The following is a 288,358-nucleotide window of genomic DNA, read 5'->3' on the forward strand; positions in this document are numbered from 1 at the left end:
TTTGGTGTTCTATGCTGTGACAGACTCACCCGGGACAGAGGCTGTTGGAGGGGACTGAATGTGAGCCTCTTGCCTATAGATTATGGGCCCTGGCATTTGGGGTACCCTTGAGGTGTTGTTACTTTGGCTTCGGGTCCTTGTCCCCCAGGACACACAGACTCTGGGGACCCTGTATTTGCCATATTAGCAATAGTGACTGAGTCATACTGTTGGGACACATACTGTGAGGAGATGCTAATATCAACTCCACTCACCTGTCTGATGTCTGCTATAACATGCTTAATGTAAATGAGTCTAGTCTGGCTCACCACAGGTTCTAAGGCTATTCCACACATTGTTGTTTGTTCTAATTAACCCTGTGTTGATGTTTATGATAATGTATAATATACTGTGTGAAGCTCGTGACCAGAAGTCTGTTCTAAAAGGTCATGTCTCTTAGTCACCTAGGCTAGATAAAGGATTAGATAATTAGCTCATGTTAATTAGGTTAGCTTTTAGTCATCCTGCTGTATATATTTGTGTGAGATCTCAAATAAAAAGTTAGTCCGTGTTAGCAGTGAAACAAGTGTCGCCTTGTTTTGTGCTTGGGAGCGGTTGGAATATCTGATATCTGTATCCAGACTGGGAGAAAGTGGTATACTGACGGAAACACTCAAGCGGAGTGTGGGACATTCCGTTACATATGCATATGTGTTCTATTCCATGTTGATCCCCAACTATTGTACCTTTACTCCATAGATCCCATACCCGAAACCAAGCCTCACATATCTCCATTATATTTTCCATATTTCCAGTTATCCACTTACTTTATCCTTATGCATATTTTGTTTTATCATCTAAATGTCTATATGCTTCAATGCCCCATTTCTCCGGGAACCCCCCCCCCCGCAAAGGATTCAAGCCTACTCTCCCACCATCCTTTTTCTTATTCCTTCCCCCTTACCCTTCCTGCCCCCCCCCCCCCCCCACATACACACACAAACACCTATCACAGGCTTCATTTATTAACTACACTAGGAGTCTGCAGATTACACTTTCATTTTTACTAGAGATTTTCCCTTATACAGGTACCACATTTAGTATGTGCATTTGTTAACCCCCCAAAAAATATGAATCTTGCTCCTTTAAAGCATTTTATACAGCACAGTGCTTGTGCTTTGGAGTTTGGCGCCCTGTAACACCTGGCTGATCTTGCCTGGCTATCCCCTCCTCTCTGCAAACAGACCACGATAATCATGGCTGCCGAGCCCCTGACATTGTGGTCTGTTTGCGTGCCTCCGCAGCCTGCTATCCTGTGTCTCCTGTGGCCCCCTCCCCTCTCTGTGTGTCTCCTAGTGACAGTGCCGCCCTACCCCACCCCCCTCCTGCTGCAGGAATAACCTATATATATATACAATGTAAAGATGTAAAGTAGTGAGTGTACAGCTTGTATAACAGTGTAAATTTGCGGTCCCCTCAAAATAACTCACCACACAGTCATTAATGTCTAAACCACTGGCAACAAAAGTGAGTACACTCCTAAGTGAAAATGTCCAAATTGGGCCCAAAGTGTCAATATTTTGTCTGGCCACTATTATTTTCCAGCACTGCCTTAACCCTCTTGGGCATGGAGTTTACCAGAGCTTAACAGGTTGCCACTGGAGTCCCCTTTCACTCCTCCATGATGACATCACGGAGCTGGCGGATGATAGAGACCTTGCGCTCCTCCACATTCCGTTTGAGGATGCCCCACAGATGCTCAATAGGGTTTACGTCTGGAGATATGCTTGGCCAGTCCATCACCTTCACCCTCAGCTTCTTTAGCAAGGCAGTGGTCGTCTTGGAGGTGTGTTTGGGGTCATTATTAAGTTGGAATATTGCCCTGTGGCCCAGTCTCTGAAGGAAGGGGATCATGCTCTGCTTCAGTATGTCACAGTACATGTTGGCATTCATGGTTCCCTCAATGAACTGTAGATCCCCAGTGCCGGCAGCACTCATGCAGCCACAGACTATTACACTCCCATCCCATCACCATGCTTGACTGTGGGCAAGACACACATGTCTTTGCACTCCTCACTTGGTTGCCGCCACACACGCTTGACACCATCTGAACCAAATACATTTATCTTGGTCTCATCAGGTTCCAGTAATCCATGTCCTTAGTCTGCTTGTCTTCAGCAAACTGTTTTTGGTCTTTCTTGTGCATCATCTTTAGAAGAGCTTCACTCTGGGATGACAGCTATGCAGACCAATTTGATGCAGTGTGTGGTGCATGGTCTGAGCACTGACAGGCTGACCCCCCCCACGCCTTCAACCTCTGCAGCAATGCTGGCAGCACTCATACATCTATTTCCCAAAGACAACCTCTGGATATGACGCTGAGCATGTGCACTCAACTTCTTTGGTCGATCATGGCGAGGCCTGTTCTGAGTGTAACCTGTCCTGTTAAACCACTGTATGGTCTTTTTCACCGTGCTGCAGCTCAGTTTAAGGGTCTTGGCAATCTGCTTATAGCCTAGGCCATCTTTATGTAAAGCAACAATTCTTTTTTTCAGATCCTCTGAGAGTTCTTTGACATGAGGTGCCATATTGAACTTCCAGTGACCAGTATGTAAGAGTGAGAGCGATAACACCAAATTTAACACACCTGCTCCCCATTCACACCTGAGACCTTGTAACACTAACAAGTTACACAACATCGGGGAGGGAAAATGGCTAATTGGGCCCAATTTCGACATTTTCACTTAGTGGAGTACTTACTTTTGTTGCCAGCGGTTTAGACATTAATGGCTGTGTGTTGAGTTATTTTGAGGGGACAGCAAATTTACACTGTTATACAAGCTGTACACTCACTACTTTACATTGTAGCAAAGTGTCATTTCTTCAGTGTTATCACATGAAAAGGTATAATAAAATATGCCACTGTCTTGGCAATCTTCTTATAGCCTAGGCCATCTTTATGTAGAGCAACAATTCTTTTTTTCAGATCCTCTGAGAGTTCTTTGACATGAGGTGCCATATTGAACTTCCAGTGACCAGTATGTAAGAGTGAGAGCAATAACACCAAATTTAACACACCTGCTCCCCATTCACACCTGAGACCTTGTAACACTAACAAGTTACACGACATCGGGGAGGGAAAATGGCTAATTGGGCCCAATTTTGACATTTTCACTTAGTGGCGTACTTACTTTTGTTTCCAGCGGTTTAGACATTAATGGCTGTGTGTTGAGTTATTTTGAGGGGACAGCAAATTTACACTGTTATACAAGCTGTACACTCACTACTTTACATTGTAGCAAAGTGTCATTTCTTCAGTGTTATCACATGAAAAGGTATAATAAAATATTTACAAAAATGTGAGGGTGCACTCACTTTTGTGAGATACTCTCTCTCTCTCTCTCTCTATATATATATATATATGCTATCCCTTCTGTCTTCTCTTACAGTGCCCCCCTGTCTCTGTGTATTATTAGAAAAATTCCTCCTTTACCGTATTTCACTGGGGATCCCCGCGGTCACGTGACCAGCCTTGTGACGTGTCTCCTCTCTCCTCTCCTCCTCACGTTCCGCTAACATCAGCGGGGAAACCTCAGCCCGCCCTCTGCTTCTGTCAGATGGGCAGAGAGGATAATAAGTTAAAGGAGGATTTTTTAAATAAAACACAGAGATAGGGGGGCACTGTACGAGGAGACAGAACAGATTAAGTGAACATAGGAAAGTGGGTTAACAGCCACTTTAAGTTCATTCTGTTTAACACTATTATATATTCTATTTCAAAACCTCTTTACGGCCTCTCTTTTTTGAGGAACTACTTTTCACAAACTTACCCTATATCATTTCCCCACAACCTCTCCCCCCTCCTTCCTGATCTAGACTTATTTTACTTTCTTCGCTCATGTGACCCCCCACCTTTATTTTAATTTACTTATTTTTTTTCTTTGTGGATAGATCTGCTTGCCCCTCATTTTCTCCCTCCCGCTCTCATTCTACCAAACTGGTTATGGCTCCCACCACCATATTGTCCCTTAATGTCAAGGAACTGAACTCCACCTTCAAACCCACTAAAGTATTTAGATAATTTCAGTCCCTCCACACAGATGTAATCTGTCTCCAGGAAACCCAATTCTCTATCCTCTACTTCCAAATACTTTAGCTCTACTTACCCACAAATTTTCCCCGCTAATGATCATACTAAACATAGAAGTGTACACATTGGCTTCTGCATGTCATCCCATTTTCTAGCACCTTCCGGACCCAACAGGCAGGTACTTGTTAGTCTTAGGTCTACTGCTGGACACAGAGGTTACCATAGTCTTTTACTGTATTCCTAACACTGAACAGAATCCATTTTGCTCTCACCTCCTCCAAGTTGTAGATCGTCACTCTAAGGGGACTCTTGTTATTTGCAGTGACTCAAACCCCAGTTTACACCCAACTCTGGATAGAAGCGATGGTCAAGCCCCTCAACTGTCTTCTACTTTAAGGTTTCGTACACTAGAGCAATACAAACTGGTAGATACGTAGCAGGATTTTAACAACACTCGACATGAATATACATTCTCCTCTGTGCCACACAATTCTTTTTCAATTATTTACCACATTTTCATACCGCAGGCCTTGCTCGCTTTGGTTTCCAACTCTAATTGTATTCATATGGTAACATTATACTGCCATGATAGTCATCATGTAAAATGGCTGGCTACTCTGCTATCACTGTATGTCAGGGTGACCAGTCATTGTCTCTGATCACACCATAACAGTACATGCCAATGCAGCCAGTGATACTGTACCCAATCACCGCCACACCAGTCCCAGTGTCACCATAAGGACTCATTCATATGTGTAGTGTTTTATGCTAATCAATCTGTATTCAGATCACTTTTCAGAGAGCATTTGGAAGGCGGTGAAGAAGCATTGAATCACCTTGTCATCACCCTCTTTACCCCTTGAACCCCACACAAGCGCCCCCATTCACTTGAGTGTGAAAGCGACAATGGGTATAATTCCTGATACAGCTCCAAAGCAGTGCAGCATGTGTACACCCCTGACCACTGCCTCTGCAACTAAATGGGGTAGCAATTGGGGGGCAGTAAAACCTTGTGGTTAAGCCCAACCTCATGTGTGAACACACTCTAATAGTACAACCAGTCACAGTGTCTCTGGTCACCACCACACTAGTCACAGAGTCACCAGACCAGCTTATCTAGAAACAGTGTTCCTAATTGCTGCCACATCAAACAAGTGCAGTCAACAACAGTTTTCCTGATCATCACCACACCAGTCATTAGGCCAGTTTATGCCAGCAACAGTGTTCCTTATCACTGCCACACAAGTCCCAGTGTCACCAGACCAGTGTAAACCAGCAACAGTGTTCCCTATAGCTTCCACACCAGTCTTAGTGTCGCCAGACCAGTGTTAGCCAGCAACAGTGTTTCTGATTGCTGTCTAACCAATCTCAGTGTCACCCGACCAGTGCAGCCAGCAATAGTGTTCCTGATTGCTGTCAAACCAATCTCAGTGTCACCAGACCAGTGCAGCCAGCAGCAGTGTTCCTTATGACTACCACACCAGTGTAGATTTGCCTCTGCTGGCCACATGTACTGATCCTGGCCTGTTTATTGATCAAATTTCTGCCTGCTGCCTGGAATGAATCTTTGCCTGTTTGCTGATTATGTCTCTGCCTCCAATATGATCTGACCCATATCCCATTGACTACAGTCTGGTAAGACATCAGTCCCAGCCATCCCCAGTGGATAATTGCACTCCTAAAACCACAGGAATACTTTTATTCTTCCTTTTTTCAGCCTCCTGTACTTCCTGGCTAGTGAACATGAAATTCCTCGGGGAAGTCACATACCAGTAAGTAAGGCTTGTTTGGCTTATATGAACAGCATTTTCTTTAGGAGACACTACACTAAACTATATTCCCTGACCACTCATACAGAGGTGGCCATTACAGTACACTGGTTTTGAAATAATTGGTTGATTTTTGTGACACATAAGATAAAATGTCTGGTACATAATCAGTCTAAACACCAAAAAAGTCTCACACGTGCGGTATTGCCATACTAGGGAGGAGTAGCAGAATGTGTTTTGGGGTGAAATTTTAAGTTTACTGGTGTAGCGGTGATCAGGGACACTGTAACTGGAGTGACAGTGATCAGGGACACTAACTGGTGTGGCGGTGATCAAGGACACTGTAACTGGTGTGGTGGTGATCAGGGACAATTTGTCTGGTTTGGCAGTGTGCCTGTTTTGGCGATGATAATGGACACAGTAACTGGTGTGACAGTGATCAGGGACACAGTAACTGGTGTGGTGTTGGTGATCAGGGACACAGGAACTGGTGTGGCAATGATCAGGGACACTAACAGATGTGGTAGTGATTAGGGACAATATCACTAGTGTGGCAGTGATTAAGGACACTGAGTGGCTGGCAGTTATTAGGGAAACTGTGAGTGGGTGGCGGTGATTAGGGATACTGTGAGAGGGTGGTGGTGATTAAGGACACCGTGAGTGGACTGTGGTGATTAGGGACACTGACTGGTATGGAGGTGATTAAGGATACTGACTGACATTACTGGTCTAATGACGTACTGTTGTGGCAGTGATCAGAGATAATGGCTGATGGCACTGACATACAGTGATATCAGAGCAGCCAGCCATTCTACATGATCACTGCCACAGCGGTACACTGTACTTTCTCTGTTTAGATTTTTTTCAATCAGTAGGTGTACTACATACCTCTTACTTATTCACATGGGAGAGAGTATCTGTGTCATCCCATTGTTTAAGGTGGCTTCCAGCTTCCAATAATCCCCCTTTTTGCAGTTCTCCACAAACCCTGGCCAGGGTTTGGTATGGTTTAGAAAGGGGGGGGACAAACATGCGCCCCCCTTTCTAAACCATACCATGGCCTGAAAGGCTGCATGATTGGATAAAGTTTTAATGTGGATTTTTGAGAAAGAACTCAAATTTTTCTTATTGAGGCCAAAGGAGCAGTCACCAATACATAAACCATTTTATTAATACACAGTAGCAAAATGACACGATAGTGGTCCCAATAAGAATTGTACTGTAAGATCATGTGCAATAACATCAATAATACATGGTAAACATAGTAAACAGCCCCCAAATGGTGCAGGGCAGATAATCCTAAAAAGGAAAACACATCCATTGGAAAAGCATAAGGGCACAGAATAAATAAATAAATAGAAGTTTGTTGGTATGTAAAAAAATGCACTGTAAAAAAGAGAAAAATGAAAAAAAGGGCATACAGGGGAGGCAAAAAGCCACTGACCCCCAATGGATACTCACATACCACAGGAGTGTATACTCCACGAGGTCCGCAATCATAAGGCCACCAACTGGTTCAGATCTGGGAGCTGAGGGAGGAGCTCAAAGAGAGGGGGGGAGGCCAAACACACACATCGGTCCCCAAACAATAGTAGGTCCACACTGATAATGGGTAAGGGTGATGGTTCTGTAGTAATAGAAGTGGTATGTGTGAGGTATGGCCCCAAGTTAATCTGGAGCCCCCATTGACAAAAAAGTATAAAAGTACCCATATAGTGTCCCCCTTACCTATTGATAGTGGAAAGTAGCCAACCGTATCTGACCCAGTGATGGATGTGCTGCCTGAGAGCAGGCTAGCCAAACTGAAGGACCCTATATGTAGCCAGTCCCCACCCCCATCAGAGAAGACTCCACCCAGCATCACATAGTGCAGCACTAGGGCGAACGTAGGACTCCACCAGCGCAGTGGCAAGTGCCACCCACCGCTGCTGGGGAGGCCACTATCCACGTGTCTACACGGAAGTGGAAAATACAATACCGAGAAACTCACGCTGGACGTCACGGGTTTACATACCAACAAACTTCTATTTATTTATTTATTCTGTGACCTTATGCTTTTCCAATGCATGTGTTTTCCTTTTTAGGATTATCTGCCCTGCACCATTTGGGGGCTGTTTACTATGTTTACCATGCATTACTGATGTTATTGCACATGATCTTACAGTACAACTCTTATTGGGACCACTATCGTGTCATTTTGCTACTGTGTATTAATAAAATAGTTCATGTATTGGTGACTGCTCCTTTGGCCTCATTTGCCCACCTCATTCAAAGTCCCAACCTTCCTGTTTTATGTATGCACAGGGATGGAGACCTATTGTCTCATTCAAAGTCCCAACCTCGTCCATTAACCCAAATTTTTCTTATTGGTTTTTGTGTACATTTTGCTCTTGAAATCCATGTTCAATCTCTTTTCTTTTATATATCAAAATATAAGGGTCTAAGGGGTTGATTTACTAAAGTTAAACTGACTGTGCACTTTGTAAATTGCAGTTGCACTCTGTAAGAACAGTTGCCCCAGAGCTCAATAAATGAGCAAAGGCTCTGCTGACTTTCATCATCCAATCATGTGTAAGCAAAAATGCTTTTATTTTTATTTTTCTGGCATGTGATTGGGTATTCTTTGGAAAGCGAGGCTTTACCTCATTTACTAAGCTCTGTAGCAATTGCACTTGCAGAGTGCAACTGCACTTTGCAAAGTGCACAGTCTACTTGCCTTTAGTAAATCAACCCCATAGCGTCTATAGAAACTCTGAGAAACCTCATTTTTTTCTATTTTTTTGTGCATGGGGCTCCCTACGATATCAATACCAGACCTTCAACAAGAATAGGGGTCCAGTAGGTATTTATAGGGGAACTGCCCAGGCCAATTTTCAGGTTTCAGTGCTGTCACATTTTGAATGACTCATGCAACACTGTGCCCAAATGAAATTTTTATCATTTTTTGAAACAGATAGAGCTTTTTTTTGGTGGTATTAAATTAGCAATGGGTTTTTTTATTTTTATTGCTATATAAACAAAAAAAATATAGAACATTTTGGGGAAAAAAAAATTTCTTAGCTTCTGTTATAAATTAATAATCTTTCTTCGTACATTCAGGCCAAAATGTATTCTGCTACATTTCTTTGGCAAGAATAACCCAAGTCAGTGTATTTCAAAAAACACAAAATAGAAGGCTGAAAAAATTGTTAATAAATTATTATTTATTCTTAGATAGGCATATGGGTCTAGTAAGTGCAACCCTTGATTGTGATGGAGGGAGCATTTTTGGTGTAACAATTCAAGCATCTGGAAAAAAACACTTGGTGGAGGAAAATTTAAGACAATACTGCATTGATCTTTTTGATTGCTTTGGACTGTTGTTGAATTTCTGTAAATATATATCTTCACTGTTTCAGTAAAATAATATCTTTTTGCCAAAGAAATGTAGCAGAATACATTTTGGCCTAATAGTTCACCTTTGGCCTAATAGTCACCTTTGTACGAGTGGTCAGGGATTATAGCTTAGTTACCTATAGCAGATACAGATTCTAGAAGTCAAGAAAGCCTAGCCTACTGGTACATGGCTGACCCCAGGAATGCCATACTCACTGGCCTGGTGTCTTGCAAAAATGTAGTCAGTGAGATGTGCAGATGGTTCAGTTCAGGCCACAGGCAGAGACATGGAGATAGTCAGCAAACAGACAAAGAATTGGTCCAGGCAACAGGCAGAAATGTGGTCAATAAACAGGCCATGGTTCGTACAGATATCTAGCAGATGCAACACTGCACTGGTTTGGTGGTAATCGGGGACACTGTAACTGGTGTGGCGGTGATCAGGGACACTGTAACTGGAGTGGCAGTGATCAGGGTCACTAATTGGTGTGGTGGTGATCAGGGACAATATGACTGGTGTGGCAGTATGCCTGGTTTAGCGATGATAATGGACAGAGTAACTGGTGTGACAGTGATCAAGGACACATTAACTGGTGTAGCAATGATCAGGGACACTGTAACAGATGTGGCAGTGATTAGGGATAATATGACAAGTGTGGCAGTAATTAATGACACTGTGAGTGTGTGCCAGTTATTAGGGAAACTGTGAGTGGGTGGCGGTGATTATGGAAACTGTGAGTGGGTGGTTGTGATTAGGGACACTGTGAGTGGGTGGTGGTGATTAAGGACACTGTGAGTGAACTGTAGTAATTACAGAAACTGACTGGTGCGGAGGTGATTAGGGATACTGACTGACATCACTGGTCTAGTGATGTACTGTTGTGGCAGTGATCAGAGAAAATGACTGATGGCACTGATATCTGGTGATATCAGAGCAGCCAGCCATTCTACATGATCACTGCCACAGCGGTACACTGCACTAGGGATGAGCCCGATGTTCGAGTCGAATGTAAGTTCGTCTCGAACATCGAGTGTTTGCCTGTTCACAGAATAGCGAACAATTTGGGGTGCTCGCGGCAAATTCGAAAGCCGCGGAACACCCTTTAAAAGTCTATAGGAGAAATCAAAAGTGCTAATTTTAAAGGCTTATATGCATGGTATGTCATAAAAAGTGTTTGGGGACCTGGGTCCTGCCCCAGGGGACATGTATCAATGCAAAAAAAGTTTTAAAAACGGCCGTTTTTTCGGGAGCAGTGATTTTAATAATGTTTAAAGTGAAACAATAAAAGTGAAATATTCCTTTAAATTTCATACCTGGGGGGGTGTCTATAGTATGCCTGTAAAGTGGCGCATGTTTCCCGTGTTTACAACAGTCCCTGCACAAAATGATATTTCTAAAGGAAAAAAGTCATTTAAAAGTACTCGCGGCTATAATGAATTGTCGGTCCCGGCAATACACTTAAAAGTCATTGAAAAAAACGGCATGGGATTCCCCCACAGTCCATTACCAGGCCCTTTGGGTCTGGTATGAATATTAAGGGGAACCCCAAACCAAAATTAAAAAAAAAATTGTGGGGGGTCCCCCCAAATTCCATACCAGTCCCTTCAGGTCTGGTACGGATATTAAGGGGGACCCCGCGCCAACATTTTTTTTAAAAATGGCGTGGGGGTCCCCCTCAAAATCCATACCAGACCCTTCAGGCCTGGTATGGATTTAAAGGGGAACCCCACGTCAAATTTTTTTAAAAAATGGCATAGGGGTCCCCCAAAACCAGACACTTATCTGAGCATGCAACCTGGCAGGCCACAGGAAAAGAGGGGGGGACAAGAGAGTGCCCCCGCTCCTGAACCGTACCAAGCCACATGCCCTCAACATGGGGAGGGTGCTTTAGGGTAGCCCCCCAAAGCACCTTGTCCCCATGTTGATGGGGACAAGGGCCTCATCCCTACAACCCTTGCCCGGTGGTTGTGGGGGTCTGCTGGCGGGGGCTTATTGGAATCTGGAAGCCCCCTTTAACAAGGGGGCCCCCAGATCCCAGCCTCCCCCCTGTGTAAAATGGTAATGGGGTACAAATGTACCCCTACCATTTCACAAAAAAAGTGCGCAATGTTAAAAATGACATGACATGGCTTGGGGACAAGTCCTTTATTAAAAAATCAAAAAATAAAACTGTCCCACGTAGTCGTCTTCTTCTTCTCTTGCTCCGCTGATGAACCTAAAAAAAAAACGTGACCGACCCACCTACATGGGAGGCACCCACCATAATGACGGTCCTCTCAGGTGACAGCTCTTTTAGAACTGAGTGCGGGCCCACACAGTGACATTCCCGGGTGACCCCGCCCCCTCTGACGCACTGGGACATCCCTTTGGCTTCCCTGTAGCATCAGAGGGGGCGGGGCCACCCAGTTAGATAACCGGGTGACCCTGCCCCTTCTGACGCACGGGGACATCCCTATGGAGAGGAGACAAAGGAGCGGAAGTTCCACTTTTGGGTGGAACTCCGCTTTAAGGTGGATAGAAAGGTTAAATATCTAGGAGTGATTATCTCTACTCATCTTAAGGAATATGTTCCACATAATTTGCTACCACTACTTCAGAAATTTAGATCCCAGAGTAAAGTATGGTATAAATTGCTAATATCTGTGGCAGGCCATACTAATCTCTTGAAAATGATTTGGATGCCGCAATTAATGTATTATTTACATAACTCACCCTGCTGGATTTTGCAGAAATATTTTAGGAAACTTGCTATAATTTTTCATGACCTGATATAGGGTAATAGGTCCACAAAAATTAAATACAAATTCTTACAATATCCAAATGATCAAGGAGGGCTTTCGGCACCAAATCCCTGGTTATATTTTCTGGCGGCTCAACTCCAACATCTTGCAGCTGGGAAAAAGGTTAATGTAAACAAGCACAAACGCGTCAACAAATGCTCTTGTGTTATCCTCTGGCATGGTGACAATAAAGAACATTTATTAAATATTTAATCTCGTTGTGGTCTGCAGCCATCCTTCTTTTTCCTCATTGACTACTGACGGTGGTGAGCCGGGGCGGGTACCTGCAAGGACTTTTTCATTACTTGTAGCCTGAGCGGTTTTGCACTTTTCTGGGAAAAAGTGGTCTTAATATATCCTTTTACAATATGCTCAGTTCTCTATTTCACAATGGTAGCCCTGTGTTGGTCTTGAATTCATCTACTCAATCTTTTAATTAATATATTTATCCTACATTCTATTTGATTTATAAGGTCTGGGCAATCCATAAAAAAAAAAATGCTGATTATTAAAGGGTACACAAGATTTACACTATTATGGTCAAACAGAGCATTTTCTGTTCAGTTAGTCTCGCTGTCTCCAATTCATAGAGTTACTCAACTCTTCATCTTGCATAGGTCCTATCTAACCCCAGAACTGCTGCTTAGGATAGGTAGGAAGGATAATTCTGAATGTTTAAAATGTGCCCAATCTCCTGGCTTTTTTATTCACTTGTTTTAGAGATGTCCAAAATTACACAGGTGTTGGCAGGATGTAATAGATGTAATAAACACTGCGTCAATTCCAGATCCCATTCTATGCCCACTAGGGTACATAGGTCCCAACAATCTTGAGCATGACCAGATAGTGGCCATTATAACATCACTTTTTATGGCCTGTAAGATAATAGCCTCTAGTTGGGTCTCGCCCAACCTTCCTACCCTGGGGGACTGGATCCCGGAAATGGATAAAATGTGAAAAAATTTGAAAAACACACTTATGTTCAAATAAATCCATCCTTACAGTTCAAAAGAAAAAAGGAAAAAATGGACAGATAATCCATGATTCAGTCTAAACGCATAATAAAAGTGGTGGTGTTTGAAGAGATGGTTGGCCTGTTTTATTTTACTTATTATACAGTGTATATTTCCCTGAAATTTTTGGATTTTTTGGTACTTGATAATAATGAAATATGTGTGGTGTTAAAGTTTTATCAGCAAAACTGTGCAGCAAAGAAAGGAGAGAGGAAGAGAGATAGGAGAGGAACAGAGAAGGGGAAAGGGAATTTCTTGTTCCGGTGTTTTTTTTAATTTGTTCTTGGTTGTTTTGTTTATTTGTATATGAATATTATGTAAAAGGAAAAAAATAAAAAATCTGATTTAAAAAATAAGAGGCCTGGACGTTTATGTACATTGGCTAGGAGGAAAATGGCTTTGATACAGATGTCCTAAGACAGTCCTTAGCCCCATGACAATTCCTTTCCTTTCAGCTTGGACATTAGGCATTATGGATTTTTAACATTTAGCTCCTATTGACTTCAGTGGGGTTCAGATTTGGAATTCTAGTAAAGTTAACCAAACCTGCCTTGAACTGAACCCAGGTACATTTGGCTCATCCCTAATAAAGAGTAAGAGGATACGAACTTGTTTTATTATTAAGTGTATCAAGGAATAGGGTAGAGGTCAGTTTTCAAAAGCACAAGAAAATAATAATTGTACCAGCATCCCTAAAAGATAGTAGAACAAAGATATGTGGGATATGGGACTTTAAAGGTACATCAAGTGAAAAAAACACAATTAAATAAAATTATATAAATATTTATTAGAAAATAAATTTAAAAACAAAGAAAAAAAGGGGAGTACAGTTTACAGTCACAGTCAAAGGTAAACATCCATTACCAAACATTGACAGATGAAGGAATTGTAATCACATAGGGCTAAACATAACCACGTCCGGAGATTTCAACATGTTTTGCTGAAGTGGCTTCATCAGGAAAAGGACAAGGGTATTTGATTAGCGAATAAATATGCACATGATATGTTCAACCTTAGATGTATAAAAGAGACAAAAACAGAAAATTATAAAAAAAATATTGGGATATCACACAACATTTATTCAGGTGTATAGCTTGCACAACCATAACAACATCATACCCAAAACAAGAACAAAAAAACAAAAAAAACCCCAACCACCCCCACATCACCCATCACCTCCACACCCCCGACCACCACAGACACCCCACCTACGTCAGCTCCATATCTCAAAGGAGAGTTCCGGAATGGGTGCAGTTGCAGAGGTGTCCGGGGGGGCCCAGAGTTTACTGCCAAAACAGTCCAGAAGAAATTGCCAGATCACCCTTAGGGAGGGATGTATATTTTGTAGTTGATAAATCAATCATCCAAAAATATGGGCATCTCTGTAATATATATTTTATGAATTATAGGAAAAATGCATATGTTGAGGATAGGGAGGGCATAAGTCCATAACACCACCTTATTAATGGACTGTACTCACCATTATCCAGAAAAACAAATGTTTGTATTGGGAGCTCAGATAGGCACAGAAGCGAGTGTAGAAGTACAGCAATAAAAAACCCAAAACTGTTACGGCTGTCACAAAAATTTCTGAAATGATGTATATATATGTATATGTCAGTACCATACATTAAAGATTATGAAATATACCTTTAAATCTTTGAGAGCATTTGCTCACCTCAAAGATGTCTCATCGCTGTATATGGGACTGCATCACACCCCTATACCCACAGCTGGGAGAAAACAGAAAGGTAGAAGGATATCAAAAGATAGTCAGCTGGTGTTTGATTGGGGGGAGGAGCTGCTGACCAAGATGGCCGCTCAGGCAGACCATGGACTGACATGCTGCTAACACTGGGCGTCTGACGTCTATACAGCTGGTGCATACTTTCGATATGCTACCGGCTTCATTCTGAGTAAATTCCCCTCTTACCTACCCAGCTGATTAGCACAGTGCAGAGGCGGCAGCGAGAGCGATAGAGGCGGTAGTAGCGGTACCTGTGATCCATAGGAGTGGAGACCTGCGGGAGACACGACGGGAGATAAGCCCGTGGAGCGCCGAGAGTTCCTTCGAGAACAAGAGTCGGGAGACAGTGGACGCGGGGAGGCGGGAGCTTCTGTGTGTCTGCGAAAGCGGACGGCAGTGGTCCTCACTTGAGAGCTTCCTCTCCGGCAGTAATACAAAGAATGGAACGGCAGAGAGCAGACAAACCCAGGATCTCCAAAACATAAAGGTCAGCCGCTTTACTACTATTAAACTAAACTACTACTAAGCTATTAACTCACTGAACATTGCTGAACTTTGATTGGAGATTGGAGCTGCAGGCAGGATACGGGAGCGGTGAAATTCGTGTAACATACTAAGGACATAAAGGATATAGCTCTTAAAAAGAATTTAAGCATATAAAGAGGGAAAGGAAGAGAGAGAAGAAGGAAGAGAAGGAAAAAAAACTCTACAGCTGCCTATACTGATTGACACATATAGTAGCGACAAATAAACATAAACCACTGAATTAAAGAGACCATAAAAGCAAGTAATAGGTAACAACTACAGGATTCCTTTAATACCCCTCTGCTTCCCCTATCCCTTCATTTTTTTTTTCAAATGCAAAAATAAAGAACATCAAAAGAAAGAAGTGATTAAGAGGTAAAATAAAGGGAAAAGGAAAAAAGAGGAGAGAAGGAAAGAGAGGAGACGGAAGGAAAGAGAGAGGAGGGGAGGGAAAGAAAGAAAGGAAGAAAAAATAAAGGGGAAAAAAAAAAAAAAGCACGAAGAGAGCGAAGATAAAGGGGTTAAGAAGAGGAAAGAAGGGGAAAGAAAGAAGCATGGCCCCTAAGAAGAGCAGTAAGACCCCGCAACCCCAAAAAGGTAAAAAAGACAAAGCAGAAGACATGAACAAAAACACTACAGGGGTACAACCTACACAAACAACTGATATTAAGGAATTTTTTCAACAATTACAGTTGCAGATACATTCTCCTCAGGTAACTCAGGTGCTACAATCATCGCATGATCTGTCAAATATAGTGGAACCAATAGAAACATCTAGATCATCAGGGGAAGAGCAATTAAATCACCCCAGAAATAGTTCATTAATGGACACAACAGGGTCTTCAAATGAACAAAAAGAGGAAGATAAAGAAAAATGGGATATAAGAGCCTACATTCGCTCGCTGCCAACTAGGGCAAATATGAACCAATACGTACATAGGCTAGAAAAATCATATAAGGAAGAGATCCAAGAGCTTAAAATATCCACAAAAAATATGCAAGAAAAGACAGACATTATTGATAAGAGAATGTTAAGAATGGAACAGGAACTGCTAAAGATAAAGGAAAAAATGCAGAAACAAGGAACCCAATTAAAGCAAATAATAAACAATTTAGACGAACAGGAGAATAGAAGCAGAAGATCCAACATAAGAATAAGAGGATTAAAAGAGTCAGTGGGCCCAAAAGAGCTTATAACAAAACTACAAAAAATATTCCAGGAAATTACCCAGGACATTGACATAAAAGATTTAATCATTGAAAGAGCACATCGGGTAGCAGGAATAAGGAAGCCAGATATTAATAAACCTCGGGACATTATTTGCAAAATGCATTATGCTCATATTAAGGATAAAGTTATGCTTGCAGCCCGCCAAAGTAAAAGTATTCAATTTGAAGGAGAATCTCTCCTGCTTTTTCAAGATATATCAAAATATACATTGGATCGCAGAGGAGCGCTGAAGCCCCTGGTGGAGCAACTAATAAAAAATAATATTCACTATAGACAGAAATTTCCATTTCAGCTGCAAATCCAAAAGGAAGGACAGACTATCTCATTTAGAGATCTGGAGGACTTACCGGAATTTTTAGCGATTCTAGGAATCGCAGAGCTAGCATTGCCGGACTGGCCCATAAAATATATGCAAACTTATAGGAAAACATAAGGGGGCCCGTGAGGGGGAAAGGGGAGGTGGGATTAGATGAAAAGATGGGGAAACGGAGTATAATGATTGGATAATTTGGAATCTCGAGTTAAAATTTTTTTTTTGTGGTACGGGGTGGGGGTAGTGGGGTCTTTTTTTTTTTTCTGTTATGCAATAGTGAAAATATTTTATACATGTTGTCTGCACTAGGATATCTAAATAAGAAGTAGATATTTTTTTTTTTTTTTGCACCAAGAGATATGTAATGTACACACAGGTAGATAATGATTTTTATAAATTCATACACTAAGTGACAGGTAACGGTTATTATGTATGTAGTAGGTACATAGCACGGGGGGATTTCTCCTTACACAACACTAAGGAGACAAGATATATTTTTTTATGATGTTTGCACCAAGAGATATATAAATATACGCACAGATAGATAACAATTTTTATAAGTTTAACTAAGTGATATGAAATGGAAACTATGCACGCAGTAGGCATACAGTAATATAGTAGCACTGGATGGGGTTTTTTTTTTTTTGTTTGCACCAAGAGATATGTAAATGTATACACAGATAGATAATAATTGCTATAAGTTTAATTAAATGATATGAAATGATAATTATATACGTAAATAATATAGTAGCACTAGATGGAGACTTTTTTTTTTTTTTTGTTGCTTGCACCAAGAGATATGTAAATGTATACACAGATAGATAATAATTTTTATAAGTTTTAACCAAATGATATGAAACGGTAACAATATAGTAGCACTAGATGGGAATTTTTTTTTTTTTTCTCTCAAAGAAGATAATACTTAGATGTATGTTATATCACAACAGGATTTATGAAAAGGGATTGGAGGTATTAATATTTGTAAGTTGAATTATACTGTAACTATCTATATACAGTGTAACTAGTTGTATACACCAGATGACACGGGGTTTTTTTTTTTTTTTTTCTCTCTTTCCCAACAACTATATTATAAATTATATTTGCATGTTCCCCCTTGGACAAAGGGAAGGAGGAAGAGAGAAAAGAAAGAAAAATTTTATAAGGATAAGTGCTTGGGAAATAGTATAGTAATCCCCCCCCCTCTATACCCCTCTCCAAGAAAAGAGAGGGTAGGAAGGGAAAAAGAGAGTTAAAGGAAATAGAGACGAAAGAGATCCAAAATAAGAGTAAGATTAAAGAAATGATAAAATGCAGCAGGAGTTCAGTGGTCGAGAGGCGACCCTTGGTCACCAGACTCAAAACCCCCCATAGTAGGGAACTTACTTAGATAGTAAGAAAGACTATTTTTTTTTTTAGTCAATAGATTGGGTGTGAGGAGTGTGTGAGTGCGGGGTTTTTTTTTTTTCTTCTCTCCTTCTTTCTCTCCTATTGGTTCTATTTGGTCCTAAGATATGAAATATGTTCTTACAATATTAGAGGTTTTAACTCAGCAACAAAAAGGTCACAGGTTCTGTATTCTCTTCATAAACAAAAAGTGGGGGTAATCTTTTTCCAGGAGACGCATTTCCGTACGGACCACGTCCCAAATCTACAAAATAGATTCTACACCACCTGGTATCATGACTCCTTTCGATACTCAAAATCAAAAGGCCTCTCTATAGCAATACACAAAACAATACCTCACCAGGTGATGGAAGAATGGCATAATAAGGATGGAAGAGCAATATTACTCAAACTCATCATATATGGCAAAAAGTATACATTTATCAATATATATCTACCTAACCAGGGACAATATAAAGTAGGAACACAAATACTGAAACAGCTTATGGAAAAAGCTGAGGGGATAATAATAATTGGAGGAGACTTTAATATTGTCCTTGATAGGGAAATGGATACTAAAGCACCTTCAATAATACAGATAGGTAGGGAGAAAAAAAAACTTTCTAGAAATGATAGCAAAATACCAGTTGATTGATATATGGAGGGTACTACACCCAACAGAAAAGGATTTCACATTTCACTCAATAGTTCATAAGACATATTATAGACTAGATTTCTTTTTGATAAATCAAAAGGGGATGGCGGAAACTCTATCTTCCGAAATAGGTAGCTCGTTATGGTCAGATCATGCACCAGTATTTCTGGTTCTAGACCTGCTTAAGGGTAACAATAATAAAAAGAACTGGAAGCTCAATGATAATTTGCTTCATGATGAGACTTGTGTGACAGAAATAAGGAAGGCAATATCAGATTTCTTACATGATCACAGGGAGGATACCACTTCTCTGCCGATCAAATGGGAAACATTAAAATGTGTAATCCGAGGCCTTTTTATAAAACACGGGGCCAGATTGAAAAAATTAAAAGGGAATAGAATAACTCAACTTTTAAATGAAATACCCAAAATAGAAGCTCAACATAAACAAAACCCAGTGAAATATTAATAGAGTTAACGGAAAAGAAGATAGAACTAAAAACGTTGATAAATGAGCAAACCCTACGAATAAGAGACAGTAGCCGTGCTCTGTATTATCATCAGGGTAATAAACCAAGTAAACTTCTTGCAAGGGCTCTGCGCCATTGGGGCAACGCACAGCCCATTGTTAAGATCAAATCAGAAAAAGGTGATATGAGATACGACCCAAAAGAGATACTGAAAGAGTTCCAAACTTTTTACACAAAACTGTACAATATTCCCAACTATGCCACGAACAGTGTTTCAGAGGGAATCCAACATAATATAGAACAGTACGTGAGAGAAACAGCACTTCCTGTATTAGCTCCGACAGATAGGATACAACTAGATCAGGACTTTTCAGAGTTAGAGATACAAAACGTAATTGATGCATTAGTACTGGGGAAAAGTCCAGGCCCTGACGGCTTCACTCCAAGATTCTATAAAATATTTAAAGAAGAACTTGTCCCCATTATGAAACAGACATTTAATGCAATATCTACATCACTGTCCTTTGTCCCACAAAGTATGCAGGCCTATATTTCACTTATACCTAAACCAGAGAAGGATCATACCTTATGTGGAAACTATAGACCTATCTCTTTAACAAACATCGACCTGAGATTATATGCTAAAATAATTGCCAATAGACTTGCTCCTTTAATGCCGATATTCATACACTTAGATCAAGTGGGTTTTATAGAGGGAGGAGAAGCTAGAGATAACACTCTAAAAACACTCACATTGGTGGAACATGCAAAAAGAGACTCCATCCCATCCTGCCTATTGGCGATTGATGCTGAGAAAGCATTCGACAGGGTGGGATGGAGTTTCCTTAGAGAGACTTTAGTACAGTGGGGATTGGGTCCTATACTTTTGGATAAAATAATGGCCCTATATAAGAATCCAACAGCTAAGATACGGGAGAACGGTGATCTATCGGATATAGTCCCCATAACAAACGGAACCCGTCAGGGTTGCCCGCTATCCCCAATACTGTATACACTGGTGTTGGAGCATTTATTAATAGCGATTCGGAAAAATTTAGATATACAGGGAATTAAAGCAGGAGATAAGGAGTATAAAATGTCTGTATACGCAGATGATATCCTACTATATATCACAAACCCACTGATATCAATACCAAATTTGATATCTGAATTTAATCGATTTGGTACATTAAGTAATTTCAAAGTAAATTATAGTAAATCCGAAGCTTTGAATATTAATTTACCAAGCGCTATGGTGGAACTCCTTAAAAAAGATTTCTCATTTAAATGGCAAGAGAACGCAATTAAATATTTGGGTATCTATATCCCTACTGATCTAGATAAGTTACAGGAGTATAACTACGTCCCAATGGTGCAAAAAATTGCAAGAACGTTACAACAATATGAAAAGGGAATGTTCTCCTGGATAGGTAGAATAAGTATAGTAAAGATGGATATACTGCCCAAAATATTATATGTCCTTCAAACAATACCCATTTTTCCCTCAACAAATACTCTGGATAAATTGCATAGATCAATAGGAAAATTTGTCTGGGGAGGCAAGACACCCAGAATTAAAAGAACGGTGTTAAATAAAACAAAAGAAGATGGGGGCCTCGCCCTCCCGGATATAGATATATACCTTAGAGCAATAATGATAACCAGAATAGTAGACTGGTTTCACAACAGAGATAATAAACAGTGGGTGAAGCTTGAAGAGGATATTACAACTCTTAAGCTAAAGTCCCTTCCTTGGATTAAAAAAGCACAAAGACCACCGGAGAGGGAGATGCCCTCCCTAGTGGTAGCAACATTAAAAGCTTGGGATAATATGATAAAAAGAGGGAGTTGATCTACCTATAGAGGCCCAATGACCCCACTATTTAGCAATCCAGAGTTTCCACTGACACTTGAAGCTAAAACATTTCTCAAATGGAAAAGAAGTAGGGACACTAGGATAATAGAAACGATGGAAGAAAACAAACTGCTCCCATTGGAAAAGCTGGGGGTAGAACACAAAAATAAATGGATGCAGTATGGTCTGCTCCAGCGGTATATAGAATCTTTAACAAAAGAATCCATAATAGATAGGCCCCTGACAAACTTAGAAAAATTTTTTTGCAAGAACTAAGACCCACCCATGCCTTATCTAAAATTTATAAATATTTAATTTCAGAAAACAATAGACAGATATTACCATATGTTAAAAAGTGGGAATTAGAGATTGGAATAGAATTTCCTAGGGAAATGTGGGGAAAGGCAATTATAGCGACTCATAAACTCTCAATATCGGTTAAACATCAGGAAAGAAACTATAAAATCTTAGCCAGATGGTATAGATGCCCTGTGGATTTACATAAAATGAACCCGGATAACACAGACATTTGCTGGAGGTGTCATTTAACTCAGGGCACAATGTCACACATTTGGTACTATTGCTCAGAAATCCAACCATTCTGGCAAAAGATATTTGAGATTTTTAGAGCACTGACTGGGACCAAACTGTATCCAGGAATACAAGTAGCAGTTTTATCCATGATTCCAGGATCAATAAAAAAGATAAAAAAGGGAATTCTGAAATATTTTTTGACAGCAGCACGAACGGTCATAGCAAGAAAATGGAAAAACACACGGGCGCCGTCTGTTACAGAATGGGAATGTGAGATGATGGAGATGCGTACCCTGGAGGAAAGAATGATAATAGAAGAAGGGTTAAAAAAACAAAGATTAAATATATGGACTAGATGGGAGGAGTTCAGAGCCTCTTCGAGATTTTTGAGGACAATATAGAAACAGTAAAGAACATAAATAGGAAGAGTCCCCTTTTAACAAGGAGGGTTTTTTTTTTTCTCTCTTTTTTCTTTTTTTATGTCAGTATGAATGGGTATGAGTGTGGGGAGGTGGGCGGGTAAATAGGTTTTAAATATAGGTTCTACATCCTTAATTTAAGAGTATGAAGAATTAAAATGTAAAAGAAATCTTGAATGATGTTTTGATAAAAAACGATAGAATTGCTTTATTATATGGATGTATATAAGTTTGATAAATGTGTTTCTGAAAATGTTTTGATAAATAAAGATTATTAAAAAAAAAAAAAAAAAAAAAGATAGTCAGACAAAACTCCACAAAGGAGCACAAGGATGGCCAATGGCAATCTATATAAAAGAAACAGCAACAAGGATAATTCTTAGTTTGTAGTTAAATACAAAGTGGGAACTCTGAGCCTCCTTTATGCAGTTATAAGCTTACCCAGTGCCAGCGTCCGTGTTCAGCATGAGCTCCCAAGCTGCCAAAGCAGGCTTCCAACATATGGGATTTAAATATCCCTCCCCATGGTGCCAAAATGCAACGCATGATGTCACGCTGCACCGGCGCCAAGCAGACGCAAAGGGGAGGTCCAAGAACCATGGACTAAAGACCAGGAACTGGATACCAGAACCCGGAAGTGTCTACAACTTCCGATTAAGAAATAAACAGCACTGCAACCCACTATGGAGACAGTGCCGGACCAAAAGGATAGAAAAGTGGTCTAAAGAGATGGTATATGAAAAACTGGTCCCAGTTAGTCCAGAGTGCCATAGGACAACAGGATACCTCTGGGCGGGTGTGCAGCGAGGAAGCACCGCCCTAAGGGGCAAATTACTAGCACCACTGCACACCCTTGGGCATCAATATGGGGATCTATAGGCACTAGACTGGAAGGACAGCAGATGGGATAAAAAAAATTGGATTCAATGCATATGCTGCCAAACTAATGATGTATAATGAGCATGAATGTGGTCATGACTATGCATCACAATATTTGAATTTCCATAGTCTAATATTAATTGCATTTGTGTAATAAATAAATGGAAAGGCACATATATATTACAGATAACTCAACACACATTTCTTTCCCTATATTCAAAATTAAACAGCAGCCAACCTTAGACGGGACAACCCATCAAGTACAGATCATAGTGTGACATGCACCTGAAGTCACATGATACTAAAAATCGATGAGTGACCCAAAGTGAAAGGGTAGATGAAAAATGAGGCCAGGTCCATGGCCGACACATCCAAATAGGTACCCATACTTTGAATCACCAATTCAGCAAAGCCAGAATGAGCATATCAGAGAAAGGACACTGTTCACAAAAAGGGCTTATAGCTAATCCCCTCATTAAGGCTTGGGAACCGAGTGGCCTGTAGAGAGTAGATCCATCTCGTCTCCAACTGAAGGAGCTTGTTATCAATATCCCCCCCGCGTTCATGTTCAGGAAGGTGTTCAAGACACATGATTCCTGATTCTACAAAATAGTGGGCGCTTTGTTTTCCCCATATAGAATGCTCCACAATGACATTTCATTAAATATAACGAGCCAACTGATTGACAATTGGTTCTGTGTTTGGGAGTCCAGATGTTGTTGTTGGGAAGAACAATACTTCTTCCCTTTAAAATAAAGGGACAATAGTTACACTTGCCACAAGGGTAAGTACCCGGTAATTTAGATTTAAGGGTAGCCAGATTACTATAATGGCACTGGCTACTTACCAAAGTGTCTCTTAATGATCGAGAATGTTTGAAATTAATCTCTGGGTGGGGTTTAACAAACTTAGAGATCTTTTGGTCAGCTGCCAATAGGTACCAGAATTTGTTGTAAATATGTCGCACTTTAGCATGTTGTCGGTTAAATTTGGTAATAACCCGTGTTGATGAAGATACTTTATCTCGTCTGGGTTTGTACAGTAGCAATTGTCTATTCTGGTTCTTCACTCTATTAAAGGCTTTTTTCAAACATGTTCTGCTATAGCCCCTGGCTAAAAGGCATTCACGTAGCATGTTCGCCTCCTTTTGGAAATCTGTATCCTGTGTACAGTTGCGTTTCAATCTTAAAAATTGACTATAGGGGATGCTTTTGATCAATTTCTCTGGATGTGAACTGCTAGCGTGTAGCAAGCTGTTTCCTGCTGAGGGTTTTCTGTATAAAGTAGAACAAAGTGTTCCTGTTTCATTGATGAAAATTTCTACATCCAGAAAGGTGATTCTTGATTGATCGAATGTATATGTGAATGTTAGATTGTATGTGTTCATTTGTAACCCATCCAGGAACTCTAGTAGATGTTCCCTTGATCCTGCCCACACCATGAAGACATCATCTATGTATCAATGCCATGATACAATCTGGCCAATAGCCTCCAATTTGGACTCATCAAAGAAAAGATCTCGTTCCCACCCCCCCAGGTACAGGTTGGCCTAGGAGGGGGCACATTTCGCCCGCATAGCCACACCCTGTACCTGGAGGTAGTGGGAACCCTTGAATACAAAGATGTTGTGTGTAAGTATGAAATTGAGTATCTCAATGACAAATTTGTTGTACTTCCACGAATCAAGGTCGCGCTCGTTCAGAAATTCCCGGACAACTTCCACACCTCTAGTGTGTGGTATGGAGTTGTACAGGGCCTCTATGTAAATTGCAACCAACCAACATCCTTGGGGCAGCTGTAGCCCCTCCAATATTTTCAATAGTTCAATGGTATCCTTGACAAATGAAAAAAGCCCATTCACGTGGGGGTATAGGTATTCATCGACTAGTTGACTAGCCCTCTCAGTCAGTGATCCATAGCCCGAAATTATTGGTCGACCTGGAGAGTTCTGTAGATTTTTGTGCACCTTGGGCAGCGCATAAAACGTTGGAGTGATGAAATTGGTAGAATCTAGGAATTTAAGTGTATTGGATAGGGATGAGCCGAACACCCCCCTGTTCGGTTCGCACCAGAACATGCGAACAGGCAAAAAATTTGTTTGAACACGCAAACACCGTTAAAGTCTATGCATGGGACACGAACATGAATAATCAAAAGTACTCATTTTAAAGGCTTATATGCAAGTTATTGTCATAAAAAGTGTTTGGGGACCTGGGTCCTGCCCCAGGGGACATGGATCAATGCAAAAAAAAAGTTTTAAAAATGGACGTTTTTTCAGGAGCAGTGATTTTAATAATGCTTAAAGTGAAACAATAAAAGTGTAATATCTCTTTAAATTTCATACCTGGGGGTGTCTATAGTATGCCTGTAAAGGGGCGCATGTTTCCCGTGTTTAGAACAGTCTGACAGCAAAATGACATTTCAAAGGAAAAAAGTCATTTAAAACTACTCACGGCTATTAATGCATTGCTGGTCCGACAATACACATAGAAGTTCATTGATAAAAACAGCATGGGATTTCCCCACAGGGGAACCCCCGAACCAAAAAAAAAAAAAAAAAATGATGTGGGGGTCCCCCTAAATTCCATACCAGGCCCTTCAGGTCTGGTATGGGTATTAAGGGGAACCCCAGCCAAAATTAAAAAAAAAAATGACATGGGGGTCCCCCTAAATTCCATACCAGGCCCTTCAGGCCTGGTATGGATATTAAGGGGAACCCCGGCCAAATTTTTTTTTTTTTAAATGGCGTGGGGTCTCCCTCAAAATCTATACCAGACCCTTTAGGGCCGGTATGGATTTTAAGGGGAACCCCGCTCCAAAATTTAAAAAGAAAATGGCATGGGGTCCCCCCAAAAATCCATACCAGACCCTTATCCGAGCATGCAACCTGGCAGGCAGCAGGAAAAGAGGGGGGGAAGAGAGAGCAGCCCCCCCCACCCTCCTGCACCATACCAGGCCACATGCCCTCAACATTGGGAGGGTGCTTTGGGGTAGCCCCCAAAACACCTTGTCCCCATGTTGATGAGGACAAGGGCCTCATCCCCACAACCCTGGCTGGTGGTTGTGGGGATCTGTGGGTGGGGGGGCTTATCGGAATCTGGAAGCCCCCTTTAACAAGGCGACCCCCAGATCCCGGCCCTCCCCCCTGTGTGAAATGGTAAGGGGGTACAAAAGTACCCCTACCATTTCACAAAAAAACTGTCAAAAATGTTAAAAATGACAAGAGACAGTTTTTGACAATTCCTTTATTTAGTCTTCTTTTTTACATCTTCTTTCTTCTTTCTTCTATCTTCCTTCGGTTTCTTCCTCCATCTTCTTCTTTTTCTGGTTCTTCTGGCTCTTCTGGTTCTTCCTCCAGTGTTCTCGTCCAGCATCTCCTCTGCGGCGTTGGCATCTTCTTCCCTTCTTCTCCTCGGGCCACTCCGCATCCATGATGGCATAGAGGGAGGCTCCCGCACTTCTCTTCATCTTCTTCTCTTCATCTTCTTCTCTTCTTCATCTTCTTCTCTTCATCTTCTTCTCAGGCCACTCCGCATCCATGGTGGCATTGAGGGAGGCTCCCGCTGTGTGACGCTTCTCCTCTTCTGACGGTTCTTAAATAACGGGGGGTGGGGCCACCCTGTGACCCCGCCCCCCTCTGACGCATGGTGACATGACAGGACTTCCCTGTGGCATCACGGGGAATGCCACAGGGAAGTCCCATCAAGTCACCATGCATCAGAGGGGGGCGGGTTTACCGGGTGGCCCCACCCCCCGTTATTTAAGAACCATCAGAAGAGGAGAAGCGTCACACAGCAGGATAAATAAGTGATAAATTGCGGCGCTTTGCTAGATGTTAAAACACTAAGACGCTAAAAATGTGCAACTCTACCATACTAGGAAGATCCAAATATAGGAACTCCAGGTAAAAATAGAGTTACAATAATTATTATTCCACTAATATTGTGCAACCAGAGGACACAAGGAAATCAATATTGCATCAATAAATGAGTATAAATACAGATGACGTGAAGCCCCTATGGATTATTAAACTAAAGAGGAATGTTCCCACTCAATGAAATTCCTCACACTGATGGAAAAAACTGGAAAATTGTATAGGTCAATAGTAGATATGTAGCAGAAATCAAAAAAGTAGCAAATAACCCATTTATAGTGTAACAAGAATCCAAAAAAACACATCCCAGGTGTCATATGTCATCCAGAGAGTAATATCCAACACAACAAAGCACTGATCCAAAATAATGCTACTAAGGATACTCTGAGAGTGCTCTACACATAATGCAGCAAATTTAGGTTCAATGAAAGCAATTAATGAAATAAACCACGTGCATATATGTAAATAGTGCAGCATAAATACTAATCTGAAACTCAATAATAACGATAAGTGCACCAAGTGAAATACAGCAATACGTGCAGAATTAAAATTTGCAACTTCAATAATAAACTAGCACCTAGTTTTAAAACAAGTGAAAAAAATATATTATAAAGAATGCACCAAGTGAAAAAATAGTTGACGAATAAATCACATGAAAAGTCCCATAAAAAATCCCATACACATTCAGGTCCCCACCGTGATAATTAATATGAATAATTCAATAATTACAGGAATGTGTCAAAATGAATTCCTCCAGATATGCCAATACTGTGAAAAAAATGTGGAAAAATAAAGTGCATCAAGTGGGCAGTAAATTAATCACGTAGATAATCCCATGAAAGGTCCCATATACAATTAGATCCCCATCATGGCAATCAAACAAAAAGGTGTGTCCAAATAAATTCCTCCACGTGTGACCGATATTGAAAAAATGTGAAAGGCTGGTTCCCCCAGCCTCTCACCTCATGGCTGAACGATAACAGCCAAGCAAGCCAGCAACAGTAACCCAGGCAGCTCCCGATCTCCCTGATGACAGATCCCTCCGAGTTCTCCGGGCTTCTGCTTTCAGATGACTCAGGTAGACTCAGCTCCAAGAACATAAGGAGGGAAGGACTCCATAGTATAATACAGTAAAGCAATCTTTATTTAAGCCTCTATTCACTTACATGTATAAAACATCCACAATCAGCGATAAAAAGACTGCAACAGCTCACTGCTCACCGATCCCGGCCGTGATAGGAGAGCCGAGTGCAGCCAAACGAACCGCCTCTCTCCTCCCTGACACGTTGCGTGACTGTCACGTCACTTTCTCAAAGGGTATACCCTTTGAGAAAGTGACGTGAGCTATCACGGCAGCTACTTTTTTACACTTCGTTGAGTCTGATTTTATATTACTTCTAGTAGTTATTGTTGTTTTTATTTATTTGCTTTTTCATTTGGAAAACTTTTTGGTGTGCGCACAAGTATTCACTACCCGTCACACAGCAGGAGCCTCCCTCCATGCCACCATGGATGCGGAGCGGCCCGGAGAAGAAGATGAAGAGAAGAAGATGAAGAGAAGAGCGGGAGCCTCCCCCCATGCCATCATGGATGAGGAGCGGCCCGAGGAGAAGAAGGGAAGAAGACACAGACGCGAACACAGAGGAGATGCTGGACGAGAACACCGGAGTAAGAACCAGAAGAACCAGAAGAACCAGAAGAAGAAGAAGATGGAGGAAGAAACTGAAGGAAGATAGAAGATAGAAGAAAGAAGAAAGAAGAAGCATTTAAATAAAGGAATTGTCAAAAACTGTCTCTTGTCATTTTTAACATTTTTGACAGTTTTTTTGTGAAATGGTAGGGGTACTTTTGTACCCCCTTACCATTTCACACAGGGGGAGGACCGGGATCTGGGGGTCCCCTTGTTAAAGGGGGCTTCCAGATTCTGATAATCCCCCCACCCGCAGACCCCCACAACCACCCGCCAGGCTTGTGGGGATGAGGCCCTTGTCCTCATCAACATGGGGACAAGGTGTTTTGGGGGGCTACCTCAAAGCACCCTCCCAATGTTGAGGGCATGTGGCCTGGTACGGTTCAGGAGGGGGGCCACTCTCTCATCCCTCCTCTTTTGCTGTGGCCTGCCAGGTTGCGTGCTCAGATAAGGGTCTGGTATGGATTTTTGGGGGGACCCCACGCCATTTTTTTATTTTGGCGTGGGATTCCCCTTAAAATCCATACCAGACCTGAAGGGTCTGGTATAGATTTTGAGGGTGACCCCACGCCATTTTATTTTGCAATTTTGGCCGGGGTTCCCCTTAATATCCATACCAGACCTGAAGGGCCTGGTATGGAATTTAGGGGGACCCCCACATCATTTTTTTTTTTTTAATTTTGGTTTGGGGTTCCCCTGTGGGGAATTCCCATGCCGTTTTTATCAATGAACTTCTATGTGTATTATCGGACCGGCAATGCATTAATAGCCGCGAGTAGTTTTAAATGACTTTTTTTTCCTTTGAAATGTCATTTTGCTGTCAGACTGTTCTAAACACGGGAAACATGCGCCCCTTTACAGGCATACTATAGACACCCCCCAGGTATGAAATTTAAAGGGATATTACACTTTTATTGTTTCACTTTAAGCATTATTAAAATCACTGCTCTCGAAAAAATGGCCGTTTTTAAAACTTTTTTTGCATTGATCCATGTCCCCTGGGGCAGGACCCAGGTCCCCAAACACTTTTTATGACAACACCATGAATATAAGCCTTTAAAATTAGCACTTTTGATTTCACAAAAAGGGTGTTCCGTGGCATTCGAATTTGCCGTGAACACACCAAATTGTTCGCTGTTCGGCGAACTTGCGAACAGCCGATATTCGAGTCGAACATGAGTTTGACTCGAACTCGAAGCACATCCCTAGTATTGGAGTCTATAATGCCTCTATAGTGTGCTTTAGCAAGAATGTCTTTGTAGAGCCTCATATAGTAATTTACATGAGATCTCAGAACTGGTCTATACCAATTGGTATTAAGAACAATATCAAAGCAAATTTGTTCATATTGTTCTATATCCATTATGACAAGGTTTCCACCTTTGTCAGATGGTTTTATTACAGTATTCTTGTTAGATGTTAGATTCCGCAATGCCTTTTTCAAATGCTTAGGTAAGTTGGACAGAGGTCCAGTTTGCCAATTAGTGGATTCAATCTCTTTAGTGACCTGGATCACGAAGGCCCATATATTGGAGTTTCCCTTCAAAATAGGGAATGACTTAGATTTGGGTTTATATGACTTCAGTGTACCAAAAGTAATACCTATAGGAAGTGTTAGAGAAGGATTGGGAGGACGAACCCCCCGATCCTCAGATTGAGTGGTAGTTGTTCCGGATGGATTAAAGGTCCCACCTACCTCCTCCGGGTTGCTCTTGTCCCACAGGTCCATTCGATCCTGTAGAGCTCGTAAATCCTCAAAGGATAAACCTTCCAAATTGGAATTTTGTAAGCCTGATGCTTGAACACTATTTGGGTCTTTATCATTAGGGATGAGCTTCGAGTTCAAGTTGAACTCATGTTCGACTCGAGCATCGGCTGTTTGCCAGTTCGCCGAACAGCGAACAATTTGGGGTGTTCACGACAAATTCGAAGCCGTGGAACACCCTTTAAAAGTCTATGGGAGAAATCAAAAGTGCTAATTTTAAAGGCTTATATGCATGGTATTGTCATATAAAGTGTTTGGGGACCTGGGTCCTGCCCCAGGGGACATGTATCAATGCAAAAAAAGTTTTAAAAACGTCCGTTTTTTCGGGAGCAGTGATTTTAATAATGCTTAAAGTCAAACAATAAAAGTGTAATATTCCTTTAAATTTCATACCTGGGGGGTGTCTATAGTATGCCTGTAAAGGGGCGCATATTTCCTGTGTTTATAACAGTCTGACAGCAAAATGACATTTCAAAGGAAAAAAAGTCATTTAAAACTACTCGCAGCTATTAATGAATTGCCGGTCCGACAATACACATATAAGTTCATTGTTAAAAACTGCATGGGATTTCCACACAGGGGAACCTCGAACCAAAATTAAAAAAAAACTGGCGTGGGGGTCCCCCTAAATTCCATACCAGGCCCTTCAGGTCTGGTATGGATATTAAGGGGAACCCGCACCAAAATTTTTTAAAAAATTATGTAGGGGTCCCCCTCAAAATTCATACCAGACCCTTCAGGTCTGGTATGGATTTTAAGGGGAACCCCGTGCCAAAATTAAAAAAAAAATTGGCGTGGGGTCCCCCCAAAAATCCATACCAGATCCTTAGCCGAGCACGCAACCTGGCAGGCCGCAGGAAGAGAGGGGGGGGGACGAGAGAGCGGCCCCCCTCCTGAACTGTACCAGGCCACATGCCCTCAACATTGGGAGGTTGCTTTGGGGTAGCCCACCAAAGCACCTTGTCCCCATGTTGATGAGGACAAGGGCCTCATCCTCACAACCCTTGGCTGGTGGTTGTGGGGGTCTGCGGGCAGGGGGCTTATCGGAATCTGGAATCCCCCTTTAACAAGGGGACCCCCAGATCCCGGCCCCCCCTGTGTGCAATGGTAAGGGGGTACAAAATTACCCCTACCATTTCACAAAAAACTGGCAAAATTGTTAAAAATGACAAGAGACAGTTTTTGACAATTCCTTTATTTAAAGTCTTCTTTTTTCCATCTTCTATCTTCTTTCTTCTATCTTCCTTTTTCTTCTCTCTTCATCTTTTTCTCTTAAGAGGCAGAGGATCGGAGGAAGAAGATGGAGGAAGGAACCGAAGGAAGATGGAAGAAAGTAGAAAGGAGATAGAAGATGGAAAAAAAGAAGACTTTAAATAAAGGAATTGTCAAAAACTGTCTCTTGTCATTTTTAACATTTTTGACAGTTTTTTGTCAAATGGTAGGGGTACTTTTGTACCCCCTTACCATTTCACACAGGCAGGGGCCAGGATCTGGGGGTCCCCTTGGTAAAGGGTGCTTCTGGATTCTGATAAGCCCCTTGCCCACAGACCCCCACAACCACTGGCCAAGGGTTGTGGGGATGAGGCCCTTGTCCTCATCAACATGGGGACAAGGTGCTTTGGTGGGCTACCCCAAAGTACCCTCCCAATGTTGAGGGCATGTGGCCTGGTACGGTTCAGGAGGGGGGCACTCTCTCATCCCCACTCTTTTCCTGCGACCTGCCAGGTTGCGTGCTCAGATAAGGGTATGGATTTTTGGGGGGACCCCACGCCAATTTTTTTCTAAATTTTGGAGTGGGGTTCCGCTTAAAATCCATACCAGACCTGAAGGGTCTGGTATGAATTTTGAGGGGACCCCTACGTCATTTTTTTTTTTTTAATTCTGGCAAGGGGTTCCCCTTAATATCCATACCAGACCTGAAGGGCCTGGTAGGGAATTTAGGGGGCCCCCACGCCAGTTTTTTTAAAAATTTTGGTTCGGGGTTCCCCTGTGGGGAATTCCCATGCCGTTTTTATCAATGAACTTCTATGTGTATTGTCGGACCGGCAATGCAATAGCCGCGAGTAGTTTTAAATGACTTTTTTCCTTTGAAATGTCGTTATGCTGTCAGACTGTTCTAAACATGGGGAAACATGCGCCCCTTTACAGGCATACTATAGACACCCCAGGTACGAAATTTAAAGGAATATTACACTTTTATTGTTTGACTTTAAGCATTATTAAAATCACTGCTCCCGAAAAAACTGCCGTTTTTAAAACTTTTTTTTGCATTGGTACATGTGCCCTGGGGCCAGACCCGGATCCCCAAACCTTTTTTAGGACAATACCATGCAAATTAGCCTTTAAAATGAGCACTTTTGATTTTGAACGTTCAAGTCTCATAGATTTCAATGGGGTTCTAACGTTTGTGCGAAGTTTTGGTCTGTTCGCAAGTTCTAGTGCGAACCGAACCCGGGGTGTTCGGCTCATCCCTATTTATCATATAATACTTTGTACATAAAGCATCTGGCAAATAAGTGCAGATCCTTGATCAACTCAAATGTATTAGCATCCTCATCTGGGCAGAAAGTAAGACCTAATTCCAATAAAGTGGACTCCTCTTCTGTCAAAGGGAAGACAAATTGATAATGTCGAACTTGTCCCGGTTCCCATCAGGGCATTCTACTTTAAAGGCTGACTCATTGCTCGCATAGGAGTAGGTGCAGCTGACGAAGTGCGCCTAGAGTCCACGATGTTGGAGCTGAATATGGGTGCTATCCGAGAGTCCATAGAGGGGGTAGTCATTGGCAGACGTTGTTCCGAGGTTTGTTTGGACATAGGTCCCGCAAGCATTGATTAAGGTTCACTGCTGGGGTAGTTAAAGTCATAAGTGAGTGATTTTGTACGTTATCAGTCATCAGGGTACTGGGAGTCGTACCCCCCTGTGACCATTGTGACCATGTTTTTTTGTCCTTATTATAGGCATGTACAAGGAAAAGAGAGTGGGACATAGGGGACAGTGGCTGATGTTGGCCCCATAATGTTCACACCCTAAAATGGCTGGACTATACCGGTACAGGTAAACGATGATAGACAAAAATTATATAAAAGAAGTTTATTACAAAAAGGAAATACAAGGTATACAAATTAAAATGCAAAAACAGAAATTCAAAGATCACCAAAGAATATCTGAAAATTACAAAGTATTGACTGGTCTGGTTCTCGACTAGTTTCGCGATATTATCGCTTCCTCAGGAGGACCAATCTATAAGACAAATAATATAATGCAATACAAGCAAAAACATTATACAGTACACTACAAGTAGTGATCGTAAAAACAGCATGTAGAAAGGGGAAAAAATAAAACATAATTACTAGTTCGGCTTACCCTATAATTGGGTGATCGTGTGCGGCACCGGGGCGCCCAAACAACTCTCCCCCGCGGCGGACAAGAGGGATAGTTTAGAGCCCTCTAAAAAAAAGCATAGCATAAGTGGGGGACCACAAAAATAGCTGATGAAAGGATACAATGGATTTAGCCAAACACATGTTGAGGGGGCGGAAGGGGAAGGGAAGGGAGGGCCAAGGGGAAAAGGGGGAAGGAAACTGGGGGGAAGGGGAAGGGGGAGGGGGGGAAAAGGAGGGAGGGAAAAAGGAGGGGAAAGGGGGGGCGGGGAGGGAGGAGGGAAGGAGGGTAAGGGTAATGGAACATGGGAAGGGGAAGGGGGGGAAACTGGGAGGGACACCGGGGGAGGGGGTAGTGGAGGGAAGGGAAGAAGGGGGTGGGGGACAGGGTGAGGAAGAACAGACAAAACACAGGGACAGGGAAGATAGAAGGAGGGGGGAAAGGGGAGCAAACAAGAGGGATTACACTAGGCTAATAAACAATAGGAACATGTAATGTGGCTCACCATAATGGTTGGAACGAAGGGTAATACATATGCTAGCCATGAAGAGACTTGCGATGGCGTGGGGGTCGGGTGGCCCGTAATGAGCAGGAGAGCCAACCAATTCCAAACACTGGGGCATCATGGAGGAAACAATGTGTGGAAGTCCACCACTAAGGGTAGATAACCACAGGGTTGCATGGCAGTCTGTCAATAAATAGTATCAAATGTAACATAAGATACAGGATAAAATCCAAGTGAAGGTATCTAGAATAGATAGCATCGGGTAGAGGATAATATCCAAGGTAAGAGAGCATAACGTACCTATAGATGTACACCAGTGAGGTGTTGAAGGCCTCCCTTCCATCCCAGCCCCACGTCAGCAGTCTATCATGGGGAGAGCTCAGATGCTCACTCACAGGCCCGAGGGCCCATTAAGTGAGCTCCCCAACCCGGAGACGCCCACGACGCTGCCGGCCGGCAAGCGTCTGACGTCACCGGGTCAGTTTCTCCGCACTGCGCAGGTGCGCGGACCGCGCTACTGCGCAAGCGCGTTCAAGGCGAGCCCGTGGGTAGGAAACCCTGGGCTCCGCAAGGACAAGCAGGAGACGAACACCAGGGCGTCTTCTCCTGCCAGGAGAAACACATGTCCGCCGCTTGGAAAGGCACAGGCAGCCACGGACCACACAGGGCACCTAGGGTCAGCCGAACAAAATAAACAAAAACATTAAACATCATGACAAAAAATGGTAATAAATAAATAGCAGTATGTGTAAAAGAAATAAGAGTGGCAGTAAATTGCCACCCAATCCATTAAGGTGTTGGTAAACACAAACGGGACTTAGTCCCCATAGATGGCTCTACAAACAGAGGGGGGGCAGCATTGGCTACTAGGAAACCTAGTTGAAGGATAAGCATTGATAAGTTGGGGCTACCTGTTGGTGAGTGATGGGAGTGAGAATAAGGACAGGGAACAAAGAGGGGGGAGGGGGTGTAGGGGGAGGGGGGGTTGGGGGGGTTATTGGATGTGCCGATGTGAAGATGAAGTGTGTGTTGTAAAATGAATAGAGGTGATGCAGTGAAGAGTGGTAAGGGAATAGATGAAAATTATACATAGTTGATTGGTAGTATCGGATAATAAAATAAAAAATGTGAGAATGTGTGAAACAGTGGATCTAAGTACAACGTAGTGGGGATAGAAATCTGGAGGTAATAGTGACAACCAACAGCGAGGAAACCATGACAGATGAAATGGGAAAAATGGAATAAATCCTAAAAATAATTAGATTAGGGGTTAGATGACATGAAGGCAGGGGACTCCATAGAGTGTCAAACTACATAATGTAATATTCTAGGCTAGAGAGGGGTAATCGCAGAAGGGCGATGATGTAGCACTGATAGGATTAGGTTACAAAGGGCCAAAATGGGTAAGGGTCAGCTACGGATTAGGGGTATGGATAACACAATAATCACACTGGGCCGGAGATTAACCGGTCCATAGTAGCACGTACTCTTGGGTAAAGGGTAGTGAATATAGACTGACCAAACCCCATTCATGGCAATAATAGGTGTAATATTGAAGGTTTGAGTTGAAACATGGTATAGTGGGGTAACTGTGAAGGAACGTCTAGCTGTATGGAACTTAACCTGCGTGGTCAGTGATAGGGCTGCTCCCATGTATGGTCCATCTAAAGGAGGGGGCCAAACTCCGACGTAATGGGATAATTAATAAACAAAAAAGTAATATAAGTTAGGAATTAGAGGCACTCAAGGGGAAAAAAAGAAAACGGGTGTGTTATCCACCCAATGAATATGCACAAATTGTGAGTATAGCCTCAAATAATAAGGGTAATAAAATTTAAACCGTACCATCATCCAAATTAATATGTACAAGGAAAAGAGAGTGGGACATAGGGGACAGTGGCTGATGTTGGCCCCATAATGTTCACACCCTAAAATGGCTGGACTATACCGGTACAGGTAAACGATGATAGACAAAAATTATATAAAAGAAGTTTATTACAAAAAGGAAATACAAGGTATACAAATTAAAATGCAAAAACAGAAATTCAAAGATCACCAAAGAATATCTGAAAATTACAAAGTATTGACTGGTCTGGTTCTCGACTAGTTTCGCGATATTATCGCTTCCTCAGGAGGACCAATCTATAAGACAAATAATATAATGCAATACAAGCAAAAACATTATACAGTACACTACAAGTAGTGATCGTAAAAACAGCATGTAGAAAGGGGAAAAAATAAAACATAATTACTAGTTCGGCTTACCCTATAATTGGGTGATCGTGTGCGGCACCGGGGCGCCCAAACAACTCTCCCCCGCGGCGGACAAGAGGGATAGTTTAGAGCCCTCTAAAAAAAAGCATAGCATAAGTGGGGGACCACAAAAATAGCTGATGAAAGGATACAATGGATTTAGCCAAACACATGTTGAGGGGGCGGAAGGGGAAGGGAAGGGAGGGCCAAGGGGAAAAGGGGGAAGGAAACTGGGGGGAAGGGGAAGGGGGAGGGGGGGAAAAGGAGGGAGGGAAAAAGGAGGGGAAAGGGGGGGCGGGGAGGGAGGAGGGAAGGAGGGTAAGGGTAATGGAACATGGGAAGGGGAAGGGGGGGAAAACTGGGAGGGACACCGGGGGAGGGGGTAGTGGAGGGAAGGGAAGAAGGGGGTGGGGGACACTAGGCTAATAAACAATAGGAACATGTAATGTGGCTCACCATAATGGTTGGAATGAACAGACAAAACACAGGGACAGGGAAGATAGAGGGAGGGGGGGAAAGGGGAGCAAACAAGAGGGATTACACTAGGCTAATAAACAATAGGAACATGTAATGTGGCTCACCATAATGGTTGGAATGAAGGGTAATACATATGCTAGCCACGAAGAGACTTGCGATGGCGTGGGGGTCGGGTGGCCCGTAATGAGCAGGAGAGCCAACCAATTCCAAACACTGGGGCATCATGGAGGAAACAATGTGTGGAAGTCCACCACTAAGGGTAGATAACCACAGGGTTGCATGGCAGTCTGTCAATAAATAGTATCAAATGTAACATAAGATACAGGATAAAATCCAAGTGAAGGTATCTAGAATAGATAGCGTCGGGTAGAGGATAATATCCAAGGTAAGAGAGCATAACGTACCTATAGATGTACACCAGTGAGGTGTTGAAGGCCTCCCTTCCATCCCAGCCCCACGTCAGCAGTCTATCATGGGGAGAGCTCAGATGCTCACTCACAGGCCCGAGGGCCCATTAAGTGAGCTCCCCAACCCGGAGACGCCCACGACGCTGCCGGCCGGCAAGCGTCTGACGTCACCGGGTCAGTTTCTCCGCACTGCGCAGGTGTGCGGACCGTGCTACTGCGCAAGCGCGTTCAAGGCGAGCCCGTGGGTAGGAAACCCTGGGCTCCGCAAGGACAAGCAGGAGACGAACACCAGGGCGTCTTCTCCTGCCAGGAGAAACACATGTCCGCCGCTTGGAAAGGCACAGGCAGCCACGGACCACACAGGGCACCTAGGGTCAGCCGAACAAAATAAACAAAAACATTAAACATCATGACAAAAAATGGTAATAAATAAATAGCAGTATGTGTAAAAGAAATAAGAGTGGCAGTAAATTGCCACCCAATCCATTAAGGTGTTGGTAAACACAAACGGGACTTAGTCCCCATAGATGGTTCTACAAACAGAGGGGGGGCAGCATTGGCTACTAGGAAACCTAGTTGAAGGATAAGCATTGATAAGTTGGGGCTACCTGTTGGTGAGTGATGGGAGTGAGAATAAGGACAGGGAACAAAGAGGGGGGGAGGGGTGTGGGGGGAGGGGGTGTAGGGGGAGGGGGGGGTTGGGGGGGTTATTGGATGTGCCGATGCGAAGATGAAGTGTGTGTTGTTAAATGAATAGAGGTGATGCAGTGAAGAGTGGTAAGGGAATAGATGAAAATTATACATAGTTGATTGGTAGTATCGGATAATAAAATAAAAAACGTGAGAATGTGTGAAACAGTGGATCTAAGTACAACGTAGTGGGGATAGAAATCTGGAGGTAATAGTGACAACCAACAGCGAGGAAACCATGACAGATGAAATGGGAAAAATGGAATAAATCCTAAAAATAATTAGATTAGGGGTTAGATGACATGAAGGCAGGGGACTCCATAGAGTGTCAAACTACATAATGTAATATTCTAGGCTAGAGAGGGGTAATCGCAGAAGGGCGATGATGTAGCACTGATAGGATTAGGTTACAAAGGGCCAAAATGGGTAAGGGTCAGCTACGGATTAGGGGTATGGATAACACAATAATCACACTGGGCCGGAGATTAACCGGTCCATAGTAGCACGTACTCTTGGGTAAAGGGTAGTGAATATAGACTGACCAAACCCCATTCATGGCAATAATAGGTGTAATATTGAAGGTTTGAGTTGAAACATGGTATAGTGGGGTAACTGTGAAGGAACGTCTAGCTGTATGGAACTTAACCTGCGTGGTCAGTGATAGGGCTGCTCCCATGTATGGTCCATCTAAAGGAGGGGGCCAAACTCCGACGTAATGGGATAATTAATAAACAAAAAAGTAATATAAGTTAGGAATTAGAGGCACTCAAGGGGAAAAAAAGAAAACGGGTGTGTTATCCACCCAATGAATATGCACAAATTGTGAGTATAGCCTCAAATAATAAGGGTAATAAAATTTAAACCGTACCATCATCCAAATTAATATGTACAAGGAAAAGAGAGTGGGACATAGGGGACAGTGGCTGATGTTGGCCCCATAATGTTCACACCCTAAAATGGCTGGACTATACTGGTACAGGTAAACGATGATAGACAAAAATTATATAAAAGAAGTTTATTACAAAAAGGAAATACAAGGTATACAAATTAAAATGCAAAAACAGAAATTCAAAGATCACCAAAGAATATCTGAAAATTACAAAGTATTGACTGGTCTGGTTCTCGACTAGTTTCGCGATATTATCGCTTCCTCAGGAGGACCAATCTATAAGACAAATAATATAATGCAATACAAGCAAAAACATTATACAGTACACTACAAGTAGTGATCGTAAAAACAGCATGTAGAAAGGGGAAAAAATAAAACATAATTACTAGTTTGGCTTACCCTATAATTGGGTGATCGTGTGCGGCACCGGGGCGCCCAAACAACTCTCCCCCGCGGCGGACAAGAGGGATAGTTTAGAGCCCTCTAAAAAAAAGCATAGCATAAGTGGGGGGCCACAAAAATAGCTGATGAAAGGATACAATGGATTTAGCCAAACACATGTTGAGGGGGCGGAAGGGGAAGGGAAGGGAGGGCCAAGGGGAAAAGGGGGAAGGAAACTGGGGGGAAGGGGAAGGGGGAGGGGGGGAAAAGGAGGGAGGGAAAAAGGAGGGGAAAGGGGGGGCGGGGAGGGAGGAGGGAAGGAGGGTAAGGGTAATGGAACATGGGAAGGGGAAGGGGGGAAAACTGGGAGGGACACCGGGGGAGGGGGTAGTGGAGGGAAGGGAAGAAGGGGGTGGAGGACAGGGTGAGGAAGAACAGACAAAACACAGGGACAGGGAAGATAGAGGGAGGGGGGGAAAGGGGAGCAAACAAGAGGGATTACACTAGGCTAATAAACAATAGGAACATGTAATGTGGCTCACCATAATGGTTGGAACGAAGGGTAATACATATGCTAGCCACAAAGAGACTTGCGATGGCGTGGGGGTCGGGTGGCCCGTAATGAGCAGGAGAGCCAACCAATTCCAAACACTGGGGCATCATGGAGGAAACAATGTGTGGAAGTCCACCACTAAGGGTAGATAACCACAGGGTTGCATGGCAGTCTGTCAATAAATAGTATCAAATGTAACATAAGATACAGGATAAAATCCAAGTGAAGGTATCTAGAATAGATAGCGTCGGGTAGAGGATAATATCCAAGGTAAGAGAGCATAACGTACCTATAGATGTACACCAGTGAGGTGTTGAAGGCCTCCCTTCCATCCCAGCCCCACGTCAGCAGTCTATCATGGGGAGAGCTCAGATGCTCACTCACAGGCCCGAGGGCCCATTAAGTGAGGCATGTGCCCATTATAGGCATGTGTTGACCTAGAGCATCCCTGTGAGTTTGTTCCACTATCTTTTTTCTTTTTCTTGAAGCTCCATTAGAGTCACTCAGCTGTGTAGCAATCAGGACATAAGAAGCTGAGGACATAGATGAGGTGTCAGATTCAACTAGATCCAGATTATTGGGCGGAGGAGCATGGCCATAAGTGCCCCTGTGACGCAAATGATGGCCCTGTTGATTCCATTTATACGCCTGATCCTGATCATATGCCTTTTTGTCTCTCATTAATTTGTTTTCCTTAGTTTTGATTAGACCAGTGGCATAATTCGTAAGGTGTTCTTTAAGTGTCTTATCTTTTGCAAGAAAGCAATTATGGGGCACCAGATGGCCATGATCCTCTTGCCATTTCAGGATTTCTTTGACTAGTTCACCAATATCTATTTTGTACTGATCACTAAGAATTTGCATCATTTGTAGAGAACATGACTGTAAATTATGTCCATGCCTTTTTCACATTTGGTTCAACCTTTTTCATATTTGGAAAGATTTGGATGTGTAAGCCCCATGGTACAATCTGATTTGTCACATATCTGTCAAAGAATTCCTTATGCCAGAATAAGCGAGTCTTTCTCTCAACTAAACGCTGTAAACCCAAAAAATAGTTGTCTACTTCTGCTTCAGTAACATCATCTTTGGATCAGACCTGTTGTACTTCTGAGACAAAGCCATCCCATGCCTGGCCACAATAATCCATCATTTTACAAAGCACTCACCCCACTCGGACTCCCAAGTGTGAAGTGGCTTCATCAGGAAAAGGACGAGGGTATTTGATTAGTGAATAAATATGCACATGATATGTTTAACCTTAAATGTATAAAAGAGACAAAAACAGAAAATTATAAAAAATATATTGGGATATCACACAACATTTGTACAGGTGTATAGCTTGCACAACCATGACAACATCATACCCAAAGCAAGAACAAAAAAAAACCCCAACCACCCCCACATCACCCATCACCTCAACACCCCCGACCACCACAGATACCCCACCTATGTCAGCTCCATACCTCAAAGGAGAGTTCCGAAATGGGCGCAGTTGCAGAGGTGTCCAGGGGGGGCCCCAGAGTTTACTGCCAAAACAGTCCAGAAGAAATTGCCAGATCACCCGTAGGGAGGGATGTATATTTTGTAGTTGATAAATTAATCATCCAAAAATATGGGCATATCTGTAATATATATTTTATGAATTATAGGAAAAATGCATATGTTGAGGATAGGGAGGGCATAAGTCCATAACACCACCTTATTAATGGACTGTACTCGCCGTTATCCAGAAAAACAAATGTCTGTATTGGGAGCTCATGCGGACAGATAGGCACAGAAGCGAGTGTACAAGTACAGCAATAAAAAACCCAAAACTGTCATGGCTGTCACAAAAATTTCTGAAATGATGTGTATATATGTATACGTCAGTACCATACATTAAAGATTATGAAATATACCTTTAAATCTTTGAGAGCATTTGCTCACCTCAAAGATGTCTCATCGCTGTATATGGGACTGCATCACACCCCTATCCCCACAGCTGGGAGAAAACAGAAAGGTAGAAGGATATCAAAAGATAGTTAGCCAAAACTCCACAAAAGAGCACAAGAATAGCCAATGGCAATCTATATAAGAGAAACAGCAACAAGGATAATCCTTAGTTTGTAGTTAAATACAAAGCGGGAACTCTGAGCCTGCTATATGCAGTTATAAGCTTACCTAGTGCCAGCGTCCATGTTCAGCATGAGCTCCCAAGCTGCCAAAGCAGGCTTCCAACATATGGAATGTAAATATCCCTCCCCATGGCGCCAAAATGCAGCGCATGATGTCACACCTCACAGGCTCCAAGTGGACGCAAAGGGGAGGTCCAAGAACCATGGACTAAAGACCAGGAACCGGATACCAGAACCCGGAAGTGTTTACAACTTCCGAATAAGAAATAAACAGCACTGCAACCCACTATGGAGACAGTGCCGGACCAAAAGGATAGAAAAGTGGTCTAAAGAGATGGTATATGAAAAACTTGTCCCAGTTAGTCCAGAGCACCATAGGACAACAGGATACCTCTGTTGTCTAGCGAGGCAGCACCGCCCCAAGGGGCAAATTACTAGCGCCACTGCACACCCTTGGGCGTCAATATGGGGATCTATAGGCACTGGACTGGAAGGACAGCAGATGGGATAAAAAAAAAATTGGATTCAATGCATATGCTGGCAAACACATTGCCAAACTAATGACGTATAATGAGCATGAATGTGGTCATGACTATGCATCACAATATTTGAATTTCCATAGTCTAATATTAATTGCATTTGTGTAATAAATAAATGGAAAGGCACATAATATATCATAGATAACTCAACACACATTTCTTTTCCTATATTCAAAATTAAACAGCAGCCAACCTTAGACGGGACAACCCATCAAGTACAGATCATAGTGTGACATGCACCTGAAGTCACATGATACTAAAAATCGATGAGTGACCCAAAGTGAAAGGGTAGATGAAAAATGAGGCCAGGTCCATGGCCGACACCTCCAAATAGGTACCCATACTTTGAATCACCAATTCAGCAAAGCCAGAATAAGCATATCAGAGAAAGGACACTGTTCACAAAAAGGGCTTATAGCTAATCCCCTCAGTAAGGCCTGGAAACCAAGTGGCCTGTAGAGAGTAGATCCATCTCGTCTCCAACTGAAGGAGCTTGTTATCTATATCCCCCCCGTGTTCATGTTCGGGAAGGTGTTCAAGGCTAAAAAAGCCAATGGATTTTAGATCAAAATTTTGGTATAACCCCACATGGCGGCTTATTGGTGTTTCCATCTTGTGTTTAGAAATCAGGGACACATGATCCCTGATTCTACAAAATAGTGGGCGCTTTGTTTTCCCCACATAGAATGCTCCACAACGACATTTTATTAAATATATCGAGCCGACTGATTGACAATTGGTTCTGTGTTTGGGAGTCCAGATGTTGTTGTTGGGAAGAACAATACTTCTTCCCTTTAAAATAAAGGGACAATAGTTACACTTGCCACAAGGGTAAGTACCCGGTAATTTAGATTTAAGGGTAGCCAGATTACTATAATGGCATTGGCTACTTACCAAAGTGTCTCTTAATGATTGAGAACATTTGAAAGTAATCTCTGGGTGGGGTTTAACAAACTTAGAGATCTTTTGGTCAGCTGCCAATAGGTACCAGAATTTGTTGTAAATATGTCGCACTTTAGCATGTTGTCGGTTAAATTTGGTAATAACCCGTGTTGATGAAGATACTTTATTTCGTCTGGGTTTATACAGTATCAATTGTCTATTCTGGTTCTTCACTCTATTGAAGTCTTTTTTCAACATGTTCTGCTATAGCCCCTGGCTAAAAGGCATTCACGTAGCAAGTTTGCCTCCTTTTGGAAATCTGTATCCTGTGTACAGTTGCGTTTCAATCTTAAAAATTGACTATAGGGGATACTTTTGATCAATTTCTCTGGATGTGAACTGCTAGCGTGTAGCAAGCTGTTTCCTGCTGAGGGTTTTCTGTATAAAGTAGAACAAAGTGTTCCTGTTTCATTGATGAAAATTTCTACATCCAGAAAGGTGATTCTTGATTGATCGAATGTATATGTGAATGTTAGATTGTATGTGTTCATTTGTAACCCATCCAGGAACTCTAGTAGATGTTCCCTTGATCCTGCCCACACCATGAAGACATCATCTATGTATCAATGCCATGATACAATCTGGCCAATAGCCTCCGATTTGCACTCATCAAAGAAAAGATCTTGTTCCCACCCCCCCAGGTACAGGTTGGCCTAGGAGGGGGCACATTTCGCCCGCATAGCCACACCCTGTACCTGGAGGTAGTGGGAACCCTTGAATACAAAGATGTTGTGTGTAAGTATGAAATTGAGTATCTCAATGACAAATTTGTTGTATTCCACAAATCAAGGTCGCGCTCGTTCAGAAATTCCCGGACAACTTCCACACCTCTAGTATGTGGTATGGAGTTGTACAGGGCCTCTATGTCAATTGCAACCAACTAACATCCTTGGGGCAGCTGTAGCCCCTCCAATATTTTCAATAGTTCAATGGTATCCTTGACAAATGAAAAAAGCCCATTCACGTGGGGGTATAGGTATTCATCGACTAGTTGACTAGCCCTCTCAGTCAGTGATCCACAGCCCGAAATTATTGGTCGACCTGGAGGGTGCTGTAGATTTTTGTGCACCTTGGGTAGCGCATAAAACGTTGGAGTGATGAAATTGCTAAAATCTAGGAATTTAAGTGTACTGGAGTCTATAATGCCTCTATAGTGTGCTTTAGCAAGAATGTCTTTGTAGAGCCTCATATAGTAATTTACATGAGATCTTGGAACTGGTCTATACCAATTGGTATTAAGAACAATATCAAAGCACATTTGTTCATATTGTTCTATATCCATTATGACAAAGTTTTCACCTTTGTCAGATGGTTTTATTACAATATTCTTGTTAGATCTTAGATTCTGCAATGCCTTTTTCAAATGCTTAGGTAAGTTGGACAGAGGTCCAGTTTGCCAATTAGTGGATTCAATCTCTTTAGTGACCTGGATCACGAAGGCCCATATATTGGAGTTTCCCTGCAAAATAGGGAATGACTAAGATTTGGGTTTATATGACTTCGGTGTACCAAAAGTAACACCTACAGGAAGTGTTAGAGAAGGATTGGGAGGAGAAACCCCCCGATCCTCAGATTGAGTGGTAGTTGTTCCGGATGGATTAAAGGTCCAACCAACCTCCTCCGGGTTGCTCTCGTCCCACTGGTCCATTAGATCCTGTAGAGCTCGTAAATCCTCAAAGGTTAAACCATCCAATTTGGAATTTTGTGAGCCTGATGCTTGAACATTATTTGGGTCGTTATCATTAGGGATGAGCTTTGAGTTCGAGTTGAACTCATGTTCAACTTGAACATCGGCTGTTCGCCAATTCGCAGAACAGCGAACAATTTGGGGTGTTCGCGGCAAATTCGAAAGCCGCGGAACACCCTTTAAAAGTCTATGGGAGAAATCAAAAGTGCTAATTTTAAAGGCTTATATGCATGATATTGTCATAAAAAGTGTTTGGGGACCTGGGTCCTGCCCCAGGGGATATGTATCAATGCAAAAAAAAGTTTTAAAATTGTCCGTTTTTTCGGGAGCAGTGATTTTAATAATGCTTAAAGTCAAACAATAAAAGTGTAATATTCCTTTAAATTTCATACCTGGGGGGTGTCTATAGTATGCCTGTAAAGGGGTGCATATTTCCCATGTTTAGAACAGTCTGACAGCAAAATGACATTTCAAAGGAAAAAAAGTCATTTAAAATTACTCGCGGCTATTAATGAATTGCCGGTCTGACAATGCACATAAAAGTTCATTGATAAAAACTGCATGGGATTTCCCCACAGGGGAACCCCAAACCAAAATTAAAAAAAAAAACTGGCGTGGGGGTCCCCCTAAATTCCATACCAGGCCCTTCAGGTGTGGTATGGATAGTAAGAGGAACCCCGCGCCAAATTTAAAAAAAAAATGACGTAAGGGTCCCCCCTCAAAATTCATACCAGACCCTTCAGGTCTGGTATGGATTTTAAGGGGAACCCCACACCAAAATTTAAAATGATTGGATGGAAGGCTCCTGCTGTGTGACGCTTCTCTCTTCATCTTTTTCTCTTCATCAAGAAGATGAAGACAAGAAGATGAAGAGAAGAAGATAAGAGAAAAAGATGAAGAGAGAAGCGTCACACAGCGGGAGACTTCCATCCAATCATGGATGCAGAGCGGCCCGAAAAGAAGATGAAGAGAAGAAGATGAAGAGAAGAAGATGCCGCGGAGGGAGATGCCGGACGAGAACACTGGAGAAAGAAGCAGAGGATCGGAGGAAGAAGAAGATGGAGGATGAAACCAAAAGAAGATAGAAGAAAGAAGATAGAAGATGTAAAAAAGAAGACTTTAAATAAAGGAATTGTCAAAAACTGTCTCTTGTAATTTTTAACATTTTTGACAGTTTTTTTTGTGAAATGGTAGGGGTACTTTTGTACCCCCTTACCATTTCACACAGGGGGGGCTGGGATCTGGGGGTCCCCTTGTTAAAGAGGGCTTCCAGATTCTGATAACCCCCCCGCCCGCAGACCCCCACAACCACTGGCCAAGGGTTGTGGGGATGAGGCCCTTGTCCTCATCAACATGGGGACAAGGTGCTTTGGTGGGCTACCCCAAAGCAACCTCCCAATGTTGAGGGCATGTGGCCTGGTACGGTTCAGGAGGGGGGCACTCTCTCATCCCCCCTCTTTTCTTGTGGCCTGCCAGGTTGCGTGCTTGGATAAGGGTCTGGTATGGATTTTTGGGGGGACCCCACGCCAATTTTTTTTTAATTTTGGCACAAGGTTCCCCTTAAAATCCATACCAGACCTGAAGGGTCTGGTATGAATTTTGAGGGGGACCCCTACATCATTTTTTTTTTATTTTGGTTCGGGGGTTCCCCTGTGGAGAAATCCCATGCAGTTTTTATCAATGAACTTTTATGTGTATTGTCGGATCGGCAATTCATTAATAGCCGCTCATTAATAGTAGTTTTAAATGACTTTTTTTCCTTTGAAATGTAATTTTGCTGTCAGACTGTTCTAAACATGGGAAACATGCACCCCTTTACAGGCATACTATAGACACCCCCAAAGTATGAAATTTAAAGGAATATTACACTTTTATTGTTTGACTTTAAGCATTATTAAAATCACTGCTCCCGAAAAAATGGCCGTTTTTAAAACTTTTTTTGCATTGATACATGTGCCCTGGGGCAGGGCCCAGGTCCCCAAACCCTTTTTAGGACAATACCATGCAAATTAGCCTTTAAACTGAGCACTTTTGATTTCTCCCATAGACTTTTAAAGGGTGTTTCGCGGCATTCGAATTTGCCGCAAACACCCCAATTTGTTCGCTGTTCGGCAAACTAGCGAACATCCAATGTTCGAGTCGAACATGAGTTCGACTCGAACTCGAAGCTCATCCCTATTCACCAATGTCTATTTTGTACTGATCACTAAGAATTTGCATCATTTGTAGAGAACATGACTGTAAATTATGTCCATGCCTTTTTCACATTTGGTTCAAGGACAATACCATGCAAATTAGCCTTTAAACTGAGCACTTTTGATTTCTCCCATAGACTTTTAAAGGGTGTTTCGCGGCATTCGAATTTGCCGCAAACACCCCAAATTGTTCGCTGTTCGGCAAACTAGCGAACATCCAATGTTCGAGTCGAACATGAGTTCGACTCGAACTCGAAGCTCATCCCTATTCACCAATGTCTATTTTGTACTGATCACTAAGAATTTGCATCATTTGTAGAGAACATGACTGTAAATTATGTCCATGCCTTTTTCACATTTGGTTCAACCTTTTTCATATTTGGAAAGATTTGGATGTGTAAGCCCCATGGTACAATCTGATTTGTCACATATCTTTCAAAGAATTCCTTATGCCAGAATAAGCGGATCAGGAAAGAAAAAACAAATTATTAAAGTACAATAAGAAGAAAAGAACATTTTCTGTTACAAAAGATAGCTTAAATATTGTTATAATCAAAAATATATATTTTTCAGAACTAGTATAATTTGGTTGCTGATCTCTGAACCCCAAAAGGAGGATTATCTTGGGTGTGTTATCCACCCTGGGTTGTGTATCAAGGAATAGGGTAGAGGTCAGTTTTCAAAAGCACACGAAAATAATAATTGTACCAGCATCCCTAAAAGATAGTAGAACAAAGATATGTGAGATATGGGACTTTAAAGGTACATCATATGAATGAAAACACAATTAAATAAAATTATACAAATATTTATTAGAAAATCAATTTAAAAACGAAGAAAAAAAGGGGAGTAAAGTTTACAGTCACAGTCAAAGGTAAACATCCATTACCAAACATTGACAGATGAAGGAACTGTAATCACATAGTTCTAAACATAACCACGTCCAGAAATTTCAACATGTTTCGCCGAAGTGGCTTCATCAGGAAAAGGACGAGGGTATTTGATTAGTGAATAAATATGCACATGATATGTTCAACCTTAGATGTATAAAAGAGACAAAAACAGAAAATTATAAAAAATATATTGGGATATCACACAATATTTGTACAGGTGTATAGCTTGCACAACCATGACAACATCATACCCAAAACAAGAACAAAAAAAAAAACCCAACCACCCCCACATCACCCATCACCTCAACGCCCCCGACCACCACAGACACCCCACCTACGTCAGCTCCATACCTCAAAGGAGAGTTCCGGAATGGGCGCAGTTGCAGAGGTGTCCAAGGGGGGCCAATTAGTTGCCAAACCAATGACGTATAATGAGCATGAATGTGGTCATGACTATGTGTAGTAATCGATACAATTATTAATATTATATCTGCGTATTAATTTGTCTAGTCCCTATCATTGGTTGGTCTATTAAACTCTGAGCACATGCTATTGTTAATATCACAATAATACCAGGTTAGCTATGAAACCAAACACACGGTGCTGCTAGTAAAACAATATCTTATTTTATTTCCCAAGGAGTTAGGAAACTATCATAAAGGTACTAAAAGGGTATTACAATGTTACATAGCTTACAATCAGAACACACTTTACTAACAGCACATCGCTACAACATATAACAACAATGAAATATCAAAGATACTTATCACACATGGTTTCCTCTGCGGGTTCTGGATGATAAAGGGGGTTTGGGCCTCATGGAATATAGGCCCAAGCCCTCGGTCAGAGCAAGGTCCCAAGATAGCATAGGGAGACCCTTACAGCAGGCTTCTCAGCAACCAAGAGGGGGAACAAAAAGCCTGTGTCTTCCTTTCATTCAAACATACACGCCCACTCGTAGTCACCCCCATTTGCCTTTTATCCAATATACATTGCCGAGGAGGTATCCCTCCCAAATGTCTGCCCATTCTCCAGGAAGCATGGTATATTGTCCACCAGGGCCAGCTTCTCTATTAGCCCTGTGTCAGATCTTTAATAGACATCTTGGCAGCAGTGGTCTCTTTGAAATTTGTACTCACACATGTCACAGCAGGTGGGCTTGAGCCAAGGCTTTGTTCTTCTGATCACAAAGCTTTGATGTGTTTCATTCCTACCTGGCTGTGTCAAACAGGAAGTGAAATACCAGAAGTAAGATATTAAACCATGTTGCTATCCAACATATGCCGCTTTGCGCCTAAAGGGCGTATACCACCCTTCTTCGGACACGGCTCCTATTGAACAGTCCATAACTGTTTCCTCCCCAACATGTGTTTCCTGAGCCAGTACCTATAGAACAGTCTTTAACCGTCTTAACGTGTTGTGTTTTCAACATGTGCAGAAACAGCCCCTATGGAACAGTCCATAAATGTCTTAACGCATGTTGCGCCTCTCAACATAGGCCTCAGAACCAGCTCCTGTGGAACAGTCCATTACGGTTCTAACGTGCTGTGTTTCCCAACACGTGCCACTTTGTTACTGTGTGACACACCAACATCATTCTTCCGTGACAGCTCCCATGTCACCATTCTGTAGCTTCTTTTTTCTAACATCTTCATGAAGGGGTATAAAACAGGCAAGGGGTGTCCATACACTCATTCACCAGCACACATCCAGAGCAGCATCTTAACCAGCTTTCAGATATAGAGTCTCGAGGAGGGCCTTTTGCCCATGTTACTAGCTTAAAATATTCCTTTATCATACTATACCATGACATAAATCACCCATTACCATAATATATACATATATACCTATGACCCATCAGATTTCGGGCATGTCAGTGGTATTGCAGGGCTCTGACTTGGCAGCAAAGTCTCTAACTTGTACGCAGAGACCCTACCATCACTTCGTTCCCCAGCTTGCATAGATAACTGGGTGACCCTTCTATATAAATATCAAGTCCAATAACACATACCAACTTGAACCAATGATGAAACTGCAGCAATAATGAGTAATATTACCATGGGATGTATCAAATAATTCAAAATACTGTTGGCCTTACTGGAATGTCCGAATATTACCTCCCACCAAGACCCTCCCACATCATTTTCTAGTTGATGTACTACCTCCTTTATTACATTCTGGTCATGGTAGATGGCTATAGTAGCATTAGCTCTCTCTTGCTGCAGCATCCTCATAAGGCTCTCATCTCTATCCCAATCTGTTAACCATTCCTGTATCTTCCTTCCCATACCAAGGTTCAGGGCTCTCAGATTAACAGGGCGGTTCTGGTTGACATCCACAGACAGATTGGCAATATGCGGTACCACATAATTCCATTCCTGTGTCTGGATTTCAGAGACACCGCCAAGGGTACACCATGCTCCTCTAGCTATTGTCAGGTTCACAGAACATCCTAGTTCCATGACCAACGGTACATTAGTAGCCAATGACAGATTCCTGTCCTATACCATCACATTCTCTACCAACCTCTCAACATGGTTGACAAAATCTTGAACCACTTTAACCTGGGTATTTATGTGACTTTGTTGAATGTTATTAAGGATGCCACCAATCTCTCTGAGTAACAAAGCCCCGCTTATTCTCTGAAGCTATGGCTGCGAGCTTGTTCCTCAGGAGGCCGATGTCCACCCCATTACCAACACCCATCCCAGCTCCTATTCCCCCAATATAGTGCTGAATACATCCCTCCTCTTTTGGGTTACTCCTCAGAAATACGCGCCCTGCATGAACCTCATTCTGTGTCCGCACATCTCTGGGAGCAAGTCACTGGTATACTGACTGCACTTGATTCAGTGTATATTCAGCACATATAGGGTAATGGAATTTTACCAACCATTGCGAGACATTGAAATGCCATGTGGTGAAGGCATACTGTACCCTGGTAGCCAGCGTTTTGCTCCCTGTATCTAACGGAGCATGCTCCTGTGTGTATTCACTGGCCTTCCCTGTGCCGGGTTTCAACCTCTCAGGTGAGACATCAACCAGGCGTATCTCCCTATACAAAGAAATTTTCACCCCATTGATGTGTCACCTGGCCAACCTCCAGTCTGGCCAACCGACACCTTATTATGTATAAGCGCCAATCTCCTGGGTACCTGCACCATATTACTTCCGTTACGTCAATACATGTCATACATTAAAAAACCTTTTCTTCTTTCAATTCCTTCCTTCAACAAAAAAAAAACATATTTTACATTTCAGGTTCTGACAGATTGGATGTGTATATTCCTTCCCCAACCTCCAACCCATTGCACATGTATTAATAGCATGTTTGCATTCCTCAGGAGAGACTCCGGTAAAAATGTTTCACAAGTCTCGTTGATGGGCAAAGTCCTTCAGATCCAGCATTAGCCCTAAATTGTCCATAAGCCAAAACAAGTATTAAACTGAATCTTTTCGTTTGTCCCTTCTCTCCTGATGTTTATCAGAACAAATTTGCGGTGTAATATGGCAGAAACAAACTGCCAACCAGATGAACATCTGTCATCCCTGTTCCAGAGACCTCTCCAATCACGCTTCACCAGGACTCTGGAAGTGAAAAAAACAAGAGCAGAATCAAATTCTTATCCATAATATCTGCTCGCTTACTACGTTTACTTATAGTTCCTTCCTTGGAACCCAGGAACTTAGTATTCCTGGCTTCTGCAACCCTGACCAACCAATCAAAACAACCATGACCTCTTTAGGCTGAACCCACTCTAAAATGGATCCCCCTGGTATGATCAACAATTTAAAAACAAAACGAACGTCAATGTTGACTCTTAAAAATTCTCAATTTAAGCATCAAAAACACAATGCATTATCTGTATTTTCAGACCTATGCACCAACCCCCCTTTCAGGTGGACAAAGTGTACACCTTGTAACTTTTCCCACCTGAATGAACATAAAACAAAGAGAAAAAACAAACTCCAGAAGCTAGAATGGCTTCCTACCAACAACTCTTGTCTTAAATCAACAAGATGTATTCAGCTGCAGGACATATCCCATGACCATCTATTCAGTTGCTAATTGACGGAATAGCCAATTACCCCCCTTTCAGGTGGACTAAACAATAATTTCTCCACCTGAACAAACAAAAATAAAATGGATGACTAAAAAAAATAAAATGGATGACTAAAAAAAATAAAATGGATGACTAAAAAAAAATATTTAAAAAATTAAAAAAAACTTAATAACAAAAGAAATTAAAATTCTGGCCATTATCACACAAAAACAACATGACAAGACAACCACCATAAGACAATGACAAACACTCAACTTTTAACTAAAGACATCCATGGATTTTCCTCCTGAGAAGAGTAAGTGCTCATTTCCATCTGAAAGACAATTAGTTAATGGGAAAAACAAAAAAACAAAACATCTGTACCTCATCACAACATTTGTAACTTCACTTGTAACACTTGAAACCCTTAATGCCTGACTATTGTTTATCTTACTTTTTTTCATTGTTTGCAAACAATTACTAATTAATGAGCTCATGGTACCATTTGATAATCGATTATGCCTTTACCATAACCTAACCCCTGTTTTGCTAAATGTGCCCACTGTTGTTCTCTCTTTGAAGAACCTGTAAACAAACACAGACATTAGTATCCAAACCAGTTTTATCTTCTTCCAAGGTCTCTGGAAAAAAGGAACACAAAGACAGTGATTACACATAATTATCACGGCAATTGACTTTTTAAGTCCCCCAAGCCTTTTCCCATTAATTGTAATGTAGGGGAAAATTTGCTATGTATAAGGTTTAGATATGAGCGTCGTATATAAATAAAATATGGCAAGGAGCATCCATGCAGCTCACTAAGTGCTGCTAACATTGTTTCCCCCAGTGCTACATTTGAATAACCATGCGGCTACCTCCATTTGGACTTTACGTAACTGTTCTCCATACTGAAGATTCTCAGTCTGTAGTCTCAGCATTTGGGTCTTTAAAGGGAAATGGGTTTGATTACTATGGCCTCCATGCTTTGGGTTGCTACCCCATCGGGCAGAATACACTTCATAATGCCTTGGGGTCGTTTTGGGGTACTGTGATCTTTTTTTGATACCATTATTTGCCGCCCAACAATATTTAGCGATGTGACCCCCCCTTTTACACAAAAAACATTTGAGGGCTGGTCTCTCTGCATAGGCCCTTCTTTGAGCATACGGCAGTGGAAACTCACATGGCTGGACATTATTACTACGATTACTATGCTTGGAATAAGCAGATTTTATACTTTCATCGTCTGAGGAGTCATCAGAAGTTTCAACTCCTGAATCACTTTCAATCACAGTTATCGTACTTTTATTTACATCTCCACCATTGATTTCTGTCATAGCAACATCACTTGCAGCAATAAGAGAGTCTGTTTTTCCTGCATGCTTCACTTCTACCTTTGCTGAGCACTGTGCATGTGCAGAGGGTACCTCCACCATTGCACATTCAGCTTTTGCATGTTTGGAGGATAACTCCATTATGGTTGCCTGTGCACCCTGTAATTCCTCCCTAAGCAGTGTGATAACACGCAAACTCTCAGCACCTTTTTGATTCAATGATGCAATACATTGTTCCTTCAACATACATGTTTTTTCTAACGCATCTAATCTCTGTTCCAATACACACTTCTCAGTCACTAATTGTTGAATGTGATCAGCAACATTTGCATCTGCTTTTGCAACCATTGCCAATATATTCTCTGTTACACTTTGTACCTGTTCAAATAATTGTTTCCTCTCACTATACCATTCTAATTCTTTTTGTTCAGCAATGTCTTTCATCTTCACCAACATACATATGGCATTGGCAATTCTCTGTTTCTTACCTTTTTTGGAAGACTTTTTATACTTTATGGCATCATTATGGGTATTGCATTGTTTCAATAGATCATTGTATTGGTGTGTTAATGCATTCTCTTGTAAAGACTCAAATCTAACACAACCATACTTGTTAACAAAACCTTCAATGGCTTCCATTGCCATGCTAATTCGCACCTAGCTACACTGAAGTTGCTTACACAATGCCCACAGCTAGACAACAAAACACACACAGATAAAACTGTTTGAAAGCAAACTCTGACTTGTAGTTCCACAATCAAGAGCAAAAAAAAAACAAATCCAAAAGCCGTTTAAAAACAACTTTGTTCCTTGCAGCTCTACAGCTTGCAAAACACCAGGCACACTCTTAGTCAATGCCTTACTATATTCCCACTGATTTCCAAACCCCTTGGATTGCAGGCCACATTGAACTTCTGTTGGAACAGAGCGCTATTTCACACTCACGTGGGGACAAAATAAAAAAAATACTAGTAATGAAATTAATAAAAAAAAAATAAAAATAAAAAATAAAAATGAAAAAACGAAAATCAATACAAAAAAATTAAAACAAAAAAATAAAAATAAAAATCTATATTTCTCCCACTTTTTCCTCAAAGATGTGTGGTATATCCTGTCAATCTGCAGGCTTTATCAGTACCAGGGATGATCAATCCCTTCACTCACCAGTACCGTTTACTGGCTACAGGCCTAAAACACATTAACGATATAAACGTTTAACATATATACATATATCAGCCGAAGATCTCACCAGGTTCTACGCGTCCGTCTCCCTGATGAAATATTTCACAGAATCTTCATGACCATCCAAGCATGGTTTCAGAATTCGCGAGCCAGCGCCAATCTTGTCCACAGTAGAGACGATTTTCAGTTCTGGGTGTATTTGAGGATTTATGCTTACAGGGTCTCAAGACAAAAAATACATTAGGTTTTTGTGGATTCTGTGTAAAAATAAAATTCACAGTCTGGGGTGCCAATTGTAGTAATCGATATAATTATTAATATTATATCTGTGTATTAATGTGTCTAGTCCCTATAATTAGTTGGCCTATTAAACTCTGAGCACATGCTATTGTTAATATCCCAATAATACCAGGTTAGCTATGAAACCAAACACACGGTGCTGCTAGTAAAACAAGTTACATTTATTTCCCAATAAAAATAGGAATGTATTAAAACAGCATAATTAGGAACACTAACATAAAGATACTACAAGAAATTGCACTATTACAAGGCCTACAATCATAACACAATACAAGATTGATACTTAGCACATCCTCCTCGGCTGGTCCTCAGGTCTTCAAGAGACCGTTTCTTTAGCAAACATTTCCTTTTAACAAACATACCTCATCCAGACCACCCCCGTTTGCCTGCCCAACTTTTCCTTTGGACGAATCACAATGTCTCTGGGGCGTTCCCTCAACAGGCCATCATATGGTCCGCCCTGTCATCGCAGTCCTCTGGGGGGCAGTGTTGGCCCATGAATTGCCATCGTCCGACCGATGTCAGATTTCACAAACACCTGGGCCCTTGATTTCCTGTATCTCACCTCATCCATCATCCCTGTCAGTTTATCTGCCTTTGAAGCCTGGGTGGATAGTAGTTAATCAGGAAATTCCCATAGACAGATAGGAGCCAGCATTGTCATGCGCAATGGGAGCTCAACAGGCCACATTCCAACCTGGGAGGCCACATCCTGTCCTCCCGGAAGTGTGACACTTTCAGCCTTTCAAAAAACCATGTGAGTTTTCTTCTCTTAGGTATAGTAATGAAATATATGTACAAATACGATATTCATGTTGAATTCCAACACTATGCATCACAATATTTGAATTTCCATAGTCTAATATTAATTGCATTTGTACAGATCATAGTGTGGCATGCACCAGAAGTCACATGATACTGAGGGGATTAGCTATAAGCCCTTTTTGTGAACAATGTCCTTTCTCTGATATGCTCATTCTGACTTTGCTGAATTAGTGATTCAAAGTATGGGTACCTATTTGGATGTGTCAGCCATGGACCTGGCCTCATTTTTCATCTACCCTTTCACTTTGGATCACTCATCGATTTTTAGTATCATGTGACTTCAGGTGCATGTCATACTATGATCTGTACTTGACGGGTTGTCCCGTCTAAGGTTGCCTGCTGTTTAATTTTGAATATAGGGAAAGAAATGTATGTTGAGTTATTTGTGATATATTATGTGCCTTTCCATTTATTTATTACACAAATGCAATTAATATTAGACTATGGAAATTCAGATATTGTGATGCATAATCATGACCACATTCATGCTCATTATACGTCAATAGTTTGGCAATGTGTTTGCCAGCATATGCATTGAATCCAATTTTTTTTTTACCATCTGCTGTCCTTCCAGTCCAGTGCCTACAGATCCCTGTATGGACGCTCCAAGGATGTGCAGTGGCACTGGTAATTTGCCCCTTGGGGCAGTGCTGCCTCGTTGCACACCCGCCCTAAGGAATCCAGTTGTCCTATGGCGCTCCAGACTAACTGGGACCAGTTTTTCATATACCATCTCTTTAGACCACTTTTCTATCCTTTTGGTCCGGCACTGTCTCCATAGTGGGTTGCAGTGCTGTTTATTTCTTAACCGGAAGTTGTAGACACTTCCGGGTTCTGGTATCTGGTTCCTGGTCTTTAGTCCATGGTTCTTGGACCTCCCCTTTGCGTCCGCTTGGAGCTGGTGCAGCGTGACGTCATGCGCTGCATTTTTGCATGGGAAGGGATATTTAAATCCCATATGTTGGAAGCCTGCTTTGGCAGCTTGGGAGCTCACGCTGAACAGGAACGCTGGCACTGGGTAAGCTTATAACTGCATATAGGAGGCTCAGAGTTCCCGTTTTGTATTTAACTACAAACTAAGCATTATCCTTGTTGCTGTTTCTCTTATATAGATCGCCATTGGCCATCCTTGTGCTCCTTTGTGGAGTTTTGGCTGACTATCTTTGATATCCTTCTACCTTTCTGTTTTCTCCCAGCTGTGGGGATTGGGGTGTGATGCAGTCCCATATACAGCGATGAGACATCTTTGAGGTGAGCAAATGCCCTCAAAGATTTAAAGATATATTTCATAATCTTTAATGTATGGTACTGACATATACATACCGTATTTATTGGCGTATAACACGCACTTTTTTCCCCTTAAAATCAGGGGAAAGTCGCAGGTGCATGTTATACGCCGATCCCCGCCGATCCCGAGCTGTCCAAATTTCAAAATCGCGGACCGCGATTTGAAAATGACGCCGCCAGAGCCGAAGTACACAGAGCCGGTCCTCGGCTCTTTCCGGCGGCTCTCATTTACTTTCGGCTCCACTCGTAGTCCCGAGCGGAGCTATCCGAACCTACTCGGATAGCTCCGCTCAGGACTACGAGTGGAGCCGAAAGTAAACGAGAGCCGCCGGAAAGAGCCGAGGATCGGCTCTGTGTACTTCGGCGCCAGCGGCGCCATTTTCAAATCGCGGACCGCGATTTTGAAGCCCTGGAAGCAGGGACAGGGGATCCCAGGCTGCACTGGGGCAAGGCTGCACTGGGGAAGGCTGCACTGGGGAAGGCTGCACTGACAAGGCTGCACTGGGGAAGGCTGCACTGACAAGGCTGCACTGGGGAAGGCTGCACTGACAAGGCTGCACTGGGGAAGGCTGCACTGACAAGGCTGCACTGACAAGGCTGCACTGACAAGGCTGCACTGAGGAAGGCTGCACTGACAAGGCTGCACTGACAAGGCTGCACTGACATGGCTGCACTGACAAGGCTGCACTGACAAGGGCATTTAAATGTAAGTTTTTTTCCCTTCAACTTCCCTCCTAAAAGTTTTTTTTCCTTAAAATTCCCTCCTAAATTGGGGTGCATGTTATACGCTGGTGCGTGTTATACGCCGATAAATACGGTATATACACATCATTTCAGAAATTTTTGTGACGGCCGTGACAGTTTTGGGTTTTTTATTGCTGTACTTGTACACTCGATTCTGTGCCTATCTGTCCGCATGAGCTCCCAATACAGACATTTGTTTTTCTGGATAACGGTGAGTACAGTCCATTAATAAGGTGGTGTTATGGACTTATGCCCTCCCTATCCTCAACATATGCATTTTTCCTATAATTCATAAAATATATATTACAAATTTGCCCATATTTTTGGATGATTAATTTATCAACTACAAAATATACATCCCTCCCTACAGGTGATCTGGCAATTTCTTCTGGACTGTTTTGGCAGTGAACTCTGGGACCCCCCCTACTGCACACCTCTGCAACTGCGCCCATTCCGAAACTCTCCTTTGAGGTATGGAGCTGACATAGGTGGGGTGTCTGTGGTGGTCGGGGGTGTGGAGGTGATGGGTGATGGGTGATGTGGGGGTGGTTGGGTTTTTTTTGGGTATGTTTTGGGTATGATGTTGTCATGGTTGTGCAAGCTATACACCTGTATAAATGTTGTGTGATATCCCAATATATTTTTTATAATTTTCTGTTTTTGTCTCTTTTATGCATCTAAGGTTGAACATATCATGTGCATACTTATTCACTAATCAAATACCCTCGTCCTTTTCCTGATGAAGCCACTTCAGTGAAACATGTTGAAATCTCTGGCCATGGTTATGTTTAGCCCTATGTGATTACAGTTCCTTCATCTGTCAATGTTTGGTAATTGATGTTTACCTTTGACTGTGACTGTAAACTGTACTCCCCTTTTTTTCTTTGTTTTTAAATTGATTTTCTAATAAATAGTTGTATAATTTTATTTAATTGTGTTTTCATTCATATGATGTACCTTTAAAGTCCCATATCCCACATATATTTGTTCTATTATTGTTTTATTATTAAGAAAATGCTGCTCCTTCAGTTTTGGTCATGTAGTCAAAATTCCAGAAATTCCAATCCTCCTCTGCAACATCTGATTATCTGCAGCACTGAAGGGAGGCTAAGGAAATATTTTATCCTGGAAATGTAAGAGCTCAAGTACAATTTCTAAATAATAATAAGAAACAACCTAATGTATTAGCACTTGCCAGAAAAAGAAGTAAAGTTAAACAGCTCCTGCTATTAGAAGCCTAAGATGAATAAACAGGACTGAGATGAGTCTGTGAGTTTGTGAAGGATATAAGGATAGATACCTGGAGCTGGGATTTCAATGCAGTAAGGCTGACATAGGCTTTTTCAAGCACCAGGTGTCTATCTTTGTATTCTTCAAGTACCATTCCTGCAGAATTTCTGGATAACTCAATGTATAACTTCCCCAGTACTGCAGGTTCACTTTTATTTAAAGTTTGGATCATACTTGCATAAGCTAACCTATAGTTAGCTCTTGGGAATAATCCTACATCTGAGCCATACATATTATTATTATTATTATTATTATTATAATACGGGATTTATATAGCGCCGACAGTTTATGCAGCGCTTTACAACATTAGGGCAGACAGTACAAGTACAATACAATTCAATAAAGGAGGAATCAGAGGGCCCTGCTCGTTAGAGCTTACAATCTAGGAGGGAGGGTCAAGTTATACAAAAGGGTAATAACTGTGGGGGATGAGCTAATGGAGAAAATAGTGCAATTGTTAGATGGAGGCAGGATAGGCTTCTCTGAAGAGGAAAGTTTTCAGGGATCGCCTAAAAGTGGATAAATTTGGAGACAGTCTGACAGATTGGGGTAGGGAATTCCAGAGGATGAGCGAGGCTCGGGAGAAGTCCTGGAGGCGGATATGGGAGGAAGTGATGAGGGAGCTAGAGAGCAGGAGGTCTTGGGGGGAACAGAGATGGCGATTAGGTTGGTATTTTGAGACTAGGTTAGTGATGTAGCTGGGGGCAGAGTTGTGGATGGCTTTGTAACTTATTGTTAGTATTTTGAATTTAATTCGTTGGGCGAGTGGTAGCCAATGGAGGGATTGGCAGAGAGGGGTAGCAGACACTGAGTGGTTTGTAAGGTGGATGAGTCTGGCAGCAGCATTCATGATGGACTGAAGGGGGGATAGTCTGTTTAAAGGTAAGCCAATGAGGAGTGAGTTGCAGTAGTCAAGGCGAGAGATAACTAGGGAGTGAATCAGGAGCTTTGTGGTTTCATTGGTTAGAAAGGGACGCAGTTCAGAGATGTTGTGGAGGTTGAGGCAGCAAGCTTTGGAAAGTGATTGGATGTGGGGCTGAAAGGAGAGTTCAGAATCCAGGATAACACCTAGCACCCTGACATGTGGGGACGGGTGGATGGTTTTGCCATTGCTATTGACAGAGAAGTCAGGGGAAGAGGCACGTGGGGGAGGAAATATTATAAGCTCGGTTTTGGACAAGTTGAGTTTGAGGAAGGGGTGAGACATCCATACAGATATGTCGGTTAGTAAGTTAGTGATGCGTGAGGAGACTGATGGAGTGAGTTGAGGGGTGGAGAGATAGATTTGTGTGTCATCAGCATAGAAATGATATTGAAAGCCATGAGAGGCTATCAGCTGACCCAGGGAAGAGGTGTAGATTGAAAATAAAAGAGGTCCAAGAACAGAACCTTGGGGGACCCCGACAGAGAAGGGAAGAGGAGCGGAGGAAGTAGAATTGTAAATGACACTGAAGGTGCATTGGGATAGGTAGGATGAGAGCCACTGAAGAGCACAGTCACGGAGACCGAGGGAGTAAAGTTTTTTTTTGAGGAGGGGGTGGTCAACCGTGTCAAAGGCAGCTGAAAGTTCCAGAAGTAGGAGTACAGAATAGTGTCCGTTGGTTTTTGCAGTTAGTAGGTCATTTGTGAGTTTTAAAAGAGCAGTTTCTGTGGAGTGTTGAGGGCGAAATCCAGATTGAAGGGGATCAAGAAGGTTGTTTTTAATGAGGTGGTCACTCAGTTGGTTGTAAACCAGGCGTTCAAGGAGTTTAGAGGAAAAGGGGAGCAAGGAGATAGGGTGTAAGTTGTTAAGATTGGTAGGGTCCAAGGATGGCTTTTTGAGTAGGGGGGTGACCAGTGCATGTTTTAGAGCATCGGGGAAGATGCCAGAGGTGAGGGAGAGATTGAAGATGTGGGTTAGAGAGTGTAGGATGGGGTCAGAGGGTGACCGTAGCATTTGAGAGGGAATAGGGTCCAGGGGACAGGTGGTTAGGTGGGCGATAGAAAGGAGTTTAGCAACTTCATCTGTAGTAGCAGATTTGAATAGGGGGAGTGTCAATTGTACCTGTTGACATGGGGTCGTAGCTGGGGGAGATACCCGTAGAATGGAGATTTCATCACGGACTGTATCAATCTTGTTTTTGAAGTGATTAGCGATTTCCTGGGCAGTGAGTAAGTCAGTGGGTGGAGGCGGTGGAGGACAAAGTAGAGAGTTGAAGGTAGAGAAGAGTTTACGGGGATTGGATGAGAAGGTGTTAATAAGAGTTGTAACATAGGTTTGCTTGGCAGTGTGGAGGAAAGAATAGTATTTTTGGAGGGCAGATTTGTATTGGTTGAAGTCTTTGAGAGACTTAGTCTTGTGCCACAGACGCTCAAGAGCGCGACTGCGTTTTTTGAGAATTTTAGTGTCATCTGTTTGCCAGGGTTGTAGGGGTCGAGGCCTGATTCTGCGTGTAGTGAGGGGAGCGAGCTTGTCCAGGGTGGAGGACAGAGATTTATTGCAGATGGACGTGGCTTGGTTGGGGCAGGACAGGGGAGAGATTTTGTCATAGAGGTGGTCAGTAGCAGAATAGAGGAGAGAGGAGTTGAAGTTGCGAAAGTTTCTACGGGTGATGGTTAGGCGATTGGAGGGAAAGGTGGTGGAAGACAGGGGGAGAGAGAAACTAATAAGGTGGTGGTCGGAGAGGGGAAAAGGATTGTTTGAGAAGTTGCATGGAGTGCATAGGTAGGAGAATACAAGGTCAAGGGTGTTGCCATCAGAGTGAGTAGAAGCCTGTACCCATTGCTTCAGGTCAACTGAAGAGGTTAGACTAAGAAGTTTAGAAGTAGCAGAGTGTTTGTATTAGCAGGGATGTTGAAATCACCGAGAAGGATTGTGGGAATATCCGAAGAGAGAAAGTAGGGTAGCCAGGCAGAAAACTCATCAAGGAAAGTTGATAATGGTCCAAGGGGTCGGTAGATCACAGCAATTCTTAGGGAAGTAGGAGAGAATAGACATATACAGTGGGCTTCGAATGATGAGAGGGAAAAAGAGGGAGGATGGTGAATAACCTGGAAGGTGCTCTGGGGGGATAGGAGGAATCCCACTCCACCTCCCTTGCGTCCATTAGGCCTAGGGGAGTGAGTCCAGTGAAGGATACCCTGGGAGAGGGAAGCAGGAGAAAGGGTGTCATATTCGTGGAGCCAGGTTTCGGTGAGAGCAAGTAGATTTAAGGAATTAGTGACAAAGAGGTCATGAACAGCAGTGAGTTTGTTGCAGACAGAGCGGGCGTAACAGAGGGCGCAGGAGAGAGGGAGGCTGGTGTTGGGAAGAAGAGGAATGGAGACTAAATTGTGTAGATTGTGACTACTGCCAGGGGGTGTAGGGTGATGGTGATGGGTGTGTTGGGCACAGTTAAATAAGGGAGGCCCAGGGTTTGGGGAAATATCTCCAGCGATTAGGAGAAGCAGAAGAGTGAGGGAGGTAATATGAGAACATGATTTGTATGAGGGGACATGCTTCAGTATCCTGGGGGGTATGTTAGCTAGTGAGCTTAGAGCTAGAAAGAGGTGATGAGTGCAGTAATAGGGGGAGGGGAGAAGTGAGGGTGATATGTACAGATTGTGTGGTGGAGCAGAGGGATGTAGAAAAGAGAGCTTGAGGAGAGAGGCTGCAATTGTGAAGAGGAGGAGAGGTAAAGAGTGCATGTTTCAGAGAAGGTGAGATAATATGAGAGTGAGATCACCTGCAATCTGCTATGGTTTGCTTTGTGCAAATCGCTAAAGTGCAAGAGCAGAAGTGCCACTTATGTAAAGACCCCCACTGCTTTGGAAGAACCCCCTGTGTGTGCAGCCCCATGTATGTTCCCCCGTAAAGAAAGCCTTGTTATATACTGTATTGGGTGTGGATGGAATCTGGCAATTAATCAATTAGGAGGGCATATTAGGAACACAGCTAGCAGGACATAACTTTCACACCACAATCAAACTGCAAGGGGACTAAAAGGCCAAAATTGTAAAGATAAGGGAACCCAAAAATAGGGTAAGACTTAATGGCTAAATAAACATTGAAATAATGTGAGCATGGCTACAGATGTAGTTGAGACAGTGGTGACAAACAGATTTACCAAAAATGTATATAAGCGGTCAGTCAATTTTCAGTTTGCAGGACATGGGAATATAAACGCAGATTACCAAAAATGTATACAAGCGGTCAGTCAATTTTCAGTTTGCAGGACATGGGAATATAAACGCAGATTACCTGTGAAGAGAGAAGAAAACGTTCAGATGGATGGTGCAAGAGCAGAAGTGCCACTTATTTAAAGAACCCCACTTCTTTGGAAGAACCCCCTGTATGTGCAGCCCCCTGTATGTTCCCCCATAAAGAAAGCCTTCTTATATACTGTGTTGGGTGTGGATGGAATCTGGCAATTAATCAATTAGAAGGGCATATTGGGAACATAGCTAGCAGGACATAACTTTCACACCACAATCAAACTGCAAGGGGACTAAAAGGCCAAAATTGTAAAAATAAGGGAACCCATAATTTAGGTAAGACTTAATGGCTAAATAAACATTGAAATAATGTGAGCATGGCTACAGATGTAGTTGAGACAGGGGTGACAAACAGATTTACCAAAAATGTATATAGGCGGTCAGTCAATTTTCAGTTTGCAGGACATGGGAATATAAATGCAGATTACCAAAAATGTATATAAGCGGTCAGTCAATTTTCAGTTTGCAGGACATGGAAATATAAACGCAGATTACCAAAAATGTATATAAGCGGCCAGTCAATTTTCAGTTTGCAGGACATGTGAATATAAACGCAGATTACCTGTGAAGAGAGAAGAAAATGTTCAGATGGATGGTGCAAGAGCAGAAGTGCAATTATTTAAAGAACCCTACTTCTTTGGAAGAACCCCCTGTATGTGCAGACCCCTGTATGTTCCCCCGTAAAGAAAGCATTGTTATATACTGTGTTGGGTATGGATGGAATCTGGCAATTAATCAATTAGGAGGGCATATTAGGAACACAGCTAGCAGCACATAACTTTCACACCACAATCAAACTGCAAGGGGACTAAAAGGCCAAAATTGTAAAGATAAGGGAACCCATAATTTAGGTAAGACTTAATGGCTAAATAAACATTGAAATAATGTGAGCATGGCTACAGATGTAGTTGAGACAGCGGTGACAAACAGATTTACCAAAAATGTATATAAGCGGTCAGTCAATTTTCAGTTTGCAGGACATGGGAATATAAACGCAGATTACCAAAAATGTATATAAGCAGTCAGTCAATTTTCAGTTTGCAGGCCATGGGAATATAAACGCAGATTACCAAAAATGTATATAAGCGGTCAGTCAAATTTCAGTTTGCATGACATGGGAATATAAACGCAGATTACCTGTGAAGAGAAAGGAAAATGTTCAGATGGATGGTGCAAGAGCAGAAGTGCCACTTATTTAAAGAACCCCACTTCTTTGGAAGAACCCTGTATGTGCAGCCCCCTGTATGTTCCCCCGTAAAGAAAGCCTTGTTATATACTGTGTTGGGTGTGGATGGAATCTGGCAATTAATCAATTAGGAGGGCAAATTAGGAACACAGCTGGAAGGACATAACTTTCACACCACAATCAAACTGCAAGGGGACTAAAAGGCCAAAATTGTAAAGATAAGGGAGCCCATAATTTTAGGTAAGACTTAATGGCTAAATAAACATTGAAATAATGTGAGCATGGCTACAGATGTAGTTGAGACAGCAGATTTACCAAAATGTATATAAGCGGTCAGTCAATTTTCAGTTTGCAGGACATGGGATTATAAATCCAGATTACCAAAAATGTATATAATCGGTCAGTCAATTTTCAGTTTGCAGGACATGGGAATATAAACGCAGATTACCTATGAAGAGAGAAGAAAATGTTCAGATGGATGGTGCAAGAGCAGAAGTGCCACTTATTTAAAGAACCCCACTTCTTTGGAAGAACCCCCTGTATGTGCAGCCCCCTGTATGTTCCCCCGTAAAGAAAGCCTTGTTATATACTGTGTTGGGTATGGATGGAATCTGGCAATTAATCAATTAGGAGGGCATATTAGGAACACAGCTAGCAGCATAAAACTTTCACACCACAATCAAACTGCAAGGGGACTAAAAGGCCAAAATTGTAAAGATAAGGGAACCCATAATTTAGGTAAGACTTAATGGCTAAATAAACATTGAAATAATGTGAGCATGGCTACAGATGTAGTTGAGACAGCGGTGACAAACAGATTTACCAAAAATGTATATAAGCGGTCAGTCAATTTTCAGTTTGCAGGACATGAGAATATAAACGCAGATTAACAAAAATGTATATAAGGGGTCAGCCAATTTTCAGTTTGCAAGACATGGGAATATAAACGCAGATTACCTGTGAAAAGAGAAGAAAATGTTCAGATGGATGGTGCAAGAGCAGAAGTGCCACTTATTTAAAGAACCCCACTTCTTTGGAAGGACCCCCTGTATGTGCAGCCCCCTGTATGTTCCCCCGTGAAGAAAGCCTTGTTATATACTGTGTTGGGTGTGGATGGAATCTGTCAATTAATAAATTAGGAGGGCATATTAGGAACACAGCTAGCAGGACATAACTTTCACACCACAATCAAACTGCAAGGGGACTAAAAGGCCAAAATTGTAAAGATAAGGTAACCCATAATTTAGGTAAGACTTAATGGCTAAATAAACATTGAAATAATGTGAGTATGGCTACAGATGTAGTTGAGACAGTGGTGACAAACAGATTTACCAAAAATGTATATAAGCGGTCAGTCAATTTTCAGTTTGCAGGATATGGGAATATAAACGCAGATTATCAAAAATGTATATAAGCGGTCAGTCAATTTTCAGTTTGCAGGACATGGGAATATAAACGCAGATTACCTGTGAAGAGAGAAGAAAATGTTTAAATGGATGGTGCAAGAGCAGAAGTGCCACTTATTTAAAGAACCCCACTTCTTTGGAAGAACCCCCTGTAAGTGCAGCCCCCTGTATGTTCCCCCGTAAAGAACGCCTTGTTATATACTGTGTTGGGTGTGGATGGAATCTGGCAATTAATCCATTACAAGGGCATATTGGGAACACAGCTAGCCGGACATAACTTTCACACCACATTCAAACTGCAAGGGGACTAAAAGGCCAAAATTGTAAAGATAAGGTAACCCATAATTTAGGTAAGACTTAATGGCTAAATAAACATTGAAATAATGTGAGTATGGCTACAGATGTAGTTGAGACAGCGGTGACAAACAGATTTACCAAAAATGTATATAAGCGGTCAGTCAATTTTCAGTTTACAGGACATGGGAATATAAACGCAGATCACCAAAAATGTATATAAGCGATCAGTCAATTTTCAGTTTGCAGGACATGGGAATATAAACGCAGATTACCAAAAATGTATATAAGCAGTCAGTCAATTTTCAGTTTGCAGGCCATGGGAATATAAACGCAGATTACCAAAAATGTATATAAGCAGTCAGTCAAATTTCAGTTTGCATGACATGGGAATGTAAACGCAGATTACCTGTGAAGAGAAAGGAAAATGTTCAGATGGATGGTGCAAGAGCAGAAGTGCCACTTATTTAAAGAACCCCACTTCTTTGGAAGAACCCTGTATGTGCAGCCCCCTGTATGTTCCCCCGTAAAGAAAGCCTTGTTATATACTGTGTTGGGTGTGGATGGAATCTGGCAATTAATCAATTAGGAGGGCAAATTAGGAACACAGCTGGAAGGACATAACTTTCACACCACAATCAAACTGCAAGGGGACTAAAAGGCCAAAATTGTAAAGATAAGGGAGCCCATAATTTTAGGTAAGACTTAATGGCTAAATAAACATTGAAATAATGTGAGCATGGCTACAGATGTAGTTGAGACAGCAGATTTACCAAAATGTATATAAGCGGTCAGTCAATTTTCAGTTTGCAGGACATGGGATTATAAATCCAGATTACCAAAAATGTATATAATCGGTCAGTCAATTTTCAGTTTGCAGGACATGGGAATATAAACGCAGATTATCAAAAATGTATATAAGCGGTCAGTCAATTTTCAGTTTGCAGGACATGGGAATATAAACGCAGATTACCTGTGAAGAGAGAAGAAAATGTTTAAATGGATGGTGCAAGAGCAGAAGTGCCACTTATTTAAAGAACCCCACTTCTTTGGAAGAACCCCCTGTATGTGCAGCCCCCTGTATGTTCCCCCGTAAAGATAGCCTTGTTATATACTGTGTTGGGTGTGGATGGAATCTGGCAATTAATCAATTAGGAGGGCAAATTAGGAACACAGCTGGAAGGACATAACTTTCACACCACAATCAAACTGCAAGGGGACTAAAAGGCCAAAATTGTAAATATAAGGGAGCCCATAATTTTAGGTAAGACTTAAAGGCTAAATAAACATTGAAATAATGTGAGCATGGCTACAGGTGTAGTTGAGACAGCAGATTTACCAAAATGTATATAAGCGGTCAGTCAATTTTCAGTTTGCAGGACATGGGATTATAAATCCAGATTACCAAAAATGTATATAATCGGTCAGTCAATTTTCAGTTTGCAGGACATGGGAATATAAACGCAGATTACCTATGAAGAGAGAAGAAAATGTTCAGATGGATGGTGCAAGAGCAGAAGTGCCACTTATTTAAAGAACCCCACTTCTTTGGAAGAACCCCCTGTATGTGCAGCCCCCTGTATGTTCCCCAGTAAAGAAAGCCTTTGTTATATACTGTGTTGGGTGTGGATGGAATCTGGCAATTAATCAATTAGGAGGGCATATTAGGAACACAGCTAGCAGGACATAACTTTCACACCACAATCAAACTGCAAGGGGACTAAAAGGCCAAAATTGTAAAGATAAGGGAACCCATAATTTAGGTAAGACTTAATGGCTAAATAAACATTGAAATAATGTGAGCATGGCTACAGATGTAGTTGAGACAGCGGTGACAAACAGATTTTCCAAAAATGTATATAAGCGGTCAGTCAATTTTCAGTTTGCAGGACATGGGAATATAAACGCAGATTACCAAAAATGTATATAAGCGGTCAGTCAATTTTCAGTTTGCAGGACATGGGAATATAAACGCAGATTACCTGTGAAGAGAGAAGAAAATGTTTAGATGGATGGTGCAAGAGCAGAAGTGCCACTTATTTGAAGAACCCCACTTCTTTGGAAGAACCCCCTGTATGTGCAGCCCCCTGTATGTTCCCCCGTAAAGAAAGCCTTGTTATATACTGTGTTGGGTGTGGATGGAATCTGGCAAATAATCAATTAGAAGGGCATATTGGGAACACAGCTAGCAGGACATAACTTTCACACCACAATCAAACTGCAAGGGGACAAAAAGGCCAAAATTGTAAAGATAAGGTAACCCATTATTTAGGTAAGACTTAATGGCTAAATAAACATTGAAATAATGTGAGCATGGCTACAGATGTAGTTGAGACAGCGGTGACAAACAGATTTACCAAAAATGTATATAAGCGGTCAGTCAATTTTCAGTTTGCAGGACATGGGAATATAAACGCAGATTACCTGTGAAGAGAGAAGAAAATGTTCAGATGGATGGTGCAAGAGAAGAAGTGCCACTTATTTAAAGAACCCCCTGTATGTGCAGCCCCCTGTATGTTCCCCCGTAAAAAAAAGCCTTGTTATATACTGTGTTGGCTGTGGATGGAATCTGGCAGTTAATCAATTAGGAGGGCATATTAAGAACACAGCTAGCAGGATATAACTTTCACACCACAATCAAACTGCAAGGGGACTAAAAGGCCAAAATTGTAAAGAAAAGGGAACCCATAATTTAGGTAAGACTTAATGGCTAAATAAACATTGAAATAATGTGCGTGGCCGAGCGGGGAATGGAGTAAGACGCACAGTGCACAGCTCCGCCAGGAATCCTGACAAATCCTCTAAATATCACCGCCATCCTGATACATAGAGACTCGGCTCTTAGTGCACTGTGATCCCCTGACTGTCAGCTATCCTCGGAGGGGTAAATCAGCGAAGATACAATGGCCAGACGCGGACCGGCGGCACGAACGGCACTGGACACCCCTGGCCAAGATGGCGGCCTCCCGCCCCGCACAGCAAAGGAGGCTGCCCAGCGCCTATTTGGCATTAACTCTGCCCAGAGGGACCTCTCAGCAACCCTCATGCCTGATCCTGGGGAAGCGCTGCCGGAGGATGTTATGAGCTCCCTGGATGGGATCCCTCCTCAGCTTGCAACAGCTTCTGCAAATGTGAGTACTCTCCCACATTCCTCCAATATGGCCCCCGCATCTCTGCAGCAGGACACTGATCCTGAGCCCACACTGAGGGATATCTTTGCTGCAGTTACATCTTGCAGCTCATCTATAACTGCACTAACTGGGGAAGTGAAAGGTATGAAGGGGGAGATTTCATTAATAAGGCATGATATGCAGAAGCTGCGCGAACGCACATCTGCTTTGGAGGGCAGACTTAGTACATTGGAGGATGAGTGGCAGCCCTTACAGAGGGATGTGCGACATGTGACATCAGTGGCGTCTGTGAATGCTGCCCGATTGGAGGATATGGAAAACCGCCTGCGCAGAAATAACGTGCGGGCGGTCGGTATTCCGGAAAGAGCTGAGGGCAAAAACCCGGTAGCTTTTATTGAATCTTGGCTGAAGGACACATTTGGCAGCACCGTATTTTCTCCTATGTTTGCGGTTGAGAGGGCCCACCGAGTCCCCTCAAGGCCACCACCACAGGGAGCTCCACCGCGTCCTTTCCTCTTTCGGCTGCTTAACTACAAGGATCGAGACGCCATCCTGAGTAATGCCAGAACAGCTGGGAACCTGAAAGTGGACAATGCTACGGTCTCATTATTTCCGGATTTCTCCGCGGAAGTACAGCGGCAAAGATCCAAATTCACCGATATCAAGAAGAGGCTAAGGATCCTGAATCTCCAATACTTCATGTTGTATCCGGCAAAATTGAAAGTGATTGCTAATGGCACGTCCCATTTCTTTGAAAACCCCAATGCTGCGATGAACTGGTTGGATAGAGAAGAGCGTGCCTTAGCACAACGCCCTGCATGAGTGCGGTTTCTCTTTTCTGTACGGCACCTTATTCAAGCGGTGCTCTGTTGAAATTTGATTCCTTCTTTTTCTATTATGGCGGAGTTGGCTTCCACATCCCCCTTTTTGTATTTTTGCAGAAAATATTTTTTCTACTTTTTGAGTTATTATTTTTTTTTCATTTTTGCACGTCACTTTTATATGCTGATACTTCGGCATTAGCAACATACTGTTTCCAATTTTGTTGGTGCAAGATTTGATAATAAATACATGCCCCTTGGGCTACGCAAGAGCCCCCTCTACAGAGTCCTGAGAGGACTGAATTCCCCACGTTGGGGTTTATTATGGTTATGTACGGCCATGTTGGTCAGACACTTTGTTTTTTTTAAGGGTGTGTTCTTCCTTTTCCCCTCTCCAGGTGTGACCCTCTTCCCCCCACGGGTTGGACGATTATATGTCTGTTTAACTCCCTTCATACTTATACACTCCAAGCAGTGGCGGGAATTGATGTATAGGAATACTGTGGTAAATAGGGCAGGCTGGATTGTTTTACTATCTGAAAATAGTACTGTGACACAAAAAACATGTGGCTCCTCAGCCCTCAATTTTGCCTATAAAACAGATTGGAAATGGCGAACCGAGGTACTGGGGGGTTAATGCTCCTTTCTTGGAATATTAGGGGACTGGGGGAGAAAACAAAACGGAGTGCAATGTTTAAATATTTAGCTCGAATGCAGCCGCACCTGGTCTGTCTTCAGGAGACTCACCTGCAGCTCAATTCGATTTACACGTTGAAATCACGTAAATATCCTACTCAGTTTCACTCGGTGCACTCCTCCTACTCCAGGGGGGTGAGTGTACTGATCTCTGGGAGGATATCTTTTGAATGTCTGCAGCAGAGGATTGATGGGGATGGCAGATTTGTGTTTCTATTGTGTAAGCTCAATGGTTATAGGTGTATTGTTGCGGCCATGTATGTTCCTCCCCCATATTCCTCAGACCCTCTAAAGAAATTTGCCCAGTTCATAGCCTTATATCCTAATACCCCCGTTCTAGCATTGGGAGACTACAACAATGTGTTAGATACACACTTAGATAGAATATCCTTAAATTCCAGACAAAATGGTCGCTCCCCGGGTACTACCTCATTTGCACTTATGCTTGCTGAATTGGGTTTGAGAGACGTGTGGAGGGAGAAGCATCCAATGGAGAAATGTTATTCATGTAGATCGAGCACATATGGTGGTCTTTCACGTATAGATCTGGGCCTGGGCAACACTGCCCTGCTGCAGAGGGTAGTGGATTCCGCATATGAACCTAGATTACTATCTGATCACTCTCCCTTTTGGGTGCGGATAGACGTAGGAACCCAGGAGGTTAAACCCCTCTGGCGGATTAACCCATTCTGGTTGGAGCTATTCCCAGAACCGGATGGGATAGCTGATGCCTTGAGGGAGTTCCTACGCTTCAACAGAGGATCCGCGAGCGCGGCTGTTGTGTGGGACTCTCTGAAGGCGTTCCTGCGAGGATGTCTGATCAGAGGAATTAATGGAGTGAAAAGGAGATCAGGAGAGTGGGAATCCAGGGTTAGAGAGGATTTACAAACTAGAGAGCAGAAAATGATTTCAGACCCATCCCAAGAGAATAGGGAGGCATGGATTGAGGCTCACTCATTATACAACTCAGTAGTTTTATCAGCGGCCGAAAAACGGAGGTTCTTCCTACAACAGGAATATTATGAAGAGGGCGAGAGCACGGGTCATCTCCTTGCCCTGCTGGCCAGGGAACAAAGAGACACGGCTTCCATTCTAGCTATTAAATCGGGGACAGGGGAGACTTGCTCCGGGACAGCAGACATTATGCAGATATTTTATCAATTCTATATGGACTTATATTCCTCTAAGACTGCGTCTAGCTCCGCTGAGCTGGATGCATTCCTACAGAATTGTCCCTTCCCTCAAGTCTCGGAGAATGAGAGGAGTATGCTAGATGCTACAATAACTATGGAGGAATTGGCTGAAGCCCTCCAGGGGGCTAAGAAGCATAAGTCTCCGGGCTCGGATGGATTGCCTGCTGAGGTTTACAAGAGATATAGTGATATTTTACTTCCACCACTGCTGCAAGCTTTTTCTGCGGCAGAGGAGGAAGGATCACTGCCTGATAGTATGCAAGAAGCCCTCATAGTTGTGATCCCTAAACCGGGTAAGGATAAACTTTTACCGGATTCATACAGGCCCATATCCCTCTTAAACCTAGACGTCAAACTTTTAGCACGAGTACTGGCAAACAGATTGTCCGGGGTGATAGGGAAGTTGGTGCATAGAGACCAGTCTGGGTTTATACCCACTAGATCTACAACTAACAATATTAGACGCCTCTTTGTGAACCTGCAGACCCCAGTGGATAACCCTGGAGGTAGGGCCATATTATCCTTGGATGCCGCTAAGGCTTTTGATAGTGTGGAGTGGCCCTACCTCTGGGAGATCCTAGCTCGTTTTGGCCTGGGTGACAGGTTCGTTAAATGGGTTAAGATTCTATACTCAGCTCCTAGAGCAAGGCTCCGCATTAATAACTCCCTTTCCCAGTCCTTTGCGTTACACAGAGGCACTCGTCAGGGGTGCCCATTGTCACCCCTGCTGTTTGCTTTGGCAGTCGAACCGTTGGCTATCATGATCCGTGGTTCCTCTGAGATAGTGGGATTCTGTAGAGGCCTCTCAGAGGAAAAGATCTCACTGTACGCCGACGACGCACTGCTATATCTGGGAGATACGGATAGATCTTTGCAGGTACTAATGTCACTTATAATTAAATTTGGAGGATTCTCAGGTTTTACAATAAACTGGTCCAAATCTATTATGATGCCTATAGACCCCATTATTAAACCCGTGCTCCAGGAGGCAAGGCAAATCACCATCGCTGAATCATTTCGATACTTAGGAGTGGTGGTGACCCCGGACACCTCTAGGTATCTCAAATTAAATTTGGAACCCCTGTTGAAGAAACAAAAAGAGAAATCCCTTAGCTGGTGTAAACTCCCCTTATCAGTCGTGGGGAGGATAAACCTAATAAAAATGATCTGGGCCCCGCAACTATTGTACGTCACTCAAAATTCCCCTATGTGGATCTCTAACAAATGGTTCAGGAAAATAGATACACAGATGCGGGATCTCATTTGGAAAAGAAAGGGTGCTAGAATTAGCTTAAACATTCTACAATACCATAAAGACAGAGGAGGCCTAGCGGTACCACACCCCAAATTATATTTTTTGGCCTCTCAACTGCAGCAGTTGATGGGGTGGGGGGATGATGATATCTCAGAAGATCCCATAATAAGTTTAGTAGTCCGTACAAACCCGGACTTGAAGGCCAGCTCCCATTTAGAAATGGACCTCCCCAGCTTACCCCCAAATTCACCTACAGCGGGTCTTCTTAAAAAAGTATGGGGCGCAGTTCGGGGGGCACTGAAGGTTGTCGGCCCCTTGGAGTGCACCCCCTTATGGGATAACCCAAGATACCCAGAACTTAATAAATTAAAGGGATTTACCCTGTGGAAGCATAGGGGAATTTGGTTTTTCTCACAGTTATATGTGGGGAATATATTAAAATCTTTTGCGCAATTACGTTCGGAATTTGCACTCCCCAATAGATGCTTTTTTCAGTATCTACAACTTCGACATGCCCTACAGACCCAGAGTCGGGTGATCCCCGTGTCTGTAACGTCATCCCCACTTCTGAGGGAACTGCTGCATGCGAAGGTTAGAAAAGGACTGATATCTACAATATATTCAGTGTTGCTCACTTCCAATCAAGACCATACCTCCTTAAAATGCAGAGCTAAATGGGTCATAGATATTGGTGACATTGATGATGAACAATGGGATGTGGTACTGGAATCAATCCCTAATACATCCATCTCAGCGTCTCATAGGTTGTCGCAGCTGTTTATTTTGCATAGAACCTATCGGACGCCAACTAAACTGTTTGGTTGGGGTCTGAGAGATTCACCCCTGTGCCCAAAATGTAAAATACATCAGGGTGACCTCATCCATATGCTCTGGCGGTGCCCGAAGCTTAATAGATACTGGAATGAGGTCATACAGATTGTATCCCGGTTGGCGCAGGTGCCAGTGCCCTCCACTCCTCTGGTGTGTTTACTAGGTGCGATTGATGAGGAAATGTACCAGAGGGGAATGTACATTATGCTTACCAGGCTATTGTATCTGGCTAGAAAGCTTATAGCTCGACACTGGATGGCGCACACTGTACCAACGGGAAAGCAATGGATTGCACATGTAAACTCACTCCTAATCAGGGAACAATTAGCTTACCGTCATAGAAATGCTGGTAATAAATTTGAAAAGATATGGGAGCCTTGGTTGTCGGACCCAGCTCTTGATCCCCCACAGCTTGTGATGGATAGATTGTTACGAATTTAGTTTGAGGAATGTGCAGCAGACGGGGGGGGGGGGGGGAGGGGGAGAGGGGATCACGCCCTACAGTTTTATGTTAGGTATGTTAAACACCTGTTGGTATTATTCAATAGTAGACAAAGATGCAGTATAAAAACTTTTATTCAGATGTATGAAAATTTGCACTGTATAATTTAGCTTTTTCCCCTTTTTTTTTTTTGGTTGGACCTTGATTTCTGTAATCCTTACGGTAATCTGTATTATCTTTGTATGATCATTCTCTGCATCGGAAATAAATAAAAAGTTTTGATTAAAAAAAAAACATTGAAATAATGTGAGCATGGCTACAGATGTAGTTGAGACAGCGGTGACAAACAGATTTACCAAAAATGTATATAAGCGGTCAGTCAATTTTCAGTTTGCTGGACATGAGAATATAAATGCAGATTACCAAAAATGTATATAAGCGGTCAGTCAATTTTCAGTTTGCAGGACATGGGAATATAAACGCAGATTACCTGTGAAGAGAGAAGAAAATGTTCAGATGGATGGTGCAAGAGCAGAATTGCCACTTATTTAAAGAACCCCACTTCTTTGGAAGAACCCCCTGTATGTGCAGCCCCCTGTATGTTCCCCCATAAAGAAAGCCTTGTTATATATTGTGTTGGGTGTGGATGGAATCTGGCAATTAATCAATTAGGAGGGCATATTAGGAACACAGCTAGCAGGACATAACATTCACACTACAATCAAACTGCAAGGGGACTAAAAGGCCAAAATTGTAAAGATAAGGGAACCCATAATTTAGGTAAGACTTAATGGTTAAATAAACATTGAAATAATGTGAGCATGGCTACAAATGTAGTTGAGATAGCGGTGACAAACAGATTTACCAAAAATGTATATAAGCTGTCAGTCAATTTTCAGTTTGCAGGACATGGGAATATAAACGCAGATTACCAAAAATGTATATAAGCGGTCAGTCAATTTTCAGTTTGCAGGACAAGGGAATATAAACGCAGATTACCTGTGAAGAGAGAATATAATGTTCAGATGGATGGTGCAAGAGTAGAAGTGCCACTTATTAAAGAACCCCACTTCTTTGGAAGAACCCCCTGTATGTGCAGCCCCCTGTATGTTCCCCCATAAAGAAAGCCTTGTTATATACTGTGTTGGGTGTGGATGAAATCTGGCAATTAATCAATTAGGAGGGCATATTAGGAACACAGCTAGCAGGACATAACTTTCACACCACAATCAAACTGCAAGGGGACTAAAAGGCCAAAATTGTAAAGATAAGGGAACCCATAATATAGGTAAGACTTAATGGCTAAATAAACATTGAAATAATGTGATCATAGCTACAGATGTAGTTGAGACAGCGGTGAGAAACAGATTTACCAAAAATGTATATAAGCGGTCAGTCAATTTTCAGTTTGCAGGACATGGGATTATAAATCCAGATTACCAAAAATGTATATGAGCGGTCAGTCAATTTTCAGTTTGCAGGACATGGGAATATAAACGCAGATTACCTGTGAAGAGAGAAGAAAATGTTCAGATGGATGGTGCAAGAGAAGAAGTGCCACTTATTTAAAGAACCCCACTTTTTTGGAAGAACCCCCTGTATGTGCAGCCCTCTGTATGTTCCCCCGTAAAGAAAGCCTTGTTATATACTGTGTTGGGTGTGGATGGAATCTGGCAATTAAACAATTAGGAGGGCATAATAGGAACACAGCTAGCAGGACATAACTTTCACACCACAATCAAACTGCAAGTGGACTAAAAGGTAAAAAATTGTAAAGATAAGGGAACCCATAATTTAGGTAAGACTTAATGGCTAAATAAACATTGAAATAATGTGAGCATAGTTACAGATGTAGTTGAGACAGCGGTGAGAAACAGATTTACCAAAAATGTATATAAGCGGTCAGTCAATTTTCAGTTTGCAGGACATGGGATTATAAATCAAGATTACCAAAAATGTATATAATCGGTCAGTCAATTTTCAGTTTGCAGGACATGGGAATATAAACGCAGATTACCTGTGAAGAGAGAAGAAAATGTTCAGATGGATGGTGCAAGAGTAGAAGTGCCCCTTATTTAAAGAACCCCACTTCTTTGGAAGAACCCCCTGTATGTGCAACCCCCTGTATGTTCCCCCGTAAAGAAAGCCTTGTTATATATTGTGTTGGGTGTGGATGGAATCTGGCAATTAATCAATTAAGAGTGCATATTAGGAACACAGCTAGCAGGAATAACTTTCACACCACAATCAAACTGCAAGGGGACTAAAAGGCCAAAATTGTAAAGATAAGGGAACCCATAATTTAGGTAAGACTTAATGGTTAAATAAACATTGAAATAATGTGAGCATGGCTACAAATGTAGTTGAGACAGCGGTGACAAACAGATTTACCAAAAATGTATATAAGCTGTCAGTCAATTTTCAGTTTGCAGGACATGGAAATATAAACGCAGATTACCAAAAATGTATATAAGCGGTCAGTCAATTTTCAGTTTGCAGGACATGGGATTATGAACGCAGATTACCAAAAATTTATATAAGCGGTCAGTCAATTTTCAGTTTGCAGGACATGGGAATATAAACGCAGATTACCTGTGAAGAGAGAATATAATGTTCAGATGGATGGTGCAAGAGTAGAAGTGCCACTTATTAAAGAACCCCACTTCTTGGGAAGAACCCCCTGTATGTGCAGCCCCCTGTATGTTCCCCCATAAAGAAAGCCTTGTTATATACTGTGTTGGGTGTGGATGGAATCTGGCAATTAATCAATTAGGAGGGCATATTAGGAACACAGCTAGCAGGACATAACTTTCACACCACAATCAAACTGCAAGGGGACTAAAAGGCCAAAATTGTAAAGATAAGGGAACGCATAATTTAGGTAAGACTTAATGGCTAAATAAACATTGAAATAATGTGAGGATGGCTACAGATGTAGTTGAGACAGCGGTGACAAACAGATTTACCAAAAATGTATATAAGCGGTCAGTCAATTTTCAGTTTGCAGGACATGGGAATATAAACACAGATTATCAAAAATGTATATAAGCGGTCAGTCAATTTTCAGTTTGCAGGACATGTGAATATAAACGCAGATTACCTGTGAAGAGAGAAGAAAATGTTCAGATGGATGGTGCAAGAGCAGAAGTGCCACTTATTTAAAGAATCCCACTTTTTTGGAAGAACCCCCTGTATGTGCAGCCCCCTGTATGTTCCCCCGTAAAGAAAGCCTTGTTATATACTGTGTTGGGTGTGGATGGAATCTGGCAATTAATCAATTAGGAGGGCATATTAGGAACACAGCTAGCAGGACATAATTTTCACACCACAATCAAACTGCAAGGGGACTAAAAGGCCAAAATTGTAAACATAAGAGAAACCATAATTTAGGTAAGACTTAATGGTTAAATAAACATTGAAATAATGTTAGCATGGCTACAGATGTAGTTGAGACAGTGGTGACAAACAGATTTACCAAAAATTTATATAAGCGGTCAGTCAATTTTCAGTTTGCAGGACATGGGAATATAAACGCAGATTACCTGTGAAGAGAGAAGAAAATGTTCAGATGGATGGTGCAAGAGTAGAAGTGACACTTATTTAAAGAACCCCACTTCTTTGGAAGAACCCCCTGTATGTGCAGCTCCCTGTATGTTCCCCCGTAAAGAAAGCCTTGTTATATACTGTGTTGGGTGTGGATGGAATCTGGCAATTAATCAATTAAGAGGGCATATTAGGAACACAGCTAGCAGGAATAACTTTCACACCACAATCAAACTGCAAGGGGACTAAAAGGCCAAAATTGTAAACATAAGGGAACCCATAATTTAGGTAAGACTTAATGGCTAAATAAACATTGAAATAATGTGAGCATAGTTACAGATGTAGTTGAGACAGCGGTGAGAAACAGATTTACCAAAAATGTATATAAGCGGTCAGTCAATTTTCAGTTTGCAGGACATGGGATTATAAATCCAGATTACCAAAAATGTATATAATCGGTCAGTCAATTTTCAGTTTGCAGGACATGGGAATATAAACGCAGATTACCTGTGAAGAGAGAAGAAAATGTTCAGATGGATGGTGCAAGAGTAGAAGTGCCCCTTATTTAAAGAAGCCCACTTCTTTGGAAGAACCCCCTGTATGTGCAGCCCCCTGTATGTTCCCCCGTAAAGAAAGCCTTGTTATATACTGTGTTGGGTGTGGATGGAATCTGGCAATTAATCAATTAGGAGGGCATATTAGGAACATAGCTAGCAGGACATAACTTTCACACCACAATCAAACTGCAAGGGGACTAAAAGGCCAAAATTGTAAAGATAAGGGAACCCATAATTTAGGTAAGACTTAATGGTTAAATAAACATTGAAATAATGTGAGCATGGCTACTAATGTAGTTGAGACAGCGGTGACAAACAGCTTTACCAAAAATGTATATAAGCGGTCAGTCAATTTTAAGTTTGCAGGACATGGGAATATAAACGCAGATTACCAAAAATGTATATAAGCGGTCAGTCAATTTTCAGTTTGCAGGACATGGGAATATAAATGCAGATTACCAAAAATTTATATAAGCGGTCAGTCAATTTTCAGTTTGCAGGACATGGGAATATAAACGCAGATTACCTGTGAAGAGAGAAGAAAATGTTCAGATGGATGGTGCAAGAGCAGAAGTGCCACTTATTTAAAGAACCCCACTTCTTTGAAAGAACCCCCTGTATGTGAAGCCCTCTGTATGTTCCCCCGTAAAGAAAGCCTTGTTATATACTGTGTTGGGTGTGGATGGAATCTGGCAATTAATCAATTAGGAGGGCATATTAGGAACACAGCTAGCAGGACATAACTTTCACACCACAATCAAACTGCAAGGGGACTAAAAGGCCAAAATTGCAAAGATAAGGGAACCCATAATTTAGGTAAGACTTAATGGTTAAATAAACATTGAAATAATGTGAGCATGGCTACAAATGTAGTTGAGACAGCGGTGACAAACAGATTTACCAAAAATGTATATAAGCGGTCAGTCAATTTTCAGTTTGCAGGACATGGGAATATAAACACAGATTACCAAAAATGTATATAAGCGGTCAGTCAATTTTCAGTTTGCAGGACATGGGAATATAAATGCAGATTACCAAAAATGTATATAAGTGGTCAGTCAATTTTCAGTTTGCAGGACATGGGAATATAAACGCAGATTACCTGTGAAGAGAGAATAAAATGTTCAGATGGATGGTGCAAGAGTAGAAGTGCCACTTATTTAAAGAACCCCACTTTTTTGGAAGAACCCCCTGTATGTGCAGCCCCCTGTATGTTCCCCCGTAAAGAAAGCCTTGTTATATACTGTGTTGGGTGTGGATGGAATCTAGCAATTAATCAATTAAGAGTGCATATTAGGAACACAGCTAGCAGGAATAACTTTCACACCACAATCAAACTGCAAGGGGACTAAAAGGCCAAATTTGTAAAGATAAGGGAACCCATAATTTAGGTAAGACTTAATGGCTAAATAAACATTGAAATAATGTGAGCATGGCTACAGATGTAGTTGAGACAGCGGTGACAAACAGATTTACCAAAAATGTATATAAGCGGTCAGTCAATTTTCAGTTTGCAGGACATGAGAATATAAACGCAGATGACCAAAAATGTATATAAGCGGTCAGTCAATTTTCAGTTTGCAGGACATGGGAATATAAACGCAGATTACCTGTGAAGAGAGAATAAAATGTTCCGATGGATGGTGCAAGAGCAGAAGTGCCACTTATTTAAAGAACCCCACTTCTTTGGAAGAACCCACTGTATGTGCAGCCCCCTGTATGTTCCCCCGTAAAGAAAGCCTTTGTTATATACTGTGTTGGGCTTGGATGGAATCTGGCAATTAATCAATTAGGAGGGCATATTAGGAACACAGCTAGCAGGACATAACATTCACACTACAATCAAACTGCAAGGGGACTAAAAGGCCAAAATTGTAAAGATAAGGGAACCCATAATTTAGGTAAGACTTAATGGTTAAATAAACATTGAAATAATGTGAGCATGGCTACAAATGTAGTTGAGACAGCGGTGACAAACAGATTTACCAAAAATGTATATAAGCTGTCAGTCAATTTTCAGTTTGCAGGACATGGGAATATAAACGCAGATTACCAAAAATGTATATAAGCGGTCAGTCAATTTTCAGTTTGCAGGACATGGGAATATAAACGCAGATTACCAAAAATTTATATAAGCGGTCAGTCAATTTTCAGTTTGCAGGACATGGGAATATAAACGCAGATTACCTGTGAAGAGAGAATATAATGTTCAGATGGATGGTGCAAGAGTAGAAGTGCCACTTATTAAAGAACCCCACTTCTTTGGAAGAACCCCCTGTATGTGCAACCCCCTGTATGTTCCCCCATAAAGAAAGCCTTGTTATATACTGTGTTGGGTGTGGATGGAATCTGGCAATTAATCAATTAGGAGGGCATATTAGGAACAAAGCTAGCAGGACATAACTTTCACACCACAATCAAACTGCAAGGGGACTAAAAGACCAAAATTGTAAAGATAAGGGAACGCATAATTTAGGTAAGACTTAATGGCTAAATAAACATTGAAATAATGTGAGCATGGCTACAGATGTAGTTGAGACAGCGGTGACAAACAGATTTACCAAAAATGTATATAAGCGGTCAGTCAATTTTCAGTTTGCAGGACATGAGAATATAAACGCAGATGACCAAAAATGTATATAAGCGGTCAGTCAATTTTCAGTTTGCAGGACATGGGAATATAAACGCAGATTACCTGTGAAGAGAGAATAAAATGTTCCGATGGATGGTGCAAGAGCAGAAGTGCCACTTATTTAAAGAACCCCACTTCTTTGGAAGAACCCACTGTATGTGCAGCCCCCTGTATGTTCCCCCGTAAAGAAAGCCTTTGTTATATACTGTGTTGGGCTTGGATGGAATCTGGCAATTAATCAATTAGGAGGGCATATTAGGAACACAGCTAGCAGGACATAACATTCACACTACAATCAAACTGCAAGGGGACTAAAAGGCCAAAATTGTAAAGATAAGGGAACCCATAATTTAGGTAAGACTTAATGGTTAAATAAACATTGAAATAATGTGAGCATGGCTACAAATGTAGTTGAGACAGCGGTGACAAACAGATTTACCAAAAATGTATATAAGCGGTCAGTCAATTTTCAGTTTGCAGGACATGGGAATATAAACACAGATTACCAAAAATGTATATAAGCGGTCAGTCAATTTTCAGTTTGCAGGACATGGGAATATAAATGCAGATTACCAAAAATGTATATAAGTGGTCAGTCAATTTTCAGTTTGCAGGACATGGGAATATAAACGCAGATTACCTGTGAAGAGAGAAGAAAATGTTCAGATGGATGGTGCAAGAGTAGAAGTGCCACTTATTTAAAGAACCCCACTTTTTTGGAAGAACCCCCTGTATGTGCAGCCCCCTGTATGTTCCCCCGTAAAGAAAGCCTTGTTATATACTGTGTTGGGTGTGGATGGAATCTAGCAATTAATCAATTAAGAGTGGATATTAGGAGCATAGCTAGCAGGAATAACTTTCACACCACAATTAAACTGCAAGGGGACTAAAAGGCCAAATTTGTAAAGATAAGGGAACCCATAATTTAGGTAAGACTTAATGGCTAAATAAACATTGAAATAATGTGAGCATGGCTACAGATGTAGTTGAGACAGCGGTGACAAACAGATTTACCAAAAATGTATATAAGCGGTCGGTCAATTTTCAGTTTGCAGGACATGAGAATATAAACGCAGATGACCAAAAATGTATATAAGCGGTCAGTCAATTTTCAGTTTGCAGGACATGGGAATATAAACGCAGATTACCTGTGAAGAGAGAATAAAATGTTCCGATGGATGGTGCAAGAGCAGAAGTGCCACTTATTTAAAGAACCCCACTTCTTTGGAAGAACCCACTGTATGTGCAGCCCCCTGTATGTTCCCCCGTAAAGAAAGCCTTTGTTATATACTGTGTTGGGCTTGGATGGAATCTGGCAATTAATCAATTAGGAGGGCATATTAGGAACACAGCTAGCAGGACATAACATTCACACTACAATCAAACTGCAAGGGGACTAAAAGGCCAAAATTGTAAAGATAAGGGAACCCATAATTTAGGTAAGACTTAATGGTTAAATAAACATTGAAATAATGTGAGCATGGCTACAAATGTAGTTGAGACAGCGGTGACAAACAGATTTACCAAAAATGTATATAAGCTGTCAGTCAATTTTCAGTTTGCAGGACATGGGAATATAAACGCAGATTACCAAAAATGTATATAAGCGGTCAGTCAATTTTCAGTTTGCAGGACATGGGAATATAAACGCAGATTACCAAAAATTTATATAAGCGGTCAGTCAATTTTCAGTTTGCAGGACATGGGAATATAAACGCAGATTACCTGTGAAGAGAGAATATAATGTTCAGATGGATGGTGCAAGAGTAGAAGTGCCACTTATTAAAGAACCCCACTTCTTTGGAAGAACCCCCTGTATGTGCAACCCCCTGTATGTTCCCCCATAAAGAAAGCCTTGTTATATACTGTGTTGGGTGTGGATGGAATCTGGCAATTAATCAATTAGGAGGGCATATTAGGAACAAAGCTAGCAGGAATAACTTTCACACCACAATCAAACTGCAAGGGGACTAAAAGGCCAAATTTGTAAAGATAAGGGAACCCATAATTTAGGTAAGACTTAATGGCTAAATAAACATTGAAATAATGTGAGCATGGCTACAGATGTAGTTGAGACAGCGGTGACAAACAGATTTACCAAAAATGTATATAAGCGGTCAGTCAATTTTCAGTTTGCAGGACATGAGAATATAAACGCAGATGACCAAAAATGTATATAAGCGGTCAGTCAATTTTCAGTTTGCAGGACATGGGAATATAAACGCAGATTACCTGTGAAGAGAGAATAAAATGTTCCGATGGATGGTGCAAGAGCAGAAGTGCCACTTATTTAAAGAACCCCACTTCTTTGGAAGAACCCACTGTATGTGCAGCCCCCTGTATGTTCCCCCGTAAAGAAAGCCTTTGTTATATACTGTGTTGGGCTTGGATGGAATCTGGCAATTAATCAATTAGGAGGGCATATTAGGAACACAGCTAGCAGGACATAACATTCACACTACAATCAAACTGCAAGGGGACTAAAAGGCCAAAATTGTAAAGATAAGGGAACCCATAATTTAGGTAAGACTTAATGGTTAAATAAACATTGAAATAATGTGAGCATGGCTACAAATGTAGTTGAGACAGCGGTGACAAACAGATTTACCAAAAATGTATATAAGCTGTCAGTCAATTTTCAGTTTGCAGGACATGGGAATATAAACGCAGATTACCAAAAATGTATATAAGCGGTCAGTCAATTTTCAGTTTGCAGGACATGGGAATATAAACGCAGATTACCAAAAATTTATATAAGCGGTCAGTCAATTTTCAGTTTGCAGGACATGGGAATATAAACGCAGATTACCTGTGAAGAGAGAATATAATGTTCAGATGGATGGTGCAAGAGTAGAAGTGCCACTTATTAAAGAACCCCACTTCTTTGGAAGAACCCCCTGTATGTGCAACCCCCTGTATGTTCCCCCATAAAGAAAGCCTTGTTATATACTGTGTTGGGTGTGGATGGAATCTGGCAATTAATCAATTAGGAGGGCATATTAGGAACAAAGCTAGCAGGACATAACTTTCACACCACAATCAAACTGCAAGGGGACTAAAAGGCCAAAATTGTAAAGATAAGGGAACGCATAATTTAGGTAAGACTTAATGGCTAAATAAACATTGAAATAATGTGAGCATGGCTACAGATGTAGTTGAGACAGCGGTGACAAACAGATTTACCAAAAATGTATATAAGCGGTCAGTCAATTTTCAGTTTGCAGGACATGGGAATATAAACGCAGATTATCAAAAATGTATATAAGCGGTCAGTCAATTTTCAGTTTGGAGGACATGGGAATATAAACGCAGATTACCTGTGAAGAGAGAAGAAAATGTTCAGATGGATGGTGTAAGAGCAGAAGTGCCACTTATTTAAAGAATCCCACTTCTTTGGAAGAACCCCCTGTATGTGCAGCCCCCTGTATGTTCCCCCGTAAAGAAAGCCTTGTTATATACTGTGTTGGGTGTGGATGGAATCTGGCAATTAATCAATTAGGAGGGCATATTAGGAACACAGCTAGCAGGACATAACTTTCACACCACAATCAAACTGCAAGGGGACTAAAAGGCCAAAATTGTAAACATAAGAGAAACCATAATTTAAGTAAGACTTAATGGCTAAATAAACATTGAAATAATGTGAGCATGGCTACAGATGTAGTTGAGACAGTGGTGACAAACAGATTTACCAAAAATGTATATAAGCGGTCAGTCAATTTTCAGTTTGCAGGACATGGGAATATAAACGCAGATTACCTGTGAAGAGAGAAGAAAATGTTCAGATGGATGGTGCAAGAGTAGAAGTGCCACTTATTTAAAGAACCCCACTTCTTTGGAAGAACCCCCTGTATGTGCAGCCCCCTGTATGTTCCCCCGTAAAGAAAGCCTTGTTATATACTGTGTTGGGTGTGGATGGAATCTGGCAATTAATCAATTAGGAGGGCATATTAGGAACACAGCTAGCAGAACATAACTTTCACACCACAATCAAACTGCAAGGGGACTAAAAGGCCAAAATTGTAAAGATAAGGTAACCCATTATTTAGGTAAGACTTAATGGCTAAATAAACATTGAAATAATGTGAGCATGGCTACAGATGTAGTTGAGACAGCGGTGACAACCAGATTTACCAAAAATGTATAGAAGCGGTCAGTCAATTTTCAGTTTGCAGGACATGGGAATATAAATGCAGATTACCAAAAATGTATATAAGCGGTCAGTCAATTTTCAGTTTGCAGGACATGGGAATATAACCGCAGATTACCAAAAATGTATATAAGTGGTCAGTCAATTTTCAGTTTGCAGGACATGGGAATATAAACGCAGATTACCAGAAATGTATATAAGCGGTCAGTCAATTTTCAGTTTGCAGGACATGGGAATATAAACGCAGATTACCTGTGAAGAGAGAAGAAAATGTTCAGATGGATGGTGCAAGAGCAGAAGTGCCACTTATTTAAAGAACCCCACTTTATTGGAAGAACCCCCTGTATGTGCAGCCCCCTGTATGTTGGCCCGTAAAGAAAGCCTTGTTATATACTGTGTTGGGTGTGGATGGAATCTGGCAATTAATCAATTAGTAGGGCATATTAGGAACACAGCTAGCATGACATAACTTTCACACCACAATCAAACTGCAAGGGGACTAAATGGCCAAAATTGTAAAGATAAGGGAACCCATAATTTAAGTAAGATTTAATGGCTAAATAAACATTGAAATAATGTGAGCATGGCTACAGATGTAGTTGAGACAGCGGTGACAAACAGATTTTCCAAAAATATATATAAGCGGTCAGTCAATTTTCAGTTTGCAGGACATGGGAATATAAACGCAGATTATCAAAAATGTATATAAGGGGTCAGTCAATTTTCAGTTTGCAGGACATGGGAATATAAACGCAGATTACCTGTGAAGATAGAAGAAAATGTTCAGATGGATGGTGCAAGAGAAGAAGTGCCACTTATTTAAAGAACCCCCTGTATGTGCAGCCCCCTGTATGTTGCCCCGTAAAAAAAAGCCTTGTTATATACTGTGTTGGCTGTGGATGGAATCTGGCAGTTAATCAATTAGGAGGGCATATTAAGAACACAGCTAGCAGGATATAACTTTCACACCACAATCAAACTGCAAGGGGACTAAAAGGCCAAAATTGTAAAGAAAAGGGAACCCATAATTTAGGTAAGACTTAATGGCTAAATAAACATTGAAATAATGTGAGCATGGCTACAGATGTAGTTGAGACAGCGGTGACAAACAGATTTACCAAAAATGTATATAAGCGGTCAGTCAATTTTCAGTTTGCTGGACATGAGAATATAAATGCAGATTACCAAAAATGTATATAAGCGGTCAGTCAATTTTCAGTTTGCAGGACATGGGAATATAAACGCAGATTACCTGTGAAGAGAGAAGAAAATGTTCAGATGGATGGTGCAAGAGCAGAATTGCCACTTATTTAAAGAACCCCACTTCTTTGGAAGAACCCCCTGTATGTGCAGCCCCCTGTATGTTCCCCCGTAAAGAAAGCCTTGTTATATATTGTGTTGGGTGTGGATGGAATCTGGCAATTAATCAATTAGGAGGGCATATTAGGAACACAGCTAGCAGGACATAACATTCACACTACAATCAAACTGCAAGGGGACTAAAAGGCCAAAATTGTAAAGATAAGGGAACCCATAATTTAGGTAAGACTTAATGGTTAAATAAACATTGAAATAATGTGAGCATGGCTACAAATGTAGTTGAGATAGCGGTGACAAACAGATTTACCAAAAATGTATATAAGCTGTCAGTCAATTTTCAGTTTGCAGGACATGGGAATATAAACGCAGATTACCAAAAATTTATATAAGCGGTCAGTCAATTTTCAGTTTGCAGGACAAGGGAATATAAACGCAGATTACCTGTGAAGAGAGAATATAATGTTCAGATGGATGGTGCAAGAGTAGAAGTGCCACTTATTAAAGAACCCCACTTCTTTGGAAGAACCCCCTGTATGTGCAGCCCCCTGTATGTTCCCCCATAAAGAAAGCCTTGTTATATACTGTGTTGGGTGTGGATGAAATCTGGCAATTAATCAATTAGGAGGGCATATTAGGAACACAGCTAGCAGGACATAACTTTCACACCACAATCAAACTGCAAGGGGACTAAAAGGCCAAAATTGTAAAGATAAGGGAACCCATAATATAGGTAAGACTTAATGGCTAAATAAACATTGAAATAATGTGATCATAGCTACAGATGTAGTTGAGACAGCGGTGAGAAACAGATTTACCAAAAATGTATATAAGCGGTCAGTCAATTTTCAGTTTGCAGGACATGGGATTATAAATCCAGATTACCAAAAATGTATATGAGCGGTCAGTCAATTTTCAGTTTGCAGGACATGGGAATATAAACGCAGATTACCTGTGAAGAGAGAAGAAAATGTTCAGATGGATGGTGCAAGAGAAGAAGTGCCACTTATTTAAAGAACCCCACTTTTTTGGAAGAACCCCCTGTATGTGCAGCCCTCTGTATGTTCCCCCGTAAAGAAAGCCTTGTTATATACTGTGTTGGGTGTGGATGGAATCTGGCAATTAAACAATTAGGAGGGCATATTAGGAACACAGCTAGCAGGACATAACTTTCACACCACAATCAAACTGCAAGTGGACTAAAAGGTAAAAAATTGTAAAGATAAGGGAACCCATAATTTAGGTAAGACTTAATGGCTAAATAAACATTGAAATAATGTGAGCATAGTTACAGATGTAGTTGAGACAGCGGTGAGAAACAGATTTACCAAAAATGTATATAAGCGGTCAGTCAATTTTCAGTTTGCAGGACATGGGATTATAAATCAAGATTACCAAAAATGTATATAATCGGTCAGTCAATTTTCAGTTTGCAGGACATGGGAATATAAACGCAGATTACCTGTGAAGAGAGAAGAAAATGTTCAGATGGATGGTGCAAGAGTAGAAGTGCCCCTTATTTAAAGAACCCCACTTCTTTGGAAGAACCCCCTGTATGTGCAGCCCCCTGTATGTTCCCCCGTAAAGAAAGCCTTGTTATATATTGTGTTGGGTGTGGATGGAATCTGGCAATTAATCAATTAAGAGTGCATATTAGGAACACAGCTAGCAGGAATAACTTTCACACCACAATCAAACTGCAAGGGGACTAAAAGGCCAAAATTGTAAAGATAAGGGAACCCATAATTTAGGTAAGACTTAATGGTTAAATAAACATTGAAATAATGTGAGCATGGCTACAAATGTAGTTGAGACAGCGGTGACAAACAGATTTACCAAAAATGTATATAAGCTGTCAGTCAATTTTCAGTTTGCAGGACATGGGAATATAAACGCAGATTACCAAAAATGTATATAAGCGGTCAGTCAATTTTCAGTTTGCAGGACATGGGATTATGAACGCAGATTACCAAAAATTTATATAAGCGGTCAGTCAATTTTCAGTTTGCAGGACATGGGAATATAAACGCAGATTACCTGTGAAGAGAGAATATAATGTTCAGATGGATGGTGCAAGAGTAGAAGTGCCACTTATTTAAAGAACCCCACTTTTTTGGAAGAACCCCCTGTATGTGCAGCCCCCTGTATGTTCCCCCGTAAAGAAAGCCTTGTTATATACTGTGTTGGGTGTGGATGGAATCTAGCAATTAATCAATTAAGAGTGCATATTAGGAACACAGCTAGCAGGAATAACTTTCACACCACAATCAAACTGCAAGGGGACTAAAAGGTAAAAAATTGTAAAGATAAGGGAACCCATAATTTAGGTAAGACTTAATGGCTAAATAAACATTGAAATAATGTGAGCATAGTTACAGATGTAGTTGAGACAGCGGTGAGAAACAGATTTACCAAAAATGTATATAAGCGGTCAGTCAATTTTCAGTTTGCAGGACATGGGATTATAAATCAAGATTACCAAAAATGTATATAATCGGTCAGTCAATTTTCAGTTTGCAGGACATGGGAATATAAACGCAGATTACCTGTGAAGAGAGAAGAAAATGTTCAGATGGATGGTGCAAGAGTAGAAGTGCCCCTTATTTAAAGAACCCCACTTCTTTGGAAGAACCCCCTGTATGTGCAGCCCCCTGTATGTTCCCCCGTAAAGAAAGCCTTGTTATATATTGTGTTGGGTGTGGATGGAATCTGGCAATTAATCAATTAAGAGTGCATATTAGGAACACAGCTAGCAGGAATAACTTTCACACCACAATCAAACTGCAAGGGGACTAAAAGGCCAAAATTGTAAAGATAAGGGAACCCATAATTTAGGTAAGACTTAATGGTTAAATAAACATTGAAATAATGTGAGCATGGCTACAAATGTAGTTGAGACAGCGGTGACAAACAGATTTACCAAAAATGTATATAAGCTGTCAGTCAATTTTCAGTTTGCAGGACATGGGAATATAAACGCAGATTACCAAAAATGTATATAAGCGGTCAGTCAATTTTCAGTTTGCAGGACATGGGATTATGAACGCAGATTACCAAAAATTTATATAAGCGGTCAGTCAATTTTCAGTTTGCAGGACATGGGAATATAAACGCAGATTACCTGTGAAGAGAGAATATAATGTTCAGATGGATGGTGCAAGAGTAGAAGTGCCACTTATTTAAAGAACCCCACTTTTTTGGAAGAACCCCCTGTATGTGCAGCCCCCTGTATGTTCCCCCGTAAAGAAAGCCTTGTTATATACTGTGTTGGGTGTGGATGGAATCTAGCAATTAATCAATTAAGAGTGCATATTAGGAACACAGCTAGCAGGAATAACTTTCACACCACAATCAAACTACAAGGGGACTAAAAGGCCAAAATTGTAAAGATAAGGGAACGCATAATTTAGGTAAGACTTAATGGCTAAATAAACATTGAAATAATGTGAGCATGGCTACAGATGTAGTTGAGACAGCGGTGACAAACAGATTTACCAAAAATGTATATAAGCGGTCAGTCAATTTTCAGTTTGCAGGACATGAGAATATAAACGCAGATGACCAAAAATGTATATAAGCGGTCAGTCAATTTTCAGTTTGCAGGACATGGGAATATAAACGCAGATTACCTGTGAAGAGAGAATAAAATGTTCCGATGGATGGTGCAAGAGCAGAAGTGCCACTTATTTAAAGAACCCCACTTCTTTGGAAGAACCCACTGTATGTGCAGCCCCCTGTATGTTCCCCCGTAAAGAAAGCCTTTGTTATATACTGTGTTGGGCTTGGATGGAATCTGGCAATTAATCAATTAGGAGGGCATATTAGGAACACAGCTAGCAGGACATAACATTCACACTACAATCAAACTGCAAGGGGACTAAAAGGCCAAAATTGTAAAGATAAGGGAACCCATAATTTAGGTAAGACTTAATGGTTAAATAAACATTGAAATAATGTGAGCATGGCTACAAATGTAGTTGAGACAGCGGTGACAAACAGATTTACCAAAAATGTATATAAGCTGTCAGTCAATTTTCAGTTTGCAGGACATGGGAATATAAACGCAGATTACCAAAAATGTATATAAGCGGTCAGTCAATTTTCAGTTTGCAGGACATGGGAATATAAACGCAGATTACCAAAAATTTATATAAGCGGTCAGTCAATTTTCAGTTTGCAGGACATGGGAATATAAACGCAGATTACCTGTGAAGAGAGAATATAATGTTCAGATGGATGGTGCAAGAGTAGAAGTGCCACTTATTAAAGAACCCCACTTCTTTGGAAGAACCCCCTGTATGTGCAACCCCCTGTATGTTCCCCCATAAAGAAAGCCTTGTTATATACTGTGTTGGGTGTGGATGGAATCTGGCAATTAATCAATTAGGAGGGCATATTAGGAACAAAGCTAGCAGGACATAACTTTCACACCACAATCAAACTACAAGGGGACTAAAAGGCCAAAATTGTAAAGATAAGGGAACGCATAATTTAGGTAAGACTTAATGGCTAAATAAACATTGAAATAATGTGAGCATGGCTACAGATGTAGTTGAGACAGCGGTGACAAACAGATTTACCAAAAATGTATATAAGCGGTCAGTCAATTTTCAGTTTGCAGGACATGAGAATATAAACGCAGATGACCAAAAATGTATATAAGCGGTCAGTCAATTTTCAGTTTGCAGGACATGGGAATATAAACGCAGATTACCTGTGAAGAGAGAATAAAATGTTCCGATGGATGGTGCAAGAGCAGAAGTGCCACTTATTTAAAGAACCCCACTTCTTTGGAAGAACCCACTGTATGTGCAGCCCCCTGTATGTTCCCCCGTAAAGAAAGCCTTTGTTATATACTGTGTTGGGCTTGGATGGAATCTGGCAATTAATCAATTAGGAGGGCATATTAGGAACACAGCTAGCAGGACATAACATTCACACTACAATCAAACTGCAAGGGGACTAAAAGGCCAAAATTGTAAAGATAAGGGAACCCATAATTTAGGTAAGACTTAATGGTTAAATAAACATTGAAATAATGTGAGCATGGCTACAAATGTAGTTGAGACAGCGGTGACAAACAGATTTACCAAAAATGTATATAAGCTGTCAGTCAATTTTCAGTTTGCAGGACATGGGAATATAAACGCAGATTACCAAAAATGTATATAAGCGGTCAGTCAATTTTCAGTTTGCAGGACATGGGAATATAAACGCAGATTACCAAAAATTTATATAAGCGGTCAGTCAATTTTCAGTTTGCAGGACATGGGAATATAAACGCAGATTACCTGTGAAGAGAGAATATAATGTTCAGATGGATGGTGCAAGAGTAGAAGTGCCACTTATTAAAGAACCCCACTTCTTTGGAAGAACCCCCTGTATGTGCAACCCCCTGTATGTTCCCCCATAAAGAAAGCCTTGTTATATACTGTGTTGGGTGTGGATGGAATCTGGCAATTAATCAATTAGGAGGGCATATTAGGAACAAAGCTAGCAGGACATAACTTTCACACCACAATCAAACTGCAAGGGGACTAAAAGGCCAAAATTGTAAAGATAAGGGAACCCATAATTTAGGTAAGACTTAATGGCTAAATAAACATTGAAATAATGTGAGCATGGCTACAGATGTAGTTGAGACAGCGGTGACAAACAGATTTACCAAAAATGTATATAAGCGGTCAGTCAATTTTCAGTTTGCAGGACATGGGACTATAAACGCAGATTATCAAAAATGTATATAAGCGGTCAGTCAATTTTCAGTTTGGAGGACATGGGAATATAAACGCAGATTACCTGTGAAGAGAGAAGAAAATGTTCAGATGGATGGTGTAAGAGCAGAAGTGCCACTTATTTAAAGAATCCCACTTCTTTGGAAGAACCCCCTGTATGTGCAGCCCCCTGTATGTTCCCCCGTAAAGAAAGCCTTGTTATATACTGTGTTGGGTGTGGATGGAATCTGGCAATTAATCAATTAGGAGGGCATATTAGGAACACAGCTAGCAGGACATAACTTTCACACCACAATCAAACTGCAAGGGGACTAAAAGGCCAAAATTGTAAACATAAGAGAAACCATAATTTAAGTAAGACTTAATGGTTAAATAAACATTGAAATAATGTGAGCATGGCTACAGATGTAGTTGAGACAGTGGTGACAAACAGATTTACCAAAAATGTATATAAGCGGTCAGTCAATTTTCAGTTTGCAGGACATGGGAATATAAACGCAGATTACCTGTGAAGAGAGAAGAAAATGTTCAGATGGATGGTGCAAGAGTAGAAGTGCCACTTATTTAAAGAACCCCACTTCTTTGGAAGAACCCCCTGTATGTGCAGCCCCCTGTATGTTCCCCCGTAAAGAAAGCCTTGTTATATACTGTGTTGGGTGTGGATGGAATCTGGCAATTAATCAATTAGGAGGGCATATTAGGAACACAGCTAGCAGAACATAACTTTCACACCACAATCAAACTGCAAGGGGACTAAAAGGCCAAAATTGTAAAGATAAGGTAACCCATTATTTAGGTAAGACTTAATGGCTAAATAAACATTGAAATAATGTGAGCATGGCTACAGATGTAGTTGAGACAGCGGTGACAACCAGATTTACCAAAAATGTATAGAAGCGGTCAGTCAATTTTCAGTTTGCAGGACATGGGAATATAAATGCAGATTACCAAAAATGTATATAAGCGGTCAGTCAATTTTCAGTTTGCAGGACATGGGAATATAACCGCAGATTACCAAAAATGTATATAAGTGGTCAGTCAATTTTCAGTTTGCAGGACATGGGAATATAAACGCAGATTACCAGAAATGTATATAAGCGGTCAGTCAATTTTCAGTTTGCAGGACATGGGAATATAAACGCAGATTACCTGTGAAGAGAGAAGAAAATGTTCAGATGGATGGTGCAAGAGCAGAAGTGCCACTTATTTAAAGAACCCCACTTTATTGGAAGAACCCCCTGTATGTGCAGCCCCCTGTATGTTGGCCCGTAAAGAAAGCCTTGTTATATACTGTGTTGGGTGTGGATGGAATCTGGCAATTAATCAATTAGTAGGGCATATTAGGAACACAGCTAGCATGACATAACTTTCACACCACAATCAAACTGCAAGGGGACTAAATGGCCAAAATTGTAAAGATAAGGGAACCCATAATTTAAGTAAGATTTAATGGCTAAATAAACATTGAAATAATGTGAGCATGGCTACAGATGTAGTTGAGACAGCGGTGACAAACAGATTTTCCAAAAATATATATAAGCGGTCAGTCAATTTTCAGTTTGCAGGACATGGGAATATAAACGCAGATTATCAAAAATGTATATAAGGGGTAAGTCAATTTTCAGTTTGCAGGACATGGGAATATAAACGCAGATTACCTGTGAAGATAGAAGAAAATGTTCAGATGGATGGTGCAAGAGAAGAAGTGCCACTTATTTAAAGAACCCCCTGTATGTGCAGCCCCCTGTATGTTGCTCCGTAAAAAAAAGCCTTGTTATATACTGTGTTGGCTGTGGATGGAATCTGGCAGTTAATCAATTAGGAGGGCATATTAAGAACACAGCTAGCAGGATATAACTTTCACACCACAATCAAACTGCAAGGGGACTAAAAGGCCAAAATTGTAAAGAAAAGGGAACCCATAATTTAGGTAAGACTTAATGGCTAAATAAACATTGAAATAATGTGAGCATGGCTACAGATGTAGTTGAGACAGCGGTGACAAACAGATTTACCAAAAATGTATATAAGCGGTCAGTCAATTTTCAGTTTGCAGGACATGGGAATATAAACGCAGATTACCTGTGAAGAGAGAAGAAAATGTTCAGATGGATGGTGCAAGAGCAGAATTGCCACTTATTTAAAGAACCCCACTTCTTTGGAAGAACCCCCTGTATGTGCAGCCCCCTGTATGTTCCCCCGTAAAGAAAGCCTTGTTATATATTGTGTTGGGTGTGGATGGAATCTGGCAATTAATCAATTAGGAGGTCATATTAGGAACACAGCTAGCAGGACATAACATTCACACTACAATCAAACTGCAAGGGGACTAAAAGGCCAAAATTGTAAAGATAAGGGAACCCATAATTTAGGTAAGACTTAATGGTTAAATAAACATTGAAATAATGTGAGCATGGCTACAAATGTAGTTGAGATAGCGGTGACAAACAGATTTACCAAAAATGTATATAAGCTGTCAGTCAATTTTCAGTTTGCAGGACATGGGAATATAAACGCAGATTACCAAAAATTTATATAAGCGGTCAGTCAATTTTCAGTTTGCAGGACAAGGGAATATAAACGCAGATTACCTGTGAAGAGAGAATATAATGTTCAGATGGATGGTGCAAGAGTAGAAGTGCCACTTATTAAAGAACCCCACTTCTTTGGAAGAACCCCCTGTATGTGCAGCCCCCTGTATGTTCCCCCATAAAGAAAGCCTTGTTATATACTGTGTTGGGTGTGGATGAAATCTGGCAATTAATCAATTAGGAGGGCATATTAGGAACACAGCTAGCAGGACATAACTTTCACACCACAATCAAACTGCAAGGGGACTAAAAGGCCAAAATTGTAAAGATAAGGGAACCCATAATATAGGTAAGACTTAATGGCTAAATAAACATTGAAATAATGTGATCATAGCTACAGATGTAGTTGAGACAGCGGTGAGAAACAGATTTACCAAAAATGTATATAAGCGGTCAGTCAATTTTCAGTTTGCAGGACATGGGATTATAAATCCAGATTACCAAAAATGTATATGAGCGGTCAGTCAATTTTCAGTTTGCAGGACATGGGAATATAAACGCAGATTACCTGTGAAGAGAGAAGAAAATGTTCAGATGGATGGTGCAAGAGAAGAAGTGCCACTTATTTAAAGAACCCCACTTTTTTGGAAGAACCCCCTGTATGTGCAGCCCTCTGTATGTTCCCCCGTAAAGAAAGCCTTGTTATATACTGTGTTGGGTGTGGATGGAATCTGGCAATTAAACAATTAGGAGGGCATATTAGGAACACATATAGCAGGACATAACTTTCACACCACAATCAAACTGCAAGTGGACTAAAAGGTAAAAAATTGTAAAGATAAGGGAACCCATAATTTAGGTAAGACTTAATGGCTAAATAAACATTGAAATAATGTGAGCATAGTTACAGATGTAGTTGAGACAGCGGTGAGAAACAGATTTACCAAAAATGTATATAAGCGGTCAGTCAATTTTCAGTTTGCAGGACATGGGATTATAAATCAAGATTACCAAAAATGTATATAATCGGTCAGTCAATTTTCAGTTTGCAGGACATGGGAATATAAACGCAGATTACCTGTGAAGAGAGAAGAAAATGTTCAGATGGATGGTGCAAGAGTAGAAGTGCCCCTTATTTAAAGAACCCCACTTCTTTGGAAGAACCCCCTGTATGTGCAGCCCCCTGTATGTTCCCCCGTAAAGAAAGCCTTGTTATATATTGTGTTGGGTGTGGATGGAATCTGGCAATTAATCAATTAAGAGTGCATATTAGGAACACAGCTAGCAGGAATAACTTTCACACCACAATCAAACTGAAAGGGGACTAAAAGGCCAAAATTGTAAAGATAAGGGAACCCATAATTTAGGTAAGACTTAATGGTTAAATAAACATTGAAATAATGTGAGCATGGCTACAAATGTAGTTGAGACAGCGGTGACAAACAGATTTACCAAAAATGTATATAAGCTGTCAGTCAATTTTCAGTTTGCAGGACATGGGAATATAAACGCAGATTACCAAAAATGTATATAAGCGGTCAGTCAATTTTCAGTTTGCAGGACATGGGATTATGAACGCAGATTACCAAAAATTTATATAAGCGGTCAGTCAATTTTCAGTTTGCAGGACATGGGAATATAAACGCAGATTACCTGTGAAGAGAGAATATAATGTTCAGATGGATGGTGCAAGAGTAGAAGTGCCACTTATTAAAGAACCCCACTTCTTGGGAAGAACCCCCTGTATGTGCAGCCCCCTGTATGTTCCCCCATAAAGAAAGCCTTGTTATATACTGTGTTGGGTGTGGATGGAATCTGGCAATTAATCAATTAGGAGGGCATATTAGGAACACAGCTAGCAGGACATAACTTTCACACCACAATCAAACTGCAAGGGGACTAAAAGGCCAAAATTGTAAAGATAAGGGAACGCATAATTTAGGTAAGACTTAATGGCTAAATAAACATTGAAATAATGTGAGCATGGCTACAGATGTAGTTGAGACAGCGGTGACAAACAGATTTACCAAAAATGTATATAAGCGGTCAGTCAATTTTCAGTTTGCAGGACATGGGAATATAAACACAGATTATCAAAAATGTATATAAGCGGTCAGTCAATTTTCAGTTTGCAGGACATGTGAATATAAACGCAGATTACCTGTGAAGAGAGAAGAAAATGTTCAGATGGATGGTGCAAGAGCAGAAGTGCCACTTATTTAAAGAATCCCACTTCTTTGGAAGAACCCCCTGTATGTGCAGCCCCCTGTATGTTCCCCCGTAAAGAAAGCCTTGTTATATACTGTGTTGGGTGTGGATGGAATCTGGCAATTAATCAATTAGGAGGGCATATTAGGAACACAGCTAGCAGGACATAACTTTCACACCACAATCAAACTGCAAGGGGACTAAAAGGCCAAAATTGTAAAGATAAGGGAACCCATAATTTAGGTAAGACTTAATGGTTAAATAAACATTGAAATAATGTGAGCATGGCTACAGATGTAGTTGAGACAGCGGTGACAAACAGATTTACCAAAAATGTATATAAGCGGTCAGTCAATTTTCAGTTTGCAGGACATGGGAATATAAACGCAGATTACCAAAAATGTATATAAGCGGTCAGTCAATTTTCAGTTTGCAGGACATGGGAATATAAACGCAGATTACCAAAAATGTATATAAGCGGTCAGTCAATTTTCAGTTTGCAGGACATGGGAATATAAACGCAGATTACCTGTGAAGAGAAAAGAAAATGTTCAGATGGATGGTGCAAGAGCAGAAGTGCCACTTATTTAAAGAACCCCACTTCTTTGGAAGAACCCCCTGTATGTGCAGCCCCCTGTATGTTCCCCCGTAAAGAAAGCCTTGTTATATACTGTGTTGGGTGTGGATGGAATCTGGCAATTAATCAATTAGGAGGGCATATTAGGAACACAGCTAACAGGACATAACTTTCACACCACAATCAAACTGCAAGGGGACTAAAAGGCCAAAACTGTAAAGATAAGGGAACCCATAATTTAGGTAAGACTTAATGGCTAAATAAACATTGAAATAATGTGAGCATGGCTGCAGTTGTAGTTGAGACAGCGGTGACAAACAGATTTACCAAAATGTATATAAACGGTCAGTCAATTTTCAGTTTGCAGGACATGGGAATATAAACGCAGCTTACCAAAAATGTATATAAGCGGTCAGTCAATTTTCAGTTTGCAGGACATGGGAATATAAACGCTGATTACCTGTGAAGAGAAAAGAAAATGTTCAGATGGATGGTGCAAGAGCAGAAGTGCCACTTATTTAAAGAACCCCACTTCTTTGGAAGAACCCCCTGTATGTGCATCCCCCTGTATGTTCCCCCGTAAAGAAAGCCTTGTTATATACTGTGTTGGGTGTGGAGGGAATCTGGCAATTAATCAATTAAAAGGGCATATTAGGAACACAGCTAGCAGGACATAACTTTCACACCACAATCAAACTGCAAGGGGACTAAAAGGCCAAAACTGTAAAGATAAGGGAGCCCATAATTTTAGGTAAGACTTAATGGCTAAATAAACATTGAAATAATGTGAGCATGGCTACAGATGTAATATCGTGTCTCAATAAGCAACTGTAATATCGTATAAATTAAAGTGTATAAATTAAAGTGGATTTTAACTGTATTACGCTATGGAGCATTTCTTTCTTATTTATCTATGGTCTGTGAGCGGATAAATCACGTTTGGATTGATTTCCTGGAGAGGTGGCTTCCGATCTGCGCACTGACAGAGACCCAGTGGCTGGGGGACACAGCCACATGTGTGCATGATCTCTGTGACAGGAGATCTTTGGATCTGGTAAGGGGCTTACCTTACTTGAGGTGGAGGATCTTCTCTCTATTTTAACATCACGCTCCCTACGGAGATAATCTTTATATCACTTGAAGGAAGGGTGTCTTTCTCCCTCTATCCAACCATTTTCTACACCCACAAGACCTACAGTTCATTTCAATCTATGACTAAATGGACTCTACTTAATCGTTTTTGTTTACTGAATGTTCCACTCATTTTTTTTGCATGCGATTCTTTTTTTTGCATGCGATTTATGTGCATTTTTTTTTTTTTTTTTTTTGTTATGAAACAATTCACTTGTGTTCATTCATAATTATGGTATTTTCAGTTAATATGATCATGTATTTGCACTAGCAGCGCAGCCTTTAAATTGTATGGCTACAGATGTACTTGAGACAGCGGTGACAAACAGATTTACCAAAAATGTATATAAGCGGTCAGTCAATTTTCAGTTTGCAGGACATGGGAATATAAATGCAGATTACCAAAAATGTATATAAGCGGTCAGTCAATTTTCAGTTTGCAGGACATGGGAATATAAACGCAGATTACCTGTGAAGAGAGAAGAAAATGTTTCGATGGATGGTGTAAGAGCAGAAGTGCCACTTATTTAAAGAACCCCACTTCTTTGGAAGAACCCCCTGTATGTGCAGCCCCCTGTATGTTCCCTCGTAAAGAAAGCCTTTGTTATATACTGTGTTGGGTGTGGATGGAATCTGGCAATTAATCAATTAGGAGGGCATATTAGGAACACAGCTAGCAGGACATAACTTTCACACCACAATCAAACTGCAAGGGGACTAAAAGGCCAAAATTGTAAAGATAAGGGAACCCATAATTTAGGTAAGACTTTATCGTTAAATAAACATTGAAATAATGTGAGTATGGATACAAATGTAGTTGAGACAGCGGTGACAAACAGCTTTACCAAAAATGTATATAAGCAGTCAGTCAATTTTCAGCTTGCAGGACATGGGAATATAAACGCAGATTACCAAAAATGTATATAAGCGGTCAGTCAATTTTCAGTTTGCAGGACATGGGAATATAAACTCGGATTACCAAAAATGTATATAAGCGGTCAGTCAATTTTCAGTTTGCAGGACATGGGAATATAAACGCAGATTACCTGTGAAGAGAGAAGAAAATGTTCAGATGGATGGTGCAAGAGCAGAAGTGCCCCTTATTTAAAGAACCCCACTTCTTTGTTAGAACCCCCTGTATGTGCAGCCCCCTGTATGTTCCCCCGTAAAGAAAGCCTTGTTATATACTGTGTTGGGTGTGGATGGAATCTGGCAATTAATCAATTAGGATGGCATATTAGGAACACAGCTAGCAGGACATAACTTTCACACCACAATCAAACTGCTAAGGGGAATAAAAGGCCAAAATTGTAAAGATAAGGGAACTCATAAGTTAGGTAAGACTTAATGGCTAAATAAACATTGAAATAAAGTGAGCATGGCTACAGATGTAGTTGAGACAGCGGTGACAAACAGATTTACCAGAAATGTATATAAGCGGTCAGTCAATTTTCATTTTGCAGGACATGGGAATATAAACGCAGATTACCAAAAATGTATATAAGCGGTCAGTCAATTTTCAGATGGCAGGACATGGGAATATAAACGCAGATTACCTGTGAAGAGAGAAGAAAATGTTCAGATGGATGGTGCAAGAGCAGAAGTGCCACTTATTTAAAGAACCCCACTTCTTTGGAAGAACCCCCTATATGTGCAGCCCTCATAAATGAGTTTAAAGTTTATTTTAAATATGAACCAAGCATAAAAATGTACTTTACATTAGACATAAATATAGCTCAGCATTGCATGTGATTTTTTTCTTGCCAACAGTGACTGAATAAAGCAGTAATTAGCATGTGATGAGCAATAGTCACAGCAAAACTCGTACACACTCCACATTTAACTAGAATTAAGCCATTGAAGTTGCTTTTTTTAAAGGCAAATAGGCAGGTAACTGTATTAGGAAATGAGTCCTTAGCTTGGTAAACATAGTGAAAATTCACTTCAAAGAATACACAATCAGGTGAAAAGAAAAACATTATTTTTACTTGCACATGGTTGAATTCTAAAAGACGCATACTTTCACATTATTTAAGGGAAAATTCACTTGCAAAGTGTCCATCCTGTTTTCCTTCTATAAGAAGACTGAACACTGAACCCATCATATGTGTTCCCTTTTTGGACTGTTAAATATACGATTGAAAGCTTACTATATCTGTATGATAAGTACACCCATTGTTCCTATCAGAAATTCTGAGAATCCTTCCTTGGATTTATCCTTGGCCTTGTTTATATCATATGTTGCCTTCCAATGCTGCTTGCTGCAATGTCCAGTTATAGGTGGGGGCAGTGGACACCTTTTTTGTATTACTGTTATATTGTTCAGGCAACGCACTGACACCTTTGCAGCCATTGTGCGATTTGCTGGGTGTTCAGTGTGCCCCTGTACCTTTAAGAAGGGGTGGGCTCCCTTCAGTCCACCTGCCCTTCACCTATCCATCAGAATGCATGTGCTTCCATTGTGGAGTCACTCATAAGCTAGTGATAGGACCACAGATACCAGGGTGCCATGATGAGGCTCTGTGGCTTACGCATGTATTTGCAAATGTGTGCCAACTAAACCCCTGTTTTAAAGCATACTGTTAGATAGGTTGATTTGGTTGTCAGCGGGCTGGTCGGTGAGTAAGCTTGGATCTTTCCTTGGATTTTGCTTGGCTTTTTTATATCATATGTATCCTTCCAATGCTGCTTGCTGCAATGGCCAGTTATAGGTGGGGGCAGTGGACACCTTTTTTCTTTTCTTTTTTTTTTTTTTATTTAGAATTCTATTACCAACTGCTTGTGTTATTGCAAGGAGTCTAATTAGCCCTCCCATTTATTATCTTGCACTACAAAATAGTTCTCTCCTACAGTGTAGAGACAAGTAGAGGGCGAGGGATTATGAAATTTAGCAAAAGATAATTGGGCAGGGGTGACAAAATGTATTGCAATTTTAGTGCTAAAAGCAAACGTGAAGTCAGCCCAAAACAGAAAATAAGGAGCTGAGTGCTTTTCTGGCAGATCAACGAGTATTTTTTTTCCATTCAAATTTTAGGTTTAGAGATAAGTTTGTGGTTGAAGCTAAACACCAGGCAAACAGATAAATAAACAGTTAAACTATATGTGTGAATGGCATTACCTGCCAAACGATCTCTACTTTTGTTTGGGCAACTCTGCAATCCAGACAATTCACCCAGACAGCACAACTAAGTTATCCACTCCCAAGACCACTCTGCAAATTATGCTGCAATTAGAAAATAAAGTGTAGTCTAGAACCAGCATCAGTCAGTGAATGGATAAAGAAGGAGTAGCAATAGGCACTTGAGCATTGATTGGCAATGTGCACTGCAGCAGGGATTGATCGGCTTCAGTGCAGAAGGCTGATAATGACTTTGTTTTAATATGTTCAGGTTATAGGTTAGCAAAATACAATAATTTAAATATTAAATAATACTTGTGTCATTGCATATCGATTTTTAAATGAATGGTCCAAATGATAAATGAGTACTCAACTAAAATAATATATTAATATAATTATCTAATGTGTATGTACAAACTCAAGAATACACCATTTAATGTAAATATTTGTGGGAAAAAAATGGGGATTCCAGGCAAAACAAATGCTTTAATGTGTATACATGATACCACAGTAGTTTACATGTTGCTTTCTTGTATCACTTAAGGACTCCAGCAGAGTGATATGTCTGTGGTAGTGAGCATACCTAGGTTCAGTTCAGGATTAGTTTGGCAAACTTTGGAAGTCTGGATGCTGAATCTGGACCCCATGAAAGACAACAGGAGTCAAATCTTAGAAATCAATAACAGCCATTGTCTGGTCTAATAGGAATAGGACTGTTAAACAAGTGATAGGGTAGGGAACTGTGCACTGCCCTGGGGGACATGTACCAAAGCAGTTTTTTAATTCATGTTGGTGAGGAGCAGCAATTTTATTAATGCTTTGAAATGTTAGCAGAGAGAAAAAACAGGGAGAGTAACAGAAAAGCAGAACATATTATACACATTGCACATTGTTAGGTACACAGTTAACCCTTTGATTACCCCTAGATGTTAACCCCTTCCCAGCCAGTGCCATTAGTACAGAGACAATGTACAGTATTAGCACTGATCACTGTATTAGTGTCGCTATTGATGTCAGTTAGTGTACCTCCCAGCAGGAATTAGCTAGTGCCAGATTCTCCGCCACACTATCACAGTCCCACTATAAGTCTCTGATCACCACAATTACCAGTATAGTGTCATAGCTGCGTACATTCCAGTATTTATACCATAGTTTGTAGACGCTATAACTTTTGCACAAACCAAAAAGTATACACTTATTGGGATTTTTTTTATACCAAAGACATGTAGCAGAATATATTTTGGCCTACATTTATGAAGATATTTTATTTTTGTTTTTATTGGATATGTTTTATAAAAGAAAGTAGAAAATATGTTTTTTTTCAAAATTTTCAGTTTTTTTTCTTTTATATTGTAAAAAATGAAAAACCCAGTGGTAATCAAATACTACGAAAAGAAAGTTCTATCTGTTTGAAAACAAATTATATAAATTTCATTTGTGCACACAAATGCCAGTTAAAGTGGCACAGTACTGATTAGCAAAAAATGCTCTGAATGAAGAGAGTAAAACCTTCAGGAGCTCAAGTGCTTAATCTATGTCTATAAATGTTATTGGGAGACCCCACGTAAAAAAATAAAAGAGTGTAAATATAAAAAGTAAAAGTAAAATATATACTAAACCCTTATTATTGATGAACTTTTGCTGAAATACCGTATCACATTCAGCCTTCTGACTTACACATACAAGACTGCTGCTCTGGCCTAACCCTTTAGGCCCTTGTCTGTCTCCTACAGGCAGTCTTCACACACAAGTCCTTACTGCTTTACACCAGCCCCTTACTGCTCTCACTCCCACCTCTCTCCTAGGTGGAGCCCTCCTTGGCAGAAATCTTCTCTGTCTGCTGGGTTAGAGTCCAGAACCATAGTCAGGTCTCCTCTAAAATCCCAGCACACACCTACCCAATCAGTGTGCCAGATATTCACAAAATTTAGACTCAGGATTGATAATTTCATCGCTCTCAGAACTCTATGAATTCTCCGGGCTCCAGGTCCCAACTAGTTACCAACGGATCAGGAAACTGAAAAGCCAGTTCCCTTTGAATGACACAAGCCCCCTGGGGCCCATCAACTTGTCTGAATGAGAATCCTGGGTCACATAAGCGTGCGCAGGGGGGTGCTAGGTGTGCCTGGGCACACTCTAATTACTCTGTGTGGGCTTCCCTGCATGCCCCCCTTACAATGCTGCTGGCTTCCCTCCTCTTCTCTCCTCTCCCCTTGGCTGCTGTGGGGTATGTTTCAGGATTGAGAGAAGAAAAAAGGGCTAGTCAATATGTCATCCTTTTCTAAATGAACACAGTGAACACACTCACTCACTGTGTTAATTCATAATTTAAGCATGGTAAATGGTGTTTACTATGCTTCAGTTTGTGAATAAACAGGAAGCCACTGAGCACAGAACACTTCCCATTCATTCATTACCCCATGCATCTGAGGCTGCAGAGAAAAGCATGTGTGTTTGAGCTTTGGGGTGCATACCCTAATGCAATAGGCTGCGCGCACCTATGCTGGGTCATAAACTCTTTTTACACCACGACAGGGCACAGCACTGCCAAAATGTATATATCAGTTTGGGTAACACTCCTATATCACCCTATTATTAGTAATTAGAACTTAAATATAGAAGACAGTGACAAGGTGGCCACATTATGGTGGTCTAAATATATCTATTGTTATATTTATTATACCATGGAATGCTCTGCAATCATAATAAATGGTGTGTGTATAAAGGGAAACTGATTTTAATATCACACATGTATATGCTGGAACATATCCAGAACATTGCCTATATCCCATTACTTATATGCTTACTTTAAATCATTAGCATTCTGATCTCTGCATATAATTATTGTAACTGATTATCTCAAGGGTCTTTCAGAGATAAATGGAGTTCATTCAGTGGAATATGCTAATTCATTCCTTGGTATTCCAAGCAGTGTAAAATGGAATGATGAACGCTGTTTAAGTGTAACAGGACACGTGCTTCAATTCTATGTCCGATTACAGAACACAATATACTGGGAAAAAGCAATATTGTTAAATAAAAAGGCAATTCAAATATCTAACATGAAATAGTACCAAATTAATTTTAATGAACCATTTAATTACATGTATGTTTTATTCTTAACAATTTATTTGCTTACTATTATTGGTGCCAGTTGAACCTAATTATATTTTAATAAATGTTATTTATGGAGGATTCTTCATTACACAGATCATACTGGTTAGCCCACAAAAACTGATATTTCAGTGACTTCTATTTTTATTTATCTATTGCAATTGTCATGTGAACACAGACATGAATGTATATATTTGCAACTCAATTGGATTACATTAGGATAACATATTGGGTAACATTTCTGAGACACCTTACTTTTTGGCTTACTACTAAGCTACAAAAAAATAAGGATTTCACCTACATCGGTCCTGATACTGCCACATTATTTGTGTTTGTGAGGATTAAGGAATGCAGACCTGGATACAGTACAAAGCTTGGTGTTGGTAATAAATTTTCTATATTGGGAAATTACTTTTGCACACAAAGGACTGTTGTAGTCGTGAATCTTTACAAAAGCCTAATAATGGTATTTTGAATTTTAATCACAGATACTTTCTGTACAGACAGGGCAGTTATACAAAAAGATGGATGCTTGTGACAGCGAAGATATTTTCCTGCAACTTGCTTTATCAAAATAAAAATATTGTATGCTAGAAAAAGAGGTGTCATGAGCCCTAGTTTGCACTGGCAAAACAAAATGGTCTAGCACCCTGTAAGGAGAATCTTTCTCTTATACCTCCAACACTAGAAAAAATGGAAAAAATACAGCTGGAACCAATGTGATCTTTTCCACTACTGCTCTTAATGATCAATGATCTTTTATTCTGCAAAATCCCGCAATATAATAAAGAGAGAGCAGAAATTGTCCTGCAGACAGTTTCTTCCCTCATAGCCTCACATGTATGCAACAGGGAAAATCTTTATTATTCTTTAACTGACAAATGCATTTGTTTTTTAATTTAATTTTTTTGGGGAGTTTTCACTAACAAGGTGATCAGGTAGTATGGTTTAAGAAATAAGTGATAATGAGCACAATAAGATAAACGTTTAATGATGGCCAGAGATTTTCATGTCTGATACCACTTAACCACTTTGTGACTGCAAGACGTCTTTTTAGATCCTCTTAACACTTAAGCACAATACCCTATGCCAGTGATGGCGAACCTTGGCACCCCAGAACTACATTTCCCATGATGCTCAACTACACTGGAGAGTGCATGAGCATCATGGGAAATGTAGTTCCAAAACATCTGGGGTGCCAAGGTTCACCATCACCGCCCTATTCCATGATAATGTTAATAACCATTGTAGTTCTTATTACGGCAGAGAATTCGAAATGTGCACCTCCATGTGTTCCTAGTTCTCAGACCCTGGTGAAATGGAAAGTTCAGTCACAGAGCTGTAGTCAAGTTAACTGATGCATACTAACACTGCTAAATTTAGTATGGTCATCTAAGCTTCAATGAACTCTGAAAATGTCATCTATTACAAGTTCCCTGTGGAAATTTTTTTTATTAATGAGAGATTAGAACTGTGCATGTACAGTATAACCAGATTTTAAGCAAAACTGTGGACAGACTATGGACATTCAAATATTTATATATTTTTAACGTGCAGTAATAAACTTTCATTTTAAACTATTTTATTATGTTTTCATAGGTTTAAACAACAGATGTACAGTAATACCATATGTGGATATATAATATTTGATGGAATAGGAAATAATAGAAATGAAGTTTCATTAGTAATAAACATTAAAATAAGCTATAAGGTAAAAATTATGAAATTATACAAAGTTACTTGTAATATATATGACTGAAATTAGGATACTTCTTTTTTCAGGAATGAGTATGGAGAATAGAAATAATTCAATAGAATATTGTACCTATGGTTTTTAGTGAAGAGCCAAGTAGTTAAAATATGTATGAGATAGTACACTAGGAGTGTTGCAGGGCAATCGAGAGAAATAGGTACGTTTTCCATGGTTGAATTCCTGCAAATTGGCTTGGCATTATCTGGAAATATGAGTAATATTTCAGATTATCCCGCAAAACTCCTATTAGAATAAAAATAACTAGTGTAAAGATAAGGGGAAGCTTAGATAATGTTATAATTAAGAGACATTGGGATGTGAAATGGGGTATGTCACCAGAAGGGGTCAGTAGACTCGGGAGGTAAAAAATAAATGAATGAATTAAATCACATGACACATTATTGCTCTTAAGCCCTTAAGAGAGTAGTAAAGAGGTGTCAAAGCCCGGTGGCAGGAAATGTTCAATCCATGGTGTCCACAGGGCTTCGAATTTAGATATATTATCAAGATAGATAGCTTCTGTTTTAGATTTTGGATTAGGGATTGGATAACTCTTTGTTTGACTAATGATATATCAAGTGAATCTGTTTTCCAAGCTTTTGCTATGATGTGTTTTGCTGCTGTTGTTACAAAGAGTCTGCGTTTAACCACTTCAGCCCCAGAAGGTTTTACCCTCTTCCTGACCAGAGCACTTTTTACAATTTGGCACTGCGTTGCTTTAACTGCTAATTGCGCAGTCATGCAATGTTGTACCCAAACGAAATGTGCGTCCTTTTTTTCCCTCAAATAGAGCTTTCTTTTGATGGTATTTGATCACCTCTGCAGTTTTTATTTTTTGCGCTATAAACGGAAAAAGACCAAAAAAAAATTTATATTTTCTACTTTTTGTTATAAAAAAAATCAGATAAACTCAATTTTAGTCATACATTTTGGCCAAAATGTATTCAGCCACATGTTCTTATTAAAAAAAAAGTCACAGCTTTTAGTTTATGACTGCCTATCTCATTTCTTGAGGTGCTAAAATGGCAGGGCAGTACAAACCCCCCAAATGACCCCATTTTGGAAAGTAGACACCCCAAGGAAATTGCTGAGAGGCATGATGAGCCCATTGAATATTTTTTGTCCCAAGTGATTGAATTATGACAAAAAAAATAAAATAAAAAATTTTTACAAAATGTTGTCACTAAATGATATATTGCTCACACATGCCATGGTTATATGTGGAATTGCACCCCAAAATACATTTTGCTGCTTCTCCTGAGTACAGGGATACCACATGTGTGGGACTTCTTGGGAGCCTAGCCGCGTATGGGGCCCTCGAAAACCAATCACCGCCTTCAGGATTTCTAAGGGCGTAAATTTTTGATTTCACTCCTCACTACCTATCACAGTTTTGAAGGCCATAAAATTCCAAGATGGCACAAAGCCCCCTAAATGACCCCATTTTGGAAAGTAGACACCCCAAGCTATTTAAATATAAAGAGCATAAGTGCAGCGCTAAAAAGTGAGTGTATCTTAGCATACAGTCAAATGACTAAAACCAAATATGAAGTGAGATAAAACTATATATTAATAAACACTGGTGAGGTGCATGTAAATGTCCAAACAAAAAAGTGAAAATTATAAAAAATGTCCAATAACACTATGTTGTGCTCCACAGACTGCAGTCAAAGGCTGAAGTCAGTGCATACAGAAAGTCTTCTCATACAGCTGAAGTGCTTGGACCCATGGTGTAGACTAGAGACTTGGAAAGTACATCAATCATGGACAGCACAGCAAAACATCTAGAGTAAAATACTCTTACCAGAGCGAGTGGGACGTGTCAGCCTTATAGCTGTACGTCTATCAGGGCTTGTGGAGGTAGCCTCCCATATAGTCTTCTCCAAGAGTTCTCCCTTCGGTCACAATCTCCGATCGACCAGGTTGTTCCTAGAGTCGCGGTCACTGGTAGCCAATACAGTCAAAGGTGGGGGTGGACCGTCCTCTCACACGTTCTCAGGTTCCAGATAGGTTCAAAGGGACCAATCAAGGACAAAAACATGAGGGAGAAAAAGGAAAAAGGGGGCTCCACATGGCACAGGTCAAAAAATAAAGGGTTTTATTGAATAAAAACCTTACAGATTAAAAGTGATCACAAGATAAAAAATAGTTGGCAATGTGGAAAGCTGAACGCTCTACGCGTTTTGACTAAAAAGCCTTCAACTGGGGCATGAAGCAGCCTCTCCACACTACCCATATATATAGACTGTAAACACCATTGTAAATTTGTTGGATCTGCCCCCATCATGGCGGAACCGGAAGTGCAAGATTGAATAGTGCAACATCATGAATTGACTCCTAGTACCGTTGGTGTGTTAACAGTCACATGTAGGCGGACATAATATAATAAGTTGTAAATATATAACACTTTCAAGGTGAAAACCGAGTGTAAACATTAATAAAAATGCTGAATAATCAAATGCCAGATCGGCTTGCTTTCCAAGCCTCGTATTAACAAAAGGGACTTGCGTTCCAGGAGCCTAAATCATGTGACCGGAAAGGAAGCAACAGCCGGCGCACTGCACCGCCGATGCTTCACACGGTCATCCCTGGGGGCGTGCCTTCATGGTCACAGAAGGAAGCAGAGAGGAGATATATGCCGACACCCAATGCGCCGCCAGGAAACTCCTCCGCTTCCTCCTATGGGGCATGCGCTCCAAGCCTCTGTATGGAGAGAGGCAGACGGACGCACTGAAGCCACCTACGTCAGCGATCATGGCCAAACCAGCCAATCGCTGGCAGGCCAGACGAACGGACCACTCCCCCTCCTGTCAATCGGATGTTAAACATTGGTTCACGCAGTGTGTTGTTATGACAACACTACAGCATGGACCGCTATGGCAACAAGTGACAAACAAATGTCACAGCGGTACTGCCGGGTCAAAACTTGATTACTTATCTCTGTGACCAGACCCCAAACAAAGATATCCTATGGGTGACATATTGCAGGATGGGCATAACACAATGATCAGCCATAGGAGATGGGAGAATTAACCCTTACAGTATGTCATAGAATCAAGGAATAGTGTATCTGCACTAATAGCATCCCTGTGGTTACGATATAGGACTGTATGTTCAGGCCCCAATAAATGATAGTCAGACAATAACCCATTGTCAAACTGGCCCGGGGGGGAGGGGGAATCTATGTTCTTAGGATAGATGAATATGGTATTAAATTAATCTAATATCAATAAACCAGAATAAAGGGGTAAAGACCAACCCAGGGTCGGATCACTTGTACAAAGGGACACGACCAGATAAAATAGGAGATACTATAGTCCCCAAAAACAGAAACAAAACATAAATAGCATAACAAAAAAATTACAATTTAACGTGACAAAAAATTACCAGCAAACTGGGAATGAAAACCCCAATAACCTTCAAAAATTTAACCGTAACCCAAACCTATAGGAACAAAGAGGTAGGGGTGCGTCACTGGATTTACGAGCTCGGGTGTCATACTCCACACGGCATGAATGTCAAAAATTTTAATTTTTTTTTTGTTATGCTATTTATGTTTTGTTTCTGTTTTTGGGGACTATAGTGTCTCCTATTTTATCTGGTCGTGTACTACATGTATAGCCTGTGGCCATGTCACAGAGCTTATACATCTTGACCCCGTATCTGGCACGCTTGCTGGGAAGATACTGTTTGAATGACAAGTGGCCAGAAAACTTAATCAGGGACTCATCAATGCAGACAACTTGATGGGGAGTAAACAAGTCTGCAAAACGTTGGTTTGAAGTGGTTTACGAGGGGCCGAATTTTGTAGAGCCGATCGTATCCAGGGTCTCCACGAGGACGACAGAGTTCATTGATGTTGAAGTGCATGAACCGCAAAATCTGCTTGTATCCTGCCCTGGCCATGGAAGCAGAGAACACGGGCATATGGTGAATTGGGTCAGTGGACGAATATGACTGCAACTCATTCTTTTTGGTTATGCCCATGAGGAGGAATAGGCCCAGAAATATCTTAAATTCGGAAACCGTAATTGGTTTCCAATCTCTGGCAAGGTAGGACTGGGGAATAGTGGCGATGTGTTGACAGCATACAAATTGCTTTAGTCCAAAATAGATCTATAGAAATCTTCTGTGAAAAACAGCGAATAAAAATCAAGTGACATAAAATCAACTGTTTCCACATGAATGCCGGTTTGGCCAGTGAATGAGGGAAGTACGGGTGCTGCAGAAGTGGTGGGTTCCCAATTAGGATTGACGAATGCAGCAGGAAGGGCACTATGGCCATGACGGGCCTGTCTTTATCTTCTTGGTGGCAGCGGGACACTACTTTTGCTTGCCACCTCGCCAGCTTGAACTGCACTTATGGGACTCGCCATGTCACCAAGTGTTACTGCAGTGCTGGATTTACGACCAGGGTGTACTAGGCCGCTGGTGCTTGCCAGTTCACCAGAAGGAACAGTGGCACTAGTACTTCTCTGCTTCATACGAGAGCCCTGCGGTTCTTGCACCTCAACAGCAGAAGAAGAAGATTGGGGTCTGGTACACCTGACTTTGGGAGGGACCACAACTCCGTCGTCAGAGCTATCTGTCATAGAGCTGCTGCTGTCTTCATGTTCATATTCTGAGTCTGAATCTGACAGATGAGTGACTTCCTCTTCACTATCTGTCATGCTCAGAAGCGCATGACAGATTAAAAAGGGAGAAAAGACTCAGACAACAGTCCAAGGATCCCAGGACCCCCCCAAGTCATCAGCCTGAAGCTGAAATTACCCCAAGCCCCAGCCCAAGACCACGTCCACCCAACAAGCTGGAGGAAGGAGAGGTGGAGGAAGTGTGCGATATTTCCACCCCACCAATGGTCTTCATTGGAATTTGGCATTTCACATCCCTGGGGTTATCTGTGTTGGATGGCTGGCTCATTCCTTTGGATATTTGGATCCTTCAACTACAGTGTGTATCTCCAGTGACATCTCCAAGGAGTAACATCATTCCTCAGGGGATACACGTGAGTTTGACCCCTGCTGTGCAGAGGTCCACTTCCTTCGGTAAGCACAACAGGATTATGCTTGCAAGATTGTTTTCTTTATCGTTGAATATTATTAGTGGACTGGCCCAGATTGAATATAGGGGAATTTATTTGATTTTATATTGCGCTGCACTTACCCCCTTTTTTTCAGTTATCAGGCATATGTGATTACCTGTAGTGTTCAGCTTGCAATTTAGGGATTGGTTACAATTGTTTGCGCTGAGTGTTATCTGTATATTTTCGGTATTTCACCATTGGAGTGCGTTTTTATCCTTCTTTACATTCGTGGCTTTGGGTCCGAGTGTATATCCCTAGAATGACTAAAGATAAATCACCGCGCTATAATAAAATTGATACATAAAAAGCATACTGAAGAAAATAAAATTGAAAAACCAAGGTGACAATTCACTGATCAAAAACAAAACGTAAAAGCAGCTGCTAAAAATGGGATACACACATTACATAATAAATACAAAAGAGGAGCAGCGCTGTGACAAAGAAAGTGAAAAAGTATATGTGATATACCCAAATCAAATAAATAAATAAATGAGTAAATACTAGACCCAAGTTTGCAATAGGTACCAAAGTTCATATAAATAGGTAGAAAAAGTCCTATCCAAGATCAATCATAAGTAGTAGACAAAATAGGAAGCGTAGATAGGTAGAAATCCAAATACATCAATATGTCCTTCACCGCACCACTGTGGTATTGATAAAAATGCGCGCTTACCAAACGGCAAGCTTGAAAAAGCTTGCGACCTTAACCCGGTCGGGGCCTTTCAGGATGGAACCATCAAAGGAAAACACACATCACCTTCGCTTGGATTAAGCACGCTCACCACCAATTATCACTGTTTTATGGAGATGTACCCCTGGCTAGGGATAAACCTCGAGAGAGGTGTACCAAGAAAAGAGGGAAAGCACCATAGCGTAATCCAGCTTTCACGGTTTATTAAAATCAAAACTAGTAAATTGCACTTACATTCAGAAAGGTAAACAATAACACATAAGCCGGCCGGCTAGAAGCGAACGCCCGTCCTACAGGCTGTGGATGCAGCACGTCAGCACGTCAGCACGCCCGACGTACGTTTCGTCACACTCTGACGTCGTCTGGGCCAATTTAGGGATTGGTTACAATTGTTTGCGCTGATTGTTATCTGTATATTTTCGGTATTTCACCATTGGAGTGCGTTTTTATCCTTCTTTACATTCGTGGCTTTGGGTCCGAGTGTATATCCCTAGATTGGAGTGTTTGTGTGCCTGGTTCCATCGAGCTCTGCCGAGTGGCTGTCGGTCATAACAGGAGGATTTCGGAGGTGCCGCAGATCTACCAGTCCCCACAGAGGGCATAATTTGCCTGCGTTTACGACCTCGCTCTTGAGGGGGTCCACCGGTTCGGGTAAGGGTTCCCATGCACAGAGTGGGATCTTCTCCTCAGACTGAGAATTTCTCTTCTTTTCCCCCTCTTCTTCTTTTGGTGAAGGTGGACAATATTGGAACTTACTGATTGGTGTGTGTGAATGCGCTACTCCCCTAATAACCACCACCTGCAACGTTCCTTTTACTATTAATCCAAAAAAATCCCTTGTGTAAAGCAGTAAAATAAAATCATGTGCATATCCTTATACCTCTAAAACATATAGAAATATAACCATATATTAAACAGTACAACAAAGTCCTTCAAATGTGCTGCAAAAAGTCCTTTGATATTAATTGTGACTGGCGTGCTCCTATGTTCCTTCAGTGGTCATAAGTGACTGAGTGAAACACCTCCACCATTCAGATTGGCCACTCACCAGATGCTTAATTAAAGATGCGCCTTTGGTTCATTCAAGGGATAACCACTCCACTTATGTACACTCCTCACCGGCTAAACTTTGACTCTAATACTCCTCATTGGAAAGCATAAGGGACAAAAACAATCATAGCGCAATATGCTTGAACTATTTATTTAAAATTCACCAAAAAAATGTCAACTCACATTTAAAAGTGCCCTCAAGCCGGCACAAAGCTGTATGGATGGAATCATTATGAACGTGATGAAACAAAAGAGAATAGGGGTTGTAGATATATTTATATTTTTAAAGAATAATAATAAAAAAAGTTTTTTTGCTGTTCCATATTGTTTATGGATCAACATTTAGGGCGGAAAGGATATAATATATAAAACGCCGTATATATGTGTGATATGTTATATGAATTGTAAAAAGCCGCTCCAGCAGATATAGATGGGTTAAAATTCGGACCATAAAGTCATCTAAATATTTAATTTAACTAAAGACAGCAAAGAGAAAATGGTTATGTAGGTCTAGGACATATAAAAAAATGGGCTAAGCCCTAGTTAAAATGGCGATATTAGGAAGGAAGTCATAGATGGGAATATAACCTTAGTTAAAATGGTGGAACATCCACTTCCGGCCACACGCAATATAAATAGAACGTGAACCAATCATACGGCAGCTTCCTGATGACGCATTCTATGATGCGAAATGCGTAGAGACTGCTGGGAATTTTTCACACCAGGTGACTGGACGTGAACGGGAACGAGGCTTGGAGCGCAAGCCGAGCGTGGAGGCCGCAATACAACACCAGGCGGACCAGGCGAACAGCCCAGTACCCGTCCATAACTGCTGGATAAGCTTTGTGCCGGCTTGAGGGCACTTTTAAATGTGAGTTGACATCTTTTTGGTGAATTTTAAATAAATAGTTCAAGCATATTGCGCTATGATTGTTTTTGTCCCTTATGCTTTCCAATGAGGAGTATTAGAGTCAAAGTTTAGCCGGTGAGGAGTGTACATAAGTGGAGTGGTTATCCCTTGAATGAACCAAAGGCGCATCTTTAATTAAGCATCTGGTGAGTGGCCAATCTGAATGGTGGAGGTGTTTCACTCAGTCACTTATGACCACTGAAGGAACATAGGAGCACGCCAGTCACAATTAATATCAAAGGACTTTTTGCAGCACATTTGAAGGACTTTGTTGTACTGTATAATATATGGTTATATTTCTATATGTTTTAGAGGTATAAGGATAGGCACATGATTTTATTTTACTGCTTTACACAAGGGATTTTTTTGGATTAATAGTAAAAGGAACGTTGCAGGTGGTGGTTATTAGGGGAGTAGCGCATTCACACACACCAATCAGTATTTTTTACCCATCTCAGTGAGGGTTTTTTTGAATGCAGCAACTCTGATACATAAGTTTATAAAGTAGTGTTTTTTGCGCCGGTGACACACAGACAATAATTTCACACATATATTTTTTACATATATTTTTTTCACGGGCAGCATAACATGGAAGTTTTCTAATTTTTGGCAAATCGTAAGCTAGATTTGGGTGAACTATTCCAAAATTATGATAACACCACAGCACTAAATTTGGAACAAAGTTTTAAACAGTTGAAGAATGCTATGGACAAGCAAATTAGAGTATGGTGGGATATTAACACATTAGATCAGTACAGAGAGGCCAAAATCACCCCAAGAAGGCTCAGATGGGACTTAGGTCCCAATGATGGGTTAATAGATGAAAATCTATCAAAGATATGGTTTGATTTTTTCAACAGTTGCGAAAATAAGTTATTAGATATTATAATTGAAAGAAGAAGAATCAAGCTAAAAAAGATAGAATCCACTATCAGCAACATCAAGGACAATATGTTACCACATGTAGAAACGAATGAGTATAAAACTAGGGCGGCTAAACTACAAGAATTTTTGACTAAATTGGATAATGAAGTAAAAAACAAAAAAGTTAAAAAATATCAAAGGGACAAAAAAGATTATTTGGAGGGAAAAGTGTACAGATGGCAGGAGGAGGAAACAACCACCAACTCTGCAAACACGTCCCTTGATGAGGAGGTGGACATCAGGGATGTGATTGCAGATACAAGAAAAAATAGAACACCAGGTACACCTATTGCCAACTTAATAAAAAGAGACACTAGAACAACAGTACATACCCCAAGTGATAACCAGAAGAAAGGGAATACCCAAAAACCAGACCAAGGAATTAGTAACACAAATGCAACCCCCTACCAACCCCCAATGGGACAGTACCCCAGACCCTGGAGAGGAGGATATAGAGGGAGGGGTAGGGGATACTACAATTATGGTCCACACTACGGCCCACCTATGTGGCAGTGGGAATGGCGGGATTGGAGGGAACCCTACAAACCCCAAACCAGCAGAGGGGGTTGGAACAGGAACCCCCAGGAAACTGGAGGGAGTACAAGCCAAAGAGAAAAAGAGGCTGTAGAGGGGGAGGCAAAAAGGAAAAGAGAAAATTAGGGGAGGGTATTTTTAACTTAACAGACATAACATTTACCCATGAGGAATTATTAGTACTGGATAGAGGCATAAAATATGCACCTAGTGCAGCCTTTAACCAATTTGAAGCATTCATTGACTTGCAAAAGTTTGTTAGAAAATTAAACCTAAAAAAACATTTTTTAGAAAAAGGAGAACCCCAACACCAATCAAATGAAACAGAATACACACATAGTCAATTGAGGAACAGATCCACGTTCAACCCCAGGTCCAATACTAATCAACATATAGAAGTATTTAAAAGATTAGTAGAGAAGGAAATGAGAAATATTAAGCCGGAAAAGTGCAATAAAGACAGAATATGGCAAGGACTAAAAAAACTCGAAAAAAGAAAAAACATAGTAATTAGACCAGCAGATAAGGGGGGAGGGGTAGTGGTCTTAACCAAACAGGATTACTATATAGAGTTGGAAAGATTAGTTAATGATATTAGTACTTATCAACCCCTGAAAAAGAATCCCAATAGAGAACTTAAAAAGAAATTGAAGGAATACCTGAACAAGGGCATAGCTGATAAAATTATCAATAAAAAAGAAGGTAGGTATTTATTGACAGAGGCACCAAGGATACCAGTAATATATCAGGTCCCTAAAATTCACAAAAATAAAACTAGACCACCAGGGAGGCCCATTATTAGCGGCATTGAATCAGTATATTCCAGATTGGGGGAATATTTGGATATATTCCTCCAACCAATAGCAGGAGAGGGAAAGGCATTCCTTAAGGATAGCAAAGACGTAATTAACAATTTAAAGGGCATACAGGTGGATGACTCTACGCTATTGGTAACAATGGACGTAGAGTCATTGTACACTAGCATAAAACAAACAGACGCCTTGGCAGCAGTAGCATGGGGAATGAAGAATCTATCAGATCTGAAATTAAAACAAAGAAGGTTCATATTGGAGGGACTAAGGATGGCTATGGGGAACAATTTTTTCTGGCATAACCATAACTACTATAGACAGATCAAAGGAGTAGGAATGGGCAATAAGTATGCACCGAGTGTGGCCAACATCTTCCTAAGTAAATGGGAGGAGGAAGAGATCTTTGGGGGATGCTGGCCACAGTTGCTGTTATACAAACGCTTTATTGATGATATCCTGATAGTGTGGAAAGGAAGCCAAGAACAACTAGAAGCATTCATCCAACATATTGGCCATAATAAATATGATATCAAATTTACAGCCACGGTACATCAACACAAGATAAATTTTTTGGACCTAGAAATCTATAAAAATAAGAGCAAGCTTGGGACTAGGACATATTTCAAAGAAACGGACAGGAATGGATACATACCGATGGGGAGTTGCCACCACCCCCATTGGAAAAAAGCAATCCCAAAAAGCCAGTTTATTAGAATAAGACGAAATTGTGATCAAATGGAGGATTACTATCAACAGACTGATACCTTGATAGAGAGATTCATAGATAGGGGTTACAAAAGAGACACACTGGAGGAAACTCGTTTAAAAATAGCCAATATGGATAGGGAGTTAACATTAACCAACAAGAACAGAAATCATAACCAGAAGGACAAAGTACCATTTATTACAGGATTCAATAAACAATATAGAGCATTAGAGAACATCATAAAGAAATATTGGCCGATAATCAGTAATGACCCACAATTAAGTAAGGTCCTACCAAGAAAACCGACATTTGTATATAGGAGAGTAAGGAGGATCCGGGATAAAATAGTAAAAAATGTCCCAGACCCCCCAAAAACGATGACATCCTTCTTCAACCAGGAAGGTTTTTTCAGATGTGGGAAATGTAAGGCGTGCAGATCCACTAACAAAAGAGATAGAAAGATAACGCACTTTAGGTCAAATAGCAATGAACTAACCTATAATATTGATAAACTCATAACGTGTAGCAGTACTCATGTAACCTACATACTGGAGTGCAGTTGTGGACTGCAGTATGTGGGCAGAACAACTAGAGCCCTGTCAGTAAGAATAGGTGAGCATGTTAGAAACATTAAAAAAGGATTCAAACACCATAGTGTATCCAAACATTTCAGGGAGGTGCATGGTAGGAACCCCCAACATCTAAAGTTCTATGGAATAGATAGAATAGAAAAAAATTGGAGAAACAATAATATGAGAAGGGAGGTGTCAAGAAATGAAACCCATTGGATATACAAAATGGACACAATGAGGCCAAAGGGGTTGAACGTGGAACTCGATATCAATTGCTATCTGGAAAATTATTAGTAATTTATTTTTTTGGAATTTTGTATTTATTTTTTATTTTTTATTTTTTATTTTTTTATTTTTTATTTTTTTATTTTTTATTTATTATTATTTTTATTTTTATTTTTATATTCTTTTATTGCTAGAATTCATTATTAGTATCATATTTTTTATTTTACAAAAAATTGTTATTATAATTTTTTCACCTATTTACATATTCTTTATTTAATACTATTTTATTTTTAGCATTTTTCAAAATTTTTTTTCGCATTTATTATTTTTTATTTAGTTTTTTCTTTTTACACATATTTTTCATTTTATTTTTCATTTTTTATTATTTATTTTTATATTTTTTTTCATTTTTTCATTTCTTTATTTTTTCATTTTTTCATTAGTTTTTCATTTATTTTTTCATTCATTTTTTTATTTATTTATTTATTATTTTTTCATTTAATTTATTTATTTTATTATATTTAGTTTTTGATGGTTAATCATATTTCTTACAGGATTTCTTATTTTCATAGTTTTGTATGGATGGAATCAATATGAACGTGATGAAACAAAAGAGAATAGGGGTTGTAGATATATTTATATTTTTAAAGAATAATAATAAAAAAAGTTTTTTTGCTGTTCCATATTGTTTATGGATCAACATTTAGGGCGGAAAGGATATAATATATAAAACGCCGTATATATGTGTGATATGTTATATGAATTGTAAAAAGCCGCTCCAGCAGATATAGATGGGTTAAAATTCGGACCATAAAGTCATCTAAATATTTAATTTAACTAAAGACAGCAAAGAGAAAATGGTTATGTAGGTCTAGGACATATAAAAAATGGGCTAAGCCCTTAGTTAAAATGGCGATATTAGGAAGGAAGTCATAGATGGGAATATAACCTTAGTTAAAATGGCGGAAAAATCCACTTCCGGCCACACGCAATATAAATAGAACGTGAACCAATCATACGGCAGCTTCCTGATGACGCATTCTATGATGCGAAACGCGTAGAGGCTGCTGGGAATTTTTCACACCAGGTGACCGGACGTGAACGGGAACGAGGCTTGGAGCGCAAGCCGAGCGTGGAGGCCGCAATACAACACCAGGCGGACCATGCGAACAGCCCAGTACCCGTCCATAACTGCTGGATAAGCTTTGTGCCGGCTTGAGGGCACTTTTAAATGTGAGTTGACATCTTTTTGGTGAATTTTAAATAAATAGTTCAAGCATATTGCGCTATGATTGTTTTTGTCCCTTATGCTTTCCAATGAGGAGTATTAGAGTCAAAGTTTAGCCGGTGAGGAGTGTACATAAGTGGAGTGGTTATCCCTTGAATGAACCAAAGGCGCATCTTTAATTAAGCATCTGGTGAGTGGCCAATCTGAATGGTGGAGGTGTTTCACTCAGTCACTTATGACCACTGAAGGAACATAGGAGCACGCCAGTCACAATTAATATCAAAGGACTTTTTGCAGCACATTTGAAGGACTTTGTTGTACTGTATAATATATGGTTATATTTCTATATGTTTTAGAGGTATAAGGATATGCACATGATTTTATTTTACTGCTTTACACAAGGGATTTATTTGGATTAATAGTAAAAGGAACGTTGCAGGTGGTGGTTATTAGGGGAGTAGCGCATTCACACACACCAATCAGTATTTTTTACCCATCTCAGTGAGGGTTTTTTGAATGCAGCAACTCTGATACATAAGTTTATAAAGTAGTGGTTTTTGCGCCGGTGACACACAGACAATAATATTGGAACTTACTACCTCAATTGACTTATTTTTTATTTAATTTTTTTCTTCTTTTGTCACAATCAATTTTTTCCTTCACCTATTTTGTGCATATGTACTTTTGTGAAAGTTCACTGTTTATCAAATTTCATTGCATTACATGTCACTTATTGTGTGACTTTTCATGTTAAGCACAACTTATATTTTTATTATTTTGTTTGCACCGTAGAGATATTTGATGGTTTTTGTTGCAGCTACTTTCTTATTTGTTTATACTCTAGCGCGGTATTAACCCGTTCTTACGTGCAGATAAAGCTCTCTGTATTCGATCTGTTTCCAATCTTCCTAATGGGATGGATGGAACAAGTTCTTGAAAAAGTGTTGTAACAGTTGATTGTAGATCCTCTATTTCTTCAGGAATGCCATGGATGCGTAGGTTCGATCGTCTAGCCCTGTTCTCAAAAGCTTCCAGTCGGATTTGAAGTGTAGAATAATCCTCTTTAAGGGATTCTAATTCCTCTGAATAAGCTGTGGTAGAGATGTCAATCTCATCTACTCTCTGCTCAAGTATAGATGTGCGTCTGCCTACCTCACAGATCTCCCACGTTAGTTTATCAGTAATAGCATCTGAGGTATTCTGTAATGCTTTATGTAATACCCGTTCAAATTGGGAAAGCAGGTCTGAACCTATTTGATTATTATGTAGAGTAATAGGAGACAAATTCAAGTCATATTCAGTCTCACCACAGTGCACTGAAGAGGGAGACCTGTGATGCTGCTGTGTAACAGTCTGTGAGGAGAGATGTGATGGTGCCCCCGCCATTTTAGATACCATTCTAGTCAGCTTTTCCTGAGTCTTTGTAGTTTTCAGCTTCGCTTTTCTAACGCTGTACATGTCACCAAAATGTGCCCACAAGTTTCAGGGATTAATGCAGTAATATGGGGAGGTTGTGGTTGGGTGTGACTCTCGCCGTAATAAACTTTACAATAAGCCTTCACTGACCTCTGTAGTTGCAGCCACCGTAAAGTAATTAATCTTAAAATTTGAAGCAGAAGCTTCTTAGTTTTACTTTCCTTGTCAAAAGAAGTTTATTGAGTATACAATGTTATAAAGATACATAAAGTAAGTTTACAAGGATCTATAAAGTAAGCTCATTGTTTTACAGTAGGGTTTATATAGGTAAATATCATGAAATTTCAAATATTAAACATTGGGTTCACGTAAACCTAAATTAAAGATATATATCATTTCCTTAGTTACTTTTGTAGGTATTTAAATGATTTATACCTACTATACATATTGTTTACAAGTAGAGTGTATATAGGTCAAATAAATTCTGATAATGAGCTTTAATCGTAAGGTGGAGAAAAGGAAAGAGAAAGAAGAAAAAGGGTTGAAAGGTAGAGGTATGGTCCACAAGGTTGTCCCGCTCGTCAGTTTATTATTCTTTTTAGTTCTCTTTGAAGCCTTAGAATGGGTGTCTCTGTAAGTCATTTAATCTGTTACCATGGCAACAGGACAGAGTCATTGAAATTTGACAGGAACTGTTGTTTTATCCAAGGGTGCCAAAGTTTTTCAAATTTTGGAATTTGATTTTGATCGATGGCTACCATCTTAGCATGGGACATTGTATTATTCATTCTGTGAATTGTTTCTGCTAGTACCAATGTAGGAGATTTCCATGCCTTGGCCACTGTTTGTTTTGCAGCCGTTATTAGTTGGATCATAAGTTTGAATTGAGAGAGTGTTAACCATTCCGGTTTTAGATTAAGTAAAGTTAAATATGGATCTGGTTGTATTATCTTTTTAAATATTTTAGATGCAATCACGAAAACTTCCTTCCAGAAGGTTTGGATTACTGGGCACGTCCACCATATGTGTAAATATGTGCCTATTTCTGGGCATCCTCGAAAACAAAGAGCTGAGGTATTAGGTGAATATTTTGCCACTCTAGCGGGTACAAGGTACCAGCGAGTTAGGACTTTATAATTTGTCTCCAGTGCTAAGATGTTGGGTGAAGATGACTTAGATGTGAGCCATATGTTAGACCAGTCCGTGTCTTCTAAAGTTCGTCCCAGGTCCTCCTCCCACCTCTGAACGTAAGAGGGTCTATTAAGATTTGCTACTCCATATAATTGATTATAAAGTGATGAAATTGTACCTTTAGCAAGTGGATCTTTTGTACAGATTGATTCAAAAATGGATAATTGGGATAATGGTGTATCCCCCTTTAGGAATGGTGTATAGAAATTTTTGATTTGGAGATATCTAAATATCTCAGAGTTTGGTAGATCATATTTTTCTCTAAGCGATGGGAATGAAAGGAATGATTTAGATGCTATGAAGTCATTTAGTGTCTGAATGCCTGATGTTGTCCAAGCTTTAAAAGAATTTGGGTAGATCCATGCCGGATAAAAGGCCGGATTTCTGATAAAAGAAAGGAGAGGATTGTGTGGAGATTGTAACTGATATTTGGTTTTTAGTTTATCCCAGAGAGATAAGAAGTGTTTAGTTATGGGATTATGAATTTTAAAGCGGTCTTTAGGATCAAGCCATAATAAATTTGATATTAATAGAGGGTCATTTTCTGAAGCCTCTATAAATACCCATAATGGGATTTCCTGTTTTGCATGGTATTTGGACAGACTGGCCAAATGTGCTGCTCTGTAGTAGTTAGTAAAATTAGGGTATCCCAGGCCTCCTTTATTTTTGGGAAGATGTAGTGTGTGTATAGGTATACGTGGTTTAGAAGAGCCCCATATAAACGAAGTTGCTCTTTTTTGTACTATTCTCAAAAAATAGGAAGAAATTGGAATAGGGAGGACTCTGAATAGATAAAGCAATTTGGGTAGAATAGTCATTTTGATTGCATTAATTTTCCCTATCCAGGATAAAGGAAGTTGCGACCATTGTTTTATTAGATTTGTGATCTGTCTTAATACAGGAGGATAATTGGTTGAGAATAAGTCAGAATGAGATGCTGTGAAATGAATTCCAAGATATGGGATTGATTTTTCTGCCCATGTGAATGGGAGTGCAGCCTTAGCCGGGATCAATTCCATGTTTGTGAGTGAAATATTAAGCACTAGGCATTTCTTAGGATTAATCATAAGGCCGGATAGGGCTGCAAATCCATCAAGAGCTGGTATTAAGTTAGGACCAGAGACCTGTGGTGATGATAGAAAAAGTAATATATCGTCTGCAAATATACATAATTTGTGTGTAATACCTCCTACTTCAATGCCAGTTATAGTTTGGTTTGTTCTGATGTATTGGGCCATGGGTTCGAGTATAAGGGCAAATAATAAGGGAGATAATGGGCAACCCTGTCGGGTACCTCTTTCGATATTAAAGGCTTCAGATTTGTATCCAGCATATTTTATATAGGCTTTGGGTTTATTATATAATGCTTTGATCCATGTTAAAAAGTGGGGTCCAAAACCCCATTTTTGTAATGAATATTGCATATATTGCCAGGATACTGTGTCAAATGCCCTCTTAATATCGAGAGATAGAAAACATAAAGGGATTTTCCGTTTTTTAGCAATATGTGCCAATAACACTGCCCTGCGTATATTATCGCCTGCCTGTCTATTTGGCATGAAGCCTACTTGATCTCTATGTATTAATTTTCCTATAATGCTATTGAGGCGTTTTGCTATTATTTTTGCTAATAATTTAATATCGAGGTTTAACAGAGAGATAGGCCGATAATTCACACAGGAAGTATCATCAGAAAGGGGTTTTGGGATCATACAAACAATTGCCATTAGTGTTTCTTGCCGAAAAGAATGTCCATCTAGAAGTTTGTTAAAAGTTTCAGTGAGAATGGGAGAGAGTATTTCTGAGAATGTTTTATAGTATAAAGCCGAGTAGCCGTCTGGGCCTGGTCTTTTGTTAAGTTTTAGGTCTTTTATGGCGTTAGCAACTTCATCTATAGTTATAGGCTCATCCAAACTGCTTTTTTGATTCTGAGATAACTCAGGTAAGTTTATTTTTGAGAAGAAGGATTCAGCTTCTGTAGGATTAAATTCATTGTTTGTCTTGTATAAAGTTGCGAGATGTGAGTGAAATTTATGGACTATTTTAACTGGATTACAAGTGTAAACATTTTTTGATAATTTCAAACGTATTGGTTTGAAAGATTTGTTAGTTGAATTTAATGCCCGAGCCAAATATGTACCAGGTTTGTTTGTATTCATGTAGAAATTGTGTTTGGAGCGTTTGAGGGATTTATCAACTGACTCGTATTCCAATCTAGATTTTTCCAGATGAGATTTTGTACTCTGAGATGGATTATCTTGAAATGATATGTAGGCTGCATTAAAATTGAGTTCTAGTTTTTTTGCTAGATTTTTGCGTTCCCGTTTAAATAGTGCCATTTGTCTTTGTATTGTACCACGCAAGACAGGCTTATGAGCTTCCCACAGTGTTATTGGGGAGATGTCTGTTGTATTATTAATTGATATGTATTCCTTTAAAGCTTGTTCAATGGCCATCTGATGTAGTGGGTGTTTGAGCATTATGTCCGGTAAGTACCACGTTGGGTCTTAGTTTTACTTTCACTTGCTAGCTTAGCTCCTATTTACACCAGCAACTTTCACTTGCTAGCTTAGCTCCTCCTTTCCAACAGTGAATTTACAGCCTACAAGCCTTCTAATCTCTAATATTAAATCGGAGTAGGTGCACAGGAGAGGGAAAGTACTGACAATTTACCTAAATGGCATTGCTCCACAGTTAACATAACTACAATGTTTAGTGAGAGCTTATTTTATTGTCCCCCTAGGGTCACTTGTACATATGACTCAGCTTAAAAAAGAACATGTATGCTCCTCTTTGTCACTGTAGTGATAGAGGCGCTGATAAGAGGAACCACAGAGTGCAGTGGGAGGGGCAGGTATGCAATACATTTAAAAGTGTTGAATACCTGTAGCGCCTGGGGAGCAGCAAAACAGCAGCATTTTAAGACACAGAGTGACAGAAGCATAAGTATACATTTCTCTGCTTCTGTGCTGTATTTACAAGTGACCCTGTGGTTACAGGGTCATGTTGGGAATTTGTAAATATTTGTAAATATTTGAATGTCATATCTTGGCCACAGTTTTACTTTAACCGCTTCACCCCCGGAAGATTTTACTCCCTTCCTGACCAGAGCACTTTTTGCGATTCGGCACTGAATAGCTTTTACTGACTATTGAGCGGGCATGGGACGTTGCACCCAAACAAAATTGACGTCCTTTTTTTCCCACAAATAGATCTTTCTTTTGGTGGTATTTGATCACCTCTGTAGTTTTTATTTTTTGCGCTATAAACAAAAAAAGAGCGACAATTAAAAAAAAAAAGCAATATTTTTTACTTTTTGCTATAATAAATATCCCCCAAAAATATATAAAAAAAATTGTTTTGTCAGTTTAGGTCGATATGTATTCTACATATTTTTGGTAAAAAAAAATCGCAATAAGCGTATATTGATTAGTTTGCACAAAAATGATAGCGTCTACAAAATAGGGGATAGTTTTATTGCATTTTTATTATAATTTTTTTTAAATTAGTAATGGTGGCGATTTTTAGCGTGACTGTGACATTATGGCAGACACATCAGACATTTTTGACACTGATTTGGGACCATTGTCATATATACAGCGATCAGTGCTATAAAAATGCACTGATTACTGTGTAAATGACACTGGCAGGGAAGGGGTTAAAGATTAGGAGGCAATGAAGGGGTTAAGTTTGTTCTAGGGAGTGATTCTAACTGTGGGATGGGCTTCCAGATGACAGGGAGCAGTGATCTCTGTCATGTCACAAGGCAGAACAGGGAAATGCCTTGTTTACAATGCCTTCCCCGTTCTGCAGCTCCGTGACACGATCGCCAGGAGACCGGAGGACATTGAGTCCGCCGGTCCCACGGGCACAGTCACGATGTACTCAGCGTGCACATGTGCCTGCTAGCCCCGCCAATTAAAGGGGATGTACAGGTACGCCCATTTGCCCACCGCTGCCATTGTGCCGACATATATTGGCATTCAGCGGTCGACAAGTAGTTAAGTAGGCCATAGATGGATTTTAGAATAGTGGACAGGACATGTTAAACATTAACACACCACTATCATGATACTACAAATATACTTGCCACTTGTTCTAGGGACACAATTTATACCTGCTCAAGAAAAGAAGATAGCATTGAAAGACCTACTACAGAAGGTTGGTGGCTAAAGGTCCACCCTATATACTGCTACAGGGTGGCACCAGTGTGTTAGATCATGTATATATATGTGATCTGACACTTCCAGGTAGGAGATGTGCATGTGCACCGCCAGCAACTCGCTTCCACTGTGATTACACACAGCGGAAGCCGATCGACGGGGCCAGGGTACCCAATGTCCTCTGACACCCACCGATCATTAGACAGAGAGACAGAACTGCAATCTGGAAACAAGGAAGATCGCTGTTCTGACAGATTTGAAGTGAAAAGTGTCAGAATGTCCGGCCCAATTACTAGTAAAAATAAATGTTTAAAAAATACCAATATCCCATAGTTTGTAGTCGCTATAACTTTTGTGCATACCAATCAATGTATGCTTATTGGGATTTTTTTAACCAAAAATATGTAGCAGAATACATATTGGTCTAAATTTGTGAAGAAATTAGATTTTTTTCATTTTTTTTATTGGATATGTTTGATAGCAGAAAGCAAAAAATATTATTTTTTTTTCTAAATTGTTGGTATTTTTTGTTTATAGCACAAAAAAATAAAAAATTCAGAGGTGATCAAATACCACTAAAATAAGTTCTATTTGTGGGGGAAAAAAGGACATATATTTTATTTGGGTACAGCATTAAAATTGCGATAGTCAGTTAAAATGATGAAGTGCCGTAGAGCAAAAAAATGAAGGGGGTTAAATCTTCTGGAGGTCAAGTGGTTAATAATACTTATAATCTATTTTGTTTTTATCTGGCTTGTTATTTACAATCAGATTTTGCCAAGTACTTATCAAGGGTTTCTTCTATCATTGATTGTGTTTAGTAGAGATGCTATAAAATTATAAATGAATACGTTGCAAAGTTCTACTCTAAGTATTTTTAGCTTGCAGAAAAAGTGCAGCGCTAGCTTATTTTCCATCGAAAGAGAAATTGCAGATAGAGTATTTTCAACAGCAGATGCCACAGAGTGGAGAATTAAGCATCACAGCTCACATTAAAAAAATACAATAACGATCACGTATTATTAAAAGCTTGCTAAAAGAAAGAGCAATAATAGTGATCAATAATTCTAACTGCGGTACTCTCTATTGACTTCACCCTCTCTTCCTGTTGGGGTTTGGATTGATGTGATGGCATGCTTCCATAAGTCTGTTTGAAAAATGCTATTAAAAACACCCTGTTTCATTTATATATTGCCTAAATCAAACATACGTCTGTGCATAATAAGTATGGACCTTCCCGTAACCACATTCATATTTAAATGGTTGCAAAGGACAATGCATTTGTTCAAGTTATGTTTATAAAGTAATGCGGGAAGTACTACATCTCCTAAATTAGTGAAAGATAAAGTCCAACGGACAAGATTACTTCACAAACGTTTCATCTGGTTGCATTTAGAAGACACTTCTTTTATTTGTATGAAAATTCGTAAAATGTAAAGCTGACCAGGGACCACATGCTAAAAGCAAAGAAAGTTTGTGATTTTGAACATTCATTATTCCTGACAGTTTGTGATAGTTTGTGATTTTGATACCATTTCCTCAATGATAAAGGGCATGTGCTTCAGGCAACTGGAAGTGAGGCAAGGTAATTCATTAAAGGATGAGAAGATAGTCTTTACCCATGGTTCTTACTAAGATATCTGCTCACCTTTGGTTGGCCTAACATTTTTGACTATGCATCTGCCAAGGAGCCATTTTATGTCATAGGCCAAAAAAAGCATTTTGGGAACCTGAAAATAATATACAACAATGATATAACTTTGCCCTTAACATTAGGAGACTAAGAGCCCCCCACCTCAAAAATTAAATAAATACTAAAATACCCTTTGTTTTTCCCCAAATTTTAAGAAATATAGGAAAATCACATACTGGATTATTTATGTTAGTGATAATATATAGCTTTATCTTTAAAATATTACGCATTTGAAATTTCAGCTCAGGGGTGTGGGCAGCAGCCAGTCTGAATGACCATTAGTTTCTAGTGCTCTCCAGGCAGCATTATGCTAGGGCACAGCTTAAGCTGAGAGAAGACTTCCCTGTCATCAGTTCCATCTGCACAGTTCCTCTGCTATGGGGAAGTGAAAAAAAAAACTTCTGTTTTCTGAAACTAACACAGTTCTTCTTTCGAGCTGAGGCATTGCACTCTCAAGATGGAGTTTAGGACCATCACTCCACCTACTTCTCCTACAGTCCTCTCCTCAGAACAGATCCTCATTAGCCTCACACGTCTCCCAAGAAAACTACAAGAAAAAGTCCTTGTCTGCCAACTCCACCACAACCTGCAATCAAATGAAATCAAGAGGCAGGACATCTGCATCATCACCATCTAATAAGTAGTGTACAGGACACAAAGAATGGGTCCTGGATGGGCCATGTTTCGGTTGTGGGCCCTTTAGGGGCGATGATTTGTGTGTAGTTGTACTCGGGTGTTTTCTCCCGTGCAGGGTGAGGGGTTCTGGGACAGTCCAATCAGAGAGAAAAGGATTGATTTACAGTTTTTTTTGTATTAATAACTGTTTATTTTGGACCCAGAATTTGGAAGTTCAGAAAGATATTTGGGTGGGAAACAACCTCAACTTCTAAAGTCTCTGGTCCCAAAGGAGTTAAGCCTACTTACAGGAAGCAGAAATTAAAGACAGGAAGCTCCTAGAATGAGTAAGGAGTTTGGAGGAGACAATTGTCTGAAGTACTGATATCTGCTGAAATCTACCAAAAAAAGCTCAGACTGGACGTTTCTATCCATGGATAAAACCCTTGTGTGGCTGATACACTGTTTTTTTTTTGTTTTTTGTGCTAAAGACCAGCAGAATTGTTTTTTTTGCTTGCTGGAGTAAAGCTATTTACATTTACTGCCAAAAGCACTTTTTTTCGCTAGCCTTGGAGAAAAAAAAACACTTTTATATTTATGAAAAAGGGCTTTGCTTGTGATCCTAGAGTACTATAACAGTAGCTATTGCCCTTTAACTTTACAGTAGCCAAACTTCACTGGTTATGAAAGGAAGTTGATTGATCCCACTGATAATTTTCCTACCACAGACCAACCTATATTGTAAACAATAATAAGAAATGTGATTGTTTCTCCGAGGGCCTCTATACACAAGGACATGGTATCGCTTATTCAGCAGTTTAGAGAGGGATTCTTGGAGGTGGTGGACAGAGTTAACCATGTTGAATTTAGGATGAGAGAATATGCTAATGCCCACAATTACAGTACTTGGGGGACTCTCATATTGACATAGAAAAAGATTCCCAAAAAGTGCAACTGAAAATAGTGGAGTTAGACGATTGATCACAGAGCAATAACATAAGGTTTCATGAGAGATCAGAACTTCGTCAGTACATGCAAATATTGAAAGTGAAGCTGCTACAATCTGCAGCCCAGCACAAAATTATTATTGACATGACCCATTAGTTGCCAAAGCCCTCACAACTGCAGAAGTGGCTACCTAGAGATATGATCATTGACACCCATTGTTACCACAATAAGGAACAACTTGTGAAAATTGCCATCAATAAACTAATTAAAAATAAATAATTCAATAAATTAATTAAAAATAAACTAAATAAAAAAAACCTTTTTGATTATGCTCATTATGTTAGTGGATAACACTATGTCTTACAAGAGTGGTGAGGTGACCTGGTGTACATTCTGCTATATGTATACATTCCTTGTACAGCCATTCAAGGCTGAATACTGTGCTGCGAAATGTGATTAAGATGTTTGTTTGGAGGCCAAGAGCTTGGATCTAAAGAATCAGCTGGCAACACTACAGAACATTGGAATCCTGGATGGGAGTGTAAATCCTCCCCATCAGGTGCTGGATGGGGCCAGTGTAGAGGAGAGTGGTGATAAGGAGGTGCAGGCACCACATGTAGCTAGCTGGGTTACAGTTGGAAGGTGGGGTAGAGGGAGGAGTGTTAGAGAGGTTAGATACATCCCTACAAATATGCCAAGTTACATAATGCTGGGGATGTTATCCTGGGAGGACGTCATAAGATATACCATAGTTTGTGGACTCTATAACTTTCCTACAGACAAAATAATATACACTGATTTGAACTATTTTCATATATTCATATATTCTGACCTAAATTAATGAAGAGAGATTGATTTATGCCCCACACACAGTTGGATTTTCCGATGGAAAATGTCCGATCAGAGCGTGATGTCGGAAATTCCGACCGTGTGTGGGCTCCATCGGACATTTTCCATGGGATTTTCCGACACACAAAGTTTGAGAGCAGGCTATAAAATTTTCCGACAACAAAATCGGATCGCGTCAATTCCGACCGTGTGTGGCCCTTTCCAATGCACAAAGTGCCACGCATGCTCAGAAGAAATTCCGAGACGGAACAGCTCGGTCTGGTAAACTTAGCGTTCGCAATGGATACAACACTTTCGTCACGGTGCAATGTTAAAAATGGTTTAATACAGCGCACTCTCTTCTTCTTTATAATGTGAGAAGAATGAAGTAGTTTTGCTGCTCATATTCACACAGACTTCTCACAAACTTCTTTCTTTATTATTTATCGGGATTCCCTTAATATATTTTGATTTGTCACATCTGACAAAAATATTTTTTTTTTTTGTTTTTTTTTTTTAAAGGCAGATTTTTTTTTTTTTTAGGTTTGTATTTTTTCCAAGGCTGATCTTTGTTTTATTATATTTTTAGTTTTACTCCAGAATATTTTTGTGTGTGTTTTGTGTGTCAAGTTACCACAACACCATTGATATCTTATATTATTTAATCTCAAGGAGATTGTTTGGTGTTGGTGTCCCTTGTTAATTTCACATTGTACTTTAGAAATGTACCTGAATCCTCACAAACAAACTGTCCTTTTTGAAGGAAAACACACATAGGAGAGTATAATTGAAACCAAAAATCCTTTATTAAGGGTTTAGAACCAAACAAAGAGGGAGGCAACGCTGGAGAAACAGCAGAAATTAGCGAAGCCTTGGACCCCCAGGGCAGACATCAATTCTTTAAAAATTCAAAATTGGTGGCCTGAGGAGTCCATATGTAAGGGAGTGCAGTCTGGTCCAGAAGTCCCAGAGATCCGGAAAGCAGCAGATGACATCTGTGTCCCCAGGCTGTGGTACCACAAGAGGCTGCATCTTTTGCCAGACCAGACTGAACCCAGGGTCATCACTTTCTGGTCTTCCTTCCATGCTTCCTTCCTGGCTGTGGCTCTGCTGTTGGAGATGTGGCAGGAGGAGGAGTAAGACCTGGAGGAGGAGGAGGACTAGTAGGACCTGGAGGAGGAGGAGGAGGAGGAGTAGTAGGACCTGGAGGAAGAGGAGGAGGACCATGTGTAAGGTCACAAATGTGGGTAGCAGATGTTATTTGGCCCCTCAACCCCTTATTGAGAGCTTCCAAAATTAATGACTCACACATGAGTTGTTGGCCCTCCTCCATCCGCTGCATTTTACAGGCAATTATGCCAGCAAAGTCCTCCTCCCCAGTGTGGGGGGCACTCAGGGCCTCCGTAGCCTTCCAAAAGAGGCCTATGGCAGCCTCCTCCAGGGTACTCCTCTTCCTGCCACTTTCTCTTTGTGGGTGTAGGGGAGGGACCTGGATATCAGGCAGCCTGCACGGCCCGGCCACCTCCTGGTTGAGACTTCCCTGTGTATGAAAAAGGGACATGGTTTAATGTTTTGCATCATCAATCACAATCATAAATTAGTACTCTTAACTAACATCTAGTTAACATCATTGATTGGACAACCTGAAATATTTAGAGGAATGCTATACCTGGCTCAAGCTGGGCTCCTCCACATGTTGCTGCCTGGAAGGCCCAGGTTGGGCGTCAGAAGCCTTAGCTGGCGGGGAATAAAGCGTGGAAGGAAGACTGGAGAGTGATGACCTGGGTTCAGTCTGACCTGCCAGAAAATGCAGCCTGTCATAGTACCACATCCTGGGGACATAGATGTCATCTGCAGCTCCTGATCTCTGGGAATCCTGGACTTTCTTGCGCTCCCTTAGATATGTGCTCCTCAGGCCACTAATTAGGATCTTCAAATAGGTGATGTTTGCCGTGGGGATCACCTGCTTCACAATTTCCAGCAATTGATCCAGCGCTGCCTTCCTCTTTGTTTGGTTCTTATAATGTGGGTGGTTTATCTCCCACAGACAAGGCAGCTCCCTGAACATGTCAATGAAGATTGCCATAAAGTCGGTATCTTTAAAGATATCCATTTGCACTGCAAGACACAACACAAGACAAACCCTAATGTCAGGCAAAACTCTCCTAATCTTGTTACAATATAGGCCTCAATCTAGAAGCAGTATAGGCCCAAGTTTGGCTCTTACCTTCGTTATAACGATCGGCGCCTCCGATACTCCTAACTCCGCTCACAGATCGTACGTACTACGCACGCGTGTTACGCTTTATACACACTGCGCATGCGTGTAACTCCGCCTGCCCCTGACATTCTTTCTGGTCTATTCCCCGACCCTTTTCGTTCGGCGCAGTGGGGGAAGAGCACATGGCGGAGACACAGCAGGTGCGTGCTAATTATAGCAACGAGGAGGAGGAGGAGGAAAGCCGGATCCGGAAACGTCCCGATCCAGAAGGAGACGATTTAAGGCCTCAAATATGTCCTTTGGGGAGATGTTGGAGATGGTCAACATCCTGAAGAAGGCCGACTATGATGGGAAGTATGGACCTTACCCCAACCCCAATGTCAGAAAGGCCAAGATCATGGCGAAAGTGGTCAAATGTCTGCACCGGAATTTCAGGGTACGACGATCGGAAGATCAGCTCAGGAAGCGGTGGTTGGACCTCAAATTATGAGAACACGAGCAGTACAGAAAGATCCGGAGAGTGCTGCAAAAAAGTAAGTAGTTGTGCTGTGTTCCTATTCTTTTTGTCTTTATTACGTTCATGCTGCTCCATGTGCTTTTCTTAAAAGTGTTGTACATTTGAAAATGGCAACTTTCATGTTCATGGGCACATTATTCGTTCGTATCAAACATTTTTCTTTCGGCCTAGAAAACACCATTGTTTTGGCCAAATGCATTTGCCCACATTTTTTAGGGACTACTTGTATGAAACTAATTTGGTTGTGTAGATGAGTTTGTAACTAGAATGAAATGTAAACTAGATTCTGTGTAAGGAGAGGACACTGAGCAGCTGTTTTCACATCTGGACACTGGAGCACTAGTGTGGGACACAAGAACACCATTTTTATTAGGGGACCCACACAGGTGCTCCAGTGTATACTATAGGTGTGTCTCCATCTGTGAAGCTTGTACAAAACACGTAAAGTATTGCAGCTTGAAAAAGGACAATAAAATTCTACATCTTGGAACTCTCCAAAAATAGACAATTGTACCCCACTTCCAAGCAATGTTTCATCTTTATAGTTCTTCCCTCAAATATCTGTGTGCTAAGTATACCATTTTTGTTTTACATAGGGGATAAAAGACTCAGAGGACACCCCTCATCCGAGGAGACCAGAGCCCCCCCACCTCTGGAAGAAGGGGAAATACCCCCAAAACAAGGAGAGCAGGAGGAGGAAGAAGACGTGGTGGAACTAGACACCACAACAGGTGAGTGTCTGCGACCACAGGCTCAGGTAAGAGATGGATGCCGGCATATTTTTAATACCTGTTTTTGTTTGGTTTCTCTCTTTTTAGGTGATCGTGATGTTGTGGATCCAGATCTTTTCACATCAGAAAGTGCACAGATCCTGATCGGGGAGATCATGGGGTGTATTTTAGCATTGGAAAACCTGAAGAAAAACATCAATGATGTTATTCAAAAAAATAAAAACATCATTGATGTTTTTGGTAGAGTTTAAAACCCCTCCAAATCACTTTGTTTTTTTGTGTGCTACAATGTTCAAAATGTTTTAACGATTTTTAGAAAAGCCAAATTTGGAGGATGCACACAGTGTGTCAACATGTGCTATCTGCCATCATGGGAGAGCAATGGACACGTTTTGGGGGTGCAACCCCTTCCTCAATAATAAAGTAGCTGAGAGGAAGGTGTTTCTCCCCCAAAACACGTCCCTTGATCCCCCGTGATGGCAGCTAGCACATGTTGAACTTCTTAAATGGGTGTGCATCTTCCAAATTTGGCTTTTCCTGGGATGACTTTACCCCATCTGAACGCAATATCAAACACAGTTCCTAAATACTCATGTATGATATTGCCTTCAAGTTCTACCTAATGTGAACTTTGTAAGTTCAAGATTTGTGTCTTTCTTGTTGGTTTTACACATGCCTGTTTTATCTTAAATGGACATTTATATTTTTGATAATGCCACCCCAAAAATTGTTATACAACAAACATGCTGGTTTTTAAAAACCTTTTCTAAACGCACATGTGATTGTGCAGGTATTAAAAAGATTGTTAATCAAGAATGTATGGATTATTGTTTCAACACTACAACACTTTTGTGGTGATGTAATTGCTGCTTTCTGTGACAATAGGGGTTATTTCCTAAGGGCAAATCCTCTTTGCACTACAAGTGCAGTTTCAAGTGCACTTGTATGATGTAGATATTCCTGCGCTACCACAATGGAGAAAGAACGTGGAGGCTAAAAATATGTGGACAGCTGCATACACCGGAATTGGGGACAGACTAAACCCCAAAATAAATGGATAAGGTAAAAGGAGAGGGTGCTGCGCTAACCAGAAGTATTAACAAGCAGGTAAACAAGAGTGTGAGGAGTCCCTGAAAGGGTAGTCCAACTAATTGAGGGAATGCTGTTATGAAGATGTCATGCCGCTATTCCCATATGCATAAAAGTGCAATGGAGCAAGTATTACACTGAACAAATCTTGTGCATATAATCTTGAGTGTACACCAAACAAATTCAAAAATAATAATAATAAACCATCTACTAATAAACACATTCACGTGTGTAATCTATATATAAAAACGTGCCAAAACAAAGGCAGGGAGAATACCGCTCTGAGATATGTGGACGAGAGCAAAAGCCTCAGAAGAAGTCAAGAAAGAAGAGAGGAAAACGATCTGGAAAGAGAGAGCAAAAGAAAAAGAGAGTGAAAGGAGAAGGCATTTTTAACCTTAGTGGTCAGACACTAACGCATGAAGAAATAGGGATTTTGGATAAAGGGCTCAAGTATGCACCTTCAAGGAATTTAGACAAATTCCAGACATACTTAGGGATTCAGAAATTTGTGAGGAAACTCAATATTGCCAAATATACTGCAGGAAACCCATTGAGACCCAGACATGTAGAGACACGTGATGAAGGGATTTTACATAGTACATTGCGAAACAAATCTGTTTTTAACCCACCAGTTAAGAATAATAAATATATTGAAGTTTTTAAAAAAATAGTTTTAGAAGATATTAAAGATCTTAAGATTAGGAAGAAAGAAGAACCCAGTCATATCAAGAGCGGCATTCGTAAACTTACAAGAAGGAAAGATCTGGTCATAAGACCAGCAGACAAGGGAGGGGGAATTGTGATTTTATCAAAAGAACAATACCACAACAGTATGGTGAACATGTTAGGAGACTAGATAACCTACAGTAAATTATTAAGTAACCCCATGTTTAAATGCAGGAAAGCACTAGAGAAAGTGGTATGCCTGGGGGTGAAGAAAAATATATTGAACAAAAAGGAAGCCAGATTTCTGATACCCGATTCCTGCCGGACACCCATCATATACTTACTGCCTAAAATTCATAAAAATAAAACAGATCCTCCACCAAGACCTATAGTGAACGGAATTGATTCACTGACCTCCAGAATTGGAGAATATATAGATTTCTTTCTACAGCCAGCAGTCCAGAGTACAGAAGCATACCTTAGAGACACCAAGCAAATGTTTCAAATTTTAGAGGATGTCCCCAAAGAAGAAGGCCCTTGGATTATGGCTACTGCGGATGTATCATCCCTATATACAGTGATACTCCACCACCAAGCAGGTGAAGCCGCGAAATGGAGCCTTAGGTCTTATACCAAGCTACCCTGTGTACAAAGGAAATTCATAATCAAATGTCTAGACTTCTGTCTGAAGAATAATTATTTCTGGTACAACAAGAATTATTACCATCATCAGATGGGAGTGGCAATGGGGGCCAAATTTGCCCCGAGTGTGGCAGGCATTTTCATGGCTCAGTGGGAACAAGAAGATGTTTTTTCCAACAGACCTACCGAACGAGTTATCTATAAAAGATACAATGATGATGTCTTCATACTCTGGAAAGGCGATCGGAGCCAACTGACCCGTTTCCTAGAAAGGTTAAACATAAACAATAGAAATATAAACTTATCTTGGGAAATTAATGAGGAAAAGGTAACCTTTTTGGATCTAGACATTATGCAGGAGGATGCCAAGCTATGGTCACAAACGCACTTTAAAAATGTGGATAGGAACAGTTTCCTCCCTATAGAGAGTTGCCATCATAGAAATTGGTTGTTTAATGTACCCAAAGGACAACTCATGAGGGTAAGACGAAACTGCACACACCTAAATACTTATTTAGAACAGGCAGAAGTAATTGGACAGAGATTTGCCACAAAGGGTTATGACCAACGGTTTATCAAAGAAAAAATACTTGAAGTTAAAGAAATGGATCGAAAAGCATTGATCTCTAAAGGAGACGACATTAACGGCAGTACCCATTATCTTGGATTTCAACGTACAGTACAGAAGGATCGAGAAGATTATCAGAAAACACTGGCATATACTCCAGGCAGATGGGGAGTTACAGGGCAGGTTATCCCCTAATCCCTGATTTATATATAAAAAAGCACCAACCCTTCGAGACAGAATTGTGAAGAACATTATTGATCCACCTAAGAAAGCATTCTCATTCTTCACTGGAACAGGTTTTTTTCCTTGCAAGAGATGCTTTGCTTGCTTGAGAACAAAACGCCCCAATGAAAAGAAATTTAATTTCAAATCCACCAGTACGGGAGAGACATATGAAATTAAGGAATTCATCTGTTGCAACACGGTAGGAGCGGTATATGCTCTAGAATGTAGCTGCGGCCTACAATATGTAGGCCGCACCAAGAGACCCCTCCGAGTAAGAATTAAGGAGCATGTGAATAACATCTTGAATGGGTATGATAAGCACAGTGTATCCAAGCACTTTATGCTGTGTCATAACAAAGATCCTACGCAACTAAGATTCTGGGGAATAGAACCATATGTTAGGCACTGGAGGGGGGGGGGGGGCACAAGGTTAGGACCCTCAGCCAGTTAGAATCCAAATGGATATACACATTAGACACATTCTCGCTGAGAGGTTTAAATATAGAATTTGACCTTAATTGCTTCCTCAGTGGCTTCTAACTACATAGCAGTACACATAGGCAAACATTTAGTCGCTGTATCTATAGTTAACCCCCTTTTTCTTCCCACTCTCTGTTTACCCTGACTGTCCTTATTCTTTGTAATCACACACTAGCTGAATGGTTTGAGAGATAGTCACTTATGGATTTATGTGTAGATAGTTAAGTATTAGAGATGTATGTGCACTGTGAGGTTCCGGGCACCAGACCTAAAGATGCACATGTGAGAGAGGTGTCCCCCTCCATTCGTAATAGAGATAGTCACTTAAGGATTAATGTGTAGATAGTTAGGTATAAGAGATATATGTGCACTGTGAGGTTCCGGGCACCAGACCTATAGATGCATATGTGAGAGAGGTGTCCCCCTCCATTTTTAATATATATTTTCGGTCCTTATAATTTTATTTCTAAATTTTATTGAAAGTTTTCCATCTCTGGCTCCCTTTGTATTTATACAATGTTTATCTCCTGAGAATGTTTGAGCTTATATTATACATGTTATGAGGGTTTATGCACAGATCAATAGAAAGGCCCATTCTGTTTCAGCTTTTTTTTAAGTATCCATTTGACTTCCATTTTTAATATTTTATGTTTTTCTATTTTTTCTATTTTTTCTATTCTTTATCTATTAAAGGTTCACAGATTTTAATCTGTTCATGTATATATAGTTTATATATATATATACATATTTTACTTATTTTTAAGATTTGACTTGCATTAATATATTATCCAATCAGACATTCTGCCACTTCCTCCCAACGCTCTGTCTGTCAATCAAAGCTTTATAGCACTTAGTGCATACGGATAGATCAGCTGTTGCCAGAGCGCTCCCGTTGTGCGAGCGAACCCAGCCGATGCGCAGTGAGCCTGTCATCACCTGACCATATGTGAATTAAGATTTTTTTCCCACTTAAAAAATAGCCGCGCACATGATCTTCCAGTATATGGAGGACGCGGCTACAAGAAAATGGTCGCTCATAAGAAACAATGATTAAGACTATTTAAGACAGCCAAGTGCCTTTTTTTTTCATCCCCTGATGAAGTCACGTGATCGGTGACGTCACGCGTAGGGACGGAATGGGCACTTCAGATTGACTGAGGCTAACAAGCTCGCCGCTCGTGGGATTTTAGCACCGGTCTGATATCTCTTAATGTGAGTACCTATATTTGTTTGAAATAAAAATCTTTGGTTTAACCCACTACACTATGCGGTACACCCTAATGTGAGGTACGGAGGCAGAGTTAAAGAGCCGCGCTGGTCCAGGACCATTACTAAAGACCACAGCCACCTACAGTAGCGGTTTACCAAGCACCACCAGGCGGGGAAGCAGTGATACAACCTGTGCAGTCCAGGACCCCGAGTAAAGACCATAACCACCTGCTAGTTGATCCGTGTGATTAACCTAGCGCTGCTAGGTAAGGGGCCACTGCTCACTTGAGTGTGTTATCACATGAAGAGGACATAGATGTCTATCACCCCTCTGGCACCCCACTTTATTGTCATAGCTTTTGAGCACATTGAACTATTCTAATTGCACTCCTAAGGATACCACCACCCCTTCACTGCGGACAATATTACTGTCATAAATATTGTTGCCTTATCTTTGCACAGGTGTATGTTAAGATATTTGTTTTTTATTTTAGTATACAGAAGATCATTAGTGTTGGTATACTGTGTGATTTTTAAAACGATTTTTGGTCACTCTGCACTATGCACTTTTATGCGGTTTTGCACGTTTCTATTGTTATATGTATACTGCACATTTGAATGCGTTTATTAACTTATGTTCTAGCGTCATTATTTTTAACTCAAAATATTTATTTATAGTTAGACTGGCGCATACTTCATATTTACAGGCACAAGATTTGCTTATTGCATGATTTACTCCATTCTTTACACTCATGGATATGGGAATATTAGTATGATATTTCATACCAGCATATTTTATTATTTTCCTAGTCACCCAGCACCATGCACCTTTCATGCATTTTTGCACGTTTTTATATGTAGATTACACATGTGAATGTGTTTATTAGTAGATGGTTTATTATTATTATTATTGAATTAGTTTGGTGTACACTCAAGATTATATGCACAAGATTTGTTCAGTGTAATACTTGCTCCAATGCACTTTTATGCATATGGGAATAGCGGCATGACATCTTCATAAAAGCATTCCCTCAATTAAGTGCACTTGTAGTGCAAAGTGTCTTTGCCTTTAGTAAATAACACCCAACAGTGCTTTGTATAAGGTTACACAATCACGCCATTTTCTGGACTCACCACATTTCTGTCAGGGTCAGCTAAAACAAATACAAGCAGTAAATGTCACCAAAGATTTGCGTTTTTTTTTTATTGGATCAAGGTTTCACAAATTGTCTGGCATATTGATGGCCCCCCTACCCGCAAAGAACCTATCTTAACCGGACATCACGGGCACTCAGGGAGGGCAAGCCAGGACGACCACTTTCAAGCGCCGTCAGGGTTGTTTCATTTATAATTCCAGCCTCAGGCCCAACTGAGCCAGCATAGTTGGCCAAATGTTGCCGTAAAAAGTTATGTAGAACACAGCATGCCAGGATTATATGATTCAGTTTATACTCCGCCATATGGATGGGTGTAAGAAATAGGCGGAACCGGCTGGCCATGATTCCAAATGTGTTCTCCACCACTCTTCTGGCTCTGGCCAGCCGGTAATTGAAAACCCTCTGCTCTGGGGTGAGGGTCCTCATCAGGAATGGCCACATAAGATGGTCCCCCAGCGCAAAATGCTTCATCCGCAATGAAGAGGAATGGGAGTCCTTCCACATTCTCTTCTGGAGGTGGCAAGTCCAAGCTGCCATTCTGGAGATGCCTGTAAAACTCCGTCTGGGCAATGACTCCACCATCGGACATCCGGCCATTCTTCCCCACGTCCACATACAGGAACTCGTTATTAGCCAACACTACCGCCAACATCACAATACTATTGAACCCCTTGTAATTATAATAGTATGACCCCGAGTTGGGTGGTGGGATGATGTGGACGTGTTTCCCATCAATTGCCCCTCCGCAGTTAGGAAAGTCCCACCGCTGGGCAAAGTGGGAGGCCACAGTCTGCTATTCCTGTGGCGTGGAAGGAAAAAATTAGTATTTTTGCACATAAACATGGAAAACAGATTAGACACAAACATTCCTGGCCAACATCCAGATAACATTTATTAAGGGGAATTTTACAACACCAAAGTATAAGGTACACCTATCATATCCCCCCCCTCTCATGGGCCATTGCTAACATTAGGGGGGGGGGGGAATCTTGGACAGGTAACCCTCTCCACTTCATTGAGAGATGAATGCCTAAATAATGGGTATTACTTGGAACAGCCCCTCCTTAGTTACACTATTGGCAGCCCACTGGACAGGTAAGAAGTGTCATAATACAAAGATATAAATACACACTGTACACATTTGAGCACATTTGGACATTCTGCTATTACCTATCAAGATAATAATAGGATACAAAAACTGGAAACAGTACCATTTGAAAGTATACCGGCAGGCCCTTGCACTACATGCTTTGGGGAATTCATCAATAAATCTGACCACAAAAGAGATGGGTATAGTGTGTATGGGTTTTGCAAAGTCAGCAGATAGATTATTGAGGAAAGATAGAGAATTGGGATCAGCTGACTTAGCAGTTGGGGGGAGGGAGGGTTAAAAATGATTTGGGGACACCACAAAAAAAAGCCTCTGGCACTCTGCCTGAATTTAAAGCAAAAATCACATTTCTAAACATTTTAGGGGTTGTTTGGGGTAAAGCACCTCTATGGAGCTGATAAAATACATTATTAAGTGACTACATGAGGTGAATATAGGGGCAGGAGAGCATGCTGGGGAGGTAAGTGAAGGCAAATATGTATGAAGGACAAAAAAGAAATACATAAAATTCCAGCATGAATGAGGACAAAGGGGACATTCACAGCATATTACAATCATGGTAATTAGGGAATGAGGAAAGAAATACAATATATTAGCAAACATTATATACAATAAAATGTGATATTAAAGGATAAAAATCTTAGCTTCATATACTCCTTCTGCAGGACCTGGATGATGGCAGAACAGGTCTCTGGTATAATGATCCCCAGAGCCTGGGGGGAGATGCCTGTAGAGAACTTCAAGTCCTGCAGATTTCTCCCCATCGCCAAGTACCGCAGGGTAGCGACGAGCCTCTGCTCCGTAGTGATGGCTTGCCTCATGCAGGTATGCTGCCTGCTGATATAGGGGGTCAGCGAAGCAAACAAACGGTGAAATGCGGGGTCCGTCATCCTGAGAATGTTCCTGAAATCATCAGGATTATTCTCACGGAGCAAAGGCATATGAGAGAACTGGTCACACTGAAGCAACCAATTCTTGGTCCATGAACTCCTCCCCACCCTGTTCATGGACTGGACTTGTGTCAAGGTCAGGACCCCAACACCAAGCCCCCGCACAGCATGAACTCTACGAGGAGTACGTATACGCAACATGGCTAGAAAACGGTCGGCTGCTCAGAACGAAGTAACAGAACGCACTGAAGAACAGCAAGGCCTGTGAAGAGCGGCCTGAAAAACAGTAACGAACGAACAAGAACACAATGACAAGTCACGCGTAGCTTGCTTGCACGCACTGAAGAGCAGATACAAACCCACAAGCACAAACTGAACCGCAAAAAACGATCTGAAAGCCACGAGTCTGAAAAAGCGCGAATCGTCTCTCACCAAACTTTTACTAACACGAGATTAGCAAAAGGAGCCCAAAGGGTGCCGCGCTTGGTTCTGAAATGGCATTTTCTAGTCTTGTCGTACGTGGTTGACGTCACCGCGTTCTTGGCGATTGGAAATTCCAACAACTTTGTGCGACCGTGTGTACGCAAAACAAGTTTGAGCCAACATCCGTCGGAAAAAATCCTAGGATTTTGTTGTCGGAATGTCTAATCAATGTCCGACCGTGTGTACGGGACATTATTCATGAATAAGTGCGCTAATAATGAACTTCCTATTAAAACAATGATAAATCCGTGAAGGTATAAATTATTAATAATCCCTAATCAATACAAGGAAATAAAAAAACATAATTAGTGAGCATGGTACAATATATTTTTATTTTTAATTATATTTATTGTATGGAGATTCTATACTCATTATCAGGAGCTATAATGGTAATAATGGTTAAAGAAAAGTAATACATGCAATTGACCACTGGAGGAGGTTTTAGGAAACCAACAGAAATTAGATCCATATACATTTAATGTTTTTATTGAGTATTATTTTGTTTTTTTATACTTATTAATTAATGATGTACCTGTAGGGATTGTTGTTTTAAATGTTTTTATAAATGGCATTTATTAAAGTTTAAGAGCGCTGAATCAATATGATGATTCCGATGATCACCGTGAGTAACCCTTAGCAACCGGCACGCTTGTACGAGCATAAAGATGGAGACACTGCGATCACATGGCTACCCTTGATAAAGTCACGTGACATGTGATGCAATGCGTCGGGAGGAGCCAGTGACGTCACCTGACACACAGTGTTAGCGGTGAGAGGAAGACAACATGATATTGCTTCTGATTGCTTCTCAAGCGCTGTCTGCTTTTTTTTCCTACACAGTGTGAGTGAATTTTAATATGGATGCAGATTACCTCATAAAGTTAGCTTACATTCCTTTTTTTCTATTTCTGCATTATCAATTACGAACTGGGAGGATTATTATTCAATCACCTAGTCAACCCTAGAGCTGCAGGCCTGATATGTGCAGCCCCCTTGCTGATGAATTGAAGAAAATTGGTTCCAACTTATCTGATTATTAAGTGAACATTTCTATTTTGTCTAAGGATTGAGTTTTAATCGTGGGTATATTTCTCTATACCTTTACTTTGTTTTTATTTTTGGACGATAACCAATTTATTGTTTTTTCATATTTTGTACACCACTAATTATGTTATTTTATTTCCTTGTATTGATTAGAGATTATTAATAATTTATACCTTCACGGATTTATCATTGTTTTAATAGGAAGTTAATTTTTAGCGCACTTATTTATGTATAAATCGATTATTGTTTTTAGTGGAAATCAGAGCACATTTTTTTCACATGAGAGCAGCTTTTAATTATTTGTTTTTTTCCTATTTTTTCACCTATTTTCTTAATTAAGGATTGTTGAGAATATATTTGAGTCTTTTATATTCACACATTTGTCACCACAATATTTCCTATTATCCTTTTCACTATTGTATGCATTTTGCACTGTATATTTGATTTTCAACACCAGTTCACTATTTATTAGCATATCAGTGCTTTAGTATTTTTATATTTGAATGAAGAAAGATTATTTATTTGCAAAATGTTATAACAGAATCAAAGAAAAACTTTTTTTTAAAAAAAATGTTTGGCATTTTCTAATTTATTTAGCAAAAAAAAAAAAATCCCAGTGGTGATTAAATACCACCAAGAGAAAGCTCTCTTTGTGTGAAAAAAATGCAAAAAAAATCATATGGGTACAGTGTTGCATGACTGCGCAATTGTCATTCAAAGTGTGACAGCACTGAAAGCTGAAAATTGGCCTGGGCAGGAAGGGGGTAAAAGTATCTGGTATTAAAGTGGTTACAAATTATTTCAAAGACTTAGGTGTTATATTACTAAATAAAAAAAAAAAATGTATACAAAAAAAACCTCCAAAGAAGTATTCTCAGAAATACTCCCTGTACCTTGAGTCACACCAGAAAGGAAACAGGAGTTTAGAGAGGTAAACAGGGTTGCACCCGCTCCTAAAAGAGGAGGGTGCAGTTCTGTTGGGGGAGAATATGGCCAGAAGGTTGGAGGAATGTTTAAACTAGGATGTGGGGGTGGGGGGGGGATTAGTGATAAGTATACATTGCAGTGAGCAAGGGTCAGAGTGTACAAATGGGAGTGAAATCAGGGAGAAGGGACTGTCCAGGGGTACTCCTTAGTTTCTATGAGGAAAAAGGAGGGGCACAGTAAACAAGACAATAATGTCAATAACATTACATTGAATGTACTCATGTGGCTGAAAGAAATTGACATTCAAAAAAGGCTAAAAAAACTGAATATGAAAAAAGCATCAGGACCAGATGGCTTACAACTGAGAGTTCTCAAGGAACTTATCAATGTTATAGCCAGACCTTCATTCCTAATTTTTAAGGTCAGATTACTGACTGGAATGGCATCAGCAGATTGGTGAAAAGTAAATATGGTACCAATATTCAAAAAAGGACTAAGATATATGACCAGAAACTACAGAATAGTCAGCCTAACATTAAGAGTATGCAAACTATTGGTAGGAATGATAAGGGATCATATCCAAGAATTTGCTGATGAAACTAGTATCTTTAACCTCTTCAGATCCGTGCTATTGCCGAATGACGGCAACAGCGTGGACCTACATTGCCGGGACGACGTCTATTGACGTCGTCCCGTGCACGAGCGGCCTGCACTGATCAGCGAGTCTATGAGACTCGTCTGATCACAGATCGGAGTAAGGGGTCGGTCCCGACCCCTTACCACATGATCAGCTGTCAGCCAATGACAGCTGATCACGTGATGTAAGCAGAGCCAGTAATCGGCTATTTTTTCTCCTCGCGCTGACAGCGTGTGAGAGGGACATCAGTCCCGATCACGGCGATCATCTGTGCCCCCTGCCAGTGCCCCACCTAGCAATAGGCAGCAGTGCCGCATTCCAGTGCCCACCAGCATCACCCATCAGTGCCACCCATCAGTGCCCACAGTGCCACCCATCAGTGCCCACAATCAGTGCAACAACAGTGCTGCACATCAGTGCCACCTATCAGTGCCTATCAGTGTCATCTACCAGTGCCCATAAGTGCCCATCAGTGCCGCCTTATCTGTGCCCATCAGTGCCGCCTTATCTGTTCCCATCAGTGCCGCCTTATCTGTGCCTATCAGTGCCGCCTTAACTGTGCCTATCAGTGGCGCCTTAACTGTGCCTATCCGTGCCCATCAGTGCAGCCTATTAGTGCCCACCAGTGCCGCCTCATCAGCGCATATCAATGAAGGAGAAAAATTACCTGTTTGCAAAATTTTATAATAAACTATGAAACATGATTTTTTTTTTCAAAATTTTCCATCTTTTTTTGTTTGTTTAGCAAAAAATAAAAATCCCAGCTGTGATTAAATACCACCAAAAGAAAGCTCTATTTGTGGGGAAAAAAATTATACAAATTTCATTTGGGTACAGTGTTGTATGACCGCGCAATTGTCATTCAAAGTGGTCTGGGCAAGAGGGGGGTTTAAGTGCCTAGTAAGCAAGTGGTTAATAGTAATTAACATAGATTTATGATAGACTATTCTTGCCAGATCAACCTTTTAACATGCTTTGAGGAGGTAAGCTGTCATTTGGAAAGAGGAGAGTATGTGAATATAGTGTATCTGGATTTCACTGAGGCACTTGACACAGTACACCATAAAAGCTTAATTTACAAATGAAGATGCTTTGGTATTGATGAGATTGCATGTACCTGGATAGAAAACTGGTTGCAGGAGCATGTCCAGAGGGTGGTGATTAATGGTATATTTTCTGAATGGTCTAAAATTGTGACCGGGGTGCTGCAGGGCTCTGTCCAGGGACCAATTCTATTTAACTGGTTAATAAACAATATAGAGTTGGAATAAAGAGTTGAATCTCAGTGTTTGCTGATCATACAAAACTAAGCATGGCAATAACTTCAGAACAACATATAATAACTTTACAAGAGGACCTCAATAAAACATGGCAGCTGAGGGAAATCCAAGATGGGAAAGGATCTGGGGGCTCAAGTTGATCACAGGCTCAGTAATAGCATGCAATGCCAGGCTGCAGCAAGCAAGGCTAGCAGATTGTTAGCATGCATTTACTCAAGAAATAAAAGTATAATTCTACCACAAAACTCTGGTTTGGCTACACCTTGAGAATGCTATCCTCAGAAAGGATGTCCTTGAACTGGAGGGACTCCAGAGAAGGACAACAAAGCTAATAAGGGGGCTGGAGAACCTCAATTATGAGGAACGACTACAAACATTACATGTATTCTCCTTAGAGAAGAGGCATTCAAGAGGGAATATGATAGTGATATACAAATCTTTAAATGGTGACTCTGACATTGGGATAAACTATACAACATAGGATCTCTAAAGAAGACACACAATTACACAATGAAGTTGGATGAGAAGCAGTTCAATCTTAAACTGTGTAAGGGGTTCTTTACTGTTCTTTACTGCCGCATACACACGATCGCACATTCCGATGACAAAATCCACATTTTTTTCCGACGGATGTTGGCTCAAACTTGTCTTGCATACACACGGTCACACAAATTTTGTCGGAAACTCAGAATGTTAAGAACGTACAACACATATAGCGAGCTGAGAAAAATTAAGTTCAATATCCAATGCGGCTCTTCTGCTTGATTCTGAGCATGTGTGGAATTTTGTGCGTTGGAATTGTGTACACACGATCGGAATTTCCGACAACGGATTTTGTTGTTGGAAAATTTGAGATCCAGATCTCAAATTTTGTTTGTCGGAAATTTCGACGGAAAATGTGCGATTAAGCCTACACACGGTCGGAATTTTCGACAACAAGCTCCCATCGAACATTTGTTGTCAGAAATTCCGACCGTGTGTACACGGCATTAGAGTGGTAAGGGTGTGGAACTCCCTTCAACGGTTGGTGGTGTCATCAAGGAGTGTAGATAAAAAATGTTTACATGTGTTTCATATCAAGTGTAATATACAGGACTATGTAAAATGGTGGTAACAAAAACACACACATGCTGCTGTACCATGTACTTGTATTTGAAAGTATCTTGTTCTCCTTGTATTGCTTCCCTCATGTGAAATCACTGGTGTCCCTGCCAGCCCCTTTGCTTTCCTATTAAAAACTGACCACACTAAGCAGGGGAGCACACCATGGCCAGTTATCTAGCTATGCTGGTAACTCAGTGTACTATCCTCCAATGATCAGACTTGACCCCCCCACTGCACAGCCATTTACTTAAGTGTGCTGCTGCCCCCCCCCCCCCCCCCGTCCCCAGCTCTTATGCAGCTGAGAACAGAGAGAATGTGATCACTTATATAAAAAAAAGGAAAAAAGGTATTTATAATGTTTTTTTTATATCTATACAAAAATCTTTTGCCTTTCATTTTTTTCTATTTTAAATTAAATGGATTGTTTTACAAGGTGATCGTTTACAATCACTTTAAATGGCAACCACTAATCAATAATCTCCTCTGAAATAGCAAACCTCCTTTTAGATGGGGCTACCCAGTCAAATTGTTGATATCAAAAGAGGGTTTCACTCGCACTATTGAGGAAGCCTTTTACATCTTAAAGGAATAGAGGTACACCCAACTTCAGGGGATCCTTTAGAAGGAAAAATACCCAGGGTAGAGGCTCATCTCAATGGCAGAAAGGCACTCATAGACTGTGTGCCATTAAATGACTAAATCTATAATTTTCACAGAGGGCACCTGCTGTTATGCATCTCATTGTTATGCCTCCTGTTGACCCCCTGGCAAAGTATGTTGTGCCCATGTTGATGAGGACAATGGCCTCTTCCCACAAGTGGCTGTTGAGGTCTGCAGGCAGGGGGCTTATTGGAATCTGGAAGCCAACATGTGAATAGGTACCCCCACTCATTCACTAAAACAGTAAAAAAGACAAGTATACAGTTTCTGATAAGTCTTTGTTTTTGTTTTGTTTTTTACAAAAAAGTGTCCCGCAATGTACATCACAGACCCAGTTCAATCCATGTTGAACACAGTGAATCTGTCTGGCAGGAAAAAACAAAAAACAATGACTATTAGATACATCAGATCCAGTTGTGGATTTGGTGTGAATTACCTCACCACTAAGTAAACAAAGGAGTGGAGTGATGTCATGTGGCCATATTTGGTCAGTTATGCAATGTCCATGTCAGATCAGTTTTTCATCCCTTTTGTTTACATGGTTGGATTCCTGGACAGTAAATGAATAGTGATGAATGAAGTCACTGGTTGCTATGGACATGACATTATTGTAGTGGTAGAAAGCAACAATGAACATTGAAACAACGTGAGCTCATCCTTAATCTTGACTATAGGAATAAGTGAATGAATGAACCTGCCTAGGTTTGGGAAGCTGGAAGTTTAGAGAATTCTGTATACATTTTGACAAATCCAAACTTAGCAGTGAACCCCTTTGAAGTCTATAGAAGTTAAATCTTCCTAATAAACCCTGGCCATTTTTAGGGCTAATAGGCAAACTACTGTCATAAAAGCATAGGTAACCATGCACTGTCATAGGGGGACATGCAAAAAAAGTAAAAAAAATACTGTACAGCAAGGAGAGTGTCTTTTTTATGCAGCTTAGAGAGCAACATTGCACTCCCATCACTACATGACAGATTCCCCGGATGCACTTATGTAAACAATGGCCAAATTTTGGCCAATTACATCACTTGGGTTTTTTGACGTTCAATTTATGTTACTGCAACGAGAAATCTGTCATCTAGTGATGGCAGTGTGGCGTGTGCATATTAGTGTGTGATGGGTGATCACATAACTGCATGCCATTATTGATGTGGAAATACTTCAGAAGACATTAATAACATTTATTTTATTTGTGTTTTATTTTAATTATATGTCTTTTTAAGTCAATACATGTGTTTGTTTATGTGTATTTACTTTTAACTTTTTGTGGGAGTAAATAAGGGGTACTAATGTCCCCTTGTAGATGTAGCACCCTGGAGTTTAGGCAAGGTTGCTACTCCCAAATGTACCTACCAGGGATAATTATCCTGGTTGAGTGATAGAGATCTATTGATTTCTCCCTAAGTTTAACCTTGTTGCACTTTTCTCTTCTACCACTAGGTGGCTGGGTACTTGGTGGTACTAGATAAGAGAAGAGTAATCTAAGGTCAGGTTATGGGTATGTGGGGTATCTTAGCCAATGGGCAGGGGTTTTCTTGCATCCCTTGGCCTGCTGGGAGACCCTATATATTCGGATGGAGTCAGATGATCTATGTTCTGTGCCACCTGGACGGCTGTCTGGGTGGACGTGTGTCATGTGCCCTGGGTTGCTAGGCCAGAGATTGGGCTTATCCCGGGGGGCATCTGGCTGTTAGGCTGTGTGAGGGCCTATCCAGAAGTTAAAGAGCAGCGCAGGGTTGGGTTTGCGGCTTGTAGTCCAACCAGAAGTGAGGGTTCTGCTGGCCGGAGAATCTGTCAGTTGTCGATGGTAGAAGGGACAAAGGGACCGACCACCTTATTACCAGGGACCACAGTGAGTAACTGAAGCAAGTACCGGAGCAGCATTCTAACTAAATGGGCATGGTAGAGAATCGGAAAACTTTAGGCGGTGATCAAGTCAGGGACCCAGCTAGCAGAGGTGATGCTTGCAGAGCAGCCTTGTTTGTCAAGCTAGGGACTGAGACCGTCAGCAGGGGTGAAGCTTGAGAAGTATCTGGAGTGCCAAGCTAGGGACCCAGCAAGGCAACGTGGGTGATGCTTGAGGGAGATACCACTGCAAAGATTGGAAGCGCTCAAAAGATTCAGAGTTAGTGAATCAGAGGGTCTAGTGAGAGACCGGGAGTTCACGTGTTGAAGAACTACAAGAGGCAGTTGTAGTGAAGCTGAAGGAACTGTTACGTTTGAATTAAAAACTGTTAAAGACTGTTGCCATAGGAGACAGCATTCCTGCATGTGCAGATGTGACCCCTTGCTGGGGCCTTTCCCTGCATGACTGTCCTCCTATTGAAGTCTCAGAGTCTGCCAATTGAATCTACAATACTTAAGGGTGTCCTGGCCCTAATCCTCTTTTCCCCAAAAATACAAAAAAGACTGTCAAGAGAAATAAAACCTCTTTTACATCCAAGAAGTGTCTGGCGCCCAATAACTTTGTCCACCTTGCACCTACTATGCCTCACAATCCACCACATACAGAAGGATGTCAGCTGTCTTTGTCCTGGAAAGTTCTCATTGGACTGGAGGGGGCCAGAGACCTTGCTACATACAATTTTGCCCCCCCTTATAATGGGGGCTCTCAGATTCCACCACGAATCCCCCCATATTACCCCACTTCCTTCTTGGGGCATCACACTACCTGCCAACACTATTTGAGTATGATCAAATGTATGAATGGACAATAAAGGAGGTATCATCTTGCAGTTTGGCTTGTAAATTGGCACTTTTACCTCTTTGCTTTGCTATGTTTTAGGCTTGATTTGATTGTAGCCATATTAGTGCAATTGTGACAGAGAAAATTGAGTACTGTCCGTGATACTTTTTTTATTTGCACTAACATACAATTTTTCAGGACAAGCTTTTGGGGTATGTCCCCTTCTTCAAGGTCCAAGCAGTACTGATTCACAAATTTTTAAGCAGAATGTTAAAGAAGAAGAAAAAAAAAAAAAAAAGAGAAAACCAAACACATACAAATCAATGGTAATAAAGATAGCAGCAGAGTTAGTGAGATAAGACTAGGCATGTGCATTTCGTTTCGTTCCGAATCGAAATTCGGACGAATTTTTCATTATTCGGAAATTCGGATGCATCCGAATTTCCGAATGACAAAAGTAAAGAATTTAAACGAATCCGAAAAAAAAACGAACAAATTCGAATCGAATTCGAAAACATATTTGAATCGAATTCGAAAACATATTTGAATCGAATTCGAAAACATATTCGAATCGAATTCGAAAACATATTCGAAAACATATTCGAATCGAATTCGAAAACATAATCAAATTAAAAAGAAATAGAAAACGTTTTTCCAATAAGGTAGAATATAAAATAATAAAGCAATAGAATATGTATATATATATATATATATATATATATATATATATATATATATATATATATATATATATATATATATATATATATATATGTTTTTTTATGCTTTTCTTTTCTATTATTTTATATTCTATAATAGTATTTTCAATTCAAATTCAAATTCATTCTATACGAAATTCGAATTTCGGAACATGGCTTCTGAAGTTTGAATTTCGTATAGAATGAATTCGAATTTGAATAGAAAAAATTAGAACAGAAAATAATAGAAAAGTATAGACTAGAAAAACAATAGAACAGAATAGAAGAAAATATAATATATATATTATATTTTCTTCTATTCTGTTCTATTGTTTTTCTAGTCTATTCTTTTCTATTATTTTCTATTCTATTCTAATCTTTTACATTCAAATTTGATTTCGGTCTATATGAAATTCGAATTTTGGAAGATGTTATATATATATATATATATATATATATATATATATATATATATATATATATATATATATATATTTTTTTTTTTTTTATATTCTGTTTCATTGTTTTTCTATGCTATTCTTTTCTATTCTATTCTAAACTTTTCTATTCGAATTTGAATTCATTCTATACGAAATTCGAATTTCGGAAGATGGCTTCTGAAAGTGGAATTTCGTATAGAATGAATTCGAGTTTGAATAGAAAAGATTAGAATAGAAAATAATAGACTAGACAAACAATAGAACAGAACAGAATAAAATATAATATATATAATTTATTCTATTCTGTTCTATTGTCTTTCTAGTCTTTTCTCTTCTACTCTATTCTAATCTTTTCTATTCAAATTCGAATTCATATTATAAGAAATTCAAATTTCGGAAGATGGTTTTATATATATATATATATATATATAATGTGTGCATATGTATAATATATATATATGTATATGTATAATATATATATATATATTTATATATATATATATATATATATATATATATATATATATATATATATATATATATATATATATATATATATATATAAAACCATCTTCCAAAATTTGAATTTCTTATAAAATGAATTCGAATTTGAATAGAAAAGATTAGAACAGAGTAGAAGAGGAAAGACTAGAAAAACAATAGAACAGAATACAAAAAATTATATATATTATATTTTATTCTGTTCTATTGTTTGTCTAGTCTATTATTGAATTCAAATAGAAAAGATCAGAATATAATAGAAAATAATAGAAAAACAATAGAACAGAATAGAAAAAAAAAAAAAAAATATATATATATATATATATATATATATATATATATAAAACCATCTTCCAAAATTCGAATTTCGTATAAAATTAATTTGAATAGAAAAGATTAAAATAGAGTAGAAAGAATAGACTAGAAAAACAATAGAACAGAATAGAATAAGATATAATATATATATTATATTTTATTCTGTTCTGTTCTATTGTTTTTCTAGTCTATTCTTTTCTATTCAAATTCAAATTCATTCTATACGAAATTCGAATTTCAGAAGCCATCTTCCGAAATTCGAATTTCGTATAGAATGAATTCAAATTCGAATAGAAATGTTTAGAATAGAATAAAAAAGAATAGCATAGAAAAACAATGAAACAGAATAGAAACAAATATATATATTATATTTTATTCTCTTCTGTTCTATTGTTTTTCTAGTCTATTCTATTTCTATTCTAATCTTTTCTATTCAAATTCGAATTCATTCTATACAAAATTCTAATTTTAGAAGCCCTCTTCCGAAATTCGAATTTCGCATAGAATTAATTCAAATTCGAATAGAAAAGTTTAGAATAGAATAGAAAAGAATAGCATAGAAAAACAATGGAACAGAATAGAAAAAAAATATAATATATATATTTAACCATCTTCCAAAATTGGAATTTGGTACAGAATGAATTCGAATTCAAATAGAAAAGCTTAGAATACAATATATTATATTTTTTTCTATTCTGATCTATTGTTTTTCTATGCTATTCTTTTATACTTTCTATTCTATCCTAATCTTTTCTATTGGAATTCGATTTCATTCTATACGAATTTCAAATTTCGCAAAATGGTTATATATAGTTTACTTTTTCAAATTCAGTTATTGTTTTTTTCTAATGTGGTAGAAATTTTTTGAATTTGACAGTTTTTTCGAATGTGGTAGAATTTTTTCGAATTTGACAGTTTTTTTCGAATGTGGTAGAATTTTTTCGAATTTGATAGTTTTTTTGAATGTGGTAGAATTTTTTCGAATTTGACAGTTTTTTTCAAATGTGGTAGAATTTTTTCGAATTTGATAGTTTTTTTCGAATGTGGTAGAATTTTTTCGAATTTGATAGTTTTTTTCGAATGTGGTAGAATTTTTCGAATTTGACAGTTTTTTTCGAATGTGTTAGAATTTTTTCGAATTTGATAGTTTTTTCCAAATGTGGTAGAATTTTTTCGAATTTGACAGTTTTTTTCGAATGTGGTAGAATTTTTTCGAATTTGATAGTTTTTTTCGAATGTGGTAGAATTTTTTCGAATTTGATAGTTTTTTTCGAATGTGGTAGAATTTTTTCGAATTTGACAGTTTTTTTCGAATGTGGTAGAATTTTTTCGAATTTGATAGTTTTTTCCGAATGTGGTAGAATTTTTTCGAATTTGACAGTTTTTTTTCGAATGTGGTAGAATTTTTTCGAATTTGATAGTTTTTTTCGAATGTGGTAGAATTTTTTCGAATTTGATAGTTTTTTTCGAATGTGGTAGAATTTTTTCGAATTTGACAGTTTTTTTCGAATGTGGTAGAATTTTTTTGAATTTGATAGTTTTTTCCAAATGTGGTAGAATTTTTTCGAATTTGACAGTTTTTTTCAAATGTGGTAGAATTTTTTCGAATTTGATAGTTTTTTTCGAATGTGGTAGAATTTTTTCGAATTTGATAGTTTTTTTCGAATGTGGTAGAATTTTTTCGAATTTGACAGTTTTTTTCGAATGTGTTAGAATTTTTTCGAATTTGATAGTTTTTTTCGAATACGGTCGAATTTTTTCGAATGCGGTCGAATTTTTTCGAATTCGAATACGAAACGAAACGAATTCCGAAAACGAATGTAATAAATGCAACGAATTTAACTAAACGAATTAAGTTAAATAACGAATCGAAACGAAACTAAACTAAACGAATTTTTTCATCCTGCACATGTCTAGATAAGACAGAGAGAGAGCTAGGGGGGAATGCAGGGGGGGATACTAGTCACAGAGCGGTCGTAAAACTTTAGCATAATGTGTAAGGAAACCAATATCTAAATTCAGGCCATTATTCTTTGTGTCAAAAAGAAGTATCATTCTTAGTTCAAACGTTTTCCTTTCCTGGATAGTTCTGAAATTCCCTTTAAGAACTAAGACATTGAGGTCTTCTATAGTGTGGTCCGATTGTGAGAAATGATGTTCCACAGGTGTGCATAAACTGTCTTCTTTATGTTCTTTGATGGTATGTCTGTGCAAATTCATCCTCGCTTGCAACTTCTGTCCTGTTTCACCGACATAAGATCCTTTGCTGCACCTTTTGCATTGGATGAGGTACACAACATTACTTGAGGTACAGCTGTAAGATCCCATGATATTGAAGGTCCCATTTGTGTGTGTAACACTTTTGGATAGATTTATCTGGTTGCATAGTTTGCAGCGTTTTTTATTGCAGGGTTTGCTACCATTATTTGTGACTTCATAATCAGAGTGAAGTTTCCTGCTGATTAGTTTGTGTCTGAGGTTGGGTGGTTGTCTGAAAGCCAATAATGGGGGTTGTTGGAATATTCCTTTCAGAGTTTCATCCTCTGTTATAATGGGTTGTAAATCTTTGATTATCTTTTTGATCCCTTCAAGTGCTGGGTTGTATGTGGTGACTAGAGGTACTCGGTTATTTGTTTTTTTCTCTGTGTATTGGAGGAGATTTTCTCTTTTCAAGGCTGTGTTTATGCTGTTGTTGATGGTTTTGTCTTTGTAACCTTTCTTATGGAAGGAGTCTGCCAGTGTTCTGAGATGTTTATCTCTGTCTTCTGGGTCTAAACAAATTCGGTGGTATCTGATGGCCTGGCTGTGTATGATGGCCCGTTTGGTGTGTTGGGGGTGAAAACTGGAACTATGAAGATAGCTGCATCGGTCAGTCGGTTTTCTGTATATCGACGTGTGTAGCTTGTCATCCCTGATGTATACTGTAGTGTCCAGGAAGTTGACATGTGTGTTCGAATAGTCCATTTTTAGTTTGATAGATGGGTGAAAAGTGTTGATCAATGAGAAGAATTGGTTTAGATTTTCTTCACCTTCAGTCCATATCATGAATATATCATCAATATAGCGATAATATCTGTATGGCTTTTGTTGTATGCTGTTCAGAAATTTGTCCTCCAGGTCAGCCATAAATAAATTTGCATATTGGGGTGCCATTTTGCTTCCCATAGCAGTATCCATACACTGGAGATAGATGTCATTATTGAAAGTGAAGTAGTTGTGTGTAAGAATGAATTCAATGAGCCGTGTCACATCCTCAGCAGTGTATTTGTGGTCTGGTGAGGATGATAAGAATCTGTGACATGCCGCCAACCCATCCTTGTGAGGGATGTTACTGTACAGAGATTCTACATCCATAGTGACTAGAAGTGTATTAGGTGGTAATTGTTGTATATTGTTAAGCTTGTTCAGAAAATCAGTGGTGTCTTGCAGGAAACTTGCAGTGTTCATGACTAAAGGTTTTAACATGTTTTCTACAAGGCCTGAGATATGTTCGGTAAGTGTATTCATACCTGTTATAATGGGTCTGCCTGGATTTCCTGGCTTGTGGATCTTGGGCAGCATGTAGAAGTCTCCAATTTCTGGATTATCCAGAATCGCATTGATGAGTTCTGAATGTAGGTGGCTTGGTATTGTCGCAATGAGACCTTTTAATTGCTGAGTAAAATCCTGGGTCGGATTGTAATCAAGTTTTTTGTAGTAAGTAGTATTTGCCAGCTGCCTGAGGCCCTCTTGTATATATTTGTCTGTATCCATCACAACGATTGCTCCCCCTTTATCTGCTGGTTTGATGGCTATGGCCTGATTATTGCGCAGATCATGTACAGATCTTCGCTCCAGTGGTGAAAGGTTGTATAATATTTTCTTTTGCTGGGTGGATATCAGGGATGTAACTCTCAGCCTGAAGCTGTCAATATAGGTATCCAGTTTGGGGTTGCGTCCTTGTGGAGGTGTGAAGTTGCTGTTCTTTTTCCTTTTGTAACCTCCTATTGTCCTAGGATTCCTTTCCTTACTGTCAAAATATTCTTTGAGCCTTAGTATCCTAAAGAATTCCTCCATATCTGACCATACCTGTCATTTATCCAATTTGGTGGTTGGGCAGAATGTGAGGCCTTTGGAGAGGACTGTTGTTTCTGGTGTAGTAAGTTGATGATTTGAAAAATTTATGATTCCGAGTTCTTCTGTTATATCCACATTTTCTGTAAAGTCAGCATTTACACACGGGATACCTTGGGATTCTGGATTGGCTTCCAAGTTGCTGATAGCAGGAGTTATAGAAGTTGTGTTTGTTTTGTGTTGTTTAGGTTGTATCCAAAAGGTGTGCTCTTGGTGTAGCTTTTGGAGTTTTTTTTGCTTCCTGTTCATGGCAAGTTTTTGCAGTTGTCTTCGTAAGGTTTCAATTTCATTCTTAATTTGGTTGATGCTTGTGGGGTCCAATGGTGTTGAGGTTTCAAACACCAACTGCTTTTGTTTCCGGATTGTTTCCCTTTTACCGTAGAGTTTATGAATGAGGTTGTATATTAACCTTTCGCTGGTACATCTTGCAGAGTCCTTCTGCATAAGGAGAGTTCAGTGTATTTGCACAAGGATTTTTAATCCGGAGACCCTGTGGTATGAGATTCCTCTTTTTGCATCTTGAGAGAAAGAAGATGTCGCTGTTGACCTGTGTTTCCTTTGTGATCAGGTTGGTTAACTGCTTCTTTATGCGGCTATATGCAGTATCTTCCATCATACTTGATTTGATTGTAGCCGTATTAGTGCAATTGTGACAGAGAAAATTGAGTACTGTCCGTGATACTTTTTTTATTAGTCACCACATACAACCCAGCACTTGAAGGGATCAAAAAGATAATCAAAGATTTACAACCCATTATAACAGAGGATGAAACTCTGAAAGGAATATTCCAACAACCCCCATTATTGGCTTTCAGACAACCACCCAACCTCAGACACAAACTAATCAGCAGGAAACTTCACTCTGATTATGAAGTCACAAATAATGGTAGCAAACCCTGCAATAAAAAACGCTGCAAACTATGCAACCAGATAAATCTATCCAAAAGTGTTACACACACAAATGGGACCTTCAATATCATGGGATCTTACAGCTGTACCTCAAGTAATGTTGTGTACCTCATCCAATGCAAAAGGTGCAGCAAAGGATCTTATGTTGGTGAAACAGGACAGAAGTTGCAAGCGAGGATGAATTTGCACAGACATACCATCAAAGAACATAAAGAAGACAGTTTATGCACACCTGTGGGACATCATTTCTCACAATCGGACCACACTATAGAAGACCTCAATGTCTTAGTTCTTAAAGGGAATTTCAGAACTATCCAGGAAAGGAAAACGTTTGAACTAAGAATGATACTTCTTTTTGACACGAAGAATAATGGCCTGAATTTAGATATTGGTTTCCTTACACATTATGCTAAAGTTTTACGACCGCTCTGTGACTAGTATCCCCCCCTGCATTCCCCCCTAGCTCTCCCTCTGTCTTATCTCACTAACTCTGCTGCTATCTTTATTACCATTGATTTGTATGTGTTTGATTTTCTCTTTTTTTTTTTTCCTTCTTCTTTAACATTCTGCTTAAAAATTTGTGAATCAGTACTGCTTGGACCTTGAAGAAGGGGACATACCCCGAAAGCTTGTCCTGAAAAATTGTATGTTAGTGCAAATAAAAAAAGTATCACGGACAGTACTCAATTTTCTCTATGTTTTATACGAAATAGTGCCTATGGGTACACTTAAGAGAAAGTGGGAATAAAGTAAGGCCCATGATTGTTAGTGGATGCAATAACCACCTTCAGCATTGGTGTTATTGACTGCAATTATAACCCCTGCACCTACATCCACCACTTACCTGTTCCTTTTCCATTCACAGCCCCACTCTGCACAATTAATCCACCATTTGCATCTGCTCCCCTCCTCCGCACCTCGCTCATTCTCCTTTACAGCTTGCCACATGCTGTAGGCACAGCTCTCACGTGCATGCCTTGTTTACAGCTCCCATCACTCATGACTGCTCCCATCATCCACAGTTTGCAACTGATGCCCTTCTCCACAGATCACCCCACACAAATACTAGGCACAGCTTGCATCTGCACACAGCTTGTGCCTGTTGCACTGTATCCACCACTCACCTTTGCACCCCTCATCCTGAGCTTACCTGTACCCTTCATCCACAGCTAACCTAAGCTAACTTGCACCACCTGCATCCCTTGCCCACAACTCACTGGTATCACCAGCACATCTTATCCATAGCTCACCCAAATCACTTGTCCACAGCTCATCTGCACTACTGAACCTCTTGTTCCCAGGTTACATGCATCCTGAACCCTTATCCACAAATAAATTTGTCACAGTGTGAGTGTATTTGATAACATTTAATTTTTTTGTGAATGTTTAAAAAGGGGAGGATATTTGAGGGCCCCTTATTTTAAAGCACACTTTCAGGTTCCAATAATTTCCTCCCAAGGACCCCCACAACCACCAAGCCAGGTCATCCATAATATGATCAGGGTCCATGTCCCTGAACAAAGCTGAATGTTTTGTTTTTATGTTTGCCCCCTAAATCAATACCAAACCTATATCAAGGATAATGGTCTGGTATGGATTTTGAGTAGAAACTACATTATGTTTTTTTGTTTGTTTGACAAGGGTGCAACTACAAATTCATACCAGAACCTTATTAATGATGCTTTTCAGCTATTCAGGAGAAGTCTTGTATTTTTATCAATGAATGCAAAGCTTCCCCTTATTGACTGGGGTAGAGATAGTGATGTCATCTGCTCACCTCTCAAAAAAAAACATTACTGCGCACCTGAAGTTTGCTAAAAAGCACCTAGGTAAACCACAATGCTACTGGGAAAATGTATTGTGGACTAATGAAACAAAAGCTTAATTGTCTGTAAAGAATACTCAGCACTTTATATGGCACAAAAAGAGCACAGCTTACCAACATTAAAATATCATCTCAGTGGTGAATTATGGTGGAGGGATCATGATTTTTTTTTCTTCGCTACCTCGGGGCCTGGACCATTTGCTATCATTAAGGGGAAAATTAATTTCCAAGTTTACCAAAATATCCTACAGGATAATGTCAGGATGGCTGTACACCAGCTGAAGCTTAGTAGAAGTTTGGTGATACCGCAGAACAAAGACCTTAAGCACTGAAGTAAATCCACCCCAGACTGGCTTCAGAAAAAGTAGCACAGTCAGAGCACAGATCTTAACCCCATAAAGATGCTGTAGAATGACTTTGTTTACTTTACACCAGACATCCTACAAATGTATCTAAGCTGAAACTGTTTTTTAAAGAAAAATGGGCAAAAATTCCTCCTAGACATTGTGCTGGTCTGTTCCAGAGCTAATGAAAGCACCGGCTAGTCATTGCTGCCAAAGGAGATTTGACCAGCTATTAACTTCAAGGGTTCATTTACTTTTTCTTCCATAATTTTCAATGCTTGATAGGTGTGTTCAATAAATGCAAGAGAAATTAGAATTGTTTGTGTTATCAGCTTAAGCACATTCTGTTTGTCTATTGTTGTGACTTAGGCCGGCCATACACAGTTCGAATCTCGGCCGGTTCAGGGGGAAACAATCCCCTGCCTGCCTCCGCTCCCCGCCGGGTGAAGACAATGGAACAGCAGGGGGATTCCCACGTCAACACTGTCTGTGTTAATGGGGGAATTGAGCACATTTCTTTCTTGCAACCTGTGGTTGCAGGAAAGAAATTCATCTGTGTATGGCCGGCCTGAGATGAGGATCAAATCACATTTTATGGCAAATTACTGTAGAAAACCAGTTCATGCCAATGGGTTCACACATCTTGACACTGAACCAGTGTAAATAAATAAAAAAAAAAAAAGAATTTTTTTTTAGCAAGGAGCAGTGATTTTTTTAATATGCCTAAAGTATAAAATAAAAAATGTCCAATTTGTTTAAATAACCCTTAATCTGAGCATGCAGCCTGAACCAAAATGCCCTCAACATGGTGGTTGCCTGGAAAAACAAGGTGTCTCCATGAGGACAAGGGCCCCCTTCCCCTCTTGCCCTTGCCTGTGGGCAGGGGGGCTTATCAGAATATGGAAATCCCCTTTAATATAAGCCCCCAGATACTGGCTTTCCCTGCTTGAATGATTATGGGGTCCGTAGTACCCCTACTCATTCACAAAAACATTTTTAAGCATTAAATAAAGACAACCAAAATGTTTGACAAAAAAAACAAACATTTCCACAAGCTATCATCAGCTGTATAAGGGAAGACGCAGGGATAATGGTGACATCATTGCCCAAACATGGCCAGTAGCCATATTTGGGTAGTGATGTCACTGCTATAGCCTTCCCTTTGCTTAAAAGGAGCCATATGAAAAATCCGTGGAAATATCCCTTCTATACTGTATGTATAATGCACTGCTCCTTGTCGAACAGGGGTCTGAATGGGCTAAAGATTGACTTTTCACTGGAATGTCCAAAAAGCCAAAATTTGGTCCCAAACTAGGATTGAACAGATCCATTGTCTTGTCCCTAATGAGAAGCTGGAAACTGCCAGGGCAAACATATACCAATGTAATTAATTGTTTTTAAAATTCTATTTGAGAGGGAGTCACTCCTAATAAGGCTTGAAGTGATACATTAAAAATGCCCAATGCCTCATGCTTGAGGGATGCTTGCAAAGTGGCACATCTGTAAATTACATTTTCCCAAAAGCTTTTTAAGTTTCACAGTGCAGGTAGTTTATAAATCGATTAGAAATTTTAGAAAACAAAAAAAAGCTGACAAGGAAAAAACTAAGGGGCACACGATAAAAAGTCAGTGAGAGGACAAAGCTTAAAACCAAGTTATTACCTAAAACTATAATAAACACTTTCCTAAAGTATACTATTTTGAAAGTTGGTAAAAGGTATTATGTATGTTATAAATACTGTAAGTGTGTAAAGATATAAAGTATAACAGATGTTCAATTTGAGTGTTAATTTATTTAACTGCATGATATGAATTTCTCTAAGCATAATTTTCATGTCAGCAGAATATTGTCAATTCTTTGCTCATTCACAAAATATGAAATGCAAATCTCAAGAAACAATAAGAGGGAGTTCATTTATATAGGTACTTTATATTTGTTTTCAGTACATAAAATATATTTCAGTACATTTTACATATCATTATCCCCAGGACACCTAAATAAAGGTTTTTTGTTCAATTTATGGCAGTAATTGGGTTTATGCATATAATTCCTTATGAATAAATTAATATTTTATCTTATGGTGCCACACTATCTACAAGTCTGGGTGCACAATTGTCTACACTGTCAATTTAGTAAAATAAAAAAGAATATACCTTGCAGTTATTTGATTCGTATTAAAAGTTGTGAGCCTAAAACCTTTGTTTTTGTAGCAAAATAATACAGTACTTTTTGTTGTTTGCTTCATTTTGATCTGTTTATAGACCATTGAAAACATTTTGTTATAGGTTTTTGATAAGTGCAAAAAAAGATGATCTTGATTGAAATTGAAGCTGACCATGGTCCTTTTTTTTGTTTAGCCACTACACAAATGAGGTGGATGGAGAATTCACTGTGATAGGGCGTACACACGGTCGGACTTTGTTCGGACATTCCGACAACAAAATCCTAGGATTTTTTCCGACGGATGTTGGCTCAAACTTGTTTTGCCTACACACGGTCGCACAAAGTTGTTGGAATTTCCGATCGACAACAACGCGGTGACGTACACCACGTACGACGAGACTAGAAAAGGCCGGTTCAGAACCAAGCGCGGCACCCTTTGGGCTCCTTTTGCTAATCTCGTGTTAGTAAAAGTTTGGTGAGAGACGATTCGCGCTTTTTCAGACTCGTGGCTTTCAGATCGTTTTCTGACGTTCAGTTTGTGCTTGTGGGTTTGTATCTGCTCTTCAGTGCGTGCAGTCAGTTCGTATCGGAGTTTTCTGTGTGATCTTGCCTGCTCGTTGCTGTTTTTCAGGTCGCTCTTCACAGGCCTTGCTGTTCTTCAGTGCGTTCTGTTACTTCGTTCTGAGCAGCCGACCGTTTTCTAGCCATGTTTCGTATGCGTACTCCTCGTAGAGTTCGTGCTGTGCGGGGGTTTGGTGTTGGCGTCCTGACCTTGACACAAGTCCAGTCCATGAACAGGGTGGGGAGGAGTTCATGGACCAAGAATTGGTTGCTTCAGCGTGACCAGTTCTGTCATATGCCTTTGCTCCGTGAGATCCGTGAGAATAATCCTGATGATTTCAGGAACTTTCTCAGGATGACGGACCCCGTGTTTCACCGTTTGTTGGCTTCGCTGACCCCCTATATCAGCAGGCAGGATACCTGCATGAGGCAAGCCATCACTCCGGAGCAGAGGTTGGTCGCTACCTTGCGGTATTTGGCCACAGGGAGAAGTCTGCAGGACTTGAAGTTCTCGACAGGCATCTCCCCCCAGGCTCTGGGGATCATTATCCCAGAGACCTGTTCTGCCATCATCCAGGTCCTGCAGAAGGAGTATATGAAGGTAAGATTTTTATCCTTTTATATCACATTTTATTGTATTGAATGTTTGATAATATATTGTATTTCTTTCCTCATTCCCTAATTACCATGATTGTAATATGCTGTGAATGTCCCCTTTGTCCTCATGCATGCTGGATTTTTATGTCATTATTATTTTAGGTCCTTCATACATATTTGCCCTTCAATAACCTCCCCAGCATGGTGTCTCCTGCCCTATATTCACCTCATGTAGTCACTTAACAATGTATTTTATCAGCTCCATAGTAGTGCTTTACCCCAAACACCCCCTAAAATGTTTGGAAATGTTATTTTTGATTTAAATTCAGGCAGAGGGCCAGAGGCTTTTTTTTGTGGTGTCCCCAAATTTTTTGTAACCCTCCCCCCCCCCAACTGCTAAGTCAGCTGATCCCAATTCATTATCCTCAATCATCTATCTGCTGACTTTGCCAAACCCATACACACTATACCCATCTCTTTACTGGTCAGATTTATGGATGAATTCCCCAAAGCATGTAGTGCAAGGGCCTGCCTGTCTACTTTCCAATGGTACTGTTTAAAGTTCTTGTATTTTATTACTATCTTGATAGGTAATAGCAGAATGTTCAAATGTCCCCAAATGTGTACAGTGTGTATTTATATCTTTGTATTATGACACTTCTTACCTGTCCAGTGGTCTGCCAATAGTGTAACTAAGGAGGGGCTGTTCCAAGTAATACCCTGTATTTAGGCATTCATCTCTCAATGAAGTGAAGAGGGTTACCTGTCCAAGAGTTCCACCCCCCTATAATGTTAGAAATGGACCATGAGAGGGGGGAAGGGGGAATATGATAGGTGTACCTTATACTTTGTTGTTGTAAAATTCCCCTTAGTAAATGCTATCTGGAGGTTGACCCATAATGTTTGTGTCTAATCTGCTTGCCATGTTTCTGTGAAAAAATAGTAATATTTATTGTTTTTTCCTCAACAGTTTCCTTCCACGCCACAGGAATGGCAGACTGTGGCCTCCCACTTTGCCCAGCGGTGGGACTTTCCTAACTGCGGAGGGGCAATTGATGGGAAACACGTCCACATCGTCCCACCACCCAACTCGGGGTCGTACTATTATAATTACAAGGGGTTTAATAGTATAGTGATGTTGGCGGTGGTGTCGGCTAATTACGACTTCTTGTATGTGGACGTGGGGAAGAATGGCCGGATGTCCGATGGTGAAGTGATCGCCCAGACGGAGTTCTACAGGCGTCTCCAGAATGGCAGCTTGGACTTGCCACCTCCAGAGGACAATGTTGAAGGTCTCCCATTTGTGTTCGTTGCTGATGAAGCGTTTGCGCTGGGGGACCACCTGATGCGGCCATTCCCGATGAGGACCCTCACCCCGGAACAGAGGGTTTTTAATTACCGGCTGGCCAGAGCCCGAAGAGTGGTGGAGAACACATTTGGAATCCTGGCCAGCCGGTTCCGACTATTTTTGACACCCATCCATATGGCGGAGTATAAACTGAACCATATTATACTGGCGTGCTGTGTTCTCCATAATTTTTTAAGAAAACATTCAGCCAACTATGCTGGCTCAGTTGGGCCTGAGGCCGGAATACCAAATACATCAACAATGACGGCGCTTGAAAGCGGCCGTCCTGGCTTGCCCTCCCTGAGTGCCCGTGATGTCCGGTTATGATACCTGGAGTTCTTTGCGGGTAGGGGGGCTATCAATATGCCAGACAATCTGTGACTCCTTTTTCAAATAAAAAACAACCAAAAGCAATTCTTGGTGGACATTTACTGCTTGTGTTTGTTTGAGCTGACCCTGACAGAAATGTGTTGAGTGCAGAAAATGTCGTGATTGGGTAACCTTATAAAGAATAGTGTTGGCTGGTACTTCCTAAATGCAAAAACACATTTCACTACAAGTGCACTTGCAACTGCACTGAACTTGCACTTGTAGTGCAAAGTGTATTTGCCCTTAGGAAATAACCCCCATTTTTGCATAAAACAGCAATGACATCACCCCAAAAGTGTTGTAGTGTTGAGACAATAATCCACACATTCTTGAGTAAGGCACTTTTTTATACCTGCACAATCACATGTGCATTTACCAAAGGTTTTTAAAACAAAACAACATGTTTGTTGTATAACAATTTTTGGGGGGGCATTATCAAAAATCGAAATATCCATTTCAGATAAAACAGGCCTGTGTAAAACCAACAAGAAAGCCAAAAAACTTGAACTTACAAAGTTCACATTAGGTAAAACCTGAAGGCTATATCAGACATCAGTATTTAGGAACTGGGTTTGATATAGCGTTCAGATGGGGGGAAATCACCCCTGGAAAAGCCAAATTTGGAAGATGCACACAAATTTCCCAATGTCAACATGTGCTATCTGCCATCAGGGGGGATCAAGGGACGTGTTTTGGGGGAGCAAGCCCTTCCTCAACGCTACTTTATAATTGAGGAAGGGGTTGCACCCCCAAAACGCGTCCATTGATCTCCCGTGATGGCAGATAGCACATGTTGGCACACTGTGTGCATCCTCCAAATTTGGCTTTTCTAAACATTGTAAAAATTTTTGTAAGATAAAACAGGTGATTTTGTGGGGTTTAAATTCGCCCCAAAACATCAATGATATTATTATTTTTTTTTAATAACATCACTGATTTGTTGCTGGATGTTTTGCAATTAGAGATTACACCCCATGATCTCCCCGATCAGTATCTGGGCACTTTCAGATGTAAAGCGTTCTGGATCACGATCACCTAAAAAGAGATAAAGAACAAAAAAAACAGGTCTCAAAAATCTGCCACCATCCATCTCTTTTACCTGAGCCTGTGGTCGCAGACACTCACCTGTTGTGGTGCCAATCTCCACCACATCTTCTTCTTCCTCCTGCTCTTCTTGGGTTGGTATTTCCCCTTCTTCCAGAGGGGGGGGGTCTCTGGTCTCATGGGATGAGGAGTGTCCTCCAAGTCTTTTCTCCCCTATGTAAAACAAAAATGGTATAATTAGCACACAGATATTTGATGGCAGAACTAGAAATAGGGAACATTGCTTGGAAGTGGGGTACAATTTTCTATTTTAGCCGAGTTCAAAGATGTCTTTTTTTATTGTCCTTTGTCAAGCTGCAATACTTTACCTGTTTAGTACAAGCTTCACAGATGTAGCACCCCCTATAGTATACACTGGAGCACCTGTGTGCCCCCCCCAATAAAAATGGTGTTCTTGTGTCCCACACTAGTGCTCCAGTGTCCAGATGTGAAAACAGCTGCTCAGTGTCCTCTCCTTACACACAATCTAGTTTGCATTTCATTCTAGTAACAAACCCATCTACACAAAAAAATATTTGGCATCCAAGTAGGCCCAAAAAAATGTGGGAAAATGCATATGGCCTAAACAATGGTGTTCTAGAGGCCGAAAGAAAAATGTTTGATACGAACGAATAATGGGCCCATGAACATTAAAGTTGACCTTTTTAAACGTTACAATTACTAAAAGCATATGGAGCAGAACGAACGGAATAAAGACAGAAAGAATATGAACACAGCACAACTACTTACTTTTTTGCAGCACTCTCCGGATCTTTCGGTACTGCTCTGGCTCTCTCAACTTCAGGTCCGACCACCGCTTCCTGAGCTGATCTTTAGACCTTCGTACCCCGAAATTCCGCTCAAGACTCCTGACCACTTTACCAATGATTTTGGCCTTTCTGATGTTGGGGTGGGGGTAAGGCCCATATTTTCCATCATAGTCGGACTTCCTCATGATGTCTACCATCTCCAACATCTCCCCAAACGACATATTTGTGGCCTTAAAACGTCTCCTTCTGGATCGAGACGTGCCTGGATCCGGGCTTTCCTCCTCCTCCTCCTCGTTGTTAGAATTATCACGCACCTGTTGTAACTCCGCCATCATGCTCTTCCCCCACTGCGCCGAATGAAAAGGGGCGGAGAATAGACTAGAAAGAACGTCAGGGGCGGGCGGAGTTACACGCATGCGCAGTGTGTATAAAGCGTAACACGCGTGCGTATTACGTACGATCTGTGAGCGGAGGAAGGAGCATTGGACGCGCCGATCGTAAGAACGAAGGTAAGAGACAAACTTGGGCCTATACTGCTTCTAGATTGAGGCCTATATTGTAACAAGATTAGGAGAGTTTGGTCTGACATTAGGCTTTGTCTTGTGTTGTGTCTTGCAGTGAACATGGATATCTTAATGAGAGATACTGACTTCATGTCACTATTCATTGATATGCTAAGGGAGCTGCCCTGTCTGTGGGAGATTACCCACCCCCATTTCAAGAACCAAGCAAAGAGGAAGGCAGCACTGGAGCAATTGTGTGAAATTGTGAAGCAGGTGATCCCCATGGCAGACATCACCTATTTAAAGATATTAATTGGTGGCCTGAGGAGCACATATCTGAGGGAGCGCAAGAAAGTCCTGGATTCACAGAGATCCGGAGCAGCAGATGACATCTATGTCCCCAGGATGTTGTACTACGACAGGCTGCATTTTCTGGCAGGCCAGACTGAACCCAGGCCATCCCTCTCCAGTCTTCCTTCCACGCTTCCTTCCCCCCGGCTGAGGCTTCTGACGCCCAACCTGGGCCTTCCAGGCCATATGTGGAGGAGCCCAGATTGAGCCAGGTATAGCATTCCTCTAAATATTTCTGCTTGTCCAATCAATAATGTGAACTATATGTTAGTTGGGAGTACTAATTTATGATTGTGATTGATGATGCAAAACATTACAACTATGTCCTTTTTTCATACACAGGGAAGTCTCAGCCAGGAGGTGGCCGGGCCGAGCCGGCTGGCTGATCTGCAGGTCCCTCCACCCCCCCTGAAAACAGAAAGTGGCAGTAGGATGAGTGCCCTAGAGGAGGCGGCTATCAGATTCTTTTGGAGGGCTACAGAGGTCCTGGGAGCACCACAGACCAGGCAGGAGAACATTGCTGCATTCATAGCATATAAAATGCAGAGGATGGAGGAGGGCCAAAAAGCCATGTGTCAGGCCCTCATATCAGAGGCTCTGGAGAAAGGTATGAGGGGCCAAATTACACCTCACACACAGCTTTGGGATGGTCCTCCTCCTCCTCCTGCAGGTCCTCCTCCTCCTCCTCCCTCTCCTCCAGGTCCTCCCAGTCCTCCTCCAGGTCCTCCCAGTCCTCCTCCTCCTCCTCCTCCAGGTCCTACTCCTCCTCCTGCCACATCTCCAACAGCACAGCCACAGCCCGGAAGGAAGTGTGGAAGGAAGACCAGACAGTGATTGCCCTGGATCCAGTCTGGTCAGCCAAAAGATGCAGCCTCTTGTGGTACCACAGCCTGGGGACACAGATGTCATCTGCTGCTATCCGAGTCTCTGTGAATCCCGGACCAGACTGCCCTCCCTTATATATGGACTCCTCAGGCCACCAATTTTGATGTTTAAGAATTGATGTCTGCCGTGGGGGTCCCAGGCTTCACTAATTTCTGCTGTTGATCCAGTGTTGCCTTCCTCTTTGTTTGGTTCTGATCCCTTAATAAAAGATTTTTGTTTTGAATTATACTCTCCTATGTGTTTTACTTCAAAAATGACAGTTTGTTTGTGAGGATTCAGGTACATTTCTAATATACAATGTGAAATGAACAAGGGTCACCAACAACAAAAAATCTCCTGGAGATTAAATAATAAAAGATATCAATGGTGTTGGGGTAACTTGACACACAAAACACACACAAATATATTCTGGAGTAAAAATAAAAATAACATTGAACAAAGATCAGCCTTGGAAAAAATCCAAACATTAAAGAAAAAAAAAGGCTTAAAAACAAAAAAAAAAAAACCATAAAAAATATAAAACTGTTAGATGTGACAACTAATAACAATATATTGAGGGAATCCCACTAAAAAAACACAAATAAAAGTTTGTGAGAAGTGTGTGTGAATATGAGCAGCAAAACGACTTAATTCTTGTCACATTATAAAGAAAAGAGTGCGCTGTATTAAACCATTTTTAACATTGCAGCGTGACGAAAGTGCTGTATCCATTGCGAACGCTAAGTTTACCAGAACGAGCTGTCCCGTGTCGGAATTTCTTCTGAGCATGCGTGGCACTTTGTGCGTCGGAACAGGCCACACACGGTCGGAATTGACGCGATCGGATTTTGTTGTCGGAAAATTTTATCTCCTGCTGTCCAACTTTGTGTGTCGGAAAATCCGATGGAAAATGTCCGATGGCGCCCACACACGGTCGGAATTTCCGACAACACGCTCCGATCAGACAATGTCCATCGGAAAATCCGACCGTGTGTACGGGGCATTAGAATACACTGATCAGTGGTTGCAACTGATTGGCATAAATTTTCATTATGTCCTTTTGACAGAAATCAAAAGGTGGGTGTGAGCAGGAGATACTGCAGGTAGCAAGTACAATGCTCAATGATGTGAGCACATTTTCAGCCACAGATACCAGTCCAATGAAACAATGACAAACAGTGGTGTGAGTATTTGTACTATTTACAGATGCTGTACAGTGCTCCAAACAGAAAAAGTTCAAAAACTTCCAAAACCAAAGTCATAGTCGTGTCCTGGTGCTAACTTCACAATCAAAATCCTAACTATTAGGCTTGCCAAGCCTATCGCCTTTCAGCTTTCACGTACACAGTTCTCCAGTTCTCACAAATATGATTTGTCTGTTCCTGAGGTGCTCGAGCACTGGACTGTATGTCCCAAAAATTACAAAGGGAGAGGTGCAAAACCTAAAGTGATCAGAGGATCAGAGGTTTCTAAAAGTGTTTGAAAGGAGCCTGGGAGTTGTGTAAATTCTCAACAGGACTTTTCCATATTTCCTTTGAGACACTCTGCTACAGGGGAACCCACACACTGATTGAAATTCTGATCAGTGTATAGCCAGCTTTAGAGCTGTCCTGTGTCCTCTGCACATTTCCTGTCGGAGAGGTTACCTTGTCAGCCGTGGTGCTGGCTGCTCTGGTGCTCACTGGTGTGCACTGGCATGCATTGGCACGTGTGTTCCTGTGCGCACCGCTGTGCGTGTTCCTGTGGGCACTGGTGTGCATGCTCCTGTGGGACCTGGCGTGCGCACTGGTGTTCAGGGGCACTCGGGTGTGCATGCGCCGGTGTGCATTTGCATTGGCGTGCGTACGTGTGCGCCTTTTGGCGCCAATCGGCCTATTTGGGTCTGCTCTGCACTCTGCCCAGTGCTGCCTGATCAACAGCTCCCGGTTCCATAGTTCCCTTTGCCTGTTCCTGCATTCCTGTGTTTCCAAGACCTCCTGATGACCCAGCTTGCCCCTGACATTCTGCTGATTGCTGCCTGAACCTGACCTCGGCTTGTTTGACCCTGCTTCTGCCTGTACCTACTGTACCGTGTTGCCTGCCTGTGCCTTGACCAACCTGCTCTGCTCCTGCTCAGCATCTGTTTGACTGTATTCCAGTATACCACCTGCTGCTTGAAGATCTTCTTCCCTCCTGCACCTGGATCCCTCACCAGGCTCTCTTACCATTCCATACTCCCGTGCCTCCTGTCCATTCTACCAGGGGCCGCGAGTAGGATACGTACGGGAGACCACCCTCTGCCCAAGCGGACTCACCGGTCTGGTAAGTAAAGTCTGACAGTATCAGGCAGCCATGACCGAGTCCGGGCAGGGGGCCTCCCCCATGGATGAACTTTGTAGACATCTGTCGGGTCTTAATCAAGCCGTAAAGAGCCTTCAGGAAGGCTATTCAAGACTGGAGGAACAAGTTCAAGCTTTATCCTTTCCCTCCAATCCCCAAGGAGCATCTTCTGTTGGATTTTCATCTGCACCCTCTGTATTGATGCTTCCTCCAGAGCCCAGAGTTCCCACTCCTGAAAGGTTTGCCAGAGAACGCAGCAAGTACCGTTGTGCGTTTCACAATGCCTGCGAGCTCTATTTTGCCTTGCAACCACATACCTTCTCTCTAGAAGCAACCAAGGTGGGCTTTGTCATCTCTTTGTTATCCGGTGAACCCCAAACCTGGGCCCACCACCTGCTGGAACAAAAATCAGTATCCCTGGATAGTCTGGAAGCCTTTTTCTTGGCCATGTCCCAGCTAGACGAGGATCCGCAGCAAACTGCTACTGCGGAAGCTGCTTTGCACTCTCTACAACAGGGTCGCAGAAGACTATGCAGTAAAATTTAGACGCTGGAGCTCTGACACAAACTAGAATGACGCCGCTTTGCGTCACCAGTTTAGAATGGGGCTTTCGGACCCCCTTAAAGATGAGCTGGCACACGTGGGAATACCCCCATCCCTGGATGAACTCATCAACCTGTCCATCCAGATTGACCGTCGCTTGAGAGAATGCCGGTCAGAGAGGTCTACTAACCAGTTCCACACTACTTGGATGCTACCTAAGGTCCCCAGTTCGGCTGGTCAATTTCCTTCCATCTCTACCGCGCCAGTCCAAGACGCGCCAGAGCATATGCAGCTCGGCTTGCTCCGCCCCAAGCTGACCCCTGAGGAAAAGCTACATAGACAAGCCCGCAATCTCTGCCTGTATTGCGGTGAACCCGGGCACTACGTGAGGGCTTGCCCCAACAAGATGCGTAAGTGCCTTCCTGCTTTCTCAATGTGTGCATCTGTTTTAGCTAAGTCCGGTTCTCACCTTGCTCTCTCCATCACTTTGCAGCTTCCAGGAGGGAATACTCCAGTGACGGCCATCAATGACTCCGGTGCCTGCAGCTGCTTCGTCGACCTGACCTTCACTGCTAATCACCGCATTCCGCTCCAACCCAAGGCCCAGGGGCTTACTATACACCTGGCGGATGGCTCCTCCCTTCGTTCCGGCCCGGTCACCCAAGAGACCATCCCTTTGCTAGCCACCATTGGCACCCATCACCAGGAACTTCTTCGGCTGGATGCCATCTCATCTCCTCTCTTTCCCATCATCTTGGGAATACCTTGGCTACAAGCCCACAACCCCAGTATTAACTGGGCCACAGGGGAAGTTACATTTCCTTCTGAGTATTGCCAACAGCACTGCCTGTACAGAACCTCTGTTGAAACCTCCCAACTCCTTTGCTTGGACTGAGATCTGGAACTACGTCAATCCATCCCTGAGCCCTACCGGGACTTTCTGGACGTATTTAGTGAAAAAGGAGCAGAAACATTGCCCTCGCACAGGCCCTATGATTGCCCATTAGAATTCTTACCTGGAACTGAGGTTCCCTTCGGAAGAATCTACCCACTAACTGAGCAGGAGCTAGGCACACTAAAGGTTTACATCGATGAAAATCTGGAGAAGGGATTCATCCGCCCGTCCACCTCGCCAGTCGGCGCGGGGATCTTTTTTGTCGAAAAAAAGGACCATTCCTTACGCCCTTGCATTGACTATCAAGAATTGAATAGGATAACTATTAAGAATCGTTATCCCCTGTCTCTAGTGCCAGAACTTTTCCAAAGGTTGGGAACCGCAGTCGTGTTCACGAAACTAGATCTTCGCGGAGCTTACAATTTAATTAGTATCTGGGAAGGGGATGAGTGGAAGACGGCATTCCGTACTCGATTTGGGCAGTTCAAGTACCTTGTCATGCCTTTTGGTTTATGCAACGCTCCTGCAACATTCCAACATTTTGTCAACAACATTTTTCGTGACTACTTGGACTTGTACCTGATAGTGTATCTTGACGATATTCTGATGTTCTCCTCCTCGCTAGCCGATCACCGCAGACACGTCCGGAATGTTCTAACCCGGCTCAGACAACATGGTCTCTATGCAAAACTCGAAAAATGTGAGTTTGAACTTCAATGCATCCAATTTCTAGGCCTAATCATCTCGCGGTGGATGGCATCAAGATGGACCCCCAGAAGGTGTCCGCCATCCTGGACTGGATAAGAAAGGAATGTTCACATCAGCTACTATCCTGAAATACCTAATCCTGCTTTACCGTTTGTCCTGGAGGTCGAAGCCTCAGAAATAGCAGTTGGAGCGGTGCTCTCCCAGCGGCAGGGTGCCAAAGATCTTCTTTATCCTGTGGCATTCTTTTCACGCAAGCTCTCAATGTCAGAAAGGAATTATGATGTGGGAGATCGAGAACTTCTGGCCATCAAGTCAGCTCTAGAGGAGTGGCGTTACCTTCTGGAGGGTGCTGCACATCCCATCTTGGTGTATACGGATCACAAGAATCTGGAATATTTGAGGACGGCCAAAAGATTGCGACCACGGCAGGCCAGGTGGGCACTTTTCTTTTCCCGATTCCAATTCCACATCACCTATAGGCCAGGTTCTAAGAACATTAAGCCAGATGCGCTCTCTCGCATGTTTCATGATTCAGAAGAGACCCTGCCTCCTGACACGATCCTCCCCTCTGGGAACTTTTTGCTCCTTCAAGTGGATCTTATTACCTGGATAAAGCAAGCCTCTGTGGGAATGTCCCCGTACCCAGAAACCAATCTAAAGGATGGTCTATTTTGGCATAAAGACAAAGTCGTAGTCCCTAAACCCTTAAGGATGGCTGTAATGGAACTCTGCCACGACCATAAGCTACCCGGACATTTTGATGTTTTGAAGACTACGGAATTGGTGCAGCGCACCTTCTGTTGGCCCCAACTGTCTAAGGATTGTAAAGATTATGTAGAATCATGCAACACTTGTGCCCGAAGTAAAAATAGCCAGACAAGAGCTTGGGAATTACTAAAACCTTTACCTGTTCCAGAGAGACCATGGAAAATGATATTGATGTATTTCATCGTGGAACTCCCTCCTTCAGAGGGATTTTCCACCATTTTTGTTGTGATAGATAGGCTATCCAAGATGGCACACTTTCTTCCCATGAAGGGCACACACTCGGCCATGGACACAGCGAAGATTTTTGTTAAGGAAGTGGTAAGGCTGCATGGGGTCCCAGCAATTATTGTGTCCCATCGCGGTGTTCAATTTACCTTGAGGTTCTGGAAGGCTCTCTGTGGTTCCTTAGAAATTGAGTTGGCATTCTCATCGGCTTACCATCCCCAGTCAAATGGACAAACTGAGAGAACCAATCAAATCTTGGAGCAATACCTCCGCTGTTTCTTTGCTTTCTCTCAAGACGACTGGGTCTCTTTGCTACCCGTTGCAGAATTTGCCTACAACAATTCCTTGCATTCCGCCATCAACCAAACACCATTCTTTGCCAACTATGGTTTCCATCCTGCTTTTCTGCCCAGTTCAATACCTGAGTGTGCCGTTCCCGCAGTCTCTGAAACCATGATTTTTTTTCTCCACCAATAACAAACTTCTGCAAGAAACTATGGCCAAGTCTCAGGAGTACAGCAAAAGGATCAAGAAAAATACTGCGCTACCAAAAACCCTGCCAGCAGCAGCTTAAATTGTTGGATATACACAAAAACAACAATAAAACAAGAAAAAAACTGCGCTATAATAATAATAAAAAAAATCAGTGTGCGAATACATAAAAATCAGTTAGTGAATAAAAACGAAAAAAGATCAGTAGGTGAGTGACCATAAAAATCATCAATGAAGACAAAGAGAGTCCCAATAATCACTCAGTAATTCCCAGTGAAGGCTATGTAGGAAACATGGGATAAAACACCACTCGCTGTGAACCACCACCACGTAGATTTTGTGCTTACCAGAAGGCAAGCCAAGTAAGCCTGTGTATAAACTGAAGGTACTACTCTGTGCTCAACGTGGACTTGGAGGTACAGCAGATGATAGCCCATACATCAACCCAGGCTTGGGATCATAAAGGTAAAAGAAAACTGGCCATAGTGTGAATCCACTTATAAAGTTTATTTAAAAAGTAATTGCACTTACAAGGATGTGTAGTATAACAACAGTTCGCCGGCTAGCGTTGCATGCACCCGTTCACATCAAAGGTCGCGATGACGTCAGAGCGCCAACCTCCCGACGTATGTTTCGTCTATAACTGACGTTGTCTTGGGAATGCTCCCCAGACGACGTCAGTTATAGACAAAACGTAAACTTTATAAGCGGATTCACACTATGGCCAGTTTTCTTTTACCTTTATGATCCCGAGCCTGGGTTGATGTTACTGGGATGTCACTGACCCATCTGGGATGGTGGCAGCTATCATAGTGTATAAACGAATTACCATCAGTGGGTTTGATAAAGTTTTTTACGTATATAGTTTCATTATCGTGGCAAAGTTTGAAGTCTAAAAAAGCCAAAGTATCAGGGTCAGGTGAAAGATAGGCCCAAGTTGTTGTGATTTCAATACTGCACAAAAGCCATGATGTCATCAAACGTGCCATCCCAAATGATCACTATATTGTCGATGTATCGACTGTAGTATATCACATGGGCTGCGGAGGGGTGGTCGGCTGTAAGGTACATGTGTTCCCAATATCCCATAGTGAGATTGGCGTAGCTGGGGGCAAAGTTAGCCCCCATGGCTCTTCTGTTAATCTGGAGGTAGTGTGTGCCTTCTGATTCAAAATGGTAATGCTTGAGGTAAAAGACTAAGGCTCAAGAATAAAATTGGCTTGCCGGGGGTTAGTGAGAGGGTCATTGGCCAAGAAGTGTTCAACAGCACGTACTCCCACATCATGAGGGATTGATGTGTATAATGAAGAAACATCAAGAGAGAGCCATCAGTAATTCTGTTCCCATGTGTAGGGCTTTAGCATGTCGGGTAGCAGCTACTATTGGATGGCCAGGGGGATTGGGGAGATCTTTATGAATCTTGGGTAAGTGGTAGAAGTATGGAACTTTATAGAAATTTTTTGTGATAAAAGAGGCTTCCGATTTGAAAAGGATTTTTTCTGTGAGAGCTTGGTTGGCAAGTGTTGCGGCTTCAAGAGCAAACTGGGGTGTGGGGTCACTGGGGAAAAGTTTTGGTGACAGAGACTGATTCAAGGGTATAATCATCCCTCTCCTGAATCACTATACTATGCCCTTTGTCTGCAAGTTTGATGACAATGGACTGGTTTTGATTCAGCTGTTCTAAAGCCTTGCGTTCCAGGGGGAAAGGCTGGATTTGGTGTAGGTATGCTCAGGGTTTGTTTTGCACATTTTGATGAAATCCGAGTATACTACCTGGTAAAACATTTTCAGGTAAGAGCCTTTATTGTGTGTGGGGTTAAAAATGGATTTGGGGTGTAGTATGGTATGTCTGACTGGAGGGGAGGTGGGGCAGTGCTCGGTGAACCATTCCAGATCGGAGTTAGAATTCTCGGCATATAGTTCCTCAAGCTGAGCAAGTGCAGGTTGGTCTGTCTCATCAAGTGGGTCATGGTCTATCACATATGATATCTGATTAGTACCGTCAGAAGAGGCAACCTTTTTGGAGGATTGGATATTGAAATATCTCTGAACAGTAAGGTCTCTAATAAATTAATAAAGGTCTACCTCCAGATTAACGGAACAGCCATGGGGGCTAACTTTGCCCCCAGCTATGCCAATCTCACTATGGTATATTGGGAACACATGTACCTTGCAGCCGACCACCCCTCCGCAGCCCATGTGATATACTACGGTCGATACATCAACGATATAGTGATCATTCAGGATGGCACGTTTGATGACATCATGGCTTTTGTGCAGTATTGCAATCACAACTTGGGCCTGTCTTTCACCCATGTGGCTGACCCTGATACTTTGGCTCTTTTAGACCTTGAACTTTGCCTTGATAATAATAAATATATACGCAAAAAACTTTATCAAATCCACTGCTGGTAATTCATTTATACACTACGATAGCTGCCACCATCCCAGATGGGTCAGTAACATCCCCCGCAGCCAGTTCTGCCGCCTTCGGAGGAACTGTACCAGAGACTCAGACTATGACACCAATGGACAACTTCTGTCTAAAAAATTCCAAGACAAAGGATACTCTACCCCACTTATAGATGCAGCTTTCCACCATTACCGTAGTCCACCCATAGGCCCCAACCATCCTCCATCTGCCGGCAAACAGCCTACTCGCTTCATCACACAATTTCATGACAAATATAAGAAAATCGAAAAAATTCTGGCCTCACACTGGTCTATTCTGTTAGAAGACCCTCATCTCAAAATCACAGTTGATACCTAACCCAAAGTGGCATACAGAAAATCTAGGAACATTAAGAGCAAAATTGCACCCAGTAGAATCAAGCCTGTCCAATCAGCTTCATCACTACCCACCATTTTACTCTCATGTTTACATTGTTATATATTTAATAATGTACCAACCCCATTATCTTTTATATACTATATTGCCCCTCCTGTCCACAGTCAGCGCTGTGCTGTTTTCGGCCGACGTTGGGACCTGTTGTCCCACTGCGCTGGCCTATAAGTAGCACATTGCTGACACCTCTCCACCAGGCCCTTTTGAAGGAGCAGTGGCTCCAAGCGCGTAGCCTTCTCACAGCCTATCCACAGCCTTCCTCCTTGGATGAGCCCTCCCCCGGAAACTGGTCCCGGAAGTGATCAGACGACCTGTGACGTCACGTGCGCTCCACGTGCGCTCCACGTCAGCTCCAGCCTCTTCCTGATGGCCACAGAAGGAGCTCCTGGCCGGTAATCTACTATCTGCAGCCTGGCATCCCTGCAGCGTCACAGGATCAGGACCAGAGGGACACACTGAGGACCACACATTAACACAGATGAGCCTTTTTAACCTTTTTATCCTGTAAGTGTTGCCTGGTGTCAGTAAAAGCATTTGTTAATACTACACTCAGGTGGTGTTTCCTTCCTCTACCCTTCTCATATAATTGAAAGGTGGGTAAAAGCAGTAAAGTTTATTGTCCATAATGTAGATGATTAAAAACAATGATACTGCACTGGTGTTCTAGGCATAGATGGGTAACACAGATGCAGTCAAGCAACCAAGGGAGCATGGGGGGGGCGTCAATATCCACATTGAAGATGACTGTCTGCCATTGGGGAAGCCAAGCCAGGACACGCCTGCGCACCTGGATGGCTTCACAACGGGACGGCAATAAGAGGTGTGGAACAGGGATGAATGCCTGCAGGAACCAGTGTAAATCACAATCTGGTCTGTTGCTGTGATGACGCGTTTTGCATGCATGGGCTTTATCAAAGTCACGTAGATATCGGCAAACAGAACTATTTATGCCTAGTGTGCAGTATCATGACAGAAGGGCCCCTTTATCAAACCATAGGAAGTTCCTAACACTTTATGTTTAAAGGAAAAGAGGTTTAACTTCAACTGCCAGAAATTTTTTTTTACAATAATGCCCCGTACACACGGTCAGACTTTGTTCGGACATTCCGACAACAAAATAGTACGATTTTTTCCGACGGATGTTGGCTCAAACTTGTCTTGCATACACACGGTCACACAAAGTTGTCGGAAAATCCGATTGTTCTAAACGCGGTGATGTAAAACACGTACGTCGGCACTATAAACGGGGCAGTGGCCAATAGCTTTCATCTCTTTATTTATTCTGAACATGCATGGCACTTTGCCCGTTGGATTTGTGTACACACGATCGGAATTTCCGACAACGGATTTTGTTATCGGAAAATTTTATATCCTGCTCTTAAACTTTGTGTGTCGGAAAATCCGATGGAAAATGTGTGATGGAGCCTACACACGGTCGGAATTTCCGACAACAAGGTCCTATCACACCGTGTGTACGGGGCATTAGAGTTGTGAAAAAGTGTAATAGTCTTCCACTGGACCTGGTTCTAGCTAGCTTTAACATAGGGCTGAATTTGTTTCCAAAAGTCTCAAAATATCAATATTTTTAAGTAATAGCTTTGTAAAATGTAAAATGAGTACCCAACTGCTTTTGATATCATGTAGCCCCCCCCCCCCCCTAAAAATAACCTTTTAAAATTGATGTTTTTTCTTCCTCTGGATAATCTGTGAGCCTAAGGTTTTTAGAAAGCAAGGTGTGGTTTTGGTTGAACTCGATTTACTGCTGTTATGCATTATTAAAACATGTAAATACTGGTTTGTCAAAACTCTGTTTGTGAATGGTATGTCAGTAGATTTTATGTTCATTTGCATTGCAAAATATGATCAATGCAGAGTGAGATAAATATATTTACGTTCAAATGAAAAGATGATTGCTTGGATGACAACAGTAAAAAGAGATGAGTATGAAACATGCTGGTTGTCATTTTCAATGTTGCAGGTGAAACATTATTGCTATATCAACTATAGAGAGATCAACAAGACAAGATAGCATTTCTATACAATCTTGTGATGCCATATTTCCTCTTTTGTCTCAGGAGCTTTTGTCACTGGAAATATACCAAGTGATGCTTAGCAGGCATAATGATAAGTTTAAAAATAAACATATGGCCTCGTGCTGGGTTTTCTCTTAGCTATTGACATTGCAGGGGATGCTATATTGAAAACCCTTAGAACATAGACTATGAATGATATCTCTTTGTGATTTTACTTCATGTTGCTTGGAACGATTTATCTGAATAATAGCTTTGTCTACCACGGACACATTAACATTTTCATTAGGATTGCTTTTTTCTCATACTCTTTAATTGTTTTCTCTGAGAACTCTAGAAGTTTACTTTCCAGATGTCTTCATCTGCTTGAGGCTGCCACTGGACGCTTATAACAGATACTTACATGGTTTAATCATGGGTTAATGAGTTTCTGTATATGTTCTCACAAATTTAACTCAAGACAAAGTAATTTAATAAAGATGAGATAGCAGTTACAGTATATGGAGATGACAAAATCCTGGACTGCCGCACTCCGAAAAAAGGCATCTTTACTATAAATCGTTAAAATCCAATATAAGCCACATCACAAGAACAGTAGCTAACATGTTTCACATCAATGGATGCTTACTCATAGCTCATAGCTGAGATAGCAGGTATAAAATAAATATATTAACCAGTGTTCTTTTTTAAAGCTACTCTTTGCTTCCAATGAATGGCAAGATGGCCAACGGAACACTATTTCATTTTGTCATTAATACCTGAATACACTTTTACAAAAGCATCCAAATGAAGTCATGAATACATTTTTTGGACAGTACATGAATATCATCATCATTTTTTTTTTCGTTTTGCAAAATACACCAATCAGGCCACAAAAGAACTCTGGGGGTTATTTACTAAAGGAAAATCCACTTTGCACTGCAAGTGCACTTGAAAGTGCACTTGAAAGTGCACTTTCACTTTGCACTGCAAATGCACTTGAAAGTGCACTTGGAAGTAAAGTCACTCTAAATCCGAGGGGGATATGCAAGGAAAGTAAAAAAACAGCATTTTAGCTTGCACATGATTGGATGATAATATCAGCAGAGCTTCCACTCATTTCAGATCTACCCCTTAGATTTAGAGCAACTGCACTTCCAAGTGCACTTTCAGTGCACTTTCAAGTACACTTGCAGTGCAGAGTGGATTTACCTTTCGTAAGTAACCCCCTCTGTGTTGTTAGCCCATACCAGTACTCAGAGCTTAGTTCATTACTGGTAGATCGTCTTGTATTTTTGTGCATTTATTGCAGAGATATAGAGTATTTTTTTGTGCCCTGATATACAATATAAGTAAAAGCTTCAATGAGCTGGATATAGAGTATCACATATTAGGGATCCTCCATGTTAATGTGTCTAACTTATATTGATGGGAGTCGGCAAAGTACCTTGCAACAGGACTGCCCAAAATGGCTGCAGGAATTTTGGAGACATGGTTTTTAATGCGTTTCCAAAATTTTCTTCTATTCTTACCGATATAAATGGATCCACAACAACAGATCAAGAGATAAACCACCCCTGTGGTCCCACCATTGACAAAATGCCTGGGTATTAATCTTCTAAAGGCCAGTGCTGCCCTTAACTATATAAACATGTACACAGCTAGAGGGCAGTTAAGGAGATCACCTGCTTCTTTCCATCAATATATTTACTATAGGGGCATTTACTATACCTGAAAGTACCCACAGGGCAAAGATCTGCATTATTTTTTCTTCTGAGGGTTTGTCAGGTTATCTGTGCCACAATTGTTATCATAAGCATCGGGAGGGGATGCCTTCCGATGCTCGCCCAGGCTCTCCCGTCCCACCAGGAGACCCAAGTGACCAGCCGGCACATCTGCTGGCTGGTCAGAGACCCAAGGAAAGATGGGATCAGCTTTGATTGGGTCTTGGATGTAGTAACCCAGAAGCGACATGATGACATCACTTCCGGTTCACTGTAATCTTAAAGGCGCCAGTTTTAAAAAATCTAAAGCATTCAACAGTGCTGATTTGGCATTTGAATGCTTTCATGTGCAAAGGAGGAATTTGGAGTCTTTTAGACCCCAGATCCCTCCATAAGAATACCTGTCACGTGCCTATTGCTGTCACAAGGGATGTTTATTTTCCTTGTGACAGCAATTAAAGCGATCAAAAAAACCCAAACATTTAAAGCAACAGTGTAAATATAAAAAAAAATATTATAAATGTGCCTCTGCTAGCGCGCAAAGGTGAGTGCGTGCACTGGTCCTGAACGCACACAAACCTCGATTGTTCCACACGTGACATGTTTGGCATCTATTTACTCGGCGTGACATCATCTTTTATATTTTACAAAAAAAATGGGTTATGTATTGTGTTTTTTTGCATTAAAGGTTAAAAATGATTATTTTTTGACATTTTTTTCCCTAAAAACTGCATTTGAAAAACCACTGAGCAAATACTGTGTGACATAAAAAATTGCAAAACCCACCATTTTATTCCCTATGGTATTTGCTAAAATAATGTATAATGTTTGGGGGTTATAACTAATTTTCTAGCAAAAAATGATAAACTTATAAAGAAAAAGTGCTAGAAAAAGCCTGGTCATAATCACTTCAATACAGGGTACGTATACCCCCTTCCTGCCCAGAACAATTTTCAGCTTTCAGCACTCTCACACTTTGAATGACAATTACTCAGTCATGCAACACTGTACCCATAAGAAATTTGCGTCCTTTTTTTTTCACACAAATATAGCTTTCTTTTGGTGGTATTTAATCACTAGAGGGTTTTTTATTTTTTGTGCTATAAATAAAAAAAGACCAAAAATTTTGTGAAGAAATGCCCTTTTCTTTGTTTCTGTCATAAAATTTTGCAAATTAATAATTTTTCTTTCAAAATTTTGGCAAAAATGTATACTGCTACATATCTTTGGTAAAAATAACCCAAATTAGTGTATACTATTTGGTCTTTGTGAAAGTTATAGAATCTCATCTCTTGAGACCCTAACAAGCCAGGAAAGTACTCCCCAAATGTCCCCTTTTTGGAAAGTAGACATTCCAAGGTATTTAGTATGAGGCATGGTGAGTTTTTTAAAGTTGTATTTTCTTCCCACAATTCTTTGCAATTTTTTTTTTTTTTTTTTACAAAGCTGTCATATTAACAGGTTATTTCTCTCACAGAGCTTATGCATAAATTACAATAGTGAATGCATTTATGTCTACTATCTCTTTATTTGAGAATCAACAGGAAGTCGTTTATACAGAGTACTACATGTTCAGGTGTTACTAAGACCCCTTCCACACTGGGGCATTTTACAGGTGCATTTGGGCTAAAAATAGCGACTGTAAAGCGCCTGTAAAGTACCTGAAAAATGCCTCCCCTGCATCCCCAGTGTGAAAGCCTGAGTGCTTTCACACTTGGGCGGTGCGCTTGCAGGACATTAGAAAAAGTCCTGCATGTAGCATCTTTTGGAAATCAGCATCTTTTGAAATGAATGAGCACCGCTGCCGAAGTGCCTGCAAAGCGCTTCGGCAGTGGTGCTACATGAGCACATTTAACCCTTTATTTGGCCGCTATTGGGGGTTAAAAGAACCCCACTAGTGGCCGAATAGCGACAGTAAAGCACCGCTAAAACTAGGGGTGTTTTACCATCAACGCCCGCCCCAGTGTGAAAGCAGCCTTAGTGTAGCTGCAACAGAGAGCATCCTCATAGCCAGGGATGAGCTTCGAGTTCAAGTGGAACTCATGTTCGACTCGAACATCGGCTGTTCGCAAGCTCGCCGAACAGCGAACAATTTGGGGTGTTCGCGGCAAATTCGAATGCCATGGAACACCCTTTAAAAGTCTATGGGAGAAATCAAAAGTGCTAATTTTAAAGGCTTATATTCATGGTATTGTCATAAAAAGTGTTTGGGGACCTGGGTCCTGCCCCAGGGGATATGGATCAATGCAAAAAAAGTTTTAAAAATGGCCGTTTTTTCAGGAGCAGTGATTTTAATAATGCTTAAAGTGAAACAATAAAAGTGTAATATCCCTTTAAATTTCATACCTGGGGGGTGTCTATAGTATGCCTGTAAAGGGGCACATGTTTCCTGTGTTTAGAACAGTCTGACAGCAAAATGAGATTTCAAAGGAAAAAAAGTCATTTAAAACTACTCGCGGCTATTAATGCATTGCCGGTCCGACAATACACATAGAAGTTCATTGATTAAAACGGCATGGGAATTTCCCACAGGGGAACCCCGGCCAAAATTTAAAAAAAAATTACGTGGGGGGTCCCCCTAAATTCCATACCAGGCCCTTCAGGTCTGGTATGGATTTTAAGGGGAACACCACGCCAAAATTTAAAAAAAAAAAGGTGTGAGGTCCCCCCAAAAATCCATACCAGACCCTTATCCAAAAACGCAACCTGGCAGGCAACAAGGGGACCCCCAGATCCCGGCCCTCCCCCCTGTGTGAAATGATAAGGGGGTACAAAAAGTAACCCTACCATTTCCCTAAAAAACAAATATGTTAAAAATGACAAGAGACAGATTTTGACAATTCCTTTATTTAAATGCTTCTTCTTTCTTCTATCTTCTATCTTCCTTCGGTTTCTTCCTCCATCTTCTTCTTCTTCTGGTTCTTCTGGTTCTTCTGGTTTTTCCTCCGGTGTTCTCGTCCAGCATCTCGTCCGCGGCATCAGCGTCTTCTTCCCTTCTTCTCCTCGGGCTGCTCCGCATCCATGATGGCATGGAGGGAGGCTCACGCTCTTCTCTTCATCTTCTTCTCTTCATCTTCTTCTCTTCTTCATCTTCTTCTCTTCATGTTCTTCTCGGGCCGCTCCGCATCCATGATGGCATGGAGGGAGGCTCCCACTGTGTGACGCTACTTCTCTTCTGACAGTTCTTACATAATGGGGGCGGGGCCACCCGGTGACCCAGCCCCCCTCTGACGCACGGTGACTTGACGGGACTTCCCTGTGGCATTCCCCGTGATGCCACAGGGAAGTCCCGTCAAGTCACCATGCATCAGAGGGGGCGGGGTCACCGGGTGGCCACGCCCCCCATTATTTAAGAACCATCAGAAGAGGAGAAGCGTCACACAGCGGGAGCCTCCCTCCATGCCATCATGGATGCGGAGTGGCCCGAGAAGAAGCCCCTGGTATTTCATAAAAAATTCTAAAAAATAAATATATAAAAATTGTGAATTAGAAACAATTCTGTATTCACATTGATATGATGTGGGAACACACACAGCATTACACATTATTATGCAGCGTACAAAAACAGGTGTTCTTGTTGATGTGCTGTAATGCTACTCATTGTTAATAACACAACACGTGCAGGGTGCAATATATTTTTTTAATTGGCATTAATCAATTGCCAATTTAAAAAAACTCACCATACCTCTTACCTTGGATTGTCTAGTTTCCAAAAAGGGTCATGGGGGAGGGGGTGGGGGGGGGGGGGTAATTTGTACAATCCTATCTACTGTCCCATCATTTTAGGGCCTCAAGAAATGACATGTGCAGTCAGTATCAGAACTGATCAGTTTTCAAATATATTTACTATATATTGTATACCTTTCACATAGAGTAAATAATATACACTGTTTTATTTTTTTGTTTTTTACCAAATAAATGTAGCAGAATACATTTTGCACAAAATTTATGCAGAAAGAATATTTATTTGCAAAATGCTATAATAGAAGTTAGGATATTTTTTTTTTTCATATAGAGCAAAAAAAAAAAAAACAATGGTGATTAAATAATATCAAAAGAAAGCTCTACCCATCTAAAAAAATATACACATTTAATTTGGGGACAGTGTAATTGTCATTCAAAGTGTGACAGCTCTGAAAGTTGAAAAAAAAGGCCTGGGCAGGAGAGGGATATAAGTGTCCATTAAGGTGGTTAAAAAAACTTTTTATTGGAAGTCTATCACTATCCATATTAAACCATGTACAGGGGACCCTTACCATTTGACAACATTGCTATCCAGTGCAGTCACTTGTCATACCCATTACACTGGTTATCTCTTGGGGAGTGCCCTGTGCCGACACATGCTGTTCATCTATTTATAAACAACTGCATAGTTTCTTTTATGAATTCCTTTCCCTTCTCCTAAAGAAGCAATATACAAATCATGCTGAGAAGGGCATCCACAGTGACTGACCAACACACACAAATCCCCGTTCTGGCTCTCTTTACCACGATCGCCGGTGCCAAGCAGACATTGTGGCCATGGCCACGCGCATTGGGTTCTCTGCTGTGCAGCGGGCATGCACGCGCACCTGCTATGGCTCTTAAAGTCACTGACGTACCAGTACGGCGATTCGAGGGAACGATCCAATAATAATAATATAATAATATAATAATATATAATGACGGGCGGCTGGTCGGCAAGTGGTTAATGTTGCTGTACGCCTCTTGGCAGCCCCTCTGACCAGTTTTCTTCTTGTCTTTTCTTCAATTTTGGAGGGATGTCCAGTTCTGTAATGTCACTGGTGTGCCATATTTTCTCCACTTGATGATGACGGTCTTCACTGTGTTCCATGGTATATCTAATACCTTGGAAATTCTTTTGTACCCTTCTTCTGACTGATACCTTTTGCCAATGAGATCCTTCTGATGCTTTGGCAGCTCTCTGTGAACCATGGCTTTTGCTGTAGGATGCAACTAAGAAAAAGTCCGGAAAGACCTACTAGAACAGCTGAACTTTATTTAGGGTTAAACCTTTAACCACTTGCTGACCAGCCGCCATCGTTATACAGTGGCAGGTCAGCTCTACTGCGCAAATCGCCATAGCTGTACAGCGGCTTATGCAGGCGCGATAGTGGGCGGGCGCACTGCGGGAGCGTGCCTGCAGGTCAGGCAGACTCAATGTCCACCAGTGACCCACGATCGCCTAGTAGAGAGGCAGAATGGGGATCTGCCAATGTAAACAGGTGGATCCCTGTTCTGCCAGGAGACATGACAGAGATTTCAGTGATCAGGAACAGTAATCTCTCTAATGTCCCTGCCAGCCCACCCCCCTACAGTTAGAACACACTGAGGGAACACACTTAACCCTTTGATCGCCTCTACTGTTAACCCCTTCCCTGCCAGTGTCATTTTTACATTGATCACTGCATTTTTATAGCACTGATCAATGTAATAATGTCACTGGTTCCCAAAAAGTGTAATTTGGGGTCAGATTTGTTCGCCGCAATGTCGCAGTCCTGCTAAAAATTGCAGATCGCCGCCATTACTAGTAAAAATATTTAAAAAAAATAAAAGTCCCAAAAATCTATCCCATAGTTTGTAGACGCGATAAGATTTGCACAAACCAATCAATATACGCCTATTGTGATTTTTTTTACCAAAAATATGTAGAAGAATATATATTGGCCTAAACGGATAAATACATTTGGTTTTTTATATATATTTTTTTAATATGTATTATAGTGTATTATTATTGTATTATTTGTATCAATCCCCAAATGTATAGGCCATGAAAATATAAAAGGGGTAGACCATAGTGCTCTCCGTATAAAACTTTTAATAAGATAAATTCAAGATAAAAGACTTACAAACAAGGCACTCATCCAGTGCCAGATGTGTGAGCATGGATAGGTAAGACATGTATGTCTTACCTATCCATGCTCACACATCTGGCACTGGATGAGTGCCTTGTTTGTAAGTCTTTTATCTTGAATTTATCTTATTAAAAGTTTTATACGGAGAGCACTATGGTCTACCCCTTTTATATTTTCATGGCCTATACATTTGGGGATTGATTCTGCATATTGCTTTACCTCTCCTGACTGAGTCAGATCCACTGCATATCTGCTTCATTTGACCCGTAAGGGAAAGTGCTTCTGACCCTCTATAACGAAAGGGTCTGGTTGCTGAGGTGAGAGGCCATTTCATATGATGGTGGAGGGATCACTTCTATGCAAGAAGTTCTCAGCATGATGTCACAACACTTATGAATGTTTGGATTTTATGGACTATTTCTTTGATCATTTATTATTTTTTAGCGCTGCACCATCTGCTATGGTATTACTATCAAAAGAAAGTTATATCAGTCTCAAAAAAATAGTATAAAATTAATTTAGGTGCAGTGTTGAATGACCAAGTTATTGTCAGTTAAACTATCATAGAATTGAAAACTGAAAAATGGGGGGGGGGGGTCACGTATGGCTGGCGATCATGATGGCCACATAATCCGGAGCTCCATCAGCCTCACCAGTGTCAGTGGCATCTCAGTGATTTGAGAGAGACCATAAATCAATAGCTGCCATCTGCGTTACCTCTCCCCAGTGTACAGGAGCCATGTCCAAGAACTGCAGGTCACCCAAGCCGCCTCAGTGGCTCATAGATTTATACCTAGCAGTGGGACTGGCTTCCCAGTATGGCACCGGAACTCACTCAGGCAGCACCATCCATGCAGGCTTCTCCTCACAGCCATCTCCTGCTACTGCGACCTGAAGCACTACCCTGGTGGGTGAGTTTTCTCCCCCTTCCACACCTACTACTCATAGCCCAGCCAAATCTAGGTAGAGGAGGGAAGACACTCAGCCACAGCACAATGCTCAGATGGACACTGCTGCTCCCTCACAAGTCATGCCCTCACTCTCCTGTTTGAGAGATTCCCAGCTGCAGATCAACTTATTTCTGGAAGTGCTATAGAAAGCATACTATTTTCCCTCAGACACACACATTACATGATGACATGTCTGCTATGCTTTCTAACCTAAATTCTACAGTTAAAGTGCAAGCTGAGAAAATACACCATATTGAGGATAAAATGGGGGACCTTTATGTGACACATAATGATGCTGTTGACATGTACACTGACCATGAAGCTGAAATACAGCACCTGCAAATTAAGCTAGCTGACATTGAAGGCCAATCACGGTGGAATAATATTAAATTCCTTGGCATCCCTGAGTCAGTGAGCGCCTCTGTAAAACCTGAAGGCCCTTATTCCATCTGAGTGAGTTAGAATTGTGCATCGATAGAGCTCATGGGATTCCTAAAACTTTCTACCAGATACAGTGCCTTGGGACTGTTTGACTCACATCCATTCTCTTCATGTCAAAGAGCACATAATGGCGACTACAAAGCAAAAACCAGTCCTTCTTGACATATTTTCTAATATATCTAATATTTTCTAATATTGCTCTCTATACAGATATATTGCAGCATATTGCGAAACAATTGAATCCCCTAACCAAGCTCCTTCACAACACTAAAATCCTTTATAAGTGGGGATCCCCAACAAAACTTCCGGTAACCTGGAATGGTAGATGTGTTTCCATCTTCAGCTTAGACAAGGGTCTCCAGCTATTTAAAGAATGGACACTTCTACCACCAGATGCACATATGCTGTCTACACCGCAACCCGTGCATCTGGAACCTGACTGGCCTACTCTTACCTGACATTAGATTCTCTCTGATGTGTTAGAGATACTTCCTACTCTCAAGATTTGCTCAGTCTATGTGAGACAAGAAGTCCAAGTCTCTATCCGATAGTATTCCACAGTTTATTTCATTTGTCATTGCCCTCTGGTTTAAGTAGCAGCTTTGCTGGCCATTGTTCCTGTATTTCAGCGGGATGCTCTTAATTTTGCTCAAGGGAATGGCCTATTGGTTGAAATGAATTGGGGGTGAGCTTTGTGCTGAGGTCATCACACCAGCAGTTGTATTTACATGTGATTTATCCTTGTACCTATGCACAAATCAAATACTTATTACAATAAATCTGCAGGTTGCACTATGGAATGCTTGCTTATCTCTTACATGGCTTAATGTACATGGTAAAGTGGGCGTGCAAACAGTGAATCCCTGCTGATTAGGGATGGGCTGTCTGTTCAGGTCGAACATGAGTTTGCCGAATAGCGAACAATTTAGGGTGTTCGTGGCAAATTCGAAAGCCGCGGAACACCCTTTAAAAGTATATGGGAGAAAACAAAAGTGCTAATTTTAAAGGTTAATACGCAAGCTATTGTCATAAAAAGTGTTTGGGGACCTGGATCCTGCCCCAGGGGACATGTATCAATGCAAAAAAGGTTTTAAAAATGGTCTTTTTTTTGGGAGCAGTGATTTTAATAATGCTTAAAGTGAAACAATAAAAGTGAAATATTCCTTTCAATTTCGTACCTGGGGGGGTCTATAGTATGCCTGTAAAGTGGCGCATGTTTCTTGTGCTTACAACAGTCCGAGAGCAAAATGACATTTCTAAAGGAAAAGAAAGTCATTTAAAAGTACTAGCGGTAGCGCCGGCAGCTATAATGAATTGTCAGGTCTCTGCAATACTCATAAAAGTCATTGAAAAAAATGGCCTGGGATTCCCCCACAATGCATTACCAGGCCCTTTGGGTCTGGTATGAATATTAAGGGAAAACCCAAACCAAAATAAAAAAAAAATGCGTGGGTGTCCCCCCAAATGTCATACCAGGCCCTTATGGTCTGGTATGGATTTTAAGGGGAACCCCACGCCAAAATAAAAAAAATGGTGTGGGGACCCCCAAAAATGGCGTGGAGGTCCATACCAGACCCTTATCTGAGCACGCAACCTGGCAGGCCACAGGAAAAGAGGGGGGAGAGAGAGCTTCCCCCTCCTGAACCGTACCAGGCCACATGCCCTCAACATGGGGAGGATGTCCCCATGTTGATGGGGACATAGGCCTCATCCCCACAACCCTTGCCCGGTGGTTGTGGGGATCTGTGGGTGGGGGGCTTATCAGAATCTGGAAGCCCCCTTTAACAAGGGGACCCCCAGAACCCGGCCCCCCCTGTGTGAAATGGTAGTAGGGTAAAAATAAACCCCTACCATTTCACAAAAAAAGTGTCAAAAATGTTAAAAAAAGCCAAGAGACAGTTTTGAAAATTCCTTTATTAATGTCTTCTTCTTTCCCCACTTCTTCTGGTCTTCATTCGGTTTTCTTCCTCCATCTTGTTCTTTCCCTGCTTCTTCCTCTTCTTCCTCCGATCCTCTGCTTCTTCCTTCAGTCTTCTCGTCTGCATCTTCCTCTGATGTCTTCTTCCCCGCTTCATGCTCCGGACGATCTGCAACCATGGGAGGTTCCCGCTGTGTGAAACTTCTGTTCTTCTGACAGTTATTATATAACTGAGGGCAGGGCCACCCGGTGACCCCACCCCCCTCTGATGCACAGGGACTTCCCTATGGCTTTCCTTGTGATGATGAGAAGAAGATGGAAGAAGAAGTGGGGAAAGAAGAAGACATTAATAAAGGAATTGTCAAAAATTGTCTCTTGTCTTTTTTAACATTTTTGACACTTTTTTGTGAAATGGTATGGGTACATTTGTACCCCATTGCCATTTCACACAGGGGGGCGGGTTCTGTGGTCCCCTTGTTAAAGGGGGCTTCCAGATTCTGATAAGCCCCCCTCCCACAGACCCCCACAACCACAGGGCAAGGGTTGTGGGGATGAGGCCCTTGTCCCCATCAACATGTGGACTGGTACAGTTCAGGAGGGGGGGCGCTCTCTCATCCCCCCTCTTTTCCTGTGGCCTGCCAGGTTGCGTGCTTGGATAAGGGTCTGGTATGGATTTTTAGGAGGACCCCCACGCCATTTTTTTATAATTTTATGCACAAGGTTCCCCTTAATGTTCATACCAGACCTGAAGGGCCTGGTATGGAATTTGGGGGGACCCCCACGCATTTTGTTTTTAAATTTTGGTTCAGGGTTCCCCTTAATATTCATACCAGACCCAAAGGGCCTGGTAATGTACTGTGGGGGAATCCCAGGTCATTTTTTTCAATGACTTTTATGAGTGTTGCAGAGACCTGACAATTCATTATAGCTGCCGGCGCTACCGCTAGTACTTTTATATGACTTTTTTTTTCCTTTAGAAATGTAATTTTGCTCTTGGACTGTTGTAAACATGGGAAGCATGTGCCATTTTATAGGCATACTAAAGTACAAGGGTTAGCACTGACAGCTATAATGAATTGTCGGGTGTCTGCAATATAGTGGTGCAGTTTTCCCGTGTTTAGAACAGTACCACAGCAAAATTACATTTCTAAAGAAAAAAAGTCATTCAAAACTGATCGCAGCTGTAATGAATTGTTGGGTCTTGGCAATATAGATAAAACTCATTGAAAAAAATGGCAGGGGTTCCCGCTCCAGTCCATTACCAAGCCCTTTGGGTCTGGTATGAATATTAAGGGGAACCTTGAACCAAAAATGTAAAAAAATTGCGTGGGGGTCCCCCAAAATCCATACCAGACCCTTATCCAAGAACGCAAGCTGGCAGGCTGCAGGAAAAGGGAGGGGGATGAGCGAGCGCCCCCCTCCTGAACTGTACCAGGCCACATGCCCTCAACATGGGCGGTTGTGGGGGTATGTGGGTGGGGGGCTTATCAGAATCTGTAAGCCCCCTTTAAAAAGGGGACCCCCAGATCCCAGCCCCCCATGTGAATTGGTAACGGGTACATTGTACCCCTACCATTTCACAAGAAAAAGTGTCAAAAATAGTAAAAAAGACAGGAAATACTTTGGGACAAGTCTTTTATTAAAAGATAAAAAAATACAAATGTCCCGTGATATAGATCCATCTCACGCCGCAGACAAGCCAAAAAAAGAAAAAAAAAAAGCAGCAAGGCATGCTATAGATACCCCCCAGGCACTATATTTAAAGGAATATTTTATTTTTATTGTTTCACTTTAAGCATTATTAAAATCACTGCTCCCGAAAAATGGCAGTTTTTAAAACTTTTTTTTGCATTGCTACATGTCCCCTGGAGCAGGACCCGGGTCTCCAAACACTTTTTATGACAATAACTTGCATATAAGCCTTTAAAATGAGCACTTTTGATTTTTCATGTTCGCATCCCATAGACTTTAACAGTGTTCGCGTGTTCGTCCAAATTTTTTGCCTGTTCGCATGTTCTGGTGCGAACCGAACCAGGGGATGTTCGGCTCATTCTTATACATAACTACTTGTTTCAATTGGACATTTGCATATTGATGGTGGACTTCCATCAGGATCTTTGTTTATCGATTTATTAATTGGTATTTTTTATTTTTTGTGTCATTTTGGAACAGTGTGTCACCCTCTGCATTTTCATTTTTTAATTTTTTCAATTGTAATTGGATTTATTATTTTGCAACGCATCATATTTATTTTTGATAATATCATGATTCTTTGTATTATGATACATATAACTAAGACACATTTCATTTAGTAATACAGGACATTTGTATTCCTTTTAATTTTGCTTCAGCACTGGTATTATGTATTATTTATGAGTGCGGCTGTGGGAGATTTTTATTTTTATTTGATGCTGAGAACCAAGAGTACATTTTTTACCATTTAGTTTATTGTAAAAATACCTAAGCCCAATAAGGACGCCTCATAGCCTCCAAATATAGATGCCCTTACTCAATACTAGGGATGAGCTTCGAATTCATGTTCGACTCGAACATCGGCTGTTCGCTAGTTTGCTGAACAGCGAACAATTTGGGGTGTTCGCGGCAAATTCGAAAGCTGCAGTGTCCGCAGTGTCTTCTTCTCTGCTTCATTCTTGGGCCGCTCCGCATTCATGGGAGGCTCCCGCTGTGTGACGCTTCTCTTCTTCTGACACTCCTTAAATAATAGAGGGAGGGCACACCCGGTGACCCCACCCCCCTCTGATGCAATTTTAGTTTGGGGTTCCCCTATGGGGAAATTCCATGCCGTTTTTATCAATGAACTCTTATGTGTATTGTCGGACCGACAATTCATTAATAGCCGCAAGTAGTTTTAAATGACTTTTTTTCCTTTGAAATGTCATTTTGCCGTCAGACTGTTCTAAACATGGGAAACATGCGCCCCTTTACAGGCATACTATAGACACCCCCCAGGTATGAAATTTAAAGGAATATTACACTTTTATTGTTTGACTTTAAGCATTATTAAAATCACTGCTCCCGAAAAAACGGTCGTTTTTGAAACTTTTTTTTTTGATACATGTCCCCTGGGGCAGGACCCAGGTCCCCAAACACTTTTTATGACAATAACTTGTATATAAGCCTTTAAAATTAGCACTTTTGATTATTCATGTTTGAGTCCCATAGACTTTAACGGTGTTCACATGTTCGAACAAATTTTTTGCCTGTTCGCATGTTCTGGTGCGAACCGAACAGGGGGGTGTTCGGCTCATCCCTACTCAATACTGACATTAAAATCTTTGCAAAATGATTGTCCCCAGCGCAAGTCTTACCTAATCTCATCCATTCTGACCAAGTGGGTTTTGTCACTGGCAGACAGGCTCCAGATGCCACAGATGCCTTATCAACTTTATTAGGAATGTTAAAATTAAGGGAACACCTTTTCTACTCCTCTTCCTGGATGCATTAAGGTGAAAAATCTTTTTTAGCGCTACAGCCCCCCCAGTGCCCCCGTTTTACTTACCTGAACTTGGTTTTCTTCTCCCCGGGGACCAGCACACCAGCTCTAGCTGGTGTCTCATGTCCTGATTAGATAGATTGATAGCAGCACAGCCATTGGCTCCTGTTTCTTTCAATCAAATCCAATGAGGCGGGACCGAGTCCTGCTTTCTGCGCTTCTCTGACGTGGGCACTAGATGCAGGGGGAGCTACCAGCGCCGATGAGGAACCCCAGAAGAGGAGGATCAGGGCCACTCTGTGCAAAACGAACTGCACAGTTGAGGTATGTATGACATGTTTGTAATTTTAACCACTTCAGCCCCGGAAGGTTTTACCCCCTTCCTGACCGGAGCACTTTTTACAATTTGTCATTTGTTACTGGTTATTGCACGGTCATGCAATGCTGTACCAAAACTAAATTTGCATCCTTTTTTTTCCTACAAATAGAGCTTTCTTTTGGTGGTATTTGATCACCTCTGTGTAATTGTTTTATTTTTTGCGCTATACACAAAAAAAGAGCGACAAAAAAAAACAAATGTATTCATCAGTTTAGGCCAATATATATTCTTCTATATATAAAAAAATTCCGCGCTAGAAACACATAAAAATGAGCAGCAGTAAACAGTGCGACAACACCAATCAGAACAAAGAAAAAATTATAAAATGCGCTAAACAAAAAATATTAGGTAAGGTGGAAGTGTTGCCTACCACCAGCAAATAATGATAGAATTATGAGAAGCAATAATAAACACAGAAAAAGTCCAAATCTTCAAAGATAGTAGGATGTTCAGCTTAATTGTAGGTAACAGTCCAAAATAAGCTATGATTGCCCTTACCAGAACTTCAGTGATAATGAGCGGATGGCATAAAACCCTGCCATGGCCTTAGGGATAATAAACCAGTCAGCACCTTCCGTTTTCAGATTAAAGTCCCCTCAATGGATGCAGGAGAAGAAACAAACAGAAAAAAACTGGCCATAGTGTAGTATATCAGATGCTTAGCATGGACAAACAAACATACCAAACACCATGGTGAGCACACAGGAACAACCAAAAGAGAAGGGGAGGGAAGTGAAAAAAAACCCCACCACCGTGGCTGTAGATTGTGCTTACCGACTCACGGTGATAAGCAGGCTCTATGTCAAACTAGGAGCTGATCAGTAGTTGACAAGGAACACTGTATGAGGGAGTACTCATACCGATCTGTAGGGAGTAGTGCTGCCCTCTGCCCTCTGCTCCCTACTCAGCCGGAGTCCCGGATCTCCCTCTATAGAGTTCAGCTCCTGGAATAGCGGCAGTGAGGGGAGGCGACATCCCCAGCTGAACTCTATAGAGGGAGATCCGGGACTCCGGCTGAGTAGGGAGCAGAGGGCAGCACTACTCCCTACAGATCGGGTATGAGTACTCCCTCATACAGTGTTCCTTGTCAACTACTGATCAGCTCCTAGTTTGACATAGAGCCTGCTTATCACCGTGAGTCGGTAAGCACAATCTACAGCCACGGTGGTGGGGTTTTTTTTCACTTCCCTCCCCTTATCTTTTGGTTGTTCCTGTGTGCTCACCGGGGTGTTTGGTATGTTTGTTTGTCCATGCTAAGCATGGATACACTACACTATGGCCAGTTTTTTTCTGTTTGTTTCTTCTCCTGCATCCATTGAGGGGACTTTAATCTGAAAACGGAAGGTGCTGACTGGTTTATTATCCCTAAGGCCCTGGTAGGGTTTTATGCCATCCGCTCATTATCACTGAAGTTCTGGTAAGGGCAATCATAGCTTATTTTGGACTGTTACCTACAATTAAGCTGAACATCCTACTATCTTTGAAGATTTGGACTTTTTCTGTGTTTATTATTGCTTCTCATAATTCTATCATTATTTGCTGGTGGTAGGCAATATATTCTTCTATATATTTTTGGTAAAAAAAAAAACACAATAAGCATATATTGATTGGTTTGCACAAAAGTTATAGCGTCTACAAACTATATTAAAGATGTATGGCATTTTTATGGCATTTTTATTATTATTATTATTTTATTTTTTACTAGTAATGGCAGTGATTTTTAGCAGTATTACAACATTGCGGCGGACAGATCGGAGACATTTGACACATTTTTGACACATTTTTGGGACCACTGACATTTATACAGCGATCAGTGCTATAAAAATATAGGGAAGGGGTTAACACTAGGGGGCGATCAAGGGGTTAAATGTGTGTTCCCTCAGCGTGTTATAACTGTATGGGGATAGGACTGAGTAGGAGAGGAGACATTTTGCTGTTCCTACATAGTAGGAACAAACGACATGTCTCCTCTCCTTTGACAGCACAGGCATTTGTGTATTTACACACACAAATCCCCGTGCTGGCGCTCATAGCTGGCGGTGATCGCGACCATCGGCCACGCGCAGCAGGTGCGCGTCCTCTGGCGGCTCTTAAAGGAACCCCATATATATATGGGGTTTCGTGCAGCAGTGCCATTGCGCCGCAGTATATTTATGCGAGTCGGTCGGGAACCGGTTAGAAAAAAAATGTGAGGGTTAGCAGCCCTTTAGGCTATTTTCACACTGAGGTGCGTTACAGGCGCTAAAAATAGCACCTGCAAAGCGCCTCTCCTGTCACTCCAGTGTGAAAGCCCGAGGGCTTTCACACTGGAGCAATGCGCTGGCAAGATGCTTAAAAAAGTCCTGCAAGTAGCATCTTTGAGCGCTCCTAAAGTGCCCCTGCCCATTGAAATCAATGGGCAGGGGCTATTCCATGTATTATGGAAATTGCTGCATTCGTATTGGAATGACATTTTCTCTTTAGCACCAGAACTTGTAGGGACCAAAATAGTTCCAGACCCTTTCCTTGCACTCCTACACTTAAGGATTGATTGTTTCTTCCCCTCTGTCAGGGTTGTACTTCTCCAGCTCCTTCTTGCTGCTAAACTTCATATTGTTAAACTCTCGAAATCCTCTGATATACCTTCCATTGGGGACACAATGTTAACTCTAAACCACCAATGTCATATGGAGAAATTACTAGCCATTAAAAATGTGTTTATTCCATTATTTCAAAAACACTGGTCTATATGGTTTGACAACCCTAACTGTACATGTCCATTCTGAAAAAGCTTTCAGTCTTTACTGTGTAACTAGATGTACTGTAAAGATAACTCCTATATGTATGATTTATAGTCTCTGATATCTTTTCTCTCTCCCTTTTTATTCTTTTCTCTCTTTTTTCCTTTTCTTGTCTACTTTCTCTACTCCCTTACTGTTTGAATGTTTGTCCTTAATTACCATAGAAAGGTGTACATTTGCTGAACCATTGTATACACCTGTGAGGTGATTTCCTATGCAATATACCTCTCCTGTCTTGCTTTCTGTATTCTGTTTTGTATTTTTGAACTATTGAAAAGAAAACTGAAAAATATCCTGGAAAGGAAGGGAAAGTTTCATGCTGGTGTTGAGGTGGTTTCTTCTAATCATTCATAATTATATTAGCAAGGCTTACTGTGACTTCCATCATTATGCTAGCCATATAAATGTAAAAAATCATTTTCACACCAAAAATAGTGGTGGCGTGCTGCAAATCCTATAGCTTCCCCACTTAATCTTCTTTATGCGAAAGGCAATCTTTTTATGAAATACCCAGTCCAAGGCCACATAGGCATCCATATAATTATAAATGGTGTCCAGTGAACAAACATCTGCTTTAATCAAAACATCCCCTCTCTTTGGACTTCAGTTCTTTTAAATTTTCAAGTAGATGGGTTGTATCCTTCAAGTATGTTTTCACTTCAAAACCAATAGATTGAAAAAAAAGGCTACATTTTCTTCAAATCATGATTTTAGAAACCCAATGGCATCAACTATTATGCCCCGTACACATGATCGGACATTCCAACAACAAAATCCATGGATTTTTTCAGACGGATGTTGGCTCAAACTTGTCTTGCATACACAACGTCACACAAATCTTGTCAGAAATTCTGAACATCAAGAAACGTACAACACATGCAACACATATGACGAGCCGATAAAAATTAAGCAGTGCGGCTCTTCTGCTTGATTCTGAGCATGCGTGGAACTTTTATGAGTCGGAATTGTGTAAACATGAGCGGAATTTATGACAACCGATTTTGTTGTCGGAAAATTTGAGATCCAGATCTCAAATTTTGTGTGACGAAAATTCCGATGGAAAATGTCCAATGAAGCCTACACACGGTCAGAATTTCCGACAACATGATAGATATTATGTATTCTCCCCACTGAGTGGTACTTTTCATAATACTCTTTCCTTTTCTCTTTTTCAGTCATATTTTTTACATTTTCTTTTAAAATGCACAATGGGATAATTTTTTTACATTTCTTATATGTTTCATTATCTGATATCAGATTAGAGAAAAACATTCCACTAAACACATTTTAAGAAGCATATTTTTTCTATTTATTTTAAAACCGGGAATACTGTTTTAAGATCAAAATGTAATACTTTTAATTTCTAAAATACTGCTAATATGTTCTACAGTAAGAGAACACTGATCTCTGCACTGCAACATCGTTTTAAAGCATTTCTGTTAAATTAGAAGTGGACCTGCTGTGCTAATTACGTACCTCTTAGTTTCCCCCAGAAAGCAGTTTAACCTTTCGCCCGATCATACAAATGAGAAACATAAGGTTTAAGAGCAACATTCTTCTGTTTATAATAATAACAGTACAAAAAGAATAATAAGCTATAAAATTTTTTTTTTACAAAAATAATGTTGAAGATTCATGTAAAGGAAAACCAATTAAAGAGCTACAGTATATCACAATAACTAGCATACGCCATCTATATTTTAGGTATACATGAACTCTTTTAGCACTGTTAAGTAATATTCACCAGACTGTTTATTTGCTACTTCAGCCCTGCTCATTTATACCTCAAACATACTGCATATTCTAGAGGTCCATAATGGTTAGTTAGATGAAACACCACTCACAGAAGTATGCTGCCTAAGTCATGTAAGTAGTTTTTTTTCAATAAGTTTTTATTGAGCATTATATCAAACAGAGCAGGCACAACTTTCCATACAAATAAATTTGAAAAATGCGATAGAGGTGATACTGTCTAATACGGTTAAACTATAGGTGTTACCTGCACGTCACATATGACATTAAAGAGGATGAAGATATACAGATGATTTCAGTCAACAAGTCTCATCTTTACTCTCGTATGTTAGGTAACTAACCTAGACTATTCATAATAAGCGGTGAGTATCTCTTTGCTCAATAATAAAGAAAATACTAACTAACAGAAAATTAATGAACAAAACCTGTATTTTAATACAGCTACATTAGAAATGCTGCTGTAAGATTGATCTTTGATCTTGCATGTAAGATCAGTTACTGAAGTGCAGTACAAGAGAGTACAAAGGAGATTTTTACAAGGGAAAAAGGGGGAGAAGAGAAGAAGAAAAAGGAAAAAAGAAAGCAATTCAGCTAATCTTCCATGAGCTCTCCACATCTTCTGAAATGTGCCTTTTCATCCTGGAATACCTATAAAGGTCGCTCAGGGGTCCCATGTAGAATTGAACCTAGATGCCATGTCAATCAGGGAGTTCACCATTTTCTCCTGGGCCATTATCCAGGAAATTTTTCATTTAGCTGCTGAGAAAAGGACCTTTGGAAATTTCCATGCTCTTGCTATGGTCAATTTAGCACCCTAAAAGATAAAGAAGATTAAGTCCCTGGTAGCTCTATTGGTGTCGAGTAAATGCTCATTGAACAGGGCTATAGAGGGGCTTTTGGGGATTTGGTATCCTGTTACTTTGCGGATCATATGGAAGATTCTGTTCCGAAATCCCCTCTGTTTCGGGCATTCCCACCAGATGTGGATCATTGATCCTGATGATGCACAGTCTCTGAAGCAAACAGGTGAGGAGGAGGGAAACATTTTTACTAATCTAGTTGGGACTAAGTACCATCTGGTAATCACTTTGAGGTTCTCCTCTATAATGCCTCGTACACACGGTTGGACTTTGTTCAGACATTCCAACAACAAAATCCTAGGATTTTTTCTGACGGATGTTGGCTCAAACTTGTCTTGCATACACACGGTCACACAAAGTTGTCAGAAAATCTGATCGTTCTAAACGCGGTGACGTAAAACACGTACGTTGGGACTATAAACGGGCAGTGGCCAATAGCTTTCATCTCTTTATTTATTCTGAGCATGCGTGGCACTTTGTCCGTCGGATTTGTGTACACACGATCGGAATTTCCGACAAAGGATTTTGTTGTCGGAAAATTTTATCTCCTGCTCTCCAACTTTGTGTGTCGGAAAATCCAATGGAAAATGTCCGATGGAGCCCACACATGGTCGGAATTTCTGACAACACGCTCCGATCGGACATTTTCCATTGGAAAATCCGACCGTGTGTACGGGGCATTAGAGCGATATTTCATACGCCTCTATAGGCTCGAAAAAAGTTTTTATTCCAGGTTTCGATATTCCAGCTGACTTGGATTTCATTATCTCATGCGTGCATGTAAGATAGTTTGGTGCTATCTGTGGCCAGTGACAGGTAAATAATCAAAATAGCCCCCTCTGCTCTGTGGCTTGGCCACACCATTGTTCACATGTCATTAATCTTGAGGGTTCTGATTTGTTTTTCCATAGGGAATTTAAGAAATGGGGAATCTGTAGAAATCTATACCGCTCCGATTCTGACATTTCCAGCCTCTTTTTGCAATCATTAAGCGAGAGCGGACCCTTAGGAGTTAGAAAGTGTCCAATGCGGTATAACCCCTTATCCAACCACCAGTGGAAGGCCTGTATGTTCATACCAGGGGTAAATTTGGGGTTATGAAAAAAATGTGCTAACGGTTGAATATCTGAAGTTAGGGAGGGGAGGTTTTTCAGGCTATCCCAAAGGACTATCGAGTTAGACAGCACTGGAGACATAATTGGTGGGCAGTCTCTTGGAGGAGACTATAGAAGAAAGTCCAACGTGTGGGTTGGGACTGCTTGTCGCTCTATATGTACCCAATCAGATTTTTCCAGGCACGTGTAGATTACTGATAGTTGTGCCAAGCGTGCCGCTCGGTAGTACCACAGTAAGTTAGGAACCCCCAATCCTCCCTGTGTTTTTGGTCTATATAGAGTTCTCTTCGCGAGACGGTGGTCCAAGGTTCCCCAGATAAATTTCAAAAATTTGCCTTGGAATTTCCATAGGTGATCTGTCCTCAGGGGAATTGAGAGGGATCTGAAGAGATATAGTAATTTGGGAAGGAGCATCATCTTGATCGCGTATATCCTTCCAAGCCAGGGCAATTCATAGAGGGCCCAGCCTTTGAGCTCTGGTTTGAGCTTATTATACAGCAGGGGGAAGTTAACCTGATAAAGATGTTTGACTTTTGGGGAAGATTTCTACTCCCAGATAACGAATGGTGGAGTCACTCCATTCAAATTGGAAGGAGTTTTTAAGGGTCTGAGCAGTTTGATGAGGGATTGTTATATTTAGAATTTGAGACTTAGAGAAGTTGACCTGCAACTCCGAGGCCTTAGTAAAGTCTTCCAGTAATTCGCAGATGTTCGGGAGTGAGATTGTTGGTGATGTGACGAATAGTAATAGGTTGTCTGAAAACAGGGAGCATTTATTCATCTGCTATCGCCAGGGTTTCTATTGCCAATTTGAATATAAGGGGGGAGAGGGGGCATCACAGCTAAGCTAGGGGGCATCTTGTCCCTCTAGCTATTTTAATAGGCTCAGAGTAATATCCCTGTAGTCGGACTCGTGCTTCAGGTTGGGAGTAGAGGGCCCTCATAAGACCTATGAATTTCTGACCAAAACCCTAGCGGTGCAAAATGTTGAATAGGTCGGGCCAAGAGACTGAATCAAAAGCTTTTTGTAGGTCAAGCAAAAGTAGCAGGCCCTCCTGGCTGCCCTTCCCTGCCCATTTGGATTGTAGTATTGAGATAATGTCTATCGCCCTTTTAATTTGGTCTGGACCTTGTCGGCCTGGGATGAATCCCACCTGGTCTTTATGACTGTACAGACCAATGAAGGATGCCATGCAATCCGCTAGGTTCTTGGTCAAGATCTTCATGTCATTGTTGATTAAAGAATTGGGCCTATAGTTCCCCACCTCCCCCGGGTCTCTGTTTGGTTTGGGTATAACGGAGATGAAAGACGCTTTAAGCTGTCTCTCTAGCGGGGCCCCTGAAGTTTTAGAATTGAAGAAGTTCGCTAGGTGTGGAGCTAGGGTCTCTGCAAACATTTTATAATATGGTGTGGAAAAGCCGTCAAGCCCAGGAGCAGAGCCCTGCTTGAGGTTCTTAATAATCTGGGTTATTTCTTCTGCTGATATAGGAACGTCCAGGTTTTTGTTTGTGTCGCAATTCTACTTTTGGGATTGGGAACGAATCCAGGAGTGAGTTGAAATGGATCTCGTTGTCTTTATTCCCCCCGCTGTATAATTTCTCGTAGCATGCTTGCAAAGTGTCCATGATGCTTTGAGGATTTAGAGTGCGTGTCCCATCAGAGATGTATGTGTATGTAGGTGTATTTTAGGTAGAGAGCATGGTCTAGCCTGAGGGGTAAGTTTGGCTGCTAACATGGAACCTATTTTATCTCTGTGGTGATAAAATTTTACTCCGCTCCATCTGATGCTCTTTTCAGCCTTGGCCGTGAGAGACAGATTTAGGGAGAGTCGGGCTGCATCCAGTTTATCTGTGGGCACCTGTTTGGGGTTTTGTTTATGGAGGCTTTTCAGGTTTTTGAATTCTTTCTAGTTTTTTGATGTCTGCCATTCGTTCTCTTTTAATTTGGGAGGAGATTTGGATTATTTTGCCACAAATGGTGTCGCCCATAGAGTATCAGCTGACACCCCTCACCCCTGTTGAGAAGGAAATATTCTTTTATGGCTTTTTCTATTTCCAAAACCTTGACCGGGTCACTGAGTATAGATATGTTAAGTATCCATTGGAGGAGATTAGGGCAATAGTAGCCTTTTTTAGGGTGAGAGTGGTTCGACCACACTGTGTCCCTTATTGCTGATTTAACTATGGCAGAGATGTTGGCAGTAGAAATGAACATGTGGTCAATCTTAGCATAGGATTGGTGCAGGCACAAGAAGTGCATGTAATCCCTCTTAGTTGAATTAATTTCCCTCCAAGCATCGACTAAACCATGTAGGTGAATCAGCTTGGCTATTTTTAGGCTCAGTTTGGGGGGTCTGATAAGTTGGGATCCAGGGGGTCTGGGTTTGTCTAGACCTTGGTCCAGGGCAGTATTGGAGTCGCCCCCATATATCACAGTCCCTTCCACTATGGGGTCTAGAGTTTTAAGCATCGCTTAGAAAAATGGCACCTCTCCCTGATTGGGCGTATAGTATGAAATAAAGGAGTACAATTGGTCATCTATTGTGCCTTTTATGAGAATAAATCTGCCCTCCGAGTCTTTGTGTTCTAGCTGAAGTGTAAATTTGCAGTTGGTAGATATTAGGATTGCCACTCTCTTTGATTTCCCTTCCGCATTTGAAAGAAAGAAAGTGGGATATTTAGCATGCAGGAAAGAAGGGCTATACCGCATTGGGAAATGTGTCTCCTGGAGTAGGACGACGTCCATTTTTTGGGGCATGCATAGATTGTAAAATTTTCCATTGTTTTATCGGGGAATTCATCCCCTGCGTATTGGGTGACACAATATGCAGTGGAGGAGAGGGAATAGAGTCGTTAGCTATCAAGCAGAGGGGAAGGGATCTCACCTGATATTTTGTCACTCAGATGATCAGCTAGACTGCACGTGGGATCCCGACTCATGTGAGTTGTGGACCTTGGTCGATGTTGTAAAGATGGAGAGCTCATGGAGACTGGCTGAAAAAGAAAATAGGTAAAAACAGGCAAGGAAAAACAAAAGAGAAAAGTTTAGCGGGGAGCCCACTCGGGGCTCCGATGGGCTGAAGAGAAAAGTGTGCACTCTGCCCCTAGTACCATCTATCATCTCAACCTCATCAAATGTAAGTAAGGTTCTCTGTGCTATCAAAGTGAATGTATAATATAGTACTCTGATAAATTGCAGCTAGATCTAAAGTGTATGAGTGCACTAAATTGGTATAAAATAAATAAGTGATCAGTGCAACTTAATATTATAAATATAGATGATTTAGCACTGTGCAATAATCTGTGCAAAAATTGCTAAAAAATGCGACTGTGCAAAAAACGCTAAAAGATGCTGTGCAAAATTGCTAGGTGCAAATATGAGCTTGTGCTCAAATAAAACAATGCCAATGAATGCTTATACTATAAATATATGTAGATGATTTAGCACTGTGCAATAATCTGTGCATAAATTGCTAAAAAATGCGACTGTGCAAAAAAAATAAAGCTAAAGATGCTGTGCAAAATTGCTAAGTGCAAATATGAGCTTGTGTTCAAATAAATCAATACCAATGAGCGTTCATGGCGCTGTGCAAAATACAAATATGAATCTGTGCACATAAGATGATTTCAGTGCAAAAAAAATATATAAATATTAATAAAAAAATTCCTATGCATATGCAATATGTCAATGAGACACATGTCATAATTATGGATGAATGTAGCAATAATCTGTATAATCTCTCTTTATCACACAACAAATAGTGGTGGCCTAATGATAGATGATTTAGCACTGTGCGATAATCTGTGCAAAAATTGCTAAAAATGCGACTGTGCAGAAAAACGCTAAAGATGCTGTGCAAAATTGCTAGGTGCAAATATGAGCTTGTGCTCAAATAAATCAATGCCAGTGAACGCTCATACTATAAATAAATGTAGATGATTAAGCACTGTGCGATAATCTGTGCAAAAATTGCTAAAAAATGCGACTGTGCAAAAAAACACTAAAGATGCTGTGCAAAATTGCTAGGTGCAAATATGAGCTTGTGTTCAAATATCAATGAACGCTCATGGTGCTGTGCAAAATACAAATATGAATTTGTGCACACAAGATGATTTCAGTGCAAACAAAAAATATAAATATCAATAATAAAATTCCTATGTATATGCAATATATCAATGAGACACATGTAATTTAAATAGATGAATGTAGCAATAATCCATATAATCTCTCTTTATCACACTGTTGACACAACAAATAGTGGTGCTGCAATAGTTCATGAAGTGAAGATAAATAAAGTCTATGATAAAACAAAGTGCAGACAGTGCTTCAATAAGTGCTCTTCAATAAAATCACTGGTGTGTCACTCTTCGTGTGTATCACTCAGTGTTTACTAGACTCTTACCTCCATATGGATAGTGAAAAGCAGTGGAGATGGGTGCAGCTGGAGACCTTTCCAAGATGTTGTGATGGTAGATGGCCCTCTCCAGGTATTGTATATTAGATGGTGGCTCTGGCTTAGTCCATACGGACGTTCATTCCCGACGAATATGTACAGGGGATAAAGAAGAATCTCCCATAGTGTAGAATGTATAAACTGATTGATTTATTTAAAAGCCAAGTGGAAACTTACAACAGAGTAGTGAAAAAACAGCAGATCTGTAATTTGGATGGTGTTACAGGTGCCTCTTACATCACTTCCGGTTCTCGTGTGGTTCGGTCACTTCCTATGCATTACATCACACCACGTGACTTCCTCAGGGGATCCAGATTGGTTAAAATCACAGTCAATTTAAGGGGAAGAACAGGAAGTGTTTCGTCGCCCATTTTGTTGGATACCTGTCTCCATGGGGCGGCCATTTTTTATTTGAAATATACACCAAAACATATGTAAATTTATAAAAAAACATAAACATCTGACTGCAACTTGCATGTTGAAATAAACATAAAGATCCAATCCATTCAGTAGAGGTTAGGGGGTTAGGAGGGGTCTCTGGGGATCAAGTGTTACTGGGGGTAGTTAAGGTGGGTGGGAGGGTGATAGTCTCATTTATGGTTCAGGGAGGAGGGAAAGGGTGAGGGACTGGGATAAGGCAACATGGTGAAGTAAACGCGTGTGGCATTGTGTAGGAAGTTCTTTTCAGTACTGGTTGCTTGTAGGGTACTACAGTTCCTGATCTGCTGGATCAGGGCTTGGTTCCAGGTATTGGAATGTAAAGGATGTCTTCCTGGGTCTCAGGGATCTGGTATAGAAAGTGTAGAAAACTTGGTGGTCATCTGGCAGGACAGTTATGAATTTTGAAAAAAAGGAAAAGGGAACAACCGTAAAACAACTTGCAAGTGTCTTGAAAAAGGATTGTATAGACAGTGTAATTCTTGGAAACTGGTCGAATCTAGTATGGTAAATAAGGCAATTCGGGTACATCTTGGCTCAGCGAGGTCTGCCTTCCTTAGGATGCTGGAAGGTGTTCTTGTTCCACAATGGTGATACAGGGCTGGACGGTGTCTGACATTTGGTGGCTCCCAGTATGGAGGTTGGGGGGGTGTGCGGTGGGCCAAGCATGATAAGCCTCAGGCTCAGGAGCAGCTTCTCCCCTTCTTGTAAACTGGAGAAGGAGTATGGTTTAGATTTGAAGGAGAATTTGAGCATGAACAGGAAGGCCCACCAGTATTTGATGTCTTCCTGTGTGAGGACGTTCAGCAGGGGTTTCAATTAGGGATGAACCATCTGGTGAGTAACTTGTATGCTGTCTCTTGTGTTCTGGTGCTGAGAGTACATTTATGAGTAGGGATGAGCCGAACAGCCCCCGGTTCGGTTCGCACCAGAACCTGCAAACGGACCGAAAATTCGCACGAATGTTAGAACCCTGTTGACGTCTATGGGACTCGAATGTTCCAAATCAAAAGTTCTCATTTTAAAGGCAAATTTGCATGGTATTGTCCTAAAAAGGGTTTGGGGACCTGGGTCCTGCCCCAGGGAACATGTATCAATGCAAAAAAACTTTTAAAAATGTCCGTTTTTGCAGGAGCAGTGATTTTAATGATGCTTAAAGTAAAAAAAAAAAAAGTGAAATATTCCTTTAAATATCGTACCTGGGGGATGTCTATAGTATGTGTGTTTCCCGTGCTTAGAACAGTCCCTGCACAAAATGACATTTTTAAAGGAAAAAAGTCATTTAAAACTGCTTGCGGATTTAATGTAATGTCGGGTCCTGGCAATATGGATGAAAATCAGTGAGACAAACGGCATGGGTACCCTCCTGTCCATTACCAGGCCCTTTGGGTCTTGTATGGATATTAAGGGGAACCCTGCACAGAAATTAAAAAAGAAAGGCGTGGGGCCCCAGGTCCTATATACTCTGAACAGCAGTATACAGGCGGTGCAAACAAGACAGGGACTGTAGGTTTGTTGTTAAGTAGAATCTGTTTGTAATTTTTAACTGGTACATTTTTAAAGTGTAGCTCCAGCCAAAAAATCTGTTTTTAAGCTTTTTGGAAAACATAGGGAAGGGTTATCACCCCTGTGACATTTGTTTTGCTATCTGTGCTCCTCTTTAAAAGATTTCACCTCACTTTTTGTCCCAATGACAAATGTTTTTTGAAAATTTGGGATTTTTAGTGAAACAAGGATTGGTGATAAAGCATCAGTGGAAAGGATAAAAGTTTTTTCCCATATTAACTCTTACAGGAGAGAATTTCCCTTCCTATTGGGTAGATTCCATCTCACTTCCGTTTGCAAGTAGGAGTCTTTTGTAAGTTGGATGTTTGAAAGTAGGGGCCTGCCCTATATACTCAGCAGAAATTTGGGCCTTAGGTGTTGTTGTGGCCTCAACACTGTAAGCCCTCACAGGGCCTTGCTGTGAAATATTAGATCAAGAATTGTAATTACATGCCCCTGTTGAACAGGGCCAGAAAAATTGGGCCTTTGGTGATGGTGGTGGTGGTACTGGTGCCACAAAACTGTAAGTCCTCAAAGTTACTCTTGGTGGGCGCTGGAACGGGCCCTGCTGTGAAATATTAGATCAAGAATTGTAATTACATGCCCCTGTTGAACAGGGGCTGAAAAATTGGGCCTTTGGTGGTGGTGTTGGTGCTGGTGCCAGAACACTGTAAGTCCTCACAGTTAATCTTGGTGGGTGCAGAAACGTGCCCTGCTGTGAAATATTCAATCAAGAATTGTAATTACATGCCCCTGTTGAACAGGGCCAGAAAAATTGGGCCTTTGGTGGTGGTGGTGCTGGTGGCATAACACTGTAAGTCCTCACAGTTAACCTTGGTGGGCGCAGAAATGGGCCCTGCTGTGAAATATTCGATCAAAAATTGTAATTACATGCCCCTGTTGAACAGGGGCTGAAAAATTGGGCCTTTGGTGGTGGTGGTGGTGATGTTGGTGCCACAACACTGTAAGTCCTCACAGTTAATATTGGTGGGCACAGAAATGGGCCCTGCTGTGAAATATTAGATCAAGAATTCTAATTACATGTCTCTGCTGAAAAATTGAGCCTTAGGCACTGGTGCTGGTGCCACAACACTGCAACCCCTCACAGATACTCTATTTGGAATGTAGGAACGAGCCCTGCTGCAAAAGAATTGCATCAAAAATTGTAATTACATGCCCCTGTTAAACAGGGGCTGAAATATTGGGCCTTAGGAACTGGTGCTGGTGCCACAACACTGCAACCCCTCACAGATACTCTAGTTGGAGCGTAGGAACTAGCCCTGCTGCAAAGAATTGCATCAAAAATTGTAATTACATGCCCTTGTTAAACAGGGGCTTAAAAATTGGGATTTGGGCACTGGTGGCGGCGCCCAGAACCAAAAATGTTCTTACAAGCTATCAGCATGATCATTGAGGAGGAAGAGGATAATTACTCAGCATAACAGGATAGTCACTCAGCATCAGCATAGGCAGTCTTTGAAGGGATCTGACATTTAAAAAAAAAACATTCGGTTACATCAGCATCAGGTGCTTGGTAGCTGGTGGTGATCCAAGACCGATTCATTTTAATGAAGGTCAGTCGATCGACCGAGTCGGTGGACAGACGCACGCTGTGATTGGTTACAAAGCCTTCAGCAGCACTGAATGTGCGTTCCGAAAGAATGCTGGATGCAGGACAGGCCAGTAGCTCAATTGCATACTGTGCAAGCTCTGGCCAGTGATCCTCAAGACCCAGTAACCCAGAGGATTTTCAGTAGGAAAGGTGTCCAAGTCAGATCTTGCCCCTAGGTATTCCTGCACCATGTAAAACAGAGCGCTGGCGATGGTTGCTGGAACCGATCATACCTTGGGGCTACAGACTAAAAAATTGTCTGAACGCATCAGGCAGACAGCCACCTTCTCCACCGCTCCTTCTTTGACTGACCAAAGCCTCAGCAACACGTTGTCCAGAAACAGGAGTTTGTAACCTCCCAGTCTCTGGGAACGCGTTGCACAGACCTTTCTGCAAGGCCTCCCGAAGATGTTTCATCCTCTGCTCCCTCTGCGATGGCAAGATAAGGTCTGCAACCTTACACTTGTAACATGGATCAAGGAGGGTTTCCAGCCAGTAAGGATCCCCCTCCTTGATACCACGAATACGAGGATCCTTCCGCAGGATTTGCAGGATCAGGGAGCCCATGCAGCGAAGGTTTGCTGAGGCATTCGGTCCGGAGTCCTCTGGGTCACTAAGGATGACATGGTCCACAGTCACCTCCTCCCAGCCACGTACAAGTCCATGTGTTTCTTGGGAATGATCCCTTAAAGACTGCTGCTGATACTGAGTGCCAGGCTCCACCTCCATACTGACACAATCCTCCTCCTCTTCCTCCTCCTCCTCCTCCTCCTTGTCCTCTTCTTGTGTGATCGGTGGGCACGCAGGAACACTATCTGGATAAAGGGGGCCTTGAGAGCTAAGGAAGTCCTCCTCTTCCTGCCTCTGTTCTGCCTCAAGTGCCCTGTCCATATTCCACGCAGCGTGTGCTCCAACAGGTGGACAAGGAGGACAGTGTCACTGATGCATGCACTGTCACTGCTCACCATCCTCATGGCCTCCTCAAATGGTGACAGGACAGTGCATGCATCCCTGATCATGGCCCACTGGCATGGGGAAAAAAAAACAAGCTCCCCTGACCCTGTCCTGGTGCCATAGTTGCACAGGTACTCATTGATGACCCTCTGCTGTGTGTACAGCCGCTGCAGCATGGCCAACGTTGAGTTCCACCTGGTGGGCATGTCACAGATTAGGCGGTTCTTGGGCAGGTTAAATTCCTTTTGGAGGTCTGCCAGCCGAGCACTGGCATTATATGACCGGCGGAAATGCACACAGACTTTCCTTGCCTGCCTCAGGACATCCTGTAAGCCCGGGTACCTGTCCAAGAACCGCTGCACCACCAAGTTAAGGACGTGAGCCAAACAGGGCACATGGGTCAGTTGTCCCTGTCGGAGGGCGGAGAGGAGGTTGGTGCCATTGTAGCAAACCACCATTCCTGCCTTAAGTTGGCATAGCGTCAACCACCTCTGAACCTGCCCCTGCAGAGCTGACAGAACCTCTGCCCCAGTGTGGCTCCTGTCCCCCAAGCACACCGTCTCAAGCACCGCATGGCATCTTTTGGCCTGCGTACTTGCGTAGCCCCTTGAATGCCTATGGAGCACCGCTGGTTCCGAGGACAAAGCACAGGAAGAGGCCATGGAGGAAGAAGAAGAGGAGGGGGTGGAGGAGAGAGGTGTGTCACAATCATTAGTAGTGGCATTTTGGAGGCATGGTGGCGGAATAACCTCCAACACTACTGCACCTTGTCCTGCATCCTTCCCAGCTGCCAGCAGAGTGACCCAATGCACCATGAAACTTAGGTAACGTCCCTGTCCATGCCTGCTGGACCATGAATCAGCGGTAATATGCACCTTACCACTGACCGCCCTGTCTAGCGTGGCCAAGACATTGCCTTCCACATGCCGGTAGAGAGCCGGAATCGCCTTCCGTGAGAAAAAGTGGCGTTTGGGTACCTGCCACTAAGGAACTGCACATTCCACAAACTCACGGAAGGGGGCAAAGTCTACCAGCTGAAAAGGGAGCAGTTGAAGTACTATCAATTTTGCCAAGCTAGCATTCAATTGCTGGGCATGTGGATGGCTGGGAGTGAACTTCTTTCGGCGGTGCAGCAGCTGGGGCAGGGAAATTTGCCTGGTACAATCTGATGTCGGTGTACTGAAAGTAGATTGCCCACAAGTACTTGACTGTGACACACCTAATTCTACACCTTCATTCCTCTCAGTGCAGGTCTCAGAGAAGACTGAAGGTATAGTGGGGTTGGAGATCTCAGCTGATGAGGAGCAAGGAGAGGTCCTCTTTGTTCTTTGGTGTGGGTCTTTTAGATACGCTTGCCAACGAACTGCATGGCAGGTCAACATATGTCTGGTCAAGCATGTGGTGCCCAAGCGGGAGATGTTTTGGCCACGCGAGATACGCTTGAGACATATGTTGCAAATAGCAGCATTGCGATCTGATGCACTCATCTCAAAAAAGTCCACACCAAAGAACTTTTAGAATAACGCACAGAAACAGCAGTGCCCTGCACATTTGGTGCTTTGCAGTGTGATGCAGTCAGTGTGCTTCCCTTGGAGGGCATCTTGCCTCGTTGGTGATGTGCCTCCTCCTCTTCTAGGGATGAGCCGAACACCCCCCTGTTCGGTTCGCACCAGAACATGCGAACAGGAAAAAAGTTTGTTCGAACACGCGAACACCGTTAAAGTCTATGGGACACGAACATGAATAATCAAAAGTGCTAATTTTAAAGGTTTATATGCAAGTTATTGTTATAAAAAGTGTTTGGGGACCTGGGTCCTGCCCCAGGGGACATGGATCAATGCAAAAAAAAGTTTTAAAAACAGCCGTTTTTTTCAGGAGCAGTGATTTTAATAATGCTTAAAGTCAAACAATAAAAGTGTAATATCCCTTTAAATTTCGTAGCTGGGGGGTGTCTATAGTATGCCTGTAAAGGGGCGCATGTTTCCTGTGTTTAGAACAGTCTGACAGCAAAATGACATTTCGAATGAAAAAAACCCATTTAAAACTACTCGCGGCTATTGCATTGCCGGTCCGACAATACACATAGAAGTTCATTGATAAAAACGGCATGGGAATTCCCCACAGGGGAACCCCGAACCAAAATTTTAAAAAAATGACGTGGGGGGCCCCCCTAAATTCCATACCAGGCCCTTCAGGTCTGGTATGGATATTAAGGGGAACCCCGGCCAAAATTTAAAAAAAAAATGACGTGGGGGTCCCCCTAAATTCCATACCAGACCCTTCAGGTCTGGTATGGATTTTAAGGGGAACCCCACGCCAAAAAAAAAAAAAAATGGCGTGGGGTCCCCCCAAGAATCCATACCAGACCCTTATCCGAGCACGCAACCTGGCAGGCTGCAGGAAAAGAGGGGGGACGAGAGTGCGGCCCCCCTCCTGAACCGTACCAGGTCACATGGGTAGCCCCCCAAAACACCTTGTCCCCATGTTGATGAGGACAAGGGCCTCATCCCCACAACCCTGGCCGGTGGTTGTGGGGGTCTGCAGGCGGGGGGATTATCAGAATCTGGAAGCCCCCTTTAACAAGGGGACCGCCAGATCCCGGCCCTCCCCCCATGTGAAATGGTGAGGGGGTACTTACCCCTACCATTTCACTAAAAAACTGTCAAAAATGTTAAAAATGACAAGAGACAGTTTTTGACAATTCCTTTATTTAAATGCTTCTTCTTTCTTCTATCTTCCTTCATCTTCTTCTTCTGGTTCTTCCTCCGGCATTCTCGTCCAGCATCTCCTCCGCGGCGTCTTCTATCTTCTTCTCCTCGGGCCGCTCCGCACCCATGGCATGGGGGGAGGCTCCCGTTCTTCTCTTCATCTTCTTCATCTTCTTCTCTTCTTCTTTTCTTCTCTTCTTCTCTTCTTCTCTTCTTCATTTTCTTATCCGGGCCGCTCCGCATCCATGCTGGCATGGAGGGAGGCTCCCGATGTGTGACGGCGTCTCCTCCTCTGACGTTTCTTAAATAATGGGGGGCGAGGCCACCCGGTGACCTCACCCCCCCTGACGCACGGTGACTTGACGGGACTTCCCTGTGACATCACGGGGAATGCCACAGGGAAGTCCCGTCATGCGTCAGAGGGGGGCGGGGTCACCGGGTGGCCCCGCCCCCCGCTATTTAAGAACCGTCAGACGAGGAGACGCCGTCACACAGCGGGAGCCTCCCTCCATGCCAGCATGGATGCGGAGCAGCCCGGAGAAGAAAATGAAGAGGAGAAGAAGAGAAGAAAAGAAGAAGAGAAGAAGATGAAGAAGAAGATGAAGAAGATGAAGAGAAGAGAGGGAGCCTCTCCCCATGCCATGGGTGCGGAGCGGCCCGAGGAGAAGGAGATAGAAGACACCGCGGAGGAGATGCTGGACAAGAATGCCGGAGGAAGAACCAGAAGAAGAAGAAGATGAAGGAAGATAGAAGAAAGAAGAAGCATTTAAATAAAGGAATTGTCAAAAACTGTCTCTTGTCATTTTTAACATTTTTGACAGTTTTTTAGTGAAATGGTAGGGGTAAGTACCCCCTTACCATTTCACACAGGGGGGGGCCGGGATATGGGGGTCCCCTTGTTAAAGGGGGCTTCCAGATTCCGATAAGCCCCCCGCCCGCAGACCCCCCCAACCACCGGCCAGGGTTGTGGGGATGAGGCCCTTGTCCTCATCAACATGGGGACAAGGTGTTTTGGGGGCTACCCCAAAGCACCCTCCCAATGTTGAGGGCATGTGGCCTGCTACGGTTCAGGAGGGGGGGCCGCACTCTCGTCCCACCCTCTTTTCCTGCGGCCTGCTAGGTTGCGTGCTCGGATAAGGGTCTGGTATGAATTTTTGGGGGGATCCCACACCATCTTTTTTTTTTGGCGCGGGGTTCCCCTTAAAATCCATACCAGACCTGAAGGGTCTGGTGTGGAATTTAGGGGGACCCCCACGTCATTTTTTAAAAAAAATTTGGCCGGGGTTCTCCTTAATATCCATACCAGACCTGAAGGGCCTGGTATGGAATTTAAGGGGACCCCCACGTAATTTTTTTTTAAAATTTTGGTTCAGGGTTCCCCTGTGGGGAATTCCCATGCCGATTTTATCAATGAACTTCTATGTGTATTGTCGGACCGGCAATGCAATAGCCGTGAGTAGTTTTAAATGGGTTTTTTCCTTCGAAATGTAATTTTGCTGTCAGACTGTTCTAAACACAGGAAACATGCGCCCCTTTACAGGCATACTATAGACACCCCCCAGCTACGAAATTTAAAGGGATATTACACTTTTATTGTTTGACTTTAAGCATTATTAAAATCACTGCTCCTGAAAAAACGTCCGTTTTTAAAACTTTTTTTTGCATTGATCCATGTCCCCTGGGGCAGGACCCAGGTCCCCAAACACTTTTTATGACAATAACTTGCATATAAGCCTTTAAAATTAGCACTTTTGATTTCTCCCATAGACTTTTAAAGGGTGTTCCGCGGCATTCGAATTTGCCGCGAACACCCCAAATTGTTAGCTGTTCGGCGAACTTGCGAACAGCCAATGTTCGAGTCGAACATGAGTTCGACTCGAACTTGAAGCTCATCCCTATCCTCTTCCTCCTCTCTCCTATCAGGCACCCACGTTGAGTCAGTGAGATTATCATCCCCTCCCTCCTCATCACTGGAGCAAACCTGGCAGTATGCTGCAGCAGGGGGAGCATGACTGCCAGATTGCTGTCCTTCTTGGGCACCCCCTCTGTCTGTGCTCATGTTACTGCCTTCATCTAGCTCAGTATCATCATCAGAGCCTTCTAAATGCTGGGCATCCTCCTGGAGCATGTACCCAACACTGTGGTCAAACAGTTCGAGGGACTCCTCAGGAGGACATGGTGGGGCTAGGGAAGGAGTCACTGATGCCATTGAGCCAAGGGAAGAGGCCGTGTTGGCAGCTGCTTTGCCAAACAAAGTACCCTGAGCATTAGTGAGAGAGGATGAGGAGGATGAGGACGGCTTGGTCATCCACTCGACCAAGTCTTCCGCATGTTGCGGCTCAACACGCCCAGCTGCAGAAAAAAAGGCCAAGCGTATCCCCACGGCCACTTGCTGATGAGGATGTACCGTCTTCACGACCAGCACTATTGCCTCTAGACACAGAGCCTGCTTGCCCTCTTTTATTGGCTTGTGACTGTCTGCCTCTCCTTGTTGGCCTTCCAGACATACTAATGGCCTGTAGCTGCACTAAGCTGGGATATATATATATATATATATATATATATATATATATACCGATACTGCAGCTCACAAAATCAACTGTATGCCTGTAGTATGAGAACACCACCAACCTTCTACAGGTAGCTTTAGCTGAACACTGTGCAGAGCTCGCAAAAACTAACTTGTAGCTTATTTAGCTGCCTGCGGTAGTGATAGGATCAGGAAAAAACCACCAACCTTCTACAGGTAGCTTTAGCTGAACACTGTGCAGAGGTCGCACTTTACTAACTTGTAGTTTTAGCTGAACACTGTGAGGAGGACGCACTATACTAACTTGTAGCTTATTTAGCTGCCTGCGGTAGTGATAGGATTAGGAAAACACCACCAACCTTCTACAGGTAGCTTTAGCTGAACACTGTGCAGAGTTTGCAAAAAAATAATTTGTAGCTTATTTAGCTGCCTGCGGTAGTGATAGGATCAGGAAAACACCACCAACCTTCTACAGGTAGCTTTAGCTGAACACTGTGCAGAGCTCGCAAAAAACTAACTTGTAGCTTATTTAGCTGCCTGCGGTAGTGATAAGATCAGGAAAACACCACCAACCTTCTACAGGTAGCTTTAGCTGAACACTGTGCAGAGCTCGCAAAAAACTAACTTGTAGCTTATTTAGCTGCCTGCGGTAGTGATAGGATCAGGAAAACACCACCAAACTTCTACAGGTAGCTTTTGCTGAAGACTGTGCATCGGTCGCACTATACTAACTTGTAGTTTTAGCTGAACACTGTGAGGAGGACGCACTACACTAACTTGTAGCTTATTTAGCTGCCTGCGGTAGTGATAGGATTAGGAAAACACCACCAACCTTCTACAGGTAGCTTTAGCTGAACACTGTGCAGAGTTTGCAAAAAAATAACTTGTAGCTTATTTATCTGCCTGAGGTAGTGATAGGATCAGGAAAACACCACCAACCTTCTACAGGTAGCTTTAGCTGAACACTGTGCAGAGCTCGCAAAAAACTAACTTGTAGCTTATTTAGCTGCCTGCGGTAGTGATAGGATCAGGAAAACACCACCAACCTTCTACAGGTAGCTTTAGCTGAACACTGTGCAGAGCTCGCAAAAAACTAACTTGTAGCTTATTTAGCTGCCTGCGGTAGTGATAGGATCAGGAAAACACCACCAACCTTCTACAGGTAGCTTTAGCTGAACACTGTGCAGAGCTCGCAAAAAACTAACTTGTAGCTTATTTAGCTGCCTGCGGTAGTGATAGGATCAGGAAAACACCACCAACCTTCTACAGGTAGCTTTAGCTGAACACTGTGCAGAGGTCGCACTACACTAACTTGTAGTTTTAGCTGAACACTGTGAGGAGGACGCACTACACTAACTTGTAGCTTTAGCTGAACACTGTGCAGAGGTCACACTATACTAACTTGTAGTTTTAGCTGAACACTGTGAGGAGGACGCACTATACTAACTTGTAGCTTTAGCTGAACACTGTGCAGAGGTCGCACTACACTAACTTGTAGTTTTAGCTGAACACTGTGAGGAGGACGCTCTACACTAACTTGTAGCTTTAGCTGAACACTGTGCAGAGGTCACACTACACTAACTTGTAGTTTTAGCTGAACACTGTGAGGAGGACACACTATACTAACTTGTAGCTTTAGCTGAACACTGTGCAGAGGTCGCACTACACTAACTTGTAGTTTTAGCTGAACACTGTGAGGAGGACGCTCTACACTAACTTGTAGCTTTAGCTGAACACTGTGCAGAGGTCACACTACACTAACTTGTAGTTTTAGCTGAACACTGTGAGGAGGACACACTATACTAACTTGTAGCTTTAGCTGAACACTGTGCAGAGGTCGCACTACACTAACTTGTAGTTTTAGCTGAACACTGTGAGGAGGATGCACTACACTAACTTGTAGTTTTAGCTGAACACTGTGAGGAGGATGCACTACACTAACTTGTAGCTTTATCTGAACACTGTGAGGGGGATGCACTACCCTAACTTGTAGCTTTAGCTCAACACCGTGCACTACACTAACTTGTAGCTTTAGCTGAACACTGTTCAGAGGTTGCACTACACTAACTTGTAGCTTTAGCTGAACACTGTGCAGAGGTCTCACTAAACTAACTTTAGCTTTAACTGAACACTGTGAGGAGGACGCACTACGCTAACTGTAAATAGTCTAGCTGCCTGACTGTGGTACTAATAGGATCAAAAGAACACCAGCAATTTTCTTCAGATATCTGTAAATGCTGTAACAACACAAGCCTGCCTGTCAGTAGCAAGATAATAGGAACGGATCTAGCTAAACTGAATGCAGTGTATATAAATATATATATATATACACAACACCTGGGATGCATATATATACATGATACAGTGTAAGTGCAGCTAACTCACTGACTGTCCTGCCTAATCTATCTAACTTAAATCAAATGACACTGTCTCTCTCTCTCTCTATCTCTCAGCACGCTGGAACACACTACACAGGGCCGCCGTGCAGGCGGCCTTATATAGTGTGGGGCGTGTTCTAAACCCCCTGAGCCATAATTGGCCAAAGCCACCCTGGCTTTGGCCAATTACAGCTCTCTCTACTAATGGCGCTGTGTTTGGCCAAGCATGCGGGTCATAGTGCATGCTTAGCCAATCATCAGCCAGCAATGCACTGCGATGCCGCAGTGAATTATGGGCGTGACGCACCACACGAATTTGGCGCGAACGGCCCATATTGTTCGCAATTCGGCGAACGATCGAACAGACAATGTTCGAGTTGAACGTGGGTTCGACTCGAACACAAAGCTCATCCTTAGTTTCAATGACTGCTGTCTTTGTATGGTCACTGGGGAGATGTCCACAAAAATCTACACTGGATGGTTTTGACAATGCAGAGATGTTTGCATGCAAGATTTGTTCATGATCTCCTCCTTCACTTAGTAGAAGTTTAATCACTATGTCCTTGAGGGGCTCCATTTTTCCATGGGGGGCCCAATGCTCTGTGAGCTCGATCTAGTTCCAGCTTATGTGGGGGGATGCCAGAAAGGAGGTCTTTTTTTTTTTTTTTCTTGAAAATAATTTTTATTGTGCACATATCAGAATAATCATACATTACAGTAGTTAGAATTACAACATTCAACAGAAAATAGAAATTACATATCCATTACATCACTACCACACATATACAACTTTTCTGCATATGCCACATGGACTTCCATTCCCATTCTACTTTTGTAGTATATGTGCATTTTTTTTTAAAAAGGAAAATGAAAACAAGAGAGGAGACCTCCCATAACATTAAAACACTCCCCACCCCAAGCTCTCCCTGGGAGAGACTACAGATCAGGCATCCCACCCTACAAAGGTGAAAACGCCCCCTCCGCACACCCCAACCCTATACAGGAGAAAAAACACCCATTCCCCCCGAGATGTCTGCATTCAGTGTTCTGTGCAATAATCAAGAGAATCTATGCTCTACCTCCGTAAGAGGAGTAAACCCCTCCTATCCTCCCGTCCTCGTCAAATTGACCACAAAAACAACTGCCCTTACTGTTCCATATTCAGTGGTTCTTCCTCCTCCAGCGTGTTTTTCGAATCCACCCATCTAAACCAAACCTTCCTAAACTTCTTGGGAGCTCCCCTAGCTTCATAGGTCATCTTGAACTTCAGCACATCCGTATTTACTATTTTTATCCACATTCCCAGTGTCAATTGTTCATCATGAATCCAGGGTCTAGCAATGAGTTTCCGTACCTCAAAGTATAGAATCCTAAGGAACAATTTAGTACATGTGTTCTTCTCCTCCTGGTCAAAGACCCCTAGGAGACAGCATAAGGGGGAGCAAATGTTAGGTAAAGCAAATTTATCGGAAATAAATTCCGTCACCTGTGACCACAATGGTCTCACCTTTTTGCATTCCCATACCATGTGTAGGAAAGTGCCTTCCTCCTCCATACATTTATGACAGACAGCTGTTTCCTTTCTTTGCATTTGGTAAAGTCTAACTGGAGTATAATACTACTGATGAAGATACCGAAACTGAATCATTTTGTCCGTAGAGGAGATAACAGACACCAAATACATGTCCAGTACCTCCTGCCACTGCTCCTCTGACAACTCCGGAAAAATCGCTACCCACCGCTCCTTAGCCCTAGCCATTACTATCTTTATCCCTGGGCCCTCCGCCCCATAATATCTAGAAATTCACCTAGATGGATCGGGGTCTATCAGAACCCTCTCCAAGTCTGTGTTCTGGACCAGAATTGTATCCCCTCCAAACTGTGCCTTTGCTGCGTGCCTCAACTGCGTATATCAGAAAAGCCAAGTCTTGGGTACGTCAAACTGAGCTCTCAATTGAACAAAAGTGGACAAACGATCATTCTGGAAAATCTGATGTAAGTACTTAATACCATATTGTGCCCAGGTCTTTTGTCCATCCGGCAGTTTTAAAAACTCCCCCAAAGACCCATTACACCATAGAGGACTGTTCGGGGACAACGACAAGGGTGTATCTTTTCGCCACTGGGAGCACAAGTAAAATACTTTCCCAGGGAGTGCCAGAACTGATCCCATCTTCTTCCCTGGAATCCCCTTCCTATAGAGTATATTTTGGAGGGTTTTTTGGGAGGTAGCCACTGCTGCCTCCAACAATGTGGTGGCATTAGGCTCCTGCGGGAAAAGTCGCCAGTGCAAAAAAATTAATTGGGAGGCCATAAAATACGAGCGGAGATCCGGAAGAGCCAACCCTCCCATTGTAACTGGTAGTTTCAATATCGCCAGGGACACTCTGGGAGCTTTAGCTCCCCAAAGTAATCCCACAACGATAGAGTCAATGTGCCTGAATATCCGCAACGGCACAAAAACAGGGGAATTCGAGAGAATGTAGAGAAATTTAGGGAGGAAGATCTTTTTAAATAAATTTATCCTGCCCAACAGGCTGAGCGGTAAATTCCTCCACCTCTGTACCTTCTTCCGAAAATTTCCCACAATGGGCGACAAATTGTTCTCCAAGTACTTAGAGATGGGAAGCTGGACCTCAACCCCCAAGTACCTGAAAGAGGTGGATAAAGGAATAGGACAATCTGGTGCAACTACCACCTCCTCATCAATAGGGAAAAGGGAGGATTTCTTCCAATTTATTTGAAATCCAGAGTAATCCCCAAAGTCCTGAATCAATTGAAAGGCTTTGGAGAGTGAGGGTCCCGAATCATGCAGATATAGCAGCATGTCATCTGCGTAGAGTGACACTCTTTCCTCAAACTCCTCAATCCTCAGACCAGTCAAAGCTGAGGTAGATCTTATCTTAACTGCTAAAGGCTCAATTGCCAGGGCAAACAGGAGGGGTGAAAGAGGACACCCCTGCCTGGTGCCCCGGAAAATTGGGAAAGGATCCGAGATAATACCATTGACCCTCAGTCTAATCAAGGGGTCCGTGTACAAGAGCCATATCCATGAAATGAAAACAGGGCCAAAGCCATATGACTCCAAGAGATGAAACAAATAAGACCACTCCACGGAGTCAAAGGCCTTCTTAGTATCTAAAGAAGCCACCATTCTAGTCCCAGAGTTGTCATGAGCAGTTTGGAGGTTTAAAAAGAGTCTTCTAATGTTCATTTGTGCACACCTACCCTGTATGAATCCTGTTTGATCCGCATCAACCAATTTCTGGATGACTGTTTGTAACCTGCTTGCAAGTATTTTGGCCAGAATCTTTGTGTCAACATTCATCACGAAACACGGTAGGAGTCACATTCTCGGGGGTCCTTTCCCCCTTTGGGGATCAGGACAACCAAGGCCTCCCACATTGATGGAGGTAGTCTTCCGTCCGACTTCGCCGCACCTTACGCAAACGAGGGGCTAGACCATATCTGAAAGTATAATACCACTCAGACGGGAGGCCATCCAACCCAGGGGACTTCCTAGGAGGAAAGGAGGCAATTGCCTTCTTTACCTCTTTTACCGTGATACCAGATTCCAAAGCTTTGCTATTGTCCACTGTCAGCGTAGGCAGGTCAATGTCGTTAATGTAAGTCAGTAAATCCTCCGTCTCCAGAGGAGTACAAGATTTGTATAAGTCGGCATAGAATTGGACAAAGGTTTTTAAAATATTGGACGAGTCACATACTTCCAGCCTGCAGTTATCATAGATTGATTTGATATATACTGGCACATATTCCGGTCACGCCAAGTATGCCAGGAGTCTGCCATTCTTGTCGCCGAATTCGAATATACGCCTGCGCTGAGCCAGGTTAAGTTTTGTGGTACGCTCAGTAAGGATCGTCTTGTACTCCCTGGTTCTCATGCGTGAAGTCAACAACCTCTCACTATTGGGGTCTCTAATATATTCTGCTTCCGCTAATGTCACCTCAATTTCCTTACTCTGTATTGTAGAGGCTAATTGCTTCTTGAACCCATGGACCTCCGCTATGAACACTCCCCTCAGTGTGGCCTTAAAAGCCTCCCACTGAAGAGGAGGTGTCCCAAAGTTACCATTTTCTACCCAGAACTGCTTAATGGCCTCCGTGCACTTAATTGTTATATAATCCTCCTGAAGCCAACTCGCTTCCATCCGCCAGAGGCGCATACCCGGTTTCGGTCCCAACTTGAGTTCCAATAACATCGGAGAATGGTCAGATATTGCTCTGGGTAAATAGGAAACCTTGTTCACCATACTCATTCCCTCTCCCTCTGACAGGATAGTGTCTATTCTGGAAAGAGTCTTGTGCGTTTCCGAATAACAGGAGTACTCCCTAACATCAGGATAATGAAACCCCCAGACATCTTTAAGTCCATGAGTAGACATCCACTACGCAAGGGGAGTTGGAGTGTCAGCCGTTACCCCCAATCAATCCAAAGTTGGTACAGATACAGAATTAAAATCCCCCAAAATAATTATTTTTCCCTCCGCTGTCTCATAAGTAGCTTGTATCATGCTATCTAAATGAGCTAACGAAAAGGGAGGCGGGACATACACATTTACAATTGTTAGTAATGTATTCATCACCTTTAGCACTAAAATAACATACCTCCCTTTAATGTCGGAGAGGACTGCATGAATGGTTATGGGAAGAGCCTTAGTTACTAAAATGGAAACCCCCCTCGCATATGAGGAGTAACTGGCATGATAAGCCCCGGCAATGTAAGCCCTTTTTAGAGAAAGAAGTCTGGAGCCTTGGAGATGTGTCTCCTGAAAAAGTATTAGATGGGGTTTATACTTTTTAATATAGTCAAAAACTAGCGAGCATTTAAATTTTGCATTTAGGCCCCGGACATTCCAGGCCAAAATTTTAAGCTTTACCTCCATAATGTAAAGACATAAGAAAACTGGAGGTCTTTCCCCTTCTGAGATATAGGTTACAAAAAAGAAGGCAGGACTCCAGACTTCTCCTCCCACAAATACAGAGCACAACACTCATGAATAGTCTCACTGAATGCAGACCATCCCAGGCAAATACAGACATCAATTCCCCAACAAACAGAAAGCCCGTCCTCCCCCCCACCCCCCTCCCTGCACCCAGCCCCAACTTGCTAGGCACTTTTTACCCATAACCTAAAGTCCAAAATAGGCAGCAGAGATGTGACTTAAAACTGTCACATAAACCAGGTCGTTTAAAAACGCCTTTCTATACTAGAGATCAAAAAACAGTTCTCACAAAAAACGGAGGAATAAAAAAAAAACAAAGAAAAAAAATACACACGTTCCTGATATTCGGAGAGAAAAAAAGAACCTTCTTCTTTTTTTCAATATGTCCTCTCTCAGAGCTGTCCACAGATTCAGCATCTAACAGAGGCACAGGACAGTATCAAGCAGCTTAACAGCAAAACTCCTCCATGTCAGTATCTTCATGAAGAGGGTTGCTTGACAGGAAAATTGTAAGGGTATTTGTTCAAACGGATTAACTTCCATCAGCAACAGGGCCCTCTTAAAGTTTCCGTCCCATCAAAAGGAAGATGGAAAAAAACAGAGTATAAGGATTTTTTTCAGCAGCGGTAAAGTAATCCAGGAAAATAATCAGATATGCCATCCCTGACAGTTCCTTCCTTTCGCCCACCACACGCTCTCTCCAGTGGGGGGCCCCCATCATGTCGACCGAGAGGAGGATCTACCTTTCTGGCGGCCACGTGCATCCAGCCACTCCGAGGCTTCAGTAGGGTTAGTAAAGAAATATGTTTTCCCATTTTCTACTATGCGCAGCTTAGCAGGATACAGCATACTGTAGATCAGGTTGAGATCTCTCAATCTTTTCTTTATAGGCTGAAAAGAGGCTCTTTGCTTCTGAGTGACCGCAGAAAAGTCAGGATAGATCGATATTTGATAGCCATCGAACGACATCTCAGGGCCAGTCCTGGCCACACTCAGTATATTTTCCCGGTCCCGGAAGTGCAGTACCTTCACTATCATGGATCTGGGAGGGGCTCCATTTGGTGGGGCCCGGCCTGGAATACGGTGTGCCCTTTCAATGGCAAATAATTTCGTAAAAGTGCCAGGATCCATGTGTTCAGTCAGCCAGTTGTCTAGAAATTCTTCTGATCGCCTCCCCTCCGCACCCTCAGGGAACCCCACCAACCGTATGTTGTTCCTTCTCATGCGGTCTTCCATGTCAGCCATCTTTAAAGTGTGCTCAGATAGGGTCTTTTTTGTCACCTGCGCCGCTGTGTCTAAAGGTCTGACAGTGTCCTCCAGAGAAGCAAAGCGGCGGTCAGTAGCTTGTGCTTTCTCCCTCAGCTTCTGCATATCATGCTTTAGAAAAGAGAACTCCATCTTGAGCCCCTCAAAGTGATCTATCAGCTTAGTCTGGCAGCCCTGTATTGCATCCATAATCTGGGTCAGGGATGGCTCATCCTCCCTCTCCACCTCCTTAGCCGGTCTGACCCTGAGATCTTTCAGCCTGTCCAGCGATCTCCCCCTTTTCAGTGTTCCACCCCTCTGGGGCTTAGCACTCACCCTGACCGGGGGGAAGATGCCTGATGCGGGCTCTCCTCAGTCCTCTGGAGCAGCGGCCATTCCTCCTCCTCCTGTAAGTCGGCGCCATTTTGGGATCCCCAGGCATATCGCGCCAGTCTTTCTCCTGCTGTTTTGGGCCAGGGGGGCCCATACTTCACCATCCCCGAAGGTTCCCGAGGGGTCCCTGCACACATCCCCAGCAAATCTGCCCAGAATTTGAGTGCCTCTGATCCAGGATCACAGCAGGATTGCAGGTCTGTGCACGGAGCTCAGGTCTTTCACTCCTCACATGCCGCGCGCTGGCTAGAAAGGAGGTCTTTAATAAACTGCTGAACTGCTGTTGAGACATCAGTAATCATCTCCAGGAGACCCCTCATTATAAAGTTATATCTGCGTGACCTGTTCTCGAGGTCGTCAATCCTTGAGAGAGCTGTGTCCAATTGGTCCTGTAAGATCTGGATATGGTCAGAGTTTTGGTTGGTCATAGCTACTGTATTATCCAGCTTGTATTCCATAGCCTCCATTCTGTCCCCCAGGTTCTGAAAATCAGCCTTAATCTCTCCTGTATTTCTACCTGCTGTGACAGTCAGGCCCCTTTCCAGCAGCTTAGATAATTTATTGTACATGTCCACTGTATTGATGAGAGTCTCTGTGTGAGGGAGCCCGGGCTGATGAGGAGAAGCTGGGTAGGCCTCATTTTCCCCCCATAGGGGAGAATAGTAAATCTTCCATTGTGTATCCTATTAGTGATTCTGTGGAGGCTGGGGAGGGTGCCTCTGTGAGGCCAGTACGCACTGTGGGGCCTGGTGCTGCTGGTGGGGGGGGGGCGAAGGGCTGTGAGCATGAGCATCTCATCCTCCATGTCTTATGCCCCGTACACACGATCGGACATTGATCGGACATTCCGACAACAAAATCCATGGATTTTTTCCGACGGATGTTGGCTCAAACTTGCTTTGTGTACGGTCGCACAAAGTTGTCGGAATTTCCACTCGCTAAGAACGCGGTGACGTACATCACGTACGACGAGACTAGAAAAGGCCATTTCAGAACCAAGCGCGGCACCCTTTGGGCTCCTTTGGTTTTTGGTGAGAGACGATTCACGATTTTTCAGACTCATGGTTATCAGATCGTTTTCTGCTGTTCAGTTTGTGCTTGTGGGTTTGTATCTGCTCTTCAGTGCATGCAAGCAAGCTACACATGACTTTGTCATTGTGTTCTTGTTCGTTCGTTACTGTTTTTCAGGTCGCTCTTCACAGGCCTTGCTGTTCTTCAGTGTGTTCTGTCACTCTGTTCTGAGCAGCCGACCATTTTCTAGCCATGTTGCCTATACGCACTCCTCGTAGAGTTTGTGCTGTGCGGGGGCTTGGTGTTGGGGTCCTGACCTTGACACAAGTCCAGTCCATGAACAGGGTGGGGAGGAGTTCATGGACCAAGAATTGGTTGCTTCAGCGTGACCAGTTCTGTCATATGCCTTTGCTCCGTGAGATTCGTGAGAATAATCCTGATGATTTCAGGAACTTTCTCCGGATGACGGACCCCGTATTTCACCGTTTGTTGGCTTTGCTGACCCCCTATATCAGCAGGCAGGATACCTGCATAAGGCAAGCCATCACTCCAGGGCAGAGGTTAGTCGCCACCCTGCGGTACTTGGCAACGGGGAGAAGCCTGCAGGACCTTAAGTTCTCAACAGGCATCTCCCCCCAGGCTCTGGGGATCATTATCCCAGAGACCTGTTCTGCCATCATCCAGGTCCTGCAGAAGGAGTATATTAAGGTAAGATTTTTATCCTTTACTATCACATTTTATTGTATATAATGTTTGCTAATATATTGTATTTATTTCCTCATTCCCTAATTACCATGATTTTAATATGCTGTGAATGTCCCCTTTGTCCTCATGCATGCTGGATTTTTATGTAATTATTTTTGTTGTCCTTCATACATATTTGCCTTCACTTACCTCCCCAGCATGGTCTCCTGCCCTATATTCACCTCATGTAGTCACTTAACAATGTATTTTATCAGCTCCATGGTAGTGCTTTACCCCAAACACCCCTAAAATGTTTTGAAATGTAATTGGTGCTTCAAATTCAGGCAGAGTGCCAGAGGCTTTTTTTGGGGGTCCCCAAATAATTTGAACCCTCCCTCCCCCCAACTGCTAAGTCAGCTGATCCCAATTCTCTATCTATCCTCAATCATCTATCTGCTGACTTTGCCAAACCCATACACACTATACCCATCTCTTCTGTGCTCAGATTTATGGATGAATTCCCCAAAGCATGTAGTGCAAGGGCCTGCCTGTATACTTTCAAATGGTACTGTTTAAAGTTTTGGTATCCTATTATTATCTTGATAGGTAATAGCAGAATGTCCAAATGTGCTAAAATGTGTAGAGTGTGTATTTATATCTTTGTATTATGACACTTCTTACCTGTCCAGTGGGCTGCCAATAGTATAACTAAGGAGGGTCTGTTCAAAGTAATACACATTATATAGGCATTCATGTCTCAATGAGGTGGAGAGGGTTACCTGTCCAAGAGTTCCCCCCCTATAATGTTAGAAATGGCCCATGGGGGGGGGGGATCTGATAGTTGTACCTTATACTTTGGTCTTTAAAAACTCCCATAAATAAATGGTATCTTGATGTTGGCCAAGAATGTTTGTGTCTAATCTGCTTTCCATGTTTATGTGCAAAAAGACTCATTTTTTTTTTGTTTTACTCCACAGTTTCCTCCCACGCCACAGGAATGGCAGACTGTGGCCTCCCACTTTGCCCAGCGGTGGGACTTTCCTAACTGCGGAGGGGCAATTGATGGGAAACATGTCCACATCATCCCACCACCCAACTCGGGGTCATACTATTATAATTATAAGGGGTGCAATAGTATTGTGATGTTGGCGGTGGTGTCGGCTACTTATGAATTTCTGTATGTGGACGTGGGGAAGAATGGCCGGATGTCCGATGGTGGAGTCATCACCCAGATGGAGTTCTACAGGCATCTCCAGAATGGCAGCTTGGACTTGCCACCTCCAGAAGACAATGTGGAAGGGCTTCCATTCGTCTTCGTTGCAGATAAAGCTTTTGCACTGGGGGACCATCTTATGTGGCCATTCCCGATGAGGACCCTCACCCCGGACCAGGGCATTTTTAATTAGTGGCTGGCCAGAGCCAGAAGAGTGGTGGAGAACACGTTTGGAATCATGGCCAGCCGGTTCCGCCTATTTCTTACACCCATACATATGGCGGAGTACAAACTGAATCACATTATCCTGGCGTGCTGTGTGCTACACAACTTTTTATGGCAACATTCTGCCAACTATGCTAGCTCAGTTGGGCCTGAGGCCGGAATTCAAAATGAACCAACCCTGACGGCGCTTGAAAGTGGCCATCCTGGCTTGCCCCCCCCGAGTGCCCATGATGTCCAGCTAAGATACCTTGAATTCTTTGTGGGTAGGGGGCTATCAATATGCCAGACAATGTGTAAAACCTTTTTCAAATTAAAAAAAAAAGCAAATCTTTGGTGACATTTACTGCTTGTGTTTGTTTTAGCTGACCCTGACAGAAATGTGGTGAGTCCTGAAAATGGCGTGATTGTGTAACCTTACAAAGCACTGTTGTGTGTTATTTACTAAAGGCAAAGACACTTTGCACTACAAGTGCACTTGAAACTGCACTTGTAGTGTAAAGTGGATTTGCCCTTAGGAAATAACACCCATTGTCACAGAAAACAGCAATTAGAGCACCACAAAAGTGTTGTAGCATTGAGACAATAATCCACACATTCTTGATTAACAATCTTTTTAATACCTGCACAATCACATGTGCATTTAGAAAAGGTTTTTAAAACAAACCAACATGTTTGTTGTATAACAATTTTTGTGGTCACATTAGAAAAAGTAGAAATGCCCATTTAAGATAAAACAACTCTGTTTGTCTTGGGTGGATTTCCCCTTCTTCCAGAGGTGGGGGGGTCTCTGGTCTCCTCGGATGAGGAGTGTCCTCCGAGTCTTTTCTCCCCTATGTAAAAAAAAAGTGGTATACTTAGCACACAGATATTTGATGGCAGAACTATAAATATGAAACATTGCTTGGAAGTGGGGTATAATTGTCTGTTTTGGCAGAGTTCCAAGATGTTGCATTTTTCTTGTCCTTTGTCAAGCTTCAATACTTTACTTGTTTTGTACAAGCTTCACAGATGGAGATACCCCTATAGTATCCACTGGAGCACCTGTGTGGGACCCCTAATAAAAAGGGTGTTCTCGTGTCCCACACTAGTGCTCCAGCGTCCAGATGTGTAACCAGCTGCTGAGTGTTCTCTCCTTACACAGAATCTAGATTGCATTTTAGGGCTCTTTCACACGGGGCGGATCAGTGATGATCCGCCCTGTGAACACCCGCTTGCTCAGCGGGGATCGATCTGCCGATTCCCACTGAGCAGCGACGGACCTCCCAGAGCGCCGCTCTCCCCTATGGGGGATCAGATGATGATGGACCGTAGAGTCCGCCGTCACCCGATCCGATCCGAAAACGGATGGAAAAGTAGGGTTTTCCTCCGTTACACTTTTTCGGATCGGAGCTGGTCGGATGTCATCGGACATGTCACCGCTGACATCCGATGCTCCATAGGGATACATGCATGTCCGTTTTTCATTCGAAAACGGAAGGATGAAAAATGGACATACGGATCGTCCGTGTGAAAGAGCCTTTATTCTAGTAACAAATACATCTACACAACCAAATTAGTGTCAGACAAGTAGGCCCTAAAAAATGTGGGCAAATGCATATGGCCAAAACAATGGTGTTTTCTAGGCCGCACGAAAAATGTTTGATACGAACGAATAATGTGCCCATGAACATGAAAGTTCACATTTAGAAATGGATAACAGTTAAGAAAAGCACATGGAGCAGCACGAACGTAATAAACATAAAAAGAATCGGAACACAGCACAACTACTTACTTTTTGCAGCACTTTCCGGATCTTTCTGTACTGCTCATGCTCTCTTAATTTGAGGTCCGACCACCGTTTCCTGAGCTGATCTTTCGATCGTCGTACCCCGAAATTCTGGTGCAGGCTCTTGACCACTTTCGCCATGATCTTGGCCTTTCTGACATTGGGGTTGGGGTAAGGGCCATACTTCCCGTCATAGTCGGCCTTTTTCAGGATGTCGACCATCTCCAACATCTCCCCAAAGGACATATTTGATGCCTTAAATCGTCTCCTTCTGGATCTAGACGTTTCAGGTTCTGGGCTTTCCTCCCCCTCCTCCTCGTTGCTATAATTAGCACGCACCTGCTGTGTCTCCGCCATGTGCTCTTCCCCCACTGCGCTGAACGAAAAGGGGCAGGGAATAGACTAGAAAGAACGTCAAGGACGGGCAGCGTTACGCTGATGCGCAGTGTGTATAAAGCGTAACACGCGTGCGTAGTACGTACGATCTGTGAGCGGAGGAAGGAGTATCAGAGGCGCTGATCGTGATAACGAAGGTAAGATCTAAACTTGGGCCTATACTGCTTCTAGATTGAGGCCTATATTGTAACAAGATTAGGAGAGTTTTGCCTGACATTAGGGTTCGTCTTGAGTTGTGTCTTGCAGATAAAATGGATGGCTTCAATGACCACAACTTCCTCCCCCTGTTCATAGACAAATACAGGGAGCTGCCCTGTCTGTGGCAGGTGAAACATCCACATTACAATAATAAACAAAAGAGGCAGGCAGCGCTGGAGAAACTGCTGGAGTTGGTGAAGCCGGTGGTCCCCACGGCAACCATCCCCTATTTAAAAACCAAAATTGGTGGCCTGAGGAGCACTTATCTTAGGGAGCGCAAGAAGGTCACGGATTTCCTGAGATCAGGAGCTGGAGCAGATGACATTTATGTCCCCAGACTGTGGTACTATGAGAGACTGCGATTTCTGTCAGACCAGACTGGAGTCAGGGAATCCCTCTCAACCCTTCCTTCCACTCTTCCTTCCACCCCAGATGAGGCTACCGATGTCCAACCTGGGACTTCCAGCCAGGAAGAAGTGGAGGAGCCCAGATGGAGTCAGGTATAGCATTGTTCTACAGATTTCTGGTCAATAAATAAATGATGTTTACTAGATGTTATTATTGATCACTAATTGCTGATTTAAGAAAGTGTTTTACATATCAATAGACAGTAATGGGCAAAAATAATTGGGACAAGAATGAAAAATGCTGGGCTCAGAAGGATAGTCTGTTATATTTGTTAACATTCAATTTGCAACAATCATGAGCTGAAAATTGTGTGTGATTGATGAATAAAAAACTAAAACGATGTCCCTTTTTCATACACAGGAAGACCTCAGCCAGGACGAGGCTGTGGAATGTACCACACAGGAGGAGGCTGTGGAATGTGGCAGCCAGGAGGAGGTGGGGGTTAGTGGCAGCCAGGAGGAGGCGGGGCTAAGTGGCAGCCAGGAGAAGCCTGGGCCCAGTCGTAGCCTGACTGAATCGCAGGTTCCTTCCTTGCGCCATCCATACCAAAGACCCAGGAAGGGGAGTCACGTTCAGGATTCAGCAATCAGGCTCATTCAGGAGGCTTCTGCGTCCCTCAGAGCCACCCCGACTCCTGAAGAGGCCTTTGCCTGCATGGCTGCCACCAAACTGCAGGCCATGCAGGAGGGTCAACGCAAGCTGTGTGAGGACCTTCTGTATAAAGTCCTAAGTAAGGGGGTGAGTGGCGAAATCACACCCAATACCCACCTGAGTGAGTTGGACCTCCTCCTCCTCCTCCTCCTGCTGCCACAACTCCGCTACCACAGCCACAGCATGGAAGGAAGCGTGGAAGGAAGACCAGAGAGTGATGGCCCTGGGTTCAGTCTGGTCTGACAAAAGATGCAGTCTCTTGTATGACCACAACCTGGGGACACAGATGTCATCATCTGATTTCCGGATCTCTGGGACTTCTGGACCAGACTGCACTCCCTTAGATATGGACTCCTCAGGCCACCAATTTTGCTGTAAAATAATTGATGTGTGCCCTGGGGGCCAAAGGCTTCACCAATTTCTGCTGTTTCTCCAGCGTTGCCTCCCTCTTTGTTTGGTTCTGAGCCCTTAATAAAGGAATTTTTGTTTCAATTATACTCGCCTATGTGTGTTTTCCTTCAAAAAAAACAGTTTGTTGGTGAGGAGGTACATTTCAAAATACAATGTGAAATTAACAAGGGTCACCAACAGCAAACAATCTCATTGAGATTAAATAATACAAGATATCAATGGTGTTGTGGTAACTTGACACACAAAACACACACAAAAATATTCTGGAGTAAAAACCAAAAAAAAGAAAAAAAAAAAAAACAGCCTTGAAAAAAATACAAACCCCCCCAAAAAATTAAACAGCCTTGAAAAATTTTTTTTCAAAAATTAAAAACAACCAAACAAAAAATTGTTCAGATGTGACAAATCAAAATATATTGAGGGATTCCCAATAAAGAATAAAGAAAGAAGTTTGTGAGAAGTCTGTGTGAATATGAGCAGCAAAACTACTTCATTTTTCTCACATTATAAAGATGAACAGAGTGCGCTGTATTAAACTATTTAAAACATTGCAGCGTGACGAAAGTGCTGTATCCATTCCGAACGCTTATTTTACCAGACCGAGCTGTTCCGTCTCGGAATTTCTTCTGAGCATGCGTGGCACTTTGTGCGTCGGAACTGGCCACACACGGACGAAATTGACGCGATCGAATTTTGTTGTCGGAAAATTTTATAGCCTGCTCTCAAATTTTGTGTGTCGGAAAATCCGATAGAAAATGTCCGATTGAGCCCACACACGGTTGGAATGTCCGACAACACGCTCCAATCGCATGTTTTCCGTCGGAAAATCCGACCGTGTGTGCGGGGCATAAGTGTGCCTGTGTTGCGGCCACCATCTTGGATTTGAGCGGATCCAGGTCTCGGCTGTGGCCGTAGGTCTCTCCTGGCCATCCCCTTGTGCATGGATTGGCTCCCGGGGGTGTCCCTTATGTGTTGGGGTGGTCGATTGCTGGCCTGTTAGTCACAGGCAGTCATGCAGTGCGCCGATCGCCCGGGGTGAAGCGGAGCTCCTGGCTTAAGTGGTCATCTTGGAGTCCTCCGTTCATGCGCCTCCCATGTAAGCAGTTTTATGTTTGCCTTAAAGTATTTTCTTCTGTCCTACAATTCAGGAGTGTATGAAAACCAATGTCTAGACAAGATCCTCTGGTAGCCAAAGTGTGTGGATAATAGAAAACCTTTTAAGACATTCAATTCCCTCAGGATAATGGATAGTCTGTTAAACCACTGATTAGAAGCACAAATTGACTGTTATGTAATTGTATGTGGTCAAAATCACTCAGTAAGTGACCCTGCTTGTACAATCTGATGGAAGTAAAACAAAAAGGGCATATACAGTAACAGAAATGCTGCTGTGTACAGTATGTAAATCTTTTTTCACAAACCCAGCAAGTTTGCTGAGTAGGGAAAGCAGCACATTCACCAAAAAATATCAGAAAATGCCCCCCCACCCTCAAACTGATGATGTAAAGTATATCTCAAAATAGAAGACCATGGAAGACCTAACAGAATAGTGGAATGTGTTGGGGAGTAGTCAAACCAATGTGATTTAGTTATAATGAACAAAGTGAAACAGAACCAGATTTTTTTTTTATTCCTGTAACCTAAATGTGTTCTTCAATCTCATTAATGAATGAAGAGAAACATATGGCTGTCACACTGACAGTCCATACATTTTCAGATTACACTAGGAGAGCATCAGTGACAGCCAGTCTTCTATGATTTATGCCCTGTCAACTTTACTGGAATAGAGTGGTATCAGTGTGTTGTGCTAACAGAGGAAACCTTCTCTCCTAGTGTAATTTACTCAGTTAGCCTGTCAGATCCTGCAGTGTGCAGAAAACAGGCAACTGACACACAGAGGTGTTACTAGATTTGGTGTCACCCGGTGCAGCAAAACATGGTGTCACCCCCCCCCAACCCATTGGGCTCTCTCCGGTCTAGCGTGCCAAGGTGCCCTGCAGGGTTGGTTAGATGGGTAGTAGGGTAGATGTTCTGTAAAGTGCTCTGTGTAGATGTGGAAATTCACTTTGAACTCCACCTTATTTTAGTTGCTCTCTTTAGGTATTTGATGTGCAGGAAATAAGGTGATAACCCATCTAATGCCTAACGATAGTTATGAAAATAAGGTGGAGTTGGAAGTGAACCAAGCCATTACCTTGAGGGATTGGCATTTAGGAGGGTAAAACAGGCAGTGAGGAAATGAGATATCACCTCCTCCCTGCCTGTCAAATGCCTCTGAAAAGTGACCTGAGCATGGGTCACTTTTCAGTGGAGTGACAGTGCCTGCTGCAAGTGTGAACAACCCTTTGGGCTCACACTGGTATGCTGTGGTTTGGCCGCAGTGGTTGTGTACTCACAGTTTTCCTGCATGTTACCCTCGGTTACAGCCGAGGTCCCATAGACTTCTATTAGGTTGCATGTTTTTGTAGGGTTTTCTGAAAGCGCACCAAAGATGCAGCATGCAGGACTTTGGTGCACTTTCAGAAAATTAGGTAAAAATGTACAACCTAATAGAAGTCTAATGGGACCTAGGCTGTAACAGGAGGAACATGCAGGAAAACTGCGAGTACACCACTGCTGTGACCAAACCACAGCATACCAGTGCGAGCCCACCTAAATGCACATAGAACCAAGTACTGTTATGGCCTAAAGCAAGCTCTATGCTTGCAGTTAAGGAAAGGTTCTGCTGGGGGACAACATGGGAAAGAGGAGGAGGGAGAGAGATGGCAGGGAGGGAAACTTTTCTACCCAGGGTTTTCCAGCTTTTTACATGTGTGATGTGAAGTTACAAATAATATTATGTTACTCCTATGCTCTGGAGGTCATGCCTACCAACCTACTAATCTTTTCTTACAAAATAATGCCTTTGCAATTCATTGTTAATATCGATTTCTTTCTGTGTGTATGAAACATGTGTATGTATTTCCTGATCTCATCACTGTACATTTCTCTTATGCTGTTATTTTGTTAAATAATGCTTAGTAGTCTGTATCTCTGACCTTGCACTAGTCCATGGGGGGTTAATAAATATAGGGAAACAAGCTTTATGCCACTATTAACTGTGATTTCTCCAGTGAAATAACACACATAGAATAAACAACAGAATAATTGGTCAGCCTTGGAAATTCTGTTTTTGACCAGCTAGTATTTTTTCAGAGTGAAACCTTGAATAAGCTGTAGCACCAACAAAACACTATCAGCAGACCGACACATGGGAAATATATGTAATTTGAAAGTTAAGACAACAAACCAGACACTTGATTGATTCACAACCATGTTTACTCACTTTTATTTGAGCCAAACAATTTAGAAAACAACACAGGAGAGATTTTAAAACCTATTTTGCACAAATGCCTGTTTTGATGAAAATCATCAAATTTAATCATTCGCTCCCGAGATCTCTACCTTATTTAGTGACATGAAAAGTTTTTTATCCAAACTTAATTAAATATGAATCTAGCCAGTCCACAGTGATCAGATGTTTGTCATGAAGCCATGATTCACTCTGTTGGTCTAATCCAGGGATATGCAATTAGCGGACCTCCAGCTGTTGCAAAACTACAAGTCCCATCATGCCTCTGCCTCTGTGTGTCATGCTTATGGCTGTCAAAGTCTTGCTATGCCTCATGGGACTTGTAGTTCTGCAACAGCTGGAGGTCCACTAATTGCATATCCTGGTCTGATCGATTTACTTTGGAACTGGTAACAAAAGACCCTTGTATTCCTTACTAATTTATTTCCTGTGTACAGATTGGACAGTAGCCCACCCACTCACACTCTAAGAAGATGGGTAGGGGAGTAAACCATAGGCCCTTTCTCTAATCAGTCATGAAAGGCTGAGGTCTGGAGCATGGTAGGGAGTTCAAAGGATGTTTTTTTGAGTCTACTTAAAATGGTTGTATACCCTCATTTGTAATTTTTACCTACAGGTAAGTCTATAATAAGGCTTACCTGTAGGTTAAATTAATATCTCTTAAACCTGTACGGTTTAAGAGATATTCACTTTGCATGCAGCCGCGTACGTCAGTGGTGCATTCACTCTGAATGCCTGGCTGAAGGTCCGGCAGACCCTGCTGAACTATCCCAGGAAGAAGACTCCTGTATGCACCCACAGAGCCACGAACCTGGAAGAGATGCAGAGGGCAAAATGTCAGCTCCCTCTGCGTGGACCTGGCTGCGATACAGGGGCTTCGATCTAAGGAAGTATTTCATAATGAGCTAGTATGTGGTGCATACTAGCTCATTATGCCTTTGCCTTACAGGGTTTTTTTTCTTTTTTTTTAGATCTGCGGGTATATAACTGCTTTAATTGCAGCAAGCCATGGAATAATATATTCTGTAAAGCTAATAGCATTGTAAGCATACAGACAGCAGTTCATGAAAATTCACAGAGAAAAACCATAAAAAAGTATGTTTAGAGTGCACATCTAAGGTAATCTCAGTCTTCTATATTTTGCAATAATGTTTGCATTGCTCCCATATTGTTTACCACACATTTATACTGATATTAACACTTTGCAGATGTCAGTATTTAACAGTTGTCAGAGTTTGGAGATGTCAGTAATTAATACTAGTTACTGTAATACAGTTATTATTCAGATTTTTATTCAGGAATTTTATAAAGCAAACAGTTTATACAGCAAATTACAATGTAGGGGAGGGACAGTACAATTACAATACAGTTCAATACTGAAGGAGTAGGAGGGCCCTGCTCATGGAGCCTACAATCTAAAAGAAGGGGGAGGTGGTACAAAATGTACAAGCTGCAGGGGATGATCTGATGGAGGTGACTCAAATACAGTTCTTAGGTGGAGGTGGGTTAGGCTTTCCTGAATAAGTGAGTTTTCAGGGATTGCCTAAAGGGGCTGACTTGACATACTGGGGCAGGGAGTTACAGAGGATGGGAGAGGCTCTTGAAAAGTCCTGGAGGCAAGCATTGGAGGAGGTAAAAAGGGAGCTAGAAAGCAGGAGGTCTTGGGAGAATGGAGAGGGTGATTGCAGATGCAGATGAGGTTGGTGATGTAGCCGGGGGCAATATTGTGGATGGCCTTGTACGTTGTTGTTAGTATTTCAAATTTTATACAGTGGGGTAGGGGAAGCAAGTGAAGGGATTGGAAGAGAGGAGCAGCAGTCACAGGGGTGTATTAGTTCAGCCACATTCATAATATACTGAAGAAGGGATAGCCTTTGTAAAGGTAGGCCTGTGAGGAGAGAGTTGCAGTAGTCAAGGCAGGAAATGACCTTGGAGTGAATATATTGTTTGTAGTGTCATTAGTTAGAAAGGGGCAAATTCTGGAAATGTTGCAGAGGTTAAGGTAGCAAGATGTAGACAGTGATTGGATGTGGGGCTGTAGGAGAGGAGTCTAGGATTACATGCAGCACCTAGGCGTGTGTGGAGGAACCAATGGTTGTGCCATTGATCTCAATGGTAATGTCATGGGGCAGGGATCGGGGAAGAGAAAATATTACAAGCTCAGTTTTAGAAAGATTGAGTTTGAGGAAGTGGTGTGGCATCCACACTAATATGTCGCTCAGTAAGTTTGTGAAACAAGAGGAGATTGAAGGGGTGAGTTGAAAAGTGGAGAGATAGATCTGGGTGTCATCAGCATAGAAGTGATATTGGAAGCCATGTGTGGTTATCAACTGGCTCAGGGAAGAGGTATAGAGAGAGAATAAGAGGAACCCAAGGATGGAGCCTTGGGGTACCCCAACAGAAAGAAGAAGAGGAGCAGAGAAAATGGCATTGTATGTGACACTGTAATGCCCCGTACACATGGTCGGACATTGATTGGACATTCTGACAACAAAATCCTAGGATTTTTTCCAACGGATGTTGGCTCAAACTTGTCTTGTATACACACGGTCACACAAAGTTGTTGGAAAATCCGATCATTCTGAACGTGGTGACGTAAAACACGTATGTCAGGACTATAAATGGGGCAGTAGCCAATAGCTTTCATCTCTTTATTAATTCTGAGCATTCGTGGCACTTTGCGTGTCGGATTTGTGTACACACGATTGTGAATTCCGACAACGGATTTTGTTGTCGGAAAATTTTATAGCCTGCTCTCAAACTTTGTGTGTTGGAAAATCCGATGGAAAATGTGTGATGGAGCCTACACACGGTCGGAATTTCCAACAACAAGGTCCTATCACACATTTTCCGTCGGAAAATCCAACCGTGTGTACGGGGCATAAGTGTGCTGGGATAGATGGGAGGAAAACCAGGAAAGAGCAGAATCACAGAGGCTAATGCCATGTACACACGATCAGAATTTCCATCTGAAAAAACTTGGATGGTTTTTCCAACGGAATTCTGCTCAAGCTTGCCTAGCATACACATGGTCACACCAAATTCCAACCGTCAAGAACGAGGTGACGTACAACAGGACTAGAAAACGGAAGTTCAATACCCAGTGCTCCACCCTTTGGGCTCCTTCTGCTAATCTCGTGTTTATCTCGTGTTAGTAGAAGTTTGGTGAGAGACCATTCACGCTTTTCAGCTTTCGTGCTTTTCAGCTTTTCATGCTTTTCAGTCCGTTACTGCTCTTCAGTTTGTGCTTGTGGGTTTGTATCTGGTTTTCAGTGTGTGTAGGTAGTTCGTATCTGTTTTTCAGTGCGTTCTTGTCCGCTCGTTTCTGATTTTCAGCTCACTCTTCACAGGCCTTTCTGTTCTTCAGTACATTCTGTTAGTTCGTTATAACCAGCCGACCGTTTTGAAGCCATGTTGTGGGTACGTGCTCGTCGTAAAGTTTGGGGGCTTGGAGTTGGGGTTCTTACTTTGACCCAAGCCCAGTTCATGAACAGGGTGGGGGGGAGTTCATGGACCAAGAATTGGTTGCTCCAGCGTGACCAATTCTCTCATATGCCTTTGCTGCGTGAGATCCAGGAGAATAACCCTGAAGATTTCAGGAATTTTTTCCCTGGATGAGGGACCCCCTTTTTCACCGTTTGTTGGCTTTGCTGTCCCCTTATATTACAAAGCAGGACACCTGCATGTGGCAAGCCATCACTCCGGAGCAGAGGCTAGTCCCCATGTTGTGGTTTCTTGGCAACGGGGAGAAGTCTACAGGACCTCCAGTTCTCTACAGGCTTCTCCCCCCAGGCTCTGGGGTCATTATTCCAGAGACCTGTTCTGCCATCTTACAGGTCCTGCAGAAGGACTATATTAGGGTAAGTTTTCTCCTTTAACATCACATTCTATGTATTTATTGTATGCTAATGTATTGTATTTCTTTCATCATTCCCTAATTACCATGATTGTAATATGCTGTGAATGTCCCATTTGTCCTCATGCATTCTGTAAGCTTTTAATGCTCCCTTTTTGTCCTTCATGCATATTTTTTCTTCACTAACCTCCCCAGCATGCTATCCTGGGCCCATGTACACCTAACCTAGTCACTTAACAATGTATTTTGTCAGCTCCATTGTAGTGCTTTACCCTAAACACCCCCTAAAATGTGTCCAAATGTTATTGTTGTCCTTAAATTCAGGCAGAGTGCCAGAGGCTTTTTTTTAGGGTCCAAAACTCATTTATACCCCCCTAAAATGTTTCCAATGGGACATCAGAGGGGGTGAGGAATCTGATAAGTGGACCTTATATTTTTGTCTTTAAATACTCCTTAAAATAAATGTTATACTGATGTTGGCCAAAAATGTTTGTGTCTAATCTGCTTGCAATGTTATGTACTACTTTTTCTTTTTTGACTCCACAGTTTCCTTCAACGCCACAGGAATGGCAGACTGTGGCTTCCCAATTTGCTAATCGTTGGGACTTTCCCAACTGCGGAGGGGCAATCGATGGGAAGCACGTCCACATCGTCCCACCACCCCACTCGGGGTCATACGATTTTAACTATAAAGGGTTTCATAGTATTGTGTTGATGGCGTTGGTGTCAGCGACATACAAGTTTCTCTATGTGGACGTGGGAAAGAATGGCCAGATGTTGGATGGTGGAGTCTTTGCCCAGACCGAGTTCTAACGACATCTCCAGAGTGGTGGCTTTGGATTGCCACCTGCGGAAGAAAATGTGGAAGGACTCCCATTGTTTTTATTGCTGATAAAGCATTTTGTCTGGGTGATCACCTGATGAGGCCATTCCCCCAGAGGACCCTCACCCCGGAGAAGAGGGTTTTTAATTACCGACTGGCCAGAGCCAGAAGAGTCGTGGAGAATGCCTTTGGGATAATGGCCAGCCGGTTCTGCCTTTTTCTTATGGCAATAAATATGGTGGAGTACAAACTTAACCACATAGTTCTAGCATGCTGCATACTTCACAACTTTTTGAAGAGAAATGCTCCAAATTATGTTGCCTCAGTTGAGCCTGAGGCCAGACTTCCAGAAAATCCACTGACAGCCCTGGAAACTGGCCATCCCGGCTTGCCCCCCTCGAGCGTCCATGAAATGCGTAAAAAATATGTTGAATATTTTACGGGTAGGGGGCCATTGCTATTTTGTAATTATTTTAGATATTAAAAAAAAGTTTGATCTGATCAAATCTTGATTTTGATTTACTGCTTGTGTTTCTTTGAGCTGTCTCCTAGGTTCTCCTAGTGCACTTTTAGTGCCAAGTGTTTTTTCCATTATTAAATAACATCCATTGTCACTGTAAACACCAACTTAATACAAAAAATGGTATTGAGCATTGAAAGAAGAAGCCACACATTGTTGAGTATAAAACCTTTTACTTCGTGCACATTCATATGTGCATTGTAAATTTTTATTTTTTAAACAATTTTTTTTTTTTAAGTTTTACCTTGAAAATATTTTTTTAGTACATAAACAGGCATGTTTCAAAACATAACATACACAACTCCAGAACTTACAAAGTTCAACATTGAAAAACTGAAGGCAATATCAGACATTATAGTGTCAAAAATGTTGATATTGCCCTCATCAGATGGGGTGATGTCCCCCTGTAAAAGCCAAATTTTGAAGATGCACACAAATTGGGAGTCAAACTGGGGATTTCCCTCCTGATTCCATGCCTAATGTGAACATGTGCTATCTTCCATCATGGGGGATCAATGGATGTGTTTTGGGGGTGCAACCACTTCCTCTCACCTACTTGAGTTACGAGGAAGGGGTTGCACACCGTCATGGTTATGCAATAGAGTTTTCTGTCAGCTTACCTGTCTCCATGTGTTCATCTTTAAAGACCAGCTGCCTCTCACCTGACTGGTTTTATAACCTCTCCTCTAAGCATGGCCCCACCCCAGGCCCTATCAGGGAACCCTATATTAACCTGTGCACTGCAAGCCAGCAGTGCTGATCAACCATTGTGTGTTAGCTTTCATGTGTACTTGCTGTGTTTCCTACGTCTGATTCCAGTTACAGACTTTGGCCTGTTCTTACTAGTCCTGTCTGCTCGTGACCCTGACCTTTGGCGTGTCCCCGACCATCCCTGTTTGCCTGTGACCCTGAACCTTGGCGTGAACTCTGTTGTCCTTGTCTGCTTGTGGCCCCGACCTTGGCTTGTCCCTTACTTTCCTTGTTGTTCCAGCCTGCTGCCTCCTTCCTCTTCTCCTGTAGTCTACCGTGAGCGTGAGCTGTGAGACCCTGGGGGCCGCGACCTGGAGCCAGACTGCAGCGCAGTCCATCCTCACCACTGGAGGCTCTGGTGAACACCTGCTGGCTCTTAGACTCTGCGCCCTGGGAAATCTATGCTCTAGCTCCCAGTGGGATCTGTGTCAGTGATCCAGTAGACCTGCTTCCTGAACCTCCCAGGGTTCAATCCACAGCAGTCAGTCCTAGGGTCCACTACCTTGCGGTGCACTTCTGACTCCTACAGAGTGCATCTGTCACTTAGCCTAGCAGATAGCACATGTTGACACACTGTGTGCATCTTTAAATTTTGGCTTTTAAAATGCGTAAAAAAAATTGAAAAAAATTGGTCCCCAAAAATGGTGTCATTTTGTTGTTCTTTAGATTCTTCCTAGTACATCAATCATTTTCTTCAGTTTTTGTTCTATGTCATTTGTTTTTGCTTGATGAGGTCTAAATCCTGACTACAAAACATTATGTCCTGGATTAGCCTTTGTGCACTGTCAGTCATGAAATGAGTAGATTGTTCTTCCACAACATGCACATCACCTAAAAGAAAAAATACACACCATGTATTATAAATATGCAGGCATACATCTATTACCTGAATCTGTGGTGTCAGACACTCACCTGTTGTGGTGACAATCTCAACCACCTCTCCTTCCTCCACATCCTCAGGTTGTGGTGTCCTCTGTTCCCCTTCTTCAAGAGGTGGGGGTTTCCTGGTGTCCTCAGACATCCGCAGTCTTTTTTCCCCTATGAGAATGAAACAAAAGGTATACTTAGCACGCAGATATTTGGGGCCAGAAATAGGAATATGAAACATTGTTTGTAAGTGGGGTACAATTGTCTGTTTTGACAGAGTTCCAAGCTGAAGACATGATTTTCTCACTTACCAAAGCTGGAATACTTACCTTTTTTGGACAAGTTTCACACATGGAGACACCCCAAGTATCCACTGGAGTACCTGTGTGGGACACCCTAAAAAGTTTGTTCTTGTGTCTCACACTAGTACTCCTGAGTCCAGATGTGTAAACAGCTGTTGGGTTTCCTCTCCTTACATTACACTGAATCAAGTTTGCAATTCTTTCTAGTTTCAAACACATCTAGACAACAATGTCCTAAACTTCTTTAATACAAATTAGCATGACCAAATGTAGTTAACCCTGTATCTGCCAAAAACATTGTATTTAGTTGGCAAACGAACAATGTGTACTGCGACCAATTACTGTGTCCATGAAAACATGAAAGTAGCCATTTTTAACTGTACAACAGCAAAGAAAAGCACATGGAGCAACATGCAAGTAATAATAATACGACAAATACTTTTTAGCTGCACTCTCTTGATTCTTCTGTACTGATCCTGCTCCCTCAATTTCAGGTCTGAGCAGCATTTCCTCAATTGCTCCTTGGATCGTCGTACCCCAAAATTCCTGTGCAGACTCTTCACAACTTTAGTCATGATCTGGCCTTTCTCACATTTGGGTTTAGGTACGGTCCATACTTCCCATCATAGTCGACCCTCTTCAAGATGTCCACCATCTCCACCATCTCTACAAAGGCCATATTTGAGGCTTTAACTCTCCTGCGGGATCGGGGTGTTTAGGGCTCCGGGCTTTCTTCTTCGTTACTGCTATTATCACGCACCTGCTGTGTCTCTGCCATGTTTCTCTCACACTGCGATGAAAGAGAAGGGACGGGGCAGGCGACACGGGCGGAGTTTCACGCATGCGCAGTGTATTAAAGCTAACACGCATGTGTCATATGTACGATCTGTGAGTGGAGAAAGCACCGAATGTTCTCACGAAGGTAACATTTTAACTTTGGACATCAGTGGCCTATACTGATTCGACATTGAGGCCTATATTGGGATAAGTTTAGGAGAGATTAGCCTGATATTAGTGTTTTTGTCTTGTGTTTTTGTCTTGCAGAAAATATGAAACAATTCAAAGACCTTGAATTCATGGGCCAGTTCATAGACAGATACAGGGATATGAGAAATTTGAGGCAGGTTAAAAACCCCTTTTATCGAAATAAACCAGCTAGGAAGGCATCGCTGGAGAAACTGCTGCAATTTGCGAAGACGCAGGTCCCCGACTCAGACATCGAGTTTGTGAATAAGAAAATTGGTAGCTTGAGAAGCACGTATAGGAAGGAGCTTAATAAGGTTCAGGCTTTAATGAGATCAAGAGAGGAAGCAAAGGATGTGTATGCACCCAGTCTGTGGTACTACAACAGGATGTGGTTTCTGGAAGACCAGAGTGAAGCCAGGGAATCACTTTCTACACTTCCATCCACCCTTCCCTCAACCCCAGCTGAGGCTTCTGAGGACCAACCTGGCCCTTCCACCCTGGAAGAAGTTGAGGAGCCCAGCTGGATCCAGGTATAGTATTTTTGAACATATTTATTGTCCGAAAATTATTGTTGTTAACTAGATGTTATTATTGCTAACAAATGAATGATTGAACAAAAAGTGTTTGCCATATCAATAGACAGTAGGGGCCAAAAATGATTGGGACAAGAATGAAAAATGCTGGGCTCAGAATTATAGTCTTTTCTATTTATTAACATTCAATTTGCAACAATCATGAGCTGAAAATTGTGTGTGATCGATGAACCAAAAACTACAACTATGTTCCTTTTTCATACACAGGAAGACCTCAGCCAGGACAAGGCTCTGGAATGTGGCAGCAGGAGGAGACGGGGTTAAGTGTCAACCAGGAGGAGGCGGGGGTAAGTGTCAGCCAGGAGGTGGCCAGGCCCAGTAGCCTCACCCAATCCCAGGTGCCTCCCCTCCACCTTACAAAAAAAAGGGCCAGGAAGGGGAGTAATGTGGAGGAGGCAGCACTGGACCTCATTAAGGAGGCTAATGCGGCCCTGAAAACACCCCCCGATGCTGAAGAGGTCTATGGCTGCTATGTAGCTGCAAAATTGCAGCAAATAGAAGAGGGCCAATGCTTCATGTGTGAGAATCTTATTTTTCAGTCCCTTCGGAAGGGGTTGAGGGGCCAAATTAGTGAGAACATGCACTTATGTACGCTTGCCCATCCTCCTCCTCCTCCTGCCACAAGTCCACATCCAGAGCCACAGCCTCCAAGGAAGGCTGCAGGGGAGGCTGCAGGGAAGAGTGGAGGGAAGGCTGCAGGGAAGACAAAAAAGTGATGGCCTGGGTTCAGTCTGGTCTGACAGAAGACGCAGGCTGTGGTAGTACCACAGCCTGGGGACATATATGTCATCTGCTGCTGTTCATGATCTCTGAGAGTCCTGGACCAGATTGTGCTCTCTATTATATGGACTTCTCAGGCTACCAATTTTTAGTTACAAAGAGTTGATGTGTGCCCTGGGGTACAAAGGCTTCGCAAATTGAAACAGTTTCTCCAGCGTTGCCTTCCTCTTTATTTTGTTATGAGCCAGAATAAATGTAGATTTTTTTATATGACAATACTTGCCTATGTTTTTTTCTTCAAAAAGGACAGTTTGTTTGTGAGTAGGGATGAGCCGAACACCCCCCGGTTCGGTTCGCACCAGAACCTGCAAACGGACCAAAACTTCGCACAAACATTAGAACCTGCCACAAGTCCACATCCAGAGCCACAGCCTCCAAGGAAGGCTGCAGGGGAGGCTGCAGGGAAGAGTGGAGGGAAGGCTGCAGGGAAGACAAAAAAGTGATGGCCTGGGTTCAGTCTGGTCTGACAGAAGACGCAGGCTGTGGTAGTACCACAGCCTGGGGACATATATGTCATCTGCTGCTGTTCATGATCTCTGAGAGTCCTGGACCAGATTGTGCTCTCTATTATATGGACTTCTCAGGCTACCAATTTTTAGTTACAAAGAGTTGATGTGTGCCCTGGGGTACAAAGGCTTCGCAAATTGAAACAGTTTCTCCAGCGTTGCCTTCCTCTTTATTTTGTTATGAGCCAGAATAAATGTAGATTTTTTTATATGACAATACTTGCCTATGTTTTTTTCTTCAAAAAGGACAGTTTGTTTGTGAGTAGGGATGAGCCGAACACCCCCCGGTTCGGTTCGCACCAGAACCTGCAAACGGACCAAAACTTCGCACAAACATTAGAACCCCATTGCAGTCTATGGGACTCGAACGTTCGAAATCAAAAGTGCTAATTTTAAAGGCTAATTTGCATGGTATTGTCCTAAAAAGGGTTTAGGGACCCGGGTCCTGCCCCAGGGGACATGTATCAATGCAAAAAAAGTTTTAAAAACGGCTGTTTTTTCGTGAGCAGTGATTTTAATGATGCTTAAAGTGAAAAAAAAGTAAAATATTCCTTTAAATATCGTACCTGGGGGGTGTCTGCCTGTAAAGTGGCGCATGTTTCCCATGCTTAGAACATTCCCTAAACATAATGACATTTTTAAAGGAATAAAAGTCATTTAAAACTGCTTGTGGCTTTAATGTAATGTCAGGTCCCGGCAATATGGATGAAAATCAGTGAGACAAACGGCATGGGTACCCCCCTCAGTCCATTACTAGGCCCTTTGGGTCTTGTATGGATATTAAGAGGAACACTGCACCCAAATTAAAAAGGCCCTCTGAACAGCAGTATACAGGCGGTGCAAATAAGACAGGGACTGTAGGTTTGTTGTTAAGTAGAATCTGTTTGTAATTTTGAACTGGTACATTTTTAAAGTGTTTAGCTCCAGCCAAAAAATCTATTTTAAGCTTTTTGGAAAACATAGGGAAGGGTTATCACCCCTGTAACATTTGTTTTGCTGTCTGTGCTCCTCTTCAGAAGATTTCACCTCACTTTCTGTCCCACTGACAAATGTTTTTTTGAAAATTTGGGGGTTTTAGTGAAACAAGGATTGGCGATAAAGCATCAGTGGAAAGGAGCAAGATTTTTCCCATAGCCTTTCAGACAATGGCAAAAATGTATCCCTGAAGAAGATTACTAAAGTTAATTATTTCGAAACGCGTTGGATTCAATAATTTTTTGTCATTTCTGTAACACATCACAATTGTACTTGTCTGTGCACATGTTTGTCTTTCTGTATAAATTTGTCCTTTTAAACTTTTGTATATACAAATTTATTCTTTCCTTTAATTTTTTGTTAATAATTTTGCCCTTAAAATCCCATCTACATGAGGTTCTTTTTGTATTACTTAGGGATGGTGGCAATTCTTCACACTAATCTTTGAGAGTCTATTTGTTTATAAATTTCAAGGGGTGGACAATACACCCACATCCTCACACTCGGACTCTTAGTTTAGATGTGAACCCCAATTTAGACTTTTATATACAAGTTGTTTTGAATTTCCAAGGATGGCCCTTAATTAAGGGAGATACTTTCGATTTCTGGTCTTTCTATTTGATCTTTGGTCCGGTTGAGGGCCAGATTATAGTCTTTGTTCGTCTTCCATTGCTTCTCCTGCGGCTATCGAGAATGGGGGATCTTTTAGGTGAAAATTGGGAAGATCTCATGTCCACCATTCAGAGTAGCTATCAAGCCAAAGAACAAATCAAGACTGATTTGACTTCACTTTTTCACAGTCTTACTAAAGCACTGGAGAAAAAATGTGCATTACACTGGCACATACAATCTTTGGATAGATATATCCAAGAAAACATCAATCCAATAGGACTAAGGATTCAAATTTTTCCAATTCTTGACCATATCTCCAATAACCTCAAGAAGAATTGGGAATCCAAACTCAATGACTGCTCTAGAAGTTTAATGCTATTGTTGCAAGATGAATATAGATTACAACTGAATACTTTAGATGCTGAGATTGATGCTCTTTTCAATCGTCTGACTCCCCTTAAGACACACGAGGACTACGAAAGCCTCGAAGAAAAATTGAAGGAACACCTTAAAACTTTTAGTAAGGTTATTTTCCAAAAAAAAAGACAAGAAATTTTAGAGGGATAAAAATGCTTTTGGGGAGAACAGAGCTTATAAATGGCATCAAAACAAAAATTTCAGGAGTAAAACGAAGAAATCTCCTAGGAATCAGGAGAAAAATTACTATAGCTCAGATACAACTTCTAATGCTTCTTCCTCAGCCTCTTCCCTTACAGATCGTACTTTCAGGAAAAGTACACAGGAAATGGATGGTGAACTACAGCAGATCAACAAAAAACGAAGTGCAGAGACCCCACATACATCACGGGGAGGTAAAGTGGAGAATCCACCTAGACATACACAAAACACCACTGAAGGTACGAAGGGACCCAGTGTGGGTAAAGGTAAAATGACCAAAACTACTAAAGATATGGGAGCCATCCCAAAAAATCAAACCCAACTAGATGATTTTTTAGACAAAATGTCCCTGACACAGGCTTTAACAACACGGAAAGAACAGGAGCCCACTCCGACCCTAGATGTGTAGATGGTAGGCTGAATATAATCAACCTATCTTCGCACACACTTACTGAGGCTGAGGAAGAGGTTCTCTCTTTGGGACTCTCTTTTTGTCCCAATAGGAACCTCGATAACTTTGAAACGGTAAAGGATATTTTTCTGTTTGCGAGAAAATTACTTTTGAAAAGCATGTATACAAAAACAAATAAACGTGAAGAAACAATTGCACCTAATCTCAGAGCAGCGGACTTTAAGGCCCTTAGGGACCTGAATCTGCTTCTACAGGAAAGTGAGGGAGTAGAGTCTGGCTGGTTGGATGCCTGGGAAAGTGATGATAGTGAGGATGAAAAAATAGATAATACACAACAACATAAACAATTCAAAAGGAAATCACATAGATTTCCTGCACTCAGTCAAAATCCAGCTTTGACGCTATTCGTTAAACAAAGCACCAAAGAAATTGAATCCCTGAATAAGGACAAATCAGTTAAAAATCTGTCTTTTGAACAACAAAATGCCTTGCAATCCTTAAAGAACAATTTAGATATAACTATTAAGGGATCTGACAAGGGTGGCAATATCGTGTTAATGGATAATTCCAAATATGAGGATATGTGTTTGAAAATCCTCAATAATCGAAAATGCTATCAAAAAATCTCAGCCTCTTTGGCTGATAGATTTACCCAGGAATTCTATCGACTAGTCGATGAAGCCTTTGCAATGGGAGCCATTACGGGTGAGTTATTGGACTTCATACGTACCAGACGTCCCCGTATCCCTACAATGTATGCACTCCCCAAGGTGCACAAAGATTTACACAATCCCCCTGGCCGCCCTATCATATCTGGCAATGGCAGCATCTCAGAAGGCATCAGTCAAGTGATTGACCAGCATCTCAGACCCCATGTACTAGAACTGGCATCCTATACCAAGGATACCATCCATCTTTTACAGGTCTTGGAGGATTTGATGATCCCCGATTCGGCTATCTTAGTGACCATAGACGTCGAGCCACTATATAACAGCATACCACACGACCTGGGGGTAGCTGCCGTCAGTCGTGTACTACACCAAAAGGCAACGACTGAATGGAAATTTAACAAATTTATACTTGAGATGCTTGATTTCATCCTTCGACATAATGTGTTTTTGTTCAGGGGTTCCCACTACCTCCAGGTACGGGGTGTTGCTATGGGGACGTGTTGCGCCCCCTCATATGCAAACCTGTACCCGGGGGAGTGGGAAAAATGTTTTTTGACTGATGATCAGCTAACCATGTACACTGAACATATCATTCTATGGCAAAGATACATAGATAATATTTTTTGGATATGGAATGGCCCAGAGGACATCCTTAAAGGCTTCCTAAAAGCTATGAACCATAATATCATGAATTTGTTTTTTACTATGTCCTATGATCATCATCGGATTAACTTTCTAGACATTACCATATACATATAGATAAGAACAGCAAGCTTGCCAGCAGACTCTACAGGAAGGAAACTGCCGGCAATACTATTTTGCATGCCAACAGTTTCCATCCTGAACCCCTCAAAAGATCCATACCTTTCAGCCAATTTTTACGCTTGAAACGCAACTGCACCACTATGGCAACTTTCCAATGTGAGGCAGATAAATTGAGCGAAAGATTACTCCTAAGGGGGTATACGAAATCCTCCCTAAAAAAAGCTTTCAGCCGGGTTAAAGATCAGGATAGACATGCTTTAATATTTAAGACTAAAATCCGCAAACAGGATGATACAGCAAGGATCATCCTACGCTTTTCCAATGAGCAAAACAAAATAAGGAAAATCCTTACAAAACATTGGTCGATTCTGACCGATGATCCTATCTTGGGGGACTTTCTTACTCCCAAACCTCAGATTACCTTTAGGAAGGCAGGTTCCTTGGCTGATTTACTGACTCAAAGTTAATACAAGGGGAATCTAAGACGCGACCCTTGCAAAACCTGGGGGACTTTACCCTGTGGTTCTTGCTCTTTCTGCAAAGTCATTGGTAGGAGAACTTCTTTTTTATTACCAAATGGTGAACGCTTCCAACTTAAGCACTTCGCTAACTGCAAAACTCGGGGGGTGGTATATTTGGTACAATGCCAATGCGGGGCTTTCTATATTGGAAAGACCCGCCAAGAACTGGGACAACGTGTCAGTAAACACCCGCAGAGCATGCAGATTGGCAACCTGTATCTCCCCCTTGGCAGACATGTAGCCAGGGGACATGGAAACTTTACAGTTGTGGACCGTATCCATGTCCCCATTAGAGGTGGGGACTGGAACAAAACCCTTTTACAACGTGAAACACGATGGATCAGGCATCTAGATGCCACCACCTCACCAGGCCTCAACGAGGCAGATAGCTTTAGTCCCTTCCTCGATGGCTTTAGCTCTGGAAAAACAGATTAAACACAACTTGATACATTTTCTCCCTTATGCTGTGTTGAATTCTCTCTCTTTCTCCCTTTTCTCATATTTTTCTCTCCTGTTCGATTTAACCAGTAGGTGAATAGCTGGAATGATGATGTCTATTGAGGTAGTATATATATAGATATAATTATAATTTTTTCCTTTTCTTTTTGATAATTACATTTTTGTGAATGAGATATGCTCTTTGGAGTTACATCATGTAAATGAGATATATCTTTCTTCTGTTTATCTTCCAATTTTTTTTTTTCCTTTTGACAAAATGGGTTTTCCATGTAATCTCTGATTTTATCCACCCTGATCTGTGGTCATATCGTGCACCCGGCACAGGGGGGCCCCCACCTTTTAGTTGGGGGCCATCTCTCCTCCCTCACTGATAGCGGTGCCTACAGCGCCACCTGTCAGTTTATGGGTGGATTTTCCTGTGTCGGGGGTTTTTAGTTTCTCCTTCCGAGGGTTTTTTTCTCCCCTGGGTCTTCCCTCTGATGTCCCGGCTTCAGACTGAATATGGGTTATTTCTTCCTTACCCATCCAGTTTTACACTAAGATTGTCTTGATATTTCAAGATCATTACAATCAAAAGATAATTTTATAACCTATTACATTTTTGCTCTATTTTTAGGCAGGAACCACTTCCTTACTGTTTGGACAAGTCCCGTGTTGTGGAGAGATGGAGAGGAGGTCAATTGTACCTCCCCCGATCTAATGTGTGGTGCTGTCAGCAATGAGTTTTTCTTTTTCCTTTTTGGCTATAGACGGTGAAGGGGATAGGCGTGGCTAGAGGCCGACCTTACTCCCCTTATGTCTTGCCATTGACATACACTGCCCGTGTGTGAGCGGAGCGGAGGAAATGACGTCATCGCTGTCATCTGATGCAGCGTCATTTCCCGACGTTCGCCGGGCAGTGCACGAGCGCGGGCCTTATAAGGAGAACGCCAGGAACCCCCGAGCCGCCAGCGTCATCCTGACGACCCTTTCTCTGAGGATCAAGACAGCAGGGTGTTTTTATCTTTGGTTAAACTAAGGGATTATTCCCCATCCTTGGAGCCGGTTCTGTGGATTTTGGGTGGCTTTCATACCTAGATGTGGGAGAGACACTTGGCAAGTTTGTGGTAAGCTGCAATTATTTTTTTCTGATACATTGACTTATTCATGCATTTTTACTATTTTGAGATTTTGTTTTTTCGTTTGTTTTCATGTAATTTTTTTAACCAACTTTCTTAATTGGTTATAAGTGCAGAGTTGTTACATACTCTTGAACCATTTAAGACCCCTGATTCTCATTCTGGGGAAGGTTCCCTTTATGTTCCTCAGAGGACCCCCCTTTTTCAACTCTCCGTTCAGCCCTCATTATTTAATAATATTTTATAGTTATATAATTTTTTTATTCTTGTATTTTTCACTTTTCATTTAATTTCCATTTTTGCTGTTTATTTTTCATATGCATTTTTTGTCAGAAATGTGGAACGTATATATAAATGGCTCCACATTGGGCTAATTTGAATTAGATGTGTTCATATATATATATATATATATATATATATATATATATATATATATATATATATATATATATATATATATATATATATATATATATATATATTTTTTTTATTCCATTCCACAACTTATTTTTCTAAAAATTCTTTTTAGGGTTGGGACTCCCTGTTTTCCATCTGGAGTCGTTCAAATTTTGTATTTGAAGTACTATTTACCACATACTTCCTGAGTGGAACGGCGCAGAAATCTTTGCATTTTATGTAAGGTTTTTGTTTTTCTTTTGCATGATTAAAGACCTATACGGATCGGGTGAATATCTGATGATTCACTGGAAACCTTTATGTCAACCACGATTTTGTGAGTCCTTTTGTATTTCAGCATAGATTTTTTATATATATGCTATGTAAATATATGTATATATATATATATTACATTTTGTGCCTTTCAGACAATGGCAAAAATTTATCCCTGAAGAAGATTACTAAAGTTAATTATTTTGAAACGCGTTGGATTCAATAATTTTTTTGTCATTTCTGTAACACATAACAATTGTACTTGTCTGTGCACATGTTTTGTCTTTCTGTATAAATTTGTCCTTTTAAACTTTTGTATAAATAAAAATTTATTCTTTCTTTTAATTTTTTGTTAATCATTTTGCCCTTAAAATCCCATCTATATGAGGTTCTTTTTGTTGGTTTTTCCCATATTAACTCTTACAGGAGAGAATTTCCCTTCCTAGGGGTAGATTTCATCTCACTTCCCGTTATCTCCGTTTGCAAGTAGGAGTCATTTGTAAGTTGGATGTTTGAAAGTAGGGGCCTGCCCTATATACTCTGCAGAAATTGGGGCCTTAGGTGTTGGTGTTGCCACAACACTGTAAGCCCCTACAGGGCCCTGCTGTGAAATATTAGATCAAGAATTGTAATTACATGCCCCTGTTGAACAGGGTTAGAAAAATTTAGCCTTTGGTGATGGTGATGGTGGTGGTGGTGCTGGTGCCACAATACTGTAAGTTCCCACAGTTACTCTTGGTGGGTGCTGGAACGGGCCCTGCTGTGAAATATTAGATCAAGAATTGTAATTACATGCAAGTGTTGAACAGGGGCAGAAAAATTGGGCCTTTGGTGGTGGTGCTGCTGGTGCCACAACACTGTAAGTCCTCACAGTTACTCTTGGTGGGCGCAGAAACGGGCCCTGCTGTGAAATATTAGATCAAGAATTGTAATCACATGTCCCTGTTAAGCAGGGGCTGAAAAATTGGGACTTAGGCACTGGTGCTGGTGCCATAGCACTGCAACCCCTCACAGATACTCTAGTTGGAATGCAGGAACGAGCCCTGCTGCAAAAGAATTGCATCAAAAATTGTAATTACATGCCCCTGTTAAACAGGGGCTGAAAAATTGGGCCTTAGGCACTGGTGCTGGTGCCACAACACTGCAACCCCTCACAGATACTCTAGTTGGAGCGCAGGAATGAGCCCTGCTGCAAAGTATTGCATCAAAATTGTAATTACAAGCCCCTGTTAAACAGGGGCAGAAAAATTGGGCCTTAGCCACTGGTAGCGGCGCCAAAAACCAAAAATATTCTTACAAGCTATCAGCATGATTAGGGATGAGCCGAACACCCCCCGGTTCGGTTCGCACCAGAACCCGCGAACGGACCGAAAGTTCGCACGAACGTTAGAACCCCACTGACGTCTATGGGACTCGAACGTTCGAAATCAAAAGTGCTCATTTTAAAGGCTAATTTGCATGGTATTGTCCTAAAAAGGGTTTGGGGACCCGGGTCCTACCCCAGGGGACATGTATCAATGCAAAAAAAACTTTTAAAAACGGCCGTTTTTTCGGGAGCAGTGATTTTAATGATGCTTAAAGTAAAAAAAAAAAGTGAAATATTCCTTTAAATATCGTACCTGGGGGGTGTCTATAGTATGCCTGTAAAGTGACGCGTGTTTCCCATGTTTAGAACAGTCCCTGCACCAAATGTCATTTTTAAAGGAAAAAATCTCATTTAAAACTGCTTGCGGGTTTAATGTCATGTCGGGTCATGGCAATATGGATGAAAATCAGTGAGACAAACGGCATGGGTACCCCCCAGTCCATTACCAGGCCCTTTGGGTCTTGTATGGATATTAAGGGGAACCCCGCACCCAAATTAAAATAAGGAAAGGTGTGGGGCCACCAGGCCCTATATACTCTGAACAGCAGTATACAGGCGGTGCAAACAAGACAGGGACTGTAGGTTTGTTGTTAAGTAGAATCTGTTTGTAATTTTGAACATTTTTAACGTGTTTAGCTCCAGCCAAAAAATCTTTTCTAAGCTTTTTGGAAAACATAGGGAAGGGTTATCACCCCTGTGACATTTGTTTTGCTGTCTTTCCTCCTCTTCAGAAGATTTCACCTCACTTTTTTGTCCCAATGAAAAATGTTTTTTGAAAATTTGGGTTTTTTTGTGGAACAAGGATTGGAAAGCATCAGTGGAAAGGAGAAATTGTTTTCCCATATTAACTCTTACAGGAGAGAATTTCCCTTCCTAGGGGTAGATTTCATCTCACTTCCTGTTGTCTCCTTCCGTTTGCAAGTAGGAGTCGTTTGTAAGTTAGATGTTTGAAAGTAGGGTCCTGCCCTATATACTCAGCAGAAATTTGGGCCTTAGGTGTTGCTGTGGCCACAACACTGTAAGCCCTCACAGGGCCCTGCTGTGAAATATTAGATCAAGAATTGTAATTACATGCCCCTGTTGAACAGGAGCTGAAAAATTAGGCCTTAGGCACTGGTGCTGGTGCCACAACACTGCAACCCCTCACAGACACTCTAGTTGGAACGCAGGAACGAGCCCTGCTGCAAATTATTGCTTCAAAAATTGTAATTACACGCCCCTGTTAGACAGGGGCAGAAAAATTGGGCCTTAGGCACTGGTGCTGGTGCCACAACACTGCAACCCCTCACAGACACTCTAGTTGGAACGCAGGAACGAGCCCTGCTGCAAAGTATTGCATCAAAAATTGTAATTACACGCCCCTGTTAGACAGGGGCAGAAAAATTGGGCCTTAGGCACTGGTGCTGGTGCCACAACACTGCAACCCCTCACAGACACTCTAGTTGGAACGCAGGAACGAGCCCTGCTGCAAAGTATTGCATCAAAAATTGTAATTACATGCCCCTGTTAGACAGGGGCAGAAAAATTGGGCCCTAGGCACTGGTGCTGGTGCCACAACACTGCAACCCCTCACAGACACTCTAGTTGGAATGCAGGAACGAGCCCTGCTGCAAAGTATTACATCAAAAATTGTAATTACACGCCCCTGTTAAACAGGGGCTGAAAAATTGTGCCTTAGGCACTGGTGGTGGCGCCCAGAACCAAAAATGTTCTTACAAGCTATCAGCGTGATGATTGAGGAGGAAGAGGATAATTACTCAGGGATAGTCACTCAGCATCAGCATAGGCAGTCTTTGAAGGGATCTGAGATTTCAAAAAAAATTATTCGGTTACATCAGCATCAGGTGCTTGGTAGCTGGTGGTGATCCAAGACTCATTCATTTTTATGAAGGTCAGCCGATCGACCGAGTCGGTGGACAGACGCACCCTGTGATCGGTTACCACGCCTCCAGCAGCACTGAATGTGCGTTCCGAAAGAACGCTGGATGCAGGACAGGCCAGTAGCTCAATTGCATACTGTGCAAGCTCTGGCCAGTGATCCATCCTCAAGACCCAGTAACCCAGAGGATTTTCGGTGGGAAAGGTGTCCAAGTCTGATCTTGCCCCTAGGTATTCCTGCACCATGTAAAACAGACGCTGGCGATGGTTGCTGGAACCGATCATACCTTGGGGCTGCGGACCAAAAAATTGTCTGAACGCATCGGTCAGACGGCCACCTTCTCCACCGCTCCTTCTTTGACTGACCGAAGCCTCAGCAACACGTTGTCCAGAAACAGGAGTTTGTAACCTCCCAGTCTCTGGGAACGCGTTGCACAGACCTTTCTGCAAGGCCTCCCGAAGATGTTTCATCCTCTGCTCCCTCTGCGATGGCAAGATAAGGTCCGCAACCTTACCCTTGTAACGTGGATCAAGGAGGGTTGCCAGCCAGTATTGGTCCTTCTCCTTGATACCACGAATACGAGGATCCTTACGCAGGCTTTGCAGGATCAGGGAGGCCATGCAGCGTAGGTTTGCTGAGGCATTCGGTCCGGAGTCCTCTGGGTCACTAAGAACGACATGGTCCGCAGCCACCTCCTCCCAGCCACGTACAAGTCCATGTGTTTCTTGGGACTGATCCCTTAAAGACTGCTGCTGATGCTGAGTGCCAGGCTCCACCTCCATACTGACACAATCTTCCTCCTCCTCCTCTTCCTCCTCGTCCTCTTCCTGTGTGATCGGCGGGCACGCAGGAACACTGTCTGGATAAAGGGGGCCTTGAGAGCTAAGGAAGTCCTCCTCTTCCTGCCTCTGTTCTGCCTCAAGTGCCCTGTCCATTATTCCACGCAGCGTGTGCTCCAACAGGTGGACAAGGGGGACAGTGTCACTGATGCATGCACTGTCACTGCTCACCATCCTCGTGGCCTCCTCGAATGGTGACAGGACAGTGCATGCATCCCTGATCATGGCCCACTGGCATGGGGAAAAAAAACCAAGCTCCCCTGACCCTGTCCTGGTGCCATAGTCGCACAGGTACTCATTGATGGCCCTCTGCTGCGTGTGCAGCCGCTGCAGCATGGCCAACGTTGAGTTCCACCTGGTGGGCATGTCACAGATTAGGCGGTTCTTGGGCAGGTTAAACTCCTTTTGGAGGTCCGTCAGCCGAGCACTGGCATTATATGACCGGCGGAAATGCACACAGACTTTCCTGGCCTGCCTCAGGACATCCTGTAAGCCCGGGTACCTGCCCAAGAACCGCTGCACCACCAAGTTAAGGACGTGAGCCAAACAGGGCACATGGGTCATTTGTCCCTGTCGGAGGGCAGAGAGGAGGTTGGTGCCATTGTCGCAAACCACCATTCCTGCCTTAAGTTGGCGTGGCGTCAACCACCTCTGAACCTGCCCCTGCAGAGCTGACAGAACCTCTGCCCCAGTGTGGCTCCTGTCCCCCAAGCACACCAGCTCAAGCACCGCATGGCATCTTTTGGCCTGCGTACTTGCGTAGCCCCTTGAACGCCTACGGAGCACCGCTGGTTCCGAGGAAGAGGCCATGGAGGAAGAAGAAGAGGAGGGGGTGGAGGAGAGAGGTGTGTCACAATCAGCATTTTGGAGGCGTGGTGGCGGAACAACCTCCAACACTACTGCACCTTGTCCTGCATCCTTCCCAGCTGCCAGCAGAGTCACCCAATGCGCCGTGAAACTTAGGTAACGTCCCTGTCCATGCCTGCTGGACCATGAGTCAGCGGTAATATGCACCTTACCGCTGATCGCCCTGTCCAGCGAGGCATGGACATTGCCTTCCACATGCCGGTAGAGAGCCGGAATCGCCTTCCGTGAGAAAAATAGCGTTTAGGTACCTGCCACTGAGGAACCGCACATTCCACAAACTCACGGAAGGGGGCAGAGTCTACCAACTGAAAAGGCAGCAGTTGAAGTGCTAGCAATTTTGCCAAGCTAGCATTCAACCGCTGGGCATGTGGATGGCTGGGAGCAAACTTCTTTCGGCGGTGCAGCAGCTGGGGCAGGGAAATTTGCCTGGTACAATCTGACATCGGTGTACCAAAAGCAGATTGCCCACAAGTACTTGGCTGTGACACACCTAATTCTACACCTTCATTCCTCTGCAGGTCTCAGAGAGGACTGAAGGTCTAGTGGGGTTGGAAATCTCAGCTGATGAGGAGCAAGGAGAGATCCTCTTTGTTCTTTGGTGTGGGTCTTTTAGATACGCTTGCCAACGAACTGCATGGCAGGTCAACATATGTCTGGTCAAGCATGTGGTACCCAAGCGGGAGATGTTTTGGCCACGCGAGATACGCTTGAGACATATGTTGCAAATAGCAGCGGTGCGATCTGATGCACTCGCCTCAAAAAAGGCCCACACCAAAGAACTTTTTGAATAACGCGCAGAGACTGCAGCGCCCTGCACATGTGGAGCTTTGGGGTGTGATGCAGTCAATGTGCTGCCCTTAGGCTGGCCCCTGGAGGGCATCCTGCCTCGTTGGTGATGTGCTGCCGCCTCCTCCTCCTCCTCCTCCTCCTCCTCCTCCTCTCTCCTATCAGGCACCCACGTTGAGTCAGTGACCTCATCATCCCCTCCCTCCTCATCACTGGAGCAAACCTGGCAGTATGCTGCAGCAGGGGGAGCATGACTGCCAGATTGCTGTCCTTCTTGGGCACCCCCTCTGTCCGCGCTCATGTTACTGCCTTCATCGAGCTCAGTATCGTCATCAGAGCCTTCCAAACGCTGGGCATCCTCCTGGAGCATGTACCCAACACTGTGGTCAAACAGTTCGAGGGAATCCTCATGAGGACATGGTGGAGCTAGGGAAGGAGTCACTGATGACATTGAGCTGAGGGAAGAGGCCGCTGCTTTGCCAGACAAAGCACCCTGGGCATGGGTGAGAGAGGATGAGGAGGATGAGGACGGCTTGGTCATCCACTCGACCAAGTCTTCCGCATGTTGCGGCTCAACACGGCCAGCTGCCGAAAAAAAGGCCAAGCGTGTCCCATGGCCACGTGCTGATGAGGATGCACCGTCTCCACGACCAGCACTAGACACAGAGCCTGCTTGCCCTCTCTTATTGGCTTGTGACTGTCTGCCTCTCCTTCTTGGCCTTCCAGACATACTAATGGCCTGTAGCTGCACTAAGCTGGGATAGAACACCTGTAATTTTCTTCAAGTAGCTTTATATACTGTAACCAGACAAGCCTGCCTGTCAGTAGGAAGATAACAGGAACGGATCTAGCTGAACACTGTGAGCAGGACGCACTGTACTAAATGTAAATAGTCTAGCTGCCTGACCGTGGTACTAATAGGATCAAATAGAACACCTGTAATTTTCTTCAGGTAGCTTTATATACTGTAACCAGACAAGCCTGCCTGTCAGTAGGAAGATAACAGGAACGGATCTAGCTGTACACTGTGAGCAGGACGCACTGTACTAAATGTAAATAGTCTAGCTGCCTGACCGTGGTACTAATAGGATCAAATAGAACACCTGTAATTTTCTTCAGGTAGCTTTATATACTGTAACCAGACAAGCCTGCCTGTCAGTAGGAAGATAACAGGAACGGATCTAGCTGAACACTGTGAGCAGGACGCACTGTACTAAATGTAAATAGTCTAGCTGCCTGACCGTGGTACTAATAGGATCAAATAGAACACCTGTAATTTTCTTCAGGTAGCTTTATATACTGTAACCAGACAAGCCTGCCTGTCAGTAGGAAGATAACAGGAACGGATCTAGCTGTACACTGTGAGCAGGACGCACTGTACTAAATGTAAATAGTCTAGCTGCCTGACCGTGGTACTAATAGGATCAAATAGAACACCTGTAATTTTCTTCAGGTAGCTTTATATACTGTAACCAGACAAGCCTGCCTGTCAGTAGGAAGATAACAGGAACGGATCTAGCTGAACACTGTGAGCAGGACGCACTGTACTAAATGTAAATAGTCTAGCTGCCTGACCGTGGTACTAATAGGATCAAATAGAACACCTGTAATTTTCTTCAGGTAGCTTTATATACTGTAACCAGACAAGCCTGCCTGTCAGTAGGAATTTAACAGGAACGGATCTAGCTGAACACTGTGAGCAGGACGCACTGCACTAAATGTAAATAGTCTAGAAGATAACAGGAACGGATCTAGCTGAACACTGTGAGCAGGACGCACTGCACTAAATGTAAATAGTCTAGAAGATAACAGGAACGGATCTAGCTGAACACTGTGAGCAGGACGCACTGCATTAAATGTAAATAGTCTAGATAGAAGATAACAGGAACGGATCTAGCTAAACTGAATACAGTGTATATATATATATATGCAACACCTGGGATGCATATATATACACAATACACTGTAAGTGCAGCTAACTGACTGACTGTTCTGCCTAATCTATCTAACTCAAATCAAATGACACTGTCTCTCTCTCTCTCTCTCTATCTCTCAGCACACCGGAACACACACTACACAGGGCCGCCGTGCAGGCGGCCTTATATAGTGTGGGGTGTGTACTAAATCCCCTGAGCCATAATTGGCCAAAGCCACCCTGGCTTTGGCCAATTACAGCTCTCTCTACTGACGGCGCTGTGATTGGCCAAGCATGCGGGTCATAGTGCATGCTTGGCCAATCATCAGCCAGCAATGCACTGCGATGCCGCAGTGAATTATGGGTCGTGACGCGCCACACGAATTTAGCGCGAACGGCCCATAACGTTCGCAATTCGGCGAACGATCGAACAGCCGATGTTCGAGTCGAACATGGGTTCGACTCGAACACGAAGCTCATCCCTAAGCATGATCATTGAGGAGGAAGAGAATAGACACTCAGCATAACAGGATAGTCACTCAGCATCAGCATAGGGAGTAGGGATGAGCTTCGAGTTCGAGTCGAACTCATGTTCGACTCGAACATTGGCTGTTCGCAAGTTCGCCCAACAGCGAACAATTTGGTGTGTGCGCGGCAAATTCGAATGCCGCTGAACACTCTTTAAAAGTCTATGGGAGAAATCAAAAGTGCTAATTTTAAAGGCTTATATGCAAGTTATTGTCATAAAAAGTGTTTGGGGACCCGGGTCCTGCCCCAGGGGACATGGATCAATGCAAAAAAAGTTTTAAAAACGGCCGTTTTTTCAGGAGCAGTGATTTTAATAATGCTTAAAGTCAAACAATAAAAGTGTAATATCCCTTTAAATTTCGTACCTGGGGGGTGTCTATAGTATGCCTGTAAAGGGGCGCATGTTTCCCGTGTTTAGTCTGACAGCAAAATGACATTTCGAAGACACTTACTGAGGCTGAGGAAGAGGTTCTCTCTTTGGGATTCTCTTTTTGTCCCAATAGGAACCTCGATAACTTTGAAACGGTAAAGGATATTTTTCTGTTTGCGAGAAAATTACTTTTGAAAAGCATGTATACAAAAACAAATAAACGTGAAGAAACAATTGCACCTAATCTCAGAGCAGCGGACTTTAAGGCCCTTAGGGACCTGAATCTGCTTCTACAGGAAAGTGAGGGAGTAGAGTCTGGCTGGTTGGATGCCTGGGAAAGTGATGATAGTGAGGATGAAAAAATAGATAATACACAACAACATAAACAATTCAAAAGGAAATCACATAGATTTCCTGCACTCAGTCAAAATCCAGCTTTGACGCTATTCGTTAAACAAAGCACCAAAGAAATTGAATCCCTGAATAAGGACAAATCAGTTAAAAATCTGTCTTTTGAACAACAAAATGCCTTGCAATCCTTAAAGAACAATTTAGATATAACTATTAAGGGATCTGACAAGGGTGGCAATATCGTGTTAATGGATAATTCCAAATATGAGGATATGTGTTTGAAAATCCTCAATAATCGAAAATGCTATCAAAAAATCTCAGCCTCTTTGGCTGATAGATTTACCCAGGAATTCTATCGACTAGTCGATGAAGCCTTTGCAATGGGAGCCATTACGGGTGAGTTATTGGACTTCATACGTACCAGACGTCCCCGTATCCCTACAATGTATGCACTCCCCAAGGTGCACAAAGATTTACACAATCCCCCTGGCCGCCCTATCATATCTGGCAATGGCAGCATCTCAGAAGGCATCAGTCAAGTGATTGACCAGCATCTCAGACCCCATGTACTAGAACTGGCATCCTATACCAAGGATACCATCCATCTTTTACAGGTCTTGGAGGATTTGATGATCCCCGATTCGGCTATCTTAGTGACCATAGACGTCGAGCCACTATATAACAGCATACCACACGACCTGGGGGTAGCTGCCGTCAGTCGTGTACTACACCAAAAGGCAACGACTGAATGGAAATTTAACAAATTTATACTTGAGATGCTTGATTTCATCCTTCGACATAATGTGTTTTTGTTCAGGGGTTCCCACTACCTCCAGGTACGGGGTGTTGCTATGGGGACGTGTTGCGCCCCCTCATATGCAAACCTGTACCCGGGGGAGTGGGAAAAATGTTTTTTGACTGATGATCAGCTAACCATGTACACTGAACATATCATTCTATGGCAAAGATACATAGATAATATTTTTTGGATATGGAATGGCCCAGAGGACATCCTTAAAGGCTTCCTAAAAGCTATGAACCATAATATCATGAATTTGTTTTTTACTATGTCCTATGATCATCATCGGATTAACTTTCTAGACATTACCATATACATATAGATAAGAACAGCAAGCTTGCCAGCAGACTCTACAGGAAGGAAACTGCCGGCAATACTATTTTGCATGCCAACAGTTTCCATCCTGAACCCCTCAAAAGATCCATACCTTTCAGCCAATTTTTACGCTTGAAACGCAACTGCACCACTATGGCAACTTTCCAATGTGAGGCAGATAAATTGAGCGAAAGATTACTCCTAAGGGGGTATACGAAATCCTCCCTAAAAAAAGCTTTCAGCCGGGTTAAAGATCAGGATAGACATGCTTTAATATTTAAGACTAAAATCCGCAAACAGGATGATACAGCAAGGATCATCCTACGCTTTTCCAATGAGCAAAACAAAATAAGGAAAATCCTTACAAAACATTGGTCGATTCTGACCGATGATCCTATCTTGGGGGACTTTCTTACTCCCAAACCTCAGATTACCTTTAGGAAGGCAGGTTCCTTGGCTGATTTACTGACTCAAAGTTAATACAAGGGGAATCTAAGACGCGACCCTTGCAAAACCTGGGGGACTTTACCCTGTGGTTCTTGCTCTTTCTGCAAAGTCATTGGTAGGAGAACTTCTTTTTTATTACCAAATGGTGAACGCTTCCAACTTAAGCACTTCGCTAACTGCAAAACTCGGGGGGTGGTATATTTGGTACAATGCCAATGCGGGGCTTTCTATATTGGAAAGACCCGCCAAGAACTGGGACAACGTGTCAGTAAACACCCGCAGAGCATGCAGATTGGCAACCTGTATCTCCCCCTTGGCAGACATGTAGCCAGGGGACATGGAAACTTTACAGTTGTGGACCGTATCCATGTCCCCATTAGAGGTGGGGACTGGAACAAAACCCTTTTACAACGTGAAACACGATGGATCAGGCATCTAGATGCCACCACCTCACCAGGCCTCAACGAGGCAGATAGCTTTAGTCCCTTCCTCGATGGCTTTAGCTCTGGAAGAACAGATTAAACACAACTTGATACATTTTCTCCCTTATGCTGTGTTGAATTCTCTCTCTTTCTCCCTTTTCTCATATTTTTCTCTCCTGTTCGATTTAACCAGTAGGTGAATAGCTGGAATGATGATGTCTATTGAGGTAGTATATATATAGATATAATTATAATTTTTTCCTTTTCTTTTTGATAATTACATTTTTGTGAATGAGATATGCTCTTTGGAGTTACATCATGTAAATGAGATATATCTTTCTTCTGTTTATCTTCCAATTTTTTTTTTTCCTTTTGACAAAATGGGTTTTCCATGTAATCTCTGATTTTATCCACCCTGATCTGTGGTCATATCGTGCACCCGGCACAGGGGGGCCCCCACCTTTTAGTTGGGGGCCATCTCTCCTCCCTCACTGATAGCGGTGCCTACAGCGCCACCTGTCAGTTTATGGGTGGATTTTCCTGTGTCGGGGGTTTTTAGTTTCTCCTTCCGAGGGTTTTTTTCTCCCCTGGGTCTTCCCTCTGATGTGTCGGCTTCAGACTGAATATGGGTTATTTCTTCCTTACCCATCCAGTTTTACACTAAGATTGTCTTGATATTTCAAGATCATTACAATCAAAAGATAATTTTATAACCTATTACATTTTTGCTCTATTTTTAGGCAGGAACCACTTCCTTACTGTTTGGACAAGTCCCGTGTTGTGGAGAGATGGAGAGGAGGTCAATTGTACCTCCCCCGATCTAATGTGTGGTGCTGTCAGCAATGAGTGTTTCTTTTTCCTTTTTGGCTATAGACGGTGAAGGGGATAGGCGTGGCTAGAGGCCGACCTTACTCCCCTTATGTCTTGCCATTAACATACGCTGCCCGTGTGTGAGCGGAGCGGAGGAAATGACGTCACCGCTGTCATCTGATGCAGCGTCATTTCCCGACGCTCGCCGGGCAGTGCACGAGCGCGGGCCTTATAAGGAGAACGCCGGGAACCCCCGAGCCGCCAGCGTCATCCTGACGACCCTTTCTCTGAGGATCAAGACAGCAGGGTGTTTTTATCTTTGGTTAAACTAAGGGATTATTCCCCATCCTTGGAGCCGGTTCTGTGGATTTTGGGTGGCTTTCATACCTAGATGTGGGAGAGACACTTGGCAAGTTTGTGGTAAGCTGCAATTATTTTTTTCTGATACATTGACTTATTCATGCATTTTTACTATTTTGAGATTTTGTTTTTTCGTTTGTTTTCATGTAATTTTTTTAACCAACTTTCTTAATTGGTTATAAGTGCAGAGTTGTTACATACTCTTGAACCATTTAAGACCCCTGATTCTCATTCTGGGGAAGGTTCCCTTTATGTTCCTCAGAGGACCCCCCTTTTTCAACTCTCCGTTCAGCCCTCATTATTTAATAATATTTTATAGTTATATAATTTTTTTATTCTTGTATTTTTCACTTTTCATTTAATTTCCATTTTTGCTGTTTATTTTTCATATGCATTTTTTGTCAGAAATGTGGAACGTATATATAAATGGCTCCACTTTGGGCTAATTTGAATTAGATGTGTTCATATATATATATATATATATATATTTTTTTTATATATATATATTTTTTTTTTTTTTTTATTCCATTCCACAACTTATTTTTCTAAAAATTCTTTTTAGGGTTGGGACTCCCTGTTTTCCATCTGGAGTCGTTCAAATTTTGTATTTGAAGTACTATTTACCACATACTTCCTGAGTGGAACGGCGCAGAAATCTTTGCATTTTATGTAAGGTTTTTGTTTTTCTTTTGCATGATTAAAGACCTATACGGATCGGGTGAATATCTGATGATTCATTGGAAACCTTTATGTCAACCACGATTTTGTGAGTCCTTTTGTATTTCAGCATAGATTTTTTATATATATGCTATGTAAATATATGTATATATATATATATTACATTTTGTGCCTTTCAGACAATGGCAAAAATTTATCCCTGAAGAAGATTACTAAAGTTAATTATTTTGAAACGCGTTGGATTCAATAATTTTTTTGTCATTTCTGTAACACATAACAATTGTACTTGTCTGTGCACATGTTTTGTCTTTCTGTATAAATTTGTCCTTTTAAACTTTTGTATAAATAAAAATTTATTCTTTCTTTTAATTTTTTGTTAATCATTTTGCCCTTAAAATCCCATCTATATGAGGTTCTTTTTGTTGGTTTTTCCCATATTAACTCTTACAGGAGAGAATTTCCCTTCCTAGGGGTAGATTTCATCTCACTTCCCGTTATCTCCATTTGCAAGTAGGAGTCATTTGTAAGTTGGATGTTTGAAAGTAGGGGCCTGCCCTATATACTCTGCAGAAATTGGGGCCTTAGGTGTTGGTGTTGCCACAACACTGTAAGCCCCTACAGGGCCCTGCTGTGAAATATTAGATCAAGAATTGTAATTACATGCCCCTGTTGAACAGGGTTAGAAAAATTTAGCCTTTGGTGATGGTGGTGGTGGTGCTGGTGCCACAATACTGTAAGTTCCCACAGTTACTCTTGGTGGGTGCTGGAACGGGCCCTGCTGTGAAATATTAGATCAAGAATTGTAATTACATGCAAGTGTTGAACAGGGGCAGAAAAATTGGGCCTTTGGTGGTGGTGCTGCTGGTGCCACAACACTGTAAGTCCTCACAGTTACTCTTGGTGGGCGCAGAAACGGGCCCTGCTGTGAAATATTAGATCAAGAATTGTAATCACATGTCCCTGTTAAACACGGGCTGAAAAATTGGGACTTAGGCACTGGTGCTGGTGCCATAGCACTGCAACCCCTCACAGATACTCTAGTTGGAATGCAGGAACGAGCCCTGCTGCAAAAGAATTGCATCAAAAATTGTAATTACATGCCCCTGTTAAACAGGGGCTGAAAAATTGGGCCTTAGGCACTGGTGCCACAACACTGCAACCCCTCACAGATACTCTAGTTGGAGCGCAGGAATGAGCCCTGCTGCAAAGTATTGCATCAAAATTGTAATTACAAGCCCCTGTTAAACAGGGGCAGAAAAATTGGGCCTTAGCCACTGGTAGCGGCGCCAAAAACCAAAAATATTCTTACAAGCTATCAGCATGATCATTGAGGAGGAAGAGAATAGACACTCAGCATAACAGGATAGTCACTCAGCATCAGCATAGGGAGTAGGGATGAGCTTCGAGTTCGAGTCGAACTCACGTTCGACTCGAACATTGGCTGTTCGCAAGTTCGCCCAACAGCGAACAATTTGGTGTGTGCGCGGCAAATTCGAATGCCGCTGAACACTCTTTAAAAGTCTATGGGAGAAATCAAAAGTGCTAATTTTAAAGGCTTATATGCAAGTTATTGTCATAAAAAGTGTTTGGGGACCCGGGTCCTGCCCCAGGGGACATGGATCAATGCAAAAAAAGTTTTAAAAACGGCCGTTTTTTCAGGAGCAGTGATTTTAATAATGCTTAAAGTCAAACAATAAAAGTGTAATATCCCTTTAAATTTCGTACCTGGGGGGTGTCTATAGTATGCCTGTAAAGGGGCGCATGTTTCCCGTGTTTAGTCTGACAGCAAAATGACATTTCGAAGGAAAAAACCCATTTAAAACTACGCGGCTATTGCATTGCCGACAATACACATAGAAGTTCATTGATAAAAACGGCATGGGAATTCCCCGCAGGGAAACCCCGAACCAAAATTAAAAAAAAAAAAATGATGTGGGAGTCCCCCTAAATTCCATACCAGGCCCTTCGGGTCTGGTATGGATATTAAGGGGAACGCCGGAGGAAGAACCAGAAGAGCCAGAAGAACCAGAAGAAGAAGAAGATGAAGGAAGATAGAAGAAAGAAGAAGCGTTTAAATAAAGGAATTGTCAAAAACTGTCTCTTGTCATTTTTAACATTTTTGACAGTTTTTTAGTGAAATGGTAGGGGTAAGTACCCCCTTACCATTTTACACAGGGGGGCCGGGATCTGGGGGTCCCCTTGTTAAAGGGGGCTTCCAGATTCCGATAAGCCCCCCGCCCGCAGACCCCCACAACTACCGGCCAGGGTTGTGGGGATGAGGCCCTTGTCCTCATCAACATGGGGACAAGGTGTTTTGGGGGGCTACCCCAAAGTACCCTCCCAATGTTGAGGGCATGTGGCCTGGTACAGTTCAGGAGGGAGGGCCGCACTCTCATCCCCCCCTCTTTTCCTGCGGCCTGCCAGGTTGCGTGCTTGGATAAGGGTCTGGTATGGATTTTTGGGGGGACCCCACGCCGTTTTTTTTTGGCCGGGTTCCCCTTAAAATCCATACCAGACCTGAAGGGTCTGGTATGGAATTTAGGGGGAACCCCACGTAATTTTTTTTTTTAATTTTGGTTCGGGGTTTACCTGTGGGGAATTCCCATGCCGTTTTTATCAATGAACTTCTATGTGTATTGTCGGCAATGCAATAGCCGTGGGTAGTTTTAAATGGGTTTTTTCCTTCGAAATGTCATTTTGCTGTCAGACTGTTCTAAACACGGAAAACATGAGCCCCTTTACAGGCATACTATAGACACCCCCAGCTATGAAATTTAAAGGGATATTACACTTTTATTGTTTGACTTTAAGCATTATTAAAATCACTGCTCCTGAAAAAACGGCCGTTTTTAAAACTTTTTTTACATTGATCCATGTCCCCTGGGGCAGGACCCAAGTCCCCAAACACTTTTTATGACAATAACTTGCATATAAGCCTTTAAAATTAGCACTTTTGATTATTCATGTTCGTGTCCCATAGACTTTAACGGTGTTCGCGTGTTCGAGCGAACTTTTTTCCTGTTCGCATGTTCTGGTGCGAACCGAACAGGGGGGTGTTCGGCTCATCCCTAAAAGGGAGTCTTGAAGGAATCTGATATTTCAAAAAAAAATTTCCTGGTGCATCATGGCAGCATACATATGGGTTGTGACTCCGCCCCCACAACCTGATAGGACTGGTTAACTATAAATCAAAGACAGACCCGGCTCACAGCATTCTCCTTTTTTTTCCTCACCTGATCAAGACTGGAGTCGCGAGGTATCCCTTACCGCTTGTCGCCCCAGCCAGGTTCAGCCTCTCCTGGGTGGAAGTCCTTCCTGTACAGCCTCTAAATGAAGCTATATGGTTGGAGCCCCATTCTGGTGGTCTGGGGGGCATATTTCAGCCTCTCCTGGGCAGAAGTCCTTCCTGTACAGCCTCTAAATGAGCTAGATTATTATTATTATTATACAGTATTTATATAGCGCCAACAGTTTACGTAGCGCTTTACAACTTGAGGGTAGACAGTACAAATACAATACAATTTGATACAGTAGGAATCAGAGGGCCCTGCTCCTTAGAGCTTACAATCTAAGAGGGAAGGTCAAGAGATACGAGAGGTAATAACTGTGGGTGATGTGCTGATTGAGAAGATAAATGTACAGTTGTTAGGTGGGGGCCAGATAGGCTTCTCTGAAGAGATGAGTTTTCAGGGATCGTCTGAAAGTGGATAAAGTAGGAGAAAATCGGACGGATTGGGGTAGAGCATTCCAGAGGATGGGGGAGGCTCTGGAGAAGTCCTGAAGGCAAGCATGGGATGAGGTGACAAGGGAGTTTGAGAGCAGGAGGTCTTGGGAGGAGCGAAGAGAACGATTAGGTTGGTATTTTGTGACTAGGTTAGAGATGTAGCTAGGGGCCAGGTTGTGGATGGCTTTGTAGGTTATAGTTAGTATCTTGAATTTAATTCGGTGACTGAGTGGCAGCCAATGGAGGGATTGGCAGAGGGGTGTAGCAGACGCTGAGCGGTTTGTGTGGTGGATGAGCCTGGCCGCAGCGTTCATGATGGACTGAAGTGGGGATAGCCGATTTAGAGGTAAACCAATGAGGAGGGAGTTGCAGTAGTCAAGGCGGGAGATGACTAAGGAGTGGATTAGAAGCTTTGTGGTGTCATTGGTTAGGAAGGGGCGTATCTTGGAGATGTTACGAAGACAGAGGCGGCAAGCTATGGATAGTGATAGAATGTGGGGTCGAAAGGTTAGTTCAGAGTCCAGGATTACACCTAGGACCTTGGCGTGGGGAGATGGGTTGATAGTTGAGCCGTTGATCTTGACAGGGAGATCAGGGGAAGTGGCACCTGAGGGAGGAAATATCATGAGCTCGGTTTTGGATAGGTTGAGTTTGAGAAAGTGATGTGACATCCAGGCTGATATGTCTGCTAGTAAGTTGGTAATGCGTGAGGAGACAGATGGAGAGAGCTGGGGGGTGGAGAGATAGATTTGGGTGTCATCAGCGTAGAGATGATATTTAAAGCTGTGGGAGGCAATCAACTGACCCAAGGAGGTGGTGTAGATTGAGAAAAGGAGAGGTCCGAGAACAGAACCTTGGGGGACCCCAACGGAAAAAGGAAGAGGAGATGAGGAAGTAGAGTTGTAAGTGACACTGAAGGAGCGGTGGGATAGGTAGGATGAGAACCAGCGAAGAGTACAGTCACGGAGACCAAAGGAGTGGAGTTTTTTTGAGGAGGAGGGGGTGGTCCACTGTGTCAAAGGCAGCAGAGAGATCCAGATGCAGAGAGCTAGATGGTTGGAGCCCCATTCTGGTGGTGCAGGCTTCTCAAAGAAAGCTTTAAACAAGCTTTGATGTAAGTGACAGCGTTTCCTTTTGCTTTCCATATGCTTTTTACTTCTTTTCTCTGTGTTATGGGCGTTTGCCATTTCCAAGATGGCTGCAGCAGTGCAAGTACACTCTGAGCATGAGAGGCAGGAAGTGATGCGGCCTCTGTTTCCTGGTTAGAGCTTTTCCAGGATGGTGATCTGATCATGCTCAAGCACTGATATTATCGTTAATGGCAAATGTGAGTTCTAAATGGTTTTATGGCATTTTTGGGCAACAAATGGTGGAGCTCTCTACTCATGCATGCTGGATGCTTATGTGGTCATTGTTTGCAGGAATGTTTTCCCTTTTTATGGCATGCACCTGTGTTTTTCCTATCTCCTTCTCAGTGTTGCTCTAGGATCATTATGCTATTTATGGCCTTCACCTGGGCTCTTCCTATCCCCTTTTCTATGCTTTCTCTGGGATCACTGTGTTGGGCTCAGTGTCCACTAGTGCGACTTGTCACTGCAAAGTCGCATGACAAGCCGTACCCCATGATTTCCAATGAGTACCATTCATATCTGTATTCATAGACCTTAGGAATACACAGGCATTGCTTCAAGTCGCATCAAATTGCAGCAAAATCTTGCGACTTTCAGGTCGCAATAGTGGAGACTTAGCTTATGCTGTTTTACATTTCAGTCTGCTGCTTTGCTCTGTTTCTATGGGAAACGCTGTCCAGCCAGACCACCCATTGCTTTTAAGGTATAGGGATTAGGTAAGTAGTGAAGATTGAGAAAGAGAGCCAACATCTATAGTCCTAAAAGGACTACAAAATGGAGGGAGCCTTCTGACGGTCAAGACAAAGTCACCATCTAAGAACAGACATCGAGGCAATGTTGAATAAACTCATCAACTCACCCCTCATTATCATTGCTCCCCATTTACAAACATCACAAGTTACCAGCCCTAATAGTCGCTGCATTTGTGATGGAAGGTCATTTGCCTGCCAAGCTAGTATGTCAAATCTGCCTGGAGCAAACACTATACAGCCCTGCAAGGACCTCAAGGTGAAGAGACCCTGCTAAAAGCCAGAACAGCCACCGTTCAAAGCGCAGACATACAGGCAACATTGATCAATGTCATCTTCTCACCTCTCATTTTGTTTGCTCCCCGTTTTCGAACACCACAGATTACCAGCCCTAATGGTTGCTGCATTCGTGGTGGAAAGTCATTGCTTGACAAGCTACAGTGCATAAATTGCCTAGCATGTCCAACCAGAACCAGTAGGTGGTGTCCAAATAGGAAAGCTTGCAAAAGCTTTGAAGATTTCCTAATAGAGACTTTTTTGCAAGGACCGCTAAGGACCCAATTGCCTGGGTTGAAGTAGAGGAAACTCTCCACAAGGTTAGAAAGTACTAATTTCCTTCACTGAACAACTGGATGAGTTAATCCAGGAAGAATTGAAAGGGTCAGAGAAAAATGCCCTTATAAACAGGCTGTCAAAACTGTATACCCTGAAAAAGCTAAAGGTCAACCTGCTGCAGTCTTCTCCGATGATGGATGCATCATGAATGTAGCTGGCAAGACATGGCACATTCAAGGAGGCTCTAGTCCGAAAATTAGATCTAGATCTGAAGTGCTACTTCATACTGTAGCATCTGCAGGTGCTGGCACACCAGCAATAACCAGCTCATGCACTGAATGAGTCTTAATGGGAGTGGTTTCATAATTGTCAACCAGCTGCTGTACCTGCAGGACTCTGAGGAAAGTGGAAGGGTCTGCATTCCTTTAGACGTGATTCCCTTTTGGGAGTATCTTATCAAAAATGACATTTTTATTGTGGTGGATGCCAAGGAATCTGACTTTTATCTTGGTGCAGACTTCTGGGAAATTATGTTTAGTGGGTAGTTATGTACACATTCTGTGTGCAGAGCACCTCCAGATGTTCATGTTTAATTGCAATTTACAGAAAACTGCAGCCCAAAAAAAAAAAAGTGGTGTAACCCTTTAAATAAGCCCGTCTTGAAGAAGTGAAGAGACAAGGTGGTAACAGCTTTGTAAGAGCTGAAATTGGTGGCATACTCCTGTGGTGGATGTGTCAGACATTGATGTTTTTCAAGAGCGGTGTTCCCCGCAGTCACGGCAAGGAGTGCATTATGGCTGAAGCCATGGTTGGTGGATCCCACCAAAAAAAAAATGGTGCAAGACACCAGAACACAGTTCCAATCTATTTGGGAGTAGACAGGATACAGCCACCTCAAGGGTGACCATTAGCAGGTCAGGGCGAATATCATCTGACAAAAAAACTGAAAATTCAAAGGTCCAGCATACAGGTGGCGACTCCCAAGTAGACACCAGGAGGCAAGATCCTACAGACCGGGAAAAAAATTAGTAAACGAACCGGAGAAGTACCCAATCTTCATTATTGAAGCCTTAAAGCTCTAAGGCTCCTGTCTTAGGAGAACAGTGGAAGTCCCTTTTTTAAGGGTGCACTAATCCAGGAGGTGCCTGTGCAAAGCTTTATGCACACACCTGGAGGGAAAACCTTCAGGATTAGTGGGCCATATCAGCTATATTGGCGTGACATTGGCGGAAGTTTAAGGGAGGTCCGCTTTTCTGGTACAATAATTTTTTATTGAAAAAGTATAACATGACAAACTCACCCATGCAGGGGCATAATTCAGTGAGCATACCGATCATATAACATTGACAGGTGGGAAGTCCACCTTTCAATCTCTTCCAGTCAGCTAGGCTACCAGAGTTGATGGGAAAGTAAAAAATTCTGTTCCCGTTTGTAGCTGGATAGAGAAAAAAAAAAAAAAAAAAAAGCAAAACTAAAAAATGAAAACTAGGTAATCTGTGCCCAGTGCTAAAGTTTAAAAAAAAAAAAAAAATTGACAAGCAGCACAGGAAGTTAGGAGCACAGGAGTCATGCAAGATGGAAAACCTCCAATCAATTATAATCATAAATCTGGGAGACTCGATTCTCCTGTAGGTTTATCAGACACCTACTTGTCCCAATTTATCCTCAAGGGAATTTCCATCCTCTGATAGAGAAAGCCAAAGGTACTTTGGGAGTGAAGTCTCTTCCAGCAGAACAGTGCCAGAATATCCTTGGCTCTTCGTAACTGACCAATTATTTTCAGATGGAACATTATCACATCAGACCCCAGCTAGAAAGGTTGGGGGACTCATTTCAAAGACCAGGCTGCTTAAGGTCATGGGATGTTAAGCTTATGAGGAATAGTATTGAATTTCTTGAACCAAGTAGTGTTCAAAGCACTTCTGTCATTCACTCCTTTTTAGCAAGAGGAGAAAGATTTGTACTGTGCTTGGGCAGCAGTGGAAGGGTAGAATTCTTAGGCTGTCAGTGGAGCTTCCTGTATCAATAATTGCAAATGTACCATTTTGGCTTAGGAGGTTCTAGTGTCTCTCTCTCCCACTCTTAAGCATTGAATCACCACTGCCCCTTCCAGTGATGACAGATTCGCTCTCTCATGGACAGTTTTGCCATCCAGCTCCAAGAGACTACTTTTGACGGCATGGAAGTTGAGGCAGTGGCTACCAAGTCAAGTATGCTCAGTGCAGAAAGTGCCTACCTTGTGTCAAACCAGAGAGGTCTTCATGAAGATTTACCCAAGAATATGGGAAAATTATGCAGATCTCACACAGCAAAAGCCTGGAGTCCTTTATCACCTAAACCAGCCAAGGTTCCACAGTTCTTACAACTGGGGCTGAACAGGGGCCTAGGTTCAAATATGTTTAAAGTTTGAAGTTCACCTTTGTCTACACTTGCAGGGGTTTAAGGAGTCCTTAAGTCTAATTGATACAATTCTTAAAAGGCCTTTGTGGAACTTGCTTATTGTCCCCATTTCTATTAAAGACTCATTTCTATCCTACAGAATGACTACACTCTGCAAACCCTAAAGGCCGTATTTCTGGTTGCTACAACCTCTGTGAAGAAGGATGTCAGAACTACAGGCTTTGCACTCAAGGAGCCTCACTTAACATTATACACGGACAGAACAGAATAGTCCTAAAACTCCAGACTGCTTTTATCCATGGGGTGTCTTTCTCCTTCCAATTTAACCAGGAAGTCAATTTCCCGTCTTTCTGGGTTGAGTGGAAACCACATCCCCTGTAGGTTGAGCTAACGCTGGTGACCTGCTTGGCAGCTACCCTTTCATTCAGGAAAGCTGAAATATGTACTTGGTTCCAGCATGGCTTAAGGAAGGGTCAGTCAGCATCAACACGTTCAGTCACCTCCTAGATTGTTTAAACAATTAAAAGAGCCTACTCTTCAAGGCCTTCCTTTTTTGGAGGTCTTAAGAGCACATTTAACTAGGGCAGTGCCAGCTCTGTGGACAGCTCAGCGCTGAGTGTCTCCTGAGGTTATTTGCAAGTCAGCAATATAGTCCTCCCAGGACACCTTCATTACACTTTTATAGGTGAACCCGGCTCGCGACAATAAAATTTGGAAAAATTCATGGTGCATACTTGCGCTACTGATGATTACAAAATTTTTCTTGCACCCTCCCATATAGCGAGTTAGTCCCCATATGTATGCTGCCATGATGCACCAGGAAAACGGAAAATTGTATACTCACCTTTCCGTAATTTTCCTTTCCTGGTGCATCTTCATGGCAGCATATAGATACCCACCCAAATGGTGAGAGTTACAGAGAATGCTGTGAGCCGGGTCTGTCTTTGATTTATAGTTAACCAGTCCTATCAGGTTGTGGGGGCGGAGTCACAACCCATATGTATGCTGCCATGAAGATGCACCAGGAAAGGAAAATTACGGAAAGGTGAGTATACAATTTTCCGTTATTCGGTTACATCAGCATCAGGTTCTGGGTATCTGGTGGTGATCCAAGACTGATTGATTTTTATGAAGGTCAGTCGATCGACTGAGCCGGTGGACAGGTGCACCCTGTGATCAGTTACAAAGCCTCCATTAGCACTGAATGTGCATTCCGAAAGAACGCTGGATGCAAGACAGGCCAGTAGCTCAATTGCAGACTGTGCAAGCTCTGGCCAGTGATCCATCCTCAAGACCCAGTAACCCAGAGGATTTCCGGTGGGAAAGGTGTCAAGTCAGATCTTGCCCCTAGGTATTCCTGCACCATGTAAAACAGACGCTGGCGATGGTTGCTGGAACCGATCATACCTTGGGGCTGCGGATTAAAAAATTGTCTGAACGCATCGGTCAGACGGCTACCTTCTCCACCGCTCCTTCTTTGACTGACCAAAGCCTCAGCAACATGTTGTCCAGTTTGTAACCTCCCAGTGTCTGGGAACGCATTGCACAGACCTTTCTGCAAGGCCTTCCGAAGATGTTTCATCCTCTGCTCCCTCTGCGATGCAAGATAAGGTTCGCAACCTTACCCTTGTAACGTGGATCAAGGAGGGTAGCCAGCCATTAACGATCCCTCTCCTTGATACCACGAATACGAGGATCCTTCCACAGGCTTTGCAGGATCAGGGAGGCCATGCAGTGTAGGTTTGCTGAGGCATTCGGTCCGGAGTCATCTGGGTCACTAAGGACGACATGATCCGCAGCCACCTTCTCCCAGCCACGTACAAGTCCATGGGTTTCTTAGCTGTAAATGATCCCTTAAAGACTGCTGCTGATGCTGAGTGCCAGGCTCCACCTCCATGCTGACACAATTCTCCTCCTCCTCATCCTCTTCCTGTGTGATCGGTGGGCACGCAGGAACACTGTCTGAATATAGGGGGCCTTGAGAGCTAAGGAAGTCCTCTTCTTCCTCCCTCTGTTCTGCCTCAAGTGCCCTGTCCATTATTCCATGCAGCGTGTGCTCCAACAGATGGACAAGGGGGACAGTGTCACCGATGCATGCACTGTCACTGCTCACCATCCTCTTGGCCTCCTCAAATGGTGACAAGACAGTGAATGCATCCCTGATCATGGTGCACTGGCGAGGGGAAAAAAACAAGCTCCCCTGACCCTGTCCTGGTGCCATAGTCGCACAGGTACTCATTGATGGCCCTCTGCTGCGTCTGCAGCATAGCCAACGTTGAGTTCCACCTGGTGGGCATGTCACAGATTAGGCAGTTCTTGGGCAGGTTAAATTCCTTTCGAGGTCAGCCAGCCGAGCACTGGCATTATACGACCGGCAGAAATGCACACAGACTTTCCTGGAATGCCTCAGGACATCCTGTAAGCCCAGGTACCTGCCCAAGAACCGCTGCACCACCAAGTTAAGGATGTGAGCCAAACAGGGCACATGGGTCAGTTGTCCCTGTTGGAGGGCGGAGAGGAGGTTGGTGCCATTGTCGCAAACCACCATTCCTGGCTTAAGCTGGCATAGCGTCAACCACCTCTGAACCTGCCCCTGCAAAGCTGACAGAATCTCTGCCCCAGTGTGGCTCCTGTCCCCCAAGCACACCAGCTCAAGCACCGCATGGCATCTTTTGGCCTGCGTACTTGCATAACCCCTTGCATAACCCCTACGGAGCACCGCTGGTTCTAAAGACAAAGCACAGGAAGAGGCCATGGAAGAAGAAGAAGAGGAGGGGGTGAAGGAGAGAGGTGTGTCAAAATCACCAGTAGTAGCATTTTGGAGGCATGGTGGCGGAACAACCTCCAATACTACTGCACCTTGTCCTGCATCCTTCCCAGCTGCCAGCAGAGTCACCCAATGCACTGTGAAACTTAGGTAACATCCCTGACCATGCCTGCTGGACCACAAGTCAGCGGTAATATGCACCTTACCGCTGACCGCCCTGTCCAGCGAGTCCAAAACATTGCCTTCCAGAGAGCTGAAATCGCCTTGCATGAGAAAAAGTGGCGTTTGGGAACCTGCCACTGAGGAACCGCACATTCCACCAACTCACGGAAGGGAGCAGAGTCTACCAACTGAAAAGGTAGCAGTTGAAGTGCTAGCAATTTTGCCAAGCTAGCATTTAACCGCTGGGCATGTGGATGGCTGGGAGTGAACTTTTTTCTGCGGTGCAGCAGCTGGGGCAGGGAAATTTGCCTGGTACAATCTGACGTCGGTGTATCGATATCAGATTGTCCGCAAGTACTTGGCTGTGACACACCTAATTCTACACCTTTATTCCTCTCAGTGCAGGTCTCAGAGAGGACTGAAGGTATAGTGGGGTTGGAGATCCCAGCTGATGAGGAGCAAAGAGACGTCCTCTTTGTTCTTTGGTGTGGGTCTTTTAGGTACGCTTGCCAACGAACTGCATGGCAGGTCAATGTCTGGTCAAGCATGTGGTGCCTAAGTGGGAGATTTTTTGGCCACATGAGATACACTCGAGACATATGTTGCAAAAAGAAGCGGTGCGATCTGATGCACTCGTGCCAAAAAAGGCCCACACCAAAGAACTTTTGGAATAACGCGCAGATACAGCAGCACCCTGCACATGCGGAGCTCTGCGGTGTGATGCAGTCAGTGTGCTGCCCTTAAGCTGGCCCCTGGGGGGCATCCTTCCTCATTGGTGATGTGCCTCTTCCTCCTCCTCTCTCCTATCAGGCACCCATGTGGAGTCAGTGACCTCATCATCCCCTCCCTCCTCATCACTGGAGCAAACCTGGCAGTATTCTGCAGCAGGGGGAACATGACTGCCAGATTGCTTTCCTTCTTGGGCACCCCCTTTGTCTGGGCTCACGTTACTGCCTTCCTCTAGCTGAGTACCATCATCGGAGCCTTCAAAACAGTGGGCATCCTTCTGGAGCATGTACCCAACACTGTGGTCAAACAGTTCAGGGGACTCCTCAGGAGGACATGGTGGGGCTAGGGAAGGAGTGACTGATGCCATTGAGCCGAGGGAAGAGGCCGTGTTGGCAGCTGCTTTGCCAGACAAAGTACCTTGAGCCCGGGGGTGAGAGCGTATGAGGAGGATGAGGACGGCTTGATCATCCACCAAGTCTTCCACATGTTGCGGCTCAACACGGCCAGCTGCCCAAAAAAAGGCCAAGGGTGTGCCACGGCTACATGCTGATGAGGATGCACCATGTCCACCTGCCTCTAGACACAGAGCCTGCTTGCCCTCTTTTATTGGCTTGTGACTATCTACCTCTCCTTGTTGGCCTTCCAGACATACTAATGGCCTGCAGTGAGATGTAGCTGCACAAAACTGGGATGTATATATACCGATTATACTGCAGCTAGCAGAATCAACTGCCTGTAGTATTATTAGTATGAGAACACCTGCACTTGTCTTCAGGTAGCTATACTGTAGGTGCAACTGTGCAGGGTTACACAGTACACTAACAGGAAATACCGCAAGAGCCTGCCTGTGCTATTAATAGGATCAGAAGAAGCACACAAGCACCTGGCTTCAGGTAGCTATACTGTAGGTGTAACTGTGCAGGGTTACACAGTGCACTAACTGGAAATACTTCAAGAGTCTGCCTGTGTTATTAATAGGATCAGAAGTAGCACACAAGCACTTGGCTTCGGGTAGCTATACTGTAGGTGCAACTGTGCAGGGTTACACAGTACACTAACTGGAAATACTTCAAGAGCCTGCCTGTGCTATTAATAAGATCAGAAGAAGCACACAAGTACCTGGCTTCAGGTAGCTATACTGTAGGTGCAACTCTGCAGGGTACACAGTACACTAACTGGAAATACTTCAAGAGCCTGCCTGTGTTATTAATAGGATCAGAAGTAGCACACAAGCACTTGGCTTCGGGTAGCTATACTGTAGGTGCAACTGTGCAGGGTTACACAGTACACTAACTGGAAATACTTCAAGAGCCTGCCTGTGCTATTAATAGGATCAGAAGAAGCACACAAGTACCTGGCTTCAGGTAGCTATACTGTAGGTGCAACTCTGCAGGGTTACACAGTACACTGAAAAGACGAAACAAAAAATACTCTTGCGCACTGGTGTGTTGGCTAAAAGGTCCCAAGAGTTCAAGAAGGACTATGGATTTCGGCTTTGCTGCTCTCAAAGGATGGGATTGTCCTAGTGTTAAAAGAAAAAAAGAAAAAAGAGAGCGCACCAGCCTAGTGCATTATCCTTGACAGATTTATTTAATTAAAAACAAAATAAAAACTACTCACAAAAGTCGAAGAAAAAATCGTATAGTAATCGCACAGAGGCGATTATTCCAGTGGTAGCAGTTTTCCAGGTCCCAGGAAGGAGGCATACGGACTACTGCTGGCTAACGCGTTTCGAAGGTTACCCTTCTTCATCAGAGCCTTAGTAGTGTTGATCTCATGCTGGCTTTTTATACACATGTCAAACTAAAACAGACTGATCAGGTTGGTTCTAGGGCTCCTCCCTTAATTGATGGGCGGTCCTCAAGGGAGGGTGAATCTTGGCTCGGTTATCATTATTAAAGGGCCATTACATATTGATTTATTAATTTATTTAATTAGTTGGTTCGCTTCCATTTCCATTATTATTGTTATTGCTAATGAGATTTATCCAACCCATAGCAAGTAAGCTGAAAGGGTCATGCCAATAGTTATCTATAGACAGGCCAAAGGCATCCCAGAGAATCTGCTCATCTTCCCTCACATCCATAAATCACACAGATGATAGAGAGCAATGTACAGTGTTCAGGGGTTTAAAAGTTTGAAAATAGGGGTGTACCTTATTGTATGTGGATCCGATGGCATCTCTTCTGCTTGAGTGCGTTGTCTCTATAGGGGCTGTGTCTGCGTGGGCTACCATTGCTGACAAGTCCTGACTATTAGCACATTCCTATGCCCTGTGGGACCGGGTGGAACGCACGCCGCTAATTCACTTCCGGGTTGCGGTCCACAGGGCGGAAGTGCGGTCGTGATGTCACATCCCGTGCGCCCTTCGGCGCCTGGGATATGACTCAGTATGGTAAACAGTGGCCTCCATTTTGCCGTAGGCGCAGATAGAGGCCAAAGTCAGACAGATAACGTCTGACTTCAGGCTAGAAGGAGAGGGGCTGATTAAAATGAGTCCATATATACAATAAATGAAAATAATATGTAATAGTATGTAATAATGATAGGGGAATTTGAAGGGGACCAGGGGAGGGGAGTTGTTAGAAAATCTGGTCTGGAACAGTAGCTAGAGGTGGCAATGCTCAGAACATGTGTATTTGGAAGCCAGCAGGAGACGCACTAAAATTTATATTAAAAAGTAGTCAAATACATACAATATACATTCTATACAAATATATATATACATATCTAGAAAGTAAAAACCTTATACACATCCATCGCATATACATATATGTGCATACAGTGATTATTTAAAAAACAATATTGTTAAAATTAAATCCGTATACAAGTACAAAGATCTGTGTACTTTGCCAGTATGATATAAAAAGAGGGGGGGGGGGGAGGGTTTTTTTGTTGTTGTAACCTCATATATACATTCATATAGTGGTTTTGTACATTATTGCAGATAGCCCAGAGGTTATTTAGTAGACATCGGCGAACGAGATATTACAAGAATTATATATATATATATTTATATATGAAAATAAAAATAAAAACAAAAATAAAAATAAAGCATATGTTATTATATAGAAGCAAGAGTAAAAACAAAAACAAAAATACAAAAATTATTATTATAAAAAGTAAAAAATGAATAATTACAAAAAATGAATGACAGTACTAATGAAGATTGTATTTGAGATGTATTAAATATATTAAATATAATATTAAATATTTAGTGAGAAATGGAGATAACCCACACTTAGAAGGATAAAGGGTCGGTCGATAAGAATGAATATTAATATAGTATATATTATATTATATTAGATTAAATAGAGTCACTGCCTATAGACCACATACACATACAGCCCATAAATATACGCGTATGTACACAGGTGTACACATGTATAACACTCCATGGAGGACCTATATATGCTGTGATCTAGTCATAGGTTACATGTATATTTTTATTTTCATTCTTATTCCCATTTATATTTCCATTTTCATTGCCATCTCCATTGTCACTTGTATTTAAAATAAGATCTAAAAGAATATCTTGGACAATGAAAGTGTAGTAGTGGTACCTTAAAATCTCTACGAAAAAAGTGATGTATAGGGCCAGGTAATCTATTGGATACACATAAAATAGAATAAAAATTAATTAATCAATTAATACATTAGTGAATATCAAAAACTAAAAATTAAAAATTAATTATGTGATTAAAAGATAAACCTTCCACAGTACTTGATGCCAATATTATACTATTTTATGTACTTCTGGGTCCTCATTTAGGCCTCCTGGAGCGAGACTACCAAGGGTAAAGATCCAGAAGGCTTCTCTTTTGCAAAGCCTCTGGTATCTTCTTCCTGTATCCAGCTCCCTTCCAATCGACTCAATCCCAAATACTTTCATGCCTGCGGGGTCCCCTTGGTGGACTTCTACAAAGTGTCGAGGGACTGGGTATTTGTCTCTTAAGTTTATGATACCGCATTTATGTTCACCAATTCTAACTCGTATTGGGCGTTGTGTGCGGCCTACGTATAGACGCCCACATGGACATACTATACCGTATACCACATACTCTGTTCCACAGTTGATAAATTGCTTAATTGGGTGAATTCTCCCGTCTCTCCCTACTACCATTTTTTTCCTATGCCACATGTACATGCATGTGCCACAGTTCTTAATACCGCATTTGTAGCAACCTTTTTGGTCAAAAATTGTTGCCCAGCTATTAGTTGGTTTGCTGGTACATGTTTTTACCCTGCTTGGGGCTATCAGGCTCCTAAGATCTCGGGGTTTCCGGAAAACTATATTAGGGTGATCGGGGAGTGTCTTACCCAAAACAGGGTCGTGCTTCAGAATATTCCAGTTCTTTCTGATAACACTCTAGATTTCAAACGCTTTGCTTGTATATTGGGTAGAGAAGCAGGCCTGTTGAATATCAGGGGTAGTCTGGTGTCGGGATTTTATGTTGTTCGAATCACTACTAGGTGGATCGTCGTAGAGGGCCAGATACTTAGAAAAGGCTGATTCTATATGGTTAGCTTCATAACCTTTCTCACTGAACTTCTGCATAAGAAGTTTACTCTGTTCTAGATAATCATCTTTCTTGGTACACGTCCTTCTGAGGCGGCAAAATTGGCCAAAGGGGACATTCTGTATCCACCTGGGGTGGTGGTTACTTTTAGCGTGTAAGTATGAATTGCCCCCGCTGGGTTTAAAATGAGTTTTGGAAAAGATGTTACCATCTTGGTCACTCTGTAACTCCAAATCTAGAAAGACTAAACATTTCTCATCTAGAACATGAGTGAATTCTATTCCAAATGGGTTGTTTTTGCAATGTTCTAGGAAGCTCTGTAGACTTTGATCCGACCCATCCCAGATGATCAAGATGTCATCAATGTATCTCGCATATAGGACCAGGTTTGCCCCAAAGGGATTATTCTTCCATATGAAGTGTTCTTCCCAGAATCCCATAAAAATATTCGCATAGCTAGGGGCAAACCTGGCTCCCATAGCTGTACCTTTTATTTGCAAATAATGATCACCTAAGAAGGAAAAGTAATTGTGTGTGAGGGAGAATTCCACACAATCCAATAAGAATTTGGCCTGCCGAGGATTCATCCTGTCATCCTTTAGTAAAAAATGGTTAATGGCTCTTAAGCCAAATGTATGGTTTGTTGATGTATATAATGAGGCTACATCCAAAGAAAGCCATCTATAACCAGGTAGCCATTTGTAATTTGACAGTATCTCCAGCACATGGCCAGAATCTTTGACAAAGGATGGCAACTCGACCACTATGTCCTGCAGGAAGTGGTCAATATAGCACCCCAAGTTACTAGAGAGGCTGTCAATCCCAGATATTATAGGTCTACCTGGAGGATTTGAAAGACTTTTGTGTACCTTCGGTATGTGATAGAAATGCGGAGTGGCGGCATGTCTATTGTATAGAAAAAGGTACTCATTTTTGGTGAGGACCTCTTTGGATAAAGCATCATCTAGAAGTGTTTTGAGCTCCTTAGTGTATTCCAAAGTGGGATCTCTTTTTAGTACAGCATATGTTTGGGTATCACCCAGGAGTCTTCTTGCCTCAGATAAATATTCGTCTCTATTTTGGATGACTAGACTTCCACCTTTATCTGCCTTTCGGATGATTATATCCTTATTTTGTTTGAGGGCATCTATAGGTACAGCATTTTGGTCTATATTCATATTGGTATTCATAGGTTTATCAAACTTTGTTTTAAACGTATTAAAAACCGTATCATAAAAGGTGGAGATGAATCTTCCTTTGGCCCAATGGGGAAAGAAGGAGGATTTTGGTCTGAAAGAGGTATGGACAATAGCACTTTCACATGGGGGGGCAAATTTGGGTTCAAAAATTATTTGTCCCTCAAAGTGTGCTTCTTGGTAAAGCTCTTCAAGAATGTTAAGTATGGAATCTTCTTCCATACTGTTGTCGGATGGTAATGGCTCTCCCGACTCTACTCTTGTATTATCCGTGCTATTCTCATTCTTAGCTTCTTTTAGTGTGTAGTATCTTTGTATAGTAAGCTTGCGTATATATTTATTTAGATCTATAAATAGTTCAAACAAGTTTGGTACACTAGGTGGGGCAAAATTAAGGCCCTTCCTAAGGAGGTCTAGCTCAGTTTCAGAAAAAACAGAGCTAGAAAGATTATAGATCTTAATAGTAGAATGAGCGGTTTCTACAGTCTGCCTCTTTTTGTATCTCTCCCCTCCTCTTTTCCCTCTTCGTGTTCTTCTTCTCTTTTCCTTATTTTCTTCCCCGTGGACAGTATGTGTAATAGGGGGTCCGGTAAAAGGTTTGTTGCAGACCCCCCCAGTGTTGCAACTGCCTGCTCTAAAAAAACCAAAGGGGGTGTAATGTCTGATATGCTTGTATTATTGGCTTGTAGATCGCCAAGAGTGGAAAAAGGATTATAAGTGGGAATGTCCTTTAGCAATTGACAGTCAATATCAGAGACAACATTTGCATTCTCAGGTAGACTGCCTGGGGTGCAAGTAACGAGTAGAGGTGAAGTACTCCTCCCGTTGGCTGATGATATGATGGATGTTCCTCTTTCTAACTGTGGGTTTTCACTTACATTAGTGGTGGTTATATTTATGGGGTCTCTTGTCATTGGAGGATTCTCTGCTAGTGGTTCTCCAGGTAGATTGGCCTTAGTATCCATAGTATTATTCTTTTTACTGTTACATACAGATGGTCTATTCATAGCGGTTGTAGCTACTCGATTTGGTTTAGTAAAGTTGGAATTTTGTTGATTTTTAGTATTAGAGTATTGTTGATAATGGGGTCTATTGTGTGGATGGCCTTCCCCTGAAGTTGTCTGATTCACAGGGGGATCTTTTTTATGGTTAGTTTTATGGCTTGTTTTGTTCCTATTTGATTTTGCTTTGACAAATCACTGTAATCACTGTATGCACATATATGTATATGCGATGGATGTGTATAAGGTTTTTACTTTCTATATATGTATATATATATTTGTATAGAATGTATATTGTATGTATTTGACTACTTTTTAATATAAATTTTAGTGTGTCTCCTGCTGGCTTCCAAATACACATGTTCTGAGCATTGCCACCTCTAGCTACTGTTCCAGACCAGATTTTCTAACAACTCCCCTCCCCTGGTCCCCTTCAAATTCCCCTATCATTATTACATACTATTACATATTATTTTCATTTATTGTATATATGGACTCATTTTAATCAGCCCCTCTCCTTCTAGCCTGAAGTCAGACGTTATCTGTCTGACTTTGGCCTCTATCTGCGCCTACGGCAAAATGGAGGCCACTGTTTACCATACTGAGTCATATCCCAGGCGCCGAAGGGTGCACGGGATGTGACATCACGACCGCACTTCCGCCCTGTGGACCGCAACCCGGAAGTGAATTAGCGGCGTGCGTTCCACCCGGTCCCACAGGGCATAGGAATGTGCTAATAGTCAGGACTTGTCAGCAATGGTAGCCCACACAGACACAGCCCCTATAGAGACAACGCACTCAAGCAGAAGAGATGCCATCGGATCCACATACAATAAGGTACACCCCTATTTTCAAACTTTTAAACCCCTGAACACTGTACATTGCTCTCTATCATCTGTGTGATTTATGGATGTGAGGGAAGATGAGCAGATTCTCTGGGATGCCTTTGGCCTGTCTATAGATAACTATTGGCATGACCCTTTCAGCTTACTTGCTATGGGTTGGATAAATCTCATTAGCAATAACAATAATAATGGAAATGGAAGCGAACCAACTAATTAAATAAATTAATAAATCAATATGTAATGGCCCTTTAATAATGATAACCGAGCCAAGATTCACCCTCCCTTGAGGACCGCCCATCAATTAAGGGAGGAGCCCCAGAACCAACCTGATCAGTCTGTTTTAGTTTGACATGTGTATAAAAAGCCAGCATGAGATCAACACTACTAAGGCTCTGATGAAGAAGGGTAACCTTCGAAACGCGTTAGCCAGCAATAGTCCGTATGCCTCCTTCCTGGGACCTGGAAAACTGCTACCACTGGAATAATCGCCTCTGTGCGATTACTATGCGATTTTTTCTTCGACTTTTGTGAGTAGTTTTTATTTTGTTTTTACACAGTACACTAACTGGAAATACTTCAAGAGTCTGCCTGTGCTATTAATAGAATCAGAAGAAGCACACAAGCACCTGGCTTCAGGTAGCTATACTGTAGGTGCAACTGTGCAGGGTACACAGTACACTAACTGGAAATACTTCAAGAGCCTGCCTGTGCTATTAATAGGATCAGAAGAAGCACACAACCACCTGGCTTCAGGTAGCTATACTGTAGGTGCAACTGTGCAGGGTTACACAGTACACTAACTGGGAATATTTCAAGAGCCTGCCTGTGCTATTAATAGGATCAGAAGAAGCACACAAGCACCTGGCTTCAGGTAGCTATACTGTAGGTGCAACTGTGCATGGTTACACAGTACACTAACTGGAAATACTTCAAGAGCCTGCCTGTGCTATTAATAGGATCAGAAGAAGCACACAAGCACTTGGCTTCGGGTAGCTATACTGTAGGTGCAACTATGCAGGGTTACACGGTACACTAACGGGAAAAACTTCAAAAGCCTGCCTGTGCTATTAATAGGATCAGAAGAAGCACACAAGCACCTGGCTTCAGGTAGTTATACTGTAGGTGCAACTGTGCGGGGTTACACAGTACACTAACTGGAAATACTTCAAGAGCCTGCCTGTTTTATTAATAGGATCAGAAGAAGCACACAAGCACTTGGCTTTGGGTAGCTATACTGTAGGTGAAACTGTGCAGGGTTACACAGTACACTAACTGTAAATATTTCAAGAGCCTGCCTGTGCTATTAATAGGATCAGAAGAAGCACACAAGTACCTGGCTTCAGGTAGCTATATTGTATGTGCAACTGTGCAGGGTACACAGTACACTAACTGGAACTACTTCAAGAGCCTGCCTGTGCTATTAATAGGATCAGAAGAAGCACACAAGCACTTGGCTTTGGGTAGATATCCTACCCAAAGCCAGGTGCTTGTGTGCTTCTTCTGATTCTTTTAATAGCACAGGCAGGCTCTTGAAGTATTTCCAGTTAGTGTACTCTGTAACCCTGCACAGTTGCACCTACAGTATAGCTACCTGAAGCCAAGTTCACACATATTTCTCCTTGGATTCAATTGAAAATATGTGTGAATCCTGGGTGAAAGTTGTGTAATTCTTATGCAAGACAAACTTTAAAATTAATTGAAAAAATATATATATTTATGGTGGCAAATATACAATGAAACAATAGCTTTTTGTGGTACATGTTTGTGGAAAATGTATTATGATTAAAAAAATATTTCATTTATTTTTTTAGATGTTTTAAACTTTTTATTATAATTTTTTAAATCAACTTCTTACATGTGTTTTTGCTGACACATACATTCTTGCATTTATTTATTTGTTTTTAAGTAAAAGAATAGCAAAGATGATTGTGTGGAAGGTGTGCAGCTGTGAAAGCTGTGCACATTTTTATAAATATATACCTTTTTATATGTTTACCTGTCTCTAACTTGCCTATTAACTTGCAACTAGGGATGAGCCGAACTCCCCCGGTTTGGTTCGCATCAGAACTTGTGAACAGACCAAAACTTTGCAGGAACGTTAGAACCCCATTGAAGTCTATGGGACGCAAACGTTCGAAATCAAAAGTGCTCATTTTAAAGGCTAATTTGCATGGTATTGTCCTAAAAAGGGTTTGGGGACCCGGGTCCTGCCCCAGGGGACATGTATCAATGCAAAAAAGAGTTTTTAAAATGGACGTTTTTGGGAGCAGTGATTTTAATAATGCTTAAAGTAAAACAATAAAAGTGTAATATTCCTTTAAATTTCATACCTGGGGGGTGTCTATAGTATGCCTGTAAAGGGGCTCATGTTTCCCGTGTTTAGAACAGTCTGACAGCAAAATGACATTTCAAAGGAAAAAAAGTAATTTAAAACTACTCGCGGCTATTAATGAATTGCCGGTCCGACAATACACATAAAAGTTTATTGATAAAAATGGCATGGGAATTCCCCACAGGGGAACCCCGAACCAAAATTTTAAAAAAAACTGGCGTGGGGGTCCCCCTAAATTCCATACCAGGCCCTTCAGGTCTGGTATGGATATTAAGGGGAACCCCGTGCCAAAATTTAAAAAAAAATGACGTAGGGGTCCCCCTCAAAATTTATACCAGACCCTTCAAGTCTGGTATGGATTTTAAGGGGAACCCCGCACCAAAATTTAAAAAAAAATGGCGTGGGGTCCCCCCAAAAATTCATACCAGACCCTTATCTGAGCACTCAACCTGGCAGGCCACAGGAAAAGAGGGGGGACGAGAGAGCGCCCCCCCTCCTGAACCATACCAGGCCACATGCCCTCAACATTGGGAGGGTGCTTTGGGGTAGCCCACCAAAGCACCTTGTCCCCATGTTGATGAGGACAAGGGCCTCATCCCCACAACCCTTGGCCAGTGGTTGTGGGGGTCTGCGGGCGGGGGGCTTATCGGAATCTGGAAGCCCCCTTTAACAAGGGGACCCCCAGATCCCACCCCCCCGTGTGAAATGGTAAGGGGGTACAAAAGTACCCCTACCATTTCACAAAAAAACTGTCAAAAATGTTAAAAATGACAAGAGACAGTTTTTGACAATTCCTTTATTTAAAGTCTTTTTTCCATCTTCTATCTTCTTTCTTCTTTCTTCTATCTTCCTTCAGAGAGAAGTGTCACACAGTGGGAGCCTCCCATCCAATCATGGATGCGGAGCAGCCCGAAAAGAAGATGAAAATAAGAAGATGAAGAGAAGAAGATGCCGCAGAGGGAGATGCCGGACGAGAACACCGCAGAAAGAAGCAGAGGATCGGAGCAAGAAGAAGATGGAGGAAGAAACCGAAGGAAGATAGAAGAAAGAAGAAAGAAGATGGAAAAAAGAAGACTTTAAATAAAGGACTTGTTAAAAACTGTCTCTTGTCATTTTTAACATTTTTGACAGTTTTTTTGTGAAATGGTAGGGGTACTTTTGTACTCCCTTACCATTTCACACAGGGGGGGCCGGGATCTGGGGGTCGCCTTATTAAAGGGTGCTTACAGATTCCCTTAAGCCCCCCGCCCTCAGACCCCCACAAACACCGGCCAAGGGTTGTGGGGATGAGGCCCTTGTCCTCATCAACATGGGGACAAGGTGCTTTGGTGGGCTACCCCAAAGCACCCTCCCAATGTTGAGGGCATGTGGCCTGGTACAGTTCAGGAGGGGGGCGCTCTCTCATCCCCCCTCTTTTCCTGCGGCCTGCCAGGTTGTGTGCTTGGATAAGGGTTTGGTATGGATTTTTGGGGAGACCCCATGCCAATTTTTTTTTTACATTTTGGCACGGGGTTCCCCTTAAAATCCATATCAGACCTGAAGGGCCTAGTATTGAATTTAGGGGGACCCCCACGCCAGTTTTTTTTTTTTAATTTTGGTTCAGGGTTCCCCTGTGGGGAAATCCCATGCAGTTTTTATCAATGAACTTTTATGTAGTAGTTTTTAATTACTTTTTTTCCTTTGAAATGTCATTTTGCTGTCAGACTGTTCTAAACACGGGAAACATGCGCCCCTTTACAGGCATACTATAGAAACCCCCCAGGTATGAAATTTAAAGGAATATTACACTTTTATTGTTTGACTTTAAGCATTATTAAAATCACTGCTCCCAAAAAAAGTCTGTTTTAAAACTTTTTTTTGCATTGATACATGTCCCCTGGGGCAGGACCCAGGTCCCCAAACACTTTTTATGACAATACCATGCATATAAGACTTTAAAATTAGCACTTTTGATTTCTCCCATAGACTTTAAAGGGTGTTCCATGGCTTTCGAGTTTGCCGCTAACACCCCAAATTGTTTGCTGTTCAGCGAACTGGTGAACAGCCAATGTTCGAGTCGAACATGAGTTTGACTCAAACTCGAAGCTCATCCCTACTTGCAACCATCTTTTTTTATGCAATCCATTGACAAAAAACTATAACAACAAAAATGTAAAAAAAATGTACTTTCCGACTTTGATCAGTAGTAGTTTATTTTTTTATATAACAGATAAAGGCCTGTTTAAAATGAAATCTAAATTATGATTCTGGTATGAAGCATTGCAAAGTTATTTACAAATGAGATAAAGACTTTTTTTTCAATTTGCTTTTTTAATGTGACACTAAGAAATCTATTGAACTAAATAAGTTTCACTTAATAAATACTAATGG

The sequence above is a fragment of the Aquarana catesbeiana genome, linkage group LG05, assembly GCF_042186555.1.
Source record: "Aquarana catesbeiana isolate 2022-GZ linkage group LG05, ASM4218655v1, whole genome shotgun sequence".
Lineage (NCBI taxonomy): Eukaryota > Metazoa > Chordata > Amphibia > Anura > Ranidae > Aquarana > Aquarana catesbeiana.